This window comes from Mesoplodon densirostris, chromosome X (genome assembly GCF_025265405.1).
Source record: "Mesoplodon densirostris isolate mMesDen1 chromosome X, mMesDen1 primary haplotype, whole genome shotgun sequence".
In the NCBI taxonomy this organism is placed as follows: domain Eukaryota; kingdom Metazoa; phylum Chordata; class Mammalia; order Artiodactyla; family Ziphiidae; genus Mesoplodon; species Mesoplodon densirostris.
This window is the reverse complement of record NC_082681.1, coordinates 29,022,645-29,311,002: the sequence shown is the minus strand read 5'-3', so window position 1 is coordinate 29,311,002 and position 288,358 is coordinate 29,022,645. Positions and strand designations below refer to the sequence as shown.

The following is a 288,358-nucleotide window of genomic DNA, read 5'->3' as shown; positions in this document are numbered from 1 at the left end:
AACATTGCAATTTATGCAAAGTCTTCCAGAGAGTAGTTAACAGAGGGAGGGTGCCTTCTCCATTTAATTTTGATTCTAGCTAACCTTGATACCAAATCCAAAAAAAGGCAGTTTAAAAAAGACAAGGTTCAGGTTAATTTGTATCATGAGCACTGTAGCAAAATCCTGGACAAAATATTAGCAAATTGAATCCTGTAATATAAAAAAGGAGTAATGAGTATACTGGGTTTATTCCAAGAATGTAAGCTTGATTTAACGTTAAAAATCAGTCAGTGTAATATGCCACATTATCTGATGAAAGAATAATTATATGATCATATCAGTAGATGCAGAAAAAGCATTTGACAAAATGATAAAGAAAAACTGTAAGCAAATAGTAATAGAATGGAACTTTAATCTTATGAGTAATAGAATGGAACTTCCTTAATCTTAAAAAAAATACCTACATGGACTTCCCTGGGGGTCCAGTAGTTAAGACCAGTCTTCCAATGCAGGGGGCACAGATTCTATCCCTGGTGGTTGGGGAACTAAGATTCTGCATGCTATGCAGTGTGACCAAAAAACCCCCAAAAAACCCCAAGAAAACCCCTACAATAAGCATCGAACTTAAAAGAGAAATATTGAAAGCTTTCTCTTTATATACCAGGAATCAGACAATGATATCCATTATCACTATTTCTATTCAACATTATGCTGGGCAGAAAGCAACAATAAGAAATAAAAGACTGGAACAAAAAAATTAAAATTGTCATTATTTTCAAATAATATGTTCATGTACGTAGAAGATCAAAAGGAAAATACAGTAAATTGTTATAATTAGCAAGGTTGCTGGATGCAAAATGAGTATTCAAAAACAAATTATAGAAGTATTATAAAAGTAAGTCTGGGCTTCCCTGGTGGCGCAGTGGTTGAGAGTCTGCCTGCCGATGCAGGGGACGCGGGTTCGTGCCCCAGTCCGGGAAGATCCCACATGCTGCGGAGTGGCTGGGCCGCTGAGCCTGCGCGTCTGGAGCCTGTGCTCCGCAATGGGAGAGGCCACAGCAGTGAGAGGCCCGCATACCGCAAAAAAAAAAAAAAAAAAGTAAGTCTTTGTGACCTTGAGTTAGGCTATGGTTTCATAGATATCACATCAAAAGCACAAATGACAGAAAAAATAGATAAGTTGGACTTCATCAAAATTTAAAAATTTTGTACAACATAAGTCACCACCAAGAAAGTGAAAAGACAACCCACAGAATGGGTGGAAATATTTGTAAATCATATATCTAATGAGGAACTTATATCCAGAATACATAAAGAATCTTAAAGCTCAACAATAAGGCAAAGGGCCTGAATACACATTTCTGCAAAGAAGATATACAAGTGGCCAATAAGGACATGAAAAGATTCTCAACATCACTCATCATTAGGGAAATGCAAACTACAACCATGATGAGATATCACTTTACATCCACTAGGATGACCATAATAAAAAAAAGACAGACAATAACAACTTTAGCAAGGATGTGCAGAAATGGAAACTCTCATACATTGCTGTTGGGAATGTAAAATGGTACAGTTAGTTTGGAAAACAATTTGACCATTTTTCAAAATGCTAAACAGAGTTCCCATAAGCTCCAGTAATTTCACTCCTAGGTATATATCCAAGAGGAATTAAATCATGTTCACACAAAAACTTGTACATGAGGCACTTCCCTGGTTAAGTATCTGCCTGCCAGTGCAGGGGACATGGTTTCAATCCCTGGTCCAGGAAGATCCCACATGCCACGGAGCAACTAAGCCAGTGTGCCACAACTACTGAGCCCACATGCCACAGCTACTGAAGCCCATGCACCTAGAGCCTGTGCTCCACAATAAGAGAAGCCACTGCAGTGAGAAGCCCACACACTACAACAAAGAGTAGCCCCCACTCGCCGCAACTAGAGAAAGCCTGCGTGCAGCAACGAAGACCCAATGCAGCCAAAACTAACTAACTAACTAACTAACTAAATAAATAAATAAATTTATTAAAAAGAAAAAAAACTTGTACATGAATGTTCATAGCAACATTATTCATGATAGCCAAAAAGTAGAAACAACTCACATGTCCATCAACTGAATAATGGAAAAACGAATTATGGGATATTATTCACTGTGAAAAGCAATTAATTACTGATACCTGCTACAACATGGATGAAACTTGAAGACGCTCTGCCAAGTGAGAAAAGTCAGTCACAAAGGACCACATATTATATTATTCCATTAATATGAAATGTCAGGCACTTACATGAACTGTGAGGAAGAGAGAGGGCTGCTGCACGGTACCAGCAGTGGTAAAACATGATTAACATCACTTAGAGTTCACACTCTGGAGAAAGTCCCACCCTAAGTAAATACTGAGAACAGGTTTGAGACCTGGTGATCAGAGCACTAAGAGTCAAAAGGAAGGGGCCTGAAAATTGCACAGGACAAAACGCTTGAGAAGGAAGAAGGCAGTAACTGAGAATGGAGAAGTATCCACCAGAGGAAGAGCATTACAGAATCAGAAATTCAAATGACCCCTCCCCCACAGCACCATTTATTAAAGAAATTGTACTTTCTTGTATCAACAGAAGAGGGTGCTCTTGAACCAATAAATCAAATAAGGTATCCAAACGCTTTTTTCCATATAGCATCCCCTGTTATTGCTGAACCAGGAACTGCCAGTACAGTTTATAATGATTAGCAAAAGGAACCCAACATCTGCACAAAGCTACTCTAAAAATAAAAGTGAGAATCAAAACTTTTCAGCTGAGGGGATTACCTGGCCGTCCAGTGGTTATGGCCCAGCCCTTTCACTGCCATGGCCCGGGTTCAATCCCTGGTCGGGGAACTAAGATCTCATAAGCCGGTGGCATGGCTGAAAAAAAAAAAAAACTTTTCAGCTGATAAAAATAATCACTCCCCAATAAAAACAATGGTAAAGCAGAGAAAACATGAATTAAATACATTAAACAAGCAATTACTGATATGAAAGAATATTATGAATCAGAAATTTTAAAACTCAGAAACAAACAAGAAAATGTGGAGTGCTGACTGAACTCAGGAAAGAAGTTGAAGAAAAAGACAGAATCATCTCAGAAGACTAAATTACAAAATATCCAAGGGAGAATAGATATGATTGGAAAATACAATAAAGGAAAGAAAGAATGAGAATGAAAAAGAGTCAAACAAACCAAAACAAAATAAAGAGATAAAGAGGAAACTGATAGATATATCTGGAATCTCTTAAAAAGAAAAATCAAATAATGGAACAGAACTAATATTTAACATTATAATCTTAAAACTTTATGGAAATAAAAGAACACCCAATTCTACATATTTCTAGAGCCCACTGTGTAACTGAGAAAATTGACCATCAACTCTGAGACATAGTCTAGTAAAACAGACATTAATGATAAAGAAAAAAAATCCTTTGGGTCTACAGGCAAAACAAAAAACAAAAAAATGAGTGACCTACAAAAAAAGAAAATCAGATGGCAGCAAACTACTTGCCAGGATTATAGAAAGGAAGTCAAGAGTAAAGAAACATTTTAAAGAAATTCAGGTAAAAAAAGTGTGAGCCAAGGATCAGTTTTTTAAAAAATATTTATTTATTTATTTGGTTGCACTGTGTCTTAGTTGCAGCAGGCAGGCTCCTTAGTTGCGGCTCGTGGACTCCTTAGTTGTGGCATGTGAACTCTTAGTTGTGGCATGCATGTGGGATCTAGTTCCCTGACCAGGGATCGAACCCGGGCCCCCTGCATTGGGAGCATGGAGTCTTAACCACTGCACGACCAGGGAAGTCCCAAGGATCAGTTTTAAACTTTTAAGAACTCAAGAAAATTTTTATGCAGGAACTCTTTCTGAGGATTCTACTAGGGGTCATGTTCCATCCAAGAGATGATTGGAAAAGTTTGGCAGAAGAACAAATAAGGAGAATTGGATAGGTTTAATTATAAATCTAAGACAAATATGAGGATAAGAATTGAAGAACGTTCTCTGACAAAGTAGAAATACAACTGAAAATGTGAGCAAAGGAGAAATGTAGAATAAGCTCAATGATTGCTACATAGGTCATAGATGGGAGTCAAAGAATATCATTGAAACTAGCAAACCCTATTAATATTAGAAACCCAGGCGGTAAGAAAAACGGTGACTAAGAGCTGCGATCCTTAGCTATTCCAGTATAGCTTCCTCATGCTCTGACTCTTGTGGTATCTTTTCAATATTTCAAGTATTAGATAGTCTCTGTGCTCATTTCTCTCTCCCTCTCTCCCTCTCTCTCTCCCTCTCTCTCTCTCTCTCTCTCTCTCTCACACACACACACACACACACACACTGCCACCAGCCCAGCCCATTCATTAAATAACACTTCTCTATTCTATGTTTTGTAATCTCATGGTGACGCTCTCTCTCACATTCTCAGCCCACACAAAAAGGAACACTTTATCTTCCTGCTCTGCCCGCTGCCCCACTTCTAGCCAGGGAATCCAGGTCCAATTCAGCCTGCCAAAGAGCTTCCAGGGCAGCTTTATTTACACAGTTTTACACAACACATTTGTCTGTAGCGGCCTCATTCCTGCCTCCCAGTCAGAGCCAGATATTGAAAGGTTATTCTCTATTCCAGGAGGTTGTTGAAATTTAAAGGCTTTTTAATTCTAAGCTGTAACAGTTTGCTTTAGGGCTTACTCAGTTGCTTGCTACTAAAACCATAAAAGAGCAGACAGGAGGTAGTTCAGAAAAAAAAATATGAAAGATGATGTTGGCTCTTAGTTTGAGGTCAAAACATTTTTATCATATTAAGGCAATATCCATCTATTCCTCTTTCACTGAGTTTTTACCAAATATTACCATAAAGAAACACTGAATTCTCTCAGGTGCCTTTTTGGGCACATATCAAGAGGATCATATATTTTCTACCTTTCACCTCTTAATAAAATAAATGTTATAACATTAATATATTTCATCATACTGAAACATCTTCACATTTCTAGAATGAATCCCACTGGGTCGTGATTAATGCATGATGGTGTTCTCTTTGTTAGTATCTTATTAGAGTTTTTGCAGCAATATTTTTAAGTGATATTGCATCACATTTATTTTGAACAATCCCTTTTTCTTGACTGATTTTTTTCCTACCAAATCTTCTCTTTCTATCAAGAGCAGAGCATATATGCATACCACAACCATGCATGGTCCCTGCTCAGTCCAGGATTCCTTTATATACCGTGTCTGAACCCAACACAAAGGAGCCCTCATACAGCTCACATTCCTTAACCACAATAGCCAGTGACCTGGGGGATGGCCCTCTGTCTAGTTCAGGACCTTATGCAGATCTCCACTCCCCATATCATTGAGCAGAAGATCTTCCAACACATACCAGATCAGTAGGATTTCTCCTGTCCAGATTAAGTTCTATATCCATACCATGATTCATCAAAGGATAGTCCCTACACAGGGCTCAAAATATACAAGTCTAAATGTATGCCGTGATTCCCACCAGACCACAGTCATTCCAAAACCACAGTTAAGCACACTAGAATTCAAGTCTAAACTAAACCATGACCACACCACCATTTGTCAAACCAAGGTACAGAACAGGCCAGGAACAGGGTTCGTATAAGTATACAGCACTTCACTCAATCATTCACTCATTCTTTCATTCATTAAATCAATATTTATTGAACATCCACCATGTGTCAGGCACAGTGCTATAGTAACCGCCACAGCACTCAGAGAGGTTATTGCCCCTAACAATACTGGTAACCAGATCTACCAACCCAAGAGTCAGCCCCATCTTAGACCAAGCCCATAGCCATACAACCTCTCAACATACTTTAAGTGCCTATAAGTACCTTCTCAGCAAAGAGCCTAAATCCACACTATGATTGCATGAGAGGAGGCAGCTTTCACCAAGGATGGGGTAGGGTCCATACCCATATACATATCAGGGCTTAGCACACCAGCCCTAGGCCAAAGCAAAGCCTAAATCTTTACCATTATTCAGCCTAAGTACTTGGCTTATAAGTATGTCAATACAAAACACAGCTTAGCCACATACCACCATTAAGCACAGTTGGAAAGACCTCTCAGACCGTGGCCTTAACTTTATCTCTGCCCCTGTAAACCGTGATACAAACTTCACTCATATAAGTGCCCAAGCAAGAACCAACAACTCAACTCTCCACACCATTTTTGCTTATATCTATAGTTTATTCATTTTTATTGATATATAGTATTCTGCTGGATGAATATGGTATGTTTTGTTTAACTTCTACTCTTGAGGGACAGCTTCTACACACACACACACACACACACACACACACACACACCCTGGGGTACATAAGAATGTATTTATGCTGGATATATACTTGTGTGGAACTGCTCAATCATAAAAATATGTATATCTTCAAATTCAGTAAATAGTAACATTCAATTTTCTAAAGTGGTTGCAATGATTTAAAAGACCCACTATTGCTCCATGTTCTTGTCAGCCATTATTAGTGTCAGGCTCTTAATTTTCACCAATTGAGGGAGTATGTAATAGTATTGCATTGTGGGCTTAATTTGCATTTCCTAATTACTAATTACTAACTACTAATGAGGTTAAACAGCTTTCATATGTTTTTTATCTATTTGGATGTACAATTTTGTGGAGTAACCATTCAAGTTTCTAGCCTTTTCTATTGTATTTTCTATCTTTTTTCTTATTGACCTGTAGAAGTTATTTATTCATTTTGGAAAATAGCCCTTTTTCTAGTAAATTTATTGCAGATATCTATTCCCACTCTGCGACTTATCTTTTCATCTTATGGTATTTTCTGATGAGAATTTCTTAATTTTAAAGCATTCAAACTCATCAATACTTTCTTTTATGGTTAGAGCTTCACGTGTCTTTTTTAAAATTAATTAATTAATTGATTTTATTTTTGGTTGCATTGGGTCTTTGTTGCTGCGCGTGGGCTTTCTCTAGTTGCGAAGAGCAGGGGCTACTCTTCGTTGCGGTGCACGTGCTTCTCATCACGGTGGCTTCTCTTGTTGTGGAGCACGGGCTCTAGGCATGCGGGCTTCAGTAGTTGTGGTGCCCAGGCTCAGTAGTTGTGGCTCACAGGCTCTAGCATGCAGGCTCAGTAGTTGTGGTGCACGAGCTTAGCTGCACCGCATCATGTGGGATCTTCCAGGACCAGGACTCGAACCCTTGTCCCCTGCATTGGCAAGCGGATTCCTAACCACTGCGCCACCAGGGAAGCCCCCCTCAAGCAGTTCTTGACTTTAGGTTTCAGGTGCATGTTTCATAACTCAGTCAGGCTAGTGGGAAAATCAGGAGTGGTGCCTTGGACACTCTGTATTTCCTAATTTGGTGCTTCCCAATCTTTTTCTTTTCATGGTACTCATAGAAACTGATATTTAGGGCACACTGTCATAAATGGATAGGCGGTTCATGGCCAAAGACAATCTGTCTCGAGGCTCTGCTGCACTCGTCTTTGCATGGCCGTCCTGAGCACTAAGGAGGGCAGTACCTCAGGACCCATAGAACCCAGAAGGGGCGCACCTGTGTGCAGTGGCACATAATTTAGGACACTGTTTCCTAACTCTTCCCTTCTTTTCCCTCCCTAGCTTGTAATTCTCCCCTTTTAAGCTATTCCCCATTTGGGAGTCATTCCCGCAAACCTATCCTAACCCCTGTCCTTGGGATGTGTGTCCTCTCCCCACAGGAAAATGGAGTCCCCACTCCCCCAGTTGCTTGAATCCTGCAAAACCAGCCATTCTGGCTTCCACTGATTATCAAGGAATATCTCCTGGTTTCTCTTGGCAATGCAGGCTGGGAGGGGTGAGTTTTGTCCCACTGATGAACATAGCAAAAAACATTGTGTGCTTCTACCTGGTTTTAAAGCTGTTTCTTTTTTCCTTAAAAGTACCTAAAATTGGGAATTCCCTGGAGGTCCAGTGGTTAGGACTCCATGCTTTCACTGCTGAGGGCACAGGTTCAATCCTGGTCGGGGAACTAAGATCCCACAAGCCACGTGGTGTGGCCAAAGGGAAAAAAAAGAAAAAACCTAAAATCACAGGCAACTCTCTCCTGCTTCACAGTGAGCCTTGGAGCAGAGAGCCTTCAGCATGCTAAGAGAGGATCTCTCAAATGAGGGTTTATATCTCTAAGCAGATATATTTATAGTAGCAAACTCCTATGCAGCTTCTGCCTATAATAGGATTCACGCACATACATACATCAGCCTGTGAGCCAGGAGACAGACCACACTCACACCTGAGCCCATGCCCATAGAATGGCTCAGAACACAAGGAGACACCACATGACCAGGCCAACTCCTATCCTTATCCCATGGCTCAGCAAACAGGAGGGAGCCATAGTCTACATGGTCTGCATCAGGGCCAACACAGGCACCACCAGGAGACAGTCTCTCACTAAGACTGGGCCTGTGCCTTCTATATATATAGGCCAAGCGTGCCATGGGAAAGCCAGGCCTGAGGCCCAAACACTCACCCTTGCTCTAACATGACAAACAACATGGCGGCCACTGCTGAGAACAGAGCCCATGCACATCCACTGCACAGCACATGCAAACCAAGCTGCTATTCCACAGAAGAACCATTCACAGGCCAAGAATCAGAACAGAATGTGATAACACCCAGGCAGACAGAATCATCATATCATCATTGATCATACAACAAGGAATCCACACTCATATCAGGGTTTCTGTAGTGTCCACTATTCAGCACCAAAGGTTGCTTTTCCAGCCCTCACCTATTGTACCTGGTTGGGGGATCAGGCACTGCATCCCAGCTTCCTCCGTGAAACTCTCTCTTCCCTCAGGTCCCTGGATTCTGCTCCTGCCTCTCCCCACTTCTCTGCACACCCCTTGTGCCATCCCATGCCCCCATGGATGCTGTCCTCTGGGCCCCTGAGGACCTCCCCACTTCTTTGCACAACTCTCAGGTGTCCCTCCGCAAGAAGCTCTGGCAGGTCCAGCCTGCAGCCCCTGGGCTCGCCTCTGCAGCGCAGTGTGACCGGCATTCGGGGCGAACATCTCTCCCCCTCTAGATTTTAGGTCCTCGCAGGCAGGAGCACCCTGTTTCTCACCTCTGGGTCCTCACCACAGGGCTTGGCGCCTGGCTCTGAGCCAGGGCTTGATAAAACCGGGCAGCTCTGGAGCTGGAGGCCTGCGTGTTTGGAAGCACGGGCAGCAGCGGGGCCCTGCGCAGGATCCCTGGGCTCCCCGGAGCAGCAGGAGGGGAGGTGCCGCCGGTGAGTGGCAGCAAGGGCCGCCTCTAATAACCCCGGTAAGGGCTCGGTAATGTTTGCTGAATCAGCTGACAGGCGTCGGTGCAGACTTAGCCGTCATGAGAGGCCTGAAGGGCCCTTGAAGTCCCGCTGTTAGTAGAGACAATTTGGCAGGCAGAAGAGCCAAGGCTGCATCAGCGGCTTGGAGGCAGGAGCGCCCAACTGCAGGGGAATGAGCAGGAGTGGCCCTACAGTCTCAGGTCAAGTGCAGGGCTCCAGTGACTTCTGGCCACAGAGGGGAGCAGGGCCCCTCCCTGCAGGCGGAGCCCGGGCCCTCTCCACAGGAGCGGGCGGTCCACATTCCATCACGGAGGTGAGGGGCGGCCTCCCCCGCTTTCCCGCGACTGGGGGTTTCCCCAGAAGCCAGACTGTCCATCTTCAAAGTGGGACAGAGCCCTGGGCAAACCGGGACAGGTGGTCACCCTCGGTGGCATTGGAAGGAGTGTCAGTCTCAAGCAGGGCTCCCTTCCCTTCTGCTGTTGGGAGCAGAGGACATTAAGGGGGCCTTGGTCAGAGTCGCAGCCCCACCAGGACGTGCCCAGTGGGACTGTGCATCTGCATCTGGCCTGCAGGGGCGGTGGTGAGGGCTGCCTGGAGGTGGCATGGGTTGGGCCCTCTTCTGGAGGACTTATCCTAGAGGAGTTGGGTCTCAGTGCTGGTTTGGGGTCCCTGTGCTTGGTATATGTATTCAAAGGGGCCTGGAACTGAGTTGGGTCTGATCTCTGTTTTGGGGACCTTGTGTCCAACAAGTGAACACATAAAGTCCTGGGAGTAAGCTGAGACCATTCTGCATGGTCTTGAGCTGGGGTCTGTGTATCTGAGTATGGCCCGAGTCTGTCTTGGATAATTCCTAATCTTGCACTATGGACTGGGTTAGGCAAGGGTGTGCTGGGTGGGGAGGTGTCTATATCTTGGTCTCAGCAAGGCCAGCCCCCTCAGGGGTATCCGATCATGTATCTGAGAGGCAGCTGTCTCACAGTATGTCTAGATGATGGTTGGCCATAAACCCTGGTCTGGGCACAAACCAGTTTGGGAAGTGCTGCCTGTGGGTATGTAAGTGGGTCCTGTCCTTGACAGTGATGTTGTGCCATTATGTCATCCTGACTGATGATGTTTCCTGGGGTATGTGCTAGAGATAATGGTATGGACTATGGCTGTCCCCTGGCACACTGGGAAGTGGTAGTTTTCAAACTGGCCCTTTTTTAGACAGTATCCTTCTTAGTGTGTGTCTGGTCCCTACATAACTAATGGCTGACTCTTGCTATTATTTATGATAGAATTCTTGTGGACTGTGCACCCTGAATTCTGGGCAGGTTTTAAGTGTCCTAGTCAGAGATTTTCCATGTTTCCTCAGTAAGGATGGAGAATTTTCTCAAGTAGCAATGGTGTGGCTGAAGTGAGACTGCTTTAAGCTTCTTGGTAGGGAGCAAGTCCTGAGTCTTGGGGTAATTAAACTGGAGGGTCACAGGCAGACTCTACTTAGGAAGGTGGAGATGTGGTCCCAACTTGTGTTAAGGAAACATACTTTTTCCTTTTTTGAAAGGAGGCACAGTACAGGTTTTGCAAGGGTCCAACCAGGGCATAGGAATGTGTGCCACTCTTCCCAAATAGCCTAGGGCATCCATCATTTTGAGAGATAAGTTGAGCATCCGAGCATTTAAAACATGCTACAGACATGGAAGCAACCTAAATGTCCATCAACAGAGGAATGGATAAAGAAGATGTGGTATATATATACAACAGAATACTACTCAACCATGAAAAAAGAATGAAATTTTGCCACTTGCAGCAACATGGATGTACTTGGAGGGCTTTATGCTAAGTGAAATAAGTCAGACAGAGAAAGAAAAATACTGTATGATATCACTTGTATGTGGAATCTAAAAAATACAACAAATTAGTAAACATAACAAGAAGGAAACAGACTCACAGATATAGAGAACAAACTAGTGGTTGCCAAGGGGGAAGAGGGGTGAGGGAAGGGATGGATTGGGAGTTTGGGATTAGCAGATACAAACTAGTATATATAGGATGGATAAACAACAAGGTCTTACTGTATAGCACAGGGAACTATATTCAGTATCCTGAAATAAACCATAATGGAAAAGAATACTAAAAAATAAAATAAAATACGCTACAGAAAGAGTTGACATACTACAGCTCATGAGCCCACTGCACGTTTTTGTTTTGTTTTTCCACTGCCTGTTTTATGAGTAAAGTTGTATTGGAACACAGCTACACCCATTTGTTTATATATTGTCCATGGCTGCTTTCTCACTACAACACCAGAGTTGAGTAATTGGGACAGAGAGCAGATGGCCCATGAAGCCTCAAATGTTTACTATCTGGCCCTTTACAGAAAAAGTGTGCCAATCCCTGTGCTAGAGGATTGTTCCCATTAGTTCAGCTTGTCTGGGAGAATAATAGCATAAAAATAGCATAAAATTCAGTCTGTGGCCATACTCCTCTCAACAACCTCTTGACATGGGTTGACATTCTCATCACATTTTACAGGTGAGGAAACAAATACAGAGGGGTAAAGTGACACAGCCAGGAAGTGCCCAAACCAAGATCTGAACCTGGGCAGGCTGGCTTTATCAGACTGGCCCCTAACTACTACCCGGAACTACCTCCTTTGTAGAGCAGAGCTAGGAACAAAAACTTCATCAGGTCTCCAAACTACTAGTGTCACCATGATTCCAGAGCCCCCATGAAGCCTCTGCCTGTGGCTGCACTGAAGTAACATGCTCTCCGAGTACCACTGGGACCTGAGGAGACAGGTAACTGCACTGTTCTTTCCATCCTGTCTGCTTTCCTTGGTCATGTCTGGGGTGCAGGCACCCCCATTCTCCTCTACTCAACTGTAATCTCCACCTAGAGAAAAGTACAAAGAATTTCATAATTAGCATCCCACCATTCACTATGAAATTCTAGCATTTTCTTATACATGCTTCAGAATTTCAGTTATTAAGAAATAAAATATAGCCCCAGTTGGAGCTCCCTCTGTAATTCTGGATCTCTTTGCCTTCCAAAAGTAGCCACGACATGGAAATTGGAGTTTATCTTTCCCAGGCATGCCAGAACTCTTTATTAGCCTGCCTTTTAAAAAAATTTCATCATCCAACATGGGCAAGAAATACCAGTTCTTCAAGTTCATATAGTCTCCCCAGTCACCCCTCATCTCACCTCTAATGAGGTATCTTTGAACTCCTTTGTTTGGAGTCCTAATCTACTAATCCACTCAGAGGTGTGGCTGCCAGGCAAGAGAGGGGGATGGAGGTAAACAGAACTGGAGCGATGACTGAGTTATTAGGCTGACACAAATAAGTGCTTCCCATCTCAGCTGTCACATCCAGTCACCACTCACAGGGCTGAAGCAAATATAGCAGGGGCACTTGCTCTGAGGGCCTTTTTTCAAATAGTGTTCCAGAATGAACTGGGCAAGTTTACCCAGAGCAGAGGAAAATATCTTGGTCAAAGGGATGAGGGCGGAAGGGAAGCCAGAAGTCACAAGTAAGAAGCAGTGACAGGGACTTCCCTGGTGGTTCAGTGGTTAAGAATCCGCCTGCCAATGCAGGGGACACAGGTTCAATCCCTGGTCCAGGAAGATCCCACATGCCACGGAGCAACTAAGCCCGTGTGCCACAGCTACTGAGCCTGTGCTTGAGACCCCGTGCTCTGCAACAAGAGAAGCCACTGCAGTGAGAGGCCCATGCACTGCAACGAAGAGTAGCCCCCACTCGCCTCAACTAGAGAAAGCCCACGTGCAGCAACGAAGACCCAACACAGCCAAAAATAAATAAATAAATAAAATTTTTTAAAAAAGGAAGCAGTGACAAGCCTCAGCTTCCAAAGATGATCTTCAGTTTTACATAAGAAAAGGGGGTTATGAGATGGTAAGGTCAGAAACCCGTCAGAAAATAAAATGTAATGTAGATTGAGGCAAACAGTTCAAGGCCTGGGCTGTGATGAGAAAGGAGTAATAGGGACCTGTGCTGCATTCCTTTTAATGATTTGCTCCTCTAGATGAGCTCTCCGCTCTGCTCTGTACCGACCCATATATGTACATCGGTAAGCTCCATTGCCTCTAGCTTCCAGTTGGGCTTGGCCAATGGGAAGGGCTGGCAAGAAATGGCAAGGATGGAGAAGAATGAAGTTGGGATACTTATTTCTATGACTTTTTCCCTGAGAGGTTTCTGGAGGCGGGCTGGCTGTTTCCCTCACCTGAAAGTTGTAGCTTTTCCTGTCAGGTAACCCTAGCCACCTAGATCTTGCTCTCCCCCCCACCCAAGTTCAAGAAACCACTCCTTCCCTTTGCTGCTTCAGGTTTAAGAGTGTTAACAGCCTTACTAGCCTTGGGTTCTGGAATATCATTTGTGGATTCTCTATACCCTACCTAAATTTAGTAAATAGTTGCTTTATTAAATGATTCTTTCAAAAAATTTAAGTGTGCCATCTATTCCCACTGGATGTTAACTGACACAGGCTCATTCATATACTACTGAGAAAATTCCTGAAGAATTAATTCCATTACTTCTATTAATGATAAGTTAACAGCACTAATTTTCAATTCAAGGAAGAGATATATAGACTCTCTAACTGATAATTTTGTGAAACCACTAACTGTATACACTCAAACTTCTAAAGAAATCATTTCCAGGAACATTGAGCCTTATGCCCAGGAATGTATTATATATTTTTTGAAATGTTGAGTTTTACAAAGGTAATCTCTGATGTGCTTACTTGCCTAATGCCTGTCTTCCCTACCGGACTGTAAAGTCCATGACACCAGGACACTCTTTTGTTCACTGCTATATCCTCAGTGACCAGGACAATACCCCTCAAATAGTAGATACTCAACAAATGTTTTTTTTTAATTTAATGAATGGTTGAATTATGGTTCCTTGATAGTCAAAAGCAGTACTAAAAACAATTAACCATCATGGAATACTGATGAGTCATTCTTTTAATTAGAGGCAGACGTAATGGAGCAGGCATTGGACAGTTACCTCTGTGAATGATGTGGCCTCTTTGGGGCTTACAATCATACGTTTTCGTGAAGGTGGTATGGGAATGTTCACAAATTTTTCAGGGTGTCTGATCAATTATAGAAATAACAGGAAATGGTAAATTTCAACCCAGCCTGCACAACATTGTTTGGGCTTTACTTTAGGAAAGGCTTTAACATATTCAGAACTGAGGAATCCATATATATCCTTTGCAGAAGTATGCCTGTAATATCAAGCCAACCCCTGAAGGCAAGAGGCGATAACATCAAGAAACCTATAAACGCTTTTGATATGAGCACCAGCAGAGATTTCTTAACTTGCTTGAACCTCTATTGAACACATTACCCAGGAGATAACCCTCATCAGTACACCATTTGCAAGGCATTCATTTGCTAATGCTTATGGTCAATCAACAAACATGCATAGCATACCTACTATTTGTCCTGCCTGGCAATGATGAATCATAGTTCATATCTGTGATTGCTCACAGACTAGTGGAGCCACAATCACAATATAATAACATAAGTACTCTGATAAAGGTATTATTGTTTGTTCTTTTTAAACTTTTTATTTGGAGATAATTTCAAACTTACAGCAAGAGTGCTAGAATAAGAATAGTGTAAAGAACACCTATAAACCCTTTTGTTGATTCGAAACCTCAGGAGTTCCCCAGGTGAAATCTGAAACCGGCCCCCTGTACTCAGAGGGCAAGGAGAGACCAAAGAAGAGGCAGACCACCCCAGACTGGTTGGTGGAAGTTTAATAAGCAAGGGAACTTACATAGGAGGCTTGTCTTGGGTGGTCGCAAGACAAGTCCATCTCTGCACCCGCTTGCCAGCATCTTAAAAGTTTACATAGAGGCCTAAATTGGGTTCAGTCACTTATTCAGTCCAGGTAGTCTCAACACCTAGCTCTCTCAGGGCTCTGGCCTCAAATCACCTCTGGCTATGGGAGCGGTGGGCGGAATGTACATTCCAAGCAAGGACAGGGGAGGGGTGAGGAGACTCCCATTGCTGGGTCCAGCCCTAAGGTCAACTGGCAGTCACATCCTCTTGATGACCTCCTCCAACACATTTACCCCAGATTCACTTATTGTTAACTTTTAACCCCATGTGCTTTATCATGTGCATGCTCCACCTATCTATCTGTCTATCTATCTTTTCTCTTGAACTATTTGAGAGAATTATATATCATTGACCTTCACCCCTAAATACTTCAGTGCATATTTCTGAAGAATATGGTAATATTCTCTTACTTTAACCATAATCCAGTTATGAACTTCAGAAATTTACATTGATACAATACTTGATTATTGTTATTATTATTTTTGGCTACTCCGTGCGGGTTGCGGGATCTTAGCTCCCTGACCAACCAGGGATCGAACCTGTGCCCCCTGCCCTGGAAGCGCGGAGTCCTAACCACTGGACCACCAGGGAAGTCCCATGATAAAATACTTTAATCTATCATCCCATATTCCAATTTTAGCAGTTGACCTAATAATGTCTTTTACAGTATTCCCCCCCATCCCCACCCCACCAGTACAGGATCCTGTCTAGGGTCAGATATTGCCTTTAGTTGTCACATGGTGGAGGAGGTCATCGAGAAGATGTGACTGCCAGCTGACAGGCAAGCTGGTCACGGGCTACCAGCCTCAGGATTAAGGCATCTACGGTACAAAATTTAAGGAAACACTGAGTTCCACCTGGAGGAGTTTGACAAGTGAATAGGAATATACCTAGCAGAGAAGAGAGATGAGGTCATTTAGGACAAAGGAAACAGTGAGCATAAAGGCAAGGAAGCATGAAGAGCATGGTGAGAAGTGCAATGTAATCACAGTATAGGGTATTTGTTAGAGATGGCCTGGAGATGAGGCTGATAAAGTAGGCTGAGACCAGGATACAAATTGCCTTAGTGCTAAGAGCCTGATCTGGACTTTACCCCATAGGCAGTATAAAATGGTGAAGATTTTTTTCACACCCTGGATTGTTTAACTCACTCGGTCATCAAGTTGCATCAACTCTACTTCTACACTGCTTCCCTTTAAGGGTTTTAATCACAGGAGTAACATGATTATAATTTTTTTTAATGAGACAAACCTCGCAACATTGTATAAACTAGACTGGCAGGATGAGTGATAAGAAGAGTGGAACCTGAGTCAAGTGAGGAGGCTCATCAAGCGAGAGAACTGAATTGAGAAAACAGTAACAGGAAGATAGAAGAGGAAGCGGAAAATGTTTATGAGATAGAATTAGCGAAGACTCGGGTACTGTGAAAGGATTTCAACGTAAAATGGAACCGGAGGATAGGAAATGGAGAATCTCGCATGCGCCCTCAGAAGAACGAAACTTAAACAAGAGACTGATTTCCCATAAATGCCTGACTTACAGAAGACCGAGACTTATCTCCTGACCAATGAATATCTAGCCCCATCCTCAAGCCAGTGAACTTGCTGCTTGGTCTCTGTCTAGACTTCCCCCCCTTTGCATTCCTTGCTCATGAATGCAGCCCACCCCAAACCCTCAAGGGACTCAACTGTAGCTTGCTACAGTTTGCATTTCTTGAATTTCTATTTCTCTGTTATTCCCGAATAAACTCAATATCTGGTAATTCAAACTTGTCTCAGTTTATCTCTTTATTTAGGTTGGCCATACTGATTATATGTAGAATCTGGAGAAGCCCAGGATGACTTTTCAGTTTCTGGCTTGAAGGACTGGGTGAGCAGAGGTGCCATCCAAGACGTAGGGAAAATGGCAGAAGTAAGTTTGAGAGGAAAAATAAGTTCAGTTTTAGACCTGTTGAGTTCGAGTTGGCAAAAAGATATCCAATTAGAAGTTTTCATGAAAAGGTTTTGAAATAACATCGCAGTGGAACTTGGGCAGCTTCCCTCTTCTGATTTCCTTTTGCCGTCACAATCAAGACAAAACCAGGGCTTCCCTGGTGGCGCAGTGGTTGAGAATCCGCCTGCCTATGCAGGGGACACGGGTTCGTGCCCCGGTCCGGGAAGATCCCACATGCCGCAGAGCGGCTGGGCCCGTGAGCCATGGCTGCTGAGCCTGCGCGTCCGGAGCCTGTGCTCCACAACGGGAGAGGCCACAACAGTGAGAGGCCCGCGTACCGCAAAAAAAAAAAAAAAAAGACAAAACCAGGAAATTTAAGTAAAATATTTGTTTCACCAAGTCATGTCTGGGAGTTCCCAAGAGGTATTTCTAACGTTCTCGTGAACCTATCTTTCAGCGCTATAGTTATTCTATGGCACCTGCTGTTCTCCTCATTTGCCTCAGCCCTCTCATTGATATCCATTGCTCAATTAAACACATAAAGAGTGTCTCACTTTTGTCATAGCTACCAGTGTCCACTGGCAAAATATAATTTTTAGAAAGTTAAAAATATGACTTGTACAAAATATAAAATGAGCCCCTATAAATATTTTATTTAGAGGTCACGGGGAAGATGGTGGAAGAGTAAGACGCGGAGATCACCTTCCTCCCCACAGATACACCAGAAATTCATCTACACATGGAACAACTCCTACAGAACACCTACTGAATGCTGGCAGAAGACCTCAGACCTCCCAAAAGGCAAGAAACTCCCCACGTACCTGGGTAGGGCAAGAGAAAAAAAAAACAGAGACAAAAGGATAGGGACGGGACCTGCACCAGTGGGAGGAAGCCGTGAAGGAGGAAAGGTTTCCACTCACTAGGAAGCCCCTTCACTGGTGGAGACTGGGGGGGCGGAGGGGGGAAGCTTCAGAGCCGTGGAGGAGAGCGCAGCAACAGGGGTGTGGAGGGCAAAGCGGAGAGATTACCGCACAGAGGATCAGTGCCGACCAGCACTCACCAGCCCGAGAGGCTTGTCTGCTCAACCGCCAGGGGGCGGGGCGGGGCTGAGGCTCGGGCTTCGGTTTGAGCGCAGGGAGAGGACTGAGGGCGTGAACACAGCCTGAAGGGGTTAGTGCACCACGGCTAGCCGGGAGGGAGTCCGGGCAAAAGTCTGCAGCTGCCGAAGAGACAAGAGACTTTTTCTTCCCTCTTTGTTTCCTGGTGCGGCAAGGAGAGGGGATTAAGAGCGCTGCTTAAAGGAGCTCCAGAGACGGGCGGAGCCGCGGCTCACAGCGTGGACCCCAGAGACGGGCATGAGACGCTAAGGCCGCTGCTGGCACCACCAAGAAGCCTGTGTGCGAGCGCAGGTCACTGTCCACGCCCCCTTTCCGGGGAGCCTGTGCAGCCCGCCACTGCCAGGGTCCCGGGATCCAGGGACAACTTCCCTGGGAGAACCCACGGCGCGCCTCGGGCTGGTGCAACATCACGCCGGCCTCTGACGCCGCAGGCTCGCCCCTCCCTCCGTGCCCCTCCTCCCCCCCCCCCCCCGCCTTAGTGAGCCAGAGCCCCCGAAGCAGCTGCTCCTTTAACCCCGTCCTGTATGAGCGAAGAACAGACGCCCTCCGGCGACCTACACGCAGAGGCGGGGCCAAATCCAAAGCTGAGCTCCGGGAGCTGTGTGAACAAAGAAGAGAAAGGGAAATCTCTCCCAGCAGTCTCAGAAGCAGTGGATTAAAGCTCCACAATCAACTTGATGTACCCTGCATCTGTGGAATATATGAATAGACAACGAATCATCCCAAAGTGAGGAGGTGGACTTTGAGAACAAGATTTAAGATTTTTTCCCCTTTTCCTCTTTTTACAACGAATTACCCCAAATTGAGGAGGTGGACTTTGAGAGCAAGATATATTATTTTGTCCCCTTTTCCTCTTTCTGTGACTGTTTATGTGTATGCTTCTGTGTGAGATTTTGTCTGTATGGCTTTGCTTTCACCATTTGTCCTAGGGTTCTATCCGTCCGTTTTTTTTTACATTAAAAGAAATTTTTTTCTTAATAATTATTATTTTACTTTAATAACTTTATTTTATTTTACCTTACTTTATTTTCTTTTATCCTCTTTCTTTCTTTCTTTCTTTCTACTTTTTCTCCATTTTATTCTGAGCCGTGTGGATGAAAGGGTCTTGTTGCTGTAGCCAGGAGTCAGGGCTGTGCCTCTGAGGTGGGAGAGCCAACTTCAGGACACTGGTTTTCAAGAGACCTCCCAGCTCCACATAATATCAAACGGCAAAAATCTCCCAGAGATCTCCATCTCAACACCAGCACCCAGCTTCATTCAGCGACCAGCAAGCTACAGTGCCGAACACCCTATGCCAAACAACTAGCAAGACAGGAACACAACCCCACCCATTAGCAGGGAGGCTGCCTAAAATCATAATAAGTCCACAGACACCCCAAAACACACCACCAGACGTGGACCTGCCCACCAGAAAGACAAGATCCAGCCTCATCCACCAGAACACAGGCACTAGTCCCCTCCACTAGGAAGCCTACACAACCCACTGAGCCAACCTTAGCCACTGGGGACAGACACCAAAAACAACTGGAACTACGAACCTGCAGCCTGCAAAAAGGAGACCCCAAACACAGTAAGATAAGCAAAATGAGAAGACAGAAAAACACACAGCAGGTGAAGGAGCAAGGCAAAACGCACCACACCTAACAAATGAAGAGGAAATAGGCAGTCTACTTGAAAAACAATTCAGAATAATGATAGTAAAAGTGATCCAAAATCTTGGAAATAGAATGGAGAAAATACAAGAAACGTTTAAAAAGGACCTAGAAGAACTAAAGAGCAAACAAACAGAGATCCAACAGAACACTTAAAAAATCAAAGAGGAAATAAAAAAATACCTAGAAACAAATGAAAATGAAAACATGATGATCCAAAACCTATGGGATGCAGCAAAAGCAGTTCTGAGAGGGAACTTTAGAGCAATACAACCCTACCTCAAGAAACAAGAAACATCTCAAATAAACAACCTAACTTTACAACTATAGCAATTAGAGAACAAAGAACCAAAAAACCCCAAAGTTAGCAGAAGGAAAGAAATCGTAAAGATCAGATCAGAAATAAATGAAAAAGAGATGAAGGAAACGATAGCAAAGATCAATAAAACTAAAAGCTGGTTCTTTGAGAAGATAAACAAAATTGATAAACCACTAGCCAGACTCATCAAGAAAAAAAGGGAGAAGACTCAAATTAATAGAATTAGAAATGAAAAAGAAGTAACAATGACAATGCAGAAATACAAAGGATCATGAGAGATTACTACAAGCAACTCTATGCCAATACAATGGACAACCTGGAAGAAATGGACAAGTTCTTGGAAATGCACAACCTGCCAAGACTGAATCAGGAAGAAATATAAAATATGAACAGACCAATCACAAGCACTGAAATTGAAACTGAGATTAAAAATCTTCCAACAAACAGAAGCCCAGGACCAGATGGCTTCACAGGCAAATTCTATCAAATATTTAGAGAAGAGCTAACACATATCCTTCTCAAACTCTTCCAAAATATAGCAGAGGGAGGAACACTCCCAAAATCATTCTACAAGGCCATCATCACCTTGATACCAAAACCAGACAAGGATGTCACAAAGAAAGAAAATACAGGCCAGTATCACTGATGAACATAGATGCAAAAATCCTCAACAAAATACTAGCAAACAGAATCCAACAGCACATTAAAAGGATCATACACCATGATCAAGTGGGGTTTATTCCAGGAATGCAAGGATTCTTCAATATACGCAAATCAATCAACGTGATACACCATATTAACAAACTGAAGGAGAAAAACCAAATGATCATCCCAATAGATGCAGAGAAAGCTTTCGACAAAATTCAACACCCATTTATGATAAAAACCCTGCAGAAAGTAGGCATAGAGGGAAGTTTCCTCAACATAATAAAGGCCATATACAACAAACCCACAGCCAACATCGTCCTCAATGGTGAAAAACTGAAACCATTTCCACTAAGATCAGGAATGAGACAAGGCTGCCCACTCTCACCACTCTTATTCAACATAGTTTTGGAAGTTTTAGCCACAGCAATCAGAGAAGAAAAGGAATCCAAATGGGAAAAGAAGAAGTAAAGCTGTCACTGTTTGCAGATGACATGATACTATACATAGAGAATCCTAAAGATGCTACCAGAAAACTACTAGAGTTAATCAATGAATTTGGTAAAGTAGCAGGATACAAAATTAATGCACAGAAATCTCTGGCATTCCTATACACTAATGATGAAAAATCTGAAAGTGAAATCAAGAAAACACTCCCATTTACCACTGCAATAAAAAGAATAAAATATCTAGGAATAAACCTACCTAAGGAGACGAAAGACCTGTATGCAGAAAATTATAAGACACTGATGAAAGAAATTAAAGATGATACAAAGAGATGGAGAGATATACCATGTTCCTGGCTTGGAAGAATCAACATTGTGAAAATGACTACTACCCAAAGCAATCTAAAGATTCAATGCAATCTCTATCAAACTACCACTGGCATTTTTCACAGAAGTAGAACAAAAATTTCACAATTTGTATGGAAACACAAAAGACCCCGAATAGCCAAAGCAATCCTGAGAACGAAAAACGGAGCTGGAGGAATCAGGCTCCCTGACTTCAGACTATACTACAATGCTACAGTAATCAAGACAGTATGGTACTGGCACAAAAACAGAAAGATAGATCAATGGAACAGAATAGAAAGCCCAGAGATAAACCCATGCACATATGGTCACCTTATCTTTGATAAAGGAGGCAGGAATGTTCAGTGGAGAAAGGACAGCCTCTTCAATAAGTGGTGCTGGGAAAACTGGACAGGGACATGTAAAAGTATGAGATTAGATCACTCCCTAACACCATACACAAAAATAAACTCAAAATGGATTAAAGACCTAAATGTAAGGCCAGAAACTATCAAACTCTTAGAGGAAAACATAGGCAGAACACTCTATGACATAAATCACAGCAAGATCCTTTTGGACCCACCTCCTAGAGAAATGGAAATAAAAACAAAAATAAACAAATGGGTCCTAATGACACTTCAAAGCTTTTGCACAGCAAAGGAAACCATAAACAAGACCAAAAGACAACCCTCAAAATGGGAGAAAATATTTGCAAATGAAGCAACTGACAAAGGATTAATTTCCAAAATTTATAAGCAGCTCATGCAGCTCAATAGCAAAAAAACAAACAACCCAATCCAAAAATGGGCAGAAGACCTAAATAGACATTTCTCCAAAGAAGATATACAGACTGCCAACAAACACATGAAAGAATGATCAGCATCATTAATCATTAGAGAAATGCAAATCAAAACTACAATGAGATATCATCTCACACCAGTCAGAATGGCCATCATCAAAAAATGTAGAAACAATAAATGCTGGAGAGGGTGTGGAGAAAAGGGAACCCTCTTGCACTGCTGGTGGGTATGTGAATTGGTATAGCCACTATGGAGAACAGTATGGAGGTTCCTTAAAAAACTACAAATAGAACTACCATATGACCCAGCAGTCCCACTACTGGGCATATACCCTGAGAAAACCATAATTCAAAAAGAGCCATGTACCAAAATGTTCATGGCAGCTCTATTTACAATAGCCCAGAGATGGAAACAACCTAAGTGTCCATCATCAGATGAATGGATAAAGAAGATGTGGCACATATATACAATGGAATATTACTCAGCCATAAAAAGAAACGAAACTGAGCTATTTGTAATGAGGTGGATAGACCTAGAGTCTGTCATACAGAGTGAAGTAAGTCAGAAAGAGAAAGACAAATACCGTATGCTAACACATATATATGGAATTTAAGGGGAAAAAATGTCATGAAGAACCTAGGGGTAAGACAGGAATAAAGACACAGACCTACTTGAGAATGGACTTGAGGATATGGGGAGGGGGAAGTGTAAGCTGTGACAAAGCGAGAGAGAGGCATGGACATATAAACACTACCAAACGTTAGGTAGATAGCTAGTGGGAAGCAGCCGCATAACACAGGGAGATCAGCTCGGTGTTTTGTGACCGACTGGAGGGGTGGGATAGGGAGGGTGGGACGGAGGGAGACGCAAGAGGGAAGGGGTATGGGAACATATGTATATGTATAACTGATTCACTTTGTTATAAAGCAGAAACTAATACACCATTGTGAAGCAATTATACTCCAATAAAGTTAAAAAAAAAAAAAAAAGAAAAGAAACCTGGAGGCAGAAAGGACCATAAGAACATATGTCCCTGATAATTCAATGGAAGTTAATACGTTCTCTACCACTTAATAAATAAATATAGAAGTAACAGTAAAAAAAAAAGAAATATTTTATGTAACTCACTAATGAGGAAACAGCAGTATGGTAAGTTGGTTCAAAGGAGAATTTGAAAGAAAGTGCATATGGCACTCAAAGAAATAATTTAAAATAAGACTACTAAGTTAGATTTAGATAGAGTACTGGTTAATGTCCTATAGGGAAATACAACTGTTACCTTTGAGGCCATCTTTTCTAATTGACAGAGGCATTTGCATCTCTACAAACAGACGACTGCAAGTTAGAGACTTCATAGGGACTTGGCTATAATCAATAGTAAATAGTAAGTCAAACAAATCACATTTCTTTAGAGACTTAAATAATCTTTAGGCAGGCCTCTTAGACAATGCTCCAATGTGACATGGAAAGAACATCCTTTTGCCTTATTTCCAAGTTTTGCATAATTTTTCACCACATAAGAACATCTGTGTCAAGAGTATAGGCTCTTTCTATCACTGAAATTGCAAATGATTGAGGTGTCAGGGGAGTGCTCCCCTCCCATGCTATTACACCTCAGCTTATGCTGTTAGCCTATCTCTCTATAGGGCTCAAACATGTGTCTCTGAGGCTGGGCAGGGGAATCAACACCTAAGCAAAATAAGGTACCATCTTCTTTATTTTCATGTCTCCCCAGGTGCCCATGCAAACCTCCTTTACACAGGTGACCTGTGCAATTTGATACTGATGCAAAAAATATCTTTGTATTGCTTGCCCCTCCAGGTTATGAGACATGCCTAGACATGGTTGAATTCTGGCCATGGGAACAATGAACACAGGCCAGGAGACCCACAATAGTCATCTTCTTAGATGATTACTGTCATCCCAGGAGGTCGTGAAGGATGCCATATAGCTGGCTTGGGAACAATGCAGGCAAAGGAAACAGCCAGTACTCACCCTGCCCTACTAAGGACTAAAATGACATCTTGATTCATCACTCTCTCTGATTCAGATATGATTGTTTATTGCCATGAAGACTATGTTTGAGAGCACCTGAGCACCCCCCACCCCAGAGACAAGCCAGTGTGTCAGGGTAAGCAGGAGTAGATAGTGATTCTGTACCATCCTCTTTGTTTAGGGCCTGGTAGTCCTAATAAAGCCTGGCCTTCTTACCTCACTTTTTCACAAAAATCCCAAGAGCCTTGTAAGAAAGCATAAATGTCTTTTGCACTCCTACTTCAGATGTGTATTTGCCTATTTTTCTAGGACCGAAGCCCATGGCTCTGACAAGTACTGTCACTTGATGCAGAGGAGAGCCCCAGGCTCAATGCAAATGGCACTGTCCTGGCCCCAGTTCTAGGGCAGCTCCTTGCCCTGCAAGGAATTTCTTGTCCTGGCAAAAGAACAGATGGCACACTCAAAGAATTTATCTGAGGTGAATTGAATGAAAATGTGGGCAAGAATAAGGGAAGCAATAAAGGATGCTAATGTGTTCAGGGAGAAGCAACAGAGGGAAGTCATTATCACCCCTCGACCAGAAGAGGCAAGGGAAGGGAAGTAATACCAGAACCTGGTGAGAAATGGAGTGGGGCAAGAGGGCTGCCTAGTAGCAGCTGTGGCCAATGAGGAATGCTTCCCTTTCCAGAACCAGTGCTGGGCAGGAAGGGGACAGAGAGAATAAATACCCTGACTTCTCTTTCTTCTCACCCTCTAATCTCATGTCAGTGCTCGCGACTGACCAAACCTAAGCAGAAGCCAGAGGGCAAGGGGGCTCATATGATAGAGACCATGAAAGGGGTAGCCTCCTGGGGCACAGGGCAAAGTAGGAAAAGGTGGAGACTGGATTTGGGAGGCAAATACCCGTCACTTTACTCTCGTGGGCAAAGCTCTTGGTTTGCTATCTCACCCTGTCTGTCAGATACTTGTGAGGGGGGCTAGGGAGTGTTCTCCATGCCCTTTCAGCAATGCTGCTGGCAGGAGGCTAAAATGAAACTTAGGGTCCAGTTTTTCCAAGATGTTGTCAAGTCGTGGGTTAAGTGAGGTTTTGACCCAGGGCTGCAAGATAACGGAATAGACAATGGGAGAAACCCAATGATAGATGAGGAGGGAGGAAAGGAGAGAGGGAGGAAGAGGAGGGATGAAAGAAGGGGGAAAAGGGAGGGAGAGATAGAAGGGAGAAGGGAAAGAAGGAAAATAAAGGCAAAAAAAGAAAGGAGTGAAGGAGGGAAGGAGGAAGGTAGGGAAGAAAGGAAAATAAATTTAAAAAGGAAAGAAAGAAAGAAGCAAGAAAGAGAGAGAAGGAAGAAAGGAAGGGGGAGGGACTAAGGGTAGGGAGGGAACAGGAGAGGGAGGTGAGGACAGAGGGAGGAAGGAAAAAACATTCCGAGCATCAGTTCCGAGAAGAGAGATAGGCCGTAAAACAGGAAGACTTCCTTTGTGACACGAATCCCTAACAAAGAGATAGAAAGGCAGTAAATACAAGTGATGAAAAGTGTGAGCTTTGGAATGAGACAGGCCTGGGGCCTCTCTCGTGTCTAGATGTCTTCTGCCTAGGTGGCACATTACAGTCCTGTCCTACCATGCTGGTGTGGCTTAGTTCTACAATCCTCCTGCTCCCCAAAATCTCCAGGCGACAAGCAGCCACAACTCCCCTATGTGAAGGTTCCAGTAGTTAAACAGGGTTGTGTCGCTGAAAAAGACCCAAAGGACCCAACATGACAATGCTTACAATTGTACAGTTTATTACAGGAGAAGGGTGCAACAGAGCTAGAAAGTAAGGATATGCATCACGGGCAAAGGCTGTTTGAAAGGAGTGTGGAGAGGCCAGGGGCAAGCTCCAAGTGTCCTCTGTAAGGGCCATGGCAGGACACTTTCTCTCTCAGATCAGGGACCATAGAAGTTCGACCCCAGAGCCCTGGGTAGGAATAGGGTGTGTGGCATCAAAACCAGGAGCAAATCATCAATCTCACTGTTGTGAAAAATAAACACTTGAGTATCCAGAATATGTAAAGAACTCTTACAGTGCAACAATAAGAAGACAAATAACCCAATTTAAAAATGGCCAAGCATCTGAAAAAAGCATTTATCTAAAGAAGATGTACAAACAGCCAATAAGCCATGAAAAAATGCTCAACATCGTTAGGCATTAGGGGAATGACAACCAGAATCAGGAGGTACTACCTCACAGCCACTAAGATGGCTATAATTTTAAAACAAACAAACAAAAAACAATGAAAAGTAAGTATTGGCAAGGATCTGGAGAAATGGGAACCCTCAGACATAGTGGTGAGAATGTAAAATAGTGCAGTCACTTTGGAAAACAGTTTGACAAATTTTTTAAAAAGTTAAATACGGAGTTGCCGTATGACCCAGCAGTTCCACTCCTAGGTATATACCCAAGAAAATGGAAAACATAAGTTCACATAAAAACTTGTACAGACACACCTCATTTTATTGTACTTCACTTTATTACTCTTCACAGATACTGTGTTTTTTACAAACTGAAGGTTTGTGGCCACCCTGCATCCAGCAATTCTGTTGGTGCCATTTTTCCAACAGCACTTGCTCACTTCATGTCCCTGAGTCACACTTTGGTAATTCTCGAAATATTTCAAACTTTTTCATTATTATTATAATTGTTATGGTGATCTGTGATCAGTGATCTTTGACATTACCACTGCAAAAAGATTACGACTCGCTGAAGGCTCAGATGATGGTTGGCATTTTTTAGCAATGAAGTATTTTTTATTAAGGTGTGTACATTATTTATTTTACATAATACTATTGCACACTTGATAGACTATGACATAGTGTAAATATGACTTTCATATGCCCTGGGAAACCAAAAAACCTCATGTGACTCACTTTATTGGGATATTTGCTTTATTGCAGTGATCTGGAACCAAACCCGTAATATCTACGAGGTGCGCCTGTACATGAATGTTCATAGCAGCATTATTCATAATAACCAAAAAGTATGAATAACCCAAATGTCCATCAACTGAAGAATGGATAAACAAAATGTGGTATATCTGTAAATGCAATATTATACAGCCATAAAAAGGAATGAAGTACTGACACAGGCTACAAACATGGAGGAAACTTGACAGTGTTTTCCTAAGTGAAAGAAGCCAGTAACAAAGGCCACATATTGTGATTCCATATGTATATGAAAGGTCCAGAATAGGAAAATGCATAGAGACAGAGAGTAAGTACCTCGGGCTTCCCTGATGGTGCAGTGGTTGAACGTCCGCCTGTCGATGCAGGGGACACGGGTTCGTGCCCCGGTCCGGGAAGATCCCACATGCCGCGGAGCGGCTGGGCCCGTGAGCCATGGCCGCTGAGCCTGCGCGTCCGGAGCCTGTGCTCCGCAACGGGAGAGGCCACAGCAGTGAGAGGCCCGCGTACCGCAAAAAAAAAAAAAAAAAAAGAGAGAGTAAGTACCTCAATGGTTACTAGGCGATGGAGGGAGGGGGAAATTGCGAGACATGGGGTTTCTTTTTAGGGTGATTAAAATATTTTGGAATTAGACAGTGGTGATGGTTGTATAATATTGTGATTATACTAAAAACCATTGAACTGTACACTTTAAAATGGCAAATTTTATGTTATGTGAATTTATTTTCAATTAAAAATAAGTAAAACAATGCTGACATTGTAGTGCAAACTGCCCTGAAATTCCTGGGACCCATGGCCACAAAGTCACACTAGTAATCAATACATTTTATACTTTGGCCAGGGACCACTACCAGTTAAGAATTTTGGCAAAGCAGCTCAGGGTTAATTTCAGGCTTATCGAATTTCTCATTATGTGCAGCCTGCACATAAGGCTTGGCCCTTACAGAGGGTTAGTACAGCATTAACCCTCACAGCATAGCTGCCAAGCACAGGGACCCCAAACCAGCACTGAGACCCAACTCCTCTAGGATAAGTCCTCCAGAAGAGGGCCCAACCCATGCCACCTCCAGGCAGCCCTCACCACCGCCCCTGCAGGCCAGATGCAGATGCACAGTCCCACTGGGCACGTCCTGGTGGGGCTGCGACTCTGACCAAGGCCCCCTTAATGTCCTCTGCTCCCAACAGCAGAAGGGAAGGGAGCCCTGCTTGAGACTGACACTCCTTCCAATGCCACCGAGGGTGACCACCTGTCCCGGTTTGCCCAGGGCTCTGTCCCACTTTGAAGATGGACAGTCTGGCTTCTGGGGAAACCCCCAGTCGCGGGAAAGCGGGGGAGGCCGCCCCTCACCTCCGTGATGGAATGTGGACCGCCCGCTCCTGTGGAGAGGGCCCGGGCTCCGCCTGCAGGGAGGGGCCCTGCTCCCCTCTGTGGCCAGAAGTCACTGGAGCCCTGCACTTGACCTGAGACTGTAGGGCCACTCCTGCTCATTCCCCTGCAGTTGGGCGCTCCTGCCTCCAAGCCGCTGATGCAGCCTTGGCTCTTCTGCCTGCCAAATTGTCTCTACTAACAGCGGGACTTCAAGGGCCCTTCAGGCCTCTCATGACGGCTAAGTCTGCACCGACGCCTGTCAGCTGATTCAGCAAACATTACCGAGCCCTTACCGGGGTTATTAGAGGCGGCCCTTGCTGCCACTCACCGGCGGCACCTCCCCTCCTGCTGCTCCGGGGAGCCCAGGGATCCTGCGCAGGGCCCCGCTGCTGCCCGTGCTTCCAAACACGCAGGCCTCCAGCTCCAGAGCTGCCCGGTTTTATCAAGCCCTGGCTCAGAGCCAGGCGCCAAGCCCTGTGGTGAGGACCCAGAGGTGAGAAACAGGGTGCTCCTGCCTGCGAGGACCTAAAATCTAGAGGGGGAGAGATGTTCGCCCCGAATGCCGGTCACACTGCGCTGCAGAGGCGAGCCCAGGGGCTGCAGGCTGGACCTGCCAGAGCTTCTTGAGGAGGGACACCTGAGAGTTGTGCAAAGAAGTGGGGAGGTCCTCAGGGGCCCAGAGGACAGCATCCATGGGGGCATGGGATGGCACAAGGGGTGTGCAGAGAAGTGGGGAGAGGCAGGAGCAGAATCCAGGGACCTGAGGGAAGAGAGAGTTTCACGGAGGAAGCTGGGATGCAGTGCCCGATCCCCCAACCAGGTACAATAGGTGAGGGCTGGAAAAGCAACCTTTTGGATGTGGCAACTGGTGATCTCAGGAGACTCCTGAGGGCAGAGGCCAGCTTTCGGGGCAGGGGGTGGGGAGGCAGTTGGGGTAGAGGAGTGAATGGGAAGTGAGGAGGTAGAGGTGGGACTATAGACTGCTGTTCTAAAGCTTGGCTCTGATATGAATAGAAAGAGGAGTAGAGGGGCTTCCCTCGTGGCGCAGTGGTTAAGAATCTGCCTGCCAATGCAGGGGAGATGGGTTCTAGCCTTGGTCCAGGAAGATCCCACATGCCGCGGAGCGGCTGGGCCCGTGAGCCATGGCCGCTGAGCCTGTGTGTCCGGAGCCTGTGCTCCACAACGGGAGAGGCCACAGCAGTGAGAGGCCCGCGTACAGCAAAAAGAAAAAAAAATCTACAAACAATAAATGCTGGAGAGGGTGTGGAGATAAGCGAACCCTCATACACTGTTGGTGGGAATGTAAATTGATACAGCCACTATGGAGAACAGTATGGATGTTCCTTAAAAAACTAAAAATAGAACTACCATACAACCCAGCAATCCCACTACTGGGCATATACCCTGAGAAAACCATAATTCAAAAAGACACATGCACCCCAATGTTCATTGCAGCACTATTTACAATAGCCAGGTCATGGAAGCAACCTAAATGCCCATCAACAGAGGAATGGATAAAGAAGATGTGGTACATATATACAATGGAATATTACTCAGCCATAAAAAGAAATGAAACTGAGTCTTTTGTAGTGAGGTGGATGGACCTAGAGGCTGTCATACAGAGTGAAGTAGGTCAGAAAGAGAAAAACAAATACCATATGCTAACACATATATATGGAATATAAAAAAAATGTTCTGAAGAACCTAGGGGCAGGGCAGGAATAAAGACGCAGACATAGAGAATGGACTTGAGGACACAGGGAGGGGGAAGGGTAAGCTGGGACGAAGTGAGAGTGTGGCATGGACATATATACACTACCAAATGTAAAATAGATAGCTAGTGGGAAGCAGCTGCATAGCACAGGGAGATCAGCTCGGTGCTTTGTGTCCACCTAGAGAGGTGGGATAGGGAAGGTGGGAGGGCGACGCAAGAGGGAAGGGATATGGGAATGTATGTATATGTATAGCTGATTCACTTTGTTATACAGCAGAAAGTAACACACCATTGTAAAGCAATTATACTCCAATAAAGATGTTAGAAAAAAAGCAAAACACTCAGTTACAGGTAACTTGTTACAGCAGCTATGGGAAACTAACTCACGTTGTTTCTATTTCTTTTTGGTTAGATGCTGCCTAAATGTTGAGGATTTCTTTTAATTTCTCTAGTTACGTTCCTCTTTGGACAAGTGAGTATAATTTAATCAACTGGATTTCATCTAACGTCTACATCTGTCAAGCAACTGGGACTGCTAATATATTACCAGTGCATGTTAGCCAAGTAGTACCTATTTAAAATAGGACTGAGATTACTTTTTTTTTTTTTTCGGTACGCGGGCCTCTCACTGTTGTGGCCTCTCCCGTTGCGGAGCACAGGCTCCGGACGCGCAGGCTCAGCGGCCATGGCTCACGGGCCCAGCCGCTCCGCGGCATGTGGGATCCTCCCGGACTGGGGCACGAACCCGTGTCCCCTGCATCGGCAGGCGGACTCTCAACCACTGCGCCACAAGGGAAGCCCTGAGATTACTTTTATAGCATAACAAGTTAATTTTAAAATTTACGACTGTTTTAAAGCACAGAAAACCTTTTATTCTAAGAGGGAAAGAATTTTAAAAATTCCTAGGGAGGGGCTTCCCTGGTGGCACAGTGGTTTAAGAATCCGCCTGCCAATGCACGTGACACGGGTTCGAGCCCCGGTCCGGGAAGATCCCATTTGCCTCGGAGCAACTAAGCCCATGCACCACAACTACTGAGCCTGTGCGCTAGAGCCCGTGCTCCACAACAAGAGAAGCCACCACAATGAGTAGCCCGTGCACCGCAAGGAAGAGTAGCCCCTGCTCTCTGCAACTGGAGAAAGCCTGCGTGCAAGAATGAAGACTCAATGCAGCCAAAAATAAATAAATTAAATAAATAGATAAATTCCTGGGGAGGGACTTCCATAGTGGCACAGTGGTTAAGAATCCGCCTACCAATGCAGGGGACACGGATTTGATCCCTGGTCCAGGAAGATCCCACATGCTGCAGAGCAACTAAGCCTGTGCTCCACAACTACTGAGCCCATGTTCCACAACTACTGAAGCCCACACGCCTAGAGCCTGTGCTCCACAACAAAGAGAAGCCACTACAATGAGAAGCCTGCACACTACAAGGAAAAGTAGCCCCCGCTCACCGCAAGTAGAGAAAGCCCACGTGCAGCAATGAAGACCCAACACAGCCAAAAATAAGTACATAAATAAATAAATTGTAAGTAAATAAATAAATTTATTTTGAAAATTCCTGGGGAAGTGTCTTGTATCAATCCTGCTTGCTCCGTTTTTTCATCTTTTTAATTTTAATAGTATAGTTTTAATCCATTTTCTATGAATAAATTCACTTCATATTTTAAAGAGTTACTGTGTTCTCATTTAGAATTAAATTTCTAGCAATTATTTACTTGGGTTCTAGGTACTATATTTGATGGAGAAAAAACAGATATATAACTTTTTTTTCTATCTCCTTCCCTTCTTTTTTGTAGTTTTTCTGTTTCCTACAAAACACTCTCCCTCTTTTTGCTTCATCCTACTATGAAACACTCCAACAATATATCTTCTGGTACCCTAAATTCCCTCATTCACATTTCCTTTTGCCAGTCCCCTGCCCTGTCCCAATTTCTCTACTCCCTCTTCCTACCTACTTTTATTAAAGAAACTCTCTAAATCATACTCTCTGGATTCTGTACAAAGTCAAGCTCTCAAGACACCCTAATGGGTCATAATGAATGGCCCTTGGAATTCAACCCAGGAAAGGTATAACCTTTGGGTCTAAGGTGGCCCCCTGCCTAGCAAATCGTTTGCCAGGATCCGTGCTTCACTTAAAACTCACTGCTTAAGGTTATACACTGTGATGAATCCTCAGTTTATTCCTTGAGCTTTAGTAGCTTGCCGGTCTCTCCTTATTTGGATCCCAGCTCCTATCTGTTCACTAATCCATTGCTGAGTGTTGAACCTTGCCCAACACTCATCAATTGCCTTGACTACTGCCATTCCCAGACAGGACTTTGACTTCTCCACAGGGAGCTTTTTAAACCTCCAATTTATTGAGCTACACACTGTGCTAAATGCCTCACATCCACTATCTTGTTTAATGCTCACAACAACCAAATGAGGTATGAATTACCCCCCTCACCTTCAGCCAACAACCATGTCTTCCATTGTACAGAAAAGAATGAGGACTTCAACATAACCTTCCTCAATTTCCTTCTTCTTCACCTCAGAGTCTCTCTGGATCTTCAACTGCTCCCCTTCCTTTACTTTCATGATGAAAACATGACAAATGGGCAGAGACAGAAACAGAGGGGCATTCGAGAGATAGACATGGTTGATCCGTGGTCTCAAGGGGCACAGACCTTAATGGAGTCCATGAGGATCAACAAGAGATGTCTAAAAGGAGGTACCAAGAGCCTGCCAAGAAAGTTTAGAAAGCTGTCATCTAAGTAGATGCTGAAAACAGAAGACAAGGAAGGAGCCCAATAAGTTTTGGGGGGTTAAGAGCATAGCATTTCTTGTGGGGCACCTACTGATTTCTGAAAATACCCTTCTTTTTCACTTGAGGTCAGCCAATGTGTAGAGCTTTCACTTTTCAGCCTTTTCAAGGCCATACTCACTTTCCTATTCCTGCCTTTTCTACTTGCCAACTTAATCACTCAGATGGTTTTGCTTTTATCTCTGCAACCACCACTTCTACCTTGATAGCTCCAGACCCCTCCCTGATAAGTTTCACAATAATGACTCCAAATGTCCCAGTTTCCCACCATAGCCAAGGGCCTTAGCCTGCTTTAGCTTTGAGGAAAGTTAATACCACCCTTCTTTGCATCCTATCATATTTTGCCACCATCCAAGATGAAGCCCCTTGATCATCTCTTCCTTTCATTTCCACCCTGTTCTGTGCTTCCTCACCTACACAAATTCCCACTTTATCTCTCCCTCCCAGACCTTTCCACTTGGCCCTAGGGAATTCCCATTCAAAGATAGACTGGGACTTCCCTGGTGGTCCAGTGGGTAAGACTCTGCACTCCCAATGCAGTGGGCCCGGTTTCAATTCCTGGTCAGGGAACTAGATCCTGCACGCATGCTGCAACTAAGAGTCCACATGCCACAACTAAAAGATCCCACATGCCTCAACTAAGACCCAGCACAGCCTAAATAAATAAATAAATACTTAAAAAAAAAAAGATAGACTCTCTTCCATGGAAACTCTCTCACTTTCTGACCTTAAATGAAACATGGTTCTCTCCTCAAGATACCACTCCCCGTGCATCTCCCTCCAGTGGAGGCTGCTCGTTCATTCTCCACATATTACAGTTGGCATTCTCCTCCTACCTCATCACTACTTCCAAGCCACAACTCTTTCAATATTGCTTCCTTGAAGTTATTCCATCTATTTTCTCTTCTTCATTGTGATAGTCTAATAGCCTCCTGGCCAATCTCTCTCTCTTTCTCTCTCTTTCTCTCTCTCTCTCATTGGTTGAATATGTTGTCACTTGACTCACAGTCTTCCTCTCTAATACATTGGCCACTATCCCGGGCAACTTCAGGGTTCTTATCAGCAAGCATCCATCCTGGACACCTAATGTTTTGCAGGGATTCTAAGAATGCAGCATTTGAACAGCCTCACCTGACTAAACCTTGTGGTTTCTTGGTGGTTTCTCAACTTGAAATGTCTACATTTGGACAGAGACCCAGCCTTGTGGTGTCCAGGACAGAGGGTGTAGGATGATTGTAGTTGAGTAGAGTTTCAATAGATTTGAATATTTCTCGCAGCAGACTTGGTCTCCAAGTATCTGAGGTGGTGAGATTTCTGGGGAAAGGTATTTAAGCAAGAGTTGCAGCAGACTGAAACTAGGCTTATCTGGTGGGTGGCACAATATTCAAATCAACTCTATTACAAAGAGACTGCCCTCTGAATTAATGTTTCATGATGTTGATAAGTAAAAAATATTATTTCAATAAATATTTCCTGAGAATCTACTATGAGCCAGGTACTGTCCCAGGAGTTAAGAAAAGAAAAATGGGAAAAAAAAAACCCTGACCCCATTGCTTAAATCAGTTCATAGATGCTTAGATAAATCATTCATGTGTCAAGCTGAAATCATGATACTCACTTCACAGGGTTGTTGTGAGTTTTAAATGAGGTAATTCATATAAAGCAAATAGCTCAATAAATGGTAAGTAAATGGTAAAGGCATGGGGCTATTATGAACTCTTGTGCATCTCCCAGGTGGGACCACCAGGTGTCAGCCTCCCCTAGCTAAACCCTACCAGGCCAAGGGTGACCAGTCGTCTAACCTCTCCAACTGGAGAGGAAGGAGCAAAGGACTTCGCAACTATTTGCTCCTCACCTATTCGTGATCAGAGCTACTTAGGTGCAGAAATTTCTTAGCACCGATTTCAGGTGAGAACTTGTGTGCCTACAGGGTAAGCCCAGTTGGAAGTGTTTTGCAGTCTCCCTAGGCACCACAATGTGGAAATGACCAAGATCTGGTCAAGGAGAAACAGAAAAAGGACATTAAAGGCAAAGAGGGGCAGGTGGGAATGTAAACTGATACAGCCACTATGGAGAACAGTATGGAGGTTCCTTTAAAAACTACAAATAGAACTACCATACGACCCCGCAATCCCACTACTGGGCATATACCCAGAGAAAACCATAATTCAAAAACAGTCATGTACTAAAATGTTCATTGCAGCTCTATTTACAATAGCCAGGAGATGGAAGCAAACTAAGTGTCCATCAACAGATGAATGGATAAAGAAGATGTGGTACATATATACAATGGAATATTACTCAGCCATATAAAGGAACAATATTGGGTTATTTGTAGAGACGTGGATGGACCTAGAGACTGTCATACAGAGTGAAGTAACTCAGAAAGAGAAAAACAAATATCGTATATTAATGCATATATGTAGAACCTAGAAAAATGGTACGGATGAACCAGCTTGCAGGGCAGAACTTGAGACACAGATGTAGAGAACAAACGTATGGACACCAAGGGGGGAAAGTGGCAAGGGGGGTGGTGGTAGTGGTGGGATGGATTGGGAGATTGGGATTGACATGTATACACTGATGTGTATAAAGTGGATAACTAATAAGAACCTGCTGTATAAAAAATAAATTTAATTTAATTTTTAAAAAAGCAAAGAGGGGCAAAGCAAAGCCAATTCTAGAAAAGGCTAGGGAGAGAATGAAATAGGAGGAGGAAAGGAGAGACTGAGAGGGAGGGAAAGGTAAAACTTTTCTTACTCAATCACCTCTCCAGGGCCTCACCCAAAGCCCTCTCATTTAAGCCACCAGCAACCTGAAACCTCTACCTCCCAGGCTCCTACCACACATCAAATCCCTTTTAAATCCTTGTAATCCCACTGATTCTCTAGCTGGCTTTCTCTTGGATGTATTTCAGAGAGGAGCTTTAGAGTCCCTGGCAAAGAACTCACCATTCTTTTTGAGGCCATGTAATTTGTACTTTGTATCTGAGCTGCCATATTTTCTAGACTTCCTGGTTCTCCTCATTAGAAACTATATTTCCATTTTTTGAAAGATGCCTTTTTCCCCCTTACAATAGCCTCTTTGACTTTGCCAGTTAACCAAGTTGCATATTTCATTTCCCAGGCGCCTAGTATTTTTTGACCGTTGGCATACATTTTCTCAGGCTTCCAATAAGGTAATTTTTAAATAGTCCACAGGCTTCCTGCAGCTTATTGACTTTTTGAATGTTAGTCTTAATTTTCCTAATGTCCTGTAACATGTGGCATACCCAAACAGGAATAGGCCTTGTTCAGACACCATCCTGAAGAACTGTTGACTTAGTGTGCTCTCTGTGGACAGAAACCGGCCTGCAACTGTTTTTCAGGCTCAACCACCAGTTAAGAGCTCTTTCCTTCACACAAAAAGAGATCTTTGCTCAGGAATTTCTAAAAAAAAAAAAACCACCTAAAGAATGAATTGAGAAAAAGGAAACTACACTCTGTGTAAAAAAGAAAGAACACAAATACAATAAAATGCAAAGCATATTACAATTAATATAAAGCCTAAACTTGTGAACTGCCACTAATTCCTTCTTTCCCTTAGCAAAGTACTGGCAAAGGGAAGTGATTCATATTCTAGGGCAACACAAGGATTCTAGGAACTAACATATCCAGTTACCTGAAAAATCTGAACTTGGATTTCCTCCAAATCATGATCAATCCAGGTCAATGCCAGATCACTCAGAAGAGGCCTGAGGGCTTCCCTGGTGGCACAGTGGTTGAGAGTCCGCCTGCCGATGCAGGGGACGCGGGTTCATGCCCCGGTCCGGGAAGATCCCACATGCCGTGGAGCGGCTGGGCCCGTGAGCCATGGCCGCTGAGCCTGTGTGTCCGGAGCCTGTGCTCCGCAACGGGAGAGGCCACGACAGTGAGAGGCCCGCGTACCGCAAAAAAAAAAAAAGAAAAAAAAAAGAGGCCTGAGCCCTTCTACTCATCCAGCTGCTACTGTTTCAATCCATTGTCAATAGAGAAATAGCCTTATTAGGGAGATGGCTCTGCCATGGCAACGTTGCACATAACCACAGAGGCAAAGGCTTGGACTATCTGAGTTTTGGCAGAATGCCTTTTGATCCTCCTGGAACACACGAGGACAGGAGGCCCGTAAGGAGCTATTATGAGGCCATCTCCCACTGGCCTCCCTACCCACGCTGGGAGGCTGTCATGAGATCGTTTTGCATCCCCTCGCTGGTTCTGATTAGGTGTGGAGCTCCAACGTACTCCTTCAGAACAGAGCTGCAGAACGTAAAACCTGTAGTGGCAGCTCAGCTCCTCAGGACAACTTGTTTCGGTGTTATCCTTTTAGTGTGTGGGACAAGGTTCACAGGGGCTGGCACCTTTAGGCTTATTTTTCTTTTTTCTGTCTACTTAAGTAGTAAAATGTCTAAATCTAGAAGTGACTCACTCTATCTTACTGGTCAAATCAGTCAGGCCTTGGCCTTGCCTTGTCTCATATGTGAGCTTGACAAGCCTTGAGCCATTTGACACAACCAAGATGTGATTGCATCCAAAGCACGATGGGTTGAGGCCACAGCTGATTCCACTGACAAGGCCTGAGTCCTCCTACAGGCTGGAGGCTCTTGCTGTTTCTAACACTAAGTGAGGGGCCTAGAAACTGATTTGTTCCCCTTCTGTACATCTCAGCATTTCTACATTGCAATATATAAACGTATCAAATGACACATTGTACACCTTAAACTTACATAATATTATATGACAACTATATCTCAATTTTTAAAAGAGCTCCCAATTGCCCCTTTCCAGTCAATTACTACCACTATCTCCCAAGGGACAACCACTGTTCTGATTTCCATTTATAAATGCTTCATATATTGGGGTAATGATAATAAAAGCATCTAATAATAAATAAATAAATACTTCATATAAATGGACTCATAATGTATGAACTCTTGTGTATGGTTCCTTTTGCTCAACTTTATGTTTCTGAGATTCTTACAGGTTGTTGCATATATCATTGGTTTCTTTTTTTTTAATTGCTGAGTAGTATTCCATTGAATGGATATACAACAGTTTGTTTATCCATTCACCTGATGATGGACAGTTGAGTTGTTTATAGTTTATTAATAAAACTGCTATGAACATTTGCATATAATTCAACATTGTTTTGAATCCTGAAGAAATGCCTGTATGCAAGCATCTTCTTTTCCTTTTATTATAGAATACCTCAAACATACAAACAAGTATAGAGAATAATAAAATACCTGTATAACCCTCCATTCATTTTTTCCCTTTTATATAGACTTTATTTTTTAGAGCAGTTGTAGGTTCCCAACAAAACTAAGCAGAAAGTACAGAGTTCTCATATACCCCTTGCCCCACGGATACATAGCCTCCCCCATTATCAACATCTCTCACCAGCATTGTACATTTGTTACAACTGATGAATCTACACTGACATAGCATAATCACCCAAAGTCCATAGTTTACGTTAGGGTTCACTCCTGGTGTTATACATTGTATAGGTTTGAACAAATGTATAATGACATATATCCACCACTGTAGTATACAGAGTAATTTTGCTGCCCTAAAAATCCTTTGTTCTCTGCTGTTGGAGGTCATTGAGGGGATGTGACTGCCAGTTGACACCACAAGCTGGACCCGGGCAATCAGATGCTCCTCACCCCTCCCCTTTCCTTGGAATGTACATTCTGCCCACCATTCCCACAGTGGGAGCCATTTTCAAGGACATACCCTTGAGAGAGTAATGTGTTGCTGAGACCATCTGGACAGTATACATGACTGAACCCACTTAAGACCTCTATGTAAACTTTTAATGTTCTGGCCAGCGGGTGCAGAGATCTACTCATCTCGTAGCCACCCAAGACAAGCCTCATGTTTAAGCTCCCTTGCTTATTAAAACCACCACCTACCAATCTGGGGCGGTCTGCCTCTTTCTTTGGTCTCTCCTTGCTCTCCATGTACGAGGGTCAATTTTCAAACCAACATCTGCCTATTCATCCCTCTCTCCCCGCAACTCCTGAACCACTGACCTTTTTTTATCATCTCCATAGTTTTGCCTTCCTGTCATATAGTTGGAATCACACAGTATGTAGCCTTTTCAGATTGGCTTCTTTTGCTTAACTATATGCCTTTAAGATTCATCCATACTGTTGTCTGGATTGATAGTATATTCCTTTTTATTGCAAAAGAAGTTTCCATTGTAGGCGTGTACCACAGTTTATCTATTCACCTATTGAAGGGTATCTTGGCTGCTTCCAGCTTTGGGCTATTATTTGTCAAAACCCCTAGAATCTTAGAGCACAAAGAGTGAAACAGTGTATGCAAATTAAGAAAAAATCATTTAGGAGATCAGGGGAATCCCAGAATGGGGTGCAGACTATGACAAAAAATATATATAGCTGTATTTCAGATGTATGACATAACCTCGCTAAAGAGGATGAAGGAAAGGTGCTAACCTAAGTACCTTTGGAAATGAATGAAGTCTGTAAGACTAAAGGCAAAATGAACTGTTCATAAGCACTGAACTCTGGTTGGTAAAGTTGTTTCCCATGGGGATATGGATTAACAATTCTGAAACCGCTGTACATGTATACTGGGATTGAACAATAAGTAAATGGAAAGTGGATAGTAGGAGACGTTTCTTGCTGTTGGAGTGAGAGATTACAGATAAGCAAGAGGAAGAGGCTAGAATGATCCATGTGGTGATGGATTAGAGTTGGAGACGTCAGTATGAACTTATCTTTAGCTTAATACAGATACTGATGGTTATATATAGAAATATTTATAAATATGTGCATATACATGGGTTAGTATACATACATATATCTCCTTGATCTGTCAGTTGAGAGAGCCTAGTAGCAATGACAATCCAGTAGCAACAAGCACACCTAGCACCCAGATCTCGGTTTCTAATACCAATAAAAGGAATGAGGGCTCCTTGGAGAAATGGCTAATTCTAGGAATGGGCCAAGAAATATACAAGATGAACCTGGACCATCTTGTATTGCCAGAAAGTAAGGAAGTGCTAAAAAACAAAGAAACAAAAAACCAATGCAATGACGATGGAGGTATATCAAAGGGACACAGGAGGCAGCTGAACGAACTCCCTTTAGCCAAATCTAGAACAATTTGAGTAACCAAATAAAGAAGTATTTATCCATTAGTCTATACTGATATAAATAAATGATTGAATAAATAAATGGAAGAGAAGGGATAAATATCCCATGCAGAAGAATTCCAAATAATTTATGTGTATATTCCACCCTCATGGAGGCAGAACATGACTATCCACTCCTTAGTGTGGGCTAAGCATAGTGACAGCCTTCCAAACAGTATAGTATGGAAAGGGTCACAAACAAGTAACTTTACAGTGGAGAAATCTGAAAAATACTACCTCAGCCAGGTGATCAAGATCAACATCAACATGGTAAGTCATGTTGCTAACATGTACCTTTCATATGGTGTGATGAGAATGAGATTTTGCCTCTATGTCCTTCCTCCCTAAAATACATAACCCCAGTTTAATCATGAGAAAAAATATCAGACAAATCTCAATTGAGGAACATTCTACAAAATACCTGACCAGTACTCCTCAAAACAGTACTGCACCAGTACTCCTCAAAAGTAAGGAAAGTTCAGGAAAATATCACAGCCAAGAAGAGTGTAAGGAGACATGACAACTAAATGTAATGTGGTAACCTGGATGGGTTCCTGGAATAGTAAAAGGACATTAGGTAAAAACTAAGGAAATCGGAACGAGATATGTACTTTAGTTAATAATAATGTACCAGTATTGATTCATTAATTGTGACAAATGTACCATCCTACTTATAAGAACTTAATAATAGGGAAAACTGTGTACTGGTATATGTTACCTCTCTGTATTATTCTTGCAATTTTTCTTTAAATCTAAAGCAATTCTAAAATAAAATGTTTACTCTTTAAAAATGTTGCAAATCCAAATGTAGGAATATTCTTCAAAAACAATTTGCCTATTGTACAACACAGGGAATATAGCCAATATTTTATAGTAACTTTAAATGGAGTATAATCTATAAAAATATTGAATCACTATGTTGTACACCTGAAACTAATATAATATTGTAAATCAACTATACTTCAATACAAATAAATAGATAAATAAATAAATGAAATCTCTAAAATCTAAAAACAAACAGACAAACCACAATTTGCCTAGACTCTTCAAAAAAGTCAATGTCATGAAAGGCACAAAAAAGGCAGTGGAACTTTACTAGATTAGAGACTAAATGAAATGACAACTAAATACAATGTGTGATGTTTGAGTGGATTCTAGATGGCGAATAAAACAACACTAAAGCAGATTACTACAATAATTGGAGAAATGTGAATATGGATTGTAAATTAGGTAATAGTATAATGATAAACATTAAAATGCCCTGAATGTGATCAATGTATTGTGGTTATGTAGAAGAATGTCTTTGCTTTAGGAAATACATGCTGAAGTATTTAGGAATTAAGTGCAGTTTGCTCTCAAATGATTCAGGGGAAAAATATATATATTTACACATAGATAAAGCAAATGTGGCAACATGCTTACAATTGATAAGGGGTGTGCGGAGATAAAGCAAATGTGGCAACATGCTTACAATTGATAAGGGGTGTGCAGGTATCCATTGCACTGTTCTTGCAACTTAGTTTTTTTTTGTGTGTGTGTGGTATGCGGGCCTCTCACCGTTGTGGCCTCTCCCCGCAACTTAGTATTTTAAATGTTTCAAAACGTGATAATCATGCTGCAAAGAACATTTTTGCACATATCTTCTTGGGCACATGAAACTCTAGGTTATATACTCAGAAGTAGGATTTCTGAGTCATAAAGATGAGCATCTGTAGCTTTACTAAATTTTGCTAAATTACTCTCTGAAGTGGTTGTATCAGTTTATACTTCCACTACATTTCACCACATCTTCACACAACACTGTCAGTTCTCATTTATGCCAATCTGATGGGTGTAAGTGTCACATTATTGCTTTTCCCCCCACATTTTATTATGAAAAAAATTTAAACACATAGTAAAGTTTTTTTAAGTATGTAGTGAATTCAGGTGGTGGCTATATGAGCTTTTTGTCCTATTTGCTTTATCATCTATCTATCCATCCCTCTAGCCATAATTCAATCCATAATATTTTGTAATGTATTTAAAAGTAAATTGAGGGGCTTCCCTGGTGGCGCAGTGGTTGAGAGTCCTCCTGCCGATGCAGGGGACACGGGTTCGTGCCCCGGTCCAAGAAGATCCCGCATGCCGTGGAGCGGCTGGGCCGTGAGCCATGGCCGCTGAGCCTGCGCGTCCGGAGCCTGTGCTCTGCAACGGGAGAGACCACAACAGTGAGAGGGCCACGTACCACCAAAAAAAAAAAAAAAAGTAAATTGAATCCATCAGTATACTCTACTCTTAAACACTTCAGCATGCATATTATTAATAAGAGTTCGACATTTGCTTACAGATTTTTAAGGTAAAATTTATTTACAGTGGAATGTTCAAACCATAGTTATATATTCACTGAGTTCTAACAAATGCATATACACCTGTGTAACCCAAACCTCCATCAAATATAGAACATTACCATTGCCCGTAGAAAGTTCCCTAATTCCGCTCCAAGTCAATCCCTGGTCCCACTCCCACCAGGTAACACTATTCTGTTTTGGTTTTTGCTTTCATGGCAGGTTAGTTTTTATCTGCTCTAGATATAATATGTACTCTTTTGTGGAAAATCTCCTTCACTCAGCATGTTTGTCAGATTCATCCAGGTTGCTGCATCTATCACTGGTTTGTTTCTTTTTACTGCTGAGTAGAATTCCATTGTATGCCACAGCTTGTTTATCCATTTTTCTGGCGATAGACACTGTGTCTTTTCTGTGTTTGGCTTTATAAATGAGGCTGCTAAGAACATTCTTGCCAAGTCTTCTGTAGACATATCTTTTCATCCCTCTTGGGTTCTTATTGTTTAATCTGCATGTCTCTGATTACTAATGAAATTGAACATATTTTCATATTAACCATATTTCATTTTATATATTGTCTACTTGTATCTTTTGTTCATTTTTCTGTTGAGCTGTTTGTCTTTAATTTTTTTAAATAAATTTATTTATTTATTTTTGGCTGCATTGGGTCTTTGTTGTTGCTCACAGGCTATCTCTAGTTGTGGCGAGCAGGGGCTTCTCTTGTTGCAGAGCACAGGCCCTAGGTGTTCAGGCTTCAGTAGTTGTGGCACGCAGGCTCAGTAGCTGTGGCTCGTGGGCTCTAGAGTGCAAGATCAGTAGCTGTTCCGCGGCGTGTGGAATCTTCCCGGACCAGGGCTTGAACCTGTGTCCCCTGCACTGGCAGGAGGCTTCTTAACCACTGTGCCATGAGGGAAGTCCCTGTCTTTACTTTCCTTAAGAAGCTCTTTATATGGATGCTAATCATGTATCTCTTACAAGTTGCAAATATCTTGTCTTTCCATTTTGTTTATGGGATGTATTCTTATGCAGAGGTTTTAAATTTTAATACAGTCAAATTTAATCATTTTTCCTTTACATTTTTTTCACATCTTTATTGGCGTATAACTGCTTTGCAATGTTGTGTTAGTTTCTGCTGTACAACAGAGGGAATCAGCAATATGTATACATATAACCCCATATCCCCTCCCTCTTGATCCTCCCTCCCACCCTCCCTATCCCACCCCTCTAGGTCATCACAAAGCATCGAGTTGATCTCCCTGTGCTATGCAGCAGCTTCCCACTAGCCATCCATTTTACATTTGGTTGTGTATATATGTCAATGCTACTCTCTCACTTCGTCCCAGCTTCCCCTTCCCCTCATGCCCTCAAGTCTGTTCTCTTCATCTGCATCTTTATTCCTGCCCTGCCCCTAGGTTCATCTGTAATGTTTTTTTTAGATTCCATATATATGCGTTAGCATACGGTATTTGTTTTACTCTTTCTGACTTACTTCACTCTGTATGACAGTCTCTAGATCCATCCACCTCACTACAAATAACTCAGTTTCGTTTCTTTTTATGGCTGAGTAATATTCCATTGTATATATGTGCCACATCTTCTTTATCTATTCATCTGTCAATGGACATTTAGGTTGCTTCCATGTCCTTGCTATTGTAAATAGTGCTGCAATGAACATTGTGGTACATGACTCTTTTTGAATTATGGTTTTCTCAGGGTATATGCCCAGTAGTGGGATTGCTGGGTCATATGGTAGTTCTATTTGTAGTTTTTTAAGGAACCACCATACTGTTCTCCATAGTGGCTGTATCAATTCACATTCCCACCAACAGTGCAAGAGGGTTCCTTTTTCCCCACACCCTCTCCAGCATATACTGTTTGTAGATTTTTTGATGATGGCCATTCTGACTGGTGTTAGATGACATCTCATTGTGGTTTTGATTTGCATTTCTCTAACGATTAGTGATGTTAAGCATCTTTTCATGTGTTTGTTGGCAATCTGTATATCTTCTTGGGAGAAATGTCTATTTAGATCTTCTGCCCATTTTTGGATTGGGTTGTTTGTTTTTTTGATATTGAGCTGCATGAGCTGCTTGTAAATTTTGGAGATTAATCCTTCGTCAGTTGTTTTGTCTGCAAATATTTTCTCCCATTCTGAGGGTTGTCTTTTCATCTTGTTTACGGTTTCCTTTGCTGTGAAAAAGCTTTTAAGTTTCATTAAGTCTCATTTGTTTATTTTTGTTTTTATTTCCATTTCTCTAGGAGGTGGGTCAAAAAGGATCTTGCTGTGATTTATGTCATAGAGTGTTCTGCCTATGTTTTCCTCTAAGAGTTTGATAGTTTCTGGCCTTACATTTAGGTCTTTAATCCATTTTGAGTTTATTTTTGTGTATGGTGTTAAGGAGTGTTCTAATTTCATACTTTTACATGTAGCTGTCCAGTTTTCCCAGCACCACTTATTGAAGAGGCTGTCTTTCCTCCATTATGTATTCTTGCCTCATTCGGCAAAGATAAGGTGGCCATATGTGCGTCAGTTTGTCTCTGGGCTTTCTATCCTGTTCCATTGATCTATATTTCTGTTTTTGTGCCAGTACCATACTGTCTTGATTACTGTAGCTTTGTGGTATTGTCTGAAGTCAGGGTACCTGATTCCTCCAGCTCCGTTTTTCTTTCTCAAGATTGCTTTGGCTATTCGGGGTTTCCATACAAATTGTAAAATTTTTTGTTCTAGTTCTGTGAAAAATGCCATTGGTAATTTGATAGGGATTGCATTGAACCTGTAGATTGCTTTGGGTAGTATATTCATTTTCACAATATTGATTCTTCCAATCCAAGAACATGGTATGTCTCTCCATTTGTTTGTATCATCTTTGATTTCTTTCATCAGTGTCTTATAGTTTTCTGCATACAGGTCTTTTGTCTCCTTAGGTAGGTTTATTCCTAGGTATTTTATTCTTTTTGTTGCAATGATAAATGGGAGCGTTTCCTTAATTTCTCTTTCTGATTTTTTGTTGTTAGTGTATAGGAATGCAAGAGATTTCTGTGCATTAATTTTGTATCCTTCCTTTACATTTTGTACTTTATCCATCTTGTCTATGGCAATGATCTTTGGTCTAAGGTACACATTCCCTAGGGGTATGTGAAAACTTTTTAAGGTGTTTGAGAGTAAGGATGGCTTTGAAGGAATCGATTTTTAGATCCTCAACTTCCATAGCTATTCTTTCTTAAAATGAAATATTTCAGAATGCCTGTGTGGTGGCCTCATTCTGGGTCTCTTTTTCCATCTTTCTTTTCACAAATGCCTGTATCCTTTTTCCCCAACTGGAATCTTAGTATTGTTCATTGTCCCATGTATAAAACCTCTGGTGAGCCAAACAAAGGGGCAAATCAGAATATTGGTGTTAAAAGTGTACATTCTGTGTATATATGAAATTATAGAACAGGGAAGATGAATTCACAGTGAAAATCAGAACAGTGGTTGCTTCTGGGGTGGGAATGAAGACTGACTGCCTCAGACAAACAAACAAAAAACCCCACAAGAGCAAATAATATGCATGTTGAAGTATTTAGGAGTGAAGTGTACTAATGCCTGAAACTTACTTTGAAATTAAAAACATAAGATGGGTTAATGGATGGATAGAAGGCTGGGTAGATGGAAAGACAGGTAATAAAGTAAACATAGCAACATGCTAATTACAGAATCTAGGTGCCGAGGATAATGGACGTTTGTGTACAATTCTATCAACTTCTCTATTTGTTTTTAAATTTCCATAATAACATGTTAGGGGAAAGGAATAACATGTAGAAAACTACTGATGCTGAGGAAGTCTCCTCTAATCAAACTCTTGTGTCTTTCCTGCTCCTGAGAGGTCCATGAGAACAAAGCAATAAGAGCCTGGGTAAGAAATACTGAAGATGGCAATGCCTTATTTCATCTAGGCAACATCTATCTTAGAATTCAGAAATGAGATAGCTTGTTACAAGGAATGCATTAACACATTTTTATTTGAGTTTCAAACTCAGACTTTTTAAAATGAAGTAAGTCTCATTTGACTTTTTTTTTTTTTTTTTTTTTTTTTTTTGCGGTAGGCGGGCCTCTCACTGTTGTGGCCTCTCCCGCCGCGGAGCACAGGCTCTGGACGCGCAGGCTCAGCGGCCATGGCTCACGGGCCCAGCCGCTCCGCGGCATGTGGGATCTTCCTGGACCGGGGCATGAACCCGTATCCCCTGCATCGGCAGGCGGACTCTCAACCACTGCACCACCAGGGAAGCCCTGACTTTTTTTTTTATGAGTGTCAATAAAATTGACACTGCCAATTAGAATATATGGTGGGCATTTTACATAAACTGACTAAACTTAAATCAGCAGCTCCCCAAAGTTTTGAAGATAATATATTTAAAACACAAGATAAAACAGAAGCATTTTATTTTAAAATACTGTATTGGCAAAAATTCATTCAAATTAACAATATTTTTATTTTTCCAACCCTTTCTGAACATATCGGGTTAAATAAGTTACCTCTAAGAGAAAAAGTAAATAGGTATAGTTACTAGTCATCTAAAAAGCCTTTTTGGTATAGTTCCTAGAAACTGAGAAAGTAAATGGCTCTAGAGAAAGAGTAACAAATCTTTTTGCAATTCAGATGGTTGCCAATCCTTTGCTTTCAACAAATTTGAAGGAAAATCTAATCAGGTAGTCAGATAAAAGATCACAAAAAGACATTTCTTTTTTTTTTTTAGCCATGCCACGCAGCATGCAGGATCTTAGTTCCCTCACCAGGGATCCAACCTGTGCCCCGTGCAGTGGAAGCTCAGAGTCTCAACCACTGGACCACCAGGGAAGTCCCTAAAAAGACATTTCTGATAGATCACTATGTGATTTGGCAAACAACTCAGAAAGTGTTCAAATAATCTAATTACATGGCTATTACACTACTATTTATATTCCTATATTCTTATATGTTTGAACAAGTTTCTCAGTGTGTATATCTATAAAAATAAAAACAGAAATAGAATTGAAACTGAGTTCTCATTCTAGCAACAAGTAGTATTCATCCATAGCCATATGGGAGGAAAAAAAATCCAGCTCATTGAAGAGTGCATTTCCAATAAAATTGGACTTTTTATGCTTTCAATTCGTTTACCAAAATGTATAAAAAATTTATGTTTTGAGCAATTTTATACCAATAATAATTTTTACAATAACTCAATTCAGAGAAAAAAAATTTTTTGGCCATACCACGTGGCTTGCAGCATTTTAGTTCCACAACCAGGGATTGAACCCAGTGGCCCCTGCAGTGGAAGCGCAGAGTCCTAGCCACTGGACCACCAGGGAAATCCCTCAGAGAAATTTTTAATAGCTGAAAACTTATATTTACAGGACATTTGCTAAAATTTTATTTTATATTCACACTTTTGCTGCAAAGAACTATGAAAAGGTGATAAATAAAAGACTTTTAAGAATAAAACATATCATGGGGCTTCCCTGGTGGTGCAATGGTTAAGAATCCTCCTGCCAGTGCAGGGGACACAGGTTCGAGCCCTGGTCCGGGAAGATTCCACATGCCGCAGAACAACTGAGCCTGTGTGCCACAACTACTGAGCCTGTATTCTACAGCCCGCAAGCCACAACTACTGAGCCTGCGTGTCACAACTACTGAGGCCCATGTGCCTAGAGCCTGTGCTCTGCAACAAGAGAAGCCACTGCAATGAGAAGCCCATGCACCACAACAAAGAGTAGCCCCTGCTCACTGCAACTAGAGAAAGCCCACGTGCAGCAGTGAAGACCCAGCGCAGCCAAAAGTAAAATAAAAATTAATTAATTAGGGCTTCCCTGGTGGCGCAGTGGTTGAGAATCTGCCTGCCAATGCAGGGGACACGGGTTCGGGCCCTGGTCCGGGAAGATCCCACATGCTGCAGAGCAACTAAGCCCGTGCAACACAACTACTCAGGCTGAGCTTTAGAACCTGTGAGCCACAACTACTGAAGCCCGTGTGCCACAGCTACTGACACCCATGTGCCTAGAGCCCGTGCTCCGCAACAAGAGAAGCCACCGCAATGAGAAGCCCGTGCACCACCAAGAAGAGTAGCCCCCGCTCACCGCAACTTGAGAAAGCCCGCGTGCAGCAACGAAGACCCAACGCAGCCAAAAATAAATAAAATAAATAAATTTTTAACAATAAATAAATAAAATAACCATGGATTTGGCTTTTATGCCAACATTTACTATACATTGGAAATTATATCCTTTGTAATTATTTTAATGTATAATGAAAACATTTTTGTCATATTAAACACGTGAAAGAGGATACACAATTTTTCAAAATTCTTTTAGAGATATGAGGACAAAAAACATGAAAACTACTAGCCTAAGAAATCTTTTTCTACCCTATAATGAAATTATATTCTCTTAAATTTTCTTTAAAAATGTAGTTTTGCTTCTTACATTTATATCTCTAATCAACCTGGAATTGATTTTTTTTTATAGAATGTGAAGTAGAGAAATATATTTTTCCCCAAAACATAGCCCAGAAACCACAGCATCATTTCTTTTCTTTTTAAAATTTATTTGGCTGTGCAGAGTCTTAGTTGCGGCATGCGGGATCTTCATTGCCACATGCAGGATCTTCTTTGTGGCGTGCGGCATCTTTAGTTGCGGCATGTGGGGTCTTTAGTTGCAGTACGTGATCTCTTAGTTGTGGCATGTGGGATCTAGTTCTCCTACCAGGGATCGAACCCAGGCTCGCTGCATTGGGAGTGCAGAGTCTTAGCCACAAGGAAGTCCCTGTCACAGCATCATGTCTTTTTTTGTACATTTATTTATTTTATTTACATTTATCTTTGACTGCGTTGGGTCTTCGTTGCTGCACATGGGCTTTCTCTAGTTGCGGCAAGCGTGGGCTACTCTTCATTGTGGTGCACGGGCTTCTCATTGCGGTGGATTATCTTGTTGCCGAGCACGGGCTCTAGGTGCACGGCCTTCCATAGTTGTGGCTCACGGGCTCTAGAGTGCAGGCTCCGTAGTTGTGGCGCACGGGCTTAGCTGCTCTGTGGCATGTGGGATCTTCCCGGACCAGGGCTCGAACCTGTGTCTCCAGCATTGGCAGGTGGATTCTTAACCACTGCGCCACCAGGGAAGCCCAGCATCATTTCTTGACTGGCCCATCCATTCTTTCCTCACCGATTTGTAATGTCACCTCGGTCATACATCGAGTTTCTATATGGAAACATGTGGGTCTATTTGGGGCATTCCTTTCTATTTCATTGGCCTCTTTGCCTCTGTATGGACCATCACATTGTCTGAATCACTACAGCCTTTACAATAAGTCTTGATATCTAGAAGGGCAAGTCCCCACACCTTGTCCCTCTTCCTCAAAATTGTCTTGGCTATTCTTGCTTGTTTGGTCTTCCATATGAATTTCAGAATTAGTTTGCCATATTCCGTTAAAATTTCTGTTGGGATTTTTATTGGAAATGCACAGGATCTAAATTTAGATTCACTTGGGGAAAATAACTTTATGATACTGAGTTTTCCAATCCATGAATATTGTGGAGGCAAAGACAGCTAGTTGTCTACTCAGTATTCACTCTCTTTTCCTTCCTAACAGAACCCTGATTTATTTTGGGTGGAAATGTACCCAGATAAAAGAATACACTGTTCGCTCTCCCCTGCAGCTAGGAATAGTCAACGAGGTGTAAGTGCAAGCTCCATAAGGCTTCTGTGAAGGGTCTTTAAAGGGACCTGTCTTAGATGGGAAGACATGACTCATACTCAGCTTCCCCCTTCTTCCTCTCACAAATATCTCCTTTTCACAGATCTTGAAATCATGCCTTTACACTCCGTTCATACTGCCACTGCCTCTGCTGGGACCTTCCTCATTTCCTGGTTACTGCACTCACTTGCCTCCTAAGTCATCTCACCACCACTTCCCTCCAATCCATTCTCTACATTACTACACCAGGGTGATTTTTCTAAAACCCAACTCTCATCATTTCACTACCCTACTTAAAAACTTTTGATGGTTCTGTTGCTTCCAGAAGTGGTTCTCAAACCTGGCTGGAAAGCAGGTTTGGAAAGCACCAAAATCAACTGGAAAGCATGGGGAAGATTTACATCTTCCCCAAACATAGCCCACATTCACTGACTCTGAATCACAGGAGGAAGGAGTGCCCCCAAATCAGTAATTTCAAAATCTCTTCAGGTGATTCCAATTCATCACCCCATTTGGGAACCACTGACTTATATGATAGAAACCAAATTATTTAATGTGCCGTGCAAGGGGTTACGGACTGAATTCTATTCCTCCAAAATTCATATGCTGAAGTCCTAACCCCCAGTACCTCAGAATGTGACTGTATTTGGAGACAGGGCCTTTGAAGAGGTAATTAAGTTAAAATGAGGTGGTCAGGGTGGGCCCTAATCAAATATGACTGACATCTGTGTAAGAGGAGATTAGGATACAGACAGATCAAGAGGGAAGACCATGTACAGATGCAGGGAGAAGACGGCCATCTGCAAGCCAAGAGGAGAGACCTCAGAAGAAAGTGAACCTGCCAACACCTTGATCTCAGACTTCCAGCCTCCAGAACTGTGAGAAAATGCAGTTCTAGTGTGTAAGCCACCCAGTCTGTGGTATTTTGTTATGGCAGCCCAAGCAACCAAATACACAAGGATTGAATCCAGGCCCTGGCTACCTCTCTGGAGCTTCAGTTCTCTGTCAGGCTCCAGCCGTCTCCCCATCATCACCCACCCACACCTCCACCACTTACTAGTTTTGAGACCTTGAGCAACCTAACCTCTCTGTACCCAGTTTTCTTATCTGTAAAATGATGATCTCTGTAATGCATTTAACACAGTGTGAACGTATAAAACATTCAATAAATGTTAGCAGCTACACTCCAGCCAAAAGGCATTAACTGCCATTCCCTAAATGCATGCTGTCTGGTTTCACTTGCGTGACTTAGCACATGCTGATATGTTTGCTTAGAATGCCTTTCTCTCACTGCTTCACCTAGCTATCTCTTGGTTGTCCTTCAAGACTGAATTCCTGGTGCAGCCCACTCTTCCCCCAGTCCAGAGCCCCACCCTGGGCTCCCACAGCACCCTGTGCTTGCCTCTACAAAGTGAGAAGCCATTGCAGGGTTTTAGGTGGAGGACCGACCTGATCTGGCTTAAGTACCCTTTATATGCCAAGCACCATTCTAGGGTCTGAGTCAAAATGAGAATTAAAAAAAACACTTAGCTCATAGGGTTACTGAGAGTATTACGAGAGATAAAGTGTGCCAAGCACTTAAGACAGTGCCTGGCATATGGCAAACACTCAGCAAATGCTATTATTATCTATCTATATTCAGTACACTACCTCACATCCACTGACGTCTTTGGCCTCTTGCTCAGTCTTCCACTCTAAACACAAATCCCACAACCGCTCTGGGTGATGACCCCTCCAACATGCTAGCCTCTTTCCTGGATCTCAACTCCGGTAGCTTTCACTTCTACCCCACTCCAGACACACTGTGACAACATCCTGACCTTGACTTTGTTGTTGGATTGTTGGATTTTTGCAGACTGAATAGACAAACATACAAAGATTCATAAATAGAAAGCCCAGGTGGAATTTTCCATTAGCTTGAGACAAGACTGTGCTCTTCTGTCCCCACCCCAGACAAGCAACAGGTCTCTTCTCTATGACTGGGTCCCTGGCAGATAAAGGCAGAGAAGGGAAAGGGAGGACTGGTTGGAGATGCTAGTTTTGCTGGAACAAGATAAGGGCAGTCACCTTTATGACTGCTCAAAGAGAGGAAATTACAGTCACAATCTTAGTGGAAACAAGGAGGGAACGAGAGGTTAGCAATCAAGACACCCGAGCAAAAGTCAGGAGACTGAGGGGCAGGTGCTGCCAACAGGTGCTGTTCAACATGAATGACCTTCACAAAAGCTGTTTCCTGAGGATGTCAAGAGTAATCCTATGCCGATGTACACCCCTTCCTGCCAGAAGAAGGTACATAAAACTGATGGCTCCAAGGGTAAGGCCTGGAAGTCAGGGCTCACTCCACCTCCCTTCACTCAAGGCAATTCTCTTCTACAGTTATTTATTTGGACTTTCACTTATAACTTCTTTTGCAAAAACTGTTACAGTGCTAAACCTTTGCTGTTTCCCTCAGCAGATAACTACATATTTTTACTTCCCATAGAAGCCAGCCACCATTGAGGTATGGTAACCACTCTCAACATTCCTCTCTCCTTACCTACATCTCATGCCCTTGAGCCTCTGAGTATGAGTCCTTTATCCTGTTCAAGACTAATGCCACTACTCATGCGTGATCCCATCTCTTTCTCATTTCCTCTGAGTCTTTATGCCACCAAATTTCCTTTCTCCTACTAAGTTGAACCATATTAAATTGCTGTTTGGGACATTTAGCAATGGTGGAACATTGGCAGTTTCATATGGTGCAGACGAATATAGCTTTGTTCTTTCCCTCTGTAAATTTTCCTTCTCCTCAACCAGAAACAATTACAAAAAAAGTCCTTCGACAGGTTAGAGTAACCTCTCCATAGATTGTGTTTTTTCTAACCTCAGAGCTCTATGCATCCCTAACTATAAAATCTAGACACCATACCCCAGATATATCTGCCTTTGGTGTTCATATCTCCCAAATGACAATTCACCCAACAAGTATTTACCAAGGGTCTGGCATGTTTATGAAATTTTTGTTCACTCATTCAACAAATATCTTCTGAGTACCTACACTGTGCCAGACACTGTTCTAAGCACTTGGAATATCAGTGAACAAAACAAAGATCTCTGTCCCCTTGGAGCCTATACTCTAGCAAGGGTGGGAGGAAGGAGACATACAATAAACATAATAAATAAGATAACCATATAGCATGTTAGAAAGTGAAAGATACCATGGGAAAAAGACAAAGTAGAGCAGGGAAGGGAGACAGGGAGTGCTAAGAGGAGAAGTTGTAATTTAATTTAATTTATTAAAGTATAGTTGATTTATAATATTGTGTTAGTTTCAGGTGTACAGCGTAGTGATTCATTGTTTTGTTTTTTGCAGATTATATTCCATTATGGGTTATTACAAGATATTGGGTCAAAAATTCCCTGTGCTATATAGTAAATCCTTGTTGCTTATCTATTTTATGTAGTTTGTATCTGTTAATCCCTTGCCCCTAACTTGTTCCTCCTCCCCTTCCTCTCCCCTTTGGTAACCATAAGTTTGTGAGTCTGTTTCTGTTTTGTATATAGATTCATTTGTATTATTTTTTAGATTCTACAGGTAAGTCCTATCACATAGTATTTGTCTTTTTCTTACTTATTTCACTGAGCAGAATATTTTCTACGTCCATCCATGTTGGTGCAAATGGCAATATTTCAATCTTTTTTATGGCTGAGTAATATTCCATTGTATGTATACCACATCTTCTTAATCCAATTATCTGTTGCTGGGCATTTGGACTGCTTCCATGTCTTGGCTACTGTATTGGGATGGCCAAAAAGTGCCTTCAGTTTTTTTAAAAATTTATTTTATTAATTTATTATTATTATTTTTTTCTATCAAGGTAGACTAATCTTGGTTGTAGGTTTTTCCCTTTCATCACTTTAAATATGTCCTGCCACTCCCTTTTGGCTTGCACAGTTTCTGCTGAAAGATCAGCTGTTAACCTTATGGGGATTCCCTTGTATGTTATTTGTTGTTTTTCCCTTGTTGCTTTTAATATTTTTTCTTTGTATTTAATTTTTGATAGTTTGATTAGTATGTGTCTTGGCGTGTTTCTCCTTGGATTTATCCTGTAAGGGACTCTCTGCGCTTCCTGGACTTGATTGACTATTTCCTTTCCCATATTAGAGAAGTTTTCAACCATAATCTCTTCAAATATTTTCTCAGTCCCTTTCTTTTTCCCTTCTTCTGCGACCCCTATAATTCGAATATTGGTGCGTTTAATGTTGTCCCAGAGGTCTCTGAGACTGTCCTCAATTCTTTTCATTCTTTTTTCTTTATTCTGCTCTGCAGTAATTATTTCCACTATTTTATCTTCCAGGTCACTTATCTGTTCTTCTGCCTCAGTTATCCTGCCATTGATTCCTTCCAGAGAATTTTTAATTTCATTTATTGTGTTGTTCATCATTGTTTGTTTGCTCTTTAGTTCTTCTAGGTCCTTGTTAAGTGTTTCTTGTATTTTCTCCATTCTATTTCCAAGATTTTGGATCATCTTTACTGTCATTACTCTGAATTCTTTTTCAGGTAGACTGCCTATTTCCTCTTCATTTGTTTGGTCTGGTGGGTTTTTACCTTGCTCCTTCATCTGCTGTGTGTTTCTCTGTCTTCTCATTTTGCTTAACTTACTGTGTTTTGGGTCTCCTTTTAGAAGGCTGCAGGTTCGTAGTTCCCGTTGTTTTTGGTGTCTGCCCCCAGTGGCTAAGATTGGTTCAGTGGGTTGTGTAGGCTTCCTAGTGGAGGGGACTAGTGCCTGTGTTCTGGTGGATGAGGCTGGATCTTGTCTTTCTGGGGGCAGGACCATGTCCAGTGCTGTGTTTTGGGGTGTCTGTGACCTTATTATAATTTTAGGTAGCCTCTCTGCTAATGGGTGGGGTTGTGTTCCTGTCTTGCTAGTTGTTTGGCATAGGGTGTCCAGCACTGTAGCTTGCTGGTAGTTGAGTGAAGCTGGGTCTTGGCATTGAGATGGAGATCTGTGGGAGGGCTTTCGCCATTTGATATTGCATGGAGCCAGGAGGTCTCCGGTGGACCAATGTCCTGAACTTGGCTCTCCCACCTCACAGGCGCAGGCCTGATACCCGGCCGGAGCACCAAGACCATGTCAGCCACAGGGCTTTTGGGAGGTCTGAGGTCTTCTGCCAGCGTTCAGTAGCTGTTCTGTAGGAGTTGTTCCATTTGTAGATGTATTTCTGATGTATTTGTGGGGAGGAAGGTGATCTCCACGTCTCATTCCTCCACCATTTTGAAGCTCCTCCTCTATTTCACCTTAGAGAAGATCACATTATCTAGGTCTCCAGCATTCTTGCGCTCTGCATTCTCTAAGTAATGTTATTTCCCAGTCCAGCAGAGGTTCATAGCCTTTCCACTGTGGAAACACTAAAGATCTGCTAGTGTTGGAGGGTCTCCTGCAGAGGCAGGGGGTGGCTGTGGCTCACCGTGGGGACAAGGACACTGGCAGCAGAAGTTCTGGGAAGTACTCCTTGGCATGAGCCCTCCAGGAGTCCGCCATTAGCCCCAGCAAAGAGCCTCTATTTTATTTATTTATTTTTGGCTGCATTGGGTCTTTGTTGCTGCATGCGGGCTTTCTCTAGTTGCAGCGAGTTGGGACTACTGTTTGTTGCAGTGCGCAGGCTTCTCATTGCAGTGGCTTCTCTTGTTGTGAAGCATGGGCTTTAGGTGTGCGGGCTTCAGTAGTTGTGGCACGTGGGCTTCAGTAGTTGTGGCAAACGAGTTTAGTTGCTTTGCAGAGTGTGGGATCTTCCCAGACCAGGGCTCAAACCCATGTCCCCTGCATTGGCAGGCCGATTCTTAACCACTGCGCCCCCAGGGAAGTCCCACCTTTGGTTTTTAAGTAAAAACATATTTTTCATTTTCACCAAGAACTTTATTGAACAACGTATTCACCCTTTTGTTCCACTACCTTCTGCCATTTTTTGGGGAACTTCATAATTCCATCTTCCCAAAACTTTTTATTTTTTTGAGCAAAGAACTGTTCCAGGTGCCTTTTACAGTCTTCCAGGGAATTGAAATTTTTTCCATTAAGAGAATTTTGTAAAGACCTAAATAAATGGAAATCCAAAGGTGCAATGTCTGATGAATATGATGGATGAATCAGAACTTCCCAGACAAGCTGTAACTGTTTTTGCCTGGTCATCAAAGAAACATGTGGTCTTGCATTATCCTGATGGCAGATTATGTGTTTTCTGTTGACTAATTCTGGACGCTTTTCATCGAGTGCCACTTTCAGTTGGTCTAATTGGGAGCAGTACTTGTTGGAATTAATCGTTTGGTTTTCCAGAAGGAGCTCATATAGAGGACTCCCTTCCAATCCCTCCATATACACAACATCACCTTCTCTGGATGAAGGCTGGCCTTTGGTGTGGTTGGTGGTGGTTCATTTCTCTTGCCCCATGATCTCTTCTGTTCCACATTATTGTACAGTACCCACTTTTCATCACCCGTCACAATTTGTTTTAAAAATGGAACATTTTCATTAGGTTTAAGTAGAGAATCGCATGTGGAAGTACAGTCAAGAAGGTTTTTTTCAGTTAACTTATGTGGAACCCGAACATCAAAGCGATGAACATAACCAAGCTGGTCTAAGTGATTTTCAACGCTTGATTTGGATATTTTTAGCATGTCGGCTATCTCCCACGTGGTGTAACGTTGATTGTTCTCAGTTAATGTCTCGATTTGACCACTACCGACTTCATCTGGTCTACCTGACCGTGGAGCATTGTCCAGCAAGAAATCTCCAGTACGATACTTTGCAAACCACTTTTGACATGTTCGATCAATCACAGCACCTTCTCCATACACTGCACAAATCTTTTTTTTTGCATTTCACTTGCGTTTTTACCTTTCTTGAAACAATAGAGCATAATATGCCGAAAATGTTTTTTTCTTCCATCTACAATATTAAAATGCCTACACAAAAATTCACCAATTTTGATGTCTTTTTTTAAATGTACGCTGATATGACAGTTGTCACAATCTAACAAAATTGTTTCCAATGAAGTTAAAGACAACTAAGTGCTACTAGAGCCATCTTATGGGAAAAAAAGAACAAACCTTTTGGCCAACCCAATAAATAATACTGCTATAAACACAGGGGTGCATGTATCTTTTCAAATTAGTGTTATTGTTTCTTCTGGATATATCTCCAGGAGTGGGATTGCTGGATTATATGGTAGTTGTGCTTTTTAGGTTTTTATTTTGTTTTTCTGGGTTTTTTTTTTGTTTTTGGGGGGGGGGTTGGTCACACCCTGCAGCTTGCAGGATATTAGTTCCCTTACCAGGAAGTGAACACAGGTCACCACAGTGAAAGCACTGTGTCCTAACCACTGGACCGCCAGGGAGTTCCTTATTTTTAGTTTTTTAAGGAGACTCCATACTATTTTCCATAGTGGCTGCACCAATATACATTCTCAACAACAGTGTACGAGGGTTCCCTTTTCTCTACATCCTCTCCAAAATGTGTTATTTGTAGACTTTTTGATCATAATCATTCTGACCAGTGTGAGGTGATAACTCATTGTGGTTTTGATTTGCATTTCTCTAATAATTAGCCATACTGAGCATCTTTTCAGGTGTCTGTTAGCCATCTGTATGTCAAGAAATTGTAAATTAAAAAAAAATTTTAATAAATTTATTTATTTATTTATTTATGGCTGAGTTGGGTCTTCATTGCTGTGCGTGGGCTTTCTCTAGTTGCGGTGAGTGGAGGCTACTCTTCGTTACGGTGCATGGGCTTCTCATTGTGGTGGCTTCTCTTTGTTGTGGAGCACAGGCTCTAGGCATGCGGGCTTCAGTTGTGGCATGTGGGCTCTAGAGCACAGGCTCAGTAGTTGTGGCACACAGGCTTAATTGCTCCACAGCATGTGGGAATATTCCTGGACCAGGGCATGAACCCATGTCTTTTGCATTGGCAGGCAGATTCTTAACCACTGCACCACCAGGGAAGTCCCTTAAAAATTTTTTTTAAACATTTATTTATTTATTTTATTCTTGGCTGCGTTGGGCCTTCGTTGCGGCATGCAGGATCTTCATTGTGGTGTGTGGGCTCCAGAGTGCGTGGGCTCTGTAGTTGTGGCAGTCTCTCTAGTTGTGGTTTGCATGCTCAGTAGTTGTGGCACGTGGGCTTAGTTGCCCTGCAACATGTGGGATCCTTGGTTCCCTGACCGAGGATCAAACCCACGTCCCCTGCAATGGAAGGCAGATTCTTAAACACTGGACCACCAGGGAGGTCCTGAGAAATTGTAATTTTAAATGTGGTGGTAGGTCTTACTGAGAAAGTGACAACTAAACAAAGACTTGAAGGGGGTGAAGGACAGCCATGGAGATATCTGGGGGGAGTGTTTCAGGCAGAATAAAGAGCAAGTACAAAGACCCTGAGGCAGGAAAGCTAAAAGGACAAGGGAATAGAGTAGTAGGATATGAGGACATAAAGGTAAGAAGGATCCTGATTGCGTAGGGCCTTTGTATTTGTTATCCACTGTCTGATAACAGATTGCCCTAAAATTTAGCTTTTTAGAACAATACCCAGGGGCTTCCCTCATGGCGTAGTGGTTAAGAATCCACCTGCCAATGCAGGGGACATGGGTTCGAGCCCTGGTCTGGGAAGATCCCACATGCCAAGGAGCAACTAAGCCCATGTGCCACAACTACTAAGCCTGCATTCTAGAGCCCACGTGCCACAACTACTGAGCCCACACGCCACAACTACTGAAGCCCACACGCCACAACTACTAAAGCCCATGTGCCTAGAGCCCATACTCCGCAACAAGAAGCCTGCACACCGCAACAAAGAGTAGCCCCCACTCGCTGCAACTAGAGAAAGCCTGCACACAGCAACGAAGACCCAACACAGCCAAAAATAAATAAATAAATTTATTAAATAAATAATAAAACAATACACAGGAATTCAAGCGGCTTGGCTGGGAGGTTGTGGCTCTGAAGTCTTATCCTGAAGAATCCTCTTACAAGGTGGCTCACTCACATTGTTGGCAAGTTGGTGTTTGTTTTGGGTGGGGGAGGAGGAGATGAGAAGAAGGGGAGGGCTCAGTCTTTTGCCACATGCTCTCCAAATGCTGTTTGAGTATCCTTATGACATGACAGCTGGCTTCCTCCAGAGCAACCAATCCAAGAGACAGCAAGGCAGAAACCACAACACCTTTTATGACCTAGCCTTTATGACACACTGTCACTCCCACCATATTTTCTTGGTTAAACAGATCAGCCCTGGTTCATTGTATAAGAGAAGTACCCAAGGGTGTGAAGAGCAAGAGATAAGTATCGTTGGAAATCATCTTGGTGGCTGGCTACCACAGCCTTTGTAAGCCATTATAAGTCTGTGGCTTTTACTTTGAGGGGATTTGAGCAGAGAAATGACAATGATCTGACTTATCAGGATAATAATTTCATGAAGGTCAGCATCATTTGAGGATCCAGGTGATACCTGATGATCTTCCCCTAGACATGAAACATTTTCATTCAGAACCTCTCAACTCACTACACTAGCCTGTAAGGGAGCCCAAGTTTCTGAAACACAATTCATCTGTCAGTCTGATTCATCTGTCGGTTCCTACAGCATATTTGAAATAAATCCAGGATACGATCAGCATTTTATATACACAGATTTCCTTTGTTTTCCTTCCTTCTGCTTTCTTTCTTCCCTATTCATTTTCCCTTTATCTCCCAATCCCTTTCCCGCTCCCACTGACTGTCTTCCTTTTTCCTTTCACCTTCCCTCCTTGGATACAGGTCATTCTAATCTCAGTTCTCTCGTTTATTAGCTGCGTGCTATTGGGGCAGTTAGCCTCTCTGGGCCTCAAATTTCCTCTGTTAAAATGGGTTTCATATGAGAGTTGTCAAAATTACAACAAAGAACACGCCAACCACAGTGCCTGGTCTCTAGCAAGAACTCAACATGTTCGCTCTCTGTCTTTTCATCCTTTTTTTTTTTTTTTTTTTTTTTGCGGTACGCGGGCCTCTCACTGTTGTGGCCTCTCCCGTTGCGGAACACAGGCTCCGGACGCGCAAGCTCAGCGGCCATGGCTCACGGGCCCAGCCGCTCCGCGGCATGTGGGATCTTCCCGGACTGGGGCACGAGCTCGTGTCCCCTGCATCGGCAGGCGGACTCTCAACCACTGCGCCACCAGGGAAGCCCCTGTCTTTTCATCCTTTTACCTCTATTCCCCGACTCCTCCACCCCGGAGCTCAGCAGGTAAAAACCGTCGAAAAAATCACCTCAGGGTAAAAGAGGAAAGATTTGAGATGGGGGCGGGGACTGCGAGGTGCCCACTGCGCATGCGCAACCGCTCCATCAGGTTCTGGTTTCCAGCCGGGGGGGTGGGGGGGTAGGGGCAAACAAGGCTTCGTTTGTCCGGTTACCCCTTTCCGGCCCGGGGAAGTGGCCGGACCTCGGCGGAGTCCCGGGCGGGCTCAGCGCTAAGCGAGGGCTGGAGGGGTAAGTTTGAAAATGGCGGAGGGGGAAGGAGGAGGGGCTTTACTGGGCGGGAGGCTGGCCTAGCGGCCGGGCAGAGGCCGGGAGACCGTGAGGGGCCCAGCGGAGCGGCGGAGGCCGGAGACGGACGGGCCGCCCCCAGTGCCTTGTCTCTTCGAGGCCTTGGCGTGGACGCACTTTGGATTCCCCGACTCGGGGTTCCTCCGGGGAGTGGGCGGGCTGGTGGGTGCGAGTGAGGGAGACGAAGGGACTTCCGTTTCCTTCCAGGCTGGGGCCTGGCCGCCGAGAGGAGTTGGCATTTCCATATTGGGGCTCGGGCCGCCCCTCCTCCAGGACCCTCCCCTCAGCACTGCTTCGGGCGCCGCGGGCGATCCAGGCCGGCTCTCCTGGCGCGGTGGGTACTGCTCGTACGGGCTTCCTCCTCCCTCCACTTTCCTTCTCTCCTCTCCCCTCCCTCCCCTCGGGCCCCGCGCTGCGGGGGAGGGCGGGAAGGCAGCCCCTGCCCTGCGCAGGTGGCCGGCCCGGGTTCTGGGGCCCACGTTCCCGGGACTGCGGAAGAAAGGCGTGGGTGGCTTCAGGCCGCCCGGGTGCCTCCGTAAACCCCGTGACCCCTAAGGTAAATCGAGTCAAAGAACTTTTTTCTTTTTTCAGTGATCAAAGGGGACTCCCCCCGCCCTTCTGACGCCTGTGGCAGGTACGGAGCTGGGTGGAGTGTGTCTGGTGAGGGCGTGTGAACCGAAAGAACAGGAGCCGAAGACCTTCCGGAAGAGGAAATTAGCTAGTAATTCTTTCCAACCTTTGCTGCCCTTGTCACCTCCCCAGCATATTCTGTGAGTAAATCAAAATTCAGTCTAACTTTCAGTTTCATTATTTTAACTCCATAGTACCCTTGTTTTCTAATCGGGAGGAGGGGGAGTGGTTATTGCTGACAGTAAGCAACAGCCCTCTCCACCACCAAAAAAAGAAAAACGTCAATCAAAACTTCATAAAAACGTATCGGATTTTAATAATCTACTACTTTGCTTTCAAATATAACTACGTCACTACTTATGTCACAAAGGTACTACCTTGATAGTTAATGACACATAGAAATTTACCCTTGTAAGATTGGAGGTTGCTATTAGTGTTTCTTTCTTCTCTTTTTTTACTTAACATTTGTTATATCCAGTTCAAGAGAACACTGTTACAGACGGCCATCTTAGAATTACAACATTTTAGAGTTGGAAGGGATCTTAGTCCAAGCATGATATTTTACAAAAGCAGAAACTAAGGCACAGGAATATTTCATGGCTTGCCTAAGGCTACTCCATTACTTAGATTAGAACCCAGGTTGTCTGGCTCCTTGCTCACTGCTCTTTCTGCACAACTGCTCCACATAGCCTCCAAGCAAGAAAATTAAATGTATTCAGTGCACATTTGTGAAGCATGTACAGCTTTGTGCCATACAACTGTTCTACCTTCTTTCAATATATTTAACATGCTTATGGAGCCAGAAGAAAGTGGCAGTGGTTTAGGTTAAAAAGATTTATACATGCACACACATCTACTTGTATATGCTCAGATAACTTCTTGAAGGATGCACAAAAAAAATGTTAACAGTGGTTACTTATGGAGGGTGGAGGGGCGTGGGAAACTTTTTACTTTGCACCTCAGATGTGACCTAATGTACTGTTTGAATTTCTTACCATAAACAAGTATTGATTTTATAACTAAAAACAAGTGTTAAAGTTTGCACACATACGTATATCAGTATAAGCAAGTATCAGTGGTATGTGTATATATATTTATATACATATATGTATTTATGTATCAGTGATTTGTATTGTAAAATCCAGAGTGGTTCATGTCAGCCCAACTGGCAAAGCAGGCCTGATTATTGGATGCTCATATTTCCTCTTTGGTTTGCTCCTATTGCCCCTAATGGGAGAAGGTAACAATATTATATTAGTCTTTATATATTTTTAGAAAATGTGCTAAGCTTTTAATTATTGAATTATGTAGCAGATTATAACATTCAGGATATCAAATTTGGCACAGTGAAAAAATTCTGAATGTAGAATCTTTGTGGATAAGAATCATTAAAAAAAATTTAAGATCGTAAAGGTCCCTGGTGATTAGTAGTTCAGCTCTTTTGTTTTTATGAACAGGTTAAGACACAAAAAGTGAATTGCCCAAGGTTATATATCTGATTATTAACAGAGCTTGGACTAGAGGCTAGGTCCTAGTCCGGCGCCCATTGTACTACACCTGTAATTTTATTGCTTTCTGGTGCATTCGATGACTCCAACGAGGGGGACAAAGTAATGCTGACTAAAGGTTAGTTAGGCCCATTTCAATAGATAAGAATTATTGTAATTAACTTGTATAGTTAACTTGTATAGTGCTTGAAATATTTTAGTAACGTAAATGTTCCCCTTATATTTGGTTGTAAACATTAACTTGTTTAGTAAATCGTTTGTTTATATTATAAAGGCTTAGAGACTCCAAATATGAACTAATGATATTTCACTGTTTTTGTTTGGTCTCATATTTAAGTCTGGTAGCTGGTGCTTACAGAAAAAAAAAGTGCTATGATTTATTTAAAAAATAAGAAACAACTTACTGAGCACCTACTATATCTGCCAGGTATTATACTATGTGGTAGAATTCAAAAGATGAATATGGCAAAATAGATGCCCTTGTTTTTTTGAGGATGGGAGGTTATCATGAGCTGTCAGTTCTCAAGGTTTGTCTGTGGTCTAATCTGGTAATAGTATTACATATTACAGAATGTAATCTGTAGCACTGTTTAAGGTCATTGTATGAGTAGATTTGAGGAGATAAAAACAGTAGTGGTAAAATAAGTTGACATTGAATTGAACAAATATTATTTTCATGTCTTAGAGGTCATGTGGTACAGTGGAAAGAACACTAGATTGAAAGCCTGAGTTCTTGTGTTGGCTTTGTTTCCGATTAGCTGTGGGATTGTGAGCAAATCACTCAACCTCGTTGCCTCCATGTTTCTTTTTTCTTTTTCATAAATTTTTAAGTATATTTATTCCACTTAATTCAAAACATGAAAAGAGCATTTGGAATATTATATATTATAAAAGAAATGTATCTACCATAAGAATTTGAGGCCAAACTTAAGAGTTATATGTTTTATCTACTTTGTGTATACTTAATAGGTTGTCCTTTGTGTGATAAAAGCATATTTATGTCCATTTTGTAGGACTTGGTGTGGATTTTTATTATTTTTAATTATGGTACAGTTGTAGCTCTGCTATTTAATACATTTTGAGATTTGATTTGGTGTGATTGGTACCCAGTCTTTGTTATGGATACATGTGATTCACTATTATGATCTGCTTCTATAATGTATTTTCAAGGATGTGGGTTGTGGTGAAAAGTGAGGTGTACCTGCATAGACTGGGAGTAGCTTGAACTCAGATGGTCAGACAGAAGTTGAACTGAGTAAGTTAAGGCTTATTTCCTAAACTGGGCAAAAGTGGTGCCGCTGTGTATTCCCTGGCATAGCTATAAATACTTATATATGGTTTGAACTTTTATGCTTATTCCTGTAATAATTTTGTTGACCTCAAAACACAGGCTTCTCAGCATATATTACTATGTGATATACTTTTGTATGGCTCCACCTAATTTTTTAAGCCTTGAAAGGGCACAGAGCCTAACATTTTCTACCTCACTGGACTACCCTTTCTGCCAGTAATAATTTCCTATACTTATATTGGTCAGAATCACTGGGTTTGCTTTTTTTACTGTCATTTACGGGCCACATGATTTTTGATGAGTAACAACCAGTCAGAAAACCAGTTTCCTCATATTTCAAATAGGGGTGTGATGTGTTGTGTAGGTTAAATTAGCTACCATATATGAAAAAATTCTAAATTGTGAAGCACATTACATATTTTAGTTATTATCAGAGGTAACATGGTAGAAGAGGATGGGCTGTGGAATCACACAAGCTCATGTTTAAATTTTGACCTTGTTAAAACAAATAGGATTAGAAACTTAGTTTCAATTCAGCATGTTTTAGTAGATTAGAGAAAATACATGTAGCTAAAATGATGGGGTGGAAGGAAATGAAAATTAGTTTATAGTGTTTAGAACATGTGAGCATTCATTACCTATGTTGTACTGTTTTAATTTGCCTTATAGTCACTTGTGGCAGTTTCCTTTACTTTGTTGTCATTTTTTAACTCAAGCCCAATGGAAGACAAACCTACTAAATGTTTGCTTATAGACAACAGAGTGTCTTTTAGATAGGACAAAATATTTTTACTGGGGAAAAAGAAAAGATGTTGGCTTTTATCAAGCACTTGTTTCAGCACTTGCTTGAGATCCCAACATGATCATGGAGGAGAATACTTAATTCTGAGAAAGATCTACAGTAGGTAGTACCCATTCACCAAATCATCCATCAAAAGAACCTCAGAATAGCACTTGTGGAACCATCTGACTTTTTTCAGTACTGCATCCTAGTCACTCTGTCAGAATAAGTTATCTGGATGAGTATCAAACAGAATAAGTTCCAGATGCTATGGCCTTAGTCGATTCATTTAACTTCCTTATGCTTTAGTTTTCTTATCTTAAAATGAAAGAGTGATTTCTATTATCCTGTTCATTACAAATATAAGTAAATTATGTTGAACAAGTTTTGCTTGTGGATGTCTACAAAATATAATGATTTTACTTTTCAGTGTACTTGATTCTGAGCTGCCCTTTTGTAAAAATTATTTTAGGGAAATTTTTTTTGGCCAAGGATCAGGGGAGACTCCTTTCTTACCAGTCCCCCAAATTAATTTATTATTATTATTATTTTATAAATTTATTTATTTATTTTTGGCTGCGTTGGGTCTTCATTGCTATGTGCGGGCTTTCTCTAGTTGTGGCTAGAGGGGGCTACTCCTCATTGTGGTGTGTGAGCTTCTCATTGCGGTGGCTTCTCTTGTTGCGGAGCACAGGCTCTAGGCACATGGGATTCAGTAGTTGTGGCACGCGGGCTCTAGAGCACAGTCTCAGTAGTTGTGGCGCACGGGCTTAGTTGCTCCGTGGCATGTGGGATCTTCCTGGAGCAGGGATTGAACCCATGTCACCTGTATTGGCAAGCGGATTCTTAACTACTGCACCACCAGGGAAGTCTAGTTTATTTATTTATTTATTATTTATTTATTTATTTATTTGCAGTATGCGGGCCTCTCACTGTTGTGGCCTCTCCCGTTGCGGAGCACAGGCTCCGGACCCGCAGGCTCAGCGGCCATGGCTCACGGGCCCAGCCGCTCCGCGGCATGTGGGATCCTCCCGGACCGGGGCACGAACCCGTGTCCCCTGCATCGGCAGGCGGACTGTCAACCACCGCACCACCAGGGAAGCCCCTATTTTTTTAAGGCATTGAGTGAACAAGTTTAGAACTCCAGCGATAGACATCGCTCAGAACATTTTTCAATGAAAACTTTTATTTTCAACTCAAGTTAACAATAAGTAGTAGTCAGGTATTATTATTACCTGTGTTTCTCAGCCCTCTCTGCTAATGATTTACTGCCACCCAGGCAGTGAACCACAAGACATGTGTTCATGGCCAACCACTGTGGACATGACCTGGTTACTGCTTTTATCTCTGGGAGTTGACCTGTATCCTCTTTTTTTTTTTTAACCTGATGTTTGACAGTAATATTACAAAGTATCGAGTTGGCAGAAATTCTCAGGATAGGCAAAAAGATAAGAACCTGAGAGTATATTCTTCCCTCTCCTTGTAATAAGTTATAAAAATTATCTTCTGTGAAGGAAGAACCAAAACCTTGCAATAGCAGGCGCCGCTATTGATAGCTTACTGGGCCAGTTTATTCACAGATGCAGGAAGCATTGTCACATGGCAAATAGCCAAATAACAGCCCCAGCCTGCTGGGCAGAATTATATAAGACACCTTGACTAATCAAGAGTCCAAGTGCTTTTTTCTTTTGATTAGAATCTAATATATTTGCTGGATAAAATTTAGAAAATTAAGAAAACCACAACAAAGAAAATGAAAACCAATAATCCCAGTGCACAGAGATAATAACCACAGTAGAATTTTGATGTGTAATTTAGCCTAAGTCTGTCTATATCAATATTTTTTATAATTGGGATCATACTGACCAATACTGGTTTATAACCAGCTCATTTCACCAAATACAACATCATGAACACATACATATCTGTGTTCTGTAGTATTCTTCTACAACCTGTAGTATACACATTACCAAATTGTTGTTCTCTTTTGTTAGAATTGAGGTTTTTTGTTTTTATAAATAGCACTGTATTGAACATCCTTATATATACTGATCATTTTCTTAGCATTAATGCTTAGTACTAGAATGGCTGGTTCAGAAACAAATCATATATTTTAAGACTTTTAGAATATATTGTCAGATTGCTTTCTAGAAAAGGTGTACCAGTTTTTAGTTCCACCAGCAAGAGTGCCTATTGTCCCATACCTTCACTGCTGGATTTTTATTGTTGGTAGTGATGGCAATCTCTGCCAAACAGGACAAAAATGGTATCTTTTAAAGTGTTTATTTCTTTGATTACTAATGATATATAACATTTTTGCATACGTTTGTTGGCCATTAGTATTTGCCATATGTAAATTTATCTATTTTCTATAGAGATGTTCATCGTAGATTAATAAGTGCTTTCAAGCTTTTTCTTAAGACTATTCTCAGTCAAAAACAAGATAGATTAAAAATAGATGGTGACAGGATACACTCCTGTTTGAGACCACTTAATATTGATGTTAAAAGCAAGTAAACAGAAGGATATTCACTCCAACATCCTCTATAATAGCAAAAAATTGTTAGCTTTAGGGCTTCCCTGGTGGCGCAGTGGTTGAGAGTCCGCCTGCCAATGCAGGGGACGTGGGTTCGTGCCCCGGTCCGGGGGGATCCCACATGCCGCGGAGCGGCTGGGCCCGTGAGCCATGGCCGCTGAGCCTGCGCGTCCGGAGCCTGGGCTCCGCAACGGGAGAAGCCACAGCAGTGAGAGGCCCGCATATAGCAAAAAAAAAAAAAAAAAAATTGTTAGCTTTATAAATGTCCAGCAATGAAGGTGCATAACTGTATATATATAGAATATGTTAACATTTGTGGGGGGTTTTTAATTTGTTTTATTTTTCACTGCATTGGGTCTTCGTTGCTGTGCACGGGCTTTCTCTAGTTGCAGCGAGCGGGTGGCTTCTCTTGTTGCAGAGCATGGACTCTAGGCGCGCGGGCTTCAGTAGTTGTGGCTCACAGGCTCTACAGCACAGGCTCAGTAGTTGTGGCACACGGGCTTAGTTGCTCCATGGCATGCAGGATCTTCCTGGGCCAGGGCTAGAACCCATGTCCCCTACATTGGCAGGCTGATTCATAACCACTGTGCCACCAGGGAAGTCCGACATTTGTGTTTTTTAAAACCTATCTTTGGAGGAATGCAGAAGAAACTGGTAAGAGTGACTGCTTCTAGGAAGGGAACCAGAGGTTTAAGGTATAAGGGGTAGAATGGATGCAGCAGCTTTTGTACCTCTTGAATTATTTGATCATGTGTGTATTTTCTCTTTTTAAAAATATACATCTAAAATTAATGTTCAGCAGTATGGAATTGGTGAGGTTATGATAAATACATTCATACAGTCAGGTACTAGTCATCCATTTAAAATAATGTTTCTAATCTAGATAAAAATTGATGTGGAGAGATGCTTATGATATATTATTAAAGAGAAAAAAGCAAATTATAAAAATAGCATATACTATAAATCCCCTTTAGAAATATTTATAACGTGCATGTGTTACATGCACACAGAAAAGGTTCTTAAAGGATAAACAAAGTATTCACAGCCTGGATAGTAGGATTCTTTTTTCCCCCTCTCTTTTAAAAAGGAAAACAGTTGTTTGTATTAAATATTGGGTTGATATCCATCATGAGATTTTGTTTTTCTGCCTGTTCTGATTTTAGCAAAGGTTTTAATCTAGACTCTGAATAGGCATAAATAGTATTAATCTGTGTTATGGATCTACAGTTTGGGTTATATAGATGGTTTGTTTTTGAATCAAAGACTTGATTAACGAGCACTGTAAATTGTCTTTAAGTTCTGAACAGTTTTCAGTAAAATGGAGGAGGAGATACTAGTGATCTGAGCCTTTTTATTATCTTGAGTGAATTCTTGAGCCCAAACCCGTGTATTCTTCATACAAAACATTCTTTGTTTTTTTTTTTTTTTTTTTTTTTTTTTGCGGTACGCGGGCCTCTCACTGCTGTGGCCTCGCCCGTTGCGGAGCACAGGCTCCAGATGCGCAGGCTCAGCGGCCATGGCTCACGGGCCCAGCCGCTCCACGGCATGTGGGATCTTCCTGGACCGGGGCACGAACCCGTGTCCCCTGCATTGGCAGGCGGACTCTCAACCACTGCGCCACCAGGGAAGCCCCATACAAAACATTCTTTTGGGGAACACATTCCCACAATTTGTCGAAAAAGATGAGAGAAAAAAAAAAACAAAGAAAAAGATGAGGGAATACCTTACTGTGGGTCCATTCTGAGAGAACTGTACCTGTGGAGTTAATTATTATAAATAATTTGCCAAATATTGGAGGTCTGGGCTCAAATTTAAGTATTACTATGACTTTCTAAATTAAGTATAGAACATGTAATTGATACTCCCTTTGTGGATTCTCAGTATGGCCTTTCAGGTGTTTACAGAAGTAGGCTTCATGATCAAGCATATATTGTAGGCAGCAGTATTAATAAGTTGATGTTATTGACTGAGCTTATGGGCTAAGTGCTCATTAATGCCATTCAGTTATTTAAATGGCTCTAGTGCTTAATTTTAGGGAGAGAACTTTTGATTTGATTGAATGTAATTAACCTCAAAAATGTTTTATTGACCATTTAACTTAAGGTTAAATGAAAATATGCTTCATAGTTTGAAGAACTTAGTAGTATAAATGAACAATTTGACTAAAAGTTGAATTTTTAATTTTATTTATTTATTTATTTTGGCTGCATTGGGTCTTTGTTGCTGTGCATGGGCTTCTTATTGCGGTGGCTTCTCTTGTTGCGGAGCACAGGCTCTAGGCGCACGTGCTTCAGTAGTTGTGGCTCGTGGGCTCTAGAGCTCAGGCTCAGGAGTTGTGGCACATGGGCTTAGTTGCTCCGTGGCATGTGGGATCTTCCCGGACCAGGGATCGAACCCGTGTCCCCTGCATTGGCAGGCGGATTCTTAACCACTGCACCACCAGGGAAGTCCTAAAAGTTGAATTTTTATGTAAATGTATCATAGTATAAAAGCTGAATTTAAAAAATCATATATATACACATATATGTGTATATGTATATACCCTTTTTGTTTAGGGCATGTCATTTTTTTTTTTTTTTTTTTTTGCGGTAAGTGGGCCTCTCACTGTTGTGGCCTCTCCCCTTGCGGAGCACAGGCTCTGGACGCGCAGGCTCAGCAGCCATGGCTCACGGGCCTAGCCACTCCGCAGCATGTGGGATCTTCCCGGACCGGGGCATGAACCCGTGTCCCCTGCATCGGCAGGCGGACTCTTAACCACTGCGCCACCAGGGAAGCCCAAGGGCATGCCATTTTTAAAATACAGCTTTTTTATACTATGTCACATTTACGTAGATACATTTCTTAGATACTACAGCTTTGTAAACCAAATGCTATTTCTAAGCAGGGAACTAACACTTTAAGATCATTAAAAGAGGGATTGAGGGACTTCCCTGGTGGTCCAGTGGTAAAGAATCTGCCCTCCAGTGCATGGGACGTGGGTTTGATCCCTAGTCAGGGAACTAAGATCCCACATGCCACAGGGCAACTAAGCCCGCCACGCCACAACTACTGAGCTCACGCACCTCAACTAGAGAGCCTGCGTGCCGCAAGCTACAAAGCCCATGCGCTCTGGAACCCCCACGCTACAACTACAGAGCCCACGCGCCCTGGAGCCTGTGCGCCACAACTAGAGAAAAGAAAACCCACATGCCACAACTAGAGAAAGCCATGCACCACAACAAAGAGCCCATGCACCGCAATGAAAGATCCCACGTGCCACAACTAAGACCCAACACAGCCAAAAATAAATTTAAAAAATAATAGATAAATCTTAAACAAACAAAAAAAAAGAGGGATTGACCTCCACTGCACTGGGTCAAGGAGAATGTTGCTTGTTTGACAAGATCCCTATGCTGGATCCTCTATAGGGGAGAAAAGCAACTGATGAGAAAAATCTTACAATATTTCTACGTATAATGAGCAAAGAGAGAATATTAAGATAAATTTTAAATTATGATGGTGTTTTGAGTTAGCACATATAAGATTTTTATGATGTTACTATGAAAAGTTTTACAAATCTTATATTTTTGAAATGTGATTTTAGTATAGGTTTTTATCACTGAGTTGTACTGTTTGCTTGGTATGCATATATTTCCTAGTTCGGTCACATTTCCTGGGCACAATGGCATATTACCAATTTTTAGTCCTCACAGTGATCTCAAGAGTCCAGTGGAGGTGGTGGGTGGGATGTGGGATAGTGACAGCAGTGACCTAATAGAGGTGCTCCAACATTCATTCTTTTGCCCAATGTTGATGAAGCACTACTGTATGTCACGCATTGCTGTAGGCATTGGGAATACAAATGTGATAAGACAGAGCCCTTGCTATAAAGGACCTTCCTTCAAACAACGTACATATAGGTATACCTACAAACATACACACATGCAGAAATTATTCAGTCTTGTTCTAGTACAACTTGGCTCCTCAGCTATTTTTCTTCCTTTCTTTCTTCCTTTCTTTCTTTCTTCCTTTTTCTCTCTTTCTTTCTTTCTTTTTCCTTCCTTCTTTCTTTCTTTCTCTCTTTCTTTCTCTCTTCCTTTCTCTCTTTCTTTCTTTTACCCTCTCTGTCTCTTTCTCTCTTTCCGCACTGTGCAGCATGCGGGATCTTAGTTCCCCGACCAGGAATTGAACCCGTGCCCCCTGCACTGGAAGCATGGAGTCTTAACCACTGGACCACCAGGGAAGCCCCCTCAGCAAATTATTTAGAGGATATAGTGAGGGCACAAAGAGTAGTCATTCTACTAGGGTTTTGAATGGAGGAATCAGGAAAGATGTTATAGATGAGATTCTAAAAACATGTTTTCTGAGTTTTCAACAGATGCCCTTATTTAATTACATAATGTGTTTCAGTTAGCATGGTAGTACTGCAGTGGGAGCTAATAGGGTTATGTTGTTTGCTTAATTTTTGTCATATTTTTAACATCATTGTATTGGGTTGGCCAAAAAGTTCTTTCAGGTTTTTCCGTATGCTCTTACGGAAAAACCCAAATGAACTTTTTGGCCAACCCAATATTAGTTTCTTAGGGCTGCCATAATAAAGTACTGCAAACTGAGTGACTTAAAACAACAGAAATTCAGGGACTTCCCTGGTGGTCCAGTGGTTAAAACTGCACTTCCACTGCAGGAGGCCCGGGTTTGATGCCTGGTCAGGGAACTAAAATCCCACATGCCGCACGGCACAGCCAAAAAAAGAAAAAAATAAGAAATTAATTTTCTCACAGTTCTGGTAGCTAGACATCCAAAATCAAGGTGTTGGCAGGGCCATGATGTCTCTGAAGGTGCTGGGGAGAACCTGTTCCGTGGCTTTCTCTTAGCTTGTGGTGTTGACATTGATCCTTGGTGTTCCTTGGTTCGTCAGTACATCATCACTGCAGTCTCTGCCTCTGTCTTCACATGGCCATCTTCCCTGTGTTTCTTCTCCTTTTCCTACAAGAATATCAGTCATATTGGATGAGGGCATCCTAATGACCTTGTCTGAACTTGATTATATCTGCAAGGACCCTATATCCAAATAAGGTCACATTCTTAACCAGTGATTAGGACTTCAACATAGTTTTGAGGGGGCACAGTTCAACCCATAACAATCATTTAATTCCCTTTTAATGTGCCACGTCAATATAGTTACTTAAGAAATGCTTTTTCATGATGAGAGATTAGCAAAGCCCTTGGTTGCAGGGATGATAAGTATTTTTAGTTCATTAAATGAGTCTATAGTGACTGAATTTCTTCCAGAGCCCATACGGGTGAAACGCAGGTTGTAGAGATCTGTGAGCTCAATAGAAAAAGACTAGAGGTTTCGCTGCTTATTTGTTAAGAACAGTGATTTGTTATTCAGGTGCTACTTTGACTTAAAGAGATTTAATAAGTATTTGTAATTGTTAACTTTCAGTCATCAGAGATAGTTCCCTAGTATACCATCTTAAATAATTAAATTTATATTAATCTTCAAAATTACTTTCTTCAGTGTCTTGTACACATATAAAACTGCTTGCTTATTTTGTTCTAAGATGCTGTGATAACTGAAACATGATATTATGGGATAGATTGTTTTTTAAAATTACTTATACTGTAATAATTGACTACCAAATAGTAGTCACTTTAAGAAATTACTATTAATTTTCAAGTAAGATTTTTATTAGAAAGCTTAATACTTAAATACATTTCTGAGTAGTGTTCTGATATTAAATCTCACAAAAATATTTCCCTGCGTGGGTTTTTTTTTCTATCGCTTTAACATTAGAGGGTTTTTTCAATTAATCCAGAATTTATTTCTTCATATTTTTTTAACCATTTAGAGAAGCTATCCTTTGAAAGAGAATCATTTGATCCTTCATTCTTTTAATAGCACACAACTGTTACAAAGGCATCCATACTAGCCCTACTATAAGATGATTTAATAATTTGGGGGGGGGATTATCTGTAAACCACAGGAACTTCATAATATTCTTAATTTCTATATACATGCATACTGTAGTGCTTATGCACATAGTACAATGATAAATGCCGAAGAAATCAGGTAAAGAATGAAAGTTCGCAGCCTCACATTTACTTGTTCTAAGTGGATGTGTGGGAAATAAATAGCCTAATGAAAATAATATAGATAAACTTTACTTGTCAGTGGTAAATACCACAGCTTTCTCTTAAAGTGTAGGCAGTGTTCCCAGAATAATCTCACTGAAGAAAATCCAAAATCTTTGCACAAAAAAGTGCACAGGTTTGTCCTGTGTGTAAAAACCTTTTAATCTAAGTGCATTTTATATCCAAAACAATTTGCACTACTTGAATACAGATCTTCCTCAACTTACAATGAGGTTACATCCCAATAAAACCATCCTAAGTTGAAAGTATCATAAGCTGAAGATTCATTTAATACACCTAACCTACCAAACATCATAGCTTAGCCTAGCCTACTTTAAATGTGCTCAGAACACTTACATTAGCTTACAGTTGGGCAAAATCATGTAACGCAAAGCCTATTTTATAATAAAGTGTGGAATGTCTCATGTAATTTATCAAATACTGTACTGAAAGTGAAAGTGGAATGGTTGTAGGGTACAGAAAAGTTATGAGTATATCAGTTATTGACCCTTGTGATCTCCTGGGCTGACTGGGAGCTGTGGCTCGCCGTGCTGCCCAGCATCACTACAGAGTATCAAACTGTGCTAGCCCAGGAAAAGATCAAAATTCGAAGTAAGGTTTCTACTGAATGCGTATCACTGTTGCACCATTATAAACTGGAAAAATCATAAGTAAAACCACTGTAAGTTGGGGACCATATGTACATTAAAAAAGTTCAAAAGCCTACCAACATATATATAGATACACACACCCAAAACAAAAGGAATGCTTTCCAATGAGATTAGGAATGAGGATAAGAATTAAAGGAGAGTGTCTCCTATATTACCAGAGTCAGTGAAATTAACTGCATTTTAAAACATAAATTATACCTATTTGGAATTATTTTATAAATATATAATCTATAGGCTGGACAAACATCAATGTGAAAAACTGTCACAGGATTTCATAATTTAGGAACATAGCTTCAGTGCTTCATAATGTGGAAAGAAACTCCTAAGAACAGCCAATTGGTTTGATTTCTTAGAAGTTAGAAAATAATGCATTTCAGAAAATGATTTGTAACAATTAGCGACAAGAGAACAACATTAAGAAATAAAATACTGGGTACACAAGAACTGAGGTCCTCAGAGTACCAAAAGAGAATCAGATTTCACATTAAAATTTAAAGAATGTGGTTAAAGGAAAAACTAACTGGAATCGTTGTAACAGGTTAAATATTTAACCACTTCAAACAGAAATAATTTAGTCCTCTCACATAGTTCTGAAAATGTACTGTAGCATCTAGTTTTCCATATCAAGAGCATATAATTTGATTAGCAGAGCTCCCTTTGTTTTAGACTTAAAATCACCTCTGATCCACCAAAGTTTGTACTAACAATTACCAAACTACTATTTGAAAAGCATTTAAACAGCTTTATTGAGATATAATTCACATACCATAAAATTAATTTTAAGGTGTACAGTTCAGTGATTTTAGTATATTCAGAGTTGCACAATCACCATTACAATCTAATTTAGAATATTTTCATTACTCCAAAAAGAAACCCAGTCAGTAACCATTTGCAGTTATTCCCCATTCCCCTCCTCTCCCAGCTGTAAGCAATCACTAATCTATTTTCTGTTTCTATTTATTTTAAGAACATTTTAAACTTGCAACATTATTCTCATGCCTATTCCAGGTCATTGGCTTGGAAGTTTAAAAGTTCTAAACTACCCCAAATTTGCAAGTCCTGCGACATCCTCACTCAGAAAACATTCAAACGATGGTTTCATGATGTTATGATTGTTCCGTCTTCTAAGAGTTTTTGATCTGGAACATGTGTTTCAAATTCTGTTTGTACCATTTGCTAGGGGTGCTAAACTCATTTAATTAGACGGAATAAAACTATTCTTTCCAGACTCAAAACTGAGTTTGTTCTATTTGGGTTAACCATTTCCAGTCTTTTGATAGTAGGAACAGCTTTAGGAATCTAGTGTGGCACACCGCTGTCTTCAGTAATAATGTCATCTTCATCCTTTGGCTCAACGTTTGGTTCAATCTGCTGTGGATAGCCAAGAAAGCTATTATCAGTAGATTGGCTAGAGCTGCCAGAAGTCCTACTGTTCCTAACGTTATTCTCCTGTTTACTTACCTTCTATTATGATGACGTTGTAACTGTTTGCAGTCATCCTATTACTTGATCAAAACTCTTCCCTGAAACTTCTATACCATTAACATCTAAAACGTCATCATTAACAGCCAATATAGTCCTGTGCTGCGAGCCAGACCTCCTGGAATAAGCCAGGATATAAAGATCCCTGGCGGGGTGTGGGTGGGGGGAGGAAGGGACTTCCTTGGCGGTCCAGCGGTTAAGACTCTGTGCTTCCAATGCAGGTTCAATCCCTGGTTGGGGAACTATGATCCCACATGCCACACAACATGGCCAAAAATTTAAAAAACAAAAGTAGCACGCACACACACACACACACACACACACACACACACACACACACACACACACACACACACACACACACACACACACAAGATCCCTCGGACCTTCTCTAAGCCATGTAGTGTCTCCCTTAGAATGAAACCATCCCAGCTATAGAGTCCCTAGGGAATGTTCAGTGTTGTTGTGTTTGTGAAGATGAACTAATCCTATGGTGTGTTTCTGGGGGAATGTCAACATCTGTAATAGAAGACACACCTGAAGTCTTGGTGCATACCAATTAACTAGATCTGGCTTTTTTCTCTGGTTGACAGAACATTGGTTAAAACATTTTCCTTCTTCATTAGCATGTCTGTACCAAAGGCACTGTTTGCTTCTTCCTTTTTTTCTGTGTAAAAATCCTAAGCAGCAGGTTGGATATTGAAGCAGTTATGTGATAATTATCATCTTTATTTATAGATAGTAAGTATCCCTGGATGTCCGTATAGCCTAATAAAATGTCAGCATTAGGTATCTTATGAACATGTTGCAGTAATCCATAAAACTTCTCAAAATGTCCAAGTTTTGCTCTTTCTATCAAAAACTGATGAAATTCAGTGCCGAACCTGCTCTTCTCCAGGATGCCCTGGCAGCCGCAGTCATGCTGAGTGCAGGGGCTGCAGCCCAGGAGCCTGCAACTCACCAAATGCACCTGCAGAGGTGGCTTGGGTCTCAATGCTGAGCTCCACAGGGTGGCTGGGGCAGCCTGTCTGTGGTGCAAGTGGAGACACAACTCCATCCTGTCTCCCTCTGCTTTGGTGACTGCAGAACCCTGGTGGAGGAGGATGAGGGGGCAACTAGCCCATCCACCTCTTTGCTCTCGGCTGCCTTCCCCATGACCAGGCTCCTGACCCAGGCCAGTGGTGCTAACTGGAGAGGCTTTAAGTAAAAATATTATTAAAGACATTTTGGAGAAAAAGGTCACCTATAATCCTGTCACCTTAACCAACATATTTTACCCATATATTAAAAATTACCTCCAGGTTTGTCTATGAGTATATATTTTCACACAGTTGCAGTCAGATATACATCCTACTTTATATCCTTTTCCCATTTAAAATAACCTTTGTTCTATATATTTGACAACTTTAATAATAAAAACCTAAGGGAAATAGAAACTTTTGTATTGTGTGCAAATACCAGGTAAGTGGGTTTTCTGTGTGTTTTTTTCTCCCCTCCAACTCCCCATATTCCCACATTATTGCTAGAGAAGCAGTCAGTCTCCTCTCCTTGGCACACGCCCATGGCTATCTTTACCCAGCTGACTAGGCTAAATAAATACACACACACACACACACACACACACACACGTATACTGTGTGTATGTATATGTACAGGTATATGTATGTTTTATTTTGTTCATTGAAGCTTATTAAGCCTTTTATTTTTTTAACATTTCTTTCAAATTTATTTTATTTTTGGCTGCATTGGGTCTTTGTTGCTGCGTGCGGGCTTTCTCTAGTTGTGGCAAGGAGGGGCTACTCTTCGTTGCGGTGTGCGGGCTTCTCATTGCGGTGGCTTCTCTTGCTGTGGAGCACGGGCTCTAGGTGTGCGGGCTTCAGTAGTTGTGGCTCACAGGCTCTAGAGCGCAGGCTCAGTAGTTGTGGCACACGGACTTAGTTGCTCCATGGCATGTGGGATCTTCCCGGACCAGGGCTCGAACCCGTGTCCCCTGCATTGGCAGGCGGATTCTTAACCACTGTGCCACCAGGGAAGCCCCTCCCCAGGAATTTTAAAATCTTTCCCTCTTAGAATAAAAGGTTTTCTGTGCTTTAAAGCAGTCGTAAATTTTTAAATTAACTTGTTATGTTATAAAAGTAATCTCAGTCCTATTTTAAATAGGTATCACTTGGCTAACATGCGCTGGTAATATGTTAGCAGTCCCAGTTGCTTGACAGATGTAGATGTTAGATGAAATCCAGTTGATTAAATTATACTCACTTGTCCAAAGAGGAACGTAACTAGAGAAATTAAAAGAAATCCTCAACATTTAGGCAGAGTCTAACCAAAAAGAAATAGAAACAATGTGAGTTAGTTTCCTATAGCTGTTGTAACAAGTTACCTGTAACTGAGTGTTTTGCTTTTTTTTTAGCATCTTTATTGGAGTATAATTGCTTTACAATGTTGTATTAGTTTCTGTTGTATAACAAAGTGAACCAGCTATATGTATACATATATCCCCATATCCCCTCCCTCTTGCGTCTCCCTACCACCCTCCCTATCCCACCCCTCTAGGTGGTCACAAAGCACAAGCTGATCTCCCTGTACTGTGCGGGTGCTTCCCACTAGCTATCTGTTTTACATTTGGTAGTGTATATATGTCAGTGCTACTCTTTCACTTCGTCCCAGCTTACCCTTCCCCCTCCCCGTGTCCTCAGGTCCAGTCTCTACCTCTGGGTCTTTATTCTTGTCCTGCCCCTAGGTTCATTAAAACCATTTTTTTTTAGATTCCATATGTATGTGTTAGCATACAGTATTTGTTTTTCTCTTTCTGACTTCACTCTGTATGATAGACTCTAGGTACATCCACCTCACTACAAATAACTCAATTTCGTTTCTTTTTATGGCTGAGTAATATTCCACTGTGTACATGTCCCACGTCTTCTTTATCCATTCATCTGTCAGTGGACACTTAGGTTGCTTCCATGTCCTGGCTATTGTAAATAGTGCTGCAATGAACGTTGTGGTACATAACTCTTTTTGAATTACGGTTTTTTCAGGGTATATGCCCAGTAGTGGGATTGCTGGGTCATGTGGCAGTTCTGTTTTTAGCTTTTTAAGGAACCTCCATACTGTTCTCCATAGTGGCTGTATCATCTTACATTCCCACCAGCAGTGCAAGAGGGTTCTGTTTTCTCCACACCCTTTCCATGACTTATTGTTTATAGAATGTTTGATGATGGCCATTCTGACTGGTGTGAGGTGGTACCTCTTTGTGGTTTTGATTTGCATTTCTCTAATGATTAGTGAAGTTGAGCATCCTTTAATGTGTTTCTTGGCAATCTGTATATCTTCTTGGGAGAAATGTCTATTTAGGTCTTCTGCCCATTTTTGGATTGGGTTGTTTGTTTTTTTGATATTGAGTCACATGAGCTGTTTGTATATTTTGGAGATTAATCCTTTGTCAGTTGCTTCGTTTGCAAATATTTTCTCCCATTCTCAGGGTTGTCTTTTTGTCTTGTTTATGGTTTCCTTTGCTGTACAAAAACTTTTAAGTTTCATTAGGTCCCATTTGTTTATTTTTTTAAAACAAATTTATTTATTTTTTAATTTTTGGCTGCGTTGGGTCTTCGTTGCTGTGTGCGGGCTTTCTCTAGTTGCGGTGAGCGGGGGCTACTCTTTGTTGTGGTGCACGGACTTCTCATTGCAGTGGCTTCTCTTGTGGCAGAGCACGGGCTCTAGGCACACAGGCTTCAGTAGTTGTGGCATGTGGGCTCCAGTAGTTGTGGCTTGCAGGCTCTAGAGCGCAGGCTCAGTAGTTGTGGTGCATGAGCTTAGTTGCTCCGCGGCATGTGGGATCTTCCCGGACCAGGGATCAAACCCGTGTCCCCTGCATTGGCAGGCAGATTCTTAATCACTGCACCACCAGGGAAGCCCCCATTTGTTTATTTTTTGTTTTTATTTCCATTGCTCTAGGAAGTGGGTCAAAAAGGATCTTGCTGTGATTTATGTCATGGAGTGTTCTGCCTATGGTTTCCCCTAAGAGTTTTATAGTGTCTGGCCTTACATTTCAGTCTTTAATCCATTTTGAGTTTATTTTTGTGTATGGTGTTAGGAAGTGTTCTAGTTTCATTCTTTTCCATGTAGCTGTCCAGTTTTCCCAGCACCACTTATTGAAGATGCTGTCTCTTTGCCATTGTATATTCTTGCCTCCGTTGTCAAAGAAAAGGTGGCCATGTGTGCGTGGGTTTGTCTCTGGGCTTTCTATCCTGTTCCATTGATCTATATTTCTGTTTTTGTGCCAGCACCATACTGTTTTGATTACTGTAGCTTTGTGGTATTGTCTGAAGTCAGGGAGCCTGATTCCTCCAGTTCTGTTTTTCTTTCTCAAGATTGCTTTGACTATTTAGGGTCTTTTGTGTTTCCATACAAATTGTGAAATTTTTGTTCTAGTTCTGTGAAAAATGCCATTGGTAGTTTGATAGGGATTGCATTGAATCTGTAGACTGCTTTGCGTAGTATAGTCATTTTCACAGTGTTCATTCTTCCAATCCAAGAACATGGTATATCCCTCCACCTGTTTGTATCATCTTTAATTTCTTTCATCAGTGTCTTATTTTCTCTTTCAGATTTTTTGTTAGTGTATAGGAATGCAAGAGATTTTTCTGCATTTTGTATCCTGCTACTTTACCAAATTCATTGATTAGCTCTAGTAGTTTTCTGGTAGCATCTTTAGGATTCTCTATGTATAGTGTCATATCATCTGCAAACAGTGACTGTTTTACTTCTTCTTTTCTGATTTGGATTCCTTTTATTTCTTTTCCTTCTCTGATTGCTGTGGCTAAAACTTCCAAAACTATGTTGGATAGTAGTGGTGAGAGTGGACAACCTTGTCTTGTTCCTTATCTTAGAGGAAATGGTTTCAGTTTTTCACCATTGAGAACGATGTTGGCTGTGGGTTTGTCATATATGTTCTTTATTATGTTGAGGTAGGTTCCCTGTATGCCCACTTTCTGGAGTGTTTTTATCATAAATGGGTGTTGAACTTTGTCGAAAGCTTTTTCTGCATCTATTGAGATTATCATATGGTTTTTATCCTTCAGCTTGTTAATATGGTGTATCACATTGATTGATTTCCATATATTGAAGAATCCTTGCATTCCTGGGATAAACCCCACTTGATCATAGTGTATGATCCTTTTAATGTGCTGTTGGGTTCTGTTTGCTAGTATTTTGTTGAGGATTTTTGCATCTATGTTCATCAGTGATATTGGCCTGTAGTTTTCTTTTTTGTGCCATCTTTTTCTGGTTTTGGTATCAGGGTGATGGTGGCCTCATAGAATGAGTTTGGAAGTGTTCCTCCCTCTGCTATATTTTGGAAGAGTTTGAGAAGGATAAGTGTTAGCTCTTCTCTAAATATTTGATAGAATTCGCCTGTGAAGCCATCTGGTTCTGGGCTTTTGTTTGTTGGAAGATTTTTTTTTTTTTTTTTGGCTGTGCTGGATCTTCATTTCTGTGCGAGGGCTGTCCCTAGTTGTGGTGAGCGGGGGCCACTCTTCATCGCAGTGGGCGGGCCTCTCACTGTCACGGCCTCTCCCGTTGCAGAGCACAGGCTCCAGACGCGCAGGCTCAGTAGCTGTGGCTCACGGGCCCAGTTGCTCCGTGGCATGTGGGATCTTCCCAGACCAGGGCTCGAACCCGTGTCCCCTGCATTGGCAGGCAGATTCTCAACCACTGCACCACCAGGGAAGCCCTGTTGGAAGATTTTTAACCACAGTTTCAATTTCAGTGCTTGTGATTGGTCTATTCATATTTTCTATTTCTTCCTGGTTCAGTCTTGGAAGGTTGTACTTTTCTAAGAATTTGTCCATTTCTTCCAGGTTGTCCATTTTATTGGCATAGAGTTGCTTGTAGTAGTCTCTCATGATCCTTTGTATTTCTGCAGTGTCAGTTGTTACTTCTCCTTTTTCATTTCTAATTCTGTTGATATGAGTCTTCTTCCCTTTTTCTTGTTGAGTCTGGCTAATGGTTTATCAATTTTGTTTATCTTCTCAAAGAACCAGCTTTTAGTTTTATTGATCTTTGCTATTATTTCCTTCATTTCTTTTTCATTTATTTGTGATCTGATCTTTATGATTTCTTTCCTTCTGCTAACTTTGGGGTTTTTTGTTCTTCTTTCTCTAATTGCTTTAGATGTAAGGTTAAGTTGTTTATTTGAGATGTTTCTTGTTTCTTGAGGTAGGATTGTATTGTTACAAACTTCCCTCTTAGAACTGCTTTTGCTGCATCCCATAGGTTTTGGGTCATCATTATATGTATATTTTAAACACAACATCTCACCATCTTGAAATCTTCCATACCCCTCATATAAACATGTACCACCGCTTCCTGATTCTTTTTATGCCAGTGTTGGCTTTCAGAGTGCCATTTTTCCCAACCACTGTTCCCTCAAGATTTCTGACTGCCTGGCCCCTTTATGTCAAAGCTTTCTTGGATATCTTTCTCTCTGTGTGCCTTCTTACCTTTCTCCTTACCCGGTACAAAGCCTGAATATGCTTTCACAAAGAGACCTTAAGTTACCTCAGCATACTTTATTCCACTCTGACATTTTCACATCCAAAACCTTCTCCGGTATTCATACCTCATTTTCTTCTGTATTCCTGTGCCCCACATATACTTATTTTCTAAATATCATCTTTCCCACCTGCATTTCACTTAAATACTTTTTTTAAAAAATCACCTCCCATCCCTTTCTTTTGGCACTTTCCTCCAGTCCCAAGGTTTCTGTCTTTTGTCAGTCGGTTTTCTCTCTTTTAGTCTTAACCTTTCAGGTAGTTCTGTTTTCTCATCCTTCTCCAAAAGCTCACACTCTGATAATGTATATGTAGTTTTCAGTTGAATGCTTCTGAATAAATATCTGCTTTTCAAAACAGTGAAATCTAAACTATTAGTATGGAAATAACCCCTGGGAAGATGAGGTCTCCACTTGAAAGCTTCAAATAGAGATTCTCCTGCTAGTGTTGAATGATGGAGCTTTATCTAATATTATCTGAAATGGGATGACTACTTGAACCATGCAAAATATTCACTATTATGAAATGAGAATAGATCATTGATTTTACACTTCTATTTTGATTGACCTGAGATACAAAACTTAACCACCTCAGAGAAGGTAACTTTCATATGTTTTAGATTATATTCAGCATTTATTCTTCAGGATAGACTTAGAAATGTTTAATCCTGTCTCCTAGTCCATGCCAGAGTCCCTTCCAGTGATGAGAGGAATTCATAAGCTACAAGACAATCCAATCCATTTTATACTGATATTGATTGTTGTAGCTGTTCATCCCTGTATTGGGTTAAAGTCTGCTGGCTTTAATTATATTCATTAACTTTAATTCTGCCCTCAAGCTAAACAGAATTTGGATCCCTTTTCTACATGACTGCCTTTTAGATAGTTATTCTATCCTCTACACCCCTCTCCCTACAATTTTCTTTTCCCTTTGAGATAAATACTTGACTCTTCCAACTATTCTTCATAGGATACCATTTTCATCATCCTGATTGCTCTCTATGGAATGGACTTTGTTAATGTCCCTTCTAAAATGTGTTCAGAATTAAAAATAATACTCAGTATGTAGCAGAATTGAATCTGGATTTTGCACACCTGTACGTTAATGCAGACTGAAGTTACTTCAAGTTTTTTAGCTGCCATGTAATGTTGGCTCATGATGAGTTTGTAATCAACTCAAATCCCAAGATTTTAATCTGGAGGTTTCTCTTCACATGACTTCTTTCCAAACCAATATCCCATCTTCCTTTAGTTGTACCACAGATTTTTAAAGTCAGAATATAAGACTTTACACATATCCCTATTTTATCTCATTAGCCTATCAGCCAGCCTTGGTTTCTTTGAATCTTGGTTTTTGTCATCTACCTTATGCTGATTCAACAAAGAGTCTTGAAGCTAGTGTTGGAATGTTTTCAGACGTCTGGGAAACAATAATCAAAAATCATGGAGGCTGCCTTCCAAAAATTGTTGTATGCAGATATAACTCAGCTCTTGAGGTGTATATGAATTAATACCATTGTAAATTGGGTCCAGGAAAGACTGAAGTCCATTGCCAGCCTGCAAGACAGAAGCCTTTTGTTGAACATTAACTCCAAGAGAGATGATGTTCCAAGACATATTGTGCCAACATAATGCCCAAAGAGCTGCTAATTCTTCCTAAGAAATCAGTTACTATACATATGAAGTAGAGACAGAGTCATTGTGACCATTCTTTTTTTTTTTTTTTTTTGCTGTACGCGGGCCTCTCACTGCTGTGGCCTCTCCCGTTGCGGAGCACAGGCTCCGGACACACAGGCTCCGCGGCCATGGCTCGCGGGCCCAGCCGCTCCGCGGCATGTGGGATCTTCCGGGATAGGGGCATGAACCCGTGTCCCCTGCATCGGCAGGCGGACTCTCAACCACTGCGCCACCAGGGAAGCCCCCTGTGACCATTCTTTTATTTTGCATTTGGCAAGCATGTACTGAGCACAGTGTCAGGAACAGTGTGAGGTTCTAGAGAACCAGGTTTGCCTGGGGCAACCCTTATTTGTGCCTCTTGTCCCAATGTAATTATTAGTAGCATCATTTTTCACTTTCAAAAGAGTTCAGGTTTGGAGGATAAATTATCTTGGCCACTCTTCTCATAATCCAACCAGTTCCTTTTAGTATTTTATCTTGGTTAAATATTACACAGCTGTAATTTGGCAGCTCTAATGAGGCTACAATAGTACTTCTCTTCCATTTGAACAGTTTGTTTCTTGACCGTGGGCAGTTGATAGCAAAAGTAACTGCAGTTAAGGTCTACAAGCACTTAGTATTTTTCCTGTGCCACCCTCTAGAGGGCAGTATTATATACATTTGAAATGATCCAATTCTAACAAAAATGGACTGTTTATACGTGAAAATCATAAACATTTGATGCTCTTAAAGAATACATTGGAACCAACATTGTGAATAAAACTTATCTTTTGCTAATCAATAAAGAAATATTAAAAATTCATTGACATTCTGAACATTCTTTTTTTTAATTGTAAAAACTGAACTTAGATGCCTTGAATATACAATGATCCATTATAACAATTATGCATAGACTTCAAGAATCTGCATATTTTATGCTTCTTTCATGTTTTTCCTAATTAATGATTTTACATGGTTAATAATTTTAATATATTCTGCATCACATAGTTTTCATATTTATGTAAAATAGGCACTTAAAATGAATAGTTCTGATTTACCTGCTTAAATATTACTTTCCTCTAAAAGAGAAAACAAAACTGCTAGTTTTTACTTTATAACCTGAATCATGTGGTAATGTAGAATTCTAGTATTTAGAATTAGAATGTTTCTTAAATATTGTGTCATCAGTGGGTAATTTGTTAACGCCTAATATCAAAAGTATATTGCTTGTGTTTGACACGTTTGGATTTCCTAATGTAATGTTCTCTTTTTAGAAAAGGTGGACAAGTCCTATTTTCAAGAGAAGATGACTTTTAACAGTTTTGAAGGATCTAAAACTTGTGTACCTGCAGACATCAGTAAGGATGAAGAATTTGTAGAAGAGTTTAATAGATTGAAAACTTTTGCTAATTTTCCAAGTAGTAGTCCTGTTTCAGCATCAACACTAGCACGAGCTGGTTTTCTATACACTGGTGAAGGAGACACCGTGCGGTGCTTTAGTTGTCATGCAGCAGTAGATAGATGGCAGTATGGAGACTCAGCAGTTGGAAGACACAGAAAAGTATCCCCAAATTGCAGATTTATCAATGGCTTTTATTTCGAAAGTAATGCTGCACAGCCTACAAATCCTGGTGTCCAAAATGGTCAGTACAAAGCTGAAAACTATCTGGGAAACAGAAATCATTTTGTTTTAGAAAGGCCATCTGAGACTCATGCAGACTATCTTTTGAGAACTGGACAGGTTGTAGATTTATCAGACACCATATACCCAAGGAACCCTGCCATGTGTAGTGAAGAAGCTAGATTAAAGTCATTTCAGAACTGGCCAGACTATGCCCACTTAACCCCAAGAGAGTTAGCTAGTGCTGGACTCTACTACACGGGTATTGATGATCAAGTACAATGCTTTTGTTGTGGCGGGAAACTGAAAAATTGGGAACCTTGTGATCGTGCATGGTCAGAACACAGGCGACACTTTCCTAATTGCTTCTTTGTATTGGGCCGGAATTTTAATATTCAAAGTGAATCTGATGTCGTGAGTTCCGATAGGAATTTCCCAAATTCAACAAATCCTTCAAGAAATCCAGCCATGGCAGATTACGAAGCACGGATCATTACATTTGGGACATGGATATACTCAGTTAACAAGGAGCAGCTTGCAAGAGCTGGATTTTATGCTTTAGGTAAACTTTACTATAAAATTAGGCTAATAAATAACTTTCCAACTATCCCAGGGCTCCTAAAAAGTAAATAGATGCCATTTGCCCCCTGAACTGGTAAATATTTAGGTGTAGGCTGACATCATTATGTATATTAGTATTATTCTGTGAACCCTTATGTTGAATCTGTAATATAACCACTGAATTTACGTGGAAAAGATTACCGTATTATGAGTCATATTTATCTTTATGTAATTGTGTTTTGGAGAAGAATGACATGCAAAAGATGATAGATATCCCTGATAGAAGAGTAGGTCTGATAGTAATACTAACTATAATTTATTGCACACCTACTATATGTGCTCAATACGTATATTACATGCATTTTCTCTATGCCTCATAACAACCCTATAAGAAGAGTTAACATTAGGGAGTTTACCTTGGCTGATGTTAAAATTGATACCTGCCTTTTGTACATAGACTATATATTTGAAAGCCGCCCTGTATATTCGAAAGATGCCTTATTGCTTAAAATGAGCACTTTTCAAATGGACTGCTGTAGACATGTCAGTAGGGAAGGAAGGGCCATTAGTGTGATGGCTTCCAGGAATATTCAGAAAAATTATACCGTTATATATCTGACCCAGTTACTTTAAGATTGAATAGTGCCAAAATACAAAATACAAGTTATTTCAATATTTTATTTACTTAGTACTATATAGCAATCTTTAAAGTTTGTTTAGTGTCATATAGCTATAACCTTAGAGAAACTTATCCTGTAATTTCATTATGCTGAACTTTATTGTTAAAGTTTCACAGTTTGAAAAAGTAAATGTAGTATTGATGGCCCCAAATGACATATGTTAAAACAATTGTGATTTTTCACATAAAAATTGGGAAATTTTATTTTTGTCTTCTGTAAAATACCTCAAATTGAATCAGTGAATTTAGTGTGTATTTCCTCCTCAAATGATCTTATCTGTTACTTAGATGTGAATTCAGATATCTTCTTTAAGCTATGAGACTTTCATGTAATTTAGAAATGCTTAATTTTATAGTATTTAAAAGGATATTTTGGGGTAAGCTTGTAATTGCCCAAATACATGTATTTTTACTTGTGTGTTTCTTAGGTGAAGGTGATAAAGTAAAGTGCTTTCACTGTGGAGGAGGGCTAACTAATTGGAAGCCCAGTGAAGACCCTTGGGAACAACATGCTAGGTGGTATCCAGGGTAAGGTATTTAAATGTTCCTTCAGTGACAGGCAAAGTTGGACAGTACATAAGCAGTGGGAAGACTTGAATAACTTTTCACGTCAGCTATTTTTGCCTTCACCAATTGAAATTTGAAATTCACACCAGGTTTATAAAAATGGGGTCACCTACTTTATATACATTTAAAAAAAACACCTAAGCCTTCTCCAGTGACCAAACCATTTATTACTTATGTATCACATCTATGACGTTCAGATGATTCTATTTCTAAACACCAAATTAGGAATGTATGGGACTTCCCTGGTGGCGCAGTGGTTAAGAATCCGCCTGCCAAAGCAGGGGACACAGGTTTGAGCCCTGGTCCGGAAAGATCCCGCATGCTGCAGAGCAACTAAGCCCATGCGCCACAACTACTGAGCCTGTGAGCCACAACTACTGAAGCCCGTGCACCTAGAGCCCATGCTCCGCAACAAGAGAAGCCACTGCAATGAGAAGCCCGCGCACCACAACAAAGAGTAGCACCCGCTCGCCGCAACTAGAGAAAGCCCCCGTGCAGTAACGATGACCCAACGCAGCCAAATTAATTAATTAATTACTTTTTTTAAAAAAAAGGAATGTATGCTTTTGTTGTTGTTGGAAGTAGGCTCTTTATTTTTTTTATTTTTTAAATTAAAAAAAATTTTTTGTCCTTGTTGGTCTTTGTTGCTGTGCGGCTTTCTCTAGTTGTGGTGAGAGGGGGCTACTCTTCATTGCAGTGTGCAGGCTTCTCATTGCGGTAGTTGCAGCACGCAGGCTCAGTTGTGGCGCACGGGCTTAGTTGCTCTGCGGCATGTGGGATCTTCCTGGACCAGGGGTCGAACCCGTGTCCCCTGCATTGCAGGCAGATTCTTATCCACTGCGGGAAGTAGGCTCTTTAATGATGGGCATGAGAGCCCACATTGCCAAGGAGATTCCTTAAGAATCCATCACGCCCTCTAACAAATATTACTGAATCTCGCTGATTCTAAGGCACACAGTTGGTCACGTTTTCAGATCTCTGAAATCAGGACACATCTGGTGGTGGGTCATAATTTAATTGGCAGTGGTAGTACATAATATAAGCATTCTGCTTACACTCAGTGGCATCTTAGAATGATGACATATTCTAAACGTCTCTTTGCCATGTTGCCTCTTTAAAATAAAGTACACAGATGTGTACAGTGTACAGTGATGTGGATTTTTGGCCTACAAAATAGTACAACTTAAAACTTCAGAATGATCATTTGAAAATAAATCTTAACCTTAAACAGCCTTAAAAGGAAAGGCTGAAAGCCTAAAGAATTCCTTTAAAGTGTACAATTGGTTAATCTCTAAATAAAACTCATTAAGAATACTTAAAACTTGTTTTTAAATGTCAAGGTGCTAATTTAATAACTTGTGTAAAAGCTGAAAGTTCTCAAGTTGATATTTTTGCTGTACTGACATTAGCATATTAGGATAACAAATGGAACATTTTTTTAACCTTAAAATGATAGTTTAATAGGGAATTGAGTAACATTTTATTTTGTGGCTCCTTAGAAATATCAAAAAGCAAGTTAATTAAGATGATGGAGGTTATATCTTTAATTATACTTTACTAATTTATGAGCTACTAAAGTTTAACCTTTTATTTGTTTAGGTGTAGATATCTGTTAGAAGAGAAGGGACAAGAATACATAAACAACATTCATTTAACCCATTCAATTGAGGAGTCTCTGGTAAGTCACATATTGTAGAATATATATTTTCAGATATTACATAATTTGTTTTGCAATGATTTCTTGGTATAAAATTCACAGTGTAGTATTTTAGATTAATAGTGTATGGTGATAGAATGTAAAACAACAAGGGTGAACCCTAATGTAAACTATAGACTTCGGGTGATTATGACGTATCAGTGTAGGTTCACTGATTTTAACAAGTGTGCCACTCTGGGAAGGATGTTGATAATGAGGGAGGGAACGCATGTGTTGGGGCAAGGGGTACATGGGAAGTCTCTGTATCTTCCCCTCAATTTTACTGTGTACCTAAACAGTCTTTAAAAAGTAGTTGTTAAAAAATAGAACTCTGCTACACCGCTAAGCAAAATATAATGGTTCAGAAGAGAGTTATGCAAAATCACCTGAAGAAACAGAATCGCCCCCAGGGCAGAAGGCTTGATGGAGGTGTTAAGACACCAAAAGAAGGTATGTGTGACCAAAAGGAAGTCAGTGAGCAAAAATGATACAAATGAACTTATGTAACAAAACAGAAACAGACTCACAGACTTAGAAAACAAACTTACGGTTACCAAAGGGAAAAGGTGGGGAGGGGGATAAATTAGGAGTTTGGGTTTAACATATACAAACTACTATATTTAAAATAGATAACTAGGACTTCCCTGGTGGTGCAGTGGTTAAGAATCCGCCTGCCAATGCAGGGGACATGGGTTCGAGCCCTGGTCTGGGAAGATCCCACATGCCGCGGAGCAACTAAGCCCGTGCGCCACAACTACTGAGCCTGTGCTCTAGAGCCCATGAGCCACAACTACTGAGCCTGCGTGCCAAAACTACTGAGCCCTTGTGCCACAACTACTGAAGCCCGTGCCCCTAGAGCCTGTGCTCTGCAACAAAGAGAAGCCACTGCAATGAGAAGCCCACGCACCCCAATGAAGAGTAGCCCCAGCTCGCCGCCAACTAGAGCAAGCCTGCGCACAGCAATGAAGACCCAACACAGCCAAAAATAAATAAATTTATTAAAATAAATAAATAAAATAAAATAGATAACCAACAAGGACCTACTGTATAGCACAGGGAACTCTGCTCAATATTCTGTAATAAGCTAAATGGGAAAAGAATTTGAAAAAGAATAGATATATGTATATGTATAACTGAATCACCTTGCTGTACACCTGAAACTAACACAACATTGTAAATCAACTATACTCCAATATAAAATAAAAATTTTTAAAGTAAAACAGTAATGTATGGTGAGCTTAAAGGGGAGATCTTGAAGAGTGCTCGTTTTTCTTAAGCTAAAGCAAATTTGTGAAAAGGGAATCAGGATGAACTGATTTAAGTATCACTGTAGGCGAAAATGGGCTTGAAGAACTAAAACACTTGAATCCCTCAGCCTTCTGAAATTAGAATTGTATAATGTGTTTTGTACTACTAGTCTTTAACTTTTCACAGACAGTATTTAAAATCTCAAAAAGGTATCTATATTGATAGTGTGGCCTGGGGTGGCCAAGGCATCAGTACTTTGTGGAAAGAGCCCTGGACTAGAATGAGACACAAGAGTTGCCATTATGGCCCTCCCATGAACTGTATTGCCTCAATCAAGTTGTTTAATCTCCCTGAGCCTCAGCTTCTTGTCTGTAAAGTGAATGGATTGGGTTAGATGATCTTTTAACTTCTAGCTTCATCAGGCTATATGCCTCTTGTGAATATTCATATGTTGAACTGGAATAAAACTAATTTATAAACTCATGATTAACATAACTTCTCAAATTGAAGTAATTGTCTTCTACCAAAAGGAATTCTAACTTATAATTCATATTTCTATTTTAGACGAGAACTGCTGAAAAAACACCATCATTAACTAAAAGAATTGGTAAATATTCTTATTAAAATAAATACTTTAATTTCATTGCCAATTTATTATACTTGTTATTTATAAGGTGGAAAGGTAAACTGATTCTTTCAAGGTATATATCTTTTAGATGAGATTGCTGTAGACTTAAGAATTAATGAAGTGCCTATAAATTTAAGTTGGATATTTATATACTGGGAACATTGGTTCAGAGGTTGGACAGTTTTTCCAAGTTCGAGAGGAACAGCTGTAGGCTCTCCATTGTTATTTCTGTTAAAATCACAAAAAGCGTTAAGTGTATTTTTGTCAATGGGGTTTCTTTAGTTAGCCAGGATTGTGCATCCAGTGCTCTACTAATGTGCCATCACTATGATCAGCCCTAACCTTCCTGCTTCCTTATCCCATGCCATCTTTTTGCCTTCCCCAGCTTCTTCACAAAGGAGTATGGTTTGGTTTGTTTACCTCCTATTACCTTTTAGAGAGGTAGAGGATTTTTATCACAAAGATTATTTACTCATGATAGGCATCTTTAAAAACTAAAGTGTGCACAGAAAGATATTATGTGAAACAAAGAAGATATTGTTATCCCACTTTTCAGATGAAGAAACAGAGAGGTTAAGTGACCTGCCCACGGTTACATTACAAAGCATTAGTGGAACTAGGACTGTAAATAAGGTCTTCTGAATCCTACATCACACTACAGATCTCATTCTCAACCTAGGCATCATGTTTCAAAAATGGTAAAGTTGGGCTTCCCTGGTGGCGCAGTGGTTGAGATTCAGCCTGCCGATGCAGGGGACACGGGTTCGTGCCCCGGTCTGGGAAGATCCCACATGCCGCGGAGCGGCTGGGCCCGTGAGCCATGGCCGCTGAGCCTGCACATCCGGAGCCTGTGCTCCGCAACGGGAGAGGCCACAACAGTGAGAGGCCTGCATACCGCAAAAAAAAAAAAAAAAAAGTGGTAAAGTTTAATTTAGAATATGTCTGGTGATTCCCCACTCCCTATACTCATAACATCATCTATTTAGTATCTTAAGGATTAGAAGGCAAGAGAATACTATATATATTCATACATATGCTAGAGAAGGAGAGCCAATTTGATACTATTTGATTAAGGTTTTGTAATGTGCATAAATAATACAGTTTAAGAAATCATTTATTCCAGCCAGTATTTTTGAAATTATCCAGAAACAAAGATTCTATAACATTTCTTGATAATAATCATCCTTATACTGCATACTCTTCCTTTTATGCCTAGTAAGGCTCTTGCTCTGGTTTAGGATTAGTGTTTTTAAATGAAGATATAATTCATACAGCAAAAATTGCACCCGTATAAAGTATACACTTTAGTGGGTTTTGGTATATTCACAGGGTTGTACAACCATAACTACTATTTAATTGCAAAACATTATCATAACCCCAGAAAGAAACCCCATACTCCTTAGCAGTCATTCACCATTGCGGCCCCTCGACCCCCAAGCACAAACAACCACTTATCTACTTCTGTTTCTATGGATTTGCCTATTCTGGACGTATCATATAAATGGAGTGATAATGTGTGGTTTCAAGGTTCATCCAGTCATATAAGTTCAACCCTTATCATATATGAGTACTTCATTATTTTTTATGGTGGAAAATATTCCTTTATATGGATAATACCACATTTTGTTTATCCATTCATTAGTCAGTGGACATTTGGGGTGTTTCCACTCTTTGGCTATTATGAATGATGCTGATGCTGCTATGAACGGTTGTGTTCAGGTTTTTGTGTGGGCATATGTTTTTAGTTCTCTTGGATATATGTTTAGGGGTGGAGTTTCTGGGTCATGTGGTAACTCTATGTTTAAACTTTTGATAAACTGCCAGATGGTTTTCCAAAGTGGCTGCACCATTTTATATTCCCACCAGCAGTGTATGAGGGTTTCAGTTAGTTTTTCCACATTCTTGTTAACACTTGTTGTCTGTCTCCTTATTACAGCTCTCCTAGTGGGTGTGAAGCGTGTCTCATTGTGGTTTTGATTTGCATTTCCCTGATAGCTAATGATGTTGGGCATTTTTTTATGTGCTTATGGGCCATTTGTATGTCTTCTTTGGAGAAATGTCTGTTCATCTCCTTTGCCCTTTTTTTAGTTGGGTTACTTTTTTTTTATTAATGGAGTTGTAATAGTTCTTTATATATTTTAGTTCTTTATACATTATACATATAAGTCCCTTGTCAAATATATGATTTGCAAATATTTTCTCCCATTCTGTGGGTTGTCTTTTCACTTTCTTGTTGGTGTCCTTTGAAGCATATTACTTCTTAATTTTGATGAAGTTCAATTTGTCTGTTTTTTGTTGCTTATACTTTTGGTGTCATATCTAAGAAATCATTGCCTAATCCAAGGTCACCTGTGTTTTCTTCTGAGAGTTTTATGGTTTTAGCTCTTACATTCAGGTGTTTCATCCATTTTGAGTTCATTTTTGTATATGGTATGAGGTAGAGGTCCATCTAACCATCACCCAGATCAAGATATAGAACATTTCCACCACCCTGGAAAGCTCCTTCAGGCCCCTTCCCAATCAATATCCACCCTCAAGTTATATTCTGACTTCTATTACCATAGATTAGATTTGAACATCTTAAAAATGTAATCATACAGTATGCACTCTTTTGTCTCTGGTTCATCATTATGATGATGTTTTGTTTATCATATCTATGTGATTGATCCATGTTGTCTGTGGCAGTAGTTCATTTTTCTTTCTTGCTGTGTAATATTTGAATATACCAGAATTTACTTATCCATTCACCTGATGATGGGCATTTGAGTTGTTTCCAGTTTGGGCCTGTTATAAATAACACTGCTGTGAATATTCTTGTGTATGTCTTTGGTGGATATATGTACTCATTTTTAATACCCAAGAGTGGGGAAGTTCCTGGCAGTCCAGTGGTCAGGACTCGGCGCTTTCACTGCCAGGGCCCAGGTTCAGTCCCTGGTCGGGGAACTAAGATCCTGCAAACTGTGCGGCGTGGAAAAGAAAAAAAAAATACCGAAGAGTGGAATTGATGAGTCAGGAGAAGTCTCCTCTTTTAGCACATCACTACACAATCTGTATTCCTACTTTGAGTGTCATTAAAGTGACTCTATTTGCTTTCTTGCCTTATCTAGTCCACACCCACCCCCAGCTGCAGAAACTAAGTCAGAGAGATAGGAAACTGATACATTCAAGGTCACAGACTGCAGTCTTCCTCTATTTCCCATGATTTTTTCAAAATAATTGCTGGTGATTCACTAAAGACATCCACGCTTTTCAGATTTTTGAAGCACTTAACCCTTTTCTTATCTGTTTTACCTTATCTTGCACTGTTCATGTAGTCTTTAAAGCACCTAATCTCAATTCATAATGCTACAAAATACATACTCATTGCATTTTCAACTGTTGTAAGATTCTGAAAGTGATTCTTCAATGCCCAGATATTTCTAAATCCTCTTCCCAAAGCAACTTTGGTTTGGTAGTTTGGTTTTGATTTGTTGTTGTTGTTTATTTATTTGGCTGCATTGGGTCTTAGTTGCGGCACTTGGGATCCTTTTTTTTTTTTTTTAGTTGCGGCATGTGAGATCTAGTTCCCTGACCAGGGATCAAACCTGGGCTCCCTGCATTGGGAGCGCAGAGTCTTAGCTGCTAGACCACCAGGGGAGTCCCTGGTTTTGATTTTTTGCTTGTTGCTTAAATTTTTCTTTTTAATTATACTTTGCTGTTGAGTTATGTTCATGAAAATAATTAAACTCTATGATCCTTTTCCTCACCAATTTTCATTTCAGATGATACCATATTCCAAAATCCTATGGTACAAGAAGCTATACGAATGGGATTCAGTTTCAAGGACATTAAGAAAATAATGGAGGAAAAAATTCAGACATCTGGGAGCAACTATAAATCACTTGAGGTTCTGGTTACAGATCTAGTGAGTGCTCAGAAAGACAATACACAAGATGAATCAGGTCAGACTTCATTACAGAAAGGTACGCATGCCTGTTTTTAAAAAGCAAGACACACCTAACATCACTTCATTATGGATAGTATCTTACATGACTTTATGGCCCATTCATTTCCCTCCTCTCATATTCCCGTTAGGATAAATGTTTTTTTAAAACTTTTTATTATGAAAACTGTCAAACATACTCAAAAGTGGAGAGAATAGTATAATGAACCCTCATGTACGCATCGACCATCTTCAATAATTATCAACACTTTTCCAATCTTGTTTCACTTCTTCCCCCACCTTTTTTTCTTTGCTGTAGTATTTCAGAGTAAATCCCAGACATCATTTACCTATAAATATCATTTACCTATAAATGCTTCAATAAATATCTAACAGATAGGGACTTCTTTTAACATCACCTTAATACTGTGTGTTAATCTGCTCAGACTGTTATAACAGTACTGTAAAATGGGTGGCTTAAACAACAGACATTTGTTTCTCATAGTTCTGGAGCCTGGGAAGTGCAAGACCAAGGTGCAGGCAGATTTGGTTCCTGGTGAAGACTCTCTTCCAGGCTTGCTGATGGCTGCCTTCTCTAAGTCCTCACATGGCCAAGAGAGAGAGCACTCTGCTTTCTGTTCCTCTTCTTATAAGGACCTTGATCCCATCATGGAGTCCCATCCTCATTACCTCATCTAAACCTAATTACCTCCCAAAGGCCCCACCTCCAAGTACCATCACACAGTGGGTTAGGGGTTCAGTGTATGAATTTTGGAGAGACAGACATTTAGCCCATAACATACTGTTGTCACATTTAACAAAATTAACAGTAACTCCATATCATCTGAAATTCAGTTGGTTTTAATTTTCCTCATTGTCTTAAAATGTATTTACAGTTCATTTGTTCTACTCAGGGTCCAAATAAGATCCAGTGATCCATTCATTTTAAAAGTGTGAGTTTATGCTCTATTTTAGATAAAGAACAACAAAGACTAACTTTTATCATTGTGTGTAGACTATAAGTTTTGTAGTTGAAACTCTTTGGATTTAGAGTGTTCTGCAACATTTCATATGATATAAATATATAAAGGGGTCATATTGCTTAATAGAGCTTGAATTAATGGCATCTTAATACTATGAATCATGTATAGAAAGTGTATTAAATAATGTAGAAGAGAAGTATATAACCTCCTTTTAGGAAAAAGAAAGATAAAAAATACAAGTTTCTCCTTTAAGGATGACAGCTACTCTAGAGCTTGCCAACAACATTGGAGGTTAAAGAAAAGTTATCAAACTGAATACATTCTTGGGGTACTTTATTATAATCGTTCTCTAAGCTTTTGACCACCTATATCAAAAGATGAGAACTCTCCAAGGGCTAATGAACCTAAAAGTTCACTTTTTTTTTTAACCTTAAAGACCCTTTTGATCTTTAGGTTATTTCAGATGCTTTTGAAACATTATTCAGATAATTACATAAGTCATAAAACAGTATAACATTAATGATGTTTTAAATTACATTAGTTGATGTAAAAGAAAGCATCTTTTTCCTTAAAGATGCATGTATTTTAAACCTATAATAGCTCCACGTGTCTTGGTGATGGTGAAACAAACCATTTACTTCGTGATACAAGTGATTGTGCCATTCTCCCCTTAACCACAACTCAAGCTTAATTAAGTTTGACAATAAGGTGTTAGTTTTTATACCTGGAGGTGTTTACAACAGAAAGATTTAGTGGGTTGCAGTAGGAAGAGAACAAGGGACAGAGTGCATTGGGGCATGTTTGTCCTCTATCCAACGGGAGTTGGTGGGGGGTTCTCATTACTGAGACTGCAAGCCAGGGTAGTGTGGGAAGGAGGGCCTAAACAAATGCCAGCTCTCAGGGGCATGGGTTAGAATTCATCACATGATCTCTCCTTAGTCTCACAAAATTGAGAGGCAAGTAATTGTTACAGGCTGTCTTCTCATGGAGGACGGCTGTCTATTTCTCTTCCCAAAAGCTGATGAGGAAAGACTGGCACTAAGAATCTTTTAATTCTATACAAAATAGAGGGTGGGCCTAATTGAAGTAAAGCAGATGGAAGTTATTAGAAAAAAGTACAATGTTATTATTACTCATTGAGAAATCCTAGATTCAATACTAGTTTTTATCCCATTGGCTCTGTGACAGAGAATACCCCAGTCTTCTAAAGATAGTACCAAATTAGTATCTTTTTTTCTTTCTTTTTAAAAACAACATAGTATGATATAAAGCCCTTTATTTCATGTGTGTGCTAAGGCACTTGCTTTAATCCTTATGTGTATATTACAGAACATAATGTAAAAATCAAATAACCCATACACATTTCTTATCAGTCTGTCTTTCCACTTGAATCTGCTCTGATAGGAACATTAACAACATCAGTTTATTCTAGAAGTGGTTTAAAATAATGTAGTAAAAATATTAGCAAATAACATCAAAGATTATCTAGCTGTTGCCTTTATTGCTATGTGCCAGAACCTCCCGACCTAGAAGGGGGCCTTGTAGGAAGTAGAAGGGGAAAGGTACCTCAGGAAAGGAAAGAACCCAATAGTTACTCTAAAGGCTAGAGTGAAGTAATTGCCAGAGGTAAACTATTAGTCTGGAAAGAATGCCCAGACTATCACCATCTCAAGTAAGTGTCTGTATGCAAGCCTGAAATAAGGTAGGAAAAGTGGAGTTCATGATATCTTTGTTTGGTAGGCATGACATTTCATCCATTGTGGTCTGCAAACATGGAATCACAAACAATCGGAATGAAAGGAACCTTAAAGATCATATAAAATTTTCATTACTTCAGAGAAAACTGAAGTGCAGATATGTTGTTACTCAAGGTCACTCAGTAGTTGGGAGTAAAATTCAGGTTTCCTGACTTCTGGTCCGGTGTTCCTGTTTTTTCTTGTTTTTTTTTTTTTCTTTACTTTTTAAAAAATTGTGGGGAATTCCCTGGTGGTCCAGTGGTTAGACTTGGCCCTTTCACTGCTGAGGGCCTGGGTCCCATCCCTGGTCAGGGAAGTAAGATCCAGCAAGCCACACGGCGCAGCCAAAAACAAAACAGTTGTGGTAAATACACATAAAATTTACCTTCTGAACCATTTTTAAGTGTACAGTTCAGTAGTTTTAAATACATTCACACTGTAGTGCAGTCAATCTCCAGAACTCTTTTCATCTACAAAACTGAAACTCTTTACCTATTAAACAACAACTCCCATTTCCCCCTCCCCTGGCAACCACCATTCTGCTTTCCTTTCTGTCTCTGTAAATTTGACTACTGGAGGTATCTGATCCAGTGTCCTTTTTTATTCATTGTGGCATTACATCCAAAAGTAACGTGTAAATTACTTAATTGTCTTCCTTTTTTTGATTTTTCTTGGAATTACAAAGCTACTTTTTTAAAAACGCTGGGAAGAGGTAGTCCCCATACCCCCAGGACTGGCCCAGGTGTAGAGAGACTACCTGAAGGGAAGGAAGCACAAAAGAGACCTGCTGTAGACTCAGGGCAAAGGGAATGCCGTGCTGGGACCTGTGAGCACTACAGGAGGAAACTCTAGCATGGTGGGACTAGCTCTAGGCACACAGGAGAAGTGCAAGAGGATTGGACATGAAGTTATTTGGGTTCTTCGTTCTTATTTGCCTTTTTCTGCTTCTGCATGATCTCCGAGTCCCTCTGCTTATGGATGGCAGCAGAAAGCCTGTTATCTCAAGTGCTTTCCCTTCACCAAGTCACTCTACTTTTCCATATTCCTCTGGCAGGCTAGCTCGCACTGGTTACCACAGTCTTGGTGATGGCATGAATATATACTTTATTCTGACTTTTTTGGTCAGATGCTTCCATATAATATAAATCAGTTTATAATGCCATCCCTTTGCTTCTGTTGTTTCCTATGCCCCGAATGCCTTTTTCCTGTTTGTATACCTCATCTGATGCCCCACTCCACCCCCAGTTCCTTAAATCCATTTCTTGAACTCATCCTTCAAGGCTCAGCTCAAAGGTCACTTCTTTGAAGTTTTCTCCAATACCCATAGCAGAGTTTGCAGCTCCCTCTACTCTCTCTGCTGTTAAAGCAATTGTAACATCATTTTGGAACTTTTTTTTTTCTCTCCTGCCCATTAGACAAGCTTCTTGGGGGCAGGCAGTTTATCTTCTTATCTCTATGTTCCATGTTTGAGTTTTGATTATGCCCAGGAAGTTGCCTTTTAAGAAAAAAGAGATTATATAATCCTGTTCTCCACCGCTAATCAAGAAAACCTTTCTGAAGCAATTCTGATATTTTTTTCCAGGTTAAAACCCTTCACTGGCTCCTGGGGTCCTCGGTGTCAAGTCCAAATTCCTTTACATGGGTTGCCAAATCCTTCACGATCAGGCTCCTGCTAACCTTCTGTAGCCTCATGTCATGGTATTTCCCCCTCAGATTCTCTTCCTAAGCCTTACCTGTGTACTTGCAGGCCTGGTTCTGTCTCTCTCCTTGGAGCCTGCTTATGTCATTTCCTCTGCCCAGAACCCTCTTCTCCCATTGCTCCTGTCCCCCAAAGCTGTCTCCCTCTCCTACTTTACTCCTACTCATCCTTTAGGACCCAGTTTAGGTATAATTTTTTCTGGGAAGCCTCCCCTTTTTGTGTGTGTGCACGGACACACACCCTTCCTGTGTTCTTCATGACACATTATAATTACTTTTTATCATCACACTGTATTATAATTTCCTGTCTGCTTGTGTTCCTTACTTGTCTATGAATGATTGGGAGCCCAGGGTCTATATATTTGTTAATTGTTCTATCTCTAATGCCTAGAACCTAGCTAAGTGTTCAGTAAGTATTTGTTGAATAAAATTAGACCACTGTTTCCCAAACTTGTTTTCAGAATAGTGTTCCCCAGAATGTTAAAAGAGATGCCATGAAAAATGAACTCTGTAGTTAAATAGGGAAATGCATTTTGAACTTCTAAGAGGGCATATATGCTTTATTATACTGCCCTGAACTTGATAGTCATGATTTCCAAAATGGCAGTGTGCTCAACCCCATTATTTTAGATTCAGTGAATGGGGCCAAAGAATATATTGTTAAAACAAATGCCCCAAGTGATTCTCATGTGAGGCTAAATTTGGTATACACTGGTATACAGTGATTACAAAGGTTGTTATAATAAGTAATGCATTTGGAATACTGCCTAGCACATAGTAGAAGTGCTATATTACTGTTAATTGCTGCTGTTGTTGATGTTGTCATTATAGTTATATGACAGTGAAACATTTCTATGGCATATTTGTTAACATTTCACAAAAATTAGTTTGACAAAGGCTGAATTAAGCAAGAACTTCAGTGCCACCTGTGTATTGATGACACCCAAATCTCTATCTTTAGCCCTGACTTCTTCTGATCTCAAGACTTGACTCTCCGATTGCCTGTTGGACATTTTTATATGGATGCTGTGCAAACACCTCAAAAAATCTTGAAAATCCCAAACCTGTACCTCCTTTTATATTTCCTATTGGCATCACCATCCCCTTGTCAGCCATGCTAGAAATCTTGAAATCAACTTTATTTCCTTTCTTCCTCATCCCTCACATCCAGTCACCAAATCCTACTTGTCCCACTTCAGAAGTGGCCCTCAAATCCATCCCTCCATTTCTGGAATAAGCCATGCCTTTTCTATATGCTACTTCTTTTACCTAAGCCTTGCTTCTCTGCTTAGCAAATTGCTATTTTTAAATGTCACTCTTCCACTTCCCCCTCCCCCATCCAACAGCCGCCAACGTGAAGCCTTCCCCAGCTAGTCTGAACAGAAGAACTTGTTCTGTGGTCTTGTCCCAGAGCACTTTGTATGTAACTTTATTATAGAACTTATCACTTTGTGCTTACCTCCGTAGCCTCAGCTCACATCTTTCTCTCCCACTAGCATGTGAACTACTTAAGAGCAGATGCCATATGTGAGTCATCCTATCTCCCAACACTTGATTAGTGTCTGGCACATAGTAGGGGTTCACATTATTTCAGTGAATTTAAACAACTAAGAAAGTCTAAAATTAACACTTTTTTTTTCTCTTTGTACAGAGATTAGTACTGAAGAGCAGCTAAGGCTCCTGCAAGAGGAAAAGCTTTGCAAAATCTGTATGGATAGAAATATTGCTGTAGTTTTTATTCCTTGTGGACATCTGGTCACTTGTAAACAGTGTGCGGAAGCAGTGGACAAATGTCCCATGTGCTACACAGTCATTACTTTCAAGCAAAAAATTTTTATGTCTTAATCTAACTACAGTAGGCGTGTTATATTCTTATTACGCTGATTGAATGTGTGATGTGAACCAACTTTAAGAAATCAGCATTGAATTCCATTAGCATTTGCTATCAAGTAGGAAAAAAATGTAAACTGTGATGTTATAGTTAGCAATCTAAAATTTGAATTTCTGGATTTTTCAGGATTTTAGCTGTATTATCTGTCCTATTTTTTCACTGTTATTTAATTGAAACCCTAGACTAAGAAGCATCATATTATTATAACTGATCACAATATGTATTTGTAGTACACTGACTTAGATTTCTAAATGTAAGTGAATTAATCAACTGACTTTTTCATCCTTTTTAGATAGGCTTAACAAATGGAGCCTTCTTTGTAAACGTACAGATTAGAATTAATCTCCCCAATCACATAATTTGTTTTGTGTGAAAAAGGAATGAACTATTCTACACTGGTAGAAAGATAGAGATTATCTTTAGATGTTTGTGTTTTAGGATTTTCTCCATTTTCTTTTAAAATTATACACATGTACTTGGGTGGATGATTTTTAAAAATGATTTGGCATTGTTAAAAGGGTATTTAATAATTGAATACCATCTAGCCTATACGTACTGACATGGAAAGATGTCAAAGGTATATTAAGTGTAAAATCAAGTGGCAAAACACTGTGTATAGAATGAACCAAGTGAGATGTGTGTGTTTTATATACGTATAGAACAGAAGATTTGGAAAGATAGGCACCAAACTGTTAAATGTGGTTTCTTTGGGGAGGGGGGAATGGGTCCCAGAGGGGCTTTACAGGGAGGGACCTTTCACTTTGTACTTTTTTTATTTTGTTCTGTTTGAATTTTTTATAAGTCTGTATTACTTTTGTAATCAGAATTTTTAGAAAGTATTTTACTGATTTAAAGGCTTAGGCATGTTCAAACGCCTGCAAAACTACTTACTGCTCAGCTTCAGTTTTTCTAATCCAAGAAGGCAGGGCAGTTAACCTTTTTGGTGCCAATGTGAAATTTAAATGTTTATATGTTTTTCCTGCTTTGTGGATGAAAAATATTTCTGAGTGGTAGTTTTCTGACAGGTAGACCATGTCTTCTTCTCTTGTTTCAAAATAAATATTCCTGATTTTGTAAAATGAAATATAAAATATGTCTCAGATCTTCCAATTAATTAGTAAGGATTCATCCTTAATCCTTGCTAGTTTAAGCCTGCCTAAGTCACTTTACTAAAAGATCTTCGTTAACCCAGTATTTTAAGCATCTGTCAGCTTATGTAGGTAAAAGTAGAAGCATGTTTGTACACTGCTCGTAGTTATAGTGACAGCTTTCCATGTTGAGATTCTCATATCATCTTGTATCTTAAAGTTTCATGTGAGTTTTTACCTTTAGGATGATTAAGATGTATATAAGACAAAATGTCAAGTCTTTACCTAAGTTTTTTGTTTTCTTGTCTAGTAATAGTAGTAGATACTTCTGAAATAAATGTTCTCTCAAGATCCTTAAAAACCTATTGGAAATTATAAAGTATTGACAAGAAAAGAAGAATAGTTGTTTGAATATTAAAGAGAAAATAAAACTTGAATAAGAATCAGTATATATTAAAAAAGAAAATGAAAGTTTAAAAATGCTTCATAGAACACCCAGACAAAGATTCTCACAACAACCTGTTGTAGAGGTGAGTGAGGCATTTTACTGTAGAGAAAAGTTTGAGAGTGGAACTGTTAAAAGTTATATTTTTGTTGTATTTTCTAAGAGAAAGAGTATTATGGTCTCTTAACCTCTGTTGATTACTACTTTGATATTCATTTAAAGCACTGCAAATTTAAATGAGAATTTTTAAAATCAAATAATGACTGCCCTGTTTTTGTTTTACTATGTAAATCCTCAGTTCTTTACCTTTGCACTTTCTTCTACTTAGGTTTAGTTATATATTCATTAAGTTAAATTTTACATGTATAGTTTAAGCTTTAAATTTAAATTACAAGGGGAGAAAAGTGTTAAAGTTTTAAAAATGTGTTTTCCAGGACATGTCAGCTCCAAGTCAGGTAGTTAGTTCAATCTAGTTGTTGGCCAAGGACTGAACTGTTTTAACATAAGGCTTTTCCAGTTTTGGAAGCCTCAGTTCATTAAAACTCTTTTAAAACTTATATGTTTAGAGTTAAGCAAGACCTTTTTTCTCCCCATGAGTTGTGAAATTTAATGCATGAAGCTGATATGGCTATCAAGTTTATTTTAAGAATTGTTTAGAAATGCTGTTGCTTCAGGTTCTTTTTTTTTTTTTTTTTTTTTTTTTTTTTTTTTTTTTTTTTTGCGGTATGCGGGCCTCTCACTGTTGTGGCCTCTCCCGTTGCGGAGCACAGGCTCCGGATGCGCAGGCCCAGCGGCCATGGCTCACGGGCCCAGCCGCTCCGCGGCATATGGGATCCTCCCAGACCGGGGCACGAACCCGTATCCCCTGCATCGGCAGGCGGACTCTTAACCACTGCGCCACCAGGGAGGCCCTGCTTCAGGTTCTTAAATCACTCAGCACTCCAACTTCTAATCCAATTTTTTTTTTTTTTTTTTTTTTTTTTTGCTGTACGCGGGCCTCTCACTGCTGTGGCCTCTCCCGTTGCGGAGCACAGGCTCCGGACACACAGGCTCCGCGGCCATGGCTCGCGGGCCCAGCCGCTCCGCGGCATGTGGGATCTTCCGGGATCGGGGCACGAACCCGTGTCCCCTGCATCGGCAGGCGGACTCTCAACCACTGCGCCACCAGGGAAGCCCTAATCCAATTTTTAAAGACTTACCAATGTTTGTCTTTGTTTGCACTATGAAAAGCCCTGGATCCTTCCCATCTAACTGTGCAAAGAATGATCACTTGCAAGGTCAAAAATATAGCCAGATCCAAATCTCTGCCTCCCCCTTCCCAAAATAGTTCTCAGTATCTACATGTAGACATTCCTTTTCTGTATAAAGTTCACTCCAGGATTTCAAAAGGCACCACCTATTTTACTACATCTTAGTCATGCGAAGAGTCACGTTGTTTTGAAATAAATAATTATCTTTATTTGTAATAATCTGGTGTGCTGATGAAAAGCTTTGTCTTAATTTTTGAGAAATGGGTTTAGTGTTTATAAAATAAATTCCAGTTTATTAATTAGTAGCTTTGTATTGCCTTTCCTACTAGATTTTTTGTTTGTTTTTATTTTTTTTTCCCTTTGGTTTGGGGCTAAGATGGGGTAGGATGGGTGTAGTGAATGTATATGATGTGATTTGGCCCTGTGTATTATGATCTTTTGTTGTTATATTATTTAAATGTTGGTAGTTTGTTTCCTGTTTTCATTTTAGTGGATAAAATTGGTATTTTGAACTCTGAATGGAGACTACCACCACAGCATTAGTTCCACGTATCGTACCCTTTAGACCAAAATCATTGTTTTATTTCCTGCTCACCCAGTTGTTGAATATGGGGAAAAGGGGTGGAGGGGTGGGAGAAGTAGGATAGGTTGTGTATCATTTCCATTAGAGAAATAAGAAAGCAGGAGGGAATATTTGACAAATATGGTTATTTTTAGCCAAATCTGCTTTAAAAAAGAAAAAAGAGGTAACCATTTCTTCATCTGTGAAATGAGAATAGTACGTCTTACAAAGTTATGAGTTCAAGGAGGCCATATGTGTAAAATACCTGTTATAAATGTTAATTCCCTACCTAACACTCTTTTACCTTCCGTGGATATATATGCCTTGACTCCGGAAATGTGGGCTAAAACTTAGATGATAACTCTTTCAGTGACTCTTACTCATTTTTTTTGTTGTTTGTCATAGTCAAGATGCAAATTACAATGAACAAGTAGGTCAAATCCTCAAAAATATTTAAATTCCTGTTTTAATAACTTGAAAAATATATTCTTACCAAATTTAGTTGAGCTTCCCTAATAGAAACAGTTGGCTTATTCCCACTTTCATAATCAGTTTCAGTTTGACTCTTGTACACTTAGCACAATGTGAATTTCATTTGCAGCATAATAGAATCATAGGGTGTCAGAGCTAGAAGAGACCTTAGAGAGTATCTAAATTCATCCTTCTTGTTTCACAGATAAGGCAACTGAGGCTGAAAGGTGAAATGATTTGTTCAAAGCTATATAGCTAATTAGTGATAGCCCAGACTGGGACATAGTTTGACGGTGAAAAACTTCAAGCTACCTCTCCAGGGAGGTCTCAAATGTTTATTTTTTCTTGTATACCATACCATAACCTTCACTACATATTAAATGATACTTTATAACTAATACAATAGGACAATCAAATACATATAGCTTCAAACTGTATAATACTACATTAATGTTTGGGTGGTAAGATTCTATTTTGAAGTCTAAAGTTTGCAGAAATGCATATAGATTTTTTGGCATTTATTACATTCTTGTGTATCATTACATCATTGTGTAACATTTAAAATTACTATATATTTTGTCATTCTGTCTATACTTAGCAACAAATTTGCATTTTTATTTGATGTAACAAAGGCTTTAATGTAATTTTTGTTAGAAGAGTTTGCATTTTTTTCATTACTGTTACACTTTATCTAACCTGACAAAATGACTGATTCTTATGTCATTGTGTTAGTGTTGTGAATAATCATGTGAAATGTGTGAGAGAGAGTACTATATTTGTGAATATAATTTTATGGCTCTTTTCATTTAGTAGAAACCTTTCCATCAGTATGGAAAACTAAGAAAATTGCTTTCTACTGTAAAATCTGGCAGTCATCATAGATTAAAGCTTATTTTTCTGTGAATAAAACTTATTCAATAAAGCACTATTCTTTAAAATGATATCTTATTACTTAGTTTCATTTTCTCAGAAGAAAATAAAATACTTAAATACAATGTAACCTCCTAAATATATCCTATGCCATTGGGCCAGGCAGTAGGGTACACATCAAGTCAGATCATATTTTTTAAAAAAAGACATCTGCTTTCAAATTAATTTATAGAATTCTATAAGTGCATAAAAAGTTAATTTTTAACATGTGTAAAATATGAATCCCCCCTCCCCACAGAGATTGGCCTGGTTGACTCAAGAGATAGTATAGTCACCATAACAAGGCTTGAATAAGCAAGAGACCTAAGAAGCCACTGCCCCTTTGAGGCAGGCAGCAGAGAAGGATTTTTGTGAGTCTGTAGAGGCAGCTTCCCAGAGAGTTTCAGAAGCTACAAGCAAATCTGGTGGAATAAAAAGTGAGGGAATAGGGCTTCCCTGGTGGCGCAGTGGTTGGGGGTCCGCCTGCCGATCCAGGGGACACGGGTTCGTGCCCCGGTCCGGGAAGATCCCACATGCCACGGAGCGGCTGGGCCCGTGAGCCATGGCCGCTGAGCCTGCGGGTCCGGAGCCTGTGCTCCACAACGGGAGAGGCCACAACAGTGAGAGGCCCGCGTACCGCAAATAAATAAATAAATAAATAAATAAAAATAAAGGTAGGCTAACTGCATGGTGTATGGATACCTAGTGGTTCTCAAAGTGTGGTCTGGGGACCAGCAGCACCTGCATCACCTGGGAACTTGTTAGAAATACAGATTGTTGGGCCCCAACCTAAACCTAGTGAATCAGAAACTCGGGGGTGTAACACAGCAATTGGTGTTTTAACAAACCCTCTAGGTGGTTCTTATACAGGCTAAAGTTTGAAAACCACTGGCATATGGTATGGGGTCTGAATCCAGAAATAACTAAATGGCTGAAACCTGTAAGTTAAATTGATGTAGCTCTCTGCAGATGACTGTCATCCTTAACCTTTCTTCTCCTTGTAACTCATTGCTGATCCAGTCCTGTATTTTCTCCTGCTACCAAAATGCGAAGACTTAAAATGCAACATCCTGAAAATCCCTTCTGATTCCACTTTTCAACAAAATTTTCTTGCATACAGTACTCTTTGAATTTGATAATGAAAATCATTCTTAAGCCCCTACACTGCCAAGTTCAGAATAGCCTCACATTGCTCATTGCCATTAAACTGTCCTCCAATCAAGCAGTGAAAGGGTTAAGTATTTGAAGTCTCACTTATAAGCACTAGTGTGACAGCAATTAGTTGAAATTGTACAGAACAGACCTGCACTTCTAGAAAGAGCCAAAGCTTCAGTGAAATGTGAGCAGTTAATCTACAAATGATAGAGTTGGAAGTGGTCCGCCTCTCTAATTCATAGTAAGTAGCAATTCTGAATTCTTTTTTTAGGTCTGAAATTTTTTAAGTGTGGCACAAAAGAAAATTCTTGTAGTGGTTTTAGGTCTCTAAAGGTCTTCAGAGTTACATAAATCCACACTAAGGTCAATATTGGTCTCTAACTATATCCAAAATAAAAATCTTAAGGTAGATAAAGGCTAGATGAAAGTCAGACTTAGTTTTCTTTTCTTTTCCTGCAAACTACTAATTTGCTTATAACAAACACTTCCATAACCTAGCCATTTGGCTTTGTATAGATTTGGTCTGTTTAGAGTTTTTTTTTCCAATCTTATTCTGTTTAATTTGATACTTCCAAGACCCTATATGCACCATAACTAGTGACTACAGCATAAAGAATCTTTTGCACGGGCCTATGCTTGTTAACTTTAGGCTTATGAATAAATAGTAGAAGAATACTGGTTCAAAACAAATAAGGAATAAGAACCCAAGAGAAACCAAACTTTATTTCCCCCTTTTATTTTCCCAGAAGAATTTAAATATTCAAAAAAAGACTAGGGTATAATTAATTGAGGTAACAGTATTTAAACAATGATCTTGCTTCAAAATCTAATTCTTGTTTCAGAGAATTTTATGTTTCAAAAATATTTTTTACAGGCAAAATTATAAATGTCCATTTGTTACAAAAACTTTTGAGCTTTTTTTTAAGTCTGTGTTGTGTTTTAACTTTATTTCGTTACTAGGTACTAGGGATTTCTTTTGAATTCCATTAGCTTAAATAAGGGGCTTTGCATTTTTGGCTAAAGTATCAAAAATGTATTTTCTCATTAAATATTGGAATTTTGTTTGGCAGTGATTAGGCTCTCCTTCTGCCAGATTACTGACAGTTGGATTGAGGAAGGAAAAAATAACACATGAGTATGTTCATGAACAATTACTGATGTTTCAGAGGAACTTAAATTGAAAACAAAGACCCCAAATTTCCCCTGTAAAATTAATCTGAAGTGGAGAAAAACTTGCTAAAAATTATTTTATTTTTCATTAAATAAACATTGTGCAGGGATTTCCTAGCAGAAATTTAACAAAGGCCTGTGTTAATCATTAAGAGAATGACCTGACTCACCTGGAAAAACCTGTTTTTCTTTCAACTAGATTTTTGTTTGTTATTTGACTACTAAAAAGAACGTACTGTACTTATGCCTTTCTTGGTTTTCTACTGTAAATATTTCAGATACATTATGTTCTTATAGCTCATATAAGAATTAAGTAAAGGACTTCCCCGGTGGCATAGTGGTTAACAATCCGCCTGCCAATGCAGGGGACATGGGTGTGATCCCTGGCCTGGGAAGATCCCACATGCTGCGGAGCAACTAAGCCCGTGCGCCCCAACTACTGAGCCTGCGCTCTAGAGCCCACGAGCCCCAACTATTGAGCCTGCGTGCCCCAACTACTGAAGCCCGCGTGCCTAGAGCCCGTGCTCCGCAACGAGAGAAGCCACCGCGATGAGAAGCCTGTGCACCGCAAAGAAGAGTAGCCCCTGCTTGCCGCAACTAGAGGAAGCCTGCGCGCAGCAACGAAGACCCAATGCAGCCAAACAAAAATTTTTTTAATAAATAAATTTTAAAAAAATAATTAAAAAGACCTGTACTTAGTATGAGTTATAAATCAATATATGGTCATTTACATGTAACGAAATGTAACAAAAATATTAACACATGGGGATAAGTATCCCTGCTCCACCTACCTCAGAGGATTGTTGCAAGGATCATATGAGTAAATGTACATGAAAGAGCTTCAAAAAGTATAACTATATAAGCCCAAGGAATCATTCCTCTAATTAGAGTTTACTGGACTAATTATGGGTTAGTTTCATACAAAATGAAACAGTTGTGGACCAGTATCTGATTAATCAAGGATGTATACTGATGAAATTCACTTATACAGTTTTGGCCACTTCCGTGGCTCTCAAAATTCTTTACATGCATTATCTCTTTGCCTTCCACTCTCTACATGGTTACTCCTGTGTTTAAATCAGAAGTGTATGGGTAATGGCACAGAGATAATTGGAGAAATTGTTGCTGTACAATTGTGGAAATTGTGTTCATAAACCCTGCCATTCAAGTGGCCCTTAAATAGATTTACTTGGGCAGTCAGGCCAGCTCTGTTTTCTAACGTATGAAAATAAGACTATATAAAACAGATAAATTCAGGGAGGATAAAATAATTGGTCTGGTACTCTTGCACTATGCTGTTGTGTCTCTCATTCATTATAGTCACAGCACCTCTATAATGTACAGCTGAAGAACCCCAGACATAGAGGTTACCTGACTCACCTAAATCATATGGTGAATCACGAGTCAAGCTGTTCTTATGGGCAGTGAATATGTTTCTGGCTAATTTTGGGCATGAATTAGCTAAATTGGCTGCCTCACTGTCTGAACTTTGAGTGTATACGTCCAAATCCAGGCTTTTTTTTTTTTTTTGTACAGCAAGACCTGGCTGGCCATATGATACCAAACCACAAAGCCAAATAGAAGTAACAAATAGGTATATGTGGTCCTTACCATGTCTACTCAACTAGAATTGAAAAAGTAATTCTAAAGAACAAAATTGATTAACTATGTTTCTGATCTTAAGAATTTGGAAATGAGGAAGAGAATGTTTCACTACGTTGCCAAGGCAAACCTTGGAAGTCAGGAACCATGTCTTCCTAATCACTACGTTCCCAATGACTAGCATGCTGTCTAGTCCACTAATAATCAGAATTAATTTTTTCAATACATAGATGTATGAGTGAAGGAATAAAAGAACAAATTAGTAAGTGAATGGAGTGGGAAAGCCTCCTCATCTAAAAGTTGTGCGTTGACAAATGTAATACAATTTGGAATCAATACTGACTTTCTACAAATTTCATTTTTGTTTTTTTTAATGCACCAACATTAAACACCTACTATGTGCCAGGCTCTGTGCTAGATGCTAGGGAGTCAGTTCTATCACTGAAGGGCAATAGGAACTGTATCTAATTCAAACTTTGGGGAGAGTGTTGGGGGGCAGTATTCTGGAGTACGGGGCCCTTGCAATAGTCAAGGAGGTGGCGGAAGGGATTTCTGCCTAGGAGAGAAGCATGTGCAGAGCTCAGAATCAAGAAAGTCTGACATATCTGAAGACTAAAAATGGAGGTTTTGAATGGGAGGTCTAAAGGCATTTGCTGGGAATCCTCAAGGCCATTTTGTGTGCGCTAGGTCTCCTTGGGTACACATTTTGGATCAGTTTGGTTTTCTTTCCCCCTACAGATTAGAGAAATTCAAGATGGTATGATGGGTTTTGAATTTCTGAGCACAAAACAGGTAAGTTTTTTCTAAAGCAGGTTATGTGAGGTATGTTGGGGTATAAAGGAAAGGATATTCACTCACCAGGCAACCATCACTTTTTCTAAGCCTTTGCTGGGGCTGGACGGTATATACAAGGCTCACACAAGTTTCTTTTTATTTGAAATATATATTCAAATTAAGCCACCTTGTTTAATACGTTTAATGAAATCTTGTTTCACTTCATCATTGACCTCCACCAGTGTCTCTTAATCCTATTTAATCGTACCAACAGTGTGTATTAATTGCTTGCGGTGTACACAGAAATTCTGGGACATAGTGATAGAAGAAAGTAACACCCAGGCTGGGTCCTCCTGCAGTTTATAGTCTTGGTAGTAGAAAGAGATTTACCTTCATCATTCACAAGGTATTCCCCCATTCCAAACATAATGCAGCGACCATTGGTAACCACGGTGTTGTTTAACTCAAAATAAATCAAAGGAACAAAAGAGTGTAAATATAGTGTGATACAGAGCTAGATTGTGTGGTATATATTACAGGAACAAAGAAGGACAAGTGAGGGAGTGGCCCAGTAATTGGAGCAGGTTTCATCAGAGTGGTGCGACCAAAGCTACAGGCCCTGAGATTGTTGAAGGCTGTTCAGATACTAAAATTTTATGATTGTATGTGATATATTTGTTGTTGTTGTTGTTTTGTTTTGTTTTCTATGCAAGTTTAACGGAGGACAAAAGTACCCACATGGGCTGTTATGCTATAGGCTTCTGTGTGTGTTCTGGCATGTGTCTTGAATAATATTTTAATATATTTCCATACACATTCCATTAAATAATGACTCTTTGAACAGCATTTCATCTTAAAAGGAATTCAGCCTCCATTGCTTCTAAGCAAAAATTAGAAGCCAAAATTCCCTCAAAGTCCTGCTCAAGCATTCCCTCTTCATTGGGAAATGGTCAGTTAATTCAAATGACAAATCAGTAACGGGAGCAACTCAGCAGGTGATTCATGGTGTGATTGAAAGGGCCTGGTACCCTTTCTATGTCAGTTTCTTCATCTATCTGTAGGAAATAATGGTCTCACAGAGGTGTTATGAAAAATAATTAAAGTTGGTAATGTGCTTTGAGATCCATGGATGAACTGCGCTTTCAAAGTGCATAATTACACACCACAGTGAGTCTCTCAGGCTGGTTTCCTCTACTCAGTCTTTCATAGGTATTAAAAATGACCCAGTTCAGGTAAGTTTTCCTTGTTCTCAAGTTGCTACTACATTTTTTAGCCACTGATACCAGTCGCCTTTAAAATGTTTAGAATACAACCCACAGTAGTAGTAAAGACCACTAATCCTTTGGCTTTAGGATTCTTAAAGTCTTTTCTTTGGGGGAGTTTAGTTTTCCAGATCACTCTCTACCTTCATTCTCAATCTTTCCACTTCAGTTGGCTCACTTATCTCCTCTCTGACGCCAGTCCCAACAGATTGTAAAAGATCAGCTCAATGGCTTCACTGAAACCAAACAGGAGGTCTCTCTTTGCTTTGCTTAATACTTGATAATTTCTTCTTTGCTGTTCTTATTCCTCTTCTTTCCCTCCTCCCCTTTCCCCCATTTTAATTGGACTGTTGGAAACACCCAGCAGGTGAAATTCTTTAGATGACTCCACAGCAGGAGGAGAAAAGAGATGCTGAAATCCAAATGTTGAGTTGTTGAGTGGGGGGAGGAAAGAGGCTAGGATTGGCCAAGCAGAAAACAAGAGGGGAGATGGGAGCAAGATGTTGTGACAACATCCAAGTCTATCTGGGTAGTAAGGGGAAACCTAGAACAACAAAACCAACTGAGAACACATGAGAAAAGAACCATTGACCCCTAACCTGGGCAGCCTTCCCACAAACTCCTTTTGCCATTTTGCCATTTGAGAGAAGGAAGCAAGAGAACGTGGTATTGCTCCCCATCACAGGAAAAACAACGTCAAGCGTATATTTCGTAATGCCCTTGGATTCACGGTGACATCTTTATGTTCAAAGGAAAGCACACTTCTGAACGTTTGGTTCCAAGATGGAATATGAAATGGAATCTGAGACTATGAGTATAAATCAAACTTTTTCGTAAATGCCTTTTGAATTCTGTCATTTATCAATATGTGTTACAATTTCAACATCTGAATCTTGGGCAAAAGCTTTCCTTCATTCCCCCCAACCCCAATGTTCTGTCTGCACTGCCTGGTGGGGGGAGGGGGCAGAGTTTCCTTTAATAGAAACCACTGCTTGAAGCAGTGTCCATGCTGAAGGGCTTCAGTTACCATCACTAAATTAGAACTTTACCAGAGTAAAATATCCAGAGGCTGGGTCAATTTTACTCTTTTACTTTGCTGGTAGGAAATATTTTCCTTCAAACGGAGTAAAAAACACAAAGAGGGCTTTTACCGTTCTTGAAATACTGTAGCACTGCATATGCTTCTCACTCTAAGTGCAGAAAACTTTTGAAAAGTATCTATTTATATAACATTTTGGAAATGACGAAATGTAAGAAATGGAGGACGGATTAGTGGTTGCCACTAATCTGACTGCCTAGCCAGTCAGTGCTTTTCCAAAAAAGGGACGTGTAAGAAACAAGATGTAAAGGTCACTGAACTAAAAATCAAAAGAAATAGATTTTATTAGTAGCTCTGCCATTGTATGTTTTGAAAAGATACAAAATACAGACTTTTTTTTATATAATGAGGAAGGGAGATCAGAGGGAGGTGGGTGTGGTTATAAAAAGGCAACTTGAGGAATCCTTGTGGTGTGGAACTGTTCTGTATCTTGACTGTGGTGGTAGATACATGAATCTACATGGGTGATAAAATTGTATATAAATTAATACAAACATGCATGCATGCACACACAAACACACGTACACAAATTAGTACAATTAAAACTTGGGAAATCAGAATAAGGCCAGTGGATTGTATCAATGTCAATATTCTGTTGTGATATAATATTACAGTTTTACAAGATGTTAACACTGGGAAGACCTGGGCAAAGTGTACAAGTGATCTCTCTGTATTATTTCTTATAACTATAGGCAAGTCTACAATTATCACAATAAAATTTTCAATTTTAAAATAGTTAACCAGGGGCTTCCCTGGTGGCACAGTGGTTGAGAGTCCGCCTGCCGATGCAGGGGACACGGGTTCGTGCCCCGGTCCGGGAAGATCCCACATGCCGCGGAGAAACTAAGCCCGTGCGCCACAACTACTGAGCCTGCGCTCTAGAGCCTGCGAGCCACAACTACTGAACCCATGTGCCACAACTACTGAAGCCTGCATGCCTAGAGCCTGTGCTCCGCAACAAAGAGAAGCCGCCCCAATGAGAAGCCTGGGCACCGCAACGAAGAGTAGCCCCTGCTCACCACAAATGGAGAAAGCCTGCGTGCAGCAACAAAGACCTAACACATCCCAAAATAAATAAATAAAATAAATAACAATTTTTAAAAATTTTTTTTTTTTTTTTTTTTTTTTTTTTTTTTTTTTTTTTTTTGCGGTATGCGGGCCTCTCACTGTTGTGGCCTCCCCCGTTGCGGAGCACAGGCTCCGGACGCGCAGGCTCCGGACGCTCAGGCCCAGCGGCCATGGCCCACGGGCCCAGCCGCTCCGCGGCATATGGGATCCTCCCAGACCGGGGCACGAACCCGTATCCCCTGCATCGGCAGGCGGACTCTCAACCACTTGCGCCACCAGGGAGGCCCCAATTTTTTAAAAATTTAAAAAAGAAATGGTAAAATTTATTTTAAAAGAAAAAGACAAAGTTGGTCTAAGATACGAACTTTAAAATACAACTGTAATGGGGATATATATATGTATAGCTGATTCATTTTATTATAAAGCAGAAACTAACACACCATTGTAAAGCAATTATACTCCAATAAAGATGTTTAAAAAAAAATAAGTAAGATAAAAAGATGTAATGTACAGCACAGGGAATATAGCCAAAATTTTATAATAACTATAAATGGAGTATAATCTATAAAAATAATGAATCACTATGTTGTACACCTGATACTAATATAATTTGTCCATTATACTTCAATAAAAAATATGAATTAAACAAAAAATACAGGGCTTCCCTGGTGGTGCAGTGGTTAAGAGTCCGCCTGCCGATGCAGGGGACACGGGTTCATGCCCCGGTCTGGGAAGATTCCACATGCCGCGGAGCGGCTGGGCCCTTGAGCCATGGCCGCTGAGCCTGCGTGTCCGGAGCCTGTGCTCTGCAATGGGAGAGGCCACAACAGTGAGAGGCCAGTGTACCGCAAAAAAAAACAAACAAACAAACAAACAAACTGTAGAGGGAGATCAGCTCAGTGCTTTGTGAGCACGTAGAGGGATGGGATAGGGAGGGTGGGAGGGAGGCTCAAGAGGGAAGGGATATGGGGATATATGTATACTTATAGCTGATTCACTTTGTTATACAGCAGAAACTAACACAACAATGTAAAGCAATTATACTCCAATAAAGATGTTAAAAAAGAAAAACAACTATAGACAAGGACTTACTGTATAGCACAGGGAACTATATTCAATATCTTGTAATAACCCATGACGGAAAAGAATCTGAAAAAGAACATATTTTATATATATATGTATAACTGAATCACTTTGCTATACACCTGAAACACTGTAAATCAACTATACTTCAAGTAAAAAAACCAAATAACTGTACCTCCTAATGCCTATTTAATTATTTTATTATTGAATTCTATTTTTATGAATAAGGGTGAGGAAATCATGCTGATGTCTGGGCAGAAATTTGTCTTAACCCAGGTGCCATCACTGTGAAATGACTGTTTCAGATTTGTTTGGAGAAATGAATAAATCTTATAAAGATTAAATCTTCACACTAAAAGTATCAAGTGTCAGCAAATGCAGATACAGATTTTTTTTGGAAATGAAGAAAAATATTAAGTCTAGGTTTTGAATATATATTTGAACCAAAAAGGTAGCAGTAGATAAGACCAAAGTGAGATGCAAAAGACTCTAGTTGTAGCCACTGATATTCTCAGTTAGATAATTATTATCCTGAGGGAATAAAAGCGGAAAAACCAGCTTAGCCCATCTGTTTAAGTATTAAAAGATTCTCCAATTAAATTATCCTGTGTGAGTCAATAATGAGGTAATTCAGATAGAATCAAACTAATAAACACCTTGATATAGAACTGAAAAGAATTCTGGGTCAAAGTCACATCTCTGCCCAGTATCCTATTGGTATAATATGCAAGACTAGGTGTGGCTGAACAATAATGAATAATGTATATGCTGGAAGTCAAACTACTGTACGGATATTCCTGGCAAATAACAGCATTCTTTCAAACAACATCCTGAAGGCTCAACAGGATGATATTTTCCATCCCCACAAAGTCGAAGGATATCATCCAAGCAAAGAGGAAAATAATTTCCTGGAAGCTGAGTTAGGGATCTCAGCACCAGCGTGGAATAGGAGAGAGCTCATAACTTAGCAGACACAAGATCAAGATTACCACATTGGGGAAAACATGGGAGAAAAGGAAGGGCTGCTCTCCTAGAGGTTTGCAAAGACATGGCAAAATGGAACTGTCAGCTAGGTACACTATAAAAGAATTAAAGGGCTATACAGTGATTTCTAATGAACCAGAAAAGAAACTGGGTGGAGGGAATTGAAAAACAGTATTCTTGAAAGCAAAAAGGGGAAAAGAAGCAATGAAGAGCTCCAGATCCAGAGGCTGTGAATATTAGCACAGAACTGATTCCAAGACCTCCAAATGCCGGAGAAATTATACATGAATGAATCGGTCTTAGGCTGCAAGAAGAAAGTGAAAGAAAAATAGTAAGAACTTAACAATGAGGATTTCAGAAAAGTATTACATAGTAACTGAAAAGGGAGTCTGGCCATATGTAATTTGGCTTTCTTGGTGCAAAGTTTACTTTGACATTCAAGTATTCCAGGTGGTCTCTTACCAAATCTGGTGGCATTAAGCCCATCACAGTTTCATGGCCACTTAAAAACCTAAAGTCTATTATTTCAGAAACAAATAAAGGATCTTGATGGCAATTCTTTCTGTAAATACAGTATTGTCTTAGATAATAATAATTATATGAAAACCTCTCCTTTTCTGGGGCTAAGCATGCTCTATTGTAATCTACTGCCTGTCAATTTCACCCAATAGACTATAGACTTCTAGAAGGTAAGAACGGTGGCTTACTTTTTCTGAATCCCAAGTGCCTGGCATATGCTAGGAACTCAATAAATGTTTGCTTCTTTAATAAATGAATAGCAAAGAAAATTCAGCAAAAATGAAAGGCAATGTTAACTTACCCACTGGGCAGGCAGCTAAATTCTGAAAGTGTTTCTTAGTAATCTCTACATGATGACATTGAAGAAAGCAGATAACGACCAAACAATTTCTTTGAGAAGGTTTGGGAGAAAAGAGTTCACAAAGGAAAGGAACAATACAAGAGAAGCACAATTCCTGTGTGATGTTCTAAGATACGATAACATTAAACTGCAACTGGTAACAAGAGTTTTCCCTTCCAGACTTACATCCAGCTTCCCCTTTCATCAGCTCCTCCCTGCAGTGTACCTCCTGTTTTCCTTTAGCCACACAATACCACTTGCCCCTCCTGAGATAGGTTGTGCACTTTGACGCCTCTGTGCCTTGGTTCATTATATTCACTTTGCCTGGAAAGCTCTTGCTTCCATTATCTTCCTGGAGGATTCCTTATTCACCTTTCCATTGCCGGTTTGTCTCACTTACCTATTGCTGCATAACAAACTCTCCCTAAACTGAGTGGCTTAAAGCAACCTGATTTATTATTTCCCAAGATTCTTTGGGTTGGCTGGGCAGTTCTGTTGGTCCTCTCGGGCTCACTTGTGTGGCTGCAGTCAGCAGGTGGGTCACCTGGGGGCTGGGCTCAGCTGGGACACTCTCACACCTGGTCCTCTCTCTCCACGTGGTCTCTCTTCCCCCGTGGCCTCTCTCTCCACATAGCCTCTTTCCAGCAGAGTAGCCTGGGCTTTTTTTCCATGGCAACTGGGTTCTAAGAGCAAAAGCAGAAACTGCTAGTTCTCTTAAGGCCTGCCTAGGCTCAGAAATCCCAGAATGTCACTTTTGCTGCATTTTACTGGTCAACGCCAAGTTACACGGTCAGCCCAGATTCAAGGGGGAGAGGAAATAGACTTCACCTCTTGATAGGAGGAGTCATAGCATCACATTGTGAAGGGACATGAGCACAGGGAGGTATAATTCACTGGAAGTCATTTTTAACAATCATACAACTGAAATGTCACCTCTTTATTCATCATTTGTGTTATATATATATATATATATATATATATATATATATATGAGAGAGAAATCACATTATCTCATTGACATTATCTCATTACCTGTGTCTATGTCTGTTTGAAGGAGGCAGGGGTTTAGGAAAACAGCCTGAAAGGACCGCTTTCTGTAATCTGACTGGGGAAAGCTATACTCATGAGATACAGTTGAAAATATAATTTGGGGCCAGATCGTGGGGGACCTTGAATGCCGTGCTAAGAAATTTAGATTTTATTTTGCAAGCATTCAGAACTGAAGTCAAGAAAATCTCTCCCCAAACTGCTTCTCCTATACTTCCTATCTGGGTGAATGGTAGAAATAAGGATTCACATCTTCTACCTACCTTATCCAAATGGCCTCTAAGTGCTGCTACTTCTTACAATTCCTAAATACCCCTTGACTCTGTCCCATGCTCCCATCTACACTGCCATAGCTTTAGTCCAGCGCCTCCCTCATCATTTCTCCTTTGACCTATTGTCACAGCCTATTAACAAGTTTCCCTGATACTAGTCTTGCCCCCTTGTCCATCGTCCATGATTCCACCAGAATCATCTGCTGATGTTAGCCCCCTCATTATAAGCCTTCATGGATTTCTATCACTCTCAGGATAAAGTTCAAAGTCTTTGGTGCTGATTACAAGGTCCCTCCACAATTTGGTCCCTGTCTAATCTCACTCTACTGCCCCCCTGCCCTTGCCCTTTATATTTCAGCAATACTATACTTCTTGTCGTTCCTCAACTCATGCTGTATCCCCTTATGTCTTGGTGCCTTTGCTAGACTCTGTGTCAAAAACCATTGTCCCCTTCTCTGCTTGGGTAACTCCCAGTTTTTTTTCAAGACTCAACCTCTAGGACTACTGCCCAAACCCCCCTCTCAATCTGGGTTAGGTGCCCCTTTTCTGTGTTGCAACATCACCCAGTGCTTATGGCTATCAGAATAATACTATTTATTGATCACTCACGTGAATAACTCAATTCTTGTATCAACTGTATGAAGTAGATTCTTATAGTGACAGCTAGTAAATGACAGAGCCAGGATACGAACCCAGGTGGCCCAAGGACCTACTGTTGAAAGCACTATCCTATTTTCTCGTTCAGGCACAGCACTCATCACTCTGTACTGTAACTGTCAATTTACCTATAGGTCTCCCCCACCGATTGTGAGTTTCTCGAGAATAGAAATTATGTCACATTTATCTTTTTATCCTCAGAAACTAACATAGTGCCTGCCACATAATAGGCACTCTAAAAATATGAGTTGAATGGATGAGTGGACAAATGAACGAATGAATGACTCCTGAAATTTATGAGTGATTCTTCTTGCTCTGTTATTTTAGCCATTTTTTAAAGATAAAAAATGCTTATAGAACTAGAAACATACTTCGATAAAGACCCAAATTATATTAAGGAAAAGAACAGAGAACTCTTCACAGGTGATAAATTTTCTGTTTACTGATGTTCTGTCAGCAGTTTAAAAAATGCAAGCAAAATAATTTTATTAAGAAAAAAATATGCAACAGTCTAATAAAAAAGGCACTAGATAACAGTAAGAGTTTAATTCTTCCTTCAACTCCACCCCATTAAGGTAAGACATGAAATGAAACCTACTATTAAGGGAAGCTAGAGAGTGACACAAAGGCTGCCTAAGAAAGATATAACCTTGACCAGAATAAAGATATTAATAATACATAGAAATATAATACAATAATATACTGAAAGGTCTTGGTTGTAGTAGAAAGTACATACATTTTGCATCCTAATAGATATGAGTTTGAATCCTGCCCTGGCACTCTCTGTGAAAGTCATTTAAACTCTGAACCTCAGTTTTCTCATCTGTAATATGGAGATCATAATATCTACCTTAGAAGGATGTTATGAGGTTTTACAGAAAAGGTACCATGCCTAGCCCAGTGCTTGACATAGAATGGGTGGACAATAAATGGTAGTTTTACTTGTTATTTACTTGAACTTTTATATGCCTCAAATATATACATACATATTGTTGCAAAGTGATTGGGGATAGAGAAAGAAAATATGTCATGAAAACCTGCAGTATACTGTGGAAAAAGCACTGGACTTGAATTCAACCAGACCTGGGGCTGAATCCTGGCTCGGCCATTTCAGGTCTTTGTGACCCGGGGGAAATTCCCTTAACCTCTCTGAGCCTCAGTTTCCATATCTGTAAAGTAGGGATAATAGTACCTACTTATAGAATGAGGGGGTTTGTTCACTTATACCCAGGTCTAAAAACCAATTTAAAAATTAGTATTTTGGTTTGTGAGCTCTGAAAAAACAAAACTCATACTTATGAACGACAACCTAATTAGGAGTCACAGCCACCAAAAGGCTCAAATAAACTGGTGTGATCCCAAAGACTTTGGGAAGAAATTTTTGTAAAAAGAACATGAAGTACTCTGGAAAATGTAAAATAAGAAGAATCTACCTACTTATACCTGAGGTGGCTTCAACAGTACTTGGATATTGGAAACACGGTATCACGATGGGTTCACTGAAAAAATTAGGTCCTGGATATGCAGAAATGAATTCTGGATCCAGAATTAAGTTGATTCTCTCTAAAGTACAGCCACTCTGAAAAGCCCTGTTTGGGTGGAGAGCTGGCCTCTTGCCATACCATCTCTACCTCAAGAATCTTTATCAAAAAGCATCAATTCATGAGATTACACACAAACCAAAAAGACTAGCTTAAAACTCTACAATCAGTTTTCATTAAACTAGTTTAGTTCTCTCCCATCAAAAGAAATACTGGACTTCCCTGGTGGCTCAGTGGTTAAGAATATGCCTGCCAATGCAGGGGACATGGGTTCAAGCCCTGGTCCGGGAAGATCCCCATGCCATTGAGCAATTAAGCCCGTGCGCCACAACTACTGAGCCCGTGTGCCACAACTGCTGAAGCCCGCGCACCTAGAGCCTGTGCTCTGCAACAAGAGAAGCCACCGCAACGGGAAGCCATGCACCGCAACAAAAAGTAACCCCCACTCGCCGCAACTAAAGAAAGCCCGTGCGCAGCAACGAAGACCCAACGCAGCCAAAAATAAATTAAAAACAAAAACAAAACCAAAAAACATATGTGAATGAAAACCACAAGCCACAAAAGGATATGTATGATCTGATACCATTTATGTCGAATACTACAATACAATACTATGTATTTTTCTCTACCTATTTAGGTAGACGTATTTAAAAGATTTACCTGGAAGAATGAGCATCAAACTCAAAAATGGTTACCTATGGGAAGAAGGGAGGGGAACAAGTTGGGGAGGTGGCCAAGGGAACTGTGATAATCAGTTTTATGTGTCAACTTGAGTAGGCCATGGGGTTGCTAGTTATTTGGTCTAAGATTATTCTGAGTGTGTCTGTGAGGATGTTTTGGGGTGAGATTAACATTTGAATCGGTAGACTGAGTCAAGCAGATTGCCCTCTCTAACATGGGTGGTCCTCATCAAATCAGTTGAAGGCCTGAATAGAATAAAAAGGCTGACCCTCCCTCCTGCCTGATTGTTGAGCTGCTCAAACTGAAACATCAGCTCTTCTTGGGTCTCCAAGCCTGTTCACTCTCAAATCGGAACTAGACTGTTGGCTCTCCTGTGTTTCCAGCTTTTCAACAGCAGATCTTGGGATTTCTCAGCCTCCATAATTGTGTTGAGCCAACTCCTTACAATCAATCTCTCTCTCTCTCCACACACAGAGATATAGATATAGATATAGATTATAGATATAGCTATGGATACAGATATGGATCCTGTAGGTTCTGTTTCTCTGGAGAATGCTGATTAATACAAGGATTTTACTTTTATCTTTTTTCCTTTTTAAATATTTATTTATTTATTTATTTGGTTGTGTGGGGTCTTAGTTGCAGCAGGCGGGCTCCTTAGTTGCACCATGTGGACTCCTTAGTTGTGGCATGAGAACTCTTAGTTGCGGCATGCATGTGGGATCTAGTTCCCCGACCAGGGCTCAAACCCTGGCCCCCTGCATTGGGAGCGAGGAGTCTTATCCACTGCACCACCAGGGAATTCCCACCTTTATCTTTTTAGTGTCCTGATTTTTAAAAAGGAGAATAGATTCATTTGTTACATTTATTATTAAACGTATCTTCAAAGAACCAAAGTATGTCAAGCCTGTATTATTATTCCCAGTTAACAGATAATGAAACTGAAAGGTTAAATGATGGCACAGTCCTTCCCCTTAGCTCCCCCCATCACAGTTGGCGCTTGCAAAGACAAATGCAACATTTTAAAATAACAGTATTTGGAGCTCCTTGTTAGAAATTAAAGGTATTATAATTTCTTGATTTTTCCTTCTCACCTTCTTTTCTCAGATCTTCCACACCAAAGGGGTGAGCTCACACACATAGAGGAAGAGAGAGGAGGCAACAAATGTCTCATAAACATGGTAATTAACCCCATGTTCCTTTCAAGTTCTGAGGATGTGCTAAAAGTTGTCTGACCCCCAGAGTGTGGAGTGAATACTGCTTTGGAAATCATTGACAATCAATGCTTCAGAAACATAATTCATGGGCACAGTAGCTAGACAACAACGTTTGCAGTGGAAAATTCCTCTCACTCCCAGGTTAAAGGATGGGGATAATTATTCTGGACAGGAAAAATGTGCTTTGAAATGTGTAAGTAAGAGGAAGGCAGAAAAAAAATTAAAAGGGGGAAAAACTACACGAATATTTATAAAATATCCGCTCTCTTGACTTTGTTGTCTGTGTTTCTAGGGGAAGAGATATTGACATGAAATCTGTGGGATTTTCTGTTTCACTAAAGAGGGGAGAATAAGAATAAAAGTGTTTCTTTCCGTTGTCAACAAAACCAGAAACCCCCTTTCCACCAAATTAAGAGAAAGTTACCTCATCTTAGATTTTAGGAGGTCTCCTGTAACTACCTGAATGTCTATAAACAGGGAGCTAGAACAGTCTCTCTTCTCCTCTGCCTTGCTCCAAATCAATGACTTGACCTTTAAATTAAAATATGGGATTAGTTGTTACACAAATAAAATGTCCTATTATTCAAATAGAATTATGCATCTTTTCAAACCTGATCTTTTATCAGGATACTTCTGAAAGCTGTTTTCAGAATCCTTCCTTTTCCTTGATTAAGTACAACTTTCTTTAAGCCATGTAATTTAAATGTATAAACAACAGTATTGTATTCCAAAATGGTTATGTGGACTTCTGGTTTGAATTTGGACATGGTCTCTCAAGATACTGTATATGTTATGCCTATGTGAATGTATGCTAATAATATTTCGTTGTAAAGTTTCATTACTTTTATCTGTAGAAACTAATTTTTTTAGATCGTATCACTGAGCTTTTATTAAATATCCAAGTGCATTTCAACTGAAATGAAAAAGGGTTTCTGAATTTCACAGAATCTTTATTTTGCATTATTTGTATAAATATTTAAACTACAATCAGAATTGTTTATTACATTGGAGATCCAAGACATATACTCTGGCTTTATAATATACCTTTTTATTTCTTCTGCTTAAAACTTGTTGTAAAAATTATGAAATGTTTTACAAATAAAGATATATAGAGAGAATAATATAATAAGCTTCATAGAGAATAATATAAGCTTCATTGTACTCACTACCCAGTACTGTCAAGTCTTAAACGTTTCCCATATTTACTGAAGATCTTTTTTGTAAAAGAAATAAGACTTGATGGATATGATATAGCTGAAATTTCCTGCCTCCATTCATTTACCGTCTCCCTTTCTCAGGAGCCACATTTGTGGATTTGATGCCTTTCATTTCCATGCATGCTTTCATATTTTTACCACATATGTGTCTATCCATAAACTGTATAGAACATCGTTTTGCATATTTTAAGCTTTATTAAATGGTATCATACAATCAGTAGTAGAGGTAGTACAGTGCAGTGAATAAGAGCACAAACATTGGAGCCAAAGGTGGTCTAGAATATCTGCTGTACATTTTACCAGCTGTGTGACCTTGGACAAGTAACTTAATCTCTCTGTGCCTCATTTTTCTCATCTATAAAATGGAAATTCATAATAATACCTACAATGTAAGGTTGTTTTAAAGACTAAATGAGTTGATACCATACAAAGCACTTAGAATATAATAAACTAAGCATGATGTGTTAGTATTATTCTGCACCTTGCTTTTTTTAACATAACATTTTTGAGATTTATCCATGTTGATACATGTAGCATTAGTTCATTTTCACCACTGCATAGTATTCTATCATATGAATATACTTCAATACATCTACTCTTTTGTGATGGACATTTAGGTTGTTTCCATTATAAAAAGTGCGGCAATGAACATCCTTGTACGTGTCTTCTTGTGTACACATATGAGAGAATTTCTCTAGATTTCTCCATTTTTAATTAACTATTTCTAGAAAGGTACATTTTTAGGAAATATGGCTCTGATTTCTTTTTCACAGGCAAAGGAACTATGTATGTGTTTTATCCATTCCAGTGTCTTCAAAATCAACAGTGCTTGTGACTTTCTAAACATTTGCAGCTATCCTCTTGAGCATCAAAATCACAATTTGGTTGAAATAATGATGCCATGACAGCAAATACTGGTCTCATTAATTAATTTTTAAAGTTTTCATTATTTTTTTTGGCTGCGTTGGGTCTTAGTTGCGGCATGTGGGATCTTTCGTTGTGACACAGGCTCTTTGTTGTGGTGCAGGCTTCTGTCTAGTTGTGGTGTGTGGGTTTTGTCTTCTCTAGATGTGACATGAGGGCTCCAGGGCGCGTGGGCTCTGTAGCTTGCGGCACGCAGGCTCTCTTGTTGAGGCACGTGGGCCTAGTTGCACCGTGGCATGTGGGATCTTAAGTTCCCCAACCAGGGATCAAACCCACATCCCCTGCATTGGAGGGCGGATTCTTTACCACTGGACCACCAGGGAAGTCCCTCATTAATTAATTTTTGATTGTCTTTTATTTTTAACATACTGTTATCTGCAAATTGAAGGATAGAACCTGACCTCAAATCAAACAGCACACAATTTTTCTACTATGTATAAAAAATCTGATCACTATACTTCAAAGGTTTTGAGGTCTATGTCACAACAGTTGTAACTAATGAATGTCTTTTCAAACTGACTGTTTTGTTATTTCTTCTTGGGAAACGACTGAATTGGTCAAGTGGCTTTTTTATTGGTCTTAACTTACTGAATGGTAGGCTGTAAACCTTAAGAATGTTTCAACAACTCATAAAGGAATAAATACCCCAGTTAAAAGTCTCTGATGATTGGGATCTTAGACTACTAACCTCATTAAGTTTCATCTGGTAGTCCTTTTGAAAATATATTCAAATTTTATCATTTTCTCTTTCTGAAGATTGTAAGAAAGTGCTATGTTTTATAAATAGGGACAGACAACTTCTGATAGCCATTAGTTTTTGCATTTTCTTGTGCTACTAATTAATACACTTCTCCTTTAAGAATACCTAAATGGCTATATTTTGCTCTGTAAAGTGAGTTTAAATTGATTCTCAAAGTGTTCTATAAACCATATTTAAATCTGAAAGAATAAAACCTCAATAAAGACTCCAAGGCTGATCTCATTTTATAATTCGGCACCTAGACATTTGGATGTCCCACCCTCTGGGAAACAAGTCATCTACTTTCATTGTTGGTAGCCAGCTCTTCATTTACAGCTCTAAGAAAATACATGTCAGGTTTTATAGCTTCGTAAATAAATCAAAAGGCATCTTTGAAAAGAAAAAAAAGAGCACGTGAAAGGCATTCCAAACGAATGGATATATCAAGTGCTTACTGAGCACCAGATTTTATTCATTGAGCATCTACTGTGCTAGACAGATGTTCCTACTCTCGGAGGGAGTAAGCATACTAGGTTTGGCCAGGAAGCAGAAGACTATGATCTAATATTTAAGTCTGGTCTGGCAAGTGTGTGCTCTAGTGGTGTAGAGAAATAGCTCAGGGTTTGGGGAAGAGAGGAGGAGGGTGTGTTCCTCACTCTGTCACCGGACACTGTGTTATACTGGGGACATTACTCTCTTGGTCTTCAGTTTCTCTTCTGAAAAATGAGGAGGTTAGTCTGGATGCTCTTCTATGTACCTTCCACACAGTTCTATGAACTGTAAGGAAGGGACCAATGTGGAATGTGGTATTCAAGAGAGACCTTATGGAAGACATGAGGCTTCAAAAAGTGCCAGGAAGAATTCAGATGCTTGGGAGGCAAGCAGTGTTTGGGCATAACTAAATTGATTTCTACTGTTAGATATGTGATTGCTTTTAGTTTACAGTGTACAATAAATAACTACAAAACTAAGATCATGTATATATTTGCCTACTTTTTTTGGAAGATAAGTTTGAAAGATATTTTCAGGTGATTAGAGGATGACATATTAAAAATATTATTATTATTATTATTGTTATTGAGTATTTAGCAGCAGTAGATCTTTTTGAATGTATCAACTCAGGTTAAAAGCAAATTATAGGGCTTCCCTGGTGGCGCAGTGGTTGAGAGTCCGCCTGCAGATGCAGGGGACACGGGTTCGTGCCCCGGTCCGGGAAGATCCCACATGCCGTGGAGCGGCTGGGCCCGTGAGCCATGGCCGCTAAGCCTGCGTGTCCGGAGCCTGTGCTCTGCAATGGGAGAAGCTACAGCAGTGAGCGGCCCGCGTACCGCAAAAAAAAAAAAAAAAAAAAAAAAAAAACCAAATTATAATAACAGAAAAATTTCATGAATCTAGACATTATCTTTGATTTTGATCCATGGCAAATATGTTTTAACAATTGGCTCTCCAGGGGAAAAAACAGCCCTGATCTATAGCATTTGCTGATTTTCATGGTGTCAATGCTCTCACCATGGCTGATTTCAAGCTCTCACTGTGAGGTCACTAACTGGAGCTGGGAAGACATGCATACAATCAGCTCTCGGGAGCTGGTGCTGGCAGGTTCTAGCATGCTACCATAATATGTAACGTGTATATAAAGAATATATTTACCTTTCTTTCTGAACCATTTGAGTATAAGTTGCGGACGTAATGTCCCTTTTATCCTTAAGTACTCCAGTGTGTATGTATCTCTTAAGAATAAAGACATCCACTTAAGTAACTATAATACAATTATCAAAATTAGGAAATTAACACTGATACAGAATTATTATATACTCTACTAGACTGTATTCAATGTTGCCAATTGCCCCAATAATGCCCTTTATAGCTTAAAAAGAAAAAAAAAAGGTTTGGGGCTTCCCTGGTGGCGCAGTGGTTGAGAGTCCGCCTGCTGATGCAGGGGACACGGGTTCGTGCCCCGGTCCGGGAAGATCCCACATGCCGTGGAGTGGCTGGGCCCGTGAGCCATGGCCGCTGAGCCTGCGCGTCCGGAGCCTGTGCTCTGCAATGGGAGAGGCCACAACAGTGAGAGGCCTGCGTACCGCAAAAAAAAAAAAAAAAGGTTTGGTCCAGAATCTAATCCAGTATTGTCTATATTTTGGAGATAAAATGTATTTTCTCCAAAGTTTCTATCTCTAGCCCTCTTCCACTTTGCAAATCTCCCTTCATCCTTTCTTCACACCGCTCAATCTTTCCACAAGCAGTTCTAGCATTAATTTCTAGAGTCTAACATTAGAAGTGCTATCAGCATATAACAGTAAACTTGCTACCAATGATAGACATCAAATGTTGACAGCGGTTCTAGAATTTGAATTTTACTTAATATTCATAGTTACTAGTAAGAAATACTGCACTTAAATTCAAGGAGTCGCCTTTGTTGTTATTAAAGGTAGTGTATGACTTTGGCTTTACAAATTTGCATGCATGCCAATAAAAGACAGTCTTATTGGAGGTCCTGGGCAATGCTAAATTTATTCATTTATTTATTTATTTTAAATATTTATTTATTTATTTGGCTGCGCTGGGTCTTAACTGTGGCTCGCGGGATCTTTAGGGATCTTTAGTTGCAGCATGTGGGATCTAGTTCCCTGACCAGGGATCAGCCTCGGGCCCCCTGCATTGGGAGCACGGAGTCTTAGCCACTGGACCACCAGGGAAGTCCCTGAACAATGCTAAATTTAACCAAATCACTTTCTGCAATATAGGGAAATAGCTAAAAATGTTTATTTGGGGTGGGTGTGTTGGTGTGTTGTTCTGCTAACAACAATGCTACTGCTTCCAAAAATTTCTATTTCTATAAAAGTGAATACCCAGCAACAGTTCCACAACGGCAACAAACAAAATGAAAAATAATGTAACCATTAAATGTGTATGGATTTGAAATGATAAATGTCTCTTGAACATATTGAAAAATCCTGCATCACAATAGGACCTTTAAAGTAATCCATAAGTTTGAGTTGATAGGTCTGCCTGTGCCATGATGTCTTTTTTGTTGTTGTTTATTAAATGTTGGCGCTCAAAAAATAAGGCAAATGTCATCTGTCTACATAAATCCTATGACATGTTTAACTACTTAATACAAATAGCTAGGATCAGTGGCAGCATTAAGTGATGAAAGTATTAGCTGCTGATAGGAATGAGTTATTTTAGATACTATTTCTCAAATGATTTAAGCAGAAAGTAGTTTTTTCCTTGAAATTTCCAGATAGTCATACCACGTTTCGATTTTGCTTCCATGGAGATTTGGCCATTCAGTGAAGGCTGTGTCCCTGCATGCGAAAAGGAAAAGAAAAGAAAAGAAAAAAGAAAAAAGAAAGAAAAGAAAAAAGAGGAAAATCGAATGGGTTATCAAATAAAAACAAAACAAAGATGTTCACTGTAATTATCATCTTATTTCAAGCTAAAAAGCACGTATACCCTATCTAAATCCTGACTACATTTTCACTGCCACTGCTTATTTAGTCCAAGCCCCATCACCTCTCAGACTGTCTAACCCTTTCCAATCTGTGTTCCAGATACATCTTTCTAAAATGTCAAAATGAGCAGGTGGCTTCCATGTCTTCCTGTGGCCTGTGGGAGGATACCGGGCTCCTTCCTTAGCAAGGCATTCCAAGGACCCTCTGGGATTGGGCTCCTGCCTATGACTCCAGCACAAACTTCTCTAGCTCTCCTTTTTAATAGAGCTCTCTGCCTTCCAATTCCTAGGTGTAAATCAAACGAACTACTTGTAGTTCCAGGAGAGGGTCTCTCTGCTTTGACTTCCATGCCTTCGTTTACCCTCCTCCCTGGGCAAAGCGTTTTATCTTTTGTTTACGTGATGAATACTAATCTTACTTTGCTTACAAACCCTCTTCTGACTCCTGCCCATATTCACCTTTGTACACACAATCTACTTTGTCAATCTTCTATAACAGCACCTCTAACACTTGATTGGATTTATTTGATCCTGTCTTTTCTTAATAGGTTGCAAGCTCTTTGAGGTCAAGGACCATGAATTATTCATGTTTGTATCATCAGCTCCTAGCCTATTTTGTGTCTGGCACATCGGAGGTACTCAGTAAATACTGCTGAATGAAGAACAATTGTAACTAGAATTATCTAGATAGCCATGGTCCAATACGTAGCCACTAGCCACATGTGGCCATTTACATTTTAATTAAATAAAATAAAAAATTCAGTTCCTCAGTTGTACTAGCCACATTTCATGTGCTCAGTAGCTACTTGTGGCTACCATACTGGACCGCAGAGATTATGAACTTGCCATCATTGCAAAAAGTTCTAATACATTAGTGTTGATCTAGATAATTCTTTTATTCTCCCATTTCAGTTTAATATAAACATTGATTTTCTACTATATGCTAACATTTGTGCTAGGCATGGTGGTTATAGCAAATGTGAACAAAACATGAACACTATCGTTATTATTTGCAAGGCATTCAAAATCTGGTAGGGAAGAGGCTTGCAAAACGAGAGAGATCATTTCCGTACTGGGACATCGGGGAAGGCTTTATGGAGATTTTCTCCTTTAAACTGGGCATTTAAAGATGAAGAGAATTTGGGAATTCCCTGGCGGTCCATTGGTAAGACTGTGCTTTCACTGCCTCAGGCACAGGTTTGATCCCTGGTTGGGGAACTAAGATCCCACAAGCTACGAGGTGCAGCCAAAAAAAAAAAGCAAAAACAAAACAAAAAAACAAAAATGATGAAGAGAATCTGAATGGGGCAAATCTTAGGAAAGGAGAGAAAATAGTATGAGAAAAGGTATACGTGGGAAAGTACCATGAAAATGGGAAGTAATTTAGTTTGCTTAGAATGTACAGTATATGAGCAGGGAATTGTTGTTTAGTTCAGTCAGTCATTCCTTCAATCATCCATCTAATGTTTTTTGAGCACCTATCTTGTTTCAGGCTCAATACTAAGCGCTGGGGATACAACAGTGACCTATACAGACACTGGCCCAGCAAAGTTCACAGTTATGAGTGATGAGATTTGGATAAGATTCCGTGGAAGGCACTAAAAGCTACCCTAAAGAGTTTGTACTTTGTTCCTCAGGCCCTCACACTTAAAGTGTGGACTTTAGACCAGCAGCGTGGGCTGGGCACGAACTGGGAGTTTGTCAGAAATGCAGAATCTGAGGTACCGCCCTAGCCTCAGGCTCATTGAATCAGAATTTGCATTTTAGCAAGATTCCCAGGTAATTCTTAAGCACATTAGTGTTTGTGGAGCATTGTTGTTGGCCAGGTGAGTGAATAAGAGAATATGTAAGTGAATGAGTTAGAGTAAGTAAGGGAGTAAGAAAGAAGGAAGTAAGCAAGCATAAAAGTAAGGAAGTAAGGTAGAGTATTCTAATCAGGATTGGATTGGATGCAAAAGAAACTGGACATAGGACGATTATTGCAGCTCAGACGAGAAGTAGGAAGGGTTGGATGTGAGAGATTGAATCTTTCCTATAAAGATATAGCTTCAGTTCCATTAACTGATACTGGAAATATTGTATGTTATTCAAAGTAAGAAAAAAAATCAGCAAATTCAGTAACATAACATTTGAGATGTCTCAGTAGGTACCAGCTATTCATTTCAGATAAGGCTTATTGGTATGTCTAGTTCCTGTTGACACCACAGTCCACAGTCTTCTCCTGAGTATCAAAGTATCAAGTCCTTAATCATATAAGTTCATAGAATATTGATAAGGATTTCAGAAATTAAGTCATTATACCTCAGTTCACAAGAAGTTGATTTGTATATGAGAAATTCAATCTATTAATTTATAATGGAGTAATTACCTTTCTACTAACCAGATATTTTTACTTTTATTACCAGCATTAACTTTTTTATTACAACTTTTTATTTTGAAATAGTTTAGAACTTACAAGAAGTTGCAAAAATAATACAGAGAATTCCATGTACCCTTCACACAGCTTTTCCCAACGATAACAGCTTACATAACCATAGTACAATGTCAAACCCTGGAAATCGACATTGATACAATACTGTTAACTCAAGTACAGACATTATTTGGATTTCACCATTTTTTCATATAGTCGTGTGTGTGTGTGTGTGTGTGTGTGTGTCTGTGTGTAGTTCAATAAAATTATTATTTTTTTGGCCATGCTTCGGGTCATGTGAGATCTTAGTTCCCCAACCAGGGATCAAACCCACCCCCGCTGCATTGGAAGTGAGGAGTATTAACCACTGGACTGCCAGAGAAGTCCCAAGTTCTATAAAATTTTATCACATGTGTAGATTTAAGTTAACATCACCACAATCAGGATACACAACTGTTCCATCACTACAAAGAAACTCTCTTCCATTACTCCTTAATAGTTACACCCTTTCCCCAACCCTAACCATTGGACACCACTAATCTGTTCTCCATCACTATCATTTTATCATTCTGAGAATTTATATAGTGGAATCATACTGTGTGGCTCTTTGAGATTGGCTTTTTCCACTAAGCATAATGCCCTTGAGGTCCATCCCAGTTGTTGCATGTATCAATAGCTCCTTTTCATTGTTGAGTAGTATTCCATGGTATAAATGTACCATAGTTTGTTTAGCCATTTACCAGTTTATAGACATTTGGGTTATTTCTTGATTTTGGCCATTTAAATTTGCCATGAGCATTTATGTACAGGTTTCTGTGTAAACATAAGTTTTCATTTCTCTGGGATAAATGGTCAGTAAGATTGCTGGTCATAGGGTAAGTGTATTTTATTTATTTTTTATTAATTAATTTATGGCTCAGTTGGTCTTTGTTGCTGAGCGCAGGCTTTCTCTAGTTGTGGCAAGCGGGGGCTCCTCTTCGTTGCGGTGTGCGGGCTTCTCATTGCAGTGGCTTCTCTTGTTGTGGAGCACGGGCTGTTAGGTGTGCGGGCTTCAGTAGTTGTGGCCCTTGGGCTCTAGAGTGCAGCCTCCGCAGCTGTGGCACATGGACTTAGTTTGCTTGGCGGCATGTGGGATCTTCCCGGACCAGGGCTCAAACCCGTGCCCCCTGCATTGGCCGGCGGATTCTTAACCACTGAGCCACCAGGGAAGCCCTGTATGTTTCACTTTATAAGAAACTGCCAAACTGTTTTCTGGAGTAACGAGTACAAGACCGTAAAAATTACCTAAGTAATACATGCTCACTGTAAAAAAAAAAAAAAAAAATTTAACATAACAATGTATAAAGTGAAAAGTTAACTTACAAGCACTGGAACCCTGTACCACCTATTTCCTGAGAGGTATTGATAACCTGTTAGGTTTCCTGTATGTTCTTCAGGAATGTTTTATGCCTATACAAGCACATATATATATTTGTAAATATACATATTCACAAATGGGATCATACTATACAAGCTATTTCAACTTGATTTTTTTTTCACTTAACCCATCCTAGACACATTTGTGTATCAGTAGATAAATACATACTTAATTGCCTTAATGGTGGGCATAAAACCCTATTGTATGGATGTATCACAATTTCCTTAACCAGTCCCCTAATGACGCCATTTCTATCATTGTCAGTTTCTCTTTATTACAAAGCTATAATGAAAATCTTCTACATAATCTCTGTATAATTTGCATGAGTATCTCTGTATGATATATTCCTAGAAATGGAAATGCTAGGTCAATTTTTCATGTTATGACATACTTTTTTTTTAAACAATTTACACTCCCACCAATGGTATATAAGAATTCTTAGTTCTTCACCAACATTGAGTATTATCAGAATTTAAGGGCTTCCCTGGTGGCACAGTGGTTAAGAATCTGCCTGCTAATGCAGGGGACAGGGGTTCGAGCCCTGGTCCGGGAAGATCCCACATGCCATGGAGCAACTAAGCCCGTGCACAATTACTGCGCCTGTGCTCTAGAGCCCGTGAACCCACAACTACTGAAGCCCATGTGCCACTACTACTGAAGGCTGCGCGCCTAGAGCCTGTGCTCTGCAACAAGAGAAGCCACCGCAGTGAGAAGCTTGCACACCGCAACGAACAGTGGCCCCTGATCACAACTAGAGAAAGCCTGTGTGCAGCAATGAAGACCCAACTCAGCCAAAAATAAATAAATATATATATAAAATTTAAAAAAATTTAAAATCTCTTGCCAATATGGTAAAAGTGGTATTTAATTTGCATGTCTTAGTGGTGAATGAAGTTGAGCACTATTTTATATATTTTATATATTTAGTAGCCGTGTGCATTTCTTGTCCAATAAGTTGACAGTTTATATCCTTTGTTCAGTTTTCTACTGGAGTATTTTTATCTTATTGATTTGTGAGAGTTCTTTGTATATAAGGAAATGAGCCTCTTTCATTCATGTAGCAAATATTTCCTCACAACTTATAGTTTATCTTTTGACTTTGTTTATGGTATTTTGATATACATAATTTTAAATTTCTGTGGACTCAAACATATTCATCTTTAGGCTTCTGGATTTTAGGTAACATACAGAATGGTGTTAGAAAATAAAAAAATATATATGTATGCTGTGTAAAGTAAGAGACTATCTGGAAAACCTAATTATAATCAGAAGCTTGCTCCGTTTACATGGAGTCAGAGCAAAGAGAATTGTGGTATGCTTTATTCAGACTGTGGTAAGACTGGAGGATCATCTCTGCTACACAGTGGGGTACGCATTTCTAAAGAACAAAATATTTTTGCATCAAATACTGTCTTGCCCCTTACACAGTATCAAATATTCTAACTATTCAACTTTACTTTCTCAGTATTTCTTATCAGGCACCAAAAGCTTCTGCCATTACAATATTATCTCATGAGGAACATGCTACAAATAATTAAGATTAAAGCTTATTTTACATCAGTTACATATTTCATTTGATGACATTTTCTCACTTTGTCCTCAAATTCTAAGGGTGTACTCTTGGTCTTTCAGTACCCTAGCAAATAAATTCCACTTCTCAGATAGGACCGGGGCACGCAGCACTCTGGTCTGCACATATTGAAGGTTTAAAATAATTTCTGAATGAACTCTAGAAAAAAAGAGGAGCTACTGTGAAACATTCTCAAATATTGGTATATATTTGTTATAAAATTTCTGATGTTACACCAGTTACACTTATTAATTTTCTTCAGTGGTATTTTTTACAAAATGAAAGTAAGTTTACTAAACAGAGGAACTTTTCAATTTTGTTCAAAGTATAAAATTGTTTAAAGAAGTCTCAGTTGCTACATAGACAATCAGCTGAGAATGTTAATTTATAAAATAAATAAAAAACTATTTGCACCATGTACTATCAACGTGATGTTTGGACCAGAAAATCAGTAATTTTCAGCTAATACTAAAACGGAAATTATTTAATATCAATTGATATCAATTGATATTAAATTGGCACAACTGAACTAAATTAATGTAAAATGATTTGGTACAGAGCCCAATATTTCTATTACTTTAAGTGGAATTTTGCATTAACTTATATAACTGTAAATTTTCCACTACTCCCTATTTAATGTTCTAGCTGCATCATTCTGTGACTTGAATCTGTTAAAAACTGAATAACATTCTACCAAAGATGGTCTATAAAAGAAACGGAAATTTATTTTGAACAGTATTCCACTCCCCAAAGTTTTTGAGGTAAGTAAAAATGTCTCAGATTTTATTTCTTGTTATTGATATTTAGATGTTTCTGTTTAACTTTTATTGTTCAGTTGATTAAATATACCATAACTCTTTTTTAAAGTTGCAGAAAAAATTAAAAAAACCAGTGAACAGAGTTTCTCTCCTATCCTAAGACACAGGCGTGATAAGGATATAATTTAAGGATTGAAAATAATCATCATATTGCATTAGGAATGTTTTAGAAGCGATATCGGGTGAATTCTCCACGATTTACATGGGTCTTGCATTATTTCTCATTTGGAAAATTTGTCTTGTTATTAAATACATTTTTTCCCTTCTAATTGAAATCTAATTTAATATTAAAAGAACAGCTTAACCACAAATTAAAAAAAAGAAACAAACAGCTCTTATTAACTAAACATTGTATAAATTTGTAACAGCAAGGGAAACACTAATAGGTCACTTCTTCCCGTCCTAGGAAAAGCGGCGCTTCGGAGGACAAGCCGTCCCCGAGTTGATCCTTCCCCCCCCGCCCCCCCGTCCCCCCCACCCCCGTAGAGAGCTTTCGGCGGTCAAAGGTCCGGGACGCTAGATTCGAAACAAACAAAAAATAAATAAAAAGGATAAAGACTTAGAGTTTGGGGTCGAAGGAGCGTTAGGGTATCCTTTCGCATTTCAAACATCTTGAGGGAGGGGTGAGGAGGCAGGATAAGAAGGAACCCAAATTCTTAACTAAGTCGCGAGGCCGCCTCCACCCACGCTTCCAGGAAGACTGTGGATAAGCGGGGGAGGCGGGGAACACCGCGTAGGTGCTCCTCGACTCCTTCTGCCCGATTTTCGATTTCCCTCCACTTCGCTCCGTCCTGTTCCTCCCCTCCGCCCCAAGAGTGGAGAATAAATTGGTCCAGCGCCCGGCCTAGCCTAGTAGCCCAGTTCCCTAAGTCTCCTAGACCCTGGAGAGAGACAGACCACGTTTTCTGGGAGACGGGACTAGTGTCATAAAGGAAAAAAAAAATTTTTTTTTCTCCAGTGCCAGGTCTTCCCGGTAGAGAATCAGCTCGCTTTCTCTCCACACCCGAAGCAAAAAACAAGCAAAACAAAACAAAACAAAACAACTCAAAAAGCAACCCCCCTAAATCACTTAGGATCAGGTGCCGGAGTTACGAGAGTTGAGTTCTTTCGGTGGGAAGGAGTAGGCAGCGCGGTGAAGCGAGGGTCCGGGATCTAGGGCCGGAGCCCTCTCGCTGGGGCCTGTCACAGAAGTGGACGTCGGAGGGTGATGCCCGACTAGGCTGCCACCTCGGGCTGCGCGGGGGGCAGAGAGGCCCGGAGCACGAGTCCCCAGCGAGCCCAGTTTCCGATTTCCCACAGCACGGGGGCTCCTCCGGACATTCCTACCGCCCTCCCCTCGACCCCCCCAATAAAGAAAGAGGAAACGCGGCGCGACCGGCTGCGCGGCGGAAGCGCTGCTAAACGGATGAGTAAGTCAGGCGCGGGCACGCCACCTTGTTTACCCCACTCGGCGGCGCGCCCCTGCGGGCGCCTCGCTGGGAGGCGGCGTCGGAGACGCTGAACCCGGGAGGCAGTCGGCCCCGATTGGCTGGAGATTGGGAGGAGGACGCTGGGTGGGAGGGCAGGGGGCCAGGCGTTGCAGTGGCGACTCTTTGCCGCTAGATGACGCTCCCTCCCAACGGGAGCCGGGCGCGGGTTCGCGGCCGACAGATGGCGCCTGCGCGTTCCATTCGCCTCCAAGTCGCCGAAGAGCGAACACCCCAAACAATCCCGAAGCGCCACCAAAAAAAAAAAAAAAAAAAAAAAAAAAAAAAAAAAGAGAGAGAGAGAGAGAGAGAGAGAGAGAGAGAGAGAAAAAAAAAAACCCGCCGGATCCGACCGCCACTTTCAAAACCCCCCACCGCTCTAGAACCGCGGGAGCTTCCGTCCCTGAGTAGAATTCGAGGGTGTAAAGAAGAGGAAGGGAAAAATATCTTGTACCAGCCCAGGGGTGAAGAAGCCCCCGGCCTGAGAAAGAAGGAAGGAGGAGTGGGGGAGGCGAACAGTCTCGTTGCTGCCTCTGTATACGCTGAGGGGGGAGGTAAGTTATAAAATGGCGGAGGCGAAGCTTCTAGAAGTTTGGAGGGGCACCCGGAGGGCGCGGGGCCCACCGTGAGGCGCGTGTGGTTGAAACAGGGCGCGAGAGAGGAGTTGGGAGGGAAAGAGACTGGGCATTCTTGCCGTTTAATTTCCTCTCTTCTTCCTTTGCCTCCAGCGGGGCCCGCCGTGGAGCGGGCGGTCAAGTGAAGGCGGGGAGAAGCCTCCTCGTCCCCGCGTAACCCCCAGCCCTTCTTTCTCCCCTCTTCCCCCAAGTGGCTCCCTCAGCACTACCAAGGAACTTCCAGCCCCCCTTCCTCCCTACCTCCTACTCCTAGAGTGGCTTTCTACCGCAGGACTCTTCTTTTCGACTACCCTCGCTGAAGGTTTTCTCTTCCTTCCCTCGCCCCACTCTCCCTCGGGGCCTCTACGGAGACCCCCCCCCATGGGTGGCCCAAAATGGAGAACGCGGAGCAGCGCAAGATGGAGGCTCTGCTTCTCGGTGTAGTGTTAGATTTAGGTGCCTTTTCTCCGGCAGGCTCTTAAGCCTGGGAGAGCCCGAACTGGAGGTGGGGTGGGGTGCGAGCCGTAGTGGGGAAGGCCGGGCGGCCGCGGTTGGGGTGGGGGAGAGCGCGGCATCGCGGCGAGGGGAAGGAAGAGAGCAAAATGGTGGTGCTGGGAACCTAGGGGGGAGGGGAGGCGAGGAGGCTCGCTTGTGTATATTTGGGCCTCGGACCGAGGGAGGCGAGGGAAAATCTACTCTGATCACACCCCTCCCTCGTGCCCCCTCCCTTCTCCCTTCCCCTCCTTCCTTTCCTCCCTCCCTCCTCTCCCTCCCTCTCTTCCTCCCTTCCTAGAGAGGGAACAACATTCATGTGACGGGCCCCTCTGCTTCTCCCCCGCCCCATCATCTCCAGCGCGTGGTGGGGGAACTGCCGGGGAAAGCGATTGGCATCGATCTCTCCATCCCTTCCGAGGCCCGACTTCGGTCAGTTTTCTTCGGGCAACAATTTTCTGAATAGGTTGGGGTCTGGCGGTGTTGGCCCCCGCGTGCAGACCTTGCCCCGAAGGGGGCCCTGCCTGCCTGGCATGGGAGGAGGGGGGAAGGGCGGGAGTGGAAGGCTGTTTGTTGGGGGGTTTTGGCGCCACTTTTGTTTTAGTTTTAGTGCTGCTTTTCGTTCCCACCCCCACCCGCACTGTCTTTCTCAAGGCACGAACTGAGCTGATCCTTGCCCCAGGTAGGCAGCTTCTGCTTTTTCCCTCCACACTTTTATTCTTGCTTGGGGTCGACTTTCTTTTTTCTTCTCTCACGTACCCGGTGATCTGTGGACGGCGATTTTAGGACGGAACGGGTCGGATGGGCCATGGGAGAGAGAAGGTGTGGGAAACAGCATCAAGTAGTTCCGCAAAACTTTGAGCCCCGTTCTCATTTTCTTCTGGCCTACATTCGTAAACGTATTGTTGATTTCTGCCCTTTTTTTTCCCCCGTCGCGAGAATGTCTTGTTTTGCCTTTAGTTTTTTTTTTTATAAACCGCTGTACTTTCGACATTTAGTTTCCGCTCCCCCTTGGTGTATATGCCATTTTATTTTTAATCATGAACTGTAATGGGTTTTATCGTGTGATTTTTCGTGCTGCAGTGTTCAGCTGTAATTTTTAATATTGCATTAGTAGTTTCATCTGGTTTGTGAGACTTTCTCTTCCGTGGCCTAGAAATGTTTTATATGTTGTTGCCTACCGCCCCCCCTCCTCCTTTCTCTTGGATGTAGTTTGTTAATTGAGGGTCATGGTATTTGATTAAATGGTTATTTACAGTTTACGTGATATATCTATTCAAAACTTTTGATGTGTAGGATTAGATTTAAGTAAACGAAGAGCTCGTGTTGGTTTGAAATGGTTCCTTAAAATGCGCGGGCCGCCCTCCCCCCCCCCCCCCGCCGTAGAGCCCCATCTTCCCCTCACACTGGAGTGTAAATTCCATACCCCTTTTCTCCCACGGACCGCCGTATTTCACGGCAGCCACACCCTGTATTTGTCTCTGTGGATTGGGCTCATTATCAGCTTAATTTAGTGACTCTTAAACCACCATGATGGGACTTGCTTAAGCACGAAGCTTCTTTTCCTGTTTAGTCCTAGTGGTTAGTGTCGAAAGAGGAATAATCGAGGTTTCTTGATGAAACCTGGTGCGGTCCAACCTCTGCCTTTTTTCTGTTGTCTTTTTTCCTACTCCGGGCTGTTGGCGGTGTCAGCACCGCTGCTGGGGGCGGGGGTGGAGGGGAGAAAGAGTCGGGTTACCGAAGTGCGTCATTCCTGGCTCTAGCAGGGCCTGCTCGGGAGCTGCTGGTGTTTGTTACTGTCCTCGCAGCACTTTCCTGCCAACCTTCTCTCTCTGCGTATTGGTTAGGAGCAAAAGCAGGAGGCGGTCTCCTAATTCTATCTGTAGCCTAGCGCGTTGCGTTTAAGGGTATATGTGAACTTATTAAAAAAAAAATCGGCCTGGAAAGTGGATACATTTCTCTTTAATGACATACAATTCAGGTAGTTTAGACTTGATTTAATGTATTTTCCAGTGAACGGTGGGGTAATTTTGAACATTTTAAACCACTTACGGTAAAATGCCTGTTTTTTTTTCCTACACTGATATCAATCTATAATTAGGAATCAGAAGGACCAGTTAAGGCATAAGTGTTCAGCGGTCTTTCAAGTGCTTGAACTGTAATTTTATGACACATTACGTTAAATAGTCTTTTTTTTTTTTTTTTAGTTTTGAGCCAAGGTGCTACGTGAATGCAAGCTAATTGTAAATGTTTAAGTTCGTTTTCATCACATTCTTATTTACCCTTTTAGATGTAATTTTAAATATGTCCTTGGGATCTTATTGGCTTTATCAGATTCTTTAAGCTGGGTATTTCCCTTTTTTAAAAAAAATCCGAATTCTTAAAAAAATTTACCACCTAACAAGGGGTTGTATAGGGTGGCTGTACAGTTACATTGTTAGATTCTTGACTTCTTGCTAGTCTTTGATACTTTTTTATCTTTGGATTTTTCTCTGTACATACTGAGCACAGTGTCTTCCTTTTAATTCTTTTCTGAAGATAATTGGGGGAGAGGTGGGAGGTAGAGATGAAACAAAAGTGGCCTTGAGTTGATGATTGTAGCTGGGTGATGAGTACAGGAGAGCTCATTGTACTATTCTCTCTACTTTAGCTTGTACTTGAATGTTTCCATAATTAAACAGAAAAAATTTGGAAGAAAAAAATTCAGATTGTCTTGCAATTTTGGTGTAATGACTTAAGTTTATATTTACATATTATTTGCCTGGGAAACTTGGCCTTGTGTATAAGTAATTACACAATGTCTGACTTACAAACTCAAAAAATATTTAAATTGAACCAGTATAGAATAAGCAAGATAAATGGTTATAAATTGGTTGAACTTTAAATGTTTGTAACTTAGTCTGAATGTGCTCTACTTTTAGTTTCTTTTTTAATCCTTTGAAAATAGGAAAATTCCATTAGCAAATTTTGTAAATTCTGCTTGGTGTCTATTTCATTAAGTTGGAGTTCCAGTGAGTCAGTATGAAAGGGATTTACTATTAATAGGAGGGGCTTTGGCAGTTGGAATAAATGACAGTGGAAGGGATTCGGGTGCCCTAGGGAGCATTCCTGGTAAGAAGATCGAGGTAGGAGTTGAATTCAGTTTCAGTATTTGGTGTTTAATGAATGGGTAGAGAAGAGGATTGGAAAAGAAATCTACTTCTTACCTGTTCTTTCCCACTGTGAAATAACTATAGCATCCTAAGGTATCAGAGACGGGCAGTGGGGGTGGGGTGGTTTTTAAAAAAATTGATCTGAAAATGAATGTTTACATACAAAATGAGTTAAAGCTCCCCTCCCCCCACTTTTAACCATCTGATGCTATAAATAGTTAAAGGTTGATATGTAAAATATTTTAATGTTTTATATTAAGAACATCTGACCATTACCCATCAACAGTAAAGTAAAAATGCGTTGCCATTAAAACCTTCAGTCTCCTTAATTAGTGTATTTGTAAATTGCTCCTACAAAGAATTTGTAGATCATTTGAAGTTAAGTGCCTTATTTTCTGCAATTTTGTGTTGTTCAGTGGCAGGTTTTTTCACCCTATAAGATGTATTTTTGAACATACGTCAAAGTTTTAAAGGGAACTGAAAATAATGGATATTTAACTTCTGTATTTGGCGGAGTGTGATCCCTAATCATTATTAAAGCAAAAATTCCACCCTAGGCTGGGGACAGACATTTCATAATTGTTAATATTAGTCTGTTTGTATATTTCACATTCATCATTTTAGCTTTAGAAGGATATTAAGAGAAGATAGATTATGTATTTTGAACTCATATGCGAATAATCCTAAATGTTGAGGGTTGTGACTTCAGATTTATTTTATTGTGAGGCAAGAGCTAAACTACTAAAGCAACAAATTATGAGTTTGGTAACTTTGAAGTCTAGTTAGGTTTTTTTTTAAAGCCCAAGTACTCAAGATTTTAATGAAATTAAATTATTACTTTTTCATTGTTTTCTTTTTGAACCTTAATGACGTCGGTGGTCTCCTGAGAACCTATGAATTAAAATGGGTGGGTTGGGGTGGGGGACAGGCTCAAGCTCAAACCATCCTTTGGGAATATAGGGTTAGATGTGAATATACACCTTGGACAGTTTAGTAATGCTTAATACTCTGCATGTTTAACTGATGCCACCCACAGTCATGTGTGGGAAGGGAGTAAACAGTGAATAGCTTATTCTTCTTTGGGTTCTTTATAATAGATGGAAGACTTCAGTTTTTGATGCTGTAAGTTAACTTTCGAGCTTAAAATTTACATTAGATGGATGCAATGATCTATTACATCTCAGTGGGATAAGGTTCATATCTTTAATGTGACTTTTTTGTCTCACATGTTAAAAAAACACTGGTCTTGTGTTAGTACTTTGGCATCGCTATTAGATTATTCGAAGACTTGAACACAACAGTTTACTGTGTAATGGAGCACTATCCTATACCTATTTTGGGAGTTGGGGAGCATAGCAAAGGCAAGGGATAGTCCCAGTTATCTATGGGTGTCAGTATATATTGAAACACCGTTAATTATCAGAGAGTAAAGAAGAAACTTTAAAGATACAGATTATTTTAAAAGTTCTTTACATGTATTTTATTTGTGTAATTTCTACATTTGATACATATTTAGGACTTTTAATTTGTGGTTCAGTACTGCTCCTGTATAATAATTTTCTAATATCTCCTGCTATCATGAGTGGTGGTTATTGCGTGTTCTCTTTGCCAGAGGTACGTGAGAAAACAAAATTGTCAGCTTGATATTTTTCAGTCTCCTGAGTTGCCTGCTTTGCATTTAATTTAACCAAATTTTATATTTTGTCAGTGTGAGTGGTGTTGCTTGGTGGAGTCTTAATTTTTGTATATGTGCATTTAAAAAAAACCTACATCTCTTTAGCAGCTATGGTAATCTGCTACCTGAACTGTATTTTTTTTTCTGAACTGTATTTTTAATGTATGCTTGCTATAGTTCTATCTTTGCTACTAGCCAGAAGAAAACAAATCTTTACATATGGTTGGTCTAGTCTAAGATTATTGAAATTGTTTTAAGCCCCACCCCCTCCCCCAAATGAGGGGAGGGTGAATAATGTTGATGGTCTCTTCTTTTTTATTTTAATTGGAAAATACACGACTAGGCTTGATGAGACAAACTAGAGCGATTTCTGTAAACTCTGGATAATCTAATGTACACCTCAAAGGTAAAATTCCTTTATAAAAATACATTGTTCAATCTTTGCGACTGGCTCCCTACCGTATCCCTTTAAATTCTTCAGGAACACCCAAACACTGGTAAATATAAACAGCTTGTGATCGCAAAAAATATATATATATATAGTTCAAATTCTGTTGAATGTTGTTAGAGGGGGAAAAGGCAGGTCCTATTTACACTTTTGCATGAATAACATTTGTTGTAATGGGATTTGACCTATAACTTGTTGAATCCTGAGATATTCTAAGAAACTCTTAATTTAGTTGCCATTTGAGTGACTTTTAAATGCCAATAACTGTACTGTGTGTTTTAACATGTATTGTTTAAACTTCTCTGCTACCTTGCAAGATAGATGGTTGTCATTTTACAGATGGGGAAATTGAGGCTCTCAGAATAAATGACTTGTCACATGATAATAATTGACAGTCTGAATTCACACCCATATTAGTCTGGCCTCAAAACCTTTGTACTTTTTTGTTAAACTCAGTAATTTCTCTTAACTGTGTTAGGTCTTGGGATATCTATCACTGAAAGCATGTATCTTTTCAGTGTTACAAAATGATTTTTTTAATGTATAGTACAAGGTTAATGTAGATTTTTAATGTAGGGTTAGATGAGTTGCTGCCTGATGAACGGTCTCAATTGTGTTTTATACTAATAGTTGAAATAGTTGAAACAAATCTGAGCTTTAGTTTTGTTTGAGTATGCTCATTATACAAAAGTTTGTGGAATAATATATATATATTTTTTGTTTTAGATGGGATAATATGTTGAATTGTATTCTTGATTTTTGGTAGGTCATACTATGGTAGATAGAGTGGTTTCACTGATATTGTTTTTCTTTTGTCATTTAAGCTCTATATAGAATGGAGCTAAATGTGTCTGAGAATAGTTCCCCAATCATTCAGCATGTATATCGAGTGATTTGAAAAGAGAATTTAGGTGACTCTTATAATTCATTGCTCTGATTGGTTCTGTAGGGGGATTTTTTTGTTATTTAATGGTACCTTAAAAATATTTTCTTCTAAGTGTTAGTACCTTCTCTGTTTCTACTTTCTATTCTAGTTCATCTTTTCACTTAATTAAAATTTCTTGTTCTTATTTTTTATCAGGTAATAGTTAATATTGCTGCCCTGGATTATTTGGTTCATTAATGATCAGAATCTTGGTCTCAGCTTTCTTTGCTTTTCCTCTTTCTCCTTCCTGCTTTTCATAAACTATAACTAGAACTTTTCTAATCTGAAGGAATGCTAGATATCATGTAGCTGGCCTAAGATAAATTAGTGGAGATGGGGTAAAACCAAAAATATTAGTGCTTTTCACAGCCATGAGTCAAATTTATATATTTTATGTTAATCATTTCCTTAAGCTTCATTCTGTAGGAACTATTTTTTCCAGGTGATACTGTCTTCTACCCAGACTCAATATTGAGTCTTTTCATCCATATTTTCCCCTTTGTAGTCCAAGAATACCACTGGTGTTCTACCACAGAATTATGCCCCAAGGCATCCATTGTATATAATAAATTAGTTTCTCTCCAGTGCATCTAGAAAGATACTAGCTATGTACTGTTCTTGGGGGAATTCAGGAAATTGTCACTCATATCATTTTCTGAGTTCTGTGGTTAATAACATGAGGAACCCTGGTTGAGAAAGGTTGCTAGAATATTAAGGGACTTGGTTTGGTGCCAAACAAGGTTTTACTTTTCATGGTTTCTTTCCTGTCAGTAACCCTAATATAGCCTCTACTTAAAACTTAGGTTTGATAAAAAGTGAATGCAGTTGCTGATACTGCCATTTCTGTGGGATAAATTGGTCAGTGTTGATTTCAAGCAGTTAGTGCTACTTAGTTGCTTTAAAGAATTGAATATTGAATGTGCGAAGTTAAATGCATAATTTCATTTGTAAAAAAGAATATTGTAGGAGCTCTGTTCATCATATTATTCAAAGCCTTTTAAAAGAAGTCTTTGACAGTGGCTAACATTAGCAATAGGTAACACTAACTGTACTCTTACTGTGTGCCGGACACTATTACAAATGCTTTATGTGTATTAGCTCACTTAGTCTTCATAACCCTCTGACGTAGGATGACCATATGATTTTTTGTTCAAACCAGGATACTGTTGAGAGTGAAAGGGGGCACTAACTGGATGGCATGCTAGGATAATAGTATAAACTAGGACTGTCCCAGAGTAACTAGGATGTATGATGACCCTAATTAGCAACCACCCCCCTTTTTTAGAAGAGAAAACCAAAGCTTAGGAGGCCAAGTAACTTGCTCAGTTAGTAAGTGGTAGGAAGAGATTCGAAACCCCTATGGAGATTTCTTTGGGCATGAACGTGATTTAAATTACTTTACACTGCCATATTCTTAGAGTTTGTTTGTTTTTACTCTTTTGGAGGAGTTTTTATTGGTATGGGGTCGACAGTAAAAGACAAGATACAGTGTTTTTAAAAACCCAGTAGAATTTCCAGTTGGCTTTTTTTCAAGTGACTCTTTAAGACTTAAGTGATGATGTCTTAATGTTGAAAACCAACTTCTCTGAGTGAGGTCCTCCTAAATAAAAACAGAAAACTCCATGACAACTACTTTTACTGTTTACATCTGTATTTGTTTTCCTTACATTGTTTAGACTCCCTTTACGGGTTTCTTAGGAGGAAATGTGAATTGTATGATATTTCATGGGGGCTCTTTTTTTTTTTTTTTTTTTTTGCAGTATGCGGGCCTCTCACTGTTGTGGCCTCCCCCGTCGCGGAGCACAGGCTCCGGACGCGCAGGCTCAGCGGCCATGGCTCACGGGCCCAGCCGCTCCGCGGCATATGGGATCCTCCCAGACCGGGGCACGAACCCGCATCCCCCGCATCGGCAGGCGGACTCTCAACCACTTGCGCCACCAGGGAGGCCCCATGGGGGCTCTTAGATGGAAAATTTCTTCTGAGAAGAAAGCTGAAAGAGACACAGTTTTGTGACTAAGGAGAAGTAGTATTAGAAAAGAAAGAAAAAGGTCTAGTTTAGAGACTTATTCGAAGTTAAACTGATTCTGTACCATAATTTGAAAATTAAGTCTTTTGGAGATTGATGTGTCATTTCGTAAAATTAATAGTTGTCTTTTATTTTTGGTGACTTTTGCAACTGCTTTGTATTCCCAGCCTGTTTGTTTGTGGTACACCCCCCCCACAAGTGATTCAAACATTTGGTGAAATGATTTCAGCATAATCACAGATTTTACTATTTTGTAAAATAAGATTTTTTCCCTCTTTTTTCTTTTAGTGAGGGTGAGTAGTAGCTGATCTTAAGAGGACTTCATACTTAGCTATTTTAATATTTCATTGAGGAATTTTTTTTTCCGCTAGCTAGTTCACTTTTGTAAGTTTTGTTGGCATCACTATCTTATAAACAACTGAGAGGCTATTAAGTAGGTCTATTCAATTCTTAAAGTCATTTATTTAGTTCATTAAAGCCATCGTGAACTTGGAAGGCAGGGACTGCATATCTGACCAGAGGAAGGAATTTGTGGGCCGCATAATGACTGGTAAACAAAAGGTTATTTTGTGGATTTGATTTATTACAGAAATTAATACAGTTGGTTTTTTAAAAAAGCTATTGCTGGGTTTTAATATGGGGCCCATGGGTAGGGTGGAGGTGTGAGAACCCTGTGAAATTAATGTACAAAATGTATAACTGCATTTATTCAAGTTCTCAAAAGAGTTCATTTGTTGTTTTTTCAGCTGATACTTAAAGTGCCTTCAGGGATGGGATATACAGTGGTAAACTACATAGTCTCTGCCCTCAGTCAATGTTGTCAGTTTGAGTTTTATCACCCCAAAAGGGTTAAAACTAACCCATTTTGGAAACATTATGTATTGGGATTACTGTATATTAAAGAATACTAAGCTAAAACCAATAGCCATCAATGCAGTTTTTTTTATTTTATTTTTTCAAATTTATTATTTATTTTGCGGTACGCGGGCCTCTCACTGTTGTGGCCTCTCCCGTTGCGGAGCACAGGCTCCGGACGCGCAGGCTCAGCAGCCACGGCTCACGGGCCCAGCCACTGCGCGGCATGCGGGATCTTCCCGGACCGGGGCACGAACCCATGTCCTCTGCATCAGCAGGTGACCTCTCAACCACTGAGCCACCAGGGAAGCCCAATGCAGTTTTGATATTGTCCTTAATTTAAGATTAGTGACAAGTATTTAAAAATAAGGACTACTCTGAAAAGCTTTGGGGGAAAATAACAATTAAGGACTGTTGATGTAGTATTGCAATGCTTCAGTTCAGTCTTTGGTGGTTGTTAATAAACTAAGTTTAAGGAGCCCATGATCATTCCCTGTAACCAGTTACTGTTGTCCAAAGGTTGAGACCTTCTAAGTGATATTGTGCTTCTGTGTAAAAGAAAAAGAGGCAATCAACAATCACTCTGTTATATGGGACTCCTGTGTGTCTTTCTCTACCTCAAGTTGTAAATGCTTGCGTTTAAATAGGAACTTAAATTTATCCATGCTTGTGTTTTGCTTTTTGACTTTGGATTCTTTGTTGGAGTGTTAGCTTGAAATGTCTTTGTAGCAGTATATGATATTCATTAAATTCATTCTCTACATATATATGATGATGTAGGTTTGGTATATTTAAAGTAGTATTTCCATTTCAGGATTGGGATGTATGATACCCTCTTTTCTTGGGTTTCTAACATTTTTCTCTTTTCAAAAGCAAGAATTTTTCCACACTCACCAATGTATCTCCTGCCTTGTAACTAATTTGCAAACTTTATGGTGATTAGAATGTTACTACAAAGAACACATTTAATATTCTCTTACAAAAAAGGCCTTTTTTGTGATTTAAAGAAGTAGTATTGAAGATAGTTGGGAACATGAACCTTTGAGAATTTCCCTTCTATGCTAAAGAAGTAGAGAAAATGTAGGAAATATTAGCAAAGCCATAATATTTTTCCTTTGGGATATGTCCCTCCCTGTTTCCACCACTCATTCAGGCCAAAAGACATTCCTCAGACTTTATTCCTGGCAGGAGAATTGAGGAAGTGGTGGTAGCCATGGCTGGCAGGGAAGTAGAAGCCTGAAGGTATGTTTTTGAAAAGCAAATTTGTCAATGACAAATGGATTTTTCCAGTTTGAGTATATGTACTTTTTTGAGTTTTGGTTACATGTCAATGCATAAAGTGCTACTATTCATTGAGGACTATTCAGTGGTTGCATTCATATTTGGGTGTTCTAAATATACTTGAAAAATTTCAGAGGGATTATCTGGACAATACAGGATTATATTAGAAAAGATCATTTAGTAGGGAATTAGTTCCTAAACCTTTGAAGTTAGACTGAAACAGTTATCCAGGTTGCTGCAGAAAAATAGCAAACCTAACATGAGAGATAATTATTTGTGTGTATAAATATGTAATGTTTATATGTACAATATTGGTGAATATCCAAACTTATGTCTTATAACTAGTTTACCTTTTTCAGACAAGGGATTACGTTTTTATCTGATTTTGAATTATTGTCTCATTGTGTAATATGTATCATACAGATTCTGAAATGGTAATTAAAACCTTAGGTTTTCTAGGAAAGTAACCCTACATTATAATTACATTATTAATATCTCATCTTCAAGACCTGTATGTTGGAAGAGACGTAGTTAGTTTCCTCTAGTTGGCTTTGCATTAATGATAAACTTTGTGTATCTACAGGATATCATTTATAGGATCTACTACACAGCAAGGCTCCCTAACATTTAATTTTTATTTCTTAAAACAACCATGTGAGGTAGTTGGTGGTATTTTCATTTACTGAGGTTCAAAATAGTTAAGTGACTTGCCCAAGTTCACTCAGCTAGTTAGTGGCAGAGCCTACTTTTGAATCCAGTTCTGCCTAATTCCAGCACACTTCTTTACACAGTGATACACTGCCTTCCAGTGGGATATTTATAGACTTGTGTAGTGATAACTTTTGGCGGGGGGGGAGAGTAAGAGGGGGCAAGCATCCTAACTTGATGAGACTGAGGAAGTTAGACTTCTCAAAGTAGAAAACTTTTGGAAATTAGGTAGGGGAAAGGCTTATTTTCTACCAAGAGCTGATAGGGAATAAATCATTCTCAGTCTGAAGTTAGATGTGATATGTTTCGTATTTTGTAATAAGCATCAGATAACACCTAGAAGAGGGTTGGGTGGGGGAAGATGATAAAGTTTGTTACATTGAATTTGTTTTAATCCCCAGTAAAGTGACATCTGAATTAAGTTTAAGGAATTAAACTTCTTATAAAATAAACTATGAAACAAAATGTTATCCAAAGCATTGTTGGCATATGTCTCACTAGTAGTGTTCCTACTAAAGGACAGTAATACTAATGGGAGCAAAATCTGTTCAGGTAAATTGGTCTAAATCCAGATAACATCATGATGCTACTTTATGTTCTTCTGTTCTGTTTTGATTTTCATTTTTCTCCAGCGCCCCTTTTCTGTTGCTTTTCCATCTCCAGTATCTGTACAATTTCTAAAATTCTCCATGGAAAGTAGAACTGGTTTTGTTTGTTTGTTTGTTTGTTTGTTTGTGGTACGCGGGCCTCTCACTGTTGTGGCCTCTCCTGTTGCGGAGCACAGGCTGCGGACGCGCAGGCTCAGCGGCCATGGCTCACGGGCCCAGCCGCTCTGCAGCACGTGGGATCCTCCCGGACCGGGGCACAAACCCCCGTCCCCTGCATCAGCAGGCGGACTCCGAACCACCGCGCCACCAGGGAAGCCCAAGTAGAACTGTTTTGATGATGATTTCCTTTTTTTACTTTTATGCTTTTACTAATAATACTATATAACTCCATATGCTAGGCACTGAAATAGAAGTGATTTCAAAAATAAACCCATTTTATCCTCCCAGCAACTCTCTGAGGTAGGTACTGCTATTGTTTTCTGTTTACAGGTGAGGAAACAGGTGCAAAACAAAAAGGTAAAATTGCACAAGGACACATACCTAGGAAAGCGGTGGAGACTTGATGTGAACCCAGGCAATCTGATTACTGTCCCATGTTCTTAGCACTACAGTACCATACTGCTGATTGTTAACATTAATGTGAATGGTTTCCTCATCTTGGCAGTGTATTTATTTTAAGTCTTCTCTTTAATCGTGAAGTATGTTTGCTCATCCTAATAGGAATTTTAGAGGTCAACAGAAGACTGGGAAAATTTCTGATCCTCAGGTTTCCTAGCTATAAAATGGGTAATCCTGCATGCCTTACGTTATTATGGGGATTAAGCAACAATACTTTTCTGAGTGTTTTCTGTATGCCAGACAATATGCCTAGGGTTTTGCTGGCATGATAGGCCCCCAGATAACTGTAATATTTTCATTTATTGAGTACATTCTGTATGTCAGATACTTGATATACTACTTTTACATCTTACATTGTATAGGGGATATTGTACTCATTTTACAGAAAACTGAGGCCTAAAGAAATTTAGTAATTTGCCTAAATATGTTCTCACCTCTCGGCTGTTGTATTTACTGTTCCCTTTGTCTGGTGTGGTTGCTCATTTCTTCAGGACATTTTGTTCCCTCAAGTAATTAGCCTTTCAGTGAAGTATTCCTTGGCCATATCATGTAAAATATCTTTTGCCCCCAACACTTCCTTTTCTCCTTACTGTATTTCTCTGCATGGCTCTTTTCATTATCAAACATAGTTTTATGTGGGTTATCTCTTTCCCCACCTTAGAATGTAAACTCATTGAGGGCAAGAATATTTGTCTTGTTCATTGCCTTAACCCCAGCACCTAGAACAGTGGTTGGGACATAGTAGGTTGTATAATATTTGTTGAGTGGATGCATATGTGGTATCCCAAGACTCACTAGGCTTACTTGCAAGCTGATCCTGAATTAGACTGATTTAATCTTAATGGACCAGGATGGGCATTTTCCGAAACAGAGATGTGATGAGGATTGTGCTTGGGGCTGTTTTGGGGTGGGAGTGGGGAGGCAGTGCAGTCTCATGTAGTTTTTAGAAGTCTGTTCTCATGAATTGCCTTGAATTCCGGGAGGAGTATGTGCCCTCAGGTCAGCTTCTAGGTTCTGTGAAGCCTTTTATCTCTTAGTAGAGGTCTGCTTTCCAGCTTCTTACTGTCTTAACTTTCAACCCCTCGTTTTGCCTAAAGATTTGTTCATTGACCATTTATAGTGTATTTGTGATGTGCGCAGTGTGGAGCTGTGAAGCAGGGAGTTGGCTTCATACAGGAAGATTCCTAGCTTTGTCGTCATAATATGTATATAAACGTGTATGTATGGTAAAAAAAAGAAAACTGCCATGTACTGAAACTTTAAAAAATTGTTTTAGTTAATATTTTGATAGCACATAAAATCATTATTTTCTGATATCATGGAATTCATACCTCTTTCTTTCTTTCTGCTTCTCATAAAATTTGTTGCAATAATGTATGTAGTTGGAACATGGTAGTGATAACACTGTACCATGCTCTTGCACTTAAATGGTAGCTGATTTTTGAGAGAAAGACAAAATTGTATTTTTAGATATTTCAATCTTAAGCTGATATTAGTGCAACTGGAGTTCAGCAGATATAAGAGTAGGAGATAGACCTTAGGGATCCCTGTGCATACTGTACATTGGTCTTTAGAGGGGAGAAGTTATAAATAAAGAGGAGTAGAAGGCCAGGAGTGAAAACCTTATTATTAACTGGGTAGGAGGAAGAAGTAGGAACATTGATAGACTGGTCAGGGATATAGGAGAAAATCTAGGAAAATGTAGCATAAAATCCATAAGCATCTAAAATTTGAAAAGAATCCAGATGGCATGTTCTCCCATCTGGGAGATGCTTTTAAATTGTATATAGTATAAAAACTGTTGTTTCAATTATGTCAAGATGAAATTAACTTTAAAGCTGATATAATCAATGGTTATTCTTATGTAGATTGTTTTCTTTGTGGCATCTCTCGGCGAGTTGGGTTCTTCTTCCACCCTGGGTCCCAGGTTACCAGACTAAGCTGGGAAGTGGTCTGGGACAGGAAGGGAGGGCATATCTGGCTTATTGCATTCTGAAAAGTCAATGAAAATTTTACTGGAATTACTTTGTATGGCGCTGTGGATACTCAAAGAATTGATTGTACTTAAATATGAGTGGTATTAGATAATATACTGCAATTTGATGTCCTCTTCAAAATAGCTGTGAAAATTATGATTGGATTTGCTGGAGTCTGTTTTGAAAAGGAAAACCTTTTCTTTTTTTCCTCTGTTCTTTTATATGAGATAAGTGTGTAGGCAACCCCTTAACTTTTCTTCAAATTTTGTGGAAAAACTATCTTGAGTAGAAATAAAGCCCGACGTGACTATCTTACAAAATTTTCTCACTTTTCTGCTTCTTGGGATAATATTGCAAAGAGAAATTATTGTTATCAGTCTAAAAAACTACTCATAATTCTACTTGCTTCAATCCAAAACTATTTATTTTTTAAAATTTTGGTAAAATATAAAATTTTACCCTTTTAAGTATACAGTTTAATGGCATTAGTTACATTCACATAGTGGTCCAAACATCACCACCATCCATCTCCAGAACTTTTTCATCATTCCATAATAAAACTCTCTACCCATTAAATAGTTCCCTATCTCCCCTATGCCCTCAAACAGTTCCTGGTAACCAGCGTTCTGCTTCGTGTTCCTATGTATTTGACTAGGTACCTCATGTAGGAGGAAGCATAGATATTTATCCTTTTGTGACTGGCTTATTTCACTTAGCACGTTTTCAAGGTTCATCCGTGTTGTAGCATGTGTCAGAATATTCTTCCCTTTTAAGGATGTATAATATTCCATTTCTGTATATACCACATTTTGTTCATTCATCCGTGGTAGACACTTGGGTTGCTTCCACCTTTTGGCTGTTGTGAATAATGCTGCCATGGACATGGTATACAAATAACTGTTTGAGTCTCTAGTTTCAGTTCTTTTGTGTGTATACTGAGAAGTAGAATTGCTCCACAAATATTTGAGTGTCTATAAGTGGCAGGCACTGTGCTAAGCACTGGGGATATCAGTGAACAAGGCAGGCCTGATCCCTGCCCTCAGAATTTACAGTCTAGTAGGGAAAAAAGATATTAAATAAGCAGTTACAATTAAGTATGTTAAGTGTTACAAAAGGGCAAGTACAGAGTGCCATGTGTATATTTTATATGGTCGTAATAATGTATATATTGTTAAAGTAAAAAGAATACAAAACATCAAATGCTTTTTCGTACTCTGATATCCCCTGCAGCACCTCACTCGCCAACCTACCACCACATGGAAATTTTTTTGCTTTTTCCCCCCCAACACATTTAAAAACTTAATGCATCTGGAATATATATATATTTTTTTCTTTTTTTTTTTGCGGTACGCGGGCCTCTCACCGCCGTGGCCTCTCCTGCTGCGGAGCACTGGCTCCGGACGCGCAGGCCCACTGGCCATGGCCCACGGGCCCAGCCACTCCACGGCACGTGGGATCCTCCCGGACCTGGGCACGAACCTGCGTCCCCCGCATCCGCAGGCGGACTCCCAACCACTGCGCCACCAGGGAAGCCCTGGAATATATTTTTGACTCTGATGTGACGTAGGGCTATTGTGCTGTTGTGGTTTATAAGCAGTATATATTTGGTCTTCTCTATTTCTGGCACAGAGCTCCCCAAACCCTTCGAATTTCCTCAGTGTTCAGAGTGATAGAGGTATCTTTTGTTATATCAATAAGGTGACTTTTAGAAAGCACCTTAGGGTGGGGGCTGGTTGGTTGCTAGTGGAGCCAGCTGTGGTTAGAGGGTTAGAACTTTCAATCCCCACCCCACCCCCACCTCTGGGGGCATGGAATGCAATCACCAATGGCCAATGATTTAATCAATCCCAAAGCCTCCATAAAAACCCGACAGGAAAGGGTTCAGAGAGCTTCTGGTTTGGTGAACTTATGGAAATTTGAGGAGAATGGTGAGCTCCAAGAGGGCTTGGAAGCTTCCTCGCCCTTTCACCGTACCTTGCCCTGTATCTCTTTCATCTGGCTGTTCCTGAGTTCCTTTTACAATAAACTGGTGATCTACTAAGTAAAATGTTTCTGAGTTTTGTGAGCCGATATAGCAAATTAATTGAACCCAAGGAGGGGTTCTTAGTGTCAAAAAAATGCACAACCTAAAAGTTGAGAATTATGTTTTATTTGGAGGAATTTCTGAGGACTTAAATCCGCAAGACAGCCTCTGTGATAGCTCTGAGGGACTGCTCCAAAGAGGTAAGGAAGGGGCCAGGATAAATACGAGTTTTGCAACAAAAAAACATGTAGTTAGAATATCAAAAGATTACTGTTAGTTAAAGAAGACCAGACATCTCAAGTTAATGAATTTAGCACTTTTCTTGTATGGGAAGATGCAAGAGTCTGGGCTCATTGAAGTCATTCCTTTGATAGGCACCTTAACTATAGGGCCAGTGTCCTGTGCTTTCCCGTCCTCAGTCCCCTCAGGGTGCACCATTGCAGGGTGGCTGCTGTGGCTGAGGGTTTGGCAGCGGGAAGCCTGTTTGTCTCCATCCTGAGTTACCTCAGGGCTCACCATCAGGGCAGCGGTAGTGGCTGATGGCTTGATGGCCATAGATAGCATCCTTTGTTTGCTGATATGGCAGGCAACGTTTTCATTCACATTAGGAACCTCTAATTTATAGCCAGTCGGTCAGAAGTACCCGCAACAACCTGGACTTGTGACTGCCCTCTGAAGTGGGGTTGGGCTGGGGCAGTCCTGTAGGACTGAACCCTTAAACCTGTGGAATCTGATGCAGTCTCTGGGTAGACAGTGTCAGAATTGAGGTGAATTGTAGAACTCCCAGCTGATGTCTGGAGAATTACTTGGTGCTGTATGAGATATCCCCACCCCCTCACCCCTGCCCCCAACACAACATTGGAATTGGGTCTCAGAACCAGTTTAGCTCTACACATTTTTGTCTTTTTGTGTGTGTGCCATACCACCAACTACCTAATTATTTTCCTTGCTGTACATTTGTCTGTCTCTTTCCTCCTCTGTTTTAGAAGGCACAGCTTCTATGAGTAACTTTGTTTTTTCCCCTTATCTAGTTATGTCCAGCAGTGGGGATCATGCTGTCATTGAGTATGAACACTTTGAAGCTCCTTGTAACTGAAGGTGTATTGTTTTCCAGTAGGGTCGTACCTACCTTACAGTCCCACCGTTGCTGTCGTGTATGGTAACCACATTATCCCTGCTTTGGAGATGTTATTTTAAGCAATTTTGCTAGTGGTATCTCAGATTCCTTTAATTTGCATTCTTTGATTAATAGCTAGAATGAACATTTCCCTCCTGTTGGTTTTTTTTTTTTTTTTTGCGGTACGCGGCCTCTCACTGTTGTGGCCTCTCCCGTTGCGGAGCACAGGCTCCGGACGCGCAGGCTCAGCGGCCATGACTCACAGGGCCCAGCCGCTCCGCGGCATGTGGGATCTTCCTGGACCGGTGCACAAACCCGTGTCCCCTGCATCGGCAGGTGGACTCTCAACCACTGCGCCACTAGGGAAGCCCTTCCCCTTATTATTGAGCAAGGTATTTTAAATGCGACAGCCAACACTTAAGTTCAACCTGAGGGCCTTTTAATTATGAGTATACAGTAGTTTTCTGGTTAATTACTGGTAGTGATGGTTTTTAGTATTAAGTCTCAATAGAAGTATCTAATTATTTTATATTGGATTTGTGTATTGTTTTGTAATGTCTGTTCACCTTATTCGTGGTGTTAGTTCAATTTATGAACAGCAGTTGCTTAGGAAACCTGCAATAATCTATCCATCCACTTGTCTAGCCCAGTAGTGTTAAGTTGCATTCAGTGGACAGTTTGTGGATGAGCTGTGCTCAAGTGTTTTGTAAACAGAGTATGAGAGAACCAGTGGGAAAAGCCCAGATTTTTTTTCTCACTGCAGTGTAGTCTTCTTAGCAATGAAGCCGACAGTGAAATTAAATTTTTATTAGTAGTTCAGCCTGTTTTTCTTTCTTTTTTAAAAAAAATTAGTTTATTTATTTTTGGCTGCGTTGAGTCTTTGCTGCACGTGGGCTTTCTCTAGTCGTGGTGAGCAGGGGCTACTTTTTGTTGCGGTGCGCGGGCTTCTCATTGCGGTGGCTTCTCGTTGCAGAGCACAGGCTCTAGGTGCACAGGCTTCAGTAGTTGTGGCTCGCGGGCTCTAGAGCACAGGCTCAGTAGTTGTGACGCACAGGCTTAGTTGCTCTGTGCCATGTGGGGTCTTCCCGGGCCAGGGCTCAAACCTGTGTCCCCTGCATTGGCAGGTGGATTCTTAACCACTGCGCCACCAGGGAAGCCCTCAGCCTGTTTCTTGATAGTAATGATTATTCTTAGTCATGAGCAGTGTAGATAAAGTGAAATTGGCTGTTCGACATCGTTCTTTGAAAAAAAATAATTACATGATTGCATTAATGGTTGTGCCATGTAGTAGTCAGTCCATAGACTACTTCCAGATAGTAAGTTCATAGACTTCCCCTATTGAGAATTTGTCAGTGTCAAGGCATTGTGAAACCAATGGTAAAAGATACTCTTCTTTAGATATCTGAGAATGTTCTGGACTATCTAACTTTAGAGTGATTAAAGATACATTACCAGCTTTGTAGAGAAAAAATGTTCAGGTCTGGGGAGAGAAGTTCAGGGCAAGTAGAAATTTAGAATAATTTGCAAGCATTTTTGGGGGGATTAGGACTGACTTTAGTTAGGAACATAAAATGTGTTACTTATAACTTTAGTTAAAATGATCATGCATGTTATATTATGTTTAAATGTAGTGAATGGATCCCTGCTCCCCTCTCAACACAATCACCTTGTTTTATTCTCATGGTAGCTTTACCACTGCTTGGTATTTTCTTATTTCTTTGTGGTCTTCGCCCTACTGGAATTTAAGCACCATGGGAACAGGGGCTTTACTGTTTAATGCTGTTTTCTAACAGTGCCTGGTACATAGTAGGTCCTTAAGAAATACTTGTTGAATGAATGAATTATTCACTAATTTATCTGGATATGATTGAAATATTCAGAAATAAATTCAGTCCTACTTATGAATGTAACTAAACTTCTGAACTTAAGAATGTCTCAGAGTTTTTTGTTTTTTTATTTTTTAAATCAGTTTGAGAAGTGGGAAAAAGATCTGAGAGGCTTGTCAGTGTTACGATAGAATACAAGAAATTAGAGGTAAGGCTAAAAAGGCACCAGTCTCCAAAGATCATTAAGTAAATTTTTTGCTGTGTGTAACTATGTCTGAACTCATTATGTGAGCTATGACTATTAGCATATTTTCTTATCAGTTTTATCTTCACAAGTTAAGACAAGCTTTTACTCTTAAGCATCTGATTTTGTGTATTTCCAAACTTAGACAAGTTTCTTTTACAGGTTGCAAAAGTTAAGAAATCCGAAGCAGGTGAGAAAGAGTAGTTAGAAAACTACATTGCCGTTTTGCCACCATCTTGTAGGGGGATTGACAGGGGGAGGTATGTTTGCTTTCACTGTGTTCTCCTGTGTTGAACCTATTACCTAATACCAAATTCTGAGTATGCTGGTCATTACGTGTGTGAGTCAAATGTAATAGTAGTGATGATTCCATAGTAGTTTTAGTGCGTTGTAGAGTTTACATAGTACTTCCACTTTGTTCTCATAATAATCCTTCCGGGAGGGAGGTCTTGTGGTATTCATGCTATTTTACAAATGAGGAATTACCCTTTTGGAGGAGCCAAACAACACGGCCCAAGGTCACACAACTAGAATTAGTAAATTAAACACTAGAACATACATCTTATGTGTTCTGGTTCTGTGTTCTTTAGAAGCATAGAATTTTAGATCAGGAAGAAGCCTTAAAGATTCTAAACTATATATATACATACATATATATACACATATATATATATATGTGTGTGTGTGTGTATATGTATACACACACACACACACACACACACACACACACATATATATATATATGAATTTAACATTACAAAGCTGATGTGCCAGGATTCTAACCCAGGTCTTCTCCTCAGATCGAATCTGTATCGTTTCTAGTCTTCCCTGTCTTTGATTTTGGAGATGTGTATGCTACTGGATGAACTGGCTGTCTGATAACAAAGGTATTTGGGTTTCTTAATATTTTTCTGATTCACATCTATGTTTGTAATGCTGAATAGCTTCCAAAAACATTTAAATGTATTTTGAGGCAGCTTGAGATAGTGGAAAGAACATAAGCCTTAGAGCCTAGCAGATTTAAGTTGGAATCCTATGACTTCTTTCCTCATTAACTGTGACCTTGTGGAAATTACCTAACTTTTTTGTTTCCTCATCTATAAAGTGGGCAGGATATTACCTACCTTGAAATAATCAAAGATAGTGTAGTATGTTAAGTTCCTGACACATGGAATATGTTCGATAATGTTACCATTGTTTTATTTAGCATTCATACAAATTGATATGAACAACTGTTAATGATCTTAAATGTTAGTGGATATGAAGTTTTCAATATTATTACTACTACCTGTTGATTTTTATTGGGTGCTAGGCACTAAGCTAAGTGCTTGATAAATCTGTCATTTTATTTTATTTATTTTTTAAATATATTTTTTAATACATTTATTTATTTTATTTTTATTTATTTTTGGCCGCGTTGGGTCTTCATTGCTGCGCGCTGGCTTTCTCTAGTTGCAGCGAGCGGGGACTACTCTTTGTTGCAGTGCGCGGGCTTCTCATTGCGGTGGCTTCTCTTGTTGCGGAGCATGGGCTCTAGGCACGTGGGTTTCAGTAGTTGTGGCACGCAGGCTTAGTAGTTGTGGCTCGCGGGCTCTAGAGTGCAGGCTCAGTAGTTGTGGTGCATGGGCTTAGTTGCTCCGTGGCATGTGGGATCTTCTCGGACCAGGGCTTGAACCCGTGTCCCCTGCACTGGCAGGCGGATTCTTAACCACTGTGCCACCAGGTAAGCCCAAATCTGTCATTTTAAATCCTTAAGCAGGAACCACGCAAAGTACAGGTGCAAATCTCCTCACTTTACAAATAGCAAAAAATTGTAGGCATGCACCTTATCTCTAACCAAGAGCCCTAAAATAAATGTTGATCTACTTGGATCTAATAATGATAAGATAGGGAATAATTAAACATAAGGTATGTACACAGGAAGCGGTATTAGTTATTGTAATGAAATACTGGGGTCAATCTTAATGTCTAACAATAACTAAGTAGGTTATAGTACATCACGTGTGGTGGAATTTCATGAAACTATTAGTAGTAGTTATTACGAATATTACAGAAATGGTAGAAATGCATATAGAGATGAAAAATTATGCACAGTTACATCCATTCTGTGGTTATAGTTTTGAAAATTTTACACCTAGACATTCAGGCATGCACAAAGCCTGGGGAAAAAAATGAGAAAAAGTGATTTATTAGTGTAATGGATGCTATATGATTATTCTAAGCGTTTTAAAGGTAATTTCTTGTGTCATTTTGTGGGAACCAAGGTCATATGCTTCCTGTGTAGTGTGCACTGAAGGACATTGATTGCCCTTAAAATATTCAGCAGGTTGGCCTAGATGACAGGGTCCAGTATAATGTTTCTTATACTTTGTGGACACTTCAAGTAATCTCAACTATTGGCTTTTTATTCTTTTTGTGATACACGGGCCTCTCACTGTCGCAGCCTCTCCCATTGCGGAGCACAAGCTCCGGACGCGCAGGCCCAGCGGCCATGGCTCACGGGCCCAGCCGCTCCGCAGCATGTGGGATCTTCCCGGACCGGGGCACGAACCCACGTCCCCTGCATCGGCAGGTGGACTCCCAACCACTGCGCCACCAGGGAAGCCCGGCTTTTTATTCTTTTCTTTTAGTAAGCTCTCAGCACACATTATCATTCAACCCATTGCATTTTGCAATGGAATTTTAGTTTTTTTTTTTCCTTCTCCTTGTTCTTGAACGTGATAGCCACCACAAGTAGACCTACATATTATATAACTACTTTTGTACCTTAATGGATTTATTTGAGAATTTTCAAGTTCTTGGGCTTTAAACCCCAGATATATGTCCCACTGCAGTATTATGAGGGGAACCATCCATTGTAATCTTTTATGCCCATTACTTTTTCTTGTCAATCAGCAAAGCAAATACTTTACTGCTCTCTGCCTTCCGAATTACTTCATATACTTTATGGTTGATATATTTTATGGTATGTGTGTTCTTTTCTGTTTCATTGCTTCCATAAAAAAGACTGGTCTAGGTGTTTGTTTGATTCCTTCTGTTTTTCCATTTATCTGTGAGTACTACAAGACACAGTGCACCATTGATTCTTGCATTTCTCATTTATATTCTGATTTTAAAACAAGCTTATTAGAAAGAATTTGCCTGGATAAATGGTATGATGGTCTTGGTGGTTTGAAAAGTTACCAGAATGCTGCTTTTTCAGTTGTTTCCAGTTAAGGGTTGATTCTCTGTGTGTCTGTCTGTCTCTCTGACGTATTTTATTTATTTATTTATTTATCTATCTATCTATCTATCTCTGTCTATTTATTACAACAATTATTTATTTATTTAGGCTGCATTGGGTCTTCGTTGCCGTGCGCGGGCTTTCTCTAGTTGTGCCAGCGGGGGCTGCTCTTCGTTGCGGTTCGCGGGCCTGTCATTGCAGTGGCTTCTCTTGTTGCAGAGCGCGGGCTCTAGGTGCGCGGGCTTCAGTGGTTGCAGCAGGTGGGGTCAGTAGTTGCAACACGAGGGCTGTAGAGCGCGCAGGCTTCAGTAGTTGTGGCGCACGGGCTCTAGAGTTCAGACTCATTAGTTGTGGCGCATGGGCTCAGTTGCTCCGTGGCATGTGGGATCTTCTCAGACCAAGGGTCGAACCCGTGTCCCCTGCATTGGCAACCAGGTTCTTAACCACTGCGCCACCAGGAAAGTCCCTCCCTGTGCCTTTTAAAAATGCAGAATTTTTCTGGGCATAGGACATACATATAATTTAGTGTTTTTTATTCCAGAAAAAATGGTATTGTAATTATTTCTCTATAATAAGTTAGCTTAGACATTTTTTGTTGTTATCGTGTTGGGAAGTTCATGGGGATGTGATTGAGGACATATTTTATGTCAAAAGAATAGACTTTACTATACAGTTGTCCCTTGGTTTCTGTGGGGAGTTGGTTCCAGGACCTGCTATGGATACCAAAATCTGTGGATGCTCAAATTACCGTGGTCAGCCTTCTGTATCTGTGGTTCCGCTCCCGCAGATTCAGCCAACTCTGGATCATGTAGTACTGTAGTATTTACTGAAAAAAAAATCTGCATATAAGTGGACCCGCATAGTTCAAACTTGTGTTGTTCAAGGGTCAGCTGTATCTTTTCAGGGTGAATTGTATATAAGATGCAGTTTTTGTCCTCAAAGAGTCAACAGTCAATACAGAAGGTAATTAAGGAAACAAAAACATTAAAAATACAGGATCATTAGGAACAGAAAGAGGTAGTGATTATCTGGGAGACTTCAGGGAATGTGCCTTACAGAGGGTAGTGACTGAGGTTCAGAAGGAGCTGACCAGGGCATTCCAAACCAACCCCCCACCCCATACATTGCAGTAGTATCCAACTGCTCTTAGCTGCCTTAACATACCACGAGTTTTGATGCCTCCATGTTTCTTTGCTTGAGCTGTTTCTAATGCGTGGAATGCTCCTGCATCCACTTGCCAGCATACTGTGCATATCATTCTAGATTTAGATTGGGGTCACCTGGAAACCATGTCCGAGCTCCCCTTACCAGTTAAGAGCCACTTCCCTGGGGCTTCCTGTGCATATTTATGCCAGTGTACTTTATTTTTTTAATTTTAATTTAATTTTATTTTTTTGGCCACGCCACATGGCTTGTGGGATCTTAGTTCCCCAACCAGGGATTGAACCTGGGCCCTTGGCAGTGAAAGTGTGGAGTCCTAACCACAGAACTGCCAGGGAATTCCCAATGCCAGTGTACTTTCTTTTTTTTTAAATAAATTTTTAAATTAATTTATTTTTTGGCTGCATTGGGTCTTTGTTGCTGCACGCAGGCTTTCTCTATTTGCGGCGAGTGGAGTCTACTCTTTGTTGTGGTGCGCAGGCTTCTCATTGCGGTGGCTTCTCTTGCTTCAGAGCACAGGTTCTAGGTGCGCGGGCTTCAGTAGTTTTGGCTTGTGGGCTCTAAAGCGCAGGCTCAGTCGTTGTGGCACACGGGCTTAGTTGCTCCGTGGCATGTGGATTCTTCCCGGGACCAGAGCTCGAACCCATGTCCCCTGCATTGGCAGGCAGATTCTTAACCACTGCACCACCAGGGAAGCCCCTAAAAATATACTCTTTAATGCTTTTTTCCATTTGAGTAAACTTTTGTCTTGGGTTATTCAGAATTTCTAGAAACTGGCAGCTCCTGGTGTTTCTGTAGAAGATAAAAATTGGAAAGAAGAAGATCCCAGTGGCAAATTGAAGTCTATATGGAATTAACTTCGTGGAGATTTCAATCATGGTTAGCTTAAACTTGGGCAGTATCTTTTAGGAAAGGCACATTTCTTTCTTGTGGAAAGAAGAGTGGTATGGTGACCACTGGTGGCTTAGACTTTGGGAAGCTTCTTAAGGACATTCTGGGGGAAATGCATCATTGAGTTTTGGGTTTCTGGCATTTGTGTGAAGAAGGTTCAGATGATTAAGTGGCCCAAGCAGGAAGGGGGAAGTGTGTTTGCTTTTCTTCCCTAACTACTCATGCCTTCTCTGTCTCTAAAACTGGGTCATTCTGTATATCAGAGGTTGCTTATTCCATGACTTAACAGCAGCTTTTCTTAAAGTGGGATTGGACCCACCTACATAGGGGATTTGTGAATAATACAAGATGCCTGACACTTGTATACAGGTCTACTGAATGAGTCCCCCTAGTTGTGGGTCCTGTGACCCTGCATTTAAACAAGCGTTTATATGATTCTTTTGCCCACTGGAATTTAAGAGAAGCACTCTCTTATAGATAGAATTTTCCATTATTTATTACGTGATCACCTAGAAGTATGGTGGGGGAGCTACTGTTCCCCTTTGGGGACGTACAATTACAAACAATAAGTGCTTATTTGCTTTATAAGATTGATGGTAAAGTAGCTGTTGGGGATTTTCTGCTGCTCAAGATTTTGCTAGAGATCATTTTGTGTACACGAGTGTAAGGAAAAAATATTGTTTTTATTGCATGTATTGAACAAGGTGTGTAAGATATTTCAGGGGTTTCCTATGTGATAGTTTTAGACATTTACGTAAACATAGAGGAGGGAAACTAACACCTCTCTTATATTTGAAATTAACTGATTCACAGGACTTTAAGAGCATAATCTCATTTGTTCTGAAGAGCTGATATGTGGATTATCCTAACAGGGCACCCATCTATTTGTGAAGCAAATATGCAGAAGGCAGGTTCAGGCCCAGAGTTTTATCTCCTACTAGCTGTGTGACATTGGGCAAGACTTTTAATCTTTTAGAAAATAATCTTATGAGTGTTTAGGGGAAGTCAGTGATGTGTTATGGAAACCATTTCATTACTTAAGTATTTTGGTAAGACTTCTGGTCTTACCATGGTGGCGTGAGGGTGTTTTTCTTCTTGCATCTAGTATAGAAATAACAAGGAGAACAGAAAAAAAGCCCTCTGTAACTAAATTCCTTTCTTTTCTTTTTTACATACTTGGAGACATAAAATGTGCAAATCACAAAAAATGTGTAAGGGTGGGGGTGGGTAGTGCATCAAAGAAGCATGGAGAGGGGCTTCCCTGGTGGCGCAGTGGTTGAGAGTCCGCCTGCCGATGCAGGGGACACGAGTTCGTGCCCCGGTCCGGGAAGATCCCACATGCCGCGGAGCGGCTGGGCCCGTGAGCCATGGCTGCTGAGCCTGCACGTCCGGAGACCGTGCTCCGCCACGGGAGAGGCCACAACAGTGAGAGGCCTGCATACCACAACAACAACAACAACAACAACAACAACAACAAAAGAAGCATGGAGAGTAGTGAGCTAGTTAGCCCAGGGATGGCTGATCTGAGAAATCTCAAGTGCAAAAGATAATAACATCCTTTGTCTGTGGCAATGGGAGTAGATAAGGAGGTGAGCGGCCTGGAAGATAAAGCCCTTGTGGACAAGGTCAGATTAGGAGAGATGGTAGGGCAGTATGTAATAACTATTGCGCAAAGACGCCATTATAGCAGGAAGTGATCTGTCTCCTTGGAAGCAGTGGAGAGAATGTTTTTCTTTTTGAAGTCAGCAAGAAAGAGGTCATCAGCCCGTTAGGAATGTGCGCAAATGACATGAGCAGGAGGAGTTTATGGAAAAGACAGTAAGAATGGCTCTTAAGTATAAGGAAATTAGAGAAGTGCAAATTAAAACTACAAGTATCGCTTCTTAGCCAGACCTATTTGGTTCCTGATTTTTATTAGTGGGCAAATACTGCATTATCCAAATCTTCTGGTTTACAAGTTTTGAATAACAAGGGATTTATTGAAAATGTATATTTGGTTTCTGAGTTTGTGAAGTAACATTTTGTGTAGGGAGATTCACCTATAACCTGAATTATCACTTTTCATTTTAGCAGATAGGCAAAAATTTGGAAGTCTTAACAGTGCTCTTAGCTGTACAGAAACACAACCATACATAGGTTGGTTGCTGGTGGAAGTACAAATTGGTATAACCTTTGTGTATGGAGGCCAATTTTAATATTATTTGTTAATATTACAAATGCATATGGCTTTTGGCCAAAATCTGCAGTCATGTACCAGTTGGTATGAGGGACAGCTTATGTGTTAATTGACTAAAATGACCAGAGTAACATGGAATTAAATATTGTTCAAGTGGTTAAAACAGATAGTTTTGGTGTTCTAGTATAGATGTTGAAGAAATTAATTGGAAGAAAGCATTTGGTTGGTGGTGGGGGGAACAGCACTGATGGACACAGATTTAAAAATTTTTTATTAAGATATCATTTACATAAAGTGCAAGTCACTCTTTTTATTGTACACTTCTGTGAGTTTGGGCAAGTGTATTATATAGTTGTATCACCATTATCACAGCAACATATATTACAGTTCCGTTATCTCTACCCCCGAATCCCTCCAAAACTCCTTGGTATGTGTTGCTCTTTTTCCCCATTCTGAGCCCCTGGCAACCACTGATCTATTTTCCATCCATAGGTTTTTTGCCTTTTCCAGACTGTCATATAATTGGAATCATACAATAAGCAGCCTGTTGAGTGTGGCAGCTTTCACTTAGCAGAATACATCTGGGATTCGGCTGACTCTATATCTGAAGTTTGTTCTTTTTTTACTGTTGAGTAGTATTCCATTGTATGGATATAACATAATTTGCTTATCCATTCACCAGTTGAAGACATTTGGGTTGCTTTCCACCTTTTGGTGATTACAAATAAAGCCACCCAATTTTAGGGTTTCCCTGGTGGTGCAGTGGTTAAGAATCCGCCTGCCAGTGCAGGGGACACGGGTTCAAGCCCTGGTCCAGGAAGATCTCACATGCCACAGAGCAACTAAGCCCGTGCACCACAACTACTGAGCCCACGTGCCACAACTACTGAAGCCCGTGCGCCTAGAGCCCATGCTCCGCAACAAGAGAAGCCACCGCAATGAGAAGCCTGTGCACCACAATGGAGAGTAGCCCCCGCTCGCCGCAACTAGAGAAAGCCCGCACGCAGCAATGAAGACCCAACACAGCCAAACATAAATAAATAAATAAATAAATAAATAAATAAAATTTAAAAATCATATTAAAAAGCTATTTTTCAAAAAGCCACCCAATTATATAGTTGAAGGTTTTTACATTTGAGTCTAGGATTCATTTTGAGTTAATTTTTGCATGTGGTACAAGGTATGGATTGAGAAATTTTTTTGGCAAATGGATATATAGTCGTTTGGAAAGACAGTCTTTCTTCATTGAAATGTCTTGGTGCCTCTGTCAAAAAGTGAGTGACCGTATGTGTGTGGGTCTATTTCAGGTCTCTATTCCATTGATCTGTCATAATCACCATTTACAACGTCTTGATTACTGTAGCTTTATAGTAAGCCTTGATACAGTGTATAGTGTGAGTTCTCCAAATTTGTTCTTTTTCAAAATTGTTTTGGCTTTTCTGATTCCTTTACTTTTTCATCTAAGTATCAGTTTGTTGATTTTTTTTGGGGAAAAAAACCTTCTAGGATTTTGATTAGACATTTTAAAGTTTGATTTTGGTATAATTAATATTAGATTCATAGGAAGTTGCAAAAACAGGAGAGAGGTCCCATGTATCCTTCACTTAGTTCCTACCAATGGAAGCGTCTTGCATAACTGTAGTACAATATAAAGACCAGGAAATTGACAGTGGTGCAATCCACAGTGTATTCAGATTTTACAGTTATATGTGTGCTTTTTTTTTTTTTTTTTTTTTTCGGTACGCGGGCCTCTCACTGCTGTGGCCTCTCCCGTTGCGGAGCACAGGCTCCGGACACACAGGCCCCGCGGCCATGGCTCGCGGGCCCAGCCGCTCCGCGGCATGTGGGATCCTCCGGGATCGGGGCACGAACCCGCGTCCCCTGCATCGGCAGGCGGACGCTCAACCACTGCGCCACCAGGGAGGCCCCTGTGTGCTTTTTTGTGTGACTGTCTTTGTGTGTTTTTAATTTTGTGCAATTTAACACATGTATAGATAGATGTAGCCACCACCACCATCAAGATACAGATCTGTTCCATCATCACAAAGATCCCTCATAATACTCCTTTATTGTTACACTCATCCCCCTCTCTCACCTTCTTCTATTCTGTTCCTAATCCCTGGCAACCACTAATCTGTTCTCCATAATTTTGTCATTTTGGAGGCTGTTCCATAAGTGGAAATCATACAGTTTATACTGTTGAGATTGACTTTTTTTTCACTCAAAATAATTCCCTTGAGATTCACGCAAGTTGTTGCATCCCAACAGTTAATTCCTTTCTATTGATGACTCATATTCCATGTACTATGGTTTGTTTAACCATTCACCCGTTGAAGGATATTTGGGTTTGTATTAGTTTGCTTGGGCTGCCATTACAAAGCACCACAAACTAGGTGGTTTCAACAAATTTATTTTTTCACGGTTCTGGAGGCTAGAAATCCAAGATAAAGGTGTCAGCCAAGTTGGTTCCTCCTGAGGGCAATGAGAGAGGATCCATTCCATACCTCTTCCCTAGCTTCTGGTGGTTTGCTGGAAATCTTTGGGGTTTCTTGGTTTATAGAAGCATCACCCAGGTCTCTACCTTCATCTTCACATGACATTCTCACTGTGTGTATCTGTCTGCAAGCTCCCCCTTTTATAAGAATACCAGTCATACTGGATTAGGGCCCATCCTGATGGCCTCATTTTAACTTGATAACTTTTGTAAAGAACCTAACTTCAAATAAGGTCATATTTCAAGGTACTGGGGGTTAGGACTTCAAAATAGGAGTTTGGTGGGGGGGACACAATTCAACCTATAACAGAGTTGTTTCCAATATTTTGCTATTACAAATAAAGCTGCTGTGAACATTCATGTACACATTTTGTGTGTGTGTGTGTGTGTGTGGTACGCGGGCCTCTCACTGTTGTGACCTCTCCTGTTGTGGAGCACAGGCTCAGCAGCCATGGCTTACGGGCCCAGCCGCTCCGTGGCATGTGGGATCCTCCCGGACCGGGGCACGAACCTGTGCCCCCTGCATCGGCAGGCAGACTCTCAACCACTGTGCCACCAGGGAAGCCCCATAGACACATTTTTGTGTGGACATAGATTTTCAGTTTTCTGGGATAAATGCTCACAAGTAAGATTGCTGGTTTTTATGGCAAATGTGTGTATGGTTTTAATTTTTTAATTTTTTATCAAAATCATCTATATATAACGTTGAATAAGTTTAACGTATACAATGTGCTGATTTGATACATTTATATATTGCAAATATGATGACCACAGTAGCTTTAGCTGACACTTCTGTTCTGTTACATAATTATCATTTCTTTTTTTTGTGGTGAGCTGTATGGTTTTTAGAAGAAACTGCTAAACTCTTTACCAGAGTAAAGATATAGCTGAGACTACCTTACATTGTTCAACCAAATACTACAATTTTTTTAAAATTAATTTTTATTGGAGTGTAGTTGCTTTACAATGTTGTGTTAGTTTCTACTGTACAGCAAAGTGAATCAGCTATACATATACATATATCCCCTCTTTTTTGGATTTCCTTCCCATTTAGGCCACCACACTGCATTAAGTAGAGTTGATTTTTTTTTAAGCTAGATATTTCTTTGACTGTTTTGCCATAAAGATACAAGCTTTGTTTCCTTTTTACTGTATAAATAGGAGACAAATACAGTATTTTGAGTGTAGATGTCAATTGTCAGTGTCTTAATTTATAAAATTACATTTTAAAAGATATCAATAGTTATGTTGTATAGTATGCTTGTTCACTAGAAAGGTGTTCTCAAGTAATTGGTAAAATCTTGTTAATATTTGATACAAGAGACGCTTGATAAAAGGGTTTAAATTAAAATTTTTTTATTATTGTGGCAAAAAAAACCCGTAAAGTTTACCATCTTAACCATTTTTAGGTGGACAATTCAGCATTGTTAAGTAAATTGACATTGCTGTGAAACTGATCTCCAGAACTTTTTCATCTTGCAATTCTGAAACTCTGTACCCATTAAACACCTTCCCCTTTCCTGCCCCCGGCAAAATGTGGTAACTACCATTCTGCTTTCTGTTTCTGTGAATTTGATACTTTAGATACCTCATGTAAGTGGGATTGTACAGTATTTGTTTTTTGTGACTAACTGGCTTATTTCATTTACAATAATGTCTTGAAGGTTCATCCATGTTGTAGCGTGTGACAGGACTTCCTCTTTTGTTAAGGATGAATAATATTCCAATGTATCTATATGCCATATTTTGTTCATCCATTCAGCTGTTAATGGACACGTGGGCTGCTTCCACCTCTTGGCTACTGTGAATTTGCTGCTATGAATATGGTTGTGCAGATATCTCTTGGAGACCTAGCTTTCAAATATTTGGGATATATACCTGGAAGTGGAGATTTGCTGGATTATATGGCAGTTCTATTTAAAAATTTTTGAGGTACCTCCATACTGTTTTCCAGTGCAGTCGCACAATTTTACAATCCTACCAACAGTGCACAAGTGTTCAATTTTTTCCACATTCTTGCAGGCACTTGTTGTTATGTCTTTTTTATTCTAGCCATCCCAGAGGGTGTGAAGTGGTATTTCATTGTCGTTTTGATTTGGTTTCAATTCAAGTGCTTTGTCCCTTTTAAATTTGTGTTATTTAATTTTTTGTTGTTGAGTTGTAGGAATTCTTTGTATATTCTGGATATTAACCTCTAATCAGGTATGATTTGCAAATCTTTTCTCCCATTCTGTATGTTGCCTTTCACTCTGGTGGTTGTGTCCTTTGTTGTGTAAAGTTTTGATGTAGTCCCATTTGTCTATTTGTGCTTTTGGTGTCTTCCCCTAAGTTTTATTCTATGAGTTTTATAGTTTTAGGTCTTACATTTAGATCTTTAATCCATTTTGAATTAATTTTTGTATATGGTGTGAGATAATGATTGATCCAACTTCATTCTTTTGCTTGTGGATATCCAGTTTTCGCAGCAGAATTTTTTTGAAGAGAAACCCCATGGAGTGGTCTTGGCACCTTTGTCAAAAATCATTTGAATGTGTATTCAAGGGTTTATTTCTGGCCTCTCCATTCTATTTCATTGGTCTGTATGTCTGTCTTTTTATTTTTTAATTAATTAATTAATTTTATTTTTGGCTGCGTTGGGTCTTTTGTTGCTGCACGTGGGCTTTCTTTAGTTGCGGCGAGCGAGGGCTACTCTTCATTGCAGTGCACGGGCTTCTCATTGTGGTGGCTTCTCTTGTTGTGGAGCACGGGCTCTAGGCGCGCAGGCTTCAGTAGTTGTGGCACGCCGGCTCAGTAGTTGTGGCTCACTGGCTTCATTGCTCCGCGGCATGTGGGGTCTTCCCGGACCAGGGATTAAACCCGTGTCCCCTGCATTGGCAGGCAGATTCTTAACCACTGAGCCACCAGGGAAGCCCTGTATGTCTGTCTTTATGCTAGTATTGCACCTTTGTGATATGTTTTGAAGTCAGAAAGTGTGCTTCCTCCAACTTTGTTCCTTTTTTCCTAAACTGTTTTGGTTATTTGGAGTCTGTTGAATTTTATGAGGAATTTTTCCATTTCTGCCCAAAAAGGCTCTTGGGATTTTGATAGGGATTGCTTTGAATCTGTATATTGCTTTGGGTAGTATGGACATCTTAATATTAAGCCTTCTAATCACTGAACATGGAGTGTCTTTCCATTTATTTGTGACTTCTTTAATTTCATTCAGCAGTGTTTTATAAATTTCAGCGTTTGAGTCTTCCACCTGTTTGGTTAGGTTTGTTCCTAAATATTCTTTTTGGTGCTATTGTAAATGGAATGGTTTCCTTTTTGGATTGTTCGTTTTTAGTGTATAGAAGCACAGCTGACTTTTGTGTGTTGACTTTATATCCTGCAACTTTGCTGAATTTGTTTATTGTAACAGTTTTTTTGGTGGTGGGGGTGAAATCTTTAGAGTGTTCTACGTGTCAGACTATATCATCCGTGAACAGAGATAATTTTGCTTCTTTTTTTCTGATATGGGTTACTTTTATTTCTTTTTCTTGCCTAATTATTTTGGATAGCACTTTCAGTACCATGTTGAATAGCAGTGGAGAGAGAGGTCATCATTGCCTTGTTCCTGATCTTAGAGGGAAAGCTTTTAGTCTTTTACCATTAGGTATGATATTAACTGCGGGCTTTTCATAAGTGTTCTTTATTATGTTGAGGTATTTTCCTTCATTGTCTAGTTTGTTGAGTGTTTTTATCATGAAAAAGTGTTGAATCTTCTTATTTATTTATTTATTTATTTATTTATTTATTTATTTATTTATTTTTGTCTGCGTTGGGTCTTCGTTGCTGCGCGTGGGCTTTCTCTAGTTGCGGCGAGCAGGGGCTACTCTTCCTTGTGGTGCACGGGCTTCTCATTGTGGTGGCTTCTCTTGTTGAGGAGCACGAGCTCTAGGTGCGTGGGCTTCAGTAGTTGTGGCACACAGGCTCGGTACTTGTGGCACATGCATTTAGTTGCTCTGCGGCATGTGGGATCTTCCCGGACCAGGGTGTGAACCTGTGTCCCCTGCATTGGCAGGCGGATTCTTAACCACTGTGCCACCAGGGAAGTCCCAAGGTGTTGAATCTTATCAAACACTTTCTCTGTATCAGTTGAGATGATCATGAAGGGTTTTTGCCTTTCATTCTGTTAATATGTCCATTACAGTAATTGATTTTCATATGCTGAACCAGCCTTGCCTTCTGGGAATAAATCCTACTTTGGTCATGGTGTATAATAACTTTTAGTATGCTATTGAATTTGGTTTGCTAATATTTTGTTGAGGATATTTGTATCCATGTTCATCAGGGATATTGGTCTGTTGTTTTTTGTAGTGTCTTTATCTGGCTTAAGTTTAGTTTTCAAAAAGTAATTTACATGTTTTAATCTTTATTTAGGAAAGCTTAAGTTTAGAGAGAATTAAAATAATTTTGGAGTACAACATACATGTGACCCTCCTGTCATTGTCATTGTGTAGAATTACCAGCCTTTTAGATTTGAAATGAGAAATTGGAAGTACCTATACTGTATTCATAAACTTTATTGTGAAAACATGATTCCTGAACTTTAATATGAATATAATTCAAGCCTGTGAATTGTGTACTGTGGATGTTAGTAGGAAGGTTAGTGGTTTATATCAAGTGGATGCGAATGCTGGGTATTTTAATAAAGTGTTACCTAATCAGAAGTGGAAGGGGCAAGAGATATTAAATATAGGAATTCCCTGGTGGTCCAGTGGTTAAGACTCCACGCTTCCACTGCAGGGGTTGCGCAGTCCCTGGTTGGGGAACTAAGATCCACATGCCACGTGGTGCAGCCAAAAAAAAAAAAGGTATTAAATATGTAGCATGTATGTTATGTTTGCTGCCATAATAAAATGAATAAAAAATACTATACTTGGTAGTAGTAACTGCAGTTCTAAATTTTAGATTAAAATTTCCCACTGTTCTCTATAAAGTGATTTATTTTACACTTTGTTTATTAACCGAATTGTATCTAAGTTACAGTTGTGTCTCCATCTTCATGTGAGTTATTAATAAACACTCAGGGTTTCATTTAGATACTTTTTAGCGCCTTGAATAAATGTGAAAGTTCTTTTGGTGTAATCAGTCTGAGAGTATATGAAATAAAAATTTGGATTTCCATCAAAATCTGGGCGGGATTATCCTGTCTTCATCAACATTGTTATGAAATCTGCCTTGATAACCGCTATTGATTGAAATCTGCCAGTGAGCCAGTGGTGCCCAGTGTGAAGTGGGTTTGATGGTAATGATGCACTGTGCTTATATCATGCTGTATACCATTTACAAGTGTTAACACATGAAATTAGCTCATTGTTGTAAATTTGATTTTCAGACCTAGACATTCATTTATACCAGCTAATTTTGTCTCACCTCTGAAATGTTGAAAGCCACTACACCCACTAGTAATTGCTGCTGTTTACTCATGTCTTAACATACAGAAAGTTATGTCAGTGGGGCACATACATACTTTAAATTATTGCAGAAGGCTAACTTCAGAGTATGATATTCAGGTATAAGTGAGATGAAGACTGAACATTGACAGTACTTTAAAAAATGATTCATGATTTAGCTGTTGACCTTGCAGACTGAGGTATGGTTATGTATTTATTTATTTATTTATTTTTGGCTGCGTTGGGTCTTTGTTGCTGCGCGCGGGCTTTCTCTAGTTGCGGCGAGTGGGGGCTACTCTTCATTGCGGTGCGTGAGCTTCTCATTGCGGTGGATTCTCTTGTTGTGGAGCATGGGCTCTAGGTGCGTGGGCTTCAGTAGTTGTGGCTCAAGGGCTCAGGAGTTGTGGCTCAAGGGCTCTAGAGCGTAGGCACAGTAGTTGTGGCGCACGGGCTTAGTTGCTCCACGTCATGTGGGATCTTCCTGGACCAGGGCTTGAACCCATGTCCCCTGCATTGGCAGGCAGATTCTTAACTACTGCACCACCAGGGAAGTCCTGAGGTATGATATTTGATAGTATATGATAAAACAAATATTTACCTGTTTTGATATTTATTTTACAATAGGGCCAGATAATGTCTAGTCAACAGCAGCTGGTTAGGAAAACTGGGGAAGTAGCAGACTTGGAATTAGATAGTTTATATATGTCCACTGTATCAGGTATGATATGGTATCCAGTGTCTAGCAGCAGTCAGTGTCAGTATGGTAGACAGATGAGAGGAGGACAGTATTGTGGCATTTGGATTAGGGCAACTGGAGAGACACAGGGAAACTTTTTAGGGTAGGTTTAGGGGCAGGATTCCAGTTCCTGGGATGGAGCTGGTAGATATATTACAGCGAGAACAAGGCAGAGTATTGATCCTTGGATGACTAAGGCACAGGGTACGACTGAGTATAGAGTGATAGAGTAGTGGGTCTGCAGGAATAAGGCAGAAGCCTTTTCTTATCTCCCCCCTTTTCCCCTCTCCTCAAAATGGTAGCACTTTGTGCATGTGAAGTTAATGATGGAGTGCTACATTTTCTACAGAAATCAGAACTGATGGTCGAGAACTGGGGCAAGCTGAGTAGGTTGGGCCAGGTGATCCTAATTGTGGTTAGTACTTGAGTCACATTTGGAAAGTATTGGGGAATGTGGGTAGACAAGAAAATAAGGAAGATTGCTGAGCATATACTATCATACATTTAAAAATAGGAGGGGAACAGGTGGATGTTTCCAGTTCTATCTGGCTTAGTTTCTGGCAGTGTATAGTGATGCCAGATGTGTGTAGACTGTGCCCCAGCTTGCTCCTTCCCCTCTTCCTGAAAGTAAAAGTTGTTTTTGAAGTGTTGTGGCATTAGGTGTGTTCACTTTGTCTACTTAGTTATTTTAGAAAGTTGTTTTTTTTTTTTACTTTTGGCCTTCCCTTTTTTCTGTATATTATTTTTTAAGTTTGTAAGGGCAGATGTATATATATATATATATATATATATATATATATTTTTTTTTTTTTTTTTTGCGGTACGCGGGCCTCACTGTTGCAGCCTCTCCCGTTGCGGAGCACAGGCTCTGGATGGGGAGGCTCAGCGGCCATGGCTCACGGGCCCATCCGCTCCACGGCATGTGGGATCCTCCCGGACCGGGGCACGAACCCGTGTCCCCTGCATCGGCAGGCGGACTCTCAACCACTGCGCCACCAGGGAAGCCCCGTAAGGGCAGATATTTGACCTCTCCTATGGTTAGTTAGGAAATGTAGACAGGATTATTAATTCTTTTACGTATTTAGATTTCTTCTAGTTCTACCTTCTCCAGATTACCTATTCCTGCACTAGAGCAGGTGCTTCCATTAGAAATTCTTTAGGATTCCTTCCTACTTTGTGGAAAGGTAAATACATTTGCAAATGATTTATGTGGTAGGTGTAATGTGAGTATGCTATCAAGAAACATAGGTTAAAATTGTGTTGCTGGCCTGGATATACATGATCATTGTTTGATTTGTCTTTCTTTTCACCCTGTCGTTTACTTAGAAGACTATTAGCAGAAATTAGGGAGATAAACAGAGGGAGGAAAAATATCTTTTTGAGCAAGGAGAAATCTTTTTTAAAGGCTTTTTTCATTTCTTGCCCTACCTATGTACTCAAAGTTGCCATGTATCATTTGACATAAGGAATGATAGTGACTTTCCTGCTTTGAGTAAATAACTCCAGGAACTAGTCTCCCTTTTCTTTCACACTCATCCTAAATGATAGACTTCTGTCTGCTATCTCCTAAGAAAGTAGATAAGCCAATAAAAGGAACATACCTTTGGGTCTTGTCGGGAGTTCATATGAAAGTTTCTGTTCCCTGCTAATCTTGAGTAGGTGAACATAATAAAGATAATTTTATGATAGAACTCAGTTTCTTTTTGTAGATGTGTAACTTTTTGACATTATGTATCTGAAATATGAATAGATCAGGTTTTAGCAGCAGAGATAGTTTTGTAGTTCCTCTCAGTTCAGATTTTAAGAGAAGACATTGAAAAATAAATATCCACCCTCATAATTTACTTTTTTTCTTACTAACGATAACATTGTAATTAAAAATTTAAAAATCAACCACATTTTCACCACTCTGATATGTTAACTGTTTTCCTTTGTTTTCTTTTTGGTTAATATTGTATCCTAATATAAGGCTTTTAACTTATCAAACTTTACCCATGTTGCTACACAGTCATCATATGTAGTTTCAGTGTATGAATATGAATTACATTTTTGTACCGTAAGTTAATCCACGGCTGGGCATTTAAGTAGTTCCTGTTTTTAAGTGTTTGCATTATAATGATGGTGGCATTTCAGAAGGGTTTATACGTTTCCAAGATGTGATCCTTATAGATAGAAGAACGTAACCCTTTTGGGCTAGTGTTAAAAATAAGGGTGTGACGTGTGGTATATGTCCTGAATTTGCTAGCTTTTAGCAGTTGAATATTTCTGCATTTTTAGGGAAAGAATTAATACACCAGCTACTTTAAGTGCTTCCCCCACTCCCCAATAACATATGGGTTCTGAGGGACCTTGTTAGTGTTGTAGTTTTTTATTTTCTATCTTGAAACCACTTGGGATTGAATTAAAGGAACTTTGAAACAATCATTCTTCTATAAAAAGAAATCAGAATTACTTTAAGTTTTTTAAACAATATCAAAAACAGGTTGTTTTTTGTGTATTTTTACTTTTTTAGCAGTGGGTGGATAATTTAAATCAATTAAGTTTTTTTTTTTTTTTTTTGCTGTATGTGGGCCTCTCACTGTTGTGGCCTCTCCCGTTGCAGAGCACAGGCTCCAGACACGCAGGCCCAGAGGCCATGGCCCACGGGCCCAGCCGCTCCGCGGCATGTGGGATCCTCCCGGACCGGGGCACGAACCCGCGTCCCCTGCATCGGCAGGCGGACTCTCAACCACTGCGCCACCAGGGAAGCCCAAATTAAGTCATTTTTTGGAGTTAAGGATGCAAGCATAATTATATATATTTAGTATATATTTGTGTTTATGTGCTAGAGTAGTAGGTATCCAACAGGTTTTCAGAAGTGGAAGAAGAAAGTTTTTTTGTTATTGAATTAGTTAACTCGGGATCTAAACAGAGTAACAGGCCCTAAACAGATTCATTATAGATAACTTGAAAAGTATGGTGATCAAATTTCAGCTTTTAGATCTCTGTTTATATCAAAAGCATTACTGCTGAGAGCGTTTACTTGAATTTAAGGTATAGAATTAAAATATATATATAATCACCTATTACTTTTTAATTTTAATAAATCTTTAATGGCAGTGTATTACACACTTGAGCCTAAGGAAGTGGTTTTACTTTAAAGTATGTTATTCAACCTATCGATAAATGTGTTTGCCTAGTTTTCAGTAAGGAGAAGCAGAAACTAGTTGTTATTGGATGTATTTTTTCCCAAAGGGGAAATAGTGATTGAGAGTTAAAGCAAATTTTATTTCTGTGCTTTATCCTCCAAAGCTGTTGGAATGTTAACTCTCTTATAGTAGTTATAGAGAATTGGTACAAATGCTAAAAATCTCAGCTTTTCTTTGACATTAGGTGAGAGCTCCACCTTGTGATCTTTGAGCATATTTCTTAAAAATTAATAACCTACATACAGTAGGCCAGAAATGGTGTGGTGAGTTTGATTATTAAACTTATACTTTTATTTGAGCATTATGTATTCTTACAGTTTGGGGATTCCCAACTTAGGTCAAATGACATTAAGTACATTTAAAGACCTTGTTTGTGAATTTTTTAATGAAAATCTTTGGGGGAAGCAAATTGTATTTATGTATAGCTGTAGACATTTAAAATAAAATGGGAAAAATTCGAAGTTCTTCCTGCAGATAAAGTTTATATTCTTGAAGAAAAAAAAACGCAAACCATTGCTAACATATCCATCGTTCTCCCTACCCCTTTAAATTACAAAACAACTTTAATATATATAAGTTTTTTGAGCTATGAAGAACTGTTTTGGTGGCAAATTGGTTATTTAGAGCATGATTACAGTAGTAAAAACTCAAGATACATGGGATTTAATATTATGTTTAATAATAGGTTGCAATAGAGGTACGTGCCTTTTCCTAGAAATATATTTTCACATTTACTGTTACAGGTACTTCCATAAGGGCAAGGATCATCGCTCTCCTGTTCACTACTGTATGCCCAGTGCCCACTGCTGCATTTGGCACATGGTAGATACTTTTACTTGGTTGGATGGATTTTTAATATTTAGAAACTTTTAAAAACAGGTGTTTCACTGGGGTAGGGAGTTGGCTAGTTTAATAATTTTTTCTAAACCTATCAGACCCTGGCATGGTATTTCTTTTTAAAATACAGACACCTTGTCTGGGAGACTCACATCTTTATAAATTCTGTTTTTCTTTTATGTTTTCCTTGGTTTCTAATTACCAAGTACATGTTAGTATAGCCGTACTTTGAGAAAAATAATTTGACCTGGCAAGACTTCTTGTACACTAGAAATTAATTTTGTGCTATTTAGAGGAATGTAGTATATCATACAGTACCTGTTTTATTTAGTGCTCTCTGCTTTTCAGAGCTGATTCATTCTTTATGTCCTTTAGTAGAATACATTTATGGACTATCTTTAAAGTCTGCTTAAAAGCTGTATATTTAAGGAATGCATCAAGTTTGGTTTTATAAAATGCTTAGAGAGAGAGGGGAGGGGACAGGTAGTCAGACAGACACAGCAAACTCTTTATTTCCATCTTGCCATCTAGATGATTTGATGTGTTGGCTAGAACTTATTATCTCTGTACCTCTCCAGCTCACTTAAAAAAACAAAATTGTTCTCTTTTTAAAAAACAGTTTTCTTTTTTAAATTAGTTGGGATTTTTAGGAGGCTAGAGTGTATTCTACATGTGATGGCAAGTCTCAGAACTCTGATATACTACTTAGATAATTCCTTAGGTTACAATAAAAATAAAACCAAATTAACAATTAGTGGTCTTGGAGGGTAACAATCCTGGGACCATGATTTAGTGTGAGAAGACTATACTAACAGTGATATCTAAATAAAGATTTTACAATATGAGTATTCTTCAGAAAAAAAGAAACTCAAAGTGGTGGTATAGACAACCCTTGATTAGGGCTTAATTTGTATATTATTGATTCTTGTTTCTCCTCTTCATTATTTTGCTATTCATAGTAGCTTAATTAGAGTGAGCAAGGAAATGCAGTGTTTTGAACTTTTGTATGTTAATTACATATTAGTAGCCATTTATGATTTTTTGAGATTTAAACTTAATGGAAAAATTGAATGGTCAGTTTCTTATAAAGTTTACTCTGTTGGAAGAGATCCTTAGAAGTTCATCACTATGTGATATTTGAATATTTATTATTAATTCGATATGTTTAGTCTTTAGGTGGCCACCAAGTATGAGATTTGCTTGGAAATAACAGCATAAAATTTTAAAAGAAAGTTATACATAAGATTCAGAGCTTCAAACCCAGTCTATTTTCTCTTTTTTGTTATAGACTTGTCATTTACTTTTAGGTCACTCTCTTGTTTAGGAACTGCATCTTCCTATGGCCAAACTTACTTTGGTCACAAATGGCATTCATCTGTTGTCCATATGACATTATTGGTATTTAAATTGATTATAAGTTCCTTGAGGGAATGGATCAGAGCTAACATTTTTTCCCCTTTCCTGTTCAATGCAGGTGGTATTATCATGAAGTGTAGTTATTTATTAATAAGCCAGGCTTTTGGACCGTATGTTTCTTCTATGGTAGAAGAACCTGTTTTTAAAGTATTTTAAAATTATATCTTAGATTTTTTTATTAGCTCCTTTTAACTATACTGTACATCATAAGCAGAAAGCTATAGAATTTTCAGGCGTCTTGTATTATGGTTTAAACTTGTCATAAAGATTTTAGGATGAGTAAAAGTCACATTCTGTTCCTAGTTAGGGCATCTGTCTTTTTAAGCCAGGCTGGAGAATCATAACAAATTTAAAAAAATAATTGTAATAGAAGCTTCTTTCTTTGTATTTGTTGTTACTGTCATGGGGCTACAACAGTTGTAACAAATCCATATCTAGAAAAAGCAGTCAAATGCAAGGGAAAGAAATCCTTATTTACTAAAACACATTAGCAGACACTTGGAAATTTAGTTTTGGGGTAGATACCCTTCCCAATATTTTTGGTGTGTTTATAATAAATATGGCATTCTTCCCCCCTCGCCCCCCTGTCCCTTTTAAAGGAATTGTCTCTCTTAGAAGAAAGAAGCAAACCATCATTTTACCCACGTAAATATATGAATATATTTCTGACATTGGGGCGTCCCAGAAGATGATAAAGAAATGATAGCAGCTCCAGAAATACCAACTGATTTTAATCTACTTCAGTAAGTATATTATGATAATTTCTAAATACTTGTTTTTTCCACAAAATGGGAACTGTATTAACTTCAGTTAAAGTTACTTCTGCTTGAGAAGATATAATGTTTCAGTATAAAATAGCATGCATACTTGGAAATAGTTTATATCAATGCTTATTGGGTTCTGTAACAGTAATTCCATGCCTTTTTTTTAGTATATTTTATAATTTAGATCCTGGAAAATTTATTATTTTTGCTGTTCAGTTCTTTGAGTCCATACTTGGTTTTACAATAGCAACTGTTTTGAAGGGAGTGTCATGAAATTCTTAAAATGTTAAGTGCTCTCATTAGTAAGGAATATATACCATGCAATAGTATTTAGGATGTAATGTCAGATTTCTGTTTAAAATCAAATGACAGGCTAAAACAAACGTAGGAGGGTAGGACGTGCTTTCCTTTTTTTTTAACCCCCCAGAAACAAATTATATGCTCATTGGTCCATAAAGTGACTTCAACATAGCTATTTTCTTTACCCTTGTCTTAAAAGCTACTATACTCCTTTTTCAGCTTTTATTCTCATTACTCTTTGGTGTTTTGATGTAGGAAAGAATTTGAGCCGCTATATGCAGCAGTGGTTTTCATACTAAGCTCCAGTTTCATGAGGTACCTAAGTGAAGCGTGAACCTTTAAACTGCTCGTGGACCCCATTAACTTTATGCACACATATACCACATATTAGGGTCTTTATAAGACCTTGATTTAAAAACAGTCTGGTTGCTAAAAATTTTGAAAACAGCAGATATCCTTGTACATAATGGTGGCCAGTGTCTGCTTTTGATGTTTTATAGATTTTCATTTTAAAAATAATTTTATTATTTTCAGAGTGTTAAGGGTCTGCTGGGATATTGCCAATATTTCAAAGTATGATTTTTAATGTGATTTTAATCCCAGTTTATATTGACTCTACTTTCAGATTCTTGAGGAAAATTTCTTGTTTTTGTTTGAGGGAGGATATGGGATAGTCTGAGAAAAAAAATTAATTTTTGGTTTGACTACTATAAAATTATCTTACGAAATTTCTCAAATACATTAATACAGTAGAGGTAATTAAAAAGGTTTGCGTTATAAACTAGACTTAAATTAGAATATCTATAAATTAGAATATCTCTCGAGTAATTAGGGCCTGAAATAGGATAATGGATAAGAGGGAATCGATGTTGTGGAGGTAGAATAGACAGTATTTGATTGGGTATGTGAGGTGGGGGCAGGGTAAAGAGAAAGGAGTGGAAGATTCAGTCATGTGATGTATGGCTCATGAAGTTTCCAGCCACTAAAAGGTGAGACCAGTATACCCCATAAACATGTTAGCATATGTTGATTTCACCTAGGATAGGTTTTTGTGATTGTTCTTTTGATCTTAAAAACAGAAGGAAGCATTAGAGAAAGACAGACTCACAAGAATATTTCTTCTCTGGTTGGGGATATTTTATACTCTTATTACCCCATTTACTCACTTCAGTTTTCTTCAGGTTTTCCAGTTAGTAATTAAGCCTCTAGTGGCTCATTCTTTTAGTTGGGATAGCCTGGAGATGAGAATTAAGAATGTAATTGAGCCTTTGATTACTCTTTGGCTGTCAGAATATTGGCAAAGACTAGTGATTGCAGACTTAGAGCATTTACTGAGCTCTCTAAGAGAGCTAGTGTCCCACAGATATCTTGGGGAAGAAAGAAGATTACTTACACACCAAGATGTTTAAAACCATTTTCAAAAATTTTTTTGCAAAGCCATATAGGCATGTGGGAAGATTATTGATGACAACAGTCTTCTTAAGGTGTAAGAGGCATGAGTTTCAAGGTTAATATTAAGTAGTCATTCAGTTTTGGGTGCATTAACTATGGGAAATGGTGTTTATTACAGGCTCTTTTCCTCGCAACATTATAGGACATAGTTAGGATTGCCACTATCTTCAATACATTGTTTAAATAACTTTGTAGGTAAGTGCTATAAATAGTAATTTTTTCCCCTGCTAGCATCTTAACCATTATTTTAGATTTATAAAGTATTCCTAACTCACAGCCTCTGGACAACTGGTTATTATAGCAATAAAAATGGAAATAGAAGAAATCTAGTTAGAGAAGACTAGCTTTAGAAAGATAGTCTTTCACTTTGATTCTATTTATTTTAAACAAAACCGACAATAGTTTTACACATTTAAAATGGTAAAACCTTTATCTTTTACGTGTGTTGTTCAGTTCTAAAATCCATCGTGACCCAAATATTGATACTAAGTATGCCTTGCCTTAAGCATTTAAGTGTGGGTCTGTTCCTTAAGCATTTAAGTGTGGGTCTGTTACTACTATTTAGATAGATAGACCCATGTTTACATATATAGGAAGCATCACACATGTGTATTTAAATTGGTTTACTTCCATTTTGCCTTAGAAAATCCAGATTATACAACGCACCCCTCCTACTCCAGAATGAGGGACAGTTTCTAAGAACTATAAATCTATATTTTAGAGATTAAAGAGGCTTCAGAGATTTCATTCTTTCCTGCATAAACATTGTTTGTAGATGAGAAGATTGAGTGGTTGTCAGTTGTCCAAGATCACAATTTCCTAGTACCATATTAACTAGAACCAGTTTTCCTGACTATAGCTCAACAGCTTTTGGCTTCATAAAGGATTTTGATCAATTAGCACACTTCCCTACCCCGTTTCAAATGATTTAGTTTGTAAAAATGTTTTACGTATATTCTTTCAGAAATACATGTTTTGTATAGTTACACTTAGATTATGAATATTTTTGTGTTATATAGGAAAGGTCATAAGATCCTTAATATTGCTAAAATTCCCTAATAAAGATTATCCCATACCTAGTGCTAAAATACAGTTTTACCTGAACATCATGGTCTTTGAATCAGAAAATGAAACCAGCCATTCCAATAGAACACCACGGTTCCTAGAGTTACAAGTTTGAGAGCCCCTGGTTTTGTTTTTATGCTTTGGTTAAAAATTAACAAAATAAAAACATGCTTAGACATTTGTGTTTTAGATTAATGTTTTTGTGTTATGTAATTTTAAATGTTTGGTAATATGCTACGATATGTTCCTTTGGGAAAGCATCTTAATTACATTTAATGCTAATATAGTTTTGTAATGAGTTAACCAAGCCTTTCTTTTAGAAAATATGGCAAAATTTAGAAACTCCATCTACATTTCTAAGGAAGGTTTTAAATAATTGCTTATCTTTTTGTCATAGGGAGTCAGAAACACATTTTTCTTCTGACACAGATTTTGAAGACATTGAAGGAAAAAACCAAAAGCAAGGCAAAGGAAAAGTATGTATAGGATATGTGTCTTTATTTTGGTTCTTACGGTCATAAATATACATATATGAATAAATATAATTATATACTATATATAGTTGTTTTAGTTATGTCTCAGATGTTGTTGTCTTTTAAAAATGCTTTTTTCCCCTGACTGGTATGGCAAGCCTTTGAACACTTCTACTACTATAAAGTTGAAATTAATATGTCATTGTTTCTAGTAGTTTATTTTATAAAGCATAGTATGCTAAGCAAAATGTGGTATTCTGTTGGCTTTATTTTTATTTGTACATGAGTAGTCCAATGTAAAGCAAATCAGTAAATTTCTTATTCTAAAGCACCCTAAAAATGTAACCTACAAGCGTTTAAGTCTAATGGGTTACTGTTGACAGTGACTCTTTATAAGTAATGTCAAGGATAAAAACTAACAAAGTGAAGTTCTGAGTCAATAGAATGCAAGTTTAGAGTATGAGTGGGTAGCCCGAGAGGTGTGGGTAACTTAGTGAATGGTTAAATCATTTTGCTATTTTGGAAAGTACATTTGACTCTGTGCATGTGTAAATACATTGTGCAAAAGATGACTTGCTTTTGTTCAGCATTTTCTTTGCCAAAATGAATTTTGGATTTATATTTTCTCATGACACATTTACTTTTTTCTCTCTCTTTTTTTTGATGATTCTCTTATTTATTTTTATTGGGGTATAGTTGTTTTACAATGTTGTGTTAGTTTCCACTGTACAGCGAAGTGGAGTTCCCTGTGTATACAGCAGGTTCTTATTAGTTATCTATTTTATACATACATGTGTATATATGTCAATCCACGTTTACTTTTAAAAAGTCTAAATAATGCAGAAATGTACAATGAGCAAAGTAAAAATTTCCCACTTTAAATATGTAAACATTTTTGATGAACATACACATGTATATATACACCTATATATAAAAATGCACATAGAATTTTACTTAAATGGAATCATACTGAGCAAACTGTTTTATTTGGTTTTAAAACTTAATGGCATGTTGTCGGCAGCTTTCCTATCAGTGAATTTTTCCTGTCTGTAATTTTTAATGGTGTCATAGGATCCCATTTTATGTATGGAACATAATTTATTTAACTACTCCTTGGAACATCTTTTTAGAGTGCACATAATCCATGTGTTTCATAATTTCGTATGCATTCTTAGTCCCTTAAAAAGTGGTAGTTTGGCGGAGGGGAGAGAATGTGAATGAATACAAATGTTAACTCATGACTATCCAAAGACAGCCATAATTCTAGTGGGTAGTATATACTTATTCATTAGAAAACCACTTTTCCTTGTTCTGCAGTCATCTTTCAAAACCGAAACTCTGCTTTTGGCTTTAATTTGCAAGCTGGGATAAGACTTATAGTGGCATCTGAATAGAGTAGCCACTGCTGTGAGTGAGGTGTTAGGCGTCAGATCAATGATTTATTATAACAATAATAATATTTTGACCCTATACTATGTATGTTCCATGCACTGTGCTAATAATTTTACATGTTATCTAATTTAATATTTGAACAACCCTGTAGATTAGAAAACTTAATTTTTATAGATAGGAAACTGAGGTCTAGAGAAGTTTAGTCATTAAGGATTTGAGCCCACATCTGTTGAAAGGTGGTATACTCTTAATCCACTATAGTATACTACCTCATAGTCTTTTTTTAAAAAAATAAATTTTATTTATTTATTTTTGGCTGTGTTGGGTCTTCATTGCTGTGCATGGACTTTCTCTAGTTGCGGCGAGCATGGGCTACTCTTTGTTGTGGTGCACGGGCATCGCAGTGGCTTCTCTTGTTGTGGAGCACAGGCTCTAGGCATGTGGCCTTCAGTAGTTGTGGCTCGTGGGCTCAGTAGTTGTGGCTTGCAGGCTCTAGAGTGCAGGCTCAGTAGTTGTGGTGTATGGGCTTAGTTGCTCCGCAGCATATGGGATCTTCCTGGACCAGGGATTCAATATTTTATATTATTTTTTAATTTTTTTTAACATCTTTATTGGAGTATAATTGCTTTACAATGGTGTGTTAGTTTCTGCTTTATAACAAAATGAATCAGCTATACATATACATATATCCCCATATCCCCTCCCTCTTGAGCCTCCCTCCCACCCTCCCTATCCCATCCCTCTACGTGCTCACAAAGCACCGAGCTGATCTCCCTCTACAGTTGTATTTTTTTTTAATTTATATTTTTTATTGAAGTATAATGGACAAATTATATTAGTACAACATAGTGATTCATTATTTTTATAGATTATACTCCATTTATAGTTATTATAAAATTTTGGCTATATTCCCTGTGCTGTACATTACATCTTTTTATCTTACTTATTTTTTTTAAACATCTTTATTGGAGTATAGTTGCTTTACAATGGTGTATTAGTTTCTGCTTTATAATAAAATGAATCAGCTATACATATACATACATGTATCCCCATTACAGTTGTATTTTAAAGTTCATATCTTAGACCAACTTTGTCTTTTTCTTTTTAAATAAATTTTACCTTTTTTTTAATTTTTTAAAAAATTTATTTATTTATTTATTTTGGGGTGCGTTGGGTCTTTGTTGCTGCGCGCAGGCTTTCTCCATTTGTGGCGAGCAGGGGCTACTCTTCGTTGCGGTGCCCAGGCTTCTCACTGTGGCGGCTTCTCTTTGTTGCGGAGCACAGGCTCTAGACGTGCAGGCTTCAGTAGTTGTGGCACATGGGTTCAGTGGTTGTGGCTCGCAGGCTCTAGAGTGCAGGCTCAGTAGTTGTGGCGCACGGGCTTAGTTTCTCCACGGCATGTGGGATCTTCCTGGACCAGGGTTCGAACCCTTGTCCCCAGCATTGGCAGGCGGATTCTTAACCACTGCGCCACCAGGGAAGCCCCTGAAGTAGTTCATAAGAGTAGGGTGGTTTTAGATTCTTGAAGGAGAAAGGACCCTTTATGAAACAAAGTATAGAAACATACAGACTGTCAGTGGAAATAAATTTGTAGATCTGGCTATAGATCAGGGATCTGCAAACTATGGCCTGTTTTTGTACTACCCACGAGTTAAGAAAGGTATTTACAGTTTTAAAGGATAGTAAAAATAAAGAATATGTGACAGGGACAGTATGTGGCCTGCAGAGCCTTAAAATATTTACTATATGGTACTTTACAGAAAGTTTGCTGACTTGCTCTAGATCATAGAAATGGGTAGATCTAAAAGAGACCCTCGAAATCATCTATTCTAACCTGTAAAGATATTGATACAACTCTGGCATTTTAGAAATGAGGACTGTGAGTTGGGGAATGACATTTTTTTTAATAATAAGGTATAAATGCTGTTGGAGGTGTTTTATATCTGAGACATGTAGGCAGCCTTTTCACTGATTTATGAAGTCCCTCCACCCAATGTTAACTTTCTTATAAAGGGGCTTCATTTCCATAGTGTTCGTTAATTGAACTTTCATGATAAATAAGTGTTGGAGGGAAGGCCCAGAACAAGAAAGAGGTTGATATACCTATTCATACTGTTTAGAATTCCTTTGTCAATGCACTGCAGTGATTTATAAGACTAACAATAGACATCAAGTTAAAATGTTGAACTAGTTACGAGTTACTTATTTCATAGAGTTTTGTTATTCTTGTTGCCCACTACAGTCTGCACCCTAAAGCAACAGTCCTATGAAGTAGGCACTTTTTTTTTTTTTTACTTTTATCCTCACTTTACAAATTAGAAAATCTCTCTGCAGCACAGTGTGGTTAAGTAACTTGTCCAAGATCACTCAGCTAACAGGAATAGAAATTTGGGACCTATGCAGTCTGTCAGTCTACAGAGACTGTGCTCCTAACTGCAGTGTCACATGAGGTATATGGTAGTATAAGTTAAAAAAATTGATACCACAAAGAGGCTGTCAACCATATCATTTTATTATGACGCATGTGTATGGCACTCCCCTTTAGGTCAGGTTTAAGTGTTTTATAATTATGCACGCTATCAGCTGCTTCTGCTGTAGCTTTATTTTGAACTCTCAAGGATAAGGATATAACTTAAGCAGCTTGTATTTTTATGCAGACTTGTAAAAAAGGCAAAAAAGGCCCAGGAGAAAAGGGCAAAGGTGGAAATGGAGGAGGAAAACCTCCTTCTGGTCCAAACCGAATGAATGGTCATCACCAGCAGAATGGAGTGGAAAACATGATGTTGTTTGAAGTTGTTAAAATGGGCAAGAGTGCTATGCAGGTAATGTTTATTGTGTTCTTCCTGGTTCATTTGTACATTTTGAACTTAAATGAGTTATATAAAATATATCCCTGATTTTTGTAATTGTGTTTAAAAAAATTTTAATACTGCATATTAGAAAAAAGCAACAAACTAGTCAGAAAAAAAGGGATCTGTCTATTCATACATAAGACATTTAAGCTGTGTCTTGAGTCATTTTCTGCTGCATTATTTTCTTTTAATGGCATATAATAAAAACTATGTCAAAAAATATGCTGATATAAACCCTGACTGTGACATTTCAATTTCCTTTGAGTTTATATAGTGGCTGTTAAAACATGAAGTTCTTTGCACATACAGAATTCTTGGCTGAGTGACCTAATGTAATCACTGTCCACTTTAGTGAATTCTTTTGATCACTGTTGTCTATCACAAATTTTATAACTTCTGCTGTTTCTTACCAGAAGAGTACAGAGTTGGAGTCATATCCATGTCAAGTTATCCTAACTTTGTTTCTTCATAATTTTATGACAGTAGAAGCATTTCAGCTTTACACTGGAGGCTAAACCCATATGGTTTAAAAAATTGAATCAACACTATACTCAATATACACGCTTAATGAAATTATTATTTAATTTATAAAAACTATAGGGAATAGTTTTTTTCCTTCATGGAATTAACTTTCATCAACAAAAGGTGCACATGGATGGTTTAGAGAAGGCTAGTCATTAAACTTTTTGTTATTAATGAATAACTGAAATGTAAATCTTGATTATAAATATGCATTTATCTAAATATGTATGGTTTTGTAAATAAATTTTAAAATATCAATTGGAACTAATAAGGCACATTTTTTACACGTAAAATGAAAAAGAATTGTTAGCTTTTGAACTATCACCAATTGTATAGTGCAACGTATTTTCTTAAATTTGAATTCACTGTCACTTATCCATATATGGTTAGCTTTCATAGGGTTGTGATTAGGATGTGGATTTTATTTCTTGTTTAATGTTTTAAATGATTATTTTGTGTACACATTTGAAAGAAATAATGTTTTATTATATTACTGTGCTATGGTTTATTTAGTCATTTCCTAATTTAAAAAATTATCCTCCTCTCTGGTTCCCATTTTGGGTTAATTTTATTGAAGGGATAAATTATCTCTGTTAAATTGTATACCATTTCATTATTTTCCTTTTTATATTTATATTATACTTTTCTCTATAATATTTTATTCTAAGTGGCTAAATGCATTAATTTTTTTTTCTAATATCTTATCATTTTTGTTAACATCAGAAATCTCAACTTATATCTGCAGCTAATTAGGCTATTCTATTTTTGTCTAGTCTGTAGGGTTTTTTTTTTTTTTAACTTTTTGGCTCATCAGAACTTTTTAATAGAAAATGTGAGGGCTTAGCTTTATATTTCTTTTTGTTAATGGTATCTCAGTGTTTAAAGAGTGAACATTTTCCTTATTTTTGTGTTGCTTATGGTTTGTCATATGTTAAGATTGTACCTCTATGCCATTTGTTTTTCTATTTCTAAGTGTGCTTTCCCGCTTAAAAGCAGTATATCCACAGTATCTCTCCATTGATTTCCCTGAATCATCTCTCCGCCTCCAGTTTGTTTTGTGTACTCCCCCTTGTGTTATCTTTCTAACACCAAATTTGATCAAGGAAGTCTCCTGTTTACAAACTTCTAAGAGTTCTTCCTTATCTAAAAGTTCCAGCCCAGATTTCCTTATGGCATACTTGCTGTTCTCTGGCTGCCATATGTTCTCTGCCCCTAGACCTTTCTTTTTGTTTTTCTTACTGCCTGGAATAGTCTTATTTTTCTCCCTTCCATATCACAGGACTGACTAATTCAAATGTCGCTCTTTTTTGGGGAAACATTTTTGGACTCTATCTCCTTCTCCCCTTGAATGTATTTCTTATTCTTCTCTTTCCAGTATAGCACTTAGTATATTGTATTACAGTTATGCACATGTCTGTATTTGCTTCTAGATTGTTAATTCCTTGATTGGGGACTGTGTATTATTCATTTTTTTGTATCCCCAGGATATCCCTATTTTGGTGATTATGAGTGAGAGTGAATAAGTACAAGACTCGCTGTTGGTTTTAAAATAGTTCTTAAATTTTAAGAAAGAAGAAATCATGCACGTGCCCCTAGTTCTATTAGATAATAGATGTTGAATTTTATTGAATGAGTTTTTAGTATACTATTTGATGATTAAAAATTTTAAATATATTTCATTGTGATAGCTTGTATTAGTTTTACTATTTATATTTTATTTGTATTTATTACAGCAGCCTTATGTAAACTCTAGTATAAGCTCTTCTTGATCTTCATGAATAACTTTTTGATGTGATGTGATTTTTTTTGTAAGATTTCATTAAATATTTTTGTATCTTTATTGATGAGAATAGCCCTTGTTCTAGTTATCTATTGCTGCATAACAAACCACCCCAAACTCAGTGATGTAAAAGAACAACCATTTTATTATGCTTAGTGATTCTGTGGATCTAGAATTCAGACAGACGTAAATAGGGATGTCTCTTCTGTGCTTCCATCCATGATAGCTGGCATCTTAGCTGAGATAGCTTGAATGCCTGGAGGTGACAAAAACAAATATGGACTATAATCATCTGGAGACTTCTTTATTCATGTTTGGTACCTAGTCAGGAGTGATATGAAGGCTGGACTCAGCTGGAACTGTTACCTGGAGTACCTACAAATGGTTCTTCCACGTGGCTTTGGCTTCTTACAGCATGGCTTCTGGGTTTGGAGAGACTCCTTAGAGGAAGTATCTAGGTCTGTAGTGCTGCAAGAACCCAATGCAGAAGTTGAATAGCCTTCTATGACCTAATCTTGGAAGCATCATTTCTGCTGCACTCTGTTCTGGAGAAAGGAACATAGACCTCACTTCTTTTTGGGGAGCAATGTCAAACAACTTGGGACCATGTTTTAAAACTCCCATATCACATAATATATTCTCTTGATACTGCCCATATCATATTTGGGGATCATCTTAGAAACGTTTCTTTCATAAATTGAGTTGGTTAACATACACAAGCTGCTATAAAATATAGAAAAGGACTGAAATCTAGAAATTAAGCAACATTTTAGAATATGTCCAGTAAACCTCTATGAGCCAGGTGATTCTTAAATAATATTTTCTTTTCTTTTTCATGTGATCTTATTATCTTTTTTGTACATCAAATTGTACATATTTTATTCAGTTCATACCCAAATTCTGTATTTATTGGTATATAACTTAAAACATTTTCCCTCCTGACTTTTTGTTTTTTATGTTAGCTGTAATTTATCATCTTAATTTTTAAAATTTTGTTTATTTAAAAATTGTTTTTATCTGTTTTGTGGTTTCCTCTTTTGTCCACAAAGGAATATAGTGCTGCTTTTATTTTTTAGTTCTGTTTTTTAAAAAATTGCTATATTGAAATATACTTCACAAACCATAAAATTCACCCTTTTACAGTGTAAATTCAATGAATTTTAGTATTGGTACATTCACAGAGTTGTGCAGCCATCACCACAGTCTAATTTTAGAATTTTTTCAATACCCCAGAAAGAAACCTCGTGCCCATTAGCAATCACTTTCTCCTCACCTGCCCCCAGGTCTAGGCAACCATGAATCTACTTTCTATAAATTTGCCTATTCTGGACATTTCATATAAATGAGGTCATATAAATGTATGGTCATTTTTGAGTGGCTTCTTTGACTTAGTATGTTTTTAAGGTTCATCCATGGTGTGGCATGTATTATAACTTCATTCTTTTTTATTGCCAAATAACATTCCATTGTATGGATATGCCATGCTTTATTTATCCATTTATCCCTTGATGTACCTGTGGTTTGTTTCCACTTTTTGCCTGTTGTGAATAATGCTGTTATGAGTATTATTGTACAAGTTTTTGTTTGGACATACGTTTTCATTTCTCTTGGGTAATAAATACCTAGGAGTTGAGTTCCAGGGTCATTTAACTCTTTAGCCTTTTGAGGAGCTGCCAAACTTTTTACAAAGTGGCAGCACCATTTTACTTTTTTACGAGCAGTGTTTTAGCATTCCATTTCTCCAAATTCTTGCCAGCATTTATTTTTGTCTGTACTTTTTACTATAGCCATCTTAGTGGGAGTGAAGTGGTATCTTATTGTGCTTTTGATTTCCATTTCCTTTGTGGCCAGTTATACTGAGTGTCTTTGCATGTGCTAAGGGCCATTTGTATATCTTCTGTATAGAACTGTCTATTCCGATCCTTTGCCTATATTTTTTTTTTAATTTTTTTTTATTTTACAAATTTAATCAGTTATACGTATACATATGTTCCCATATCCCCTCCCTTTTGCGTCTCCCTCCCACCCTCCCTATCCCACCCCTCCAGGCGGTCACAAAGAACCAAGCTGATCTCCCTGTGCTATGTGGCTGCTTCCCACTAGCTATCTACCTTACGTTTGGTAGTGTATATATGTCCATGCCGCTCTTTCACTTTGTCACAGCTTACCCTTCCCCCTCCCCATATCCTCAAGTCCATGCTCTAGTAGGTCTGTGTCTTTATTCCTGTCTTACCCCTATGTTCTTGATGACATTTTTTCCTTAAATTCCATATATATGTGTCAGCATACAGTATTTGTCTTTCTCTTTCTGACTTACTTCACTCTGTATGACAGACTCTAGGTCCATCCACCTCATTACAAATAGCTCAATTTCATTTCTTTTTATGGCTGAGTAATATTCCATTGTATATATGTGCCACATCTTCTTTATCCATTCATCCGATGATGGACACTTAGGTTGTTTCCATCTCCGGGCTATTGTAAATAGGGCTGCTATGAACATTTTGGTACATGTCTCTTTTTGAATTATGGTTTTCTCAGGGTATATGCCCAGTAGTGGGATTGCTGGGTCATATGGTAGTTCTATTTGTAGTTTTTTAAGGAACCTCCATACCGTTCTCCATAGTGGCTGTACCAATTCACATTCCCACCAGCAGTGCAAGAGTGTTCCCTTTTTTCCACACCCTCTCCAGCATTTATTGTTTCTAGATTTTTTGATGATGGCCATTCTGACTGGTGTGAGATGATATCTCATTGTAGTTTTGATTTGCATTTCTCTAATGAGTAAAGATGTTGAGCATCCTTTCATGTGTTTGTTGGCTGTCTGTATATCTTCTGTGGAGAAATGTCTATTTAGGTCTTCTGCCCATTTTTGGATTGGGTTGTTTGTTTTTTTGCTATTGAGCTGCATGAGCTGCTTATAAATTTTGGAGATTAATCCTTTGTCAGTTGCTTCATTTGCAAATATTTTCTCCCATTCTGAGGGTTGTCTTTTGGTCTTGTTTATGGTTTCCTTTGCTGTGCAAAAGCTTTGAAGTTTCATTAGGTCCCATGTGTTTATTTTTGTCTTTATTTCCATTTCTCTAGGAGGTGGGTCAAAAAGGATCTTGCTGTGATTTATGTCATAGAGTGTTCTGCCTATGTTTTCCTCTAGGAGTTTGATAGTGTCTGGCCTTACATTTAGGTCTTTAATCCATTTTGAGCTAATTTTTGTGTATGGTGTTAGGGAGTGATCTAATCTCATACTTTTACATGTCCCTGTCCAGTTTTCCCAGCACCACTTATTGAAGAGACTGTCCTTTCTCCACTGTACATTCCTGCCTCCTTTATCAAAGATAAGGTGACCATATGTCCGTGGGTTTATCTCTGGGCTTTCTATCCTGTTCCATTGATCTATCTTTCTGTTTTTGTGCCAGTACCATACTGTCTTGATTACTGTAGCTTGCCTATATTTTTAATTGGGTTATTTGGCTTTTTAAAATTACTGAATTGTAGTTCTTTATATTTTCTGGGCACAAGTTCCGTATCAGATATATGATTTGCAAATATTTTCTCCCATTCTGTGGGTTGTCTTTTCACTCCCTTGATGGAGTCCTTTCAAGAACAAAGTTTTAATTTTGAATAAGTCAAATTTATTTTTTATTTTGTCTCTTGTGCTTTTGGTCTAATATATAAGAAGGGTTTGCGTAACTCAATGGTTATGAAGATTTACTTCTGTGTTTCATAGGTTTAACTCTTACATTTAGGTACTTGATTGTGTATGATGTGAGATAAGGTCCAGCTTCATTCTTTTGCATACAGATACCCAGTTGTCCCAGAACCATTTGTTGAAAAGACTAGTCTTTCGCTATTGAATTGGGTTGGCATCCTTGTCAAAAATCAAATGACCATCAATCTAAGGGTTTATTTCTGGACTCTCAGTTTTATTCCATTAATCTACGTATCTGTCCTTATGCCAGTACTGTACTGTCTTGATTACTGTAGCTTTGTAGTAGGTTTTAATATCATGAAGTGTGAGTCCTTCAACTTTGTTCTTTTTTCAAGACTGTTGACTATTCTGGATACCTTGCATTACCCTAAGAATTTTAGGATCAACTTTTCAATTTCTGCTAAGCCAGCTGGGATTTTGATAGGGATTGCTTTGAGTCTGTAGATCAATTTGGAGGGTGTTATTTTATTTGCATTTCCTCAATGACCCAGGCATTCACTTCTTTTCAAAAATTTTGTAAAATTTTCATTCCATTGCAGTGTTAATATTTAGATATTACTTAGTACAATATTTTAGTCAAATATCAGTATTTTCTGAGATATCTATAATATCACTAAGAAATTTCAGTTTATAGAGTTGGGTCCCATATTTAGTTTTCAGATTCCTTTTAATGCAAAAATGAGGAAGATGGATCACTTATGTACAATCAGGTGATTAATTTACTGAATTAGATTCCATTTTATTGTTAAAATTTAACTTTAAATTTTAGTATACAAGTTTATGTATTTATTGAAATAATGTGATACCACTTAATGTTGAATCTTAATGACTTTAATCTGACTTAATTAACTCTTAGAACGTTAGAAAAAGCTAATGGTTCTTTTCCCCCTCTGCTGTAGTCGGTGGTAGATGATTGGATAGAGTCATACAAGCATGACCGAGATATAGCACTTCTTGACCTCATCAACTTTTTTATTCAGTGTTCAGGCTGTAAAGGTAAGGTATATTTATTTTGGAAGCAGAATGTTCTCAAATGTTCTCTTCTTTTTTGTTTCACCTAAAAATTATTAGCACTTTATGTGGAAACTAATGCCACGATACTGAGTTATTTGCATTATAACCATACAAAATGTATGTAAGGAAAAAAGAGCAAAGAACAAAGAGAGAAAGTCTGTTGAGACTGTTATATTCATATGTGAAAGTTAACTAAAAACTTGGCAATTTATAATTGTTATGTTACTTTATTAGATATATTTCCCACTTTCAGCATCTGGTTTTAGGAGCAAAGAAATGGATTAAGAAGAGAGGAGGGGGCTTCCCTGGTGGCGCAGTGGTTGAGAGTCCGCCTGCCGATGCAGGGGACGCGGGTTCGTGCCCCCGTCTGGGAAGATCCCACATGCCACGCAGCGGCTGGGCCCGTGAGCCATGGCCGCTGAGCCTGCACGTCCGGAGCCTGTGCTCCGCAGCGGGAGAGGCCACAGCAGTGAGAGGCCCGTGTACCGCAAATTAAAAAAAAAAAAAAAAAAAGAGAGGAGGAAGATAATGAAGAGATACAGGTTCAAGTGGCAGGGAATTGTAAAGTGTAGGGAGCTAAAAAGTGCCATGAATAACAGTAAGTAGGTAAGTAAGTAACTAAGTAAGTAAGTAAAGTAAGGAATTGGTGACATTTACAGGTTTTTTTTCCTAAAAGGTAGAGAAACTGGAGTGGGGAGCGGGGTCTTTTTTAAAGTGTTTATACTTTATTTTAAAAGATTTTGAAGTAAGAGTAGGGAAAATATAAAATGTCTTCCCTGAGACAGAAACATGTAGCACACACATTTGGCCAGGGGGACAAAATTGTGTAAGTTGGGGGAGTCATACATCCTGATCTGGATCAGTAAATGAGTTAGTCAAGATCATGGTCAGGTTCTGATTTATTCTGTGTCTCCCTAATACTTGGCCCATCCTTGAAATTCTAGAAGATGCACAGGCTAATAAATGTTACAGAGTTTTCCAAGGGTATTACATTTTTTAATGAAAATGGCACCAAAAACATGGGCATTAGAAGTTAGGAGGAGGGAAGATTGCCTAAAAGTAGATCTAAAAAATTAAGGTGCTAAAGAATGACTGATTTAATAAACAAATCTGAAAAGAGATCCCAGAAAACAATTTACTTATGTCTACTCCTTTAATTCTACAAAACTTCTTTAAAAATCCTGTCATTGGAATTGGAAGACAAGTAACATTTTAAGAACTGATGCATTTTATGAGGTCGATCACAACTTTCAGTGCAGTCTGCATATTAAATGTTATATATGTGAGGCCTGATAGACAAATTTATTAACTTCTTGAGTCTATGGTCTTCATAATGCCATTAATATGGCCATTTTTGAGAAATTTTAATGTCTTGTCTTTAGAGTGCAGAGAGTTGCCTAGTTTACTTCTTAGCTAAAGGTAGCTGTAAATCAGTATTAGAAAATTCTACTGAATCTGCTCAGAGGAAGTATTGTAGTAATGACAGTATGATGAACCAGATTAACTCTAGAAAATGAGATATGTTGATATTATTTTTTTTTGTCTATGTCCATTCCATCTTTCTGGAGTAGAAGGGTACAAGTACCTGTTTGTGGTGTTACGTAATCAAGGGCAATGTCCTTTCTCTTTAGATTCTTTGAAAATGTGAAGGTTGATTGCAGACCAACTGAACAGGTGCCAGAAATAATTTAATGAGTTGAAACTCTAATTTTTATATTCAGTCTTAGCTATTATACCATAGTTTGATCAGTTTTAGTTTCCTAACTAGGCTGCTGAATTGCAGTTTTAAAACAAAGCCGTAGTCAGAGCATTCCCCTTTATCAGATACATTCCTTTTCTGGCATCACTGTATTTATAAATCAGGAGCTTGCCCATTAAACATTTGGACATACCTTGTCACAAACAAGGTTGTGAAAATTTTTAAAAATTGAGGGTGTTGAAAACTTAGGTAGATTTAAACACTGCTATAATATTTATTTTAGAAGCAAGGAAGCTCCATAAAGAGAAATTTACCATGTAATCAAAGTTAAGGTCATTAAGTACTTACAAAACATACTCAAAATATTTTGGTAGAATTCTTTTATAAATGAATTAGAAACATGCTTAAGTATATACAGTGTACCTTTTCCTGTGGATTTAGGATTGTTATTATGAGCATCAGTTATTTTACTGTAGTTATGCCTTCTGAAGTATTGAGGTATGTGGAGAGATGTTTGGCCCTAAACTGAATGGCTCCAGACTGCTCTGTGGTTGGTGATTCTGTGGCCAGTTGTTTCCTTCTTTCTTTCCTGGTCAGCTGTCACTTTTCAGTTTACCAGTATTTAAAGCAGTCTTGCTTCGTGTCCCCCACACTTTTAAGGCAGTGGGAGCTGGCCTGATGTCCTGATGGCTCCTTTACACCTGCCTCAGGAGTTATTATATGCATGGAGTTTGTGACAGCTATTTTGTTTTCTACTTATATTTGGGTTTATGGCTGTTATATGGTCTATGAGATGAGAGGAGGAGCTTTAGAAGTTTGTCAAAATGTATGCAATATGTTTACTTGGAGATTTATTTATATATAAATGCTTATTTCGTAGAAATTATTTCAGGGATTGAGTTATTTGTCCTTCTCTAGCACTGCCAAATTTACAGTACCTGGGTATAAAGTATGAGAAGGTTCTGGAGATACATCCATGGCTCTAGATATAAATTAAAAACCCCTCAAAAGGTTTTTGAGAACGTGCTTCTTTAGTCAGGGAAATCATGCTTTCTTTCAAATTTGTTAATATTTTTAAACAATCATTTGGGTTTTTAATGTAAGTAAGGGGTCTTTCACAGTACCAGTAGAAATTGATCTCACCTGGGGCTGGGCAGCAAGATGTAGACTAATAATCTCATACAGATTATTTAACTTCTCTTTGCCTTAGCATCGGTTTCCTCATCTGTAAAGCCAGGATTATAGTACCTCCTATATAGGCTTGTTACCAGGGCTGAAGTGGCTGGTGCATAGGCAGCTCAATGGATGTTAGTTCCTATTCTACTCCTGCTGGTTTTGTTAACGCTACTGGAAGGTCTTCAGATTGCATGCCCAGAGAGAAGGGAGCTTACATAGCAGTTGTTCTTTTCAGATTTGGGGTTGGAAAGAGAGTATGATGTTCTATTGTTGTTTTTTAATTTATACGCACACACACATGTGCATGCATATATAAAATAGAGCTTGGTCAATTGAAATATATCTGACTTTTATAATAAATCTCATGTTCCTGTACCAAGACATTCTTTTATTTTTAAATTAAAAATTTTTTTTTGTTTGGCTGTGCCGTGCTGCATGTAGGATCTTAGTTCCCCAACCAGGGATCGAACCCGTGCCCTCTGCATTGGGAGTGTGGAGTCTTAACCACTGGACTGCCAGGGAAGCCCCAAGACATTCTTTTAGATGTTACTATATTTATGGTATTCATAGTGATTAGACTGGCAAAGAATAAATAATCTAGCATTAGAAATGTGGTTTAGGAAATTCACTTTTTACATTTTTTCTTTTAAAAAAAAATGTGGCACCCCATCAGTGGAAATTCATGTATGACTTCTTGCATTGTCTCCTACTCATAACTTTTTCTTAGAAACCCCTTTTTAGATATTTGACCTATACCTGGCTAACTTTTACTACTTTTTTTTTTTTGAAATACAGTTGATTTACAGTGTTAATTTCAGGTGTACAGCAAAGTGATACAGTTATACTACTTGTAATGTGCATCCTTTCTCCTTGCCTCTTCCATACTCCTTTAATACTCTAAATGTCCTTATAAGAAACACCTACTTATCCAGATCTTTTTTTTTTGTCTGAGCTATAGCCTTTCTTGGCTTTTCAACTAATTTGGGCATTTATTATGTACTAACTTTAATACTTTATTTTCTGCTTTCTCTCTGCTCCCCCCGCCCCCTATTATTCTTTGTTTAAACTTACAACTAGATTACAGGCTTCTGGATGAGCAGGGACTACAGCTTACTACTTATGTTTATTTGAAGCCCTTTGAGGGGATGATGGGATATAGTTGCCTTACATATTGTTGTACTTAATAAAGAAACCTGGCTAAAGTGAAGTCTACCTATTACTCTTTCCCTTATTTTCTTCAGGTTCATCCTCAAGGTTTTAAATGTTACCCTGGATGCTGCCTCATGCTTGATGACATATGCTTTATATTAAAGGGTCTTAGTCATTCTATGCATAAGTAAAGTTAAGCCAAGTAGAAATGGCTAAGGCTGATTGTTCTAGGAAAAAAAGATACCTGTCAGAAGTGTGGGGCTTTTTTCTTGTATATGTTGAGAATGGCATTTGTGCTTTATAGGGTTGAGTAACATGGTAAAGATCAGGTGATATTGAAGTACACCTTATTGTGCGGTTATAGACATTTTAGTGTTAGAGATGGACTTAGAAGTTATTTTTTAAATTTACCATTAACTTCTTACACTTGCAAATTTCAGGTGTTGTCACAGCAGAAATGTTTAGACATATGCAGAACTCTGAAATAATTCGAAAAATGACTGAAGAGTTTGATGAGGTAAGTTATTACCCTAAATGTTATGATAATTTTATGCATCTTGATCTTGATTTACTCTTCAGAGTATTAAATTCTGAATATTAGTGTTGTGGGTAAGAGCTCTGGCAGTAGAAATCCAATCAAATGATGGCCATGTGACCTTGGGCAAATTGTCTTAGCATCAGTTTCATCATCTGTAAAATTGAGCTAAAAATACTTATAAGGCTGTTATGAAAATTGCATGCAGTAATGTTTGAAAAATTACTTAGCATTTTACAATGCCTGGCATATAGTAAGGACTTAATAAATGGTAGCTGTTTTTATTTGTCAAAAAATTAAAATTTCAAGGAAGAATAAAATTAAGTGCCTACAAACATACCTTAGAATATTGTAGAAGGAAGATTCGATAAATACTTGGGGAACCAGGTGGAAGCTTAGGCAAAGGAAAATACATACATACATATATGTATAAAATTGTTTAAAGTCTTATTTTGTTTCAAATATGAGTAGTTAAGAACAATACAAATCCATAATAAGTAGTAGTTTAGACTTTAGTTGATCCTTTATCACGGTGATGTCTTTGAAGTATTGTTGCCAATAAAGACATATTTAGATTTACTATAATATAAACTCCTTCAGGGCAGGGATTTTTGTTTGTTTTGTTCACAGCTGTATTCCAGCACCAGTAGTTTTACTCTTTAAAGCTTTTCACCATGAATTTTCAAGTAGAAAGCCTTGTCTCATTTGAGTTTTATTTGATGTTTTTTGGGGGGTTTTTGCTTACTCAGATGAAGGAACTTTCAACTATCATTCTAAAAGATAGACAAGAGTTGTTAAAATGGCTTTGATGATCACTAAGTGCTATTAATCAGTCTCTAAGTAATTGAGATATAATTAAGAGGAATGGTATTATTTTAACTTTCTGATATTAAATGTTGTAGTGAGAATTTTCTTTCTTCTAAACAGCTATTTGAAACAAGAATCCTGAAATAAGATTTGAAAATATCAGCAAACCAAGTTGCTAACAGCAATTAAGATGACACTTTTCAATATAGCACTAAATGAGCCAATCAGAAAATGTGGAAGAAAACCTTTTTGTGGAGTATTAGGACCTTATTCTCAGATGAGACATAGTTCAACTTTTTTATGGCATGACTTAAAATTTTTAAAAATGTATGGCTCTAACGACAAAATTTAATTGTTAAAAATTTTTACTAAACCATACTGATAAAATGACCTTAAGTTTCTAGGACATTCTTGTCAGAAACTCTTAGAGGTTCTGTGTAGTATTGATCTCTGTTTTTATCTTTATGACTTGCTTGTTTTTAATGATTTATGGAGGACCTCAGTGTATCTTCATTGGTGAATGCCCCATCTTATATATAGGAGTACTTGAGTACCTGTCTTTCCAGATCATTCTAGCTACATTTCCATTTTTAAAAAAATTATCTCATTGTTTACATCTGCTGACTATTTGATGTCCTGAAGCTAATGAAAACATACATTGTAATCCTTCGATTATTTATAACTCATACATCAATCCATTAGACTGGCTGAGAATGTGATTTCATCATTTTGAATCCATTAAAACATATAACTTTGGTTTGATGTTGGTTTGGTTTTGTTTTAAAGAAATTTAGTAACCGTATCTTTGCTTATCAGAATAATGTTTTGTTTGATGGGAGAGGCTTTTTATTTTGGTATGTAATTGGTATATGTTTTCATTGGTTAGAGTGAATTCAGAATATCCATTTTGTTTTTTTTTTAAGATTTATTATTTATTTATTTATTTATTTATTTTAGGCTGCATCGGGTCTTAGTTGCAGCATGCGGGATCTTTGTTGAGGCATGTGGGATCTTTATTTGCGGCTCACGGTCTTCTCTTTAGTTGTGGAGCGTGGATTCCAGAGTACGTGGGCTCTGTAGTTTGCGGCATGCGGGCTCTCTAGTTGAGGCGTGAGTTCAGTAGTTGTGGCTCATGGGCTTAGTTGCCCCATGGCATATGGTATCCCAGTTCCCTGTCTAGGGATCAAACCTGTGTCCCCTGCATATTGTAAGGCGGATTCTTTACCACTGGACCACTAGGGAAGTCCCATCCATTTTGATCTTAAATAAAAGAGATGTGTTCAAAGGTACCTCTACCTTTGCATATTTTTCTCCTGCCTACTTTGAGGATTTATTATAGAAGAAAGATGAAATAAAGGAGTCTTTCTTTAAAAAATAAATTTGTTTATTTATTTATATTTTATTTTTGGCTGCATTGGGTCTTCATTGCTGCGCGCGGGCTTTCTCTAGTTGCGGCAAGCGGGGGCTACTCTTCGTTGCGGTGCGCGGGTTTCTCATTGCGGTGGCTTCTCTTGTTTCAGAGCATGGGCTCTAGGCGTGTGGACTTAAGTAGTTGTGGCACGTGGACTCAGTAGTCGTGGCTTGCGGGCTCCAGAGCACAGGCTCAGTAGTTGTGGCGCACGGGCTTAGTTGCTCCGTGGCATGTGAGATCTTCTCGGACCAGGGCTCGAACCTGTGTCCCCTGCATTGGCAGCCGGATTCTTAACCACTGCGCCACCAGGGAGGTCCGATAAAGGAGTCTTTTCAGCTTCTGCCTAGGGTATTTGAAAAAAAAAGTAAAAGTTTATTAAGTCATGTGTTTTAAATGAAATTGCTGTTTAAAATTTCTGTTTTAGGATAGTGGAGATTATCCACTTACCATGGCTGGTCCTCAGTGGAAGAAGTTCAAATCCAGTTTCTGTGAATTCATTGGCGTATTAGTACGGCAGTGTCAATATAGTATCATATATGATGAGTACATGATGGATACGGTCATTTCACTTCTTACAGGATTGTCTGACTCACAAGTCAGAGCATTTCGACACACAAGCACCCTGGCAGGTCAGTATTTAGAAATATTTTCCGTGCATTTTCTTAGGTTAGAGATCAAAATGATTTTCATTAAAAGAAATGAAATAATGGTGACAAATTAATTTTGTTTATTAAGTAGCCCCTAAGAGGACACTCTCACCTCTCCTTCAGCCCTCACGAATTACTGGGAATGGAGTGATATTTTCAGTTTTGATTCTCTGAAGGCATAATTAATTTTCTTGTGGTAAACCTACTTGATTCCTATCCACCTCTTCTCCCTTTCTGTGGCATAGTGATCTGTTGGGTTCTTGAAATATGTTTTATCAAGGAAGGTATTGACAGCAAATTTGGGGAACAGTCATTTTGGATATGTAGTTCTAAATGACTTTTATGCATAGTCTCTGCTAGCATAGTCCCTCATGGTATGATGGTCACTACAGGATGATGCTTATTTAATCACACCACAAAAAGTTGATTTTTCTTATGCTTCTGAGTAACTTTAGGCTGAGTCAGATTCTTTGATCTTTAAATTTTAATGAAATGAGTTACATTTTTAAGGCTCACATGATTAATTCTAGAACAGTGGTTTTTAGTGTTGATGTTGATAAAATGTTCTGGTTTCTCTTTTGTGCTGAAAGTACTGTTATTGAATATGTGCTTTTTGGTTTGAGTTTGAATAAATCAACTAGGCATTAATTGTTACTATAGTATTCTAAGCCTTAATGATAGAATATTTTGATTTCTACAAAAATTTTTCTTTCTCTAAGTGTGGGGATGTTTTTTTCCTTTAGAGTATTTCCCCAGAGAATTAAAGCTATGATTAAAGATGTACTTCTGCTCAGCCCTCCATTTAAAAAAAAAATAAAATGCATACAATCAACCTGTAGGTTTTGCTTTTAGATTTGAGGTCACAAAATATGAATGTGATCTTGCTCTGTGAATTTAGGTAGCTTTTTAAGAACTTAAACAGTTAAAGTAAATTAAAACATATATGATGGGGTAAGGTGGGTAATTTTAGATCAGAATGACAAACTGGTTTGCTGAAGGTGTGGAATAGCTCAGAAGATTGGGAATCTCTTTTAAAGAGAGCCAATAGCCACAAATTAAGGTTTAGTTTTGTGGTGTTCTATCACACAGTGAACCAGGTCTGAGACATAGTCTGGACTAAGCTATATTAAGCATAAAGTGTTCAGATATTTCAATTAATAAGTTTGAAATAACAGGCAGTGAGTCTTGTCTCAGTAGCAAGAGTTCAGTAACAGAAGGTAGAGATCTGGAGGAACTCTGATAAAAAGCACTTTATTGAGTGATATTTTACTCTTTGTACTTTTGACTTTTTATCTAGATCTGTCCTTCATAATCGCACCATTGTCTTTATGATGATATGTAATAGAGTAAAATTAAAGGAAATCAAATACTGATAAAACTGTCCAACATTTCTACACACTGTACTTTGATAAAAAGCACTTAAGTTCCCTCCCCCTTTTGTTACTGGATAGCTAAATGACTGCTGTATGAATCAAAATTTATTTAGAAGGTGAATCGTGGTCTCTGGAAAAGGTCATTGTAGGGGACATATATCATAGTATAGTGGGATTTGAGCATAGTCTAGAGTCAGATTACCTAGTTTTGAATCTTGGTTTAACTATGTATATGAACTGTGTAGTCTGAGGCAGATTTCTTAATCTCCCTGAGCTTCAGGTTCTTCATGAATGAAATGAGGATAATACTTAACTTTGAGGGCTGTTGTAAGGATTAGGAGTTAATCCATGAAAACTATTTAGCATAGGTAACTGACATATACTAAGTATTCAATACACATTAGCTGTTGTTTTACTATTGTTGTTTTCATTTGTAGCAGCTATATTTTTCTTTTCTGTTAGAAGCAGAACAGCCCATCTTGTTTTTAATTTCTCTTAATTTGATCTTAACTTGTAAATTTTTGTGTCTGAGACTAAGTTCAACATTTTCCATTTAAAAATAGCTATGAAGTTGATGACAGCTTTGGTGAATGTGGCACTAAATCTTAGCATTAATATGGATAATACACAAAGACAATATGAGGCAGAACGGAATAAAATGATTGGAAAACGAGCCAATGAGAGGCTAGAACTCCTGCTACAGAAGCGGAAAGAGGTACGTACACTTTTGCACTGAATATTTAAGCTATTAATCTGTAACTAACTTGGTCACCATTAATTATGATATAACTTTGCTAGTTCATCAGATAAATTTTTTTGAAAAATTTAAACAACATGTTTCAAGTTGTTTATACATCTAACTTATTTTTGTTGATTATTCATGCCAACAATACCTTCTGTGTATATATTCTTTCTGTGTAGACTAGGATTAAGAGTTCAAGGCTTCACGTAAGGAGTCCTGGGCCAGTCTGACAAGCTGCTTAATGCTTTAGTGTTGTTCATCTCTACTGTGAAAATATCTCTCCTAACTTCCTCCCTCAGCTTATTGTCAGGATGAAATGAGGTTTCACTTATGTAAAGTCACTTTGAAAAATAACTTATAAGCTATTTTTGCTGTCATAATCTGTGTTTTTGGTTTTTTTGTAGTGTAAGAGGCACCTGGTTAACATTAATGACCACCAAATTCAACTTTGAATGAGGAAAATATATTTTTTCAGTTTTATGCTAAAGAATAATAAATAAAATCTTTCGATGTTGTGTTTTTTGGTCATTGTTGTTGTTGTCTCCCCTGCCCCCATGCCGTGCAGCTTGTGGGATCTTAGTTCCCTGACCAGGGATTGAATCCAGGCCCTGGCAGTGAAAGTGCCGAGCCCTAACCACTGGACTGCCAGGGAATTCCCTTGATGTTGTGTTTTTGATTTAAATTTCTCCTTCATTGGTGATGTAATATTTTGCTATCTGATATTGGGGATGTTTATTTTTATTTCTAATAGGCAAAGTCTGAGGTTTCAGAAATATTAGTAATGCAGTTGAGTTAAAATATTTGCCGTGGTATTCCATAAATTACTTACTTGAGTTTGACATTTTTGGGGGGGTAGTGGTAACTATAATTTAAAAGTTGGTTATTTCTGAGATAGCCAATAACTTTTTAAAATGCCCCCTGCTCAAGAAAAGCCAGAAATATCTTGCCCACATTTCCAGCATACCTAAACTCCTCATCTTTTTCACGTATGGTTGACCCTTGAACAATACAGGTTTGAACTGTGCAAATCCATTGATACTTGGATTTTTTTTCAGTAGTAAATATTACAGTACTTACATGATCCACGGTTGGTTGTGGAACCTTGTATGTGGAGAAACTGTGGACACAGAGAAACTGCATATACGGAGGGCCAACTATAAGTTTTATTTGGATTTTCAACTGTGTGGAGGGTCAGCGTCCCTAGCCCCTGTGTTGTTCACGGGTCAACTGTAGTTGAAATGAAGAATTGACCTTTTTGCCCCTTAATTTAGTTAATAAATTGCATTGGATGCTTTATTAGATGAACATAATGCATGAAATTATGGCCTGATTCTAAGATTCTGAACATAGAATGAGTGGATATAGGTAAAAAGGGGTTTTGAGTTTAAAATTCTTGTACAAATATAAGATATTAATACTTCTAGCTTGGGTTAAGTTTTTAAACATGTTGAAAGACCACCTGTGCCTTTGACTGTGCTAATGAATACAAGTGCATGCCCTTGTTAGCATTATTTGGAAATGTGAGATTATAATCATGAAAAGAAAAAAAAATTTTACAGAAACATGCAACATAATCTAAAAGCTAATTAAGGGCTTCCCTGGTGGCACAGTGGTTGATAGTCCACCTGCCGATGCAGGGGACACGGGTTCGTGCCCTGGTCCAGGAGGATCCCACATGCCGTGGAGTGGCTGGGCCCGTAAGCCATGGCCGCTGACATGGCCGCTGAGCCTGTGCGTCTGGAGCCTGTGCTCCACGACGGGAGAGGCCACAACGGTGAGAGACCCGCGTACCGCAAAAAAAAAAAAGCTAATTAATACTTAGCGTGTGAAAGATTTTCCTTGTAATTCTCAAGCTCTGAAACAATTTTCTCTTAACTCTCAAAAGCTCTGAGTTGAAAATATATGGGAGTAAATAAGTCAACCAAGATTTGAAATGTTTAGTTGATTATTTCAAGTGAGCCTTGTTTTCCTCAAAAATATTTAGCAGGGAGACAAATTTTTTGCCAAGTTATTTTACTCAAATCATTTTTGTTCTTTGAGCAGGCACTAGTTAACATGACTTATTTTTCAGATGCTGAAGACCAAGATAATGAAACATTGCTATGCTTTTTTGATTATGTTATATAATATGTATTATAATAAACTACATAACAGATTTCTTTATGTACATTTATACAATGAAAATATGTGACCATTTAAAAAATTAGTCTACCAGCTAAACATTAAAAACCAAGTACAAATATTCCAGGTATCAAGGGACTGTGGCTACCTGATAGACAACAGCTCTTAATTTTTGTATGTGGACACTTTTTGTTTAGTGGAATTAAGAATTGGGTGCTCGCTTCAGCAGCACATATACTAAAATTGGAACGAGAAGATTAGCATGGCCCCTGCGCAAGGATGACACGCAAATTCGTGAAGTGTTCCATATTTTTGTTAGAAAGCAGAAACTAACACACCACTGTAAAGCAATTATACTCCAATAAAGATGTTAAAAAAAAAAGGAATTGGGTGTAATAACCAAAACACTGGAGAAACCTGCATTTGTGCTTGCAACAGCTTTTAGATGTCCTTTTGGTTCTCTTCCATTACAATTGAAAAGAAATGATGTGTTCTTTTCAGCTTCAAGAAAATCAAGATGAAATAGAAAATATGATGAATGCAATATTTAAGGGAGTGTTTGTACATAGATACCGGTAAGTCAGGATAGTTTTTTTAATGTAACTCTTATTCTGTTCAAGTTTGGATATTTAGTGGTTTAGGTAATATAAGTTTAGTGGAAATCGTGTTAGAGTAAGATCAGTGTTAGAATCTAAGCTCTTCCACTGATTTAGACACTCTATGCAAGTTACTTAACTGCTCTCAACTTTGTTTTCTATCTGAAAATGGGGTAATGTTGTGCTTGACTTGTAGATGCCCAGAAAATGGAAGCTACTGCTGTTATTAGGAGTCAGGGTACAGAATACTTAATTGATTTTGGAGGTACTATGTTAGTAGAGACTGTACGTTCTGATTCCTGACTCTTTCCTCTTCCATTTGAATATCAGTGGGAAAAGCTGGATAGATTTAAGTGAGATGTTTCCCTTATTTTGAATGAGTAGAGGAAAGAAATAGGTAATCTTACCACCATTTCTGCTGTAACCTATTCTTTAAATGTTGGTGGCATGTTTATTTAACTTCTCCGTCATTTCCTTAACTTGGCAGTTATTGAATCAGGTTAATACTTCCTTTGTAATATCCCTTTGTCTATTCTTACCTTTTTATTTCTGTTGTCACCATTACCTTAGTCTGTTCCCTCGTCATTCTCATGCCTAGAGATTATTGCAGTTGTCTTAAAATGTTCTTTTGTTGAATCATTCTTCTGCTCAAAAGCCTTGAATGACTTACCCGTTACCTACAGGATGAATTCAAAATAATTTAGTCTGACATTCAAATCCAAGTTGAGCTTGGCCTCAATATTAGGTGTAACTAATTCTCACCTGGAAAATATTATCTAACCAGACTAGTGTTCCTGCTGTCTGAACACCATGCCCAGGAGGTGTGAACAAAGGCTGGGGTATGGCATGGTATAAAAGGTGGGGATTGGATTCTGTTTGTAGGTTTATTTAACTTTAAATATTTATATGGTGATAATTATGCTTTGACAACTAGACTGTAAGCTCTTGGCATTCGGGGGCCATGCTTCAATTCTACTTTGAAATCCCCAGTAATACTTAAGGTAGTGGTATATTCATAGTAGGTATGAAGTATTTGGCGCTGCTTAAATAAACCACAAATCCTGTGGTATACTGGCACTAATATGCATAATTTTCCTTCCTCCATGCAGGGATGCAATAGCTGAAATCCGAGCTATTTGCATTGAAGAAATTGGCATTTGGATGAAAATGTATAGTGATGCCTTTCTTAATGACAGTTATTTAAAATATGTTGGTTGGACTATGCATGATAAGGTAAGATATGCCTTATAGACTGCTTTTCTTTTTACACATAGGCATAGCTATCTGCTGCTCTCATTCATAGTGACTTATCTGCATATAGGTATAACTGGGAGCACATTCCTATAGGCCTCTCTCCTTTATTCTTTTCTGTCCGCTCCATGAAAATATGGTTTCTATCACAAAGTTCCCTAGTTCTTTGAATCTTGGCCACTGATTTAGCCTTCAATCTTGAAACAGTTTGTGTACTGAAACAATTGGATCATGTAGGTGATGGTGGTAGTGGTGAGACACTTCTTAGAGCAGTAAGAAGAATTCTTACTCTGTTAATATGTAAGTGCTATATACATTTAAAAATTTCTTTCATTTTGCTTCTCTTGATAAACATGTATCTTAGCCAGATTATAAGTTACAACTTGGCTTCTGACCTTTTTTATTTTTTTTTAATTAATCTACCTTTCTCTTAGTCTGCCTCTTCACAAGCCTTGAAGTTCTTGGTATATATTCCTTACAAATATTACTTTCTGTAAAGGAAAACTTACTGTGAAATATGCTACTATTGTCTTTCACAATAGTATTGCTCTGAAAAAATTTTCAAAAAATTTTCATTTGACCTACAGCAGTAGTAACCCCAAGGTATTTAGTTTTAAATGTTTATGTATTGATTGCTATTTTTGCATTATCAAAGATGAGAGTTTCTGAAGAAATGCTATTGTATAGAACATTTAAAGTAGAAAATATTGTAAGTATCTTGAATGTTCAGGTTGAAAATATGCAGAGTTTTAATGCATTTTCTCCTCTTGTTTCATTCAGCAAGGTGAGGTAAGACTCAAATGTCTCACTGCTCTACAAGGGCTTTATTATAACAAAGAGCTTAATTCCAAACTGGAGCTATTTACCAGTCGGTTCAAGGTTAGTATTACTCTAAGTATTTAAAAATTACCTGTTATTTGAAAGTATTTTTTCTGGCTTTCCCTTTAAGAATATTTTAATTATTTTTGTCCTTAGGATAGAATTGTGTCTATGACCCTTGACAAAGAATATGATGTTGCAGTACAAGCAATAAAATTACTCACTCTTGTTTTACAGTAAGTATGGGTTTTAAAAAATATTTATTTATTTATTTGGCTGCCCTGGGTCTTAGTTGCGGCATGTGGGATCTTTTAGTTGTGGCATGCAGGCTCTCAGTTGTAACATGCATGTGGGATCTAGTTCCCTGACCAGGGATCGAACCCGGGCTCCCTGCATTGGGAGTGCAGAGTCTTAACCACTGGACCACCAGGGAAGTCCAACAGTAATAAGTATGTATTTATTGCATATTGCTAATGTCTAGTTATCTAAATAATACATTAGAATACTTGGTTTAAATTTATCTAGATCTAAATTTTAATAACTTGGGGTTTTACAGCAAGAAGTTTAATTTTTTCATGTAAAGTTGAGAAAACAGGAAGAGAGAACCATTGGACTAGAAAATTCTGAGCTAGGAATTCATGTGTTCTCATTCTCTTGACTAGTTTCCTTTCAATTTTACTGTCTCTAGATGCTCTTGAAATAAAGTTAAACACTTGAATGTGTTAAATATGCCTATCATATTTTGTCACACTATTATTTTTTAAAGATTTTATTTATTATTTATTTATCTTATTTATTTTTGGCTGTGTTGGGTCTTAGTTGCGGCATGCAGGATCTTCGTTGAGGCATGCGGGATCTTTCGTTGCGGTGCGTGGGCTTCTCTTTAATTGTGGCGTGCGGGTTTTCTCTCTCTAGTTGTGGCGCGCAGGCTCCAGTGCGCGTGGGCTCTGTAGTTGTGGCGCACGGGTTCCAGAGTGCATGGGGTCTATAGTTTGCGGCACGTGGGCTCTAGTTGAGGTGCGAGAGCTCTGTAGTTGTGGCGTGCTTGTTGCCCCTTGGCATGTGGGATCTTAGTTCCCTGACCAGGGATCAAACCTGTGTCCCCTGCATTGTAAGGCAGATTCTTTACCACTGGACCACCAGGGAAGTCCCTTGTCACACTTTTAGAAATTAGTATTTACTCAAACTTATCTGTAAAAAATCTGAATTTAAAATGTATTCTATTATGTTAAAATGTAAAAGTGATGGAATTCCCTTTTTTTCTTTTTAAAAAGGTATGATGATGTATATATAAGATTTACCATTTAAACATATTTAAGAGTACAGATCAGTGGAATTAAGTACATTCATATTGTTGTGCAGCCATCACCATTATCCATCTCCAGAACCTTTTTTATCTTCCCATACTGATACTCTGTAGATGACTGCCAAGTGTGATTTTAAGTCATATTGTCTACTCTTTATCTCTGAATTTGATTATTTTAGGTACCTCATATAAGTGGAATTATACAATATTTGCCCTTTTGTAGCAGGCTTATTTCACTTAGCATAATGTCTTCAGAATTCATCCATGTTAGGTTATGTATCAGAATTTTATTCCTTTTTGAGACTCAGTATGTTCCATTGTATGTATAACACATTTTATTTATTCATTCATCTGTTAATGGACATTTAGGTTGTTAACATGATCCAAATAATTGCAAAAGGGCCTTTTCAAAAAAAATCATAGCATGCTAATTCTGATACTCATATGTATGGGAAAGTCATCATGTAAGAGTAGCCAGCAAAATTCTGATAAAAACTAATGAGAGACGACTACCTGGTATGATTTTAAGTCATATTGTAAAACCACAGTAACTTTTATTATTATTATTAATTTAAAAAATTGAAGTATAGTTGATTTACAGTGTTGTGTTAATTTCAGGTGTACAGCAAAGTGTTTCGGTTATACATATATATAGTAGGTCCTTGCTGGTTATCTATTTTATACATAGCAGTGTGTATATGTTAATCCCAAACTCCTAATTTATCCCTCCCTCCCCCTACCATAGTAACTTTTAAATTTTGACACTAGTATGTGAATAGACAGAAATCAATGGCACAGAATAAAGAAAAGAGACAAACTTAAATGCATCCAGGAACCTAGTGTAGGGTAAGGGTCGTTTCCTATCAGAAAATAAATGGTTTTGTGACACTTAGGTTCTATTTGGGGGGAAATTAAATTGGATTCATATTTCGACCTTATATAGAAATGATTTCCAGGTGGATGAAATGTTTAAATGTAGATAAATGAGACCATTAAAGTGCTAGATGAAACCTTAGGGGAAGATTAAACATTTATATTTTATATGTAAACTGAGCAATGTCTTTCTGAGCATGACATAAAACCTAGACATTAAAAAAAATACGGAATTTTAACTACATGAAAAACTAGAAGAAAAAAAACTAGCAATGTGTATATGACATAAAATATAAACAAACTCAGAAAACAAATGACAGACTGGGCAAAATATTTGCATCATAGGAGTCACTTTCAATAAATCAATAAAAAGAACAGAAACCCAATAGGAAAACAGTCAAAAGTTAGGAGCCACATCATTGACAGAAAAGAAAATAAAAATTTAAACATATGAAAAGTTGTTTAGCCGTACTTAGAGACATGTATATTAAAATGAGACCATCTTTTACCTATTTCTTGACAAAGATACAACATGTGTTTGGTAATACACTATGTTGGTAAGGCTATGCAAAAACAGACCCTTGTACATTATTGATGGGACTATGAATTGGTATAACCTCTTTGGAGCAAAGCTTGGCAGTATCTATTCAAAATATAAAATGCTTACATTCTCTAACATAGTACTATTTGTAATAGAATTTTGGAAATATTCTAGGTGATTATTAATAGAGGAAGAATTAAATTTATATATAATAACTAATAGAAGCACCTCATAGGGGTTATCTCATTTAATGCAGCAGTCCTGTGTGAGAAGCATGGTTGTTAACCACATTTATATGAAATGGACTACATTGCAGTCATTAAAAAGAAGGCAGCTCTACCTCAAAATTTAAATTAGTTGGTTAGGATTAATATATACACACTACTATATATAAAATAGATAATCAACAAGGACATACTGTATAACACAGGGAACTTTGCTCACTACTCTGTAACAACCTATATGGGAAAAGAATCTGAAAAAGAATAGATAAATGTATATGTATAACTAAATTGCTTTGCTGTACACCTGAAACTAACACAACATAGTAAATCTACTATACTCCAATATAAAATAAAAATTAAATTTAAAAAAACCAGAAAAGAGAAGGCAGCTCTAGATACACTGACATTTTCTGAGAATTCACTTAACTGGGGGGATTTTGAGCAGTCTTAACAATTGCATTTTTCTTTAATTTTTAATTGGATTTAAAAATTTTAAGTTTTTATATGCACATGTTATAAAAATATTGAAAGAATCCCGAAGTAAATAAGAAAATAATAGTATCCTACTTATATTTCTACAGCTTCTCCCCTTTCCCTCTGTAATTCCCTGTGGACATCTTTTTTTGTTGTTTCTGGTATTTTAATGAAGGGTAATGGACATTTTTGTTGATTCAGCCATGTATATACCTAATAACTGAAACCTGTCAGGAACATTCCTTATTGGTTAAAATGAGTGAACTACTACACATTTACTATAGTTTCACTGATTTGATTCAATATATATGTATATGTATATATTTTATTATAAGATGGCACAAGTGGTTTTTCCAAAAATGATGCAGTATTACACATCGAGTTAATTTAAATTAAAGTGCTTTTGAAACTTTTAACATTTTGTTTTCATTTTTCTCAAAAAGAAGTAATACTTCCTTAGACATCAGACTTCTGGAAACCTTGTGCACAGCGGAAAGCCAAAAAGGATCTGAGCTCCTGAACTAACCATCTACTATCCTTAGGCTTTTTTCTCTGATGGTGGTCCTATGATTCCTAATTTACATATAATGGTAAAAAACCTAGATTGTTTATCTCACAGTAGACTAAAAGCATATTAGGAGGGAAAGAGGTGCCAGAGGTCAGGACTTCAAATGCAGAGTCCCACTATGGAAGCACCCAACAAGGTTTACCCTGGTGTACTGTGGTTGATGGGCCTAATAATGACTTTGATTTACCAAGATTTTGTTAGGTTTATTTTGTTCTTTTAAAATAAGGTCAGTAAAATGAGCACTGCATTTTAGTAAGATTTTTTTAATGATACATTGTAAAGGTCTTTGGCACTTAAATTTTAATTATTTGCTAAAATGCTTTTGCATTGCCTTATATGGTGTTTAGTACATGGTGAATGAAGTATTATTCTTCATTGTGAGATAACTGGGGTGTTAGTATATTTTAATGTTGCAATATTGTCTCTTGCCTTAATATTACTATGAAATACATGCAAAATGTTCTCTGTGATTATTAACTCTAAGCTCTTAGCATACCACCACTTCTTTTCCTACGTTAGTTTATATTATTTTGTCTTCATTTCCCTTTAGCATATTTGTCACATTGTTATTTCTCTTAGTATATGTTTCATTATACTCGGTATTCACTCTAATTTTACCTCCCATTGATCTTAGGTGTTAACAAAATACTCAGCTATTTTGTCAGGGGATGCTTTTACTGATAGACGATAATCAAATAAGGTTGATTTCTTCTTTCAGCAGAAGTTTTTAATGAAGGTTTTTTTTTTAATAAATTTATTTTATTCATTTATTTTTGGCTGCGTTGGGTCTTCGTTGCTGCACGCGGGCTTTCTCTAGTTGTGGCGAGCGGGGGCTGCTTTTCATTATGGTGCGCAGGCTTCTCATTGTGGTGGCTTCTCTTGTTGTGGAGCACGGGCTCTAGGTGCACGGGCTTCAGCAGTTGTGGCTCGCAGGCTCTAGAGCGCAGGCTCAGTAGTTGTGGCGCATGGGCCTAGTTGCTCCGCGGCATGTGGGATCTTCCCGGACCAGGGCTCGAACCTGTGTCCCCTGCATTGGCAGGCGGATTCCTAACCACTGCGCCACCAGGGAAGCCCTGAAGGTTTTTTTTTAACACAAGTTTAAAAGTGAAAGTGTACTATTTTTTAATGTGTGAATATGAATTTTTGTAATCAGTATGCTTAAAATTGCAGCATTACTTCGAAAACTGCTATTGCTTATTTCTTTTCAGGAGTAGTGAAGAAGTTCTTACTGCAGAAGATTGTGAAAATGTCTATCATCTGGTTTATTCAGCTCATCGGCCAGTAGCAGTAGCAGCTGGAGAATTTCTCTACAAAAAGTAAATCTGTATTTCTGTTGTTCATTTGTCTAAAGTATACTTTAATGGAAGTAATTTATTGTGTTATAATTCATATTAAAATATATATAAATATAACTTATTAAAAATTATTCAGTACCGGTCTTAAGCCTATTTTTACGTTACAAAAAAATATTTTTCAAAATAATAAAAGGTTTTACTTCGAGTACTTTGATAACAGTTTGATATAAGAACCACAAGAATCCTTTAGTCTCATTACTTTTATGTTGCTGTATAACACCTCAGGTTAGGTAGTATATAGCACTGTGAATATCTAATCACCGAAAATATTTAGCAAATGTTATGTAATGGCTTTTAAAGAGAACAATTTGAACCACTTGGACTAAACTGTAAGATTTTAAGATTGTAAAGTCTTAAAAGATTTTATTAAAATGCTCATTTGGGGTGAAGCATTTATTAGAAAGAGTACATGATATAAAACATTTACACTACAGTTTTCTATTCATTGTTATCCAGTGATAACTTTGTTGTTTATAAGGAAGAATGATCATGATACCCGTAGAAAGAGGCCACTAAGTTCAGACTTTGGGATAAATTGTGCAAGAAGGATAGAAGGAAAAGACATGTCATTTTTAAAGAGAAGAATGTTTATCATAGATTTATGTACATAAATGGTATAGGTTAGTCAAAGGATAGAAGGAAAAGACATGTCATTTTTAAAGAGAAGAATGTTTATCATAGATTTATGTGCATAAATGGTATAGGTTAGTCATTGTGATACTTTTATAAAAAGAAATGCTTGGTTAAAATGCAGTAAGGGTTTTAAAAAGAAATAATTCACAATGCAACTAACTTGAGAAGTTAATTTAAAAGGATTTAGAAGTACCACCAAGTGTGAAATGAAAAAGGTTTATAGCAATTACTTAGTATAAAGTTGGAAAATACTGTACCTACTCAGCTCCCATGTACTCCTTTGTTAAATGCTTAAATATGGAATTCAGACAGTTTTTTTAAATTAGGAAATTTTTGTTTATTTTATAAGTAAGTATTTTGCATTTATCATAGGCTCTTCAGTCGTCGAGATCCAGAGGAGGATGGAATGATGAAAAGAAGGGGACGACAAGGTCCAAATGCCAACCTTGTTAAGACATTGGTTTTTTTCTTTCTGGAAAGTGAGGTTAGTTGATGTTCATGTTATACTTATGTTCAAAACAATTTGGAGGTGGGGTTCAAATGATGTAAATCTTAAAATCTTCCAAATATCACAGTGAGTGTTGGATAAAATAGAGTTCTACCAACTCCACACCAAAAAATTTTTTTTTCTGTGTTAGTAAGATACTCAAATAGTATATTTATATGTAGTGCTAAGAGCATGAATTTTGGAGCCAGAAAGACCTGATTGGGCTTCCCTACTTATTATTTGTATAACCTTGATTCAGTTACTTAATCTTTCTAAGCCCATTTTCCTTGTAAAAATGTGGATAATAATTTCTTAGATAACGCTGAGATAATCCATGTAAAACTATTAGCACAGACCTAGCATTTTGTTAGTTCTCAATGTTTGGTACCTGTGATTATTATTGTTGTTGCAGATACAGATTTACATTTAACATGAGCTCTTTTAGGTCTCCCTTAGGTTGAAAACCTACCTGTTCACCAGAATTTGAGAGGACCCAACATACATTTTTAGTATATGTGTATTATTTAATCGTGTTAGGGCCTTTTAATTAGATTTTCTAATTGTTTCCATATATAGAAATACAGTTGGTTTTTGCATATTGATCTCTTATCTGCAGTTTTGCTAAATTCACTTTTTAAAGTAAGTTTTTAATAAAATTCTTAGTATTTTCTATAATATACAATCAAGTCATTTGCAAATAATGATGATTTTACTTGTTCCTTTGCTACATTTATGCCATTTTTTCCCCAGCCTTATTGTAGTGGCTAGGGTATCCAGTAGAATGTTGAATAAAAGTGGTGAGGGTAGATAGCTTTGGATTTTTCCTGATCTTAGGGGAAAAGCATCCAATATTTCAACATTAATTACATTGTTAGTTATAGGTGTTGTGTAACTATTTATTATATTGAGGATGTTTCCTCCTATACCTATTTTTGCTGAGAGGTTTTTTTCAATTTTATTGAAATATAGTTGATTTACAGTGTTGTGTTTAATTTCTGCTCTACAGCAAAGTGACTCAGTTATACATATGTATATTCTTTTTCATATTTTTTTGTTATGGTTTATCACAGGATACTGAATATAGTTCCCTTGCTGTACTAGGACCTTGTTGTTTATCCATTTTATACATAATAGTTTGCATCTGCTAATATCCCAGACTCTCAGTCCTTCCCTCCCCCACCTCCCCTCCCCCTTGGCAACCACAAGCCTGTTCTCTATATCTGTAAGTCTGTTTTTGTTTCATGGATATGTTCATTTGTGTCGTATTTTTATTTTTTTATTTTTTTATTTTTTATTTTTTTTGCATTACGTGGGCTTCTCACTGCTGTGGCCTCTCCCGTTGCGGAGCACAGGCTCTGGACATGCAGGCCCAGCAGCCATGGCTCACGGTCCTAGCCGCTCCGCGGCATGTGGGATCCTCCCAGACCGGGGCACGAACCCGTGTCCCCTGCATCGGCAGGCGGACTCTCAACCACTGCGCCACCAGGGAAGCCCTGTGTCGTATTTTTAGATTCTACATATAAGCGATATCATATGGTATTTGTCTTTCTCTTTCTGACTGACTTCGCTTAGTATGATAATCTCTAGGTCCATCCATGTTGCTGCAAATGGCGTTATTTCATTCTTTTTTGTGACTGAGTAATCCATTGTATGTATGTGTGTATACACACACACACACACACACACACACACACACACACACACACATATCTTTCCTTCTGTCTTTTTTTTTTTGTGGGGGCCGCCCTGCAGGGCATGCAGGATCTTAGTTTCCTGACCAGGGATCGAACCCATGCCCCCTGCAGTGGAAGCATGGAGTCTTTTTTTTTTTTTAACATCTTTATTGGAGTATAATTGCTTTACAATAGTGTGTTAGTTTCTGCTTTATAACAAAGTGAATCAGCTATACATGTATCCCCATATCTCTTCCCTCTTGCATCTCTCTCCCTCCCACCCTTCCTATCACACCCCCTCTACGTGGTCACAAAGCACCAAGCTGATTCCCTGTGCTATGCGGCTGCTTCCCACTAGCTATCTACCTTATGTTTGGTAGTGTATATATGTCCATGCCACTCTCTCACTTTGTCACAGCTTACCCTTCCCCCTCCCCATATCCTCAAGTCCATGCTCTAGTAGGTCTGCGTCTTTATTCCCATCCTGCCCCTAGGTTCTTCATGATTTTTTCTTTTTTTTTTTTTTTTTTAGATTCTGTATATATGTGTTAGCATACGGTATTTGTTTTTCTCTTTCTGACTTACTTCACTCTGTATGACAGACTCTAGGTCCATCCACCTCACTACAAATAACTCAATTTCGTTTCTTTTTATGTCTGAGTAATATTCCATTGTATATATGTGCCACATCTTCTTTATCTATTCATCTGTCAATACCACATCTTCTTTATCCATTCATCTGTCAATGGACATTTAGGTTGTTTCCATGTCTTTGCTATTGTAAATAGTGCTGCTATGAACATAGGGGTGCATGTATCTTTTCAAATTATAGTTTTGTCTGGTATATGCCCAGTAGTGGGATTGCTGGGTCATATGGTAGTTCTATTTTTACTTTTTTAAGGCGCCTCCATACTGTTCTCCATAGTGGCTGTATCAATTTACATTCCCACTAACAGTGCAGAAGGGTTCCCTTTTCTCCACACCCTCTCCAGCATTTATTATTTGTAGACTTTTTAATGGTGGCCATTCTTACTGATGTGAGGGGATACCTTATTGTAGTTTTGATTTGCATTTCTCTAATAATTAGCGATGATGAGCATCTTTTCATGTGCCTATTGGCCATCTGTATGTCTTCTTTGGAGAAATGTCTATTTAGGTCTTCCACCCATTTTTTGATTGGGTTGTTTGTTTGATATTGAGTTGTATGAACTGTTTGTATATTTTGGAAATTAAGCCCTTTTCAGTCGCATCATTTGCAAATATTTTCTCCCAGTCTGTAGGATGTCTTTTTGTTTTGTTTATGGGTTCCTTTGCTTGCAAAAGCTTATAAGTTTGATTAGGTCCCATTGTTTATTTTTACTTTTATTCCTATTGCCTTAGGAGACTGACCTAAGAAAACATTGGTGCAATTTATGTCAGAATGTTTTGCCTGTCTTTCTCTTCTAGGAGTTTTATGGTGTCTTGTCTTATATTTAAGTCTTTAAGCCATTTTGAGTTTATTTTTGTGTATGGTGTGAGGGTGTGTTCTAGCTTCATTGATTTACATGTGGCTGTCCAGCTTTCCCAACACCACTTGCTGAAGAGACTGTCTCTTCCCCATTGTATATTCTTGTCTCCTTTGTCAAATATTAATTATCCAAAGGTGTGTGGGTGCTGAGACGTTTTATCATGAATGGATGTTGAATTCTGTCCAATGCTTTTTTCTTCATCCCTTGAGATGATTATTTTATCTTTCATTACTTTAATGTGATGAATTATGTTGATTGTTGTTTTGAATGTTGAATCAACCTTGCATTCCTAGGATAAACCCCTACTTGGTCATGATCTGTTATCCTTTTTATATATTGCTGGTTTTAGTTTGCAAATATTTTGAGAACATTTCCTCCATGTTCATGCAGGGTATTGGTATATATATATATATATTTAATTGTAATGTCTTTGATGGGTTTCGGTATCATGGTAATGCTTGTCCCCTAAAATGAGTTGGGAAGCTGTAGGGCCTTTTTAAGCTTCACAGAATGAAGAGAAATGATTTAGTTATATATTGAATTGATAAGTAATCATGTATTTTGTATTTTAAGTAATCGTTACAGCTCCCATTAAGTTACAATAAATTTGTAGTATATTTTATAACTGAGAGTAGTTCACCCGTGTAATACAGTTGGCCCCCCATATCTGTGGGTTCTGCATCTGTGGATTCAGCCAACAGGGGATTCAACCAATAGTGGATTGAAAATATTTTTTGAAAAATTCTGGAAAGTTCCAAGAAGCAAAACTTGAATTTGCCATATACTGGCAACTATTTACATAGCATTTACATTGTATTAGGTATTATAAGTAATCTAGAGATGATTTAAAGTATATGGAAGGATGAGCGTAGGTTATGTGCAGATACTACACCAGTTTATATAAGGAACTTGAGCATCCTCGGAAAATCTGACGGGGGGTCCTGGAACCAATCCTCCTTAGATACAGAAGGATGACTGTATTGAATCAGGTACTAAATATGCATGCATATAGTCTCTTCAAAAATAATTTTCATGTGAATGATTTAATGATTATTGTGAGAAATGTTACTACCTAGCAGGGTTTACTTATACATAGCAAGCTAAGGCAGTTCTTCTCTGTCCTTTCTTCCATTTGACCTCAAAAAACAAATTGTTGTTTGAGTTTGCACATGGTGCCAACAAAGCTTCCATTCTTTTGATTAAGGCTAGTATGATATTTGTCTAAGAGCCCATTGCTCTTTAAATTTTAGTTACATGAGCACGCAGCGTACCTTGTGGATAGCATGTGGGACTGTGCTACTGAGCTGCTGAAAGACTGGGAATGTATGAATAGCTTGTTGCTGGAGGAGCCACTTAGTGGAGAGGAAGGTAAGGATGTTTAATTATGGTATTTTTGTTGTCTAGATAATTTTGAAAATAGAGTTTACTTATTCCATTTCTTTATCTTTTAGCATTAAAATAATGATTCAAAGTCTTTGAATAATTTTGTTTTCATACACCTGAATATTATGCTATGTAGAAAGATGTAGTTGCTGTCAATATTCTTTATTTTGTTTTATTATATTTTATTTTTTTGTATCTGTTCATATTTTCATTTCTCAAATTGTGGAGCAGTGTTTTACAGATTTGTAATGCTTAGGAAGGTTTAACTTGTTCTGATCCTTTTTGTGATTTAGTAATGGGATTTTCTTTAGTACATTAGGTCAGATTCTGTCACAGGCAGAAGGAACTGTTATGTAATATTATAAATGGCATATAAAGAAATAGGTTAACTTTCTGATTTTTTTTTTCAGCGCTAACGGACAGACAAGAGAGCGCTCTGATTGAAATAATGCTTTGTACCATTAGACAAGCTGCTGAATGTCATCCTCCTGTGGGGAGAGGGACAGGAAAAAGGGTATGCCAACATATTTTCAGTATTCTAAATTACATGTCTCTTTTTCAATATCTTTTTTAATGTTCTTATTTGTAACCATATAATCAAATTTTTGAATCTTAAATTTTATTTTTCAGGCAATCTTTGCTTATAAATATGTGTTAGAAGTAAATTTTAAAACATTAGCAATTTGCGAAATCCACGTTCCTTCCATAAGATACTTTGTGAGTTAACTACAGGAGATGCAGTGATTGACAGTAACTACAGGAGATAAAGTGATTGACAGTCGCTGCCTTTAAGACTGCCTGTTGTGCAACATTTTAGAATGGTGTATTTGTCTGTTTTGGTTTATTTATAGATTTGCTTTCCTTTTCTTTTAATAAAAGTTAGAAATAAAGACAGGATAATCATTCATTAATATGGGGGAAATTCCTATTTCCTGGGATTTGATTTTAATGCATTATTTCAAAGTTCACATATATTTGTATTGTAGACCAGAGTTGCACAGGCTTTCAAACTTTGTGAAGCACAAAAATACATTTTTATAATGTGACCTAGTACACATCTATATATATGTGTTTGTGTATAACTGAAACAGAATTTCATCAAACAATACTGCAATTTATGTGATGCATTCTATTTTCCTTTGTTTTCTTTTCGTGTTTTTTTTTCTTGTTTTTCTAATTGCTGGTCATTACTTATGTTGATTTCATAACTCATGGATCATGGCACAACTTATAGTAGACTGAAATCCTACTCAATCCTATTATATAAGCTCCTAAACTGCATTTCCTAACTGCTTCTCCTTTCATCCAAAGGTAGAGTTAGTTAATCTAATTGGGTATTGATTTTGCCTCTAGACCTATTCAAAGTGTTGCTATTTTTTAAAAATATAATATGCAAGCTATTCTCTTTGTTACTTTTGGGTTTCAAGTTTTATAGTAGAAATTCTTGTATCGATCATTTAAAATGTCATTTTATTACTTATTTTGGATATCTTAACTTAAAGTTGAGCACCTAACAGTGTCAGTGGGCTTATTAATAAATACTTAGAAACTTTGTTGTGTTACCTTAGGTGCTAACAGCAAAGGAGAAGAAGACCCAGTTGGATGACCGGACAAAAATCACTGAACTCTTTGCTGTGGCCCTTCCTCAGTTATTAGCTAAAGTAAGTTTGTGTCAGTATCAGGAGTGTTACTAAGAAATAACAAGTTTTGTTTGGAAGTGCCACACAGAATTTTGCACTTATCATATTTACTTACCATTATTGTGATGTTTTTGACATGATTTTCTTTTTTTTTTTTTTATTTCGAAGTACTCTGTAGATGCTGAAAAGGTGACTAACTTGTTGCAATTGCCACAGTACTTTGATTTGGAAATATATACCACTGGACGATTAGAAAAGGTATGGTGTTTCTGTGTATAAAAAACCTTGAAGAAAAATTAACTTAGTTCATCCCATCATATTGTTTATTTATATTTTTTGAAATATGTTTTTATAACTTTTAATGTAAAAGGAAACCTGTATCTTGTATGCCATATATATTTTAGATAAGGTGGATTTATTAGAGAATGGCACTAATGAGGTTTCCCTTTGATGCACGCCCATATCCGTACCATCATTGCTAGCCATTATGTGACTATATCACTGACCATTTATGGAGATTAGGAGTGGGTAACTAGATAATAACAATTGCAAAATGAAAGCAGCTAACATCCATTGAATACATTTACTGTGTTCCAGGAACATATGTATTTATATGTATTAACATCTCACCAAGGCCCTATGAGATAGGTAATATTATTCCTGTTGAAGTTGGGGAAATAAGTTTGGGTGGGTCAGTGCATTTATTTATTATGACTAGAAGAACTTAAGGTATGCCCTACTGCTTATAAAGTTACTGTGTTTGAAGCTTTTCATCCCGGTTGTGTAGTCATTTTATGCCTATCATATATACCTTAGTTTTAATGAAGAAAACTTTGATTTTGCAGCATTTGGATGCCTTATTACGACAGATCCGGAATATTGTAGAGAAGCACACAGATACAGATGTTTTGGAAGCATGTTCTAAAACTTACCATGCACTCTGTAATGAAGAGTTCACAATTTTCAACAGAGTAGATATTTCAAGAAGTCAACTGATAGACGAGTTGGCCGATAAATTTAACCGGCTTCTTGAAGATTTTCTGCAAGAGGTATATATTACAAGTATTTTGTCAGCTGTGCCCCACTGCGCACCCCCCACCCCACCCCCCGGAACCAAATTAGTCACCAGTCTTGGTGATAATCCCTAGCAGTATGTTGAAAAGTCATTCAGACTTTTTGTTCTATGATTCATCGTGTTACTATTATTCATCCACCAAAATAGGAAGGTGGCAAGAATCTGCAACTAAGAGAGGGTGAAAGCAAAGCTAACATCTTTCCCCTTTTTTTAATTTAAAGAAATGATCTGGGACGTTTCCAGGGTTTAGTTGAACAAGAGGCTGTTAGGGAACAGGGTGTTAACAGAACAGAAAAGTTGAGCTAGACTGTGGCCACGCAACCTCAAAAATTGGGGTATTTCTTTAACATTTTGGAAGTTTATTTATGGTCTTTGATATTATAAAGCCTTGATAAATTATAGACACTGTCGATTTTGTTGTTTTGTTGTTCTTTTGTATTTCCAAAGAGGCTTAAGTGTGGTACTCAAATACACTTGTATTTTTATTGTGATTTTTATCTTTTCTGGGAAGGTACACTTAACAGTTTAATTGATTTGCATAAAGTAAAAAGTTGTGATTCTCAAATTAATGCATTTAGCCTTTTCCACATCACTTTTGTCATTAATGCTGCAAAAATGATATGGACTTTTGTAATTTCCAGTTATTTTGTTTAGCAGTTACTTCTTTAACTTTCTTATTTCTGTGTATAACATTTCATGCTTACTATGTTTTGCTTAATTGGAGGTTTGTGCAAATATGTTGATGTACAAATGATCACATTCTTAAAAATTGTAATGGCTCTACTATTGTCTGGATATGATTCTGATTAGGACAAGTTAATTTAAAATCAAACTATGGTTTGTTAATTAAATTTAATTACTTACCTTGTATAAAAATTGATGGTGAAAAACAAGCATTTTTTTGAGAGACCTGGAGTTTAATACAGTAAGTTCGATAGTATTTTTTAAAATTTGTAAGTTTCTTATAGTGAGGCTCATAAAATTTTCAAAAACTTAAGTTACTCTAAATTGGAAAGTTGATACCCAGAAAAAGGATTAGTATATCTAGTCCTTATGCAGAGGATTTTTTCCAAATTAATTTTAATTGGTCTGATATATCTTTCTTGAGCACTATGTTTCATTTACTTAGTAGATTTTGTCCTTTAGGTATTACCTTTTATGATCTCTTGCTTGTCCTCTAATATATTTCTCTTTATTGTCCCAATGCATTTATTACTGTGAAAGAGTAGATGTCTTCATTGTTTTGTCTCAAGATCACTTAAAGGAAAAAAGGAGAATGTCATTCAGTTTTTCTTTCTTGGGTATAATGTATCTGTCATAACAGCTCTATGTTGACCCATTGTTCTGGCCACATTGCTTTAAATTTGGCCAGGTCTAAGTATTGAAAGACAAAGTTATTTTGTGGTTTTTAATTAGTTTATTCTTTATTTTCAAGGTGTGGAAATCACCAATGTGATAGCCTAAGATTTTTCATTTTGTGGTTATTAATGTTTAATATGATATAATTAACATTCATAGGGTGAAGAACCTGATGAAGATGATGCATATCAGGTATTGTCAACATTGAAGAGAATCACTGCTTTTCATAAGTAAGTTCAATCTTAAAGTTTCTGATTTCTTAAAACTGTAGCAAAATCAGAACCAAATTGCATGTTTGGGATTATAGTGTCAAATTTTTTGCTGGATTTCTTGTGCTTTTGGGAAAAAAGTACTTGATAGAGTCATATTGTGAATTGGGGAACAACAAATTATCAACTAATATACTTTTTAAAAATACACATTTTTTTTTGTTCTTGTGGGCACATGTTAGAAAGTTTACTACATTTTACTATAATAGTATTCTGTTAACACTCAAGTCCAGAACAAATGTGATTAAGCTTAACTTTTTAATATAACTTAATTCTTTTTTACAGTGCCCATGATCTTTCAAAGTGGGATTTGTTTGCTTGTAATTACAAACTATTGAAAACCGGAATTGAAAATGGAGACATGCCTGAACAGGTTTTTATTTATTTACAAGTTACATATTTAACTTTGAGAAAGAAGACTTGTGACTTTTAAAATTTAATTGTATTCTCTTTGTTCTTTTATAGATTGTTATTCACGCACTGCAGTGCACTCACTATGTAATCCTTTGGCAGCTTGCAAAGATAACTGAAAGCAGCTCTACAAAGGTTTGTGGTGGTTCAGTGGCGTCTTTATTAAATAGCATTAACTTTTCAGCAAACTTAAACATAAGACATATCATTAAAATCTTGCTTATTTCTAATCTACTATTTAGGCATGTTTACTTTTTTTTTTTACAACTTTATTGGAGTATAATTGCTTCACAATGGTGTTAGTTTCTACTTTATAACAAAGTGAATCAGTTATACATATATATCTGTTCCCATATCCCTTCCCTCTTGTGTCTCCCTCCCTCCCACCCTCCCTATCTCACCCTTCCAGGCAGTCACAAAGCACTGATCTCAGCTCCCTGTGCTATGCAGCTGCTTCCCACTAGCTATCTACCTTACGTTTGGTAGTGTATATATGTCCATGCCTCTCTCTCGCTTTTTCACAGCTTACCCTTCCCCCTCCCCATATCCTCAAGTCCATTCTCAAGTAGGTCTGTGTCTTTATTCCTGTCTTACCCCTAGGTTCTTCATGACATTTTTTCCCTTAAATTCCATATATATGTGTTAGCATATGGTATTTATCTTTCTCTTTCTGACTTACTTCACTCTGTATGACAGACTCTAGGTCTATCCACCTCATTACAAATAGCTCAATTTCGTTTCTTTTTATGTCTGAGTAATATTCCACTGTATATATGTGCCACATCTTCTTTATCCATTCATCCGATGATGGACACTTAGGTTGTTTCCATCTCCGGGCTGTTGTAAATAGAGCTGCAATGAACATTTTGGTACATGACTCTTTTTGAATTATGGTTTTCTCAGGGTATATGCCCAGTAGTGGGATTGCTGGGTCATATGGTAGTTCTATTTGTAGGTTTTTAAGGAACCTCCATACTGTTCTCCATAGTGGCTGTACCAATTCACATTCCCACCAGCAGTGCAAGAGGGTTCCCTTTTCTCCACACCCCCTCCAGCGTTTATTGTTTCTAGATTTCTTGATGATGGCCATTCTGACTGGTGTGAGATGATATCTCACTGTAGTTTTGATTTGCATTTCTCTAATGATTAATAATGTTGAGCATTCTTTCATGTGTTTGTTGGCAGTCTGTATATCTTCTTTGGAGAAATGTCTTTTTAGGTCTTCTGCCCATTTTTGGATTGGGTTGTTTGTTTTTTTGATATGGAGCTGCATGAGCTGCTTATAAATTTTGAAGATTAATCCTTTGTCAGTTGCTTCGTTTGCAAATATTTTCTCCCATTCTGAGGTTGTCTTTTGGTCTTGTTTATGGTTTCCTTTGCTGTGCAAAAGTTTGAAGTTTCATTAGGTCCCATTTGTTTATTTTTTTTTATTTCCATTTCTCTAGGAGGTGGGTCAAAAAGGATCTTGCTGTGATTTATGTCATAGAGTGTTCTGCCTATGTTTTCCTCTAAGAGTTTGATAGTTTCTGGCCTTACATTTAGGTCTTTAATCCATTTTGAGCTTATTTTTGTGTATGGTGTTAGGGAGTGATCTCATCTCATACTTTGACATGTAGCTGTCCAGTTTTCCCAGCACCACTTATTGAAGAGGCTGTCCTTTCTCCACTGTACACTCCTGCCTCCTTTATTAAAGATAAGGTGACCATATGTGCATGGGTTTATCTCTGGGCTTTCTGTCCTGTTCCATTGATCTATCTTTCTGTTTTTGTGCCAGTACCATACTGTTTTGATGACTGGAGCTTTGTAGTATAGTCTGAAGTCAGGGAGCCTGATTCCTCCAGCTCCATTTTTCATTCTCAGGATTGCTTTGGCTATTCGGGGTCTTTTGTGTTTCCATACAAATTGTGAAATTTTGTTCTAGTTCTGTGAAAAATGCCAGTGGTAGTTTGATAGAGATTGCATTGAATCTGTAGATTGCTTTGGGTAGTAGAGTCATTTTCACAATGTTGATTCTTCCAATCCAGGAACATGGTATATCTCTCCATCTCTTTGTATCATCTTTAATTTCTTTTATCAGTGTCTTATAATTTTCTGCATACAGGTCTTTTGTCTCCTTAGGTAGGTTTATTCCTAGATATTTTATTCTTTTTGTTGCAGTGGTAAATGGGAGTGTTTTCTTGATTTCACTTTCAGATTTTTCATCATTAGTGTACAGGAATGCCAGAGATTTCTGTGCATTAATTTTGTATCCTGCTACTTTACCAAATTCATTGATTAGCTCTAGTAGTTTTCTGGTAGCATCTTTAGGATTCTCTATGTATAGTATCATGTCATCTGCAAACAGTGACAGCTTTACTTCTTCTTCTCTGATTTGGATTCCTTTTATTTCCTTTTCTTCTCTGATTGCTGTGGCTAAAACTTCCAAAACTATGTTGAATAAGAGTGGTGAGAGTGGGCAACCTTGTCTTGTTCCTGATCTTAGAGGAAATGGTTTCAGTTTTTCACCATTGAGGACGATGTTGGCTGTGGTTTGTCCTATATGGCCTTTATTATGTTGAGGAAAGTTCCCTCTATGCCTACTTTCTGCAGGGTTTTTATCATAAATGGATGTTGAATTTTGTCGACAGCTTTCTCTGCATCTATTGAGATGATCGTATGGTTTTTCTCCTTCAATTTGTTAATATGGTGTGTCACGTTGTAGGCATGTTTACTTTTAAAAATAGTTATTTGTAGTTTGATGTATATTCAGTGAAAGAACATTAATATGTTTTGTTTAGGGCATGATTCTAAATTTAAAAATTCACATTTATACGTGGCATAATTTATGGATTTCCATATCATTCTCAAAATTGCTGGGTACATAAAGAACTACAGATTTTGTAGATCATGACCAAGAGCCTTTGAAACATACAGATAACAGCTATTGAGTTATATTAATTAATTATGACAAACCACCTGTCCCTAGATCTTATGCCTTGTATTGTTTTGGGGTCTCCTTCTTCATACTCAGGATCTCTGTACTGATGTTCCAGATTCATGATAAATCACTTTCTGGTTGAGTGTAGTGTGCCAGCTACTAGGTCATAGAACTTTCAAATTTTTATCTGTAGTGGTAATCCTTGATGTGTTTAGTAACTGAACTAAACAGTACTGCCTTTTTCGTTTGTAGATTAGAAACTTAAACTTCGTACTTGTAGTAGTAGATGTTGCCTTAAATATTAATTGGGCACATTTTTATAAATATTAAGTAATTTCTGTAAGCTATAGAATTAGCTGTTCATAGTTATTTTCCTTAAAAAGGAATCCTCTTGATAATCGGTTTGTTTTGCATAAAATCACAGAATAATTTTAGAATTTTTTGAGGTTTTTAAGCACAAGATGCAATTATATCTACAAATGGATATTTTCTCCCTTGCAAAGACAATGTAGTACTATTGTTAAAATAGTGTACTTTTTGTTAGACACCCAAAAATTTTAATTCAATATCAAGCTTGTAATAGGAACAATGACTGTATTAGCAAATATGATTGCTCACCTAAATCAAAAGCATTGAGTTAAAAATTAACATGGAATAAAAGGTAATACTTTTAGTAGAGGAAAGAGGGTAAAAATGAAGGTTATTAAATGCAAAAATTATTTCTACTGAAGCTTGGTTGAGTTTTCTTCACCAAATCAAGCTCTAAGTTAAACCTGTTTTTATTTAACTTGTCTATTACATATACCAAATGGGTACTGATACTCTATCGTTTGGCATCCATTATCAGGAGATGGGCCAGAGGTTATGCCTTAAATAAATTAGTGTGGCTGATCTTTATAAAGAAGTTTTCTATTTTAAATTAACTGATGTAAATATTTAGAAAAAGAAAAGAAATTCTAAAAAAAAAAATTAGAAAAAGAAAAAAAGATTCATCCTTTTAGTGTAGGTTTATGAGACACTTAAATTTTTTTTTTCTTAAGTGGAGTAATACCACAAAACGAATTTTTCTTTGGTCCCTCTCTGTTTTTAAAAAGCACAACCACTGTCCTACAAATGAAAAATGAAACATGCTGTCCCTTTTTTATCATTTATTTCATTCCATTCATCAGTCGGCCACCCATCAAATTACAAAGTGAGGATGGAACATAAATCTTTACTTGTTAAGCACTCTGAGGTAGTGGATTTATATGGATAGCCATATATGGTCATATAAGTTTTCTCATTCTAAAGGACCCAGATCACATAGGTTATTATCCGTTAATATACCTGGTATTTTTTTTGATAAAATTTTATTCTTATATACAGATGCTTTTTCTATACGGTGATATTTGGCTTTGAGTGAATATTCTAACACTCAGCTTTGTGAAAACATATATTTACTACGCCACCAGTATTTATATATTCATTAATGATATGCATGTACTACTAGTCTGAGGATTTTAAGTACTAGGCCTACAATATTAAGTACATAGTAAATTAAGTGTATTACAGAATGAACAGAGAAATGGAAATTGAAAAAGGCTGAGTTAAAGATGATATAAACAATATTTTTAAATGTCAGCTAATTATCATGAACATACCTGGTGTTTTTAAGGCTGTGATTTGTTGAGATTTTAAAAGTGGTTTTTGTTTTCCTTTTTGATAAATAATAAAGAATTTAAATCTAATGTACAAGCAGAGTTAACATAGTTAAATATATGGCGATGTTTTATGTAATTTAAAATATCTTAAATATGGGATGAGTTTTTAATACAGTATTTTATAATGCTCATGTTAAATTTTTTCAAGGAGGACTTGCTGCGTTTAAAGAAACAGATGAGGGTATTCTGTCAGATATGTCAGCATTACCTGACCAACGTGAATACCACTGTTAAAGAACAGGTCAGTAATTACTATAGATAGCAGTCTTTTGTAAGCAACTCTGAATAAATATCTGAACTAATATAGAAAATTTAAGAAATACTGAAATTGGGCAAATTAGAAATATCTTGTATCTGTCTGTCTATATACCATGCTCAAAAAATAGATTAACATTAATTCCATGTGGAGCATTATAGATTACCCGCATATTGCAGTTATTCTGTGTTATTGTTTCTTTATGCCACACATGGTAAACAGACCCATATATACAAAGTAGGTATATGCAGTTACATAAATTATTCCTGAAAGCAACAAGTATAACAGGTATGCCTCAGGGAGGAAAGGTCCATCTGGTTTTGTTATCTCTGAGAGTATTATCAGATGTTGGCATTCCTGCCCATCCTGATTGTGTGAGTTATTTTTTCTTATGTGGACTTTGAAATAAAAATTTTAATCACTTCCGTCTTCAGAGTGTTACCTTCCCACCCCATATGCCCTCTTGATTCCATTGCTGCCAAGCTTCTCAATCTGGAAATATATTGTTACTTGGTGCCATGGGTAGTTTTCCCATCTGTAAAATAACTTCTGATCCTGGGACCAAGAGCCTATTTAGTTTTGAACTGTAACAATAAAGGACTTGGGACATTTTCTTCTCTACTATTCAGATAAGAGGGACAAAATTTCAGAAGGTAGTAAAATGAGTTTATAGTTAATGTCTTAGAATAGGGTTTCAATGAAGTATACACGGATCCAAACTTAATACATGAAGTATTACTTGATATATTTTCATAGGCCACCAAGATACTCAGCTTAATAGTCCATATTTCTTACAGTGTTAGCACATAATTCCTTATGGGTTATTGTTGTAATCTCCTTTATATATAATCTGTTGTTCAGGCCTTGGAGATTAATTATTTGGTCATTAAATAGCCTGTGTACTAGTCTTCCTAACAGCTTCCAGGAATATGTCCTGGTTAGCTTACAAGACCTGTCAGTTCACCTAATTAGTAAATGTCACCACGCTTATCACTGTGTATCCTTACTGTGTATCCTTACTGTGTATGTTGCAAAAGCTTTTGTAAACTCAAATATCTTGATAGGTATAAATTATTACTATAGTAGTAAAATGAGAGGAAGAGACCAAAAGAAGAGGTAAAAGCATAGAGAAAAAATAAATGTGGTTAGTTCCAAAAAGGCAAAGCTATTATTAAAATCTGCTTTGAGCTCTATATTATAATCTGTCCTTCTAGTAGTAGTCTTCCATTAAATATAATTTTCTGTTGACTTTGTGATCACAAAATTTTATTTTCCTTATCACTTCCCAACAAATAACTAAATTTTTTCCAGTTACCTTCTGACTACTTTTACGAGTGTTTGACTCTATTTAAAACTCCTGGCAGAGTTTTTATAAAGCTCCTCAAGATATAACTTCATCCAAAAAAATATATATATATATAACTTCAGCTTTATTGCTTTATTTATTTGTTTGTTTGTTTATTTATTTATTTAGCTGTGCCAGGTCTTAGTTGTGGCACGTGGGATCTTTAGTTGTGGCATACGAACTCTTAGTTGCGACATGCGGGATCTAGTTCCCTGACCAGGGATCGAACCCAGACCCCCTGCATTGGGAGCGTGGAGTCTTAGCCACTGGACCACCAGGGAAGTCCCACTTCAGCCTTATGTTTATTATACTGTCAGGTTTGCCTGATGATTAGTAAGCAGACCCACACTTGGTTATGTTTTTTTTACTTAATCATCACATATACTGACAATGAAAGTGCTTAAGAAGTCCTATAGATTTTGTGATCTCTCTTCTAAGAGATCTTCTAGGAGATATTCATCTTCTTGGTATAAGCGTTTTCTTCCATAGAAGAAAAGAATGGTACCAAGTTTATACACTATTTGATATTTGAGAATGTATACCATGAGATATTGTGGTATATATAGTGTAAAGGGTGGAGTTTGGAGTCAGAAAACCTGAGATTGAATCCTGATTGCATGTTCTGATGATGTTAACATATTGTACAAATCATTTAAAAAATTAAAATTGCTGAAAATTAAAAAGAATATTTGTGAAATTATCTTGCAGTTAGTAAATCACAATGCAAATATCAGTAGTTATTGTTGAAAAAATTACACTCTTCACTTTTAAAATCTTAGGAAAATACTAGACATTGCTTTTTCTTATGAGTTTCAAATATAGAAAGTTGGGTTTTATTTCCACATTAAATATGTAAGTTACTTGTGGCAGTTCGTGAGAAACTTTGGTTTATGGCATGCTATCCTTTTTTTTTTTTCTTTTTCTTTTTTTTTTTTTTATATTAGGCCTTCACTATTCTATGTGATATTTTGATGATCTTCAGCCATCAGATTATGTCAGGAGGGCGTGACATGTTAGAGCCATTAGTTTACACCCCTGATTCTTCATTGCAGTCTGAGTTGCTCAGCTTTATTCTGGATCATGTCTTCATTGAACAGGATGATGACAATAACAGTGCAGGTAATTTTATTGCCATCTTTTTGTTAAATCTGTGTATCTACTATAAATCAAGTTTAATTAACAGCAATGTAAAGTTTTACACTACTGTTTGATATTTTATTCTTAAAACATGAAACAGGTACATTTTCCAGTGCAATTTGTGTTCATTGCTTGTAATATTGTAAAGACAGTGTGGTATCACAGAGCATAGGCTTTGGAATCAAATCTTTGTTTCTCACTAGTTGTGAGCTTGTTTTTCTAATTTGTAGCTACCTTACAGAACTGTACAAGTTAATTAAATTGAGCAAAGTGACTAGTATATACGTGCCTGGGCATGTAGTAGGTAGGTACTCAACAAAATTTACTTCTCTTTCCCCTTAATAATTGGTAATACCAATATTCAAGTAATTAGAGCAGAATAAAGTGTTTCTTTTTTTTTTTTTTTTTTTTTTTTTTTTGCGGTATGTGGGCCTCTCACTGTTGTGGCCTCTCCCGTTGCGGAGCACAGGCTCCGGATGCACAGGCCCAGCGGCCATGGCTCACGGGCCCAGCTGCTCCGCGGCATGTGGGATATTCCCAGACTGGGGCACGAACCCGTTTCCCCTGCATCGGCAGGCGGACTCTCAACCACTGCGCCACCAGGGAAGCCCTAAAGTGTTTCTTTAAATGACCTTTCTGTTGTATACTTTCATAGCATAATTTTTCTGTAAAAGTCTGGGGCAGTACAGAATGTTACAGGTAAATAATCAAGCCAGCCTTGCCTAGTGTTAAGTTACTCTTTGCACCCTAATTGCATACACAGATGCCTTACTTGAACAAGAAATCGTGGAAAAACATATAGTATTTGGTGACTTCTTCTGGGTTTTTTTTTTTTCCAATTTGAAGTTAAACTTGAAGGATATATAACATCAGTATGTGTATGTCCATACATAAACTGACACATCACTGCAAAGCTTTTAACTATATATAATTCTAGACATGGCTTGTAGCTTATATTTTTTTATCAATAGAGAGCTTTGTTCTCAAGTATTAAAAACTTAACCAGAACAGAATTGAGAAACCTAAGTAGCCAAAACAGATATCAAAATCCATGTACTAAAGTTTATATACTTACAATTTTCTACCATTTACTTTCAGCTATTGGTTTAGTTACACTTTATTTTTAACATTCATTTGACATTTATTGGTCAGCAGGCAGTATACTAGATGCTATGAATATCAAAAAAATGAGACATGGTCTTTTCCTTTAAGAATTCAATTCAAGTGGAAAAGACATCTAAAAAAAGTAATTATAATGTAATTTGATAAGTAATAGAGGTAGCTGCAAAGTGTTGGTGGGCATGTAGAGGAAGTTCTAACTGTTCTATAGGAGTCAGAACACCATTGAAATAAGCTAACATCAGAAATGGATCCTAAAAGATGAGTAGGAGTTTTTAAAACTTCTATAGGAAAACATAGTTATATTCCCAAAACTGATACAAATTGGTTTTGGTTTATAACCCTTTTGTTAGTTGGGGACTACCTCAACTTCATTTAGATCATAGGAAATAGGAATGAGAATAAGCTTGCCAATCCTCCTAAATTTTCTGGGAGCTTCCTGGAATTACACTTTGTCTTACCTCCTTGGACTTCGTGTTTTTCTATTTCCACTTTAAAAATGAAATGTATTCCAGTTCTGTGGAAAAGAATAAAATGTAACACTTGTATATACCAACCACCAGCATTTGTCAAATTTTGCTCTGTTTGTTTCAGATTTGTTTTTTAAAGGAATAGATAGATACAAAAGAAAGCCCTTGTTTGTATCCCTCCCCATCCCATTATTCTTTTTCCCTAGAGATAACTGCTATCCTGAATTTGCTGTTTATCATGCCTTTGCATTTTAATTTTATTTTACTAGGAATTTATGTATCTTTTAACAATATATAGTTTATTTTCTGTTGCTAGCTTCCACATAAATGGTATCATGTTGAACATTTTATTTTTCATCTTGCTTTTTTGAGTTAACATTATTTGTGAAATTTGTCAGTATTGACATGTGGTTATAGCTTATTCGTCCTGACTGCTGAATATTATGTGATATGAATTAACCACACTTTATCCGTTTTCATATTGACGAACATTTAGGTTGTTTCCATCTTTTCTCCTATTATAAATAGTGTTACAAAAATGTTCTCATACTTATCTCTTTGAGCACATGCTTTTCTAGTGTACAGGCATACCTCCTTTTATTGCACTTCGTAGATACTGTGTATTTTTATAAATTGAAGGTTTGTGACAACCGTTCATCACACATGTCTGTGGGTGCCATTTTTCCAACAGCATTTGTTCTCTTCATGTTTCTGTGTCTTTTTTGGGGTAATTCTTGCAACATTTCAAACTTCTCCATTATTATAATATTTGTCATGGTGATCTGTGATCGGTAATCTTTGATGTTACTACTACAACTTGCATGAAAGCTTAGATGATTAGCATTTTTTAGCAATGAAGTGTTTAATTAACTTATGTACATGTTTTTAGACTTAATGCTATTGCACACTTAGTAAGACTACAGTATAGTGTAAACATAACTTTTATATGAACTGGGAAACCAAAAAATTCATGTGACTCATTGTAGTATTTCCTTTATTGCGGTGGTCTAATCAAACCTGCAATATCTCTGAGGTGTGCCTGTATACCTAAGAGTGGCATTGCTAGATTATATAGTCTATGTGCATCTTAAACTTGACCACAAGTTGCCAGATTATTCTCCAAAGTGGTTTTATTCTTTTATCCTCCCACCAGCAACATATGATAGTTTCCATTGCTTTTCATACTCATCTAACCCCTGGTATTGTAGACCCATGGTTATTTGATTTGTTAGCCCACATCAGACTAGAAGGGGAGAATAAAACAGGGAATGCTTCTAGAGGCACTGGCAACACATAATAATAATGGCAACTGACATCTATGGAAGGCCCAGTGTGTTAGACACTTCTCTAACATTCTTTAATCCCCACAAGAGAAAAAGGTGGCTAATTTTTGATAAGTAAAAAGTGAAGAAACCTAAAAATCAGGGCTCAAAAAACTCTTAATATCTGGGTAACTTAGTCTGTAGGGGGAATAAGTCTGTATCCCTCTGGTTCCTGAGAACAGTACCAAACAATGATTGGAAACAATATTGTATAGAAATCCATTATAATCACAGAGTCATTAAGAAAAAGTTAGCTTGTATGTTTAGTGTACTCTTTTAAAAGAATGAACAGTATATTTTAGGTTTCTAAGCAAATGACTGGCACTCTGGAATAGGCACTTTTGATAACAAACTTTTCGGATGGTCTGTCTTAAACAAATTCCTATTCTTAAAATTTGGTTTTTATTTACTAGCAGTTATCAAGGATTATCAGAGACAGGGTAAAATAAATACTTGTTTAGAAAGAGTTCTTATTTTATACACAGTATTTTTTATGTAAGTAATTTCATTTGTAAAATTTGTCAAGAGGAAAATTCTTTGCATAGCTTTTTATGTAAAAGGCTTCGTTACAATTTTATGCACAGTATCAAATAATTTGAAAATCCTTTGGCAGCACTTGGAGGCTGTAATCCGGCTTTCTCAACTATGAATTTGGAAATAATTTTGTCCCTTTGATAACTGAATATCAAGATCTCACATAATGGATCAGAGCAGATATATGTGAAGTTACCTTAAAAAGACAGAATGGTTTCTAGGCCAGTCTAACCGAATATCTGTAATATGTATAAAGAAAGTATCTGTCAATAAAAGTTGAGTTTGAGGTTGGGTGGGGTCATCTTTAGAAGGGATAGGAGAATTTCTGAGGTTGTCTGCCCCTAGAGAAGAAAGAGCCTTACCCAACAGATACTGAATATGCAGGTCTCATCGTCAAACTATCCTGCTAGGGAAGTAGATTAATGTGTTAGGCAAGCTTAGCCTGATTTCACTAAACATCAGTTCCTCTCACTCACTCCACTTGTTCCTGTTCCATGTTCACTAAACAGCCTTCTGATTTGACATCACAAAAATTTTGTGTGTTGGAATAAATAGGCTAGTCATTCATGAAGATATTGAGTGATTATAATTTTTATTTTATTTAAATGTTTTTTCCCTTATTTTTCAAATTCTCCAAAATAAAGATGTTTTATACTGAATTTGATACACACACAGACACGCATACACATACACACGCGCGCGCGTGCACGCGCGCACACACACACACACACACACACAAGGCTGAAGTAAAATACAGATGGCTTAATGTTGGAAACCTTTTTCCCCAGATGGTCAGCAGGAAGATGAAGCCAGTAAAATTGAAGCTCTGCACAAAAGGAGAAATTTACTTGCAGCGTTTTGTAAGCTAATTGTATATACTGTGGTGGAGATGAATACAGCTGCAGATATCTTTAAGCAGTATATGAAGGTAAAGTTGAAAAATGGATAGCGAGATATTTTTACGTCGCTTTTATGTTTGGTTGCCATTGAATTTTTTAATAGTAAATTACTTTTCTAGTGTAAAAGAAATCTCTTAAAATATTTAACATTTTCAGTAAATTTTCTCATACCTCTGATCCTCCATTAATGGACATTTTGGGTTTATTGAGTTCATTTGTGTTTGGAATATTGCAAACAGCTTGTCTTAGGTTAACTGTCACTAATAGAAATTGCTTTTGTGATTTAGTTTAAAACAACAGGATGGTGTCCCTACCCTGCTTGATGTAACATAAAAAAGTGTTTAGGAGTCAGAGAACTAGATAATACAGTTTTGGCCTGGTTACTATGCAGCTTGTGACCTTGAGTAATTCAGTACCTTTTGTGTCCTGAGTTTCTTCATCTGTTCCACTGTGATAGCTAAGGTTCCTTAAGCTCTGAAAATCTGATTTGAGTCACAGTGGGTTATTCACAAATTGTCATAAATATATGTGAGATTCTTTAACTTTTAAGTAGTAGTAGAAAGGATATTGTTGATTGTACTAACAGAATGTGACTAAATACGATGTGATGATTTTTCTGTAAGCCTTTTTCAAGTAAAATCTAATTATAAATGTAAACTTTTTTAAAGCTTTTGCTTTTACAGGATAAAATACGTAATACATTTATCAAAACCTAGTTAATTCTCTCTTCAGAATACTTTCCTATATGATAGAACCATTAATAAAGTACTTTGGAACTTAAGTTATTTGGCCTAATACTTATTAGATTTTTTTTTTAACTAAGGTTGTTTTTGAAGTCATTTTGCAAATTTTAAACTTTTAGACTTAGGTATTCTAGATTAAAGTCAATTTTGTTAGTCATACAGGAGCATGGTTATCCTGTTATCTCTGGTAGTTGTTAATGTATGCATTTTGAAACAAGATCTTAAATTAGAAAAAAAATTCCTGTGCAGTGTAATGTAAATGCCACATACAGTAAGTTTTCTTTTAAATGTTGTTAACAGGCTGTTAGTTTCTATAAGCCAAATCAATAAATTTGGAAACTGCTCATGAACTACATGTCATTAGCAATGAATAAGTTATGAAAGTAACTGATTACATTCATTGTCTTAATAGTTCACAAAGAGCACAAGAACTTTGTTTCTGTCCTTTGTTTTATTTCTGAAAATCTGTATAACTTAATTATTGTTAAACAATACACCTCCTTAAAACCAACTGTGGAGCTTAATGTGATTAGATCTTAACTGTCTGATATTTCTGAATTTACTGATGTTAGGGATTATGTGTTTAAAGATTATAATGAAGTTTTAGTAACATTCTTTCGTGTCTTTGAAGGCATAATTCTAGCCAAATAACATTCTTGTGATATGCTTATGTGACTAACCTAAAATTAGTCTTATTGTCCAATAGTTTTAAGAGACAAAGGCCTAATCTGTACAAATTTCTTTTCTAGTATTATAATGACTATGGCGATATCATCAAAGAAACAATGAGTAAAACAAGGCAGATAGACAAAATTCAGTGTGCAAAGACCCTTATTCTCAGTTTGCAACAGGTAAGACATGAAGAATACCAGGTTTAGGCTAACAAAATAAGCACTTAATAGTTTTCAAGGGTAACAGTTGAAAACTGGGCAAAGGATGCAATAGATAGTTCATAAAAGTGGAAATGAAAAATACTCAATCTCACTAGTAGACATTGTACAAGTGAGATCATTTTTTGCTTTGAGACTGGCAAGATTGGCAAAACCTATAGCCGCCTAAGGTATGGGAGCAACAGGTTCTGTCAGCAAGGTATATTGGTTCAACCTTCCTGGCAGGCAGTTTGGCAATATATGTCAAGATTTATAATGTGTATGCCATTTGAGGCAGCAGTTCTACTTCTGGAAGTTCGTCCACAGTGGTAATAGGATAAGTTTGCAAAAATGAGTGTAGAAGATTATACATTACCAAGTTATTTATAATAGCAAGAAATTAGAAAATAATCCAAATGCCTGGCAATAGGATATTAGATGAATATATTGTGTAGTATATCTCTGCAGTGGCTGTGTAGCACTTAAAATTGGTGTAGGTTTGTATTCATTAATTTGTAAAGATCTCTACAATATATAGTTTGAGAATAAAAAAAGATTGCAGTATAGCATCTCTATAAGATTGTGCACATCTCTGTGTACCTATTTGGAAAAAATAATCACCAAAATGTTAGCTGTGGTTAACTTGCTTTGGTAGGTTTCAGGTGAATTTTACTTTATTCTTTGTACATTTGCACATGTATTTTAATGAGCATTTATCAACCTTATAATCAAAAGGTACCAGTCATTTTCATTTTGGCTGTGTCAAGGCAGGTTTAATTAGGCAAAAATCATTTGCTTAGTATACTTTTGTCTGTAGAGATCAAATGCATGCAGAACATAACCCAACCCATTTCACTTTGATAAACTTTCTTGCTTTTTAGAAATCTAGGTATGAAAGTTCTTAATTTGATTTGCATATTTTGATATTCTTTATTAAAATTAATAGAAGTTAAAAGGTTTTAAAGGCAGCATTTAAATAACTTTTGGTGTAAAATAATAGCTGTTTGCTGTAGAAAGTTTAGAAAATATTATAGGAAAACTAGAAAAAATACAACTTATCCTTAATTTTTTTCACTTAGCAATGTTTTAATTTTTGACTTCCTAATCTTTTTTATGCCTACATGAAATCTTATTTTACAAAAATAAAAAATCTTATTGTGCATTGTCTTGAAATGCTGAATTTTTCATATTAATAAATCCTGAACACTTTCATGCCGTTAAATACTCTCCTCTGCATTTTTAATGACTGTGTAGTATTCCATTTTATAGAGGGACTATAATTTAACCAAGATCTCTTCTCGTTTGATGTTGAGGTTTTTTCCAATTCATGCCATTATAAATAACACTAAGACAAACATTTTTGTACTTACGTATTGTATACAAATATTACTGTTATCATTCCTTTTGGATAAAGTCTGATAATAACAATTGCTTACTCAAAGGGCATGAAAATTCTAAAGCTTTCACTACACATCGCCAGATTGCTCTGTAGAAAGAAAGGTTTTCTCAGTTTATGTTCCCAGCAGATCAGTGCCCATTGCACTGTATTCTTAAGTAGTAGCCATTATCTGTTAAAAATCTTGGCAGCTTGATAGTTGAAAGATTGTATTTTGTTTTGCTAACTTTATGATGAAAGTTCTTGATGTGAAGATCCATCAGTTAAATGTCAATAAGAGCATAGTTGTTAGTTGGTTTCCTTTTTCTTTATATTTTTATATGCTATTTTAATATCCAATTAATACCGGCAGAAAAGAATTCTGTCATAACTAATCTAAGGAGTTTCTAAAGTCAATAACTACTTCTAGTCTGAATATATGAAGTGCTACAATTTTGGTCATTTGTATCATGTTTTTAAAAATCCATGTTTTAGAATGAAGTACAATGCCTTATTTATAGAACATCAAGTATATTTTAAATATAAAATGTAGTATTTTAAAATTAGTTGTTAATAATCCATAGTTATTAAAAAACTTTAACATGCTTTCTTTCTTTCCAAACAGCTTTTTAATGAAATGATACAGGAAAATGGCTATAATTTTGATAGGTCATCCTCAACATTCAGCGGCATAAAAGAACTTGCTCGACGTTTTGCTTTAACTTTTGGACTCGATCAATTGAAAACGAGAGAGGCCATTGCTATGCTACACAAGTAATTTCCAAATATTTTATTCAGCTCTTCTGTTTGTTAATCATGAAGTTTTTTTGTATCTTGCTCCTTTGTTTAGAATAACCAAGTTCAATTGATGCTTTATTACTTGTTTACAAATCTGTGGCATGTCTCCTTTCTTAAGAACCAGTTATAGTGCTATCTCTTTTAACACATGAATTGGGACTAGAACACCTTTTATAGAAAAGTCTTTGATTTAATTAAAACCATACAAAATCTTTATAAATTACGTGAAGAAAAGCAACATATATTCATCAGGTATTATAGAATCTCTTAACAGTTTTTGTCATAATCTCTCTTGCTGGGTAGATAATTTTTTGAGATTTGATTTCTTTGTTTCAAGTTTTCTGTTTCTGGTTCTGTTCTCTATTTTGTAGTGACCGTTTCTCTTGTTTTGAGCCACAATCTTTATTTTGTCTGCATGTTTTCTTTGCCTTATCAAAATTGGAAATCATCTGATTTTATTTTAGACATGTAATTTAGTGATCAATTCTACTTTTAAGTATATTTTAGAGCTCTAACATAACCAACATGTGGTTATTAATACCCTTTATGTCTTTATTGTGGATAAAGAGCCTTGCCTTTGGAAAAATCAAGAGGCTTGGGCTCTGTTTCATTGAAAGCTCTCTGTTTTGTGTCTTTTTAAAATTCCTGTTGCTTACTTAATTATGAAGTGTTAAATGTCTCCCTTCAGAAATTGTTCTGCTCTTTGTTAGTCCTATACCTTCCTCAACTTTAATTTACTCTCTCCTTTTCACTTTGCTCTAAAAGTCTCAAATTTCTTTTTATGCCTTTTAATACTATGGATGAGAATTTAGGTAATATTTAAGGACCACACATGTAGTAATTATTTTGAGAAGTAATATATTATTTACTTCATATATATATATAATGTTGGGTAGTTGTCTTGATTAATAGAGGTATTTATTGTTAAATAAATATAAAGTGGGCCCTGAGTGGAGTTTAATTTTTAAACTTTACTCTTAAGTGGGTCATTACAGATAGTTTTGAATAATTATTTTTAAGTTGATCCTATGTGTTATAGTTCATCTCCTTTGTGTCTTGAAAAATACAGAAAATGTACTGATCATTATGTGAAAGGATTTGGGTTATTTTCTATGGAAAAGAGAACTGAGGAGAGAATGTAGATATACCAAACCACATTTTAAATAAAGACCAGCTGGTGTGTGTATGTGTGTGTCTGTTTTGTTTTAAAGAAAGTAACAGTTGGGAGTTCCCTGGCGGTCCAGTGGTTAGGACTTGGCGCTTTAACTGCTGGGGCAAGGGTTCAGTCCCTGGTCGGGGAACTAAGATCCTGCAAGCTACGTGGCGCAGCATGCCCCCCCCCCCCCCCCCCGCCAAAAAATAAAAATAAAAACCAAAACAAAGTAAAAGTGACATAAAATGTAAATATATTTGCTCATTCTCGCACTATAGCCTCCTTATTCTCTCTATTCCTCAGATTAAATGCATGACAAAGGAAACATCTTAGTAGTGGGATGAAGTATAGAGAAATTCCCTAAGTTACTCAATTTTGTATTGTAGTCCTTTAAATATTTGTCTTTTTTTGTTGTTGTTTTTGTTGCAGAGATGGCATAGAATTTGCTTTTAAAGAGCCTAATCCACAAGGAGAGAGCCATCCACCTTTAAATTTGGCATTTCTTGATATTCTCAGTGAATTTTCTTCTAAACTACTTCGACAAGACAAAAGAACAGTGTATGTATTTGCTAGAAATACTCTATTTAATTTTGTTTTGGAATTCTTAAAGATTGTTATACTTGGTTTCCCTCTCAGCTTAGATTAGATTTGTAGGATTGCATTAATGCACAAAAAACTTTATACTTCTGAAATTTTATAATTTAAGGATTATAACTGTTTTATGCATAATACTCCATTTTAATTCTGTGAATTCCCCTTACAGTGTAGCTGTGGCTTTAGAGGTGTAACTGGAATGCTTTGTGTATTCCTATTTGAGTTCTTGGCTCAGCCTAACTAAGGAAGGAGCATTTAACAGTTAATAATATCTCTGATCCATCAGGAGCATCTTAGTCTGTGTCCTGAGCCGTGACTACACTGGAAAGTAGAAGTCCCCCTCTTTTATCTTTGTACTTTAACTACAAGTCCTGTTCTCAACAGGCCATTTAAACAGGATACTTTTATGGTTTGGTCTTCTAAAATGGTGACTTACGTTCTAAGAGAGCCTAACAAATGGAATTAAAGTCTCAAAATCTTCTTTCATCTCTTCCACCCCCAACCCCCAACCCCGGGCTTTGAGGTATAAAAAGACAGAAGAATATGAATAACTCATAGGTAATGTCTTCTGAAAGCCCACCAGTATTTTGCTTTTAAAGATTATATAGATCTTGGGGACTTCCCTGGTGGTCCAGTGGTTAAGACTTCACCTTCCACTGCCGGGGGTGCAGGTTCAGTCTCTGGTCAGGGAGCTGAGATCCCACAAGCCTTGCGGCCAAAAAACCAAAACATAAAAAAGAAGCAGTATTGTAACAAATTCAATAAAGACTTTAAAAATGGTCAACATCAAAAAAGTCTTTAAAAAAACAACATTGTATAGATATTATATGAAATTCTAAAGCAGACAAAACGGTGATAGAAATCACAATAGTGGTTACTTCTTGGGGTTGGGGAGACTGAATGGGAAAAGGGATACAGGGTACTCTGTAGGGTCATAGGAATGTCCTGTATCTTGATAGGTGTATGGGTTACATGGCTGCATTAATTTGCAAAGCTGATCCAACTTTACTGTTAATTTCTGTACATTTTATTATATATAGATTTATCCCAGTTCAAAATTGCATTGAGGAATTACCTAGTGGTCCAGTGGTTAGGATGCCATACTTTCAGTGCCAAGGGTCTGGGTTCAATCCCTGGTCTGGGAACTAAGGTTCCACAAGCTGTGTGGTGCGCCCCCCCGCCCCCCCCAAAATTGCATTGGCACTATTAATTAGAGAAATAAAAATTAAAACAATAAAAAAACATTTCTCACTTAGCATATTAGCAAAACTTAAGACGTTGGATAGCGCCAAGTATTGCCAAGGATGTGGAACAATAGAGGCTTTTATACATTGCTGGTGGCAGAGTAAATTGGTACAAGACCACTTTGGAGACATTTGGCAATGTCTAGTAAAGTTTAAGATTCTCCCTACCTCATGATCCAGTAATTCTATTCATAGGTAGATACCCTAGGGGAACTCTTACACATGTGTAGAAGGATAACTATTAAAGTATTTGACTGTTGCATTGTTTGAATAGGGGAAAACTCAAAACTGACTAAACATCTATCAGCTAGAAGATGGTATCAATAGATTAATATACAATGGAATACTATACAGTGGTCAAAATGGTTAGATTTTTAAAAAGTAAACACAATTCCCTAATTTTATTAAAAACCCATTTAATTGTTCAAATTTCTAGTATCAGATGTCAACAGTGACTTTTATTTGATTGAATTGGGATTGAAATAAGATTCACACAATCCAATTGATCTGCTTTTAAAATCTTAAAAATTTTTTTCAAGTTTATTGAGCTATAATTGACACATAAAATTGTAATATATTTAAAGTGTACTTTTTTTTCTATTTTTTTTATTAGTTTCTGCTTTATAACAAAGTGAATCAGTCATACATATACATCTGTTCCCACATCCCCTCCCTCATGCATCTCCCTCCCTCCCACCCTCCCCATCCCTCCCCTCCAGGCAGTCACAAAGCACCGAGCTGATCTCCCTGTGCTCTGCGGCTGCTTCCCACTATCTGTCTACCCTACGTTTGGTAGTGTATATATGTCCATGCCTCTCTTTCGCTTTGTCACAGCTTACCCTTCCCCCTCCCCATATCCTCAAGTCCATTCTCAAGTAGGTCTGTGTCTTTATTCCCGTTTTACCCCTAGGTTCTTCATGACATTTTTTTTTCTTATATTCCATATATATGTGTTAGCATACGGTATTTGTCTTTCTCTTTCTGACTTACTTCACTCTGTATGACAGACTCTAGGTCTATCCACCTCATTACAAATAGCTCAGTTTCGTTTCTTTTTATGGCTGAGTAATATTCCATTGTATATATGTTCCACATCTTCTTTATCCATTCATCCGATGATGGACACTTAGGTTGTTTCCATCTCCGGGCTGTTGTAAATAGAGCTGCAATGAACATTTTGGTACATGTCTCTTTTTGAATTATGGTTTTCTCAGGGTATATGCCTAGTAGTGGGATTGCTGGATCATATGGTAGTTCTATTTTTAGTTTTTTAAGGAACCTCCATACTGTTCTCCATAGTGGCTGTACCAATTCACATTCCCACCAGCAGTGCAAGAGTGTTCCCTTTTCTCCACACCCTCTCCAGCATTTATTGTTTCTAGATTTCTTGATGATGGCCATTCTGACTGGTGTGAGATGATATCTCATTGTAGTTTTGATTTGCATTTCTCTAATGATTAATGATGTTGAGCATTCTTTCATGTGTTTGTTGGCAGTCTGTATATCTTCTTTGGAGAAATGCCTATTTAAGTCTTCTGCCCATTTTTGGATTGGGTTGTTTGTTTTTTTGCTATTGAGCTGCATGAGCTGTTTATAAATTTTGGAGATTAATCCTTTGTCAGTTGCTTCATTTGCAAATATTTTCTCCCATTCTGAGGGTTGTCTTTTGGTCTTGTTTATGGTTTCCTTTGCTGTGCAAAAGCTTTGAAGTTTCATTAGGTCCCATGTGTTTATCTTTGTTTTTATTTCCATTTCTCTAGGAGGTGGGTCCAAAAGGATCTTGCTGTGATTTATGTCATAGAGTGTTCTACCTATGTTTTCCTCTAAGAGTTTGATAGTGTCTGGCCTTACATTTAAGTCTTTAATCCATTTTGAGCTTATGTTTTGTGTATGGTGTTAGGGAATGATCTAATCTCATACTTTTACATGTCCCTGTCCAGTTTTCCCAGCACCACTTATTGAAGAGACTGTCCTTTCTCCACTGTACATTCCTGCCTCCTTTATCAAAGATAAGTTGACCATATGTGCGTGGGCTTTCTATCCTGATCCACTGATCTATCTTTCTGTTTTTATGCCAGTACCACACTGTCTTAATTACTGTAGCTTTGTAGTATAGTCTGAAGTCAGGGAGCCTGATTCCTCCAGCTCCTTTTTTCGTTCTCAAGATTGCTTTGGCTATTCGGGGTCTTTTGTTTTTCCAAACAAATTTTGAAATTTTTTGTTCTAGTTCTGTGAAAAATGCCAGTGGTAGTTTGATAGGGATTGCATTGAATCTGTAGATTGCTTTGGGTAGTAGAGTCATTTTCACAATATTGATTCTTCCAATCCAGGAGCATGGTATATCTCTCCATCTGTTTGTATCATCTTTAATTTCTTTCATCAGTGTCTTATAATTTTCTGCATACAGGTCTTTTGTCTCCTTAGGTAGGTTTATTCCTAGATATTTTATTCTTTTTGTTGCAATGGTAAATGGGAGTGTTTTCTTGATTTCATTTTCAGATTTTTCATCATTAGTGTACAGGAATGCCAGAGATTTCTGTACATTAATTTTGTAACCTGCTACTTTACCAAATTCATTGATTAGCTCTAGTAGTTTTTCGGTAGCATCTTTAGGATTCTCTATGTATAGTATCATGTCATCTGCAAACAATGACAGCTTTACTTCTTCTTTTCCGATTTGGATTCCTTTTATTTCCTTTTCTTCTCTGATTGCTGTGGCTAAAACTTCCAAAACTAGGTTGAATAAGAGTGGTGAGAGTGGGCAGCCTTGTCTTGTTCCTGATCTTAGTGGAAATGGTTTCAGTTTTTCACCATTGAGGACAATGTTGGCCGTGGGTTTGTCATATATGGCCTTTATTATGTTGAGGAAAGATCCCTCTATGCCTACTTTCTGCAGGGTTTTTATCATAAATGGGTGTTGAATTTTGTCGAAAGCTTTCTCTGCATCTATTGAGATGATCATATGGTTTTTCTCCTTCAACTTGTTAATATGGTGTATCACATTGATTGATTTGCGTATATTGAAGAATCCTTGCATTCCTGGAATAAACCCCACTTGATCATGGTGTATGATCCTTTTAATGTGCTGTTGGATTCTGTTTGCTAGTATTTTGTTGAGGATTTTTGCATCTATGTTCATCAGTGATATTGGCCTGTAGTTTTCTTTCTTTGTGACATCCTTGCCTGGTTTTGGTATCAAGGTGATGGTGGCCTCGTAGAATGAGTTTGGGAGTGTTCCTTCCTCTGAAATTGTTTGGAAGAGTTTGAGAAGGATGGGTGTTAGCTCTTCTCTAAATGTTTGATAGAATTCGCCTGTGAAGCCATCTGGTCCTGGGCTTTTGTTTGATGGAAGATTTTTAATCACAGTTTCAATTTCAGTGCTTGTGATTGGTCTATTCATATTTTCTATTTCTTCCTGAGTCAGTCTTGGCAGGTTGTGTATTTCTAAGAATTTGTCCATTTCTTCCAGGTTGTCCATTGTATTGGCATAGAGTTGCTTGTAGTAATCTCTCATGATCTTTTGTATTTCTGCAGTGTCAGTTGTTACTTCTCCTTTTTCATTTCTAATTCTATTGATTTGAGTCTTCTCCCTTCTTTTCTTGATGAGTCTGGCTAATGGTTTGTCAATTTTGTTTATCTTCTCAAAGAACCAGCTTTTAGTTTGGTTGATCTTTGCTATCGTTTCCTTCATTTCTTTTTCATTTTTTTCTGATCTGATCTTTATGATTTCTTTCCTTCTGCTAGCTTTGGGGGTTTTTTGTTCTTCTTTCTCTAATTGCTTTAGGTGCAGGGTCAGGTTGTTTACTCGAAATGTTTCCTGTTTCTTAAGGTGGGATTGTATTGCTATAAACTTCCCCCTTAGAACTGCTTTTGCTGCATCCCATAGGTTTTGGGTTGTCGTGTCTCCATTGTCATTTGTTTCTAGGTATTTTTTAATTTCCTCTTTGATTTCTTCAGTGATCATTTCGTTATTGAGTAGTGTATTGTTTAGCCTCCATGTGTTTGTATTTTTTACAGATCTTTTCCTGTAATTGATGTCTAGTCTCATAGCATTGTGGTCGGAAAAGATACTTGATACAATTTCAATTTTCTTAAATTTACCAAGGCTTGATTTGTGACCCAAGATATGATCTATCCTGGAGAATGTTCCATGAGCACTTGAGAAAAATGTGTATTCTGTTGTTTTTGGATGAAATGTCCTATAAATATCAACTAAGTCCATCTTGTTTAATGTATCATTTAAAGCTTGTGTTTCCTTATTTATTTTCATTTTGGACGATCTGTCCATTGGTGAAAGTGGGGTGTTAAAGTCCCCTACTATGATTGTGTTACTGTCGATTTCCCCTTTTATGGCTGTTAGTATTTGCCTTATGTATTGAGGTGCTCCTATGTTGGGTGCATAAATATTTACAATTGTTATATCTTCTTCTTGGATCGATCCCTTGATCATTATGTAGTGTCCTTCTTTGTCTCTTCTAATAGTCTTTATTTTAAAGTCTATTTTGTCTGATATAAGAATTGCTACTCCAGCTTTCTTTTGATTTCCATTTGCATGGAATATCTTTTTCCATCCCTTTACTTTCAATCTGTATGTGTCTTTAGGTCTGAAGTGGGTCTCTTGTAGACAGCATATATATGGGTCTTGTTTTTGTATCCATTCAGCCACTCTGTGTCTTTTGGTGGGAGCATTTAGTCCATTTACATTTAAGGTAATTATTGATATGTATGTTCCTATTCCCATTTCCTTAATTGCTTTGGGTTCGTTATTGTAGGTATATTCCTTCTGTTGTGTTTCTTGCCTAGAGAAGTTCCTTTAGCATTTGTTGTAAAGCTGGTTTGGTGGTGCTGAACTCTCTCAGCTTTTGCTTGTCTGTAAAGGTTTTAATTTCTCCATCAAATCTGAATGAGATCCTTGCTGGGTAGAGTAATCTTGGCTGCAGGTTTCTCTCCTTCATCACTTTAATTATGTCCTGCCACTCCCTTCTGGCTTGTAGAGTTTCTGGTGAGAGATCAGCTGTTAACCTGATGGGGATTCCCTTGTGTGTTATTTGTTGTTTTTGCCTTGCTGCTTTTAATATGATTTCTTTGTGTTTAATTTTTGACAGTTTGATTAATATGTGTCTTGGTGTATTTCTCCTTGGATTTATTCTGTATGGGACTCTCTGTGCCTCCTGGACTTGATTAACTATTTCCTTTCCCATATTGGGGAAGTTTTCAACTATAATCTCTTCAAATATTTTCTCAGTCCCTTTCTTTTTCTCTTCTTCTTCTGGAACCCCTATAATCCGAATGTTGGTGCGTTTAATGTTGTCCCAGAGGTCTCTGAGACTGTCCTCTGTTCTTTTCATTCTTTTTTCTTTATTTTGCTCTGCATCAGTTATTTCCACTATTTTATCTTCCACCTCACTTATCCGTTCTTCTGCCTCAGTTATTCTGCTATTGATCCCATCTAGAGTATTTTTTATTTCATGTATTGTGTTTTTAATCGATGCTTGATTCATCTTTAGTTCTTCTAGGTCCTTGTTAACTGTTTCTTGCATTTTGTCTATTCTATTTCCAAGATTTTGGATCATCTTTACCATCATTATTCTGAATTCTTTTTCAGGTAGACTGCCTATTACCTCTTCATTTGTTAGGTCTGGTAGGTTTTTATCTTGCTCCTTCACCTGCTGTGTGTTTTTCTGTCTTCTCATTTTGCTTATGTTACTGTGTTTGGGGTCTCCTTTTTGCAGGCTGCAGATTCGTAGTTCCCGTTGTTTTTCGTGTCTGACCCCAGTGGCTAAGGTTGTTTCAGTAGGTTGTGTAGGCTTCCTGGTGGGGGGGACTAATGCCTGTGTTCTGGTGGTTGAGGCTCGATCTTGTCTTTCTGGTGGACAGGTCCACGTCTGGTGGTGTGTTTTGGGGTGCCTATGGCCTTATTATGTTTTTAGGTAGCTTCTCTGCTAATGGGTGGGGTTGTGTTCCTGCCTTGCTAGTTGCTTGGCATAGGGTGACCAGCACTGTAGCTTGCTGGTCGTTGACTGAAGCTGGGTGCTGGTGTTGGGATGGAGATCTCTGGGAGATTTTCGCTGCTTGATATTATGTGGAGCTGGGAGGTCTCTTGTGGACCCGTGTCCTGAAGTTGGCTCTCCCACTTCAGAGGCACAGCACTGGCTCCTGGCTGCAGCACCAAGAGCCTTTCATCCACCCGGCTCAGAATAACAGGGAGAAAAAGCAGAAAGAAAGAATTAGTAGAAGAAAGAAAGAGAGAGGGAAAGAAAGGAAGAAGGGAAGAAAGGAAGGAAGAAAGAAAGAAAGGAGGGAGGGAGTGAGTAAGGATGGAAAGAAAGAAGGAAAGAAAGGAGGAAAGAAAGGAGGGAGGGAGGGAGCAATGAAAGCAAAAGGAAGAGTGAATGGAAGAAGGGAGGGAGGGAGGGAGGAAGGAAAGAAAGAAAGAAAGACAGGAGGGAGGGAGGGAGGAAGGAAAGAAAAAGAAAGTGGAAAGAAGAAGGGTGGGAGGGAGGGAGGAAAGAAAAAAAGAAGGAAAGGAAGAGCGGAGGGAGGGAGGGAGGAAGGGAAGGTAGGAAAAAAAGAAAGAGCAGGTAAAGTAAAATAGAATAAAGTATGAAATATAGTAGCATTATTAAAATTAGAAAGTAATTATTGAAAAAAAAACAAAAACAAAAATAAAGTGTACAACATGATGATTTCATATACATTGTGGAAGGATTCCCATAATCAGGTTAATTAACATATTTATCACCTCACATATTTACCATTTTTTTTATCAGAACACTTAAGCTCTACTCTTTTAGCAAATTTCAATTATGTGGTATTATTTAAGTACACAGTATCATCAACTGTAGCCACCATGTTATACATTAGACCCTCAGATCTCATTCATCTTAAAAAATTTTTTTTTCTGACTTCGTTGAGATATAGTTGACATATAATACTGTGTAAGTTTGAGGTATACAACATGTTGATTTGATACACTTACATTATTGGAAAATGATTGCCACCATAGTTGTTAGCTGACGTCACTCTTCCAAAATGGTTAGATTTTAAAATTATAATGTTGAGTGCAAAAAGCTAAGTACAAAATGGTGCTATGATGTTTACAGACAAATAGGTATTAAAACATTACAAATGGGGACAAAAAATAGCAAGTTCAGGTTAATGGCAACCTCTGTGGCTGGAAAGAGGACAAAGGGAGCTAGCATCAGGGAGGGCTCCTTATCTGGAATGTTCTGTTAAGCTTTGTGGTGGATACATAGTTGTAAATCTCTCAACTAATGAGTATATTTTGGCTCAGACTGCACATCTTGTGTCAGGCTGGTAAGTTCTCAGACTAATAGCCAACTTCCAGACCACGCTTTGATGAGTACTGTACTACTGTGTGTAGCTGAAATATATTTACAATATATACAACTAACACTAAGCAGTATGTTTGTAACTCATCTCTCCTGTCCTTTCTCTTATGGTGTCCAAAACTGGTAATTCTGAACTGATTCGAATTAGCCATTATTATGACAGCAAAATTTGGTTTGCACTTTACAGTTAGTTGATGAAACTTGTGTGAAGCATAATTTACACAATAAAGCACTGAACTCTTAGTGTCAGAAGCCTGGGATTTGAATCATGGTTATACTGCTTTCTCATTTTTATGACCATGGATATATTACTTAACTTTTCTTATCCTTTCTCTCCTTATCTGTCAAATGGGGAGAATGTCTCCCTCACAAGACTGTAAGAGTAAAGTTAAAGAACCCAAGAGGAAAATGCCTAGCACACAGTAGTCACACAAATGTTAGTTGATTTTTGATTGCTATATTATATATGTCATAAAATCCTTGTGATACTTGAATCCAAGGGTAGATGTGTGACTTCCATCAGGCTGAAAATATTGTGCAGGTAGGGACCATATCTGATTGACCTTTGTATCTACCCCCATTGCCTGGGACATAGATGCTCAACAAATAATAAGCTGAAATGCTATGAATTATTTCATTTAATGTGAGAATCTTGATAGAGACAAAATTGTTCATCAGTGTACTGATGAGGCTTAGATTGAGTAGTGAAGTAATATGCCTATGCTCACGCAGCTAGGGGTTGGTAGAACCCTAGTTGTGTAATTTTTAAATCCAGTCCTCTTTCCAGGAATATGACTCAGGTTTGTTCTTCTAACAGAGGACTTGTAAATGTTAGGATAGAACAGAGACTTCTTGAGACAGAACGCTAATAATCCTTCAGTTGTTACTGTATGCTTTGAGGAAATGTAGACCCATCAACCACTATTTTCATTCTAATTTACTTTTTATTTAACTCTCATTAAATCATGTATGTCCCATTATAGTGTGTGAGCCTATAGGAATAAGCAAAAAGCAAAAAAAAAGCTATGTCAATTTGATGTATCAAAGCTAATGGTTTCTACTCCTTTTTAAGGTATGTTTACTTGGAGAAGTTCATGACCTTTCAGATGTCACTCCGAAGAGAAGATGTGTGGCTTCCACTGATGTCATACCGAAATTCTTTGCTAGCTGGTGGTGATGATGACACCATGTCAGTCATTAGTGGAATCAGCAGTCGGGGGTCAACCGTGCGGAGTAAAAAATCAAAGCCATCTACAGGAAAACGGAAAGTGGTTGAAGGCATGCAGCTCGCACTCAGTAAGAATGTAGTTTATTCTCTTTATATTTGTCCTTTATGTTTACCATAAACCTTAATGACTGAATTGTCATTAAGGGTCACCTTATTTTTAAATTTGAGATATGTGTTGTTAAATAATATCTTGAACAATGTGTCCTCCAATTATGTGTAAATGTACTGTTCTAAGCATTTTACATACATAAATTCAGTTCTTACAACTCTTTAGGTACATACTCATTTTTCAAATGTGAAAGCTGGTACAGAGAAGTTAAGAACTTTTACCTAAGGTCACACTGATATTAAGTAGCAGAGCCAGGCAGTCTCACTCTAGAGCACCTGCTCTTAAATCACTGCACTATACTCTGTATAGGGATATGGACTCAGTATTTTAGAGCTAATCATTACCTAAGAGATCAAATCATCTAGTTTAAGTGGTACAGCAGATTCAGAGAGGTCCCAACTTTTGAATTTCTATGAAGAAGAGCATTAATCATAAAGAACTTGATAGAAATACAAGTTGCTGCCTATAATCTTAGGGTTAAGAATACATTATGACACTTGAATCTCTTGGACTGTTAGTACTCCAGGGTTGGTTCAAAATGGGTCTGGGGACTTTTTTCCTCTCTTTAGGAAACTTTAAACAAATTAGCATAGTTGCCAAAATTTGCTGCAGCTATTATTCCTGAGTAACAAACTACCCCCAAAACTTATGACATAGCAGGGACATGATGTCTGGTGCTTCCACTAGGAATACTCAAAGGCTGGTGACTGGAATCATACGGAGGCATCTTCACTTACAGATGTATCTGATACTGGCTGTCAGCTGGGACCTCAGCGGGATTGTCTGCCAGGACCACCTTACACATGTCCTTTCCATGTGGCTATTTGGCTTTCTCACAGCATGTGACTGGGCTCCAAGAGCAAGTGTCTCAAGAGACAAGAACTCTGGAAGCTGCCATTTTCTTAAGGCCAGGAATTGGCATAGCATAATTTCCATCATATTCTATGGACCAAGCAATCACAGGGCACAGGTTCAAGGGAATGGGACATCATCCCCCACCTGTTAATGTGAGGAGTGTCAAAGATTTGGGGGCCATATTTTAATTTTATTTATTTTTTTAGGGGCCATATTGTTAAATTGCCACATGGATTAATGGTTTTAGTACTTTTTATCCAATAATATAAATGCATAAACTCGTAACTTAAACTTGTAACTTAGATTTGGACTTGATTGATCATATAGTCCCAACATCCCAGTCTGTGGAGAAATCTCTCTTACAGTGTCCCTGACCAGTTAAAATAGTTAGGGCTTGATAGCAAGTTAAAATAAAATTTCCTTTTTTTAAATAGAAAAGTTATCAAATTAAAAGATGTATTCCCTGCATGCCACTATAAATTTTAAAGTGTTCTGAACCTCTAACTCACCTGGTCTACACAGTTAACCTCCTAAGTGGCCTGTTTGCTTACTAGTCTTCATATTCTTAAGTCCACCCTCCACACTACCACTACATACTTTGTCTAAAACATGTAACTCACCACATTGCTTCCCATAAAACCTTCAGCAGTAGTTCCTTTCACCTTAGCACAGCTTGTAAGACTTTGCATAAATTGATACCTGCCTCTTTATTCAGCCTTACCTTTTGCCGTCTACTCCAGGAGTACTAAACTCTTAGTTTGTAGGTCAAAAATTGCTGAATATCAGTAAATTAGTATGGTTCAGTCATTGTTGTTTCATGCCTTGGTGATTTTGCTTATGTCCTCCCCCCTGCCTAGGAGACTTCACAGTCCACACAGTATCTACTTTAGTCAGAAGTAACTTCTGGGTAGCTGGCTCTGATCCCTCTCATTGTTCTCATTCTATCTGTGCTTCCCTCTCTTTTAGCACTTACCACACTGTGTTATAATTGCCTGTGTTTTCTTTTTCCACAACTAGGCTGTAAGGGCATGGCAGGGACTGCACCTTACATACCTTTGTATCCTTCTGTTCCAAGCTCTAGCATGTGGAAAGCAAACAGATGTTTTTTGACCTGAACACATTGTATCAGACACTTGGTTAATCAAAATTAGTGACTGAACTTCATTGCTGTTAATTTTCTTTCTCAGCTGAAGAAAGCAGTAGTAGTGACAGTATGTGGCTAAGCAGAGAACAAACACTGCACACCCCAGTTATGATGCAGACACCACAACTCACCTCAACAATTATGAGAGAGCCTAAAAGATTACGACCTGAGGACAGTTTCATGAGTGTCTATCCAATGCAGACTGAACATCATCAAACTCCTCTTGATTATAAGTAAGTACATTTGATAATTTTCTGTACTATAACTTTATTAATTACATAGAAAAAAGTTAAGTTAAAAGAAGAATAAAATTCTCCTTGAAGCACGCAGGTAACATGGATGTTAGCTCAAAGACAACAAGAGGAAGCAAGGCAACAGCAGGAGAGAGCAGCAATGAGCTATGTTAAACTGCGAACTAATCTTCAGCATGCCATGTAAGTGAGAGTGCCTTATTGTCTGAGTACAGGAAGTTCACTAATTCATTTTAACATATTTTAATGTGTGCCTTATCTAAAAATTTCAGCAAACTCTCTAGAGTAACTAAGCTGAAATAATCAAGGAACTAAAAATTGGTCTTTCCAACAGAAAAAAAAACTTAAATATTAACTAGTTAGCTAAAGGACTGATCGTAGGTTGATCTGTTGGAAAAGTTTAAATATGAATCCTTGTTTATTTTGGTACACAGAACTATAGCTAAAAATTCAGTTTTGTTACATCTTAATTGATCCCTACCTTAGTTCAGGCCCTCATCTCTCACCTGAACTATTATATTAGCTTTCTAACTCGTTTTCTTCCCTCAAATCTCCCATTTATCCTCTCACCAACCCCTTCCCTCACTCCCCTCACCACCACTCCATCATTCACACTGCCATCAAGAATTGCTGTTCTAGAATAAAAATCTGATAATGTAACTCTTTTCCTTAAAACCTTTCCATGGATCCCCATTGCCTGCAAGATACAGTTCAAACTCCTTAGCTCATGGCATGCAAGATCTTTCTAAATATGGCCCCTGCCTACATTTTAGTATCATATCCTACTCCCTGGCAACTGGTAAAATCATCATAAAAGAACAAGCTCAGGTGTGACCTTATGTGAAGCTGTGGTTGTCATCTATGCTCCCGTAACACTATGTATACTCCTATTTCTTATAGCACTTACCACATTGTATTGTAATTTGTTTATGAATTTGTCCCTTTCTCTAGACTGTGAGCTCCTTAAGGGCAGGGACCTCTTTCTTTCTTTCTTTCTCTTTTTTTAATTGAAGTATAGTTGATGTACAATATTATATAAGTTACAGGTGTACAATTTAGTGATTCACGGGTTTTAAGATTATACTCCATTTATAGTTATTATAAAATATTGGCATTTCCCTGTGTTGTACAATATATCCTTGTAGCTTATTTTATACATAATAATTTGTACCACTTAATAGGGACTACTTTTGTTTCCTGTTAGTGCTCAGCACATTAAAAAGTACTAAGTAAATGTTCATTGAATGAATAAATGTCCAATGCTAAAAAAAATTGTAGTTTAATTTTCAGATACTTTGTTTTTACTGGAATCTGTATGAGATTTTTATAAATCTTTATCAGCTTTGGCTCCAAAAGAATGGCATATAAGTAGTCTTTAGATGACTGGTACAAAGGGGGAAGATCTGATGATTCTGATTAAGTTTTTTAGTTTGAAAGCTTTGTATTTGTAATATAATGTGGTATATGTTTCAATGCTGGGAGATAATAATTGTTACCTTTTTAAAATTTATATTTTGTTTCATTTTATTGGTTTTTGAATGATGAGAATTTTACCTATATTTCTTAAGAAATGATCATTTACCACATGAGTGGTAGTCTACTTAAATTCACTTTAGTTATCTGTAGTGGTGTTAAGAACCTCTACAGACAAGGTATACTTTATCACATCTATAGATTCTGATCCGAGTATGTCTAATATGTTCATTCTCTATACTATCCCTTGATTCTGTCCCCTATTCTGTTTCTATAGCCACATTCCCTTTAATATATGTTCTTAATTCACGCTGAATTCAACAAGTGATTTCTTAGCTTCTGACCAGTCACCAGTCCAAACACTTCAGAATTCTGCCGTGCAATCATTTGGTCCTTAATGTCTCCCCTGAAAACTTGCCCACCGGTGCCCAAGATCTTCCACAGCATCTCATTACTCAGTACCATTTATCATTATTCTTTTGTTTGTAGATTGATTGAATAACTTTTTTTCTTCAAGTTTTATGGAGATAAAATTGACATACAGCACTGTATAAGTTTAAGATGTTCAGCTTAATGATGTGACTTACATACATCCTGAAATGATTACCACAACAAGTTTAGTGAACATCCATCGTCTCATATAGATACAATGTTTGTAGTTAGTTTTAATTCTTCTTAGAGATAAACTTCCTCAGGTGACTAAGAAATTATCCCAGTTAAATAATTTATTACCAGAAGATCCTTTTGGGTGTTGTACCATAAGTGTTCTATTGCTTGAGACTTTAAAATATTTTTGTTTTACAACAATTGTTCTGTAATGGTATCTGCCCTATAACTAAAAATACTTCCAAATTCTCCCTCTCTCTCTCTCTCTCTCTCTCTCTCTCTCTCTCTCTCTCTCTCATAGTTTGTATCACATATATCTTTCTTATACTTCAAATGAAGTGCAGAATGAATTTCTGTTTTTCTATAATATATGGTCCCCAGAGCACACATATCCCCTTCACGTTGCCTCCACCAAATATAGTAAATTTGTCATTTACTATCCAGAACTCTTGGGAAATAGGGACCATTGTCAGCATATTTGTCCAGGTAGTCTGGACTAGACATCACGTCTTGCTATCTTTATCTTTTAAGACTCAACATGGTATTATGTAAATTGTAAGCAAGCATTCAATAAATAATTGATTTTTGAGGTAGAATCTTTAAATGAGTGAGAAAAGAAGGAAATGTTAGCCAAACTGGGGAATAAGAAGTCACCCTTAATTTCACTATTATGTTGACTCTTTTATGCCGATCTGGGCTAATTTGTGAACTTGAAATTTGAGGTTTTTTCTTATAATAATGTGATAACAGAATTTTTGGTCTTAATTTTTATTTTACTTTTCTATATATGTCTCAGTTTTGAGTTTTATAGGATACAGAATGCAAATTTCAGCATAAATGTTGCTCATTTCTTCCTAAAGGAGAATTAATCTCTTCTTTCAGTATATCTTTATAGCACTAAAGGCATATTTCTCTTGAAATATTTATCACACTTTGTCATAATTAATTATCTCTGTTTCCCAGAGTAGACTGTGAGCTCCTTGAGGGCAGGAACCATGTCTTACTCATCTTTTATTTTGCATCCATAGGACACAGTAGAAGCCTGTCACATAGTAGGCACTGTGTGAATGAGTGAGTGAGTGCCTGGTACATTTTAGGTACTGAGTGAGTGATGGGTAAAATTAACAATATATATTCATGAAAATATATGTATTCTGAAAATGTCATTTCTTTGGTCTCTGTTTTATACTTGTTTATTAATTTGTACCCTGCCTACTTTCAAAAAGGATTTGAGGTATCTTGTCTGTTCCCATGTGGGAAATTCTCATTGAACTTCTAAATGGGATATCAGAACTATCAAGCTAAATGTATTGAAGTAATATCGAATAAACCTAACTCCATAGCATTTTTAGACAAGTGAACATTGGGGTTTTGACATCATTGATGACATGATCAATGCCTAATCATTTTCCCTGACCTTTAATTCCATCATTTTCCATTACACTTGAATAGACAGAGCCACATAGTTGCTGCCAATATATTAATAGTCACAACTTTGGTTCAGATCTTGACCTTGTTTTGTATTTCTCTAGTCGGCGTGGTACAAGCCTAATGGAAGATGATGAAGAGCCAATCGTTGAAGATGTTATGATGTCCTCGGAAGGGAGGATTGAAGATCTTAATGAGGGGATGGATTTCGACACCATGGATATAGACTTGGTAAGATACAATGATTCTGTAGGATTTTCTATTTAGATTTTTTGGAAATTAAGTTGGATATTATTAGAGGAGAGAAATACTTGCTATGAAAAGTAAGTTTTGCAAAATTCTTAAATAAAATACTTGCCAGGAGTTTAGATACATGAGAAGGGATTGAGGAAGAGGGTGAGGTTGGTGGGGGTGTTAGGTCCTAATTTAAGATGATGAACTTTCAGATTAATTTAGGAATATATAGATTTAAAGGATTTATTTTGCTTAATAGTATACTAAGTATAATATTACCTTATAATTTGCCCTCTTTTTACCATTATCAAAATAATACATTGTTAACATGATCTACCCTGTTATTGAGATCAACTTCCGTATCAGATAGTAAAGTAAAATACTTAAACTTGGAAGTTTAATATATATGAGGGTATATTCTTTGATAATTACATCATATATACAATTAGGGCTTTATTGTATACAAAATGCTTGTGTATATTTCATTTTGCCACACAGCTCATTCAGCTTTGTGAGGTAGGTTGAAAGGCTTGAGGATATTGAAGCTTAGACAGCCTATCCAAGGAGACAAAACTAGTAAGCAGTAAAGCTGAGATTCATTATAAGCCAGGTCTTCTGATTCTATTTCTCAGTATACCTTGGTGTATTCTCCTTAAAGGGAAGAAATAAGTAAATATGGCTTCTCTTCAGAATAGCGTAATTCAGTATCTTGAAAGGAAAGTTGAGAGAGACATTTTTAAAGTAAAACAAAAAAATTGGTTTTCCAGTTTTCATCTTTAAGTATAATTTTCCACGAATGAATTGGTTTTGCATGTTTAAACAGTCTGTAGTTTGAATATATAGCATTTGAAATATTGTAGGGTACAATTGCAATTACATGGACCATGTGAACACTTAATGATAATTTCAATATTTTCAGTTACTATTTGGCTTATTATAGATATGACAATTGTCAACTAACTTCCTTTTTTCTCCCTTAGCCACCATCAAAGAACAGACGAGAGAGAACAGAACTGAAGCCTGATTTCTTTGATCCAGCTTCAATTATGGATGAATCAGTAGGTTTAATTTAAATATGCCTCAAGATTATAAAATCAAAAGTAATAGGCAGTCTGTAAGTCTGAGGTTGAAGAACTGGGACAATACATTGAGAATGGATAAAAACAACTGGACGGGAGGAAAAGAGGAAGGCAGGAGGGATTTCGGGGTAGGGCTGGGGAGGGATTATGCAGTGGTGGTAACAGATTCAAAGTGCCTTTGAATCCCTGGCCAACTGGGACATGATATGTTAAGGAATTTGGACTTTTCCTGTAGGCTTGAGTTACATATTGGAGGATTTTGAATGAGGGAGCGGCATGATCAGAATTGTGTTTCAGAAAGATTTCTTTGGATAGGATGAAAGAGAAGAAAAATAATCATAATAGTCATAATCATAATATGAAGGCATGGTGAAAAATAGAACTTGAACAGAGGCTTTGGTAATAAAGATAAGGGGATTGAGATAATCGGTTATTGTTAGGTATTGTCAATTCTGTTTCTTCTATCAGTCCCTGTTACCATGTTCTCCCTGAGAATGCCTTGGTTCAAATCTTATAGTTTCTCTCAGACACACTATGCTCTTTCATGACTCCATGACCTTGTAAAAGCTTTTCTCTCTGTCAGAATTGCCCCTTTCCTTTTCCTCGTAGTGAATTCTTTCTTCAGTAGTCAGTTTGGACATTACTGCAGAGTTTTTCCTAACCTTTTTAGATAGATACTTTATTCTCAGTTCCCATAACACTTTGTATATACTTCTATTTTGATAACTACCAGATTGGTGTAGTGAAATAAGATACTACATTTCACTCAGACTGAACTCCAGGCAGTGATGATTTTATTCATTTTGAGTTTTGCCTAGCTTAGTAGGTATTTAGTTTTATTTGTCAAATTAATAAATCCGTTAAGTGCCCTTCTATCTCACTTTTCAGTGTCTACCCATTTATGCTCCTTCTTTCTAACACCTCCTGCCTCAGGTGACTGTTGTATCATCCTCTGAGGCCTGCCTTCTGTGCCCCTATCTCTGCCATTCTCTCCTTGCCCTCTTCTTGCCTCATAATCTGCTTTCAGATAGCTCTTGGAAGAATTTTGACAAACTAACTGATGTTAACATGTTTATATTAATAAGGCCAGCTATTTGAGCTAAAAGACAAATATTTCATAGATCAGCGGGTATAGAAATCTTTGGACAAGCCACCTTGGGATCCTTTAAACCAGTGTTTCTCAATCTCTAAGGTGCATATGAATCATCTGGAGATCTTATTAAAATGTAGGTTCTGCTTTAGTAGGTCCGAAGTGTGGCCTGACATTCTGCATCTCTAACAAGACCGTAATTTGAGTAACATAGGTGACCTAGGCCTACCCTTAAGTCTGTAGTTTAAGTGCCTATTGAAGTATGTGGTTTCCCTGATAATCTAGGAGTATGTATCTTCCAGTTCGTTAAATAAAACATTTAGGTAGTGATTGTGATGAGGAATAAAAGAGAATCTTTTCAAGCAGATATAATGAAATGCATTAATTCTGCAGTTTATCGAGTTGGAAAGTGGTACTAAAATGAATAAGATGCTCCCCCTGCTGTCAAGGGGTTTGTATTCTAGTCCAACTGTACTATCACTTTGAGGTGAAAAGGGATGGAAGCTAGTATTTGAAAACTTATGTGCCTGACACTATGCTAGGCACGATTTAGTTTGATCTAATCAGCAACCTTGTAAGAAAGGTGGTGGGATCCCACTTTTACACTCAGGCAAACTTGGACTGAAGAGGTGGTTCAGTGACTTGCTCAGAGTTATACAACTTTAGTGTCAGAGTAGTAATTTGACCTGAGTTCCTTTTGATTTAAAAATCTCATGCTGCCTCTACTGTGGAAGAAATACCAAGAAAAATATTTTAGAAATTGGAATGATTAACTGTAGTCAAAATTGATGTGGGCTGAGATCTCCTTATTTTTTCATGTGTTCATCTAAAGTCAGGAAAACTGTAGGCATTTGTTTCCTTAGTCTCTTACTAGATTTGCAAAAAGGTGCTCTTCACTTTAGGTTACTACAGTAGTTGAACAGCAATGTAAATGTGTGTGTATTTTTGACATTTAACATTTAGGGAAAGCTATAATCTGAGTGAGGCCAAAGATAGGGACCTAATAATTATTTGTTATTTGTAGAAAAATTTTGTCATTCTTGTGTTTATTGAATATGTCATAACTAAGAGGATAGTTCTGCTGCTTCTAAAACTGGGAAAATGAGCACATGCGTCTGTACCTGTAGTTTTATAGTATTACCACATGATGGCAGCAGTCACATAACTGAGTGCTCACTATCTTTAAAAGTGCAGGTACCTTTAGACATCTTTGACCATGTATATATATTTAAGTTAATACTAGTTTGTTTTAAAATATACATTAGGGCTTCCCTGGTGGCGCAGTGGTTGAGGGTCCGCCTGCCGATGCAGGGGACGCGGGTTCGTGCCCCGGTCCGGGAGGATCCCACGTGCTGCGGAGCGGCTGGGCCCGTGGGCCGTGGCCGCTGAGCCTGCGCGTCCGGGGCCTGTGCTCCGCAACGGGGAGAGGCCACAGCAGTGAGAGGCCTGCGTACCGCAAAAAAAAAAAAAAAAAAAAAAATATATATATATATATATACATTAAACTTTACCTCATTATCTCAACAATAACTTAAGAGGTGGAATAATAGAAATTTTTAAATGTAAAAATCTGCATTTGCTCTTCTACAATAGCTTACATCTGTTTTTACTCAAGCCTGTGATAAATGAGTCATCAAAACAATAGTAAAATTGAGACTTTAAATCCTTTTATACTCAGTTCTAAGATTCTCTAATTTTAAGTGAAGTAACGCAAAGCATCCTATTGTAGATACTAGCATCCTAGTATAGATACTAAATAAATCCTAAATGTGTTTTTCGTAACATGTTATCCATGTAATTCAGAAGTGGTAATAGGAAAACTCTGAGCAGATCAGTTTTGGGTTGCATATATACAACATTCTAGATTTATGATTTATTTAGTTTCATATTTGGAAACAGTGTCAACATTGGTTTATCCCATTGTGCCAGTGGTTGCTTTCTGCTACTAGTGGGCCAGTATTGTCTCAACACACCAAAGCTTGCTGTTGGTACTTTTAAAGTATATGCTTAAGTGGTTATTAATGTTAACACCAGAAACAGGTGTAGCTCATGTTAGCACAGAAAGAGAATAAGTATCACTAATATCATTCTTCCGTGTTGAGACTCTTACTAGAATTATCTGTAGTATAAAATTGGTAAAAGAAGGGTTTGGTATAATTGAGCTAATTTAACTGTTCTAATAGAAGAATCTACTTATAACCTAGTCTGTACAAACACAGGAGAAAACAAAAGACAACCTGTTCAGGCCATTTCTAGGTAGGCACTTGGTTTGGAAAGAACTTGAGTTCATCTTCATGCCACACTCTACACTAAAATTGCTAATTAAGATTTTATCCTTTCATTCACCATTAGATCTTCCTTTACCCAGAGTCACAGAGTGTTATGGCTAGAAGGGATCTTTAAACATCACGTATCACCTAGGCCTCTTTGGTGGAAACATTCTAATCACCCAAACTCTGACTCTAACCAAAAAAGGAGAACCCTGAAACTTGGGTGGGGGCGGGCAAGGGGTGAGTAGTGGTGGTGGTTTTGGTGGATGACAGGTAAGAAATGGGGTACATTAATTCTCTATTGCTTTCATCACTGGGGATTCCAAACACTTTACTTGATAATTTACTACAGTGAGCTTGCAATGAGATAGATATTTGTTTTCTGGTCTGAAAATACACAGTTCCTTCAATTCAGATCAGAACAATTTGTGAGTTCTATGACTTTTGTTAAAGTGAGGTTTAATAATTTACAAGTAAGAGCCCTTTGTAATCTCAGTCTTAGCTCATTACCTCTGACTTTAATATCAGTTTTTTTACTATTTTATTATAGTATTTTAAAATATTACTTAATTGTCATAGTAAGTGCTGGAATTTTAATTGAAGAGCCTAACTTTTAGTATGTACAACTGAAGGTTATATCTTATTCTTATTTAATGAACGAGAGGGAGTTGCTCCATTTATTACCTGCTTTTACTTTTTTAAGTTAGTGACAAGTAATTATTAGATTTTATGTAACATTCTTTTCCCAACTGAAATGTAATGAAAAGCATCAATATAACTTTGTTTGCTCAGATTTTACCTTACTTATTTGATTTCTTAAAATTTGTAGTCCTGTTCATTCACTCAGAAAGCTTCCTATTTTCTACATATTTATATTGTTTTTGGATGTTTTTGGTCTGCATGTTCAAATGCCTTTTTAAAAACTATACCCACTTCACAGTGCAAATGACCAAGTTTGCCATACATCTTGTGCCAGAAGTGTATGTCAAGAAGCACATTCATTTGTTCATTCAACAAATGTCGGGTGCCTATGTTCAGGGCATTATCTAGGCATTAGGGGTGTGTATAAATGAGACATGATCTTTGCTTTTAGTTATATTTGTGAGGTAAGTAGCATTGTGATTAGGCCTGATGTTATTTCATTATATGTTAATGGTAATTATAATTTTAGAATTATATATCTGAGGAGAGGGGAATTTTTCAAAGTGATTTTTAGCATGTTATTAAACTTAATATTACCAAGTATCAATGTAATATATTTTACAAAGAAATGAATGACAATTTTAACCAGATTTTTTTTTCCTCTCTCTCATTAGGTTCTTGGGGTGTCAATGTTTTAATACCAGTACACAATTAAATCTGTGGTGAAGTCATTTTCTAAGTGGAAGAGGAAATTTTAAAATAAAGTGTGGTAGATACAGTGAAATTCTGTACAGATTTTTCTCTAAGGAGAATATGACATGCTTATACTTACCAAGATCAAGTGCATTTGAGGGGCAGTTTTGTTTGCCTGAAAAAAGTAAAGGACAAGTAAACAATTTGATGATAAGCTACAGTTTTTCTTAGAAAGTAAATATTTTATTTATGCGCTGTTAGTTGGCTTTTGAATCAATTATTTCATGCTTTTTTTAAAGAAAATATAACAATCTGAAGAGGCATTTGGTACAGACATGAATCCTCTCACATTTATTTACTGGGTGTACTAAGTAATGATGACCTCTGCTGGATTTCTGTTTACATCCAAGAAACAAATTTAAGGTTGAGTTTATTCCCCTACCCTGAAATTATAGGATAGAATTGTTTTTAGCATTCTAAATTTAAATGCTTGAAACATCAGTCAACAAAGCTTTCTTTTAAAATATTGTAATTGTGGAGAAAAGTAAACTTATAAGCAGAACTTTTACAATTTTTTCATCTAAAATGTATTTTAAGATATTTTTAAAATCCAAGAGCTTCTCTATACTTTTCAGAAATACCCAGATGCAGTGAACTGCCAGAAGGTAACCAGTCTCAAACATGCTTATCCCATTATCAACCCTGAAAGTTTGCTTGTCCTTTAAGATAAAAATGTAATGTTGTGATATTCCTTCCAGTAGTGCCACTGTATTTTGTCTCCAAATAAAAGAAGCTTATTGTAGTATGTTTGCAGAAAAAATTCTAAACAAAAATTATACAGCTTATTAGAGTGTGGGAATAGGGATCTAAATTTTAAATAAAATTATATATATATATAAATTGGTGCTGATTTTATAATTGCGCAGTTTGTTTAGTTTTTTCTTACTTTTAAATTCCAACTTAAAATTATGAGGTTTCAGAAATATATTGAAAGTTTAACAATGTTTAAAAATAGAAAAGCATGAGTGTTCATGCTTTAAAATGATTTTTAAATTTGTATTTTATATTGTTTTATCTATCTGTCTTTGCAAGCAGTCTTCAGGTTAAAGATACTTCTAACAGGTTACAGTACATTTCCTCTGTATGTAAATTAGATGGGATAATAGAATTCATAACCCATAATATTCTTTGAAAGCTAAGCTTTAAACTTCATTTTATGTCCTTTCACAAATTAGTTTAAAACAGAAAGTGGCTACTTGCCATTTTGACATCAACTCATTTTGCGAGGCTTAGGCAGCTAGACATCGTTTAAAACAAAATATTAACTTATATTACATGTGTATCTATCTTTTGTCAGTCGTCTCTCAGTTCTTGAGGTATATTATTTTAATCATTCCATGCCTTAATATGCTTGCAATACAAGAATATCTTCAGATGGGTGAATACCAAAAGGCTTCCAGTTCTTAGAGTCAGAAATCAACAAGCATTGGGCTGTGGTAGCCAAAAACCATAGGTTAGCTAAAGATCATGATAAAATACAATTATTTTATTAAATCATGGTTAATAACAAATGAAATCAGACTTGTCTAACAGATTTTCCATCAACAAATATTGTTAGGTGCAAAAAAGTATTGCCTATGTTGTTTTTCACACCACTGCATTTACTAGAACTGCTGAGAGGACTGTATATATGATTTTAAACCTAAGTTGATTTTTTTTCTCACTCTTGAAAGGAGTACTTCTTTGTGAAAGCAGTTCTTACAGCTTTGTTTTCAACCAGCTAAAAATGTTTTATATATTACTCTAACCTGTTGTCCTCCACATTCTATTGTCCTAATTGTACTGTTTTCTGATTTGTATTTATGTCTTGAGACAGTAACTTTTTGAATAAAAATAAACCTACAGTATGTTGTATGTTTTATCTTTTGTAATTGAAGGAGGAGGGTGGCTATAAATGGTTTAGAAAGTGTACCTGTTATCATATCTTTTAACATGTTTGGGTGGGAATAATTTATAGAAAACATTGCCATTTTATATTTTTAATAAATCATACTTTTTTTAAATGAGACTAAATCCCTAATTGGGTTATTACTTTAAAATAGAAACCTGTGACCATTATTACTTTAATTTTTATCTGGTATGAGTTAAATGCTCTTTAAAATATCTGCATTGTTCATCCAGGATACATTTGAGTGCCCGCTATGTGCTAAGGCATGTGTTAGAGATCTAGCAGTGAACAAGAGAGACAGGGCTCCTCTCTCGTAGATCTAGTGTGGCAAACAAATAAGGAAAGAATCAAATAAAATAATTAAACTTGTAATAAGTGCTAGGAAGGAAACCAGCAGTGTGTGCTGAGCTAGAGAGTGAGAGAGAGAAAGAGTTTGTGTGTGTGTAAAACCTCCCTTAGATAAGTGACTGATGCTTGGAGGTGAGTGAAAGCCCATAATTGAAAAAGAATTTACTAATTGAATTCTTATTGAAAACTCTTAGTCTTCAATGTGTTAAGATTTGCATTGTACTCTTTAATTTTAAATTTTTTTAAAAATTTTTGGGCCTCCCTGGTGGCGCAAGTGGTTGAGAGTCCGCCTGCCGATGCAGGGGATGCGGGTTCGTGCCCTGGTCTGGGAGGATCCCATATGCCGCGGAGCGGCTGGGCCCGTGAGCCATGGCCGCTGAGCCTGCGCGTCCGGAGCCTGCGTGTCCGGAGCCTGTGCTCCGCAACGGGGGAGGCCACAGCAGTGAGAGGCCCGCATACCGCAAAAAAAAAAAAAAAAAAAAAAAAAATTTTTGGCTGCGCCACGCAGCTTGTGAGGTCTTAGTTCCCTGGCCAGGGATTGAACCCAGGCCATGGCAGTGAAAGCACTGAGTCCTAACCACTGGACCGCCAAGGAGTTCCCTGCATTGTACCCTTTTTTTTCCCCCATTTTCCCCCAGCTTTATTGAAATGTAATTAACATATAACATTGTATAAGTTTAAAGTGTACAATATGAATATTTGGTACATGCATATATTGTGAAATTATTACCACAAAGATTAGTTAACACATCTACCACCTCATATAATTACCACTTTTTTGTGTATATGGTGAGAACATTTAAGATCTACTCTCTTAGCAACATTCACATATACAATACAGTATTATTAACTATAGTCACCACCCTGCATTGTACTCTTAAAAAATGATTTATATCAATGTAACACTGGCACACTGGTCGTTTAGGCTGCTTTGTAGATATTATAAGCCCAGTCTTCTGCCATTGGTGATGTGGAACTGAACATAATAAATGACAGCTAAAAGCTGGGCACTGTTTGGTTTACATGCAGTAACTTACTAATAAGGCTCATGACAACAGGTGAAACATGTTATTATCATGCCCCCTCCCCTACACCACCCCTGTCCCTCCCCTCGACTTTTTTTTTTTTTTAATCAGGAGGCAGTGAGGAAAATGAAGCATAAAAAAAGTTAAAACACCTTGGGCAAGGTTATATGGCTAGTAGGTGATGCGGTTGGCACTCAAGCCCAGACAGTCTGGCTGCGTTAAGTCCTGGCAGTATTGAAACTATTTGATACATAAGGATTACATAGATAATTGCATAAAGATAAAATAGCACATATTCATTGTGCCATGGTGAGGAAATGGAGCATCTTTAAGGAGTCCAGGTGGCTATAGAATTGAGTAATATGAGTCAACATAGTCCTTAATATGCTGCCCAGCTGGCTTCTGTAAAGAGTGTAAATTAAATCTGAGCCCTGAGCGCATCGATAGTTACTAGTTAATAGTTTTTAAAGTTGAGAGACTGGGGAAGAGGAGTAGGATTAACCAGAAGGGATGTCTTCAAAATCTTGCCAAAAAGGGAACTTGTAAGGATTCACATGGATGAATTCCAGGTCAGATAGATTATTCTGGGAGCTGTAATGATTCAGCAAAAGAAAATGAGCCAAGGTCTTTGATTATAAGGAAACCAGGAGATGAGTTCACTAAGCGTCACTTCAGGTCAACAAGTCTTACTGTCTACTGTGTGCCTGGCCTTGTGCTAGCTGCTGAGACCAAGAAGACAGACTTTGTTTTCAAGTTAATTACAGTTCTGCTGGGCGTTGGGATGCAGATACAGAACTAATAAAATGGGGTAAGTTTAATGTTTTTACTGGGTGTTATGGGAGCCCAGAGGAGGGGCACTTACGGTGGGTGTGCTCTGGGAGGCTTCCTATAAGGCTGACACTTGAGTTTTTCCCTCAGCGTTTTACTATTAAAAATTTCACGCAGCAACGGTGAATTTTACAGTGAACACATTTTACATTCTTGCTTTACCATATATCCATCTATCAATATGTCTTTTTCATGTAATTTAAAAGTAAATTGCAAACATGGGTACACTATCCCCTAAATATTCCAGCATTTATCATTAGGAGTTTAATATTTACCATGTTTTCTTTTTGACATAAAATTCATATATGATGAAATACACAAACTGTAAGTATATATTTGCTGAGTTGTAACAAATGCTTACAGTTGTTTAACCCAAACCCCTATCAAAGATATTGAACATTACCATCAATCTAGAAAGTTCATTTGTACTCCTTACCAATCAATCTCTGCTTTCATCCCCTCTGCAACAACTCCTGTTTATCTTTCCACCATAGATAAAATTTGGCTGTTCTAGAACTAGATATGAATGGAATCATACAATATCCTTTTGTGCCAGGTTTCTTTCACTCAGCCTGTTTTTGAGATTTATCCATACTGTGTGTATCAACAGTTTATTTGTTCAATAGCTAATGGACATCTGGGTTGTTTCCATTTTTTGACTACTATGAATAAAGCTGCTACTTGAGTTGAATTTTAAAAGCTGAAAGGTGGGCTAGGTGAAATGGGGGCAGGGTGACCAAGGCCAAGAATTCCAGGCAGAGGGGACAGCATAAATGAGCATCATGGACAACACTAAGTCACCTGTACTTCAGTTTATAAATAAGTGGCCATCATGGGTGTAAGAACTATTTAGTAGCCACTTAGGGGTGGGTGGGGCAAAACTGGAAGATAGTTGGCCACCCACTACCTCACATCAGCTTTAAAAAAGAAAAAGGACATTCACAGCTGTACCTTTGGTCACTTCATTGTTAAATGCAATGTTCTCAGAATTGGCAAATATCCAAGATAATAGTAGTAGTTTGCCTTTAAATGAGCTGTAATAAATTGATTTGTATACTAATATGGATTAGTCACATTAGGCCTTATTCTACCATTGAGAAAAATAATACATTCCCTACAGTTTCAGTTGTGTAATTGTATTAAATTCCTGAGAAGTAGGTTCCTCAGTAGAAGTCAGCTTGGGGCTGATCGTGCAAACTTAAAATGGAGGGTCAGCTACAGTAAGTTTACTTGCTTTTTATTTTACCTCTTCCATCTTAAGTTCAGGATAGGCAGGAGGAGTTTAGTGAATCTTTGGCAAGTTAGCTTTTAAATAATTTTATGGTACTCATAGCAAAATTATAACTAATTTTGAAGAAACAACAGCCAATCTTTGTTGGATGTTTACTGTATGCCAAACTATTCGAAGCACTTCACTGGTAGTTAATTCTTGCATCAGATTTCTAGCTGATATTACCCACATTTTACAGATAAGGAAATGATGTGAAGGTTAAATCAACTTGCCTAAGGGCACATAACTCAAAAGTGATGGAATTTAGATTGAACCCATCATCTGACTCCACACTGCATGCATGCTCTTAAACCACCTCTCTTCATCTTTGTGCTACTAAATGTACCCAGCTATTTGCCTCTATTTGTATACACTGCATTTCCTTTTGTTACAGTGGATAAACTGTCCCTGTATCAAAGACACTGGATTTCCCTCTCTCCCCTGCCTGCTTTATCAGTTTTCCCCTCAACTCGATTATTCCTAACAATATGCAAACCTTCCATCTTCAAAACTAGGGAAAAAAGCATTCCCTGGATTAATCATCTCCCTTTAGCCACTGCCCTGTTTTTCTCCTTTTGCCGTCTGGACTTCCTCTTCTCTGATTCTCTCTTGAAAGCTCTCCAATCAGGCCTTCCTTCCTACCACTCCAATGAAACTCTTCTATGTCCCAGTGACCTTCATTTTGCTGGATTTCCTTACCAATATTCTCTCTAACCTATCTACAGAGCTTTGTTTCCTCCTCCAAATCACAGTTTCTTGCTCTGTGCCCCAAGCTAACTCATTGATGGCAGGTTAAGAATCGCACCCTTTTGGTGGAGTTCTGGGGATGCCTTTCTTTGGCAGCCATCTCTCAGGGAACTGACAGAAGGGTGTTCCCATGTGGCTTTCCCATAGCCTGTGCAATAGTAACTGAACTTATAACTGTTACATGAAGCCCCCAACCTCCATAGCTGTCAGGGTCTGGCTTATGCCACATGGAAACTTGCCACTGATTTCCTGGCTTTCCTTGTTAGTGAAGCAACCAATTTCATCTCCTCCTTTGCAAATGGCTTTGTTAGTGAGTTGAGAGAGGTTTGGATGGGGTGTTAAGATTAAGCTTGGAGCAGAGCGTGGCACTCGATTTCACGCCTGCCAAAACGCGTTTGGGTCAGATTCATTTTCTGATTCTAAATCTCTTGGGCCCAGTGTCCTTTGTACCAAGTTTCAGTATAAGTGTAGACACATTTAGCTGGCCCTTCCATAGCATTTAAAGGTTTATCTGGCATTTCTTAGGATTTTAGCACCTTCAAAAGCCTTTTGTTAAGAATTGTCTGCTCTGAGAGCCCCAGTGGCCTCTGTATTAACTTCAGAAGGCTAAGCTGTTGCAAGGAGAGACTCAATAGCGATTCAGTGGTTTAATACATAAATTTTCTCCCGCTGGTAGCAATTCAGGACAGCTCTTCCAAATTGGCAGGTGCCTTTTCTCTATGTGGTTGTTGAAAGACACAGGCTCATGGCAGGCAACTCTGACATCTTTAATACATGGCTTCCCAGGTTGTTTGGTCATCACCATTCTAGCCCACAGGAGGTGGGGAAAGATCATGGATGTGCGCCTGAAAATTGCACACATCACTTCTGTTCACATTTCATTGGAGAGAACTTTGTTATGTGGCCACACCTAACTTGCAAGGGGGCTGGAAAATGTAGCCTAGCCATATGCCCAGGAAGAAGGGAGGAATGGATTTTGGCTGACCACTGACATTCTCTGCCTCAGACTTTCCCCTCTGACCATCCGTGTATATCCCTCTTGCCATTCTTAGGACGTGCTTGCCCCATTCCCCAAGGGAAACAATCCAAAGTCCTATCCAGTTACTACATGCAACTCAAAATTTAGTTTCTCTGCGTTATGCTCAGTCTTCTCCATCAGGTCCAGATACAGATGGGTATCTTCTAACACCCAATATAGAATAGTGCAGCGTGGACAGAATAACCACAATGGCCCACATTCAGAAGAAAGAAGGATGGCAGTGGAGGAAGTCCTTTGGTCAGATTCTCGTTCTGCTCTCTGGATGGGATTTCCTTATCCTTTGTCTTCCTTATCCTCCTCCTGGAAGTTTTTCCTTGTTCTTTATTCTCCATGGCCACCTCTGAATTGGACAATGCCAAATACTTTATTTTGTTTGGCAGCATGCCGCTTTAAGGTACCTGATCTGTACTAGTTGGTGCAGGATACCCTGCTGTTAAGATCCAACGATGGCTTACATACAGTGGCTTACATAAGAGAGTTTTTTCCTGCTCTTCTATAATCCAGGGTAGCTGTTCTAGGTTAGGATGTCACTCCTATGTGGTTATCCAGGCCGACAGTGAGAAGTTCTGTCATTTTTTGCAACTACTTTTTAGTATTTTACTGCATTAAATTTAAAAGTTAACACGAGGAAAACTGATATCTTTATGATGTTAAGCTGTTCCATTCAAGAACAAGGGGTGTCTTTCCATTTGTTCAAGTCTGCTTTGTATCTTTCAGGAGCATTTTAAAGTTTTCCTCACATAGGTTTTGCACATTTCTTGTTAAGTTTATTTCTAAGTACTTTATCTTCATTATTGCAAGCTGAATGGGGTTTTCCTCTACCATTATCTCCCCTATTATTGCTTGTGTATATGAAGGCTATTCATTTCTGTATCTTAATTTTATATTCTGCTATTTTACTGGATAAAATGGTGCTGGAATAACTGGTTAACCTCAACCCTTATCTCACACTATGCACAAAATCAATCTGATATGGATCATAGATCTAAAGCTTCTAAAAGAAGACAGAGGGGAGGGACTTCCCTGGTGGCACAGTGGTTAAGAATCTGCCTGCCAATGCAGGGGACATGGGTTCAATCCCTGGCCCGGGAAGATCCCACATGCCGCGGAGCAACTAAGCCTATGCGCCACAACTATTGAGCCCGCGTGCCACAGCTACTGAAGCCTGTGTGCCTAGAGCCTGTGCTCCACAACAAGAGAAGCCACCGCAGTGAGAAGCCCGCTCACCGCAACGAAGAGTAACCCCCGCTTGCCACAACTAGAGAAAGCCTGCGCGCAGCAACGAAGACCCAACGCAGCCAAAAATAAATAAAATTTATTTTAAAAAAAAGAAGCAAAGAAAATACATCATCAGTATCTTTAAAAAAAAAGAAAGAAAACAGAGGGGAATATCTTTGTTATTTGGTGGTAGGCAAAGGTTTCTTAGGACATAGATAACAATATTTACCAAAGAAAAAATTGATAAAATAGACTGCATCAAAATTTAAATTTGTGCTATTGAAATGACACCATTAAGAAAATATATAGGGCTTCCCTGGTGGCGCAGTGGTTGAGGGTCCGCCTGCCAATGCAGGGGACGTGGGTTCGTGCCCCTCTGGGAGGATCCCACATGCTGCAGAGCGGCTGGGCCCGTGAGCCATGGCCCCTGAGCCTGCGCGTCCAGAGCCTGTGCTCCGCAACGGGAGAGGCCACAGCAGTGAGAGGCCCGTGTACCGTAAAAAAGAAAAGAAAAGAAAAGAAAATATATAGTCAAGCTATAGAGTGGGAGAAAATACAAAACATATGTCTGGGGCCTCCCTGGTGGCGCAGTGGTTGAGAGTCCGCCTGCCGATGCAGGGGACACGGGTTCGTGCCCTGATCCCGGAGGATCCCACATGCCGCTGAGCGGCTGGGCCCGCGAGCCATGGCCGCGGAGCCTGTGTGTCCGGAGCCTGTGCTCCGCAACGGGAGAGGCCACAGCAGTGAGAGGCCCGCGTACAGCAAAAAAAAAAAAAAAAAAAAAAAAAAAACATATGTCTGAAAAAGGACTGGTATCCAGGATATATTAAAAAAAAAAACTCCTGACAACTCAAATGAAATAAATACCCAATAAAAATGGGCAAAAATTTGAACACACACTTCACCATGAAAGATAGACGAATGGGAAGAAAAACCCATGAAAAACGTGTTCTATAGTATTAGTCATGAGGGAAATGCAAATTAGAACGAGATACCACTACACACCCACCAGAATGGTCAAAATCAAAAAGACTAACGGCATAAAATATTGGCAAGGATGTGGAGAAAGTGAAACTGCTATTTTGTTTTGGGAAAAAGTCTGGCAGTTTCTTAGGAAACGAAACATACACATACGTACCCTATGATCCAGCAATTCTACTCTTAGGTGTTCACCCAAGAGAAGTGAAAGCATATGTCTATAAAATGACTTGAACAAGAATATTCATAGCAGCTTTAGTTATAATAGCCCCAAACTGGAAAAAGCCCAAGGTCCATCAACAGGAAAATGGATAAGTAAACCGAGGTATATTTATACAGTAAATATGACTCAGCAATAAAAAGAAATGGTGGAAAAAATCATAACAGTGGTTGTCTCCACTGTGTAGAGGCCACGATTGACTGGACAGTGACACAAGCGAACAATATGTGGTGATGGATAAACTTTGTCCTGTGTGACTCAAACGCTTAGACTTAAGATTTGTGCATTTCACGTTATTTATATTTTACCTAATAACAAACACCATAAACAAATATTTAACTCTAGTTAATATTTATACTGAAGTGTTTAGGTGTGAAATGAACTTCTGTCTTATTTCAGAACGTACCAAAAATAAGAGTAATTCATGGATGAGCTGGATTAGATGGGTAGATATGTGTAGTTAAAATGTTAGTTGTAGTCTCCAGGTGGTGGGTATATGCGTGTTCATTGTAGAAATCTTTCAACTTCTGTGTTTGAAAATCTCCATAGCAAAATGTTGAACAGGAAGGACTGAGCAGAGAGGAAGGGTGGAGGAGGGGAGGAGAAGAAGAGAGGGAGAGGGAAGAAAGAATCACTTATCCCTAGCTTTAAGCTAGGACTATGTGGTCCGTGGAAACAAGGAAGGTTAACAATCTGTTCCTAGTACCAAATAAAGAGACTAGGTAGTTCACTGATCGTACGCAGACAGTATACGGTTTTGGAAGACCACTTAATTTACCATTGTTTTAAAAAGTACATACGGTTTTAATTCAAGAGTTTAAGTAAAAAAGCAACAAGAACACCACTGATGGCTTATTCACTTCCCCTACGGCAGAACTCCTCAAACTTAAATCAATGCAATCTATTTAAATAAGATTTTGCCTTGTTAAATAATTGGTAGTGTGGCTGCATTCAGAAAGCTATTTAATTTTTGTGACTTATCATAGAGTGGCAGACCCTCAGAAATTTCTAATCCAACTCACCTCGTTCTACACAGAAGAAAGCATGTCCAGGGAATAACAAAGCAAGTTAAGGGCAAACCCAAGTTTTCCAACTACCTGTCTCTTGTTTTTCTCACTCCCAGGGATTTTCAAACATTTTAGGACTATTTTGTAAACTGAAATTGTACATGGAACCCCTATATGTGAAATGGATGAAAATAACAAATGAGTTCCGTAGGTAGTTTGAATCTCTGGTAGAAAACATTTAACTGAAGAACCTCTACTATTTCTAGGATCCCATTTTAGAAAGTGTGGATAAAGGTAAAATGATTTTTTTATTTATGTCTTGGTAACTTACAATTTTCCACCTCTGCCTTGAAGGCAGTTATTGAAATTTAAGAGGATGTGTATATGGTCCTCTTGCCCAGATGACTTCTAGTTTGCTTTCTCTCAATATTCAAGGCCTTGTTTCTGTTCAGTCATGACTTGTAGAGGGGGCTAAATGGCCACTAATGTTTATACCCCATGCTGTTCAAAAAAGGATAATAGAACAATATAAAAATAAGCAAGCAATCAGGACAAAAGACAATTACAAGTAAAAAATCAAGGTCCTGTATACCTGCTAGAAGTGGGCCATAAACTTGTTTCCAAGCTTTCTTTTTTTTCTTTTTTTTTTTTTGCGGTATGCGGGCCTCTCACTGTTGTGGCCTCTCCCATTGCGGAGCACAGGCTCCGGACGCACAGGCTTAGTGGCCATGGCTCACAGGCCCAGCCGCTCCGTGGCATGTGGGATTACAGGATTCAGTGTCTCTAAGCATCTAAAACAAAACCAGTTCTTCAGATTAAGCTTAACTCTTATGAATTCTTATAAATAGGATCCTGGGCAATAAATTTTACTTACTGTCAAAAATCTCACATTTCTAGTATATTTCTTGTGATATCCCTCAGTGTAAGCTACTAGTGTAATGCTAAAGTGCAATTCATTAGAAGTAATTCCAGGGAATTCCCTGATTGTCCAGTGGTTAGGACTTGGTTCTTTTCACTGCAGGGGCCCAGGTTCGATCCCTAGTAGGGGAACTAAGATCCCACAAGCCACGCAGCGTGGCCAAAAAAAAAAAAAAAAGTACTTCCACAGCAGCATTATTCACAATAGTCAGAAAGTGGAAGCAACCCAAGTGTCCATCAACTGATGAATGAATGAGTAAAATTTGGCATATCCACGGGCTTCCCTGGTGGCGCAGTAGTTGAGAGTCCGCCTGCCGATGCAGGGGACACGGGTTCGTGCCCCGGTCTGGGAAAATCCCACATGCCGCGGAGCGGCTGGGCCCGTGAGCCATGGCCGTTGGGCCTGCGCGTCCGGAGCCTGTGCTCCGCAACAGGAGAGGCCACAACAGTGAGAGGCCCACATACTGCAAAAAAAAAAAAAAAAAAAAAATTGGCATATCCACAAATGGAATATTATTCATCCATAAAAAAGGAATGGAGTAATGATGCATGCTACAACATGGATGAACCTTGAAAATATACTTAGTGAAAGATTCCAGTCAGAAAAGACCACATATTGGATGGTTCCATTCATGAACCATTTAGAAAAGGCAAATCTATAAGAGAAAAGAGAAGTGGTTTGCAGTAGATGATGGTGGTGGTTGGTGAGGGGAAAGGGGGTGTGACAGCTAATGGGTATGGGGTTTTTTTTGGAGGGGCGTGATGAAAATGTTCCAAAGAAAAACTGTGGTGATGGTTACACGACTCTGTGAATATACTAAAAAAACATTGAATTGTATATTTTATTTATTTTTTATTTTTTAAAATAAATTTATTTATTTTTGGCTCTGTTGGGTCTTTGTTGCTGCACGTGGGATTTCTCTAGTTGCGGTGAATGGGGGCTACTCTTCGTTGCGGTGCGTGGGCTTCTCATTGCGGTGGCTTCTCTTGTTGCGGGGCATGGGCTCTAGGCTCTCGGGCTTCAGTAGTTGTGGCTCACAGGCTCTAGAGTGCAGGCTCAGTAGTTGTGGCTTGCGGGCTTAGTTGCTCCGCGGCATGTGGGATCTTCCCGGACCAGGGCTCGAACCCATGTCCCATGCATTGGCAGGCGGATTGTCAACCACTGCACCACCAGGGAAGCCCAAATTGTACATTTTAAATAGGAGAATTTTATGGTCTGTGAATTATATCTCAATTTTTAAAAAAGCAGTTAAGTCGAGGCCAAAGCAATTCAGTCCAGGGATACAGTTTTCTTGTATTCAGGGGTACACTTTTTTTTTTTTTTTTTTTTTTTTTTTTTTGCGATATGCAGGCCTCTCACTGTTGTGACCTTTCCCGTTGCGGAGCACAGGCTCCGGACGCGCAGGCTCAGCAGCCATGGCTCACGGGCCTAGCCGCTCCGCAGCATGTAGGATCTTCCCGGACTGGGGCACGAACCCGTGTCCCCTGTATCGGCAGGCGGACTCTCAACCACTGTGCCACCAGGGAAGCCCCAGGGGTACACTTTTATCCAGGGATAAATTTTAGACCAGAGAAATGGATGGACTTCATAGCCTTCAGGCAATCCTCCATAAAATTTGATTTCTCTCCGCAGAACTTTTGATAAGTTGAGCAACCGTGGGTTTGAGGGTATGCGGTCTGACAAGTCCTTAGAGCACAACTAGTCTGTGTTTGCCAAAGTACAGGCCCATGTGTTTTAAAAGTCAGCCTGAGTAAAAGATGAGCCAAACAAGAACCCATCCCAGAGTAGAAAGCCACTGCCCTTCAGCGTGAAGGCAGGCCAAGGGAATACTCACTGTCAGGGCCAGTATAAGTCTCGAGAATTAAGTTGGGATTTGCTTTAGCACACAGATGAATCATATCCCCAAATTCTAAAGTAGAGAGCAACACTAGCAATTTTAGGCTGGAAAAAATTTAAAGAAGTAACTAAATCTGCCATGAAAAAACAACAGCAGGAAAGATTTAGCTTTGAACAGTGTGACTTCCTGATGAGCCAGCCACCGAAGAGGAACTAGTTGTAAAAGGTATGCCCAGATAACCGAATGAATTGACTTACCGAATAAGATTGTTAGTGCTGAACTTGATAAATGTTGGGGAATGTCTACCCAAAATGGTGACTTTGATTTTTTAAAAGTGATATTAAGTTATGAAGGTACACCTAAACTGAGGAGGAGCTAGAATACATGCCCATTGGATGAATCAGAAAACTTACAATGGGTTAAGTGAAATATTCCTAGTGATTCTGCTGTTCTTGTTTACTTGGTGACTAGAGGTGCACTGAATATACATTTAGGCAAAATGCTATATGGCTACATGTTAAAAAAATATTTTCCTGAAGCTAAGGCCAAAACTAAATAACACTATCGTAGAAAAAACTTCAGGAATAGAAGAGTAAATCCAAAATTTTATTGAAAAACTATTTTAAATTTTTGTTTAAAAATGAGGTTTTTCACATTAAAAAATTTTGACATTATGATGCAGGAACACTAATTTCTCAGCACTGTCAGTTTTGTGCACTGCTTGAAGAAAATGTTTTCTGAATATTTTTTAATAGACTTTAGTTTTTAGAGCAGTTTCAGGTTCACAGCAAAACTAAGTGGAAGATATAGAGATTTCTTATATACCTCCTGCCCCCCTCACATGCATAGCCTCCCCCATTATCCACACTCTGCACCACAGTGATACATTTGTTAAAATCAATCAATCTATATTGATACATGATTATCATCCAAAGTCCATAGTTTACATTAGGGTTCACTCTTGGTGTTGTACATTCCATGGGTTTGGACAAATGTATAATGACATGTATCCATCACTAGAGTATCAAAAAGAGTATTTTCTCTGCCCTAAAAATCCTCTGTGCTCCACCGATTCATCCCTCATCCCCACCCCAACCCCAGGCAGCCACTGATCTTTTTACCATCTCCATAGTTTTGCCTTTTTTGGAATGTTATATAGTTGGATTCATACAATATGTAGCCTTTTCAGATTGGCTTCTTTCACTTAGTAATATGCATTTAAGATTCTCCCATGTCTTCTTATGGCTTGATAGCTTATTTGTTTTTAGCACTAAATAATATCCCATTGTCTAAATGTACCAGTTTATCAATTTACCTGCTGAAAGACATCATGGTTGCTTCCAAGTTTGGGGAATTATGAATAAAGCTGCTATAAACATCTGTGCACAGGTCTTTACATGGACCTGTTTTCAGCTTCTTTGGGTAAATACCAAGGAGCATGATTGCTGAATTGTATGGTAAGAGTATGTTTAGTTTTTTAAGAAACCACCAAACTGTCTTCCAAACTGGCTGCACCATTTTGCATTCCCAGCAGCAATGATTGAGAGTGCCTCTTGCTCCACATCCTTGCCAGCAATTGGTGGTGTCTGTGTTCTGGATTTTTGCCATTCTAATAGGTATGTAGTGGTATCTCATTATTATTTTAATTTGCATCTCCCTGATGACATATGATGTGTAGCATCTTTTCATATGCTTATTTGCCATCTGTATAGCTGCTTTGGTGAGATGGTTATTAAGGTCTTTGGCCCATTTTTTAAAATCAGGTTTTTTGTTTTCTCATTTAGTTTTAAGACTTCTTTGTGTATTTTGGATAACAATCCTTTATCAGATACGTCTTTTGCAAATATTTTCTCCCAGTCTGTGAATCAACTTTTCATTCTCTTGACAGTGTCTTTTGCAGAGCACAAAAGTATTAATTTTAATGAAGTCTGGCTTATTAATCCTTCCTTTTATGAACTGTGCCTTTGGTGTTGTATCTAAAAAGTCACCATCAAATACAAGATCATCTAGATTTTCTCCTATGTTATATTCTAGGAGTTTTATAGTTTTACATTCTACATTTAGATCTGTGATCCATTTTGAGCTAGTTTCTTGAAGGTCTGTGTCTAGATTCTTTTTTCTTTTTGCATGTGGATGTCCACTTGTTTCAGCACTATTTGTTGAAGAGACTATTTTTGCCCCATTGTATTCCTTTTGCTCCTTTGTCAGAGATCAGCTGACTATATTTATGTGGATCTATTCCTGGGCTCTCTATTCTGTTCCATTGATCTACTTGTCTGTTCTTTAACCAATACCACACGTCTTGACTACTTTATAGTAAGTCTTGAAGTTGGGTACTGTCAGTTCTCTAACTTTTTTTCTCTCCTTCAATACTGTGCTGACTATTCTGGGTCTTTTGCCTCTCCATGTAAACTTTAGAATCAATTTGTTGATATCCACAAAATAACTTACTGGGGTTTTAATTGGGATTATATCGAATCTGCAGATCAATTTGGGAAGAACTGACATGAATGTGGAATATCATTCCATTTATTTAGTTCTTTGATTTCTTTCATCAGAGTTTTATAGTTTTCCTTATATAGATCTTGTATATATTTTGTTAGATTTATAGCTAAGTTTTACATTTTTTGGTGTGGTAATGTAAATGACATTGCATTTAAAATTTTAAATTCCACTTATTCATTGCTGGTATATAGGAAAGCAATTGACTACTTTTGTATACTAACCTTGTATCCTGCAACCTTGCTACTATAATTGCTTATTAATTCCAGGAGTTCTATTTTTTTTTTTTTTTGGTCTGTACATTCAGATTTTCTACATAGACAATCATGTCATCTGGAATAAAGACAATTTATTTCTTCCTTCCCAATCTGTATACCTATTATTTCCTTTTCTTGTCTTGTTGCATTTGCTAGAGTTTATGATGTTAAAAAACAGTGGTGAGGGGGAAATTTTGCCTTGTTCCTGTTCTTAGTGGGAAAGCTCCAAGCTTCTCACCATTAAGTATGATGTTAGCTATAAGATTTTTGTAGATATTCTTTCTACAAAAGTTGAAGAAATTTCCCCTCTATTCTTAGTTTACTGAGAATTTTTATCATGAATGGGTGTTGGATTTTGTCAAATGCTTTTTCTTCATCTACTGATATGATCATGTGATTTTTCCTCTTTAGCTTATTGATGTGATGGGTTAAATAACTGATTTTTGAAGGTTGAACCAGTTTTGCATACCTGAGATAAATCCCACTTGGTTGTGGTGTATAATTCATTTTATGCATTGTTGGGTTTGATTTGCTAATATTTTGTTGAGGATTTTTGCAACTATGCTCATGAGAGATACTGGTCTGTACTTTTCTTCTGGTGTCTTTGTCTGGTTTTGGTATTAGGGTAACACTGGTCTCACAATTAATTACGAAGTATTTCCTCTGCTTCTATCTTCTGAAAGAGATTGTAAAGAATTGGTATTAAATATTTGGTAGAATTCATCTGGGCCTAGTGTTTTCTGTTTTGAAAGGTTATTAATTATTGGTTCAATTTTATTAATAAATATAGGCCTATTCAGATCGTCTATTTCTTCTTTTTTTTAATTAAAATTTTTTTTTTACAATTTTTAAAGTTACTTTCGGGCTTCCCTGGTGGTGCAGTGGTTAGGAATCCACCTGCCAATGCAGGGGACACGGGTTCGAGCCCTGGTCTGGGAAGATACCACATGCCGTGGAGCAACTAAGCCCGTGCACCACAACTGCTGAGCCTGCACTCTAGAGCCTGCGAGCCACAACTACTGAGCCCACGTGCCACAACTACTGAAGCCCGTGTGCCTAGAGCCCGTGCTCTGCAACAAGAGAAGCCACCACAATGAGAAGCCTGTGCACCGCAACAAAGAGTGGCCCCTGCTTGCCACAACTAGAGAAAGCCCACGCGCAGCAACGAAGACCCGACACAGCCAAAAATAAATAAAAATAAATAAATAAAGTTACTTTCCATTTACAGTTATTACAAAATATTCCCTATATTCCCTGTGTTGTACAATACGTATTGAGCCTATCTTACAATACTTTGTACCTCCTGCTCCCCGTCCCCTATATTGTTCCTCCCCACCCCTTCTGCCTCAGTTATTCTGCTATTGATTCCTTCTAGTGTAGTTTTCATTTCAGTTATTGTGTTGTTCATCTCTGTTTGTTTGTTCTTTAATTCTTCTAGGTCTTTTTAAACATTTCTTGCATCTTCTCGATCTTTGCCTCCATTGTCTTTCCGAGGTCCTGGATCATCTTCACTATCATTATTCTGAATTCTTTTTCTGGAAGGTTGCCTATCTCCACTTCATTTAGTTGTTTTTCTGGGGTTTTATCTTGTTCCTTCATCTGGTATATAGCCCTCTGCCTTTTCATCTTGTCTATCTTCCTGTGAATGAGGTTTTTGTTCCACAGGCTGCAGGATTGTAGTTCTTCTTGCTTCTGCTGTCTGCCATCTGGTGGATGAGGCTATCTAAGAGGCTTGATGGGAGGGACTGGTGGTGGGTAGAGCTGACTGTTGCTCTGGTGTGCAGAGCTCAGTAAAACTTTAATCCACTTGACTGTTGATGGGTGGGGCTGGGTTCCCTCCTTGTTGCTTGTTTGGCCTGAGGCAACCCAACACTGGAGCCTACCTGGGCTCTTTGGTGGTGCTAATGACAGACTCAGGGAGGGCTGACGCCAAGGAGTAATGACCAGAACTTCTGCTGCCAGTGTCCTTGTCCCCACGGTGAAACAGAGCCACCCCCCGCCTCTGCAGGAGACCCTCCAACACTAGCAGGTAGGTCTGGTTCAGTCTCCCCCAGGGTCACTGCTCCTTCCCCTGGGTCCCGATGCGCACACTACTTTGTGTGTGTCCTCCAAGAGTGGAGTCTCTGTTTCCCCCAGTCCTGTCAAAGTCCTGCAATCAATTCTCACTAGGCTTCAAAGTCTGATTCTATAGGAATTCCTCCTCCCATTGCTGGACCCCCAGGTTGGGAAGCCTGACATGGGGCTCAGAATCTTCACTCCAGTGGGTGGACTTCTGTGGTATAATTGTTTACCAGTCTGTGAGTCACCCACCCACCAGTTATGGGATTTGATTTTACTGTGATTGCGCCCCTCCTACCGTCTCATTGTGGCTTCTCCTTTGTCTTTGGATGTGGGGTATCCTTTTTGGTGAGTTCCAGTGTCTTCCTGTCGATGATTGTCTGGCAGCTAGTTGTGGTTCTCGTGTTCTCGCAAGAGGGAGTGAGAGCACGTCTTCTACTCCGCCATCTTGTTTCCTCCAAAAACATGATTTTTAATGGCTAATATTTCACCATAGATATGCACCAAATTTTATTAAATTAACTCCTTTATAAAATTAAGTCACTGTCAAGGAACATGGTATATCTCTCTCTACTTACTCAGTTTCTCTTTATATCTCTCAGTAACATTTTGCGGTTTCTTCATAGCTATCATACATTTGTAGGTTAACTATCTTTTGATGGATTTTATTTGTTTGCTGCTATTGTCAGTGGAACCTTTTTTCTCTTATCTTCTAATTGCTTATTACTAGTATACAGAGCAGCTGTTGAGTTTTAGATATTTATCTTTTATCCAGCCACTTTACAGAAATTTATTTTTATTTTTGTGGGGCTGTTTATTTTCTTTTTTGGTTTTGATAGACAGCCCTAGTCATCTGCAAATAGTAGTTTTGTCTCTTTCTAGTAGCTATAACTATTAGTTTTGCTTCATGTCTCATTACACCAACAAGAATTTGGAGATCAATGTTAAATAATGATGATGATTTATGTTTAGGTCCTGATTTCAGTGAGAATGCCTTAAGTGGTGCTTCATTGTTGAGGATGTTATTGCCTGTTGATTTGATAGGGTTTTTTAAAACCATATTAAGAAACTGCATTTATTTCAAGTTTGTGTGGTTTTTAAAATGGTGAATGTATATTGAATTTTATCAAACGTCTTTTGTATTTATAGAGATGGTTATATTGTTCTTCCTTATTTGACCTATTGATGGAATGTATTACACTAATTCCCTAATATTAAACCCTCTTTTGTTCATTATTCAACAAATATTTGTCGAGTGCCTTCTATTTGCCAGGCACTATTCTAAGTGCTGCACAATCAGTAGAGAACAACATAGATAAGATTGCTCCTCCAGCTTTGGTTCTTGCTTCTGTGCTGTTTGATACTAGTGTCACATAGATGCCTATAATCCATTAATGTATTCCATAAACATGTGAATACCTTTCATGTGCCAGGCACTGTGTTCTGGAGATATAGCAGAAAGCAATATAGTCATGGTAATTCATGAAACTTAGTGAAGGAAACAGAATTTAAACTGATAAGGTATAGTCGTATAATTGCAGGGGTGTTTTTTGGTTTGTTTTGGGGGGAGGGGTTTGGCCACACTGCGTGGTTTGTGGGATTTCAGTTCCCTGACCAGGGATCAAACCCAGGCCCTCTGCAGTGGAAGTTCAGGATCCTAACCACTGGACTGCCAGGGAATTCCCCATAATTGCAGTTTTGGTAAATGCTATCAAGGAGAAATACAGAGAGTTTATAAGAGTGCTAACTAAATTAGGCAGGGTACTAAGGGAAGGCCTCTTTGAAGAAGTGACATTTAAATTGAGACCAGAGGGGATAAATAAGAGACAGGTGAAAATGGGGAAGAGTATTCCAGGTAAAAGGAACTGCATGTGTAAAGGCCCCAAATTGGGAAGTAGCTTGACACTTTCTTTGAAATGAAAGAAGGCCAGGATGCCTGAAATAAGGCTCAGCACCAAGGTAGGACAGGCTAGGACCAGATCCAGTAGGGCCTTGTAAGCCATGATAAGGAATCTGGATTTCCAGATTTTTAAAAATTGAAAGAATATGAAGGATTTTATGCCTATGTTGGGGTGCCAGTTAGGAGGCTCCTTCAGTAGTTTAAGCTAGAGAGTGTGGTGGCAGTAAGAATGGAGAGAAGTGGACAGATCTGATAAATGTTTTTGGAGGTTAAATCAACAGAGGTTGGTGTGGGTGTAGGGGGTGAGCTGAAGTGTCAAGGATGAATCCCAGATTTCTGGCATGAATGCGGATGGTGGTACCATTTGCAGAAATAAGAACATTGCAGGAGGAATGAGTTTTCCTGGGGTAGGGGTCATGAATTCAGTTTTAGCTATGTTTACTTTGAGATTTCTTTGAGACATCTGATTGTAGGTGATAAATTGGCAGTTGAATGTATGCATCTGAAGCTCAGAAGTAAAGTCTGGGTCTCTAGCACATAGAGGGTATTTGAAACCATGAGAGCTGATGTGACTGTATATAGAGCTGTGCTCTCAGATACCATAGCCACTAGTTGTATGTGCCTATTTAAATTAGTTAGAACGAAATTAGAAAATCAGTTCCTCAGTTCCTCAGCACTAGTCACATTTCAGGTACTCCTTAGCCACATGGGGTCATTGGTTACCATATTGGACAGTGCAGTTAAAGAACATGTCCATCATCACAGAAAGTCCTATTGGACAGTGCTGATACACAGTGAGAAAAAGATTTAAGATTGAACTCACTCTACTTTTTAAAGTTCAGATAGAGGAGGAGATGCTTCAAAGGGCACTAAAAATTAGTGACCAAAGAGAGAGATAAACTAGATGAGCATGGTGTCATAGAAGCCTTTGGAAGAGACTATTTCAAGGAGGGGTCAAGTGTTGATTTCTGCTGCTAGGTCTGATAAGATGACTGAAGAGTATCCATTGGATTTAGCAATATGGAGATTATTGGTGACCTTAACAAAGCAATTTCAGAGGGGTGGTAGGAGCCAAAGTCATATTGGAGTGGATTAAAGAGAGAAATGGCAGGTGAGCAAGTAGCAACTGTGTGTCTTTTAAAGCTTGACTGCAAAGGGGGAATGTAGAGGTGGACCGGAGTTGGAGGGAGATATGGGGTCCAGGAAGGTTTTTTGTTTTTTAAATGAGGAGGATTTAGAACATGATTTATTTTAATGCTGATGAGAAGGAGCCTGTGTGAGGAAGAGGTTAAAGATACTTGGGGGAGGTGTCTAGAGAATGATTGTGAGATTCCTGAGAGAACCTGAGGGGTTGCAATTCAAAAAGAAGATGGCCTTTGATAGGAGGACTCTTCCTTCGTGCATCAGAAGAGAAAGGAGAAGATGAGTACAGATACAGGTAGGTTTCCATGTGATGGCTTCCGTTTCCTGTGAAGTATGAGGGGAAGTTCATAAAGGATGAAGAGAGCTTGAGAAGAGGGGGATCCAAAGAGTGAGGATAAGTGAGAAGGTGTGAATAGTGGTTCCAAATAGTAGTGGGAGACAAGCTGACTATGGAAACTTAGGTTGCCTCCTATCATATAGGGCCCCGTTGAGGTTAGCAGTCAGTTTATAATGGGGTGTGTGTGTGTGTGTGTGTGTGTGTGTGTGTGTGTGTGTGTGTGTGTGGTTTTACTCCCTCAGACCTAAGTACAGAGAAGGCAGTTAGTTGGATTTCTGAGGGTTGGGAGTTAGTCAGGTAGGTGTTAGCCAGAACAGAGTGGTAAGGCAGTTCTGGGTTTTTGCGACAGAGTGAAACGATGGCATCTGTTTGATAAAAAGGGAAGTGAAAGCAGGAGGAAGTGAGTGGATACTGAGAAAGTGGAGGGGTCAGTGAGCTGGAGGTTCCCATAAGGGCAGGTAAGCTGGAAGGAGGAACAGTTCAGAGTGGGATATTTGAATTCGAGATTTATGAGGTGATGGTGTTTCTGTGATAAAAGGTCCAGGGTATAACTGAGGCAGCCCCAGTCGGGACTGAGGGAGTAGGTGGCTGAGGTGGAGGGGCAAGGTCGTTGGATGAGGAAGTTGAAGGTGTTGACTGAGCTTTCTGTGCTAATTTTTCAGGGACGCAAAATTAAAGCAGGGCTGTGAGTGGAGAGGAAGTCTTTTAATCAGGCCCGGATTTGGAAGTTTCTGGGAAGTTGGTACATGGTTTCATGGAGGAGGGAAGGGAAGAAACTGGCATAGCCCAGTGGGTGAGCCTCAACGGAGAAGGGATTTTTCATGAGGGAGGAGGAGAGGGAATGGTCTGGAGATGGCATTAGGACAAATAAGGACATCAGTCTTAAATTACATAGGGTGTGAAAGACTATAAATAGCCTCTAGTTCAGAGGGCCGCAGCGGGAGCTAGTCTCAGGGGCCAGCCAGTTTGCAGGTGACTCTGATTTTCAGTCTGGATGCACTAGATCACCTGGAGGAGTGTTTTAGAAACTCCCAGTGTCTGGGCTTCACCCCCAGAGATTCTGTTTTCTTGGCCTGGGATGGGGCCCCAAGTGTCAGTATTTCCTAAAAGCACCTCTGGTAATTCTAATGCACGCTTAGTTGAGAACTACTGAGAGATGCAGGGAGTATTCAGAGGAGAAGTGGAAGATAGAGGAGTGTTTGCTGATCACAGAGGCCAGAGGGGCTGGGAGGGAGGAGAGTACAAGGTTGGGTGGTGGGGGTAATTTGTCCTCTTTCCCATGCAGCATGGTGAGAGAGCATCCAGTGTTATTTTGTAAGCAAATTCTGGAGTCTTTTGTCCGTTAAAGAGAGAGTCAAAGGTTCAGAAGTGGATTTCTACCATAAGAAACTAGGATTTTCATTTTATTTTCTCATGTCTTTGTTATTTACAAGTGTGAAACAGTCCAGTTTGGTAGTCATTAAATGCCTTCTGTCTGTGAAGTCTGATGTCATTGTTATCAGTAAAGTGACCGATGAGCCCAGTTTGCCTGGGACTTTCCCAGTCTTAGCTTTGGAAGTCTTGAGTCCTGAGAAACCCCTCCGTCCCAAACAACCCCGGGAGACCATTTAGAGTGTTGTGTTGGATAACCGGTATGTGCAGCCTGCCTCTTGCCCTTAAGGAGCTTATAGTTTCCAGGGCCATGAGAAAGCAATAAATGTAATAACTCAGTTAAAACAAGAATGTAAACAAGGACATGGGTTTCCTGGGTCACCATATCCAGACAGTCGATGGTAAATAGAGGGCATTAGAAAAGGGGAGACAGTATGTTATATACATAAGAAACTAAAGTCCCAGATAACTTTGCTTCTAATTATACTGTTTTCCAATTGACTGTACTTGAACCAGACCACTCCTGGACATGGGTCATTATATTGTTTTTGTGAGTTTATTCAAGACATACATTTTTCACTTGAGGTAAATGAGGTATAGATGCTTCTTTTCAGAATAATTCAAACCAATCCCATTATGCTTTTCTTTTTTAATTAGCTTATAAATTCAATTGCCTGGGTACAATCTGTACCTAGGAACAAACCATCATATATCCTTTTTTCCCTTCACACTTCAGAGACTCTTACTATATGATTTGGATTTGAAATGGTAGGAATTTCCAGCTAGGAGATGGGAGGAGGGTGGTTGAGGAATTGATCTTCTGCTAGATTTTGGAGGTTCCTACAGTGACATTTGAGCAATATATCAGAAAGTAGGAAACTGTGATTTCAGTATGTATCATATCACTGTATTGGGCTGCTCATTTACACAGTTTATCAGCCTTCATTAGATTTTCCTCTGTGCATCACCCCGAGCACCACCACCACACCGAATCCCTTGATCTTATAGGCATGCTTCACACGTTAGAGGTCTGGAATATTTGCAATCTGGACCTTCTCCTATTAAATTGGTAAGTTGAAAATATCTCAAGAAAACATTATTTTCCATAGCTATATGTACATGGATTTCCATTCTTTTTAGGTGGCTGCAAAATTTGGATTCAGGGGGACTGGACCAGAGAGCGCCGCTTTGAAATCCCTGATGAGGAACACTGTCTGAAGTTCCTCTCAGAGGTCCTTGCTGCTCAGGAAGGTAACTCAAGCCTCAGCAGTTTTCTTTCTACTATTTGCATGGGACATGCTGTACAGAGGCAAGTGGCCATTAGCAAAGTACCTCGCCCCTAGAGCCTTGATAGGCGATTTTTTTTTCTTCAGGAATGGTCCCAGGGATAGGTTAGGGAATAAGTCTATTCAGCTTTAAGGACACCGAGTCAATTTCCAGAATCTTCAGTTTCATTCCTTGTACAGCTTACTGCAGACTGTAATCCTCCTCTGGTCCCAGATGATCCCAGAGCTGCCCTCATTTTCTTAGTCTCTTCCTTTGTATTCAGGAATGGCGCTGGCCCCTGCACTTGAGTGCTGAGTGTGGCCTTTGGTTATGGTATATTCCATTCAATGGAATAGTCATTCCATTCTGACTATGACCCTTATCTCTCCAGCACAGTCACAACTTCTTGTTCCAGAGCAAAAGGACTCATCCAGCTGGTACCAGAAATTAGACATTGAGGACAACTCTTCTGTTTTTTCAGGTACTGAAAAGATTCTTTTTTTCCCTGGTTGCTATGATTATTGCAGAGTCAATAGATTTTATCTGGGCAGATAAGATCATGTGGATTAATGTCAGTGTCAGATACCTTCTCCTATGGAGTGGTTTTATCAAGTCCGTACCCACTGACTCATGTTCACTCCTGATCCTTTCTGTGGCACATTAGCTATTTCAGTGCCAGCTTAGCAGAGGGGTAAAAACTGCAGGCTCTGGGGCCAGACTACCTGGGTTTGAATCCCAGTTCTCTGACTTACTAGTTATATGACCTTGGTCCAATTACTTTGACAACTCTGAGCTTCTGTTTCTTTTTCTGTAACATAGGAAGATTTTTAATAGCACCTACCACATGAGGTCTTTGTGACAGTTAAGTGAGATAAAGATATAGTTCCTTACTATCAACCAGGCATTGTGCTAAAAGTCTTCTATAAATACTAGCTCTTATTATTCACGTTCCAAGTTAACGTAACTTACTGTCATTCTAGTTAATATGTCAGTGCTTCAGGGACAGATGTGC

General features: G+C 38.6%; 2 protein-coding genes, 1 non-coding gene and 2 pseudogenes across 12 annotated transcripts; 3 read left to right on the top strand and 2 right to left on the bottom strand.

The window, feature by feature from the left end:
* Window positions 1-60,631: 60,631 nt before the first annotated feature.
* Window positions 60,632-103,630, top strand: XIAP (X-linked inhibitor of apoptosis). 5 transcript variants are annotated; one of them, XM_060086732.1, is made up of 9 exons: window positions 60,632-60,681; window positions 61,189-61,315; window positions 61,573-61,751; window positions 85,478-86,386; window positions 87,493-87,592; window positions 89,231-89,309; window positions 91,140-91,182; window positions 94,965-95,165; window positions 101,194-103,630. In XM_060086732.1, the coding sequence occupies exons 4-9, from the start codon at window positions 85,510-85,512 to the stop codon at window positions 101,385-101,387; spliced, it is 1,494 nt and encodes a 497-aa protein (XP_059942715.1). In that variant the 5' UTR covers window positions 60,632-60,681; window positions 61,189-61,315; window positions 61,573-61,751; window positions 85,478-85,509; the 3' UTR covers window positions 101,388-103,630. The 5 variants fall into 5 exon arrangements, with proteins under 5 accessions (XP_059942715.1, XP_059942716.1, XP_059942717.1 ...); XM_060086734.1 differs by lacking the exon at window positions 60,632-60,681 and adding an exon at window positions 60,858-60,924 and having other exon boundaries at window positions 85,483-86,386; XM_060086735.1 differs by lacking the exon at window positions 60,632-60,681 and adding an exon at window positions 60,858-60,924 and having other exon boundaries at window positions 85,478-85,561.
* Window positions 75,614-77,222, bottom strand: LOC132481524 (partitioning defective 6 homolog beta-like; annotated as a pseudogene).
* A 33,340-nt stretch (window positions 103,631-136,970) lies between the features above and the next one.
* STAG2 (STAG2 cohesin complex component) lies at window positions 136,971-264,118 on the top strand. Of its 6 annotated transcripts, XM_060086240.1 has the most exons (35): window positions 138,030-138,182; window positions 177,262-177,340; window positions 179,371-179,514; window positions 182,750-182,828; window positions 186,875-187,039; window positions 193,980-194,076; window positions 198,559-198,635; window positions 201,296-201,500; window positions 203,455-203,606; window positions 206,256-206,329; window positions 207,460-207,583; window positions 208,382-208,480; window positions 208,577-208,656; window positions 213,615-213,722; window positions 214,767-214,878; window positions 219,313-219,430; window positions 219,856-219,959; window positions 221,014-221,106; window positions 221,254-221,343; window positions 221,931-222,134; window positions 223,679-223,749; window positions 224,074-224,161; window positions 224,254-224,334; window positions 228,965-229,057; window positions 231,362-231,536; window positions 235,788-235,927; window positions 237,391-237,492; window positions 239,511-239,659; window positions 241,266-241,394; window positions 251,099-251,322; window positions 253,406-253,595; window positions 253,686-253,796; window positions 257,225-257,351; window positions 258,335-258,412; window positions 263,110-264,118. In XM_060086240.1, exons 3-35 carry the CDS (start codon window positions 179,471-179,473, stop codon window positions 263,131-263,133), a joined length of 3,807 nt encoding a protein of 1,268 aa, XP_059942223.1. In that variant the 5' UTR covers window positions 138,030-138,182; window positions 177,262-177,340; window positions 179,371-179,470; the 3' UTR covers window positions 263,134-264,118. The 6 variants fall into 6 exon arrangements, with proteins under 6 accessions (XP_059942221.1, XP_059942223.1, XP_059942220.1 ...); XM_060086238.1 differs by lacking the exons at window positions 138,030-138,182; window positions 177,262-177,340 and adding an exon at window positions 136,971-137,198; XM_060086237.1 differs by lacking the exon at window positions 177,262-177,340.
* On the top strand, window positions 205,968-206,068 carry LOC132482838 (U6 spliceosomal RNA; annotated as a pseudogene).
* On the bottom strand, window positions 208,781-208,853 carry TRNAG-CCC (transfer RNA glycine (anticodon CCC)). Its single transcript has one exon. It is a non-coding gene; the product is annotated as a tRNA-Gly (tRNA).
* Window positions 264,119-288,358: the final 24,240 nt, after the last annotated feature.

Bases quoted from the DNA above. Each gene is read 5' to 3' on its own strand.
- XIAP (XM_060086732.1), top strand. From the start codon at position 85,510: ATGACTTTTAACAGTTTTGAAGGATCTAAAACTTGTGTACCTGCAGAC. The intron at 87,593-89,230 runs GTAAGGTATTTA...TTATTTGTTTAG, and splicing joins CATGCTAGGTGGTATCCAGG to GTGTAGATATCTGTTAGAAG. The intron at 95,166-101,193 runs GTACGCATGCCT...CTCTTTGTACAG, and splicing joins TCAGACTTCATTACAGAAAG to AGATTAGTACTGAAGAGCAG.
- STAG2 (XM_060086238.1), top strand. From the start codon at position 179,471: ATGATAGCAGCTCCAGAAATACCAACTGATTTTAATCTACTTCA. The intron at 207,584-208,381 runs GTAAGATATGCC...TGTTTCATTCAG, and splicing joins GTTGGACTATGCATGATAAG to CAAGGTGAGGTAAGACTCAA. The intron at 208,481-208,576 runs GTTAGTATTACT...TTTTGTCCTTAG, and splicing joins TATTTACCAGTCGGTTCAAG to GATAGAATTGTGTCTATGAC.